This window comes from Psittacula echo (genome assembly GCF_963264785.1).
Source record: "Psittacula echo genome assembly, chromosome: 3".
NCBI lineage: Eukaryota > Metazoa > Chordata > Aves > Psittaciformes > Psittacidae > Psittacula > Psittacula echo.
The window spans coordinates 127418465-127684966 of NC_137736.1; the positions used below are offsets into that span (position 1 = coordinate 127418465).

The window sequence follows — 266502 nt, forward strand, 5'->3', positions numbered from 1 at the left end:
CCATGGGAGCAGCCCCCTGGACCCAATGAGGAGCATTACCTGGGTTGGGTGCAGGTCCCCAGCTCCCACAGCTCCAGCCTGCGCCTGCCCCTGGGCACAGGGACAAGCTGTGGCTCTTGCTTTTTATAGCAGCCCCAGCCCGGATCCAGCCCCCTCCCTCCTCCCGGGTATTTTTACCTTGCCTGGAGCAGCGTTGACCCTGTCCATAAACTGCTTTTGCTTTTGCTTTCTGTGCTGCTGGAGCTTGGACCCTTCCTGCTGAGTCCATTCCTTCTCACCCAGGACGTGGGGCTTGCACTGACCCCCAGCGCCGTGCTGCTGAGCATGGGGCAGGTTGTGACAGGGGTGGCGTGGAGGAGGCGCTGGTGTTGGAAGGGGCATTCCAGGAGGGTCCGGCCTGGCTGGAGGGGGTCAGGAGGCAGGAGGAAGGGCAGGGGGCAGGCAGCAGGGATGGGGACATCCTCTTCCATCCCCACTCCAAACAGAGAGGCTCCAGGCCAAGGAGATGGTCCTGTTGTGGTGCTTGAGGGCATAGGGACAGACTGAAGGGATGAATCCCAGGGGAGCTTGGAGCCCACCTGCAGAGGTCACAACCGGCTCCAGTGGAAGGGGTCCCTGCCCGTGGCAGGGGTTGGAGCTGGAGGAGCTTTAAGGTCCCTTCATCCCAAACCAGGCAGGGTTCTATGGTTCTACGATTCACGCCTCTTGTCTGAGGTCCTGAGCATGGTCTCCAGCCTGCCCATGGCTGGGCACAGGGTGTGAGCATGGACCCTCTGTGCTCCATGGGCTGATCCTGACCTCCTGTGCCAGCACCTCTTCAGCTCTGCGGCTCTTCCCTTCCGCACCAGGATCCAGCAGGCTGGGATGAGACAAGGTTTGTGTGCCTGTAACATCCAAGGTGCATCTGAAGCTTCTGAGATGGTCTCTGCATCCCATCCCAATGCTAAAGTGCAGTAAATCATAGAACCCTGCCTGGTTTGGGTTGAAGGGACCTTAAAGCTCCTCCAGCTCCAACCCCTGCCACGGGCAGGGACCCCTTCCACTGGAGCAGCTTGCTCCAAGCCCCTGTGTCCAAATGGGGCTGCCCCGTTTGGCTGGGGGATGCAGAGCAGATGCCACAGCAGGAGGTTGGACCTGGACGATCTCCAGGTGCTTCCCAACCCGATCCATTTCCTGATTCTAGGATTTCCTACTCTGCAGGAAGGAAACCACAGCGCAGGAGCCGCCGTCCCCATGGGCTGGAGGAGGAGTTGCGGCCCGGCTGGGGCTGAGAAGCAGAAGGAGCCTTCCCTGACTCTGCTGTTGAGAAAGTGCCTGGGAGGGTGCAAAGGCCCCGCAGAGCATCGGAGCCCTCGTTCGCATGGGATGGGTAGAACGGAACTCGCTCATCCGCGCTGAAGGAGCACGGAGCGGTCCCGCACTGCGAGAGGAACCGGCGCTGCCGGCACGGACACAGCCCGCAGCGGCGCCATCCGCAGGAAGCCGCGCTGAGCCGTGCCCCCCTCCCCTCGGAGCCGCCAGGCAATAGGGGCGCAGATGCTGTTGTCCTTGATGGGCTTTGCCAGGCTCAGTTCCAAGCGGGCCTCGGCCTTCCTTGTCCCATCCCTGCCTCCTGCAGTGCTCCCGCTTGGCCTGTCCCTTATTCCCCATCCCATCAGTCCCTTTCTTCCGTTTAAAACGTACAAGGAGCTCCCTGCTCACCCATGCAGGTCTCCTGCCCCCTTTGCCTGATTTCTTCACCATGGGGATACGCTGGGCTTGGAGGAAATAACAAGGGATGGGACAAGAGGAACCGGCCTCAAGCTGCACCAGGGCAGGTTTAGATGGAGCTGAGGAACAATTCCTGCCCCAAAGGGTGCTCAGGCATTGGAACAGGCTGCCCAGGGCAGGGCTGCAGGCACCGTCCCTGCAAGGGTTCACACCCCGTGGAGACGAGGCCTCAGTGCCCGCAGCGCTCGGGGGTTCCGGGTGCCTCACACGGCTCCAGACGGGCGCGGGGCCGGGCTGTGCCCTTGGAGCTGTGCGGGAGCCCCCGCAGCCGCCGCGGGAGCTGCGGGGCACGGCGGGAGCAGCCCGGGACAGGGGGGAGGCTGGGAGGAGCCGGGCTGCAGGCTCCAGGCTGCAGCTCAGGGTGTGCAGGGGCCACAGAGGGGAGGGAGGGCAGGGATGCAGGGAGCTTGTCCCAGGAAAACCGATGGAAAAGGAGGAAAAGGGCAAATCAGAGCCAGGGGCTTCCTCCAAAAGGCACCATCACCTCCCCCCCGAACCACGGCACGGCTCTGTGGGGGCTAATGGGGCACCCCCTGCACCGGAGGGACAGCCCCTACCACACCGGTAAAGAGCATCACCTCCAGGGCAAGCAGCGCATGGCAGCAGGAGCTGACTCCACTTTGCAGGGCACAGCGAAGGGCACCAGGCACCCTTCCGTCGGCCTGGCCCGGCCTCGAGGGAGGTGTTGCCTGCAGGAGCACGGACCAGGGATGCTGCTGAGAGGCTGCCTGGTCCAGCAGGTCCCGCTGGCTCCCTTCTAGTGGTCCCTGTGGGTGCCAGTGATACAGAGGTCAGCAGCCTGGAAAGCATTAGAGACTACAGAGCCCTGGGAGAAGTGGCTCTGCAGCTCAGGTAGTGCTCTCATTGCTCCTCCATGGCAAACAGGAGGACCTTGGAAAGGCGGATCTGGCACATGAATGACGGTTGGAAGAGTGGGGCCATAGGCGAGGGTCTGGTTTTGTACAACACAGGACGTGCTTTGGGAGGCCAGGTCTGCTGGAGGCTGGCGGGGCCTCTCCGCAGACACCTGCAGTGTGAGGAGTAAACAAGAGGAATCAGAGATGTGTGCACGTCTGCGGGGATGTGATATCATTGGCATCACAGAACCATGGTGGGATGGCTCCTATGACTGCAGTGTTGCAATGAAGGTTATAGGCTCTTCAGGAATGACAGGCTTGACCTTGGGCTCACCAGCAGAAAAGGGCTGTTAAGCTCCAGGGCAGCCTTGGTTGCAGCGATCATGAGATGGTCGAGTTCGAGATCCTCAGCACAGTGAGAAGAGCGTGCAGCGAGCTCACTGCCCTGGACTTCAGCAGAGCAGACTTTGGCCTCTTCAGGAGCCTGCTCAGCAAGTTTCCATGGGATATAGCTCTAGAGGGCAGGAGGCCCAAGACTGTTGGTTGGTATTCAAGGGTCACCTGCTACAAGCTCAGGAACTCATTTCTCAAGTACCACTTCCTCCAAGGCCAAGCCCAGTGTATCCCCATGAGGAAGGAATCAGGCAAGGGGGGCAGGAGACCTGCATGATGAGCAGGGAGCTCCTTGTACGTCTTAAGCTGAAGAAAGGAATTGATGGGATGTGGATAAAGGGTCAGGCCGAGCAGGAGGACTACAGGAACTTCATCAGGGGATGCAGGGGTGCCAAGGCCCACTTGGAACTGAGCCTGGCAAAGCACATCAAGGACAACAAGAAGGGCTTCTACAAGTACATCAGTAGCAAAAGGATGATAAGGGACTCTGTGGTGCCGCTGCTGGATCCGGAGGTGCCCTGGAAGCAGGAGACACAGAGAAAGTGGAATTTGCCTCAGGCTTTACCACTGCGAGCAGTCCTTGAGAGCCCCAGACCTCGGAGGTCAGAGACGAAGCTGGAGAAAGGAGAATTTACCCCGGCTCACAGAGAGATGAGTTATGGATGGGGCAGGCAGACTGAACACCCATAAACCCATGGGCCACACAGAACTGAGAGCAAAGGCAAGGGGGGCTGTGGCTGTCACCAGGAGCTGTTCCTGCCCCACGGTGTCACCAGGGGCTGTGCCTGCCCCACGGTGTCACCAGGGGCTGTTCCTGCCCTGCTATGAGGGCTCGCAGCCCCACGCGGCCGCAGTGGCGCTGGGCACCGCAGTCCGGCAGCGCCTGGTCCCGCTGCAGCCTCAGCCTGCCCCGCAGCGGCGGTGCTGGGGTCCCATTGCGGGCACCCCGAGGTCCCCGGATCCACCCTGCGGGGCCGCGCTGGTGCCGGGAGCGCCGCAGCCGCACTGGATGGAGCAGGGGTCACAGCGGCCTCCGGCCCGCCCGAGCTGCTCCCGGGCGTGGAGCTCGGAGCCTTGCTCCCTGTGAGGAGCTGCGAGCGCGGCCGTGGGGCGCTGCCGGGGCCGGCGGCGTGGTCCGGGAGCTGCTCCCGGCTCCGCAGCTCCCGTCCCGCGAGTCTCGTTCCAGCGGAGAGGCTCCGGCCCCGAGCGCCCGGCAAAGAAAGAGCCCGCAGCGCCCGGCAGCGCTGAGCCAGGGCCGCTCGCTGCAGGTTTGGTGTCGTGGTTTAAGCCAGTCGGCAAGTGAGCCACGCAGTTTGTACTCCCCCCCACCCCCCAAAGGGATGGGGAGGAGAATTGAAAGAATGTAACTCCCACAGGTTGAGATAAGAACAGTTCAGTAACTAAGGTATAACACAAATCACTACTGCTACCACCAATAATAATAATGAGAAAGGAAATAACAAGGGAAGAGAATACAACCGCTCACCACCGATACCTTGCCCCCAACCAGCAGTGCACTCGCCCTTCTGGGTAACTCCCAGTTACATCCCCGGGCATGACGTGCTGTGGTATGGAATACCTCTTTGGCTAGTTTGGGTCAGGGGTCCTGTCCCTGCTTCCTCCCGGCTTCTCCTCCTCCCTGGCAGAGCATGAGACTCACAAAGTCCTTGGTCAGGGTAAACATTCTGACCAGCAACTGAAAACATCGGTGTTATCAGTACTGTTCCCAGGCTGAAAGTCAAAAACACAGCACTGCACCAGCTACTAAGAAGGAGAAAAATGACTGCTACTGCTGAACCCAGGACAGTATCCACCCCTTATTCCATACCATTCACGTCATGCTCAGATCCCACATTTTCAATATACCCTCACTCTCATCTCAGTGCACTGTTATCTTAGTGCATGGACCAATCCCTATAAGCTGCTGAGTCCATCCGGTCCATGATGTTGGGCTCCATCTCTTGTAACAGTCTTTCAGGGCAGGATTTGGATTATTTTCCTCCCTTTCTCAAAGACTTCTTCCGCTGTATCGCCCCACACAATAATGTCATTGATGTATTGCAGGTGTTCTGGAGCTTGCCCCTGTTCCAGTGCAGTCTGGATGAGTCCATGGCAGATGGTAGGGCTGTGTTTCCACCCCTGGGGCAGTCGGTTGCAAGTGAACTGGACACCCCTCCAACTGTGGCCTGCACTCTGCTGCCAAAGGAATTGAGAAGAATGCATTGGCAATATCAATCGTGGCATTCCGCTTGGCTGCCTTTGACTCCAGTTCATACTGAAGTTCTAACGTATCCGGTACGGCAGCACTCAATGGTGGTGTGACTTCATTCAGGCCACGATAGTCTACTGTTAGTCTCCACTCTCCATTAGACTTTCGCACTGGCCATATGGGGCTATTAAAGGGTGAGCGGGTCCTGCTGATCACTCCCTGACTCTCCAGACTACGGATCAGTTTATGGATGGGAATCAGGGAGTCTCGATTGGTGCGATATTGCCGCCGGTGCACTGTTGCGGTCGCGATTGGCACTTGTTGTTCTTCGACCTTCAGCAACCCCACAACAGAGGGATCCTCTGAGAGACCAGGCAAGGTGGACAGCTGCTCAATTTCCTCTGTCTCCAAAGCAGCAATACCAAAAGCCCATCGATACCCTTTTGGGTCTTTGAAGTACCCTCTCCTGAGGTAATCTATGCCGAGGATGCATGGAGCCTCTGGACCAGTCACAATGGGGTGCTTTTGCCATTTCCTTCCAGTCAGGCTGATCTCAGCCTCCAGGACAGTCAACTCTTGGGATCCTCCTGTCACTCCAGAGATATAGATGGGTTCCACCCCTTGACAGCTTGACGGCATCAGGGTACACTGTGCACCGGTATCTACTAGAGCCTTATACCTCTGTGGGACTGATGTGCCAGGCCATCTGACCCACACAGTCCAGTAAATCCGATTGTCCCCTACCTCCACCTGGCTGGAGGCAGGGTCCCTCTAACAGTCATCACAACGTTGGACACCTAAGTCGTGTTGAAAGGGATTATTCTTCGTTATCACAGGAGCTGGAGTAAAATCAGCTCTTCCACTCCATCTGGGAACCTGCTCACCAGAGACTGAAGCCGCAGCTCTCATGGGATGATCAGCCTTGACCCTTGTTCCTATTTTCAATTCATGCACCCGTTCCTCCAAAGCTGAAGTAGGTTTTCCATCCCACTTCGTCATGTCTTCTCCATGATCCCGCAGGTAAAACCATAGGGTGGCCCGTGGCATATACCTTCTATATCTTCTGTCTCGAACAATAGGATGTCTTTTGTTAACAGCTGAGACGTGTGTTGGTACACGTGAGGAGCTGGATAAATCAGATAGATCGTCCCTCAATTGTTTGACATCCTGGGACAGTTTTTCCACAGCTGAGATGATGGAAGGGGTGAGATTGTCTTCGAGCCCTCGGAGTTTGTGAATCATTTCATCCACTCTTAGTGATACTACGTCATTCCAGGTTACTGTTGCCAATGAATGGGCATATGATGACGGTGCATTCCGTGTAAGTTTTCGCCACATGGGTCGTGTACATTCGACTTCATCTGGGTCTATGGGTATATCTCCGTTATTCGGTTTGGTGTGATAGATCATCTCTACGATGGCTGATTCCCTCAGAGACTGGATGCCTTTGTCTAAAGTAGTCCACTTGGCCGAACGACTCGTAACATCATCCTTGTATGGAAACCTTTCTTTCACAGCTGCCAAGAGCCGCCTCCAAAGACTGAGGGACTTTTTCTCTCTTGCAATTGCTTTGTCAATTCCCCCTTCTCTAGCAAGTGATCCCAGCTGCTTGGCCTCCGTACCTCCTAGTTCGTGACCATCGGCCCCATTGTCCCAGCATCGGAGCAACCAGGTGATGATGTGCTCCCCTGGTTGACGGGTAAAATCTTTTCGCATATTCCGTAGCTCGGTTGAGGTCCGAGGTCGAGAAGTCACCTCTTCTTCTTCTTCTTCATCATGGGATGATGACTCCTGATCAGGTGGTGGCCCTGGTGGTGAATACATTGTTTCTTCATCTTGCCTCACTCTTCTTGTCTCTTTTTTGCTTTTTCTCTTGCGTATGGGGGCAATCGATATTGGTACGAATTGGTCCTCTGGTTTAGCTGCAGTCATTATCACTGTGCTTTGAGTAGCAACAGTACTTGTCGCGGGGGGTGGTGTAGCTGCTGTGGTTGGAGCTGGGGTAGCTTCGCTGTCTGTTGCAGTTGAAGTTTGAGTAGTGGCTGTACTTGTCGCTGGGGTAGCTGCACTGTCTGTTGCAGTCGAAGTTTGAGTAGCGGCTGTACTTGTCGCTGGGGGTGGTGTAGCTGCTGTGCTCGGAGCTGGAGTAGCTGCGCTGTCTGTTGCTTCGCCCTCAGATCCAGGGACATTTCTTTCCTTTTGAAGGTGCTGGATAGTGTTGAACAAGGCCCGGTAAGCATAGGCCAAGCCCCAGCACGTTGACATGATTTGTCCCTCTCTGGTATGACCAGGATGACAGCACACCTCATTTAAGTGTTTTACTAATTCTTCTGGATTTTGCACTTGTTCGCTGGTGAAGTTCCAAAACACTGGAGGGGCCCACTGACCTAGATACTTGCCCATACTATCCCACACACCCTGCCACTCATGGCTGTCCAGCCTCGGGGAAAATCTCTCAGTCCCCCTATTTTGTCGTCTAACCCCAGACAAGACCCAAACCCGACTCTGCTTAACTCTTGAGATCAGACGTAATGGTTGTGGACAAAGCACACTCTGTATGCGTGCCAACATGGTGACCCCCATCACAATCAGCAAACAGGTCTCAACAATATTAAAAGGCCATTCAAAAACTTCAAAACTCTCAAACGATGCTGTAAACGGTCTGGGAGGGGCACTGGGAAGGTAAGAGAATGTCTCCTTCATAGGTTGACCACCCGGGAAGGAGAAAAAAGGTGTGTAATTGCTAAGCACTTGTATTATATACTTCCCAAAGTGTAAAGCTGGTGACCACACTGGGACCATAAGCCAGATCAGTTTCATGATCAATGATTCTATTGTATTACAAGTCATTACCATAAAATATAATGAGACAATAACCTTAGCCCAAGCCCCACACTTGAAAAATGCCAACACAGCAAATAGCGGCTCTAAGTAACCTATGGCGTATTGAGACTGTGAGATCAAAAACAACAACTTTGAGAGCCAATAAATCAGCATTGTGACAAGTGACTATCAATTCAAAACACTGAATGCTTATCACAAACACGATTAGGCACACTCGGGTCAGATCTGTCATTATCTCAACCCTTTGGGCTCCACGTTGGGAGCAAAAAAGAACTGTCGTGGTTGAAGCCAGTCAGCAAGTCAGCCACACAGTTTCTACTCCCCCCCCCCCCGGAGGGATGGAAAGGAGAATCGAAAGAAAGTTAACTCCCACGGGTTGAGATAAGAACAGTTCAGTAACTAAGGTATAACACAAATCACTGCTGCTGCCACCAATAATAATAATGATAAGGGAAATAACAAGGGAAGAGAATACGATACCACCCATCGAAAATGAGCCTGACAGAGAAGAGGACGTGACCTTAAGGGTAACTCCCAGTTATATCCCTGAGCATGACGTGCTGTGGTATGGAATACCTCTTTGGCTAGTTTGGGTCAGGGGTCCTGTCCCTGCTTCCTCCCCGCTTCCCCTCCTCCCTGGCAGAGCATGAGACTCACAAAGTCCTTGGTCAGGGTAAACATTCTGACCAGCAACTGAAAACATCGGTGTTATCAGTACTGAACCCAGGCTGAAAGTCAAGAACACAGCACTGCACTGGCTACTAAGAAGGAGAAAAACTGACTGCTACTGCTGAACCCAGGACACTTGGCCATGGCCACGGTGCTGCTGCTGCTGCAGTGAGCTCGGGGTGAGCCCTACAGCTTCCCCCTGCCCTGCGCTGCCCGCGGGTCCCTCCGCAGGGCCCGGGCTGCAGCAGGGTTCTTCCCCCTGCCCCCCCGCAGGGCTCGCTCAGGCCTGGAGCAGGGAATTCCCTTCCCGAGGCGCTCCCCGCCCAGAGCGGTTCCATCCCCGGCCGCTCCCGCCGCTCCTTCCCGCAGCCCGGGGCCGTGGGGGCAGCGCTCAGCGCTCGGGGCCCCGCTTGTCCTGTGGAGGGGCCGTCGGGGCAGCGGGGGCCGGCTCATGGCCAGGACCCCCCCTTGGAGCTGCCGGCGGGGCCGGAGCGGGGCCGGGCACGGCTGGGAAAGCCCTGCACGGGATCCGCACTTCCATTGCCCGGGGCTCCACGGGAGAGGAGGGGCTGAGGGCGGCTTCTCCAGTGCTCGGCTCGGTTCAGTGGAACTCGGTGCCCTGTCAGTGAAGGGAGCAGCTCACGAATGGGTCCCAGCTTGTCCCTTCCAGCCAGGTCAGCTGCGGCAGCTCCTGAAGTGCACGGAGCCAACCAGTTCCAGGGTGAGAGTTCCTGGTTTCCGTGTCCGGAGGCACTGGCTGTCATCCTCCTCGGGCGCTGGACTCCGCATTTCCCACTTGTGATGTTCTCATTATCCTTACAAAGTGAGGCTCTTTCCACAAGTCCAACCAGGACAATTTAGAGGGCAAGAGGACTCCTGTAGTGGATGCAGGATTTGAATCCTTTGGCCGTTACTGCAGTCCAGGGCATCAGGAGCACAACAAAAGTTCCCTTCCACTTTTCATTCATGGATTCATGTCCTGACAGACACCTCGTGCCCAGCTGGAAGCCATGGACTGATGTATCCAGGGGTGGAGGAGGCTGGTACCCACAGCATCGGCTCCCTCATAGGGTTCATTGTGAGCTCTCTTCAGGGGCTCTCTTTCCATTGGAGCTGTGATTAACTCCTGGCTTTCTTTGGTCACCCACCTCCCTCCTCATGGTCTAACCCATTCCAGCAGCTGGGTCAATTTATTGCTGGTTCCTGCAGAACCTGGAGGCTCCCATTCTACTTGTCCTGTGAGAACCAGCCTGGAGCTCTAAAGGGGCTGCAGGAAAGCTGGAGAGGGGCTTGGGACAAGGGCCTGCAGGGACAGGACAAGGGGAATGGCTTTAACCTGCCAGAGGGGAGACTGAGATGAGCTCTTAGGCAGAAGCTCTTCCCTGTGAGGGTGCTGAGGCGCTGGCCCAGGGTGCCCAGAGAAGCTGTGGCTGCCCCATCCCTGGCAGTGCTCAAGGCCAGGTTGGACACAGGGGCTTGGAGCAAGCTGCTCCAGTGGAAGGGGTCCCTGCCCGTGGCAGGGGTTGGAGCTGGAGGAGCTTTAAGGCCCCTTCCACCCAAACCAGGCTGGGATTCTGTGACTGTAACTGAGCACATCCCATGAGGGGATGGTCCCTGTGTGTCCCCCACCCCGTGCTCACCACCAGTCTGCACCAGCCACTGCCGGTGCCAGTCCCAGGACCCCCCATAGACAGGCAGAAGCAGGACACAAGCTCCAGGGTTAATTTCCAGTCTGTCGGGTTTCTCAGGTGCAGGCTACAGTGGGGACACAATGGGGGTGCAGTGGAGATGCAGTGGGGATGCAGTATGGGTGCAATGCTGTGCAATGGGGGTGCAATGTTAGTGCAGTGGGGGTGCAAAGGGGATGCAGTGGGGATACAGTGCGAGTGCAATGGTGTGCAACAGTGGTGCAGTGGGGATGCAGTGCAGATGCAATGGGGTTCAATAGGATGCAGTGGGGGTGTAATGTGGTGCAATAGGGGTGCAATGGGGGTTCAGTGGAGGTGCAATGGGGACCCAATGTGACTGCAATGGGGGTGTAGTGGGGATGCAGTGTGGGTGCAGTGGTGTGCAATGAGGGTGCAACAAGGATGCAATGGGGGTGCAGTGGGGATGCAGTGGGGGTTGCAATGGGGGTGCAATGGTGTGCCATGGGGGTGCAGCCACCTGGGGGTCCGGGACACCTCATGCCTGCAGCAGGCGCTGGTTGGGGTCCCACTGTTGTGCTCCTCCTCCCCAGCACTGGTGATGCTCCCACCCTGCACCTTCATAGGAGACACGGGGGGTGCTCAGCGCCATCCGCCCTCACAGCACACCCAGAGCCAGCGCCACCCGTGGGGGGCCATGGTCGGGGGTGCACCGGGGCGCAGAGTCCCTCAGGCAGCCTTGCCCAGCACCAGCAGGCTCATGAGGAGCACCATGAGGAAGAAGACCCACATGAAGAACCGGTCCAGCACCCTGGCCACCCTCTTCCAGTCCCCGTTGCGGCGCTGCGCGGCGCGGTGCCGGCGGAAGCACGCGGCGATGTAGGAGACGTGGTCCAGCACCGCGCGGTGGTGGCAGAGGCAGCGCTGCCGGGGGCACGGCCCGGGGCCGGCCCGCACCTCCCCGGGCGCATCCCCCGGCCCCGGTGCCCGCCGCGGGCCCCGGCAGCTGCCCCCCAGCCCGCAGAGCCGCGCCAGGTGCCGCAGGATGAGGCGCTGAGCCCAGGGCGGCACCGCGCCAGGCCCCGGCCCGCAGTGATGCACGTTCATGATGAAGATGGTGAGCGCCGTGGAGGCCGCGATCATCGTCATGGTGGCGATGTAGTACTTGCCTGCGGGGAAAGGGGAAAGGGCAGGGCTGGAGGCACCGTCCCTGCCAGTGTTCACACCCCGTGGAGATGAGGCCCCAGTGCCATGGGGCAGTGGTGGCCTTGGCAGTGCTGGGGAGTGGTTGCACTGGATGAGCTTAGACGGCTTTTCCAACCCAAGTCCATGGTTCTATGGTTCTATGAGGTGATGCCACAGTGGAGAGGTTGACACCTGCACCCCCATCACAGAACCACAGAACCATGGAATCATGGAAACCCAGCCTGGTTTGGGTTGGAAGGGACCTTAAAGCCCATCCAGCTCCAACCCCTGCCACGGGCAGGGACCCCTTCCACTGGAGCAGCTTGCTCCAAGCCCCTGTGTCCAACCTGGCCTTGAACAATGCCAGGGATGGGGCAGCCACAGCTTCTCTGGGCACCCTGGGCCAGCGCCTCAGCACCCTCACAGGGAAGAGCTTCTGCCTAAGAGCTCATCTCAGTCTCCCCTCTGGCAGGTTCAAGCCATTCCCCTTGGCCTGTCCCTACAGGCCCTTGTCCCAAGCCCCTCTCCAGCTTTCCTGCAGCCCCTTTAGGCACTGGAGCTGCTCTCAGGTCTCCCCTTCAGGAGCCTTCTCTTCTCCAGGCTACCCCAGCCCAGCTCTCTCAGCCTGGCTCCAGAGCAGAGCTGCTCCAGCCCTCGCAGCAGCTCCATGGCCTCCTCTGGCCCCGCTCCAGCAGCTTCGTGTCCCTCTTGTGTTGAGGACACCAGAACTGCACCACAACCCCCCTGCCCCCGGCACCGCTGCCGCCCTTCCCCACCCCATGGGATGGTGCCGGGCGCTCACCGATGAGCGGGACGCTCTCTGATGGGGGCATGCTCTCTGCCACCAGGAGCTGGAACACGGTGAGCGCCAGCAGCACCGTCACCCCCAGCGACACCTTCTCGCCCGAGTCTGCGGGAAGGTAGAAGCTGAGTGGGGCCAGGAAGGAGACCATGAGGCAGGGCAGGAGCAGGTTGAAGACGTAGAAGGAGGCGCGGCGGCGCAGCAGGAGGGTGTAGGTGACGTCAGGGTAGGGCTCGGAGCAGCAGCCGTAGGTGACCACATTCCTTGTGGCCGGCATCCCCAGCACCTCCCACTCCACGTTCTCCACGAAGTCCGTCAGGTCCCCGGCATCCAGCCGGTTCCGGAGGTCGATCTGGTTCCCGTTGTAGGTCCAGGAGCCGAAGGTGAGGCTGCAGCGCTGCCCGTCGAAGGGGAAGTAGGAGACGTCCACCTTGCAGGAGCTCTTGGTGATGGCAGGCGTGTCCCACTGGATGAGCCCGTCCGAACGCAGCACCACGTTGGTCTCCATCGAGCCGCCGAAGCGGTCGTCGGCACTGGGGGGGACGGACATGGGGCCCCGTGTGGGGCTCGGGTCCTCCCCAGCGCCATGTCCCCGCCCCACATCACCCCCCCGTGGGGTTCGGTGCCAGACCCCGGTTCCAGTGACCGCCTCCCTCCATCACACCCACCCCAGCGCCCCCGCTCCCACCCCACATCAGCCCCAGGGTTGGTGACACCCATCAGCCCCCCCACCCCGTTCTGAGCCCCCCGGCTCCAGGAGCAGCAAGGGGAGGTCCCGTGACCCACTTGTTGTAGAGGATGATGTCCGGCCGCCACACATAGCTGCTGGGGATGCGGATGCTGTCGATGCCGCCATAGGTGTCCTTGTCCCACGTGAGGTGAGCGTCCAGCCAGGCCTGGCGCACCCACAGGTAGGAGGTGAGGACCTGGTTCCTCTCATCCTGTGGGGGGACAGGGTTGAGCGTAGGGGATGGACCCCATTGTCACCCACAACCCCCCTCAGCACCCAGCCTGGTTGGTGCCTTCTGCAACAGTCATGGGACCATGGGATGGGTTGGGTTGAAGGGACCTTAAAGCTCCTCCAGCTCCAACCCCTGCCACGGGCAGGGACCCCTTCCACTGGAGCAGCTTGCTCCAAGCCCCTGTGTCCAACCTGGCCTTGAGGCTGGCTGGGACCCCCGCAGTTGTGCTGCTCTGGGGGCATTGGGGAGCTCTGAGCTGTCTTTAAGTGGTCCCTGCACTGGGCACGGGTGAGGCTGCACCTCAAATCCTGTGTTCAGCTTTGGGCCCCTCACTGCAAGAGAGACATTGAGGGGCTGGAGCGGGGCCAGAGAAGGGCAGCAGAGCTGGTGCAGGGCCTGGAGCCCAAGGGTGATGGGGAAGGGCTGAGGGACCTGGGGGGTTCAGTCTGGAGAAGGGAAGGCTCAGGCGGTGCCAGTGACGGGGCTGGTCCCACTCCCGGCGCTGCCTCTCACCATGTCGATGATCTGGGACAGGGTGACCTGCAGGGTGACGTTGAGCGCCCGGTCCGTGTCCTCCACGGGGCGCAGGGCGCTGGAGTAGTTGGCGAAGAGGTCGTGGAGCAGCTTCTGGGCCACTCTGCCCGGGGCCCCGCGGCCGCCTGCGGGGATCCACAGCGGGATTGGAGCGGCCGCGGGAGCCGCCGGCCCCGGCCCCAGGGACCACCGGGACCCGGCGCCAGCCCGAGCCCCTCATCCCCCCCTGCGCCCCCTCCTTGTGCCGGGGGCAGCGCCCGTCACTTACCCGGGGCCAGGAGGCAGCCGGCGAGGCAGAGCGCGAGCAGCGGCCGCTCCATCCCGGAGCGCGGGGGGACACGGGCGCTGCTGCCGGTGACGTCAGGGCAGGGAGGGGGGAGCCGCGGGGTGATGGGGGTGACCCCGGTCCCTCCATGGGGCCCGCAGGGGCTGCGATGGGCCCGGGGCTGCAGCGCTCACGCGCTGCCTGTCCCAGGGTCTGCCGGTGGGACCGTGGCCCCTCACTCCCATCCCAGCGGGAACAACGCCACGGGCAGCTCGGGACCGGGACTCGGTGACAAGGAGCAGGCAGGGGCGAGCTGGCTCCTCCCGGCCGCAGTTTCTGCCTCCCCAGACCGCAGCCCCGTGGGCTGGAAACCGGCGTCTCGGTGCCTCTGGTACAGGGAAGTGGCCGCTTCCCGCGATCCTGGCGCAGGGGGAGCTGGAAAAGGGAATTCCGGGGCTCAAAGGGAGATGCTGGGGCGCTGGAACCCACCGAGGAAGAAGCGGTGGGGAGGGCCGAGGGTGGATGCCGCGGACCTGGGCTGGAGGGAGCACAGTGCTCGGCGAGGGACGTCCCGTCCTCCGGCCGCAGGGAACGAGCGAGGAAAGGGAAAAGGGGGATGATTCCCATTTGTGGGAGCAGTGCTCCAGGGTGCAGGATGCGACCCAGGAGGTGCAGCACAAGCGGCAGTGGGGTCCCTGGCGCGGCGGTGCCGGAGCATCCCTCGGGCTCCGGCCCTGCCCTGGCTCCGCTCCCACCCGGCTCCCGGCGGCAGATGCCGAGCACCGGGATCGTTTTTAAGGCCGGAGGCTCGGTTTGCAGGCAGTGAATTATTCATCCCCAGGGCGATGCCTGGGCCCGGCGGGAGCCGCTGTGCTGGAGGGACAGGGCTGCGGTAACGGGAGGAGGCGAAGGCAGCAGCACCGGGCTCCAAGCACCGGCAGAGCCCATCCCACAGCCTCCTCCTCAGTTCAGGATCCCAGGGCAGTTTGGGTTGAAGGGACTTAAACTGGGGCTGCCCCATCCCTGGCAGTGTTCAAGGCCAGGTTGGACACAGGGGCTTGGAGCAAGCTGCTCCAGTGGAAGGGGCCCCTGCCCGTGGCAGGGGTTGGAGCTGGAGGAGCTTTAAGGTCCCTTCATCCTAAAGGACTCCATGATTCCATGCCCTAATTCCTGCTGCTCCTCCCATCCCTGGCCACGCTCAGCTCCTGGGAGGTTTCAGCTTCCCCAGTGCCATCCCTGCACACACCAGTCAGGAGCTGCCACCCCCTGAGCTGGCTCCACTGCTGGGTTGGGACCAGGGGCCACGTGCCCATGAATCTGACACCTGGCTCCAACAATGAAAGGGGCTGGAAAAGCAAAGGAAACAGTGGGAATTCTATAAACATTTTATTTATTGTTTTCAAAAAGACAGGAAAATAATCTAGAGCATTTATTTATAATTCTTTAATAAAAACCTTTACATAATCCTCATGCACGAAGACCTTCTGGAGCCAGCGGAGCGCTCCAGGCAATGGAAGCTGCTGCCCACCACAGGAGGTGCTGCTGCAGCCACTCTGACAGGGGAACAGACCGAAGAGCAGGCCCAGGGAACAGCCCCGGGAGCAGGCCCTGGAGGAGCCACTTTTCCTTCTTCCAAGAGTAAGTGGGGTTCAGGACGCAGCACGAGCAGGGACAGTGCACACGGGAGCGCGGGACGGGCTTGTGCCAATGGGGGCTCCACTCGGTGACACCAGCTCTGGCCCCGCAGGCAGTCGGGAGCCTCTGGGGGCTTGGGGCAGAACGGGCTCTGTCCCAGCAGCAGCCAGGAGTCCTAAAGGGGGCGATGGGGAGAAGCCTCACAGAGCTCATGCCAGCTCCCTGCTCCTGAGCCAGGGAAGCAGCTGGAGGATGGATAAAGAACTTGTTCCAGCCTCCACCTTCACACGAGGATGCAGGAAAAGACCAGTCCTAAGTCAGGTTTCTTCTCCCCTCACCCCCCACGAGCAAACTCGTAACACAAAACCCTGCCTCAAGCTCATCCATGGCCAGCGCTGAAGGTTCACAGAATTCCCCAGTGCAGCCTCACCATGGAAAACTGCCCCAGAGCTGCTTCCCATCCTCTGCACTGCACCAGGAGGGACCAGGACTGGCCAGAGGATGAAGCCACCACCGTGCCCCCTCCACAGGGACAATGGTGCCAGAACCACGGTGTGTGGCGAGGGAGCAGCCTGGGAGGGACACCCAGCCCCAGCGCTCCCCGGTGACAAAGACTCCTGCGTTACCCACTGCTAAAGCTGCTGGACACCTTTATGAACAAAACCTGCGCGGCCGGAGGTGGCTCCCCCCAGCCGAGAGGAGGGGAACAAGTGGTACAAAACAAGTGTCCGGAGGGGTCCTCAGTGGGTGCCGACTGTCAGCTCCCGCAGGTAGGACTGGGTGAGGCTGCGCAGCTCCTCCAAGGCGTAGTCCTCGGGCATGGGCAGGCGGCCGATGTGCGGGGCCAGCAGGCGCAGGGGCACGTGCTGCAGCTCCGCCGCGGGCTCACACACGGGCTCTGGGGCGTGCTGCAGGCCCAGCACCACCCGCAGCAGGTTGGCGATGCGCTTGGCCATGTCTGCAGCAAGAGGAGAGGAGAGGAGAGCTCTCATGGGCGCCACAGCACCAAGAGCCAGCAGTGAGACACCTCCACCCACACAGAGCTCCTCCAAGGGAAATGGGGCCTCATTCCTCAGAATCTAAGAATGGTTTGGGTCGGAAGGGAGCTTAAAGCTCCTCCAGCTCCAACCCCTGCCACGGGCAGGGACCCCTTCCACTGGAGCAGCTTGCTCCAAGCCCCTGTGTCCAACCTGGCCTTGAACACTGCCAGGGATGGGGCAGCCACAGCTTCTCTGGGCACCCTGGGCCAGCGCCTCAGCACCCTCACAGGGAAGAGCTTCTGCCTAAGAGCTCATCTCAATCTCCCCTCTGGCAGGTTCAAGCCATTCCCCTTGGCCTGTCCCTACAGGCCCTTGTCCCAAGCCCCTCTCCAGCTTTCCTGCAGCCCCTTTAGGCACTGGAGCTGCTCTCAGGTCTCCCCTTCAGGAGCCTTCTCTTCTCCGGGCTGCCCCAGCCCAGCTCTCTCAGCCTGGCTCCAGAGCAGAGCTGCTCCAGCCCTCGCAGCAGCTCCATGGCCTCCTCTGGACTCCCTGTACCCCTTCTGCTGTTGCCCCAGAGCTGAAGGCAATGTGTGTGTGTGTGTGGGGTCTCACTGTACCTGACTGAGCCAAGCGGTCCTTGGCACTGTGGCACTGGATCTGCTCTATTCTGTTGCACAGTGATGTCACTTTGGTGTGTAGCCTCTCCAGCTCGTAGGTGGAACAATCCAGCTGAAAATCAAGCACAAGAGTCAGGCTCTGAGTCACCCAAAGCCCCTCAGCAGCAACACAGAGCACACTCAGCCAAATCCATCTAAGAGCAGACACAACCCGTGTTACAATCCGTGTGAGAGCAACATCTGAAGTGGGGAAGCCTGGAACTGAATGTGAGGCAATGACTCACAGGCAGGTTCCCCACTAAGCAGCTAACAGTGAGTGTTGTTGCTTTTCAATTAACCTCACATTTCACTACACAGAGCATGTGCAGGGCAGAGCCACATCTTAGAATCACAGAATGGTTTGAGTTAAAGGGACCTTAAAGCTTCTCCAGTCCCAACCCCCTGCCATGGGCAGGGACACCTTCCACTGGAGCAGCTTGCTCCAAGCCCCTGTGTCCAACCTGGCCTTGAACACTGCCAGGGATGGGGCAGCCACAGCTTCTCTGGGCACCCTGGGCCAGCGCCTCAGCACCCTCACAGGGAAGAGCTTCTGCCTAAGAGCTCATCTCAGTCTCCCCTCGGGCAGGTTAAAGCCATTCCCCTTGGCCTGTCCCTACAGGCCCTTGTCCCAAGCCCCTCTCCAGGTTTCCTGCAGCCCCTTTAGGCACTGGAGCTGCTCTGAGGTCTCCCCTTCAGGAGCCTTCTCTTCTCCAGGCTGCCCCAGCCCAGCTCTCTCAGCCTGGCTCCAGAGCAGAGCTGCTCCAGCCCTCGCAGCATCTCCGTGGCCTCCTCTGGCCTCGGTCCAGCAGCTCCACGTCCCTCTTGTGCTTCTGCCCCCCGAAATGCCTTAAGCAGCACTGAGGAGCAGGGACAGCAGCGCAGCGAGCAGGGGGCTGGGTTCACACCAAGCGGCACCGCTGCCTCTGTGCCTGCTGCAGGACCAGCCCAGCAGGACCCGGCTGCACTGCTGGCTGAAGCAGCCAGCCCGTGCACACGTGGCCCTCAGCCCCGCAGGGACACCGGGGCTGGGCCAGGGGGAAGCGCGTCTGCAAACCAGAAGTGAAACTGCTCTGCTCCGCTGCACCCTCAGGGTCCCCATGAAGCAGCTGGGCCAGGAGGGGTGCGAGGGGTGAGCAGTCCATGGCAGCAGAGAGGACAACCCCACACCAGCCCGGGCAGGCACCAAGGCCCCGTCTGCTGCCTCCAGCCCACAGCTGCAGTCTCTCTGCCTCCAGTTCCCCTTCTCCTCAAGCTCTCCTCTCTGCTTTGCCCCTTCCTTCCCCTCCTCCTCGGAGCCTTCCTCCCACCTCCCCTCCTGCACAGCTTCATCTTCCCTTCTCTCACCATTTGTCACCCTGCAGCTGGAACCCGCCTGCACTTCCCCATCTCGGCCCAGTTCCTCAGCACCCTCCTGCCCTCGCACAGAGGCACTTGCAACACCGGCCCCAGTACCGAGGCTTTTGCAAGACCGATTCCTGTCCCTCACCCTCCAGCAGCACTGCTGGAAACTGCACTGAGGGGCTGTGACCAGAGCCTGATCCCTGCTCGGCTGGAGCAGGAGGAAGGATGGGGGCAGTCTCCCAGCTCCTCGCATGGAGTTTGTCCTGGAGATGGTCCCATGGTTGGTCCTGGAGAACCTGAACCCCCCTGGGGACCCTAAGTGACTCCGTCTCCTGGTATCCTCTGCTGAAGAGGAGGGAAGGACGGGACACTACAGAACCAGAGCCATGCTCCTCACCCATCCCCTGCTGCCAGGGCCGGCTCCAGGGCTGGGGGAGCGAAGCTGAACAAAAGCTCCCACAACCAACACAAACAGAGCCAAAATCTGGCCTTGAGCTGCCCTGACCTGCCAGAACCTGTCCTCAAACAGTGCCAGGAGCCCCCAGCCTGGCAGCTCAGCAGGAGCTGCCCAACTTCTAATTATTCTATGATTCTGTGACTTATGATCTGGGATTACATATGAGTTTTTACCCCTAAATCACTGCACAAGTAATTTATAGTAACTTCTTTGTCTATGATACCTTCCACTAAACCATGTTGCTCCAATCCACCCTCTTATTTCAACAGGATCTCCCAAACCTTCCTGTTTTCAGACATGTACCATATGCTGTCTGAAGGGTGACACTTACATTAGCACCGACAGTGAGGAAAAGGTTATTCTAAAAGCAGAACTCCACACGTGCTTCTGACCTGAAGGAAGAAACCAATCCAAGTGTTTTCATCTGTTACCTGTTGAATCCTGTCCAGCATCTCAATGACACGGATGTAATCCAGGTAGACCAGTCCCGCCACCTCCCAGTCCTGGATGAGGGCACTGCGCTCTGGAGGGGCAAGATCCTCCAGGAATCCTTTCAGGTACTTGTAGTTCTCATTGATAATAGCATCTGAGGAGAACAAGAGTGTGAGGAATGGAGCAAAAGGGCTTCTTACATGTCAGGAGCAGAACAAAGCAAGCAAAGGACACCACTCTTGGGCAGTTTGGTGACTCCCTGACAGCATCAGCCATGGCCAGAAAAACTTCATTTACAACTAGGTATCAGTGAGAGCTATTTTGACACAGCCAAGCACTAACAACCCCACCATGGCGAACACAGCCCTACCCCTTCCTGGTCCTCAGCACCCAAGGATTCTGCCCCTCCTGTGTTTGTGTGCCCTGTTCCAGAGGCAGAATGAAAACAAAAGAGCAGACTCACCAGAGGCCAAGTGCCTGACAACCAGCTTGTGACACTGGTTCCAGTGCCCAGCCTTGAACAAGAAGAGAGCTTCTTTATGCTTGTCACCCTCCATCCGTGCCCGAACTGCCTTTGCCTCGTGAATCCACTGCGGGGGGACGCAGAGCCTCTGCATCAGGAACGTCTCCTTGGCCCAGGACTCCGGGGTCTCGCTGAGGACACAGTGACGGTTCAGGAGCTCCCGCACAGCCTTCTCCCGGATGCTGGGGAGAGACAAGGTGTCATTCCAGCAGCACGTCCCCCCATCACACCAGAGGCAGGCTCCAATACGACTGTGCTCAGCTCTAGGGCCCTCATTACAAGAGTGTGTTGTGGTTTAAACCCTGTCGTCAAGTTAGCCATGCAGTCTCTCTCTCGCTCCCTCCCCTTTTTTCCCCTCCCCCTACTCCCGGAGGGACAGGAAGGAGAATCAAAAGAATGTAACTCCCACAGGTTGAGATAAGAACAGTTCAGTAACTAAGGTATAACACAAACCACTACTGCTACCACCAATAATAATAACGAGAAAGGAAATAACAAGGGAAGAGAACACAATCACGACCTGCCAACCGATACCTTGCCCCCACCCTGCAGCAAACTAGCCCTTCCGGGTTACTCTCAGTTACATCCTGGGCATGACGTGCTGCGGTATGGAATACCTCTTTGGCTAGTTTGGGTCAGGTGTCCTGTCCCTGCTTCCTCCCCGCTTCCCCTCCTCCCTGGCAGAGCATGAGACTCACAAAGTCCTTGGTCAGGGTAAACATTCTGACCAGCAACTGAAAACACCGGTGTTATCAGTACTGTTCCCAGGCTGAAAGTCACAAACACAGCACTGCACCGGCTACTAAGAAGGAGAAAAATGACTGCTACTGCTGAACCCAGGACAGAGGGACATTGAGGTGCTGCAGCAGAGCCAGAGAAGGGCAGCGGAGCTGGTGCAGGGCCTGGAGCACAGTGTGATGGGGGACAGCTGAGGGACCTGGGGGGTTCAGTGTGGAGAAGAGAAGGCTCAGGGGGGACCTGATCGCTCCCTACAAGTGCCTGACAGGAGGATGGAGCCAGGAGGGGCTGGGCTCTGCTCCCAAGGAACAAGGGATGGGACAAGAGGAACCGGCCTCAAGCTGCACCAGGGCAGGTTTAGATGGAGCTGAGGAACAATTCCTACCCCAAAGGGTGCTCAGGCATTGGAACAGGCTGCCCAGGGCAGGGCTGCAGGCACCGTCCCTGCAAGGGTTCACACACCGTGGAGACGACGCCTCAGTGCCATGGGGCAGTGGTGGCCTTGGCAGGGCTGGGAGTGGTTGGACTCAGGGACCTTGTAGGTCTTCTCCAGCCCTGTTGATTCAATGGTTCTATGACTGAAGGAGGCAGCAGCAGAGTGTGTTACACTTATTGGCAATAGATAAGGACACAAATGGAACAGACCCCACTGTTACTCTGAAGGCAAGAAGCAGAACAGGCTCTTCACTCACTGTGTCTTGGGCTCGTGCAGCAGGATGAAAACAGCCCATTCCCAGAAGCCTTCACTCTCCAGCTGGGCAGCATAGCTGGTGTTCAGCACCCCCTGGCTCTGCTGGCTCAGGTGGGTGTAGTTCAGGGCCCTGAGCACTTCCCAGAGATGCCAGCTCAGGCGACAGTCCAGGGGGTCAGATGTGATACTCCTAGGATCCAGCAGTTGGTCAAGGTCGTAGTGCCTGCAGGGAAAACACATGCAGCACGAACAGCTTGTTGTGTACAGAGTCAGAGACTGGTGCTGCTCAGCTCCTTCCCTCCACCCACCTGCAGTTATTCCACAGATGTGATTTACAGGGTGCATGGGGTTGCTTTTATTTTAGATAATAAAATAATAAAAACATAAGAGCAACTGTTAAAATCCTTTTGCTCCTCTGAGTCTGCACCCAGCCTGTCACCACCTTTCCTTTACTACGTGACTGTCATGGTTTAAACCCTCCTGCAGGTTTCTCAAGGCCTTCAGAAAGGCTGCTGTGACGAAGCACGACCACTGCACTCCTCAGACAGACAACATACAAGAATCCCCCACAGCCATGCTCCATAGCTTCAGTTTCATCAGTGATACCACCACCAGCAGCACCAGCATCACTGTGTGCTTTATGGGTCTACACACAGGGCAAGGTTTGACTGCTGGAGCAGTTCACTAAGTGCTGAGGCTGATTTCATACCCCTGGTCTGGGAATTCAGATCATTCACTGATCCAAGATCTTTCTATATAAGCTTTGGGACTCTTTACCTGTCACTGTAGAGCTTTAATAAGTGGAAGCAGACGTCCCTCAGAGGCCTTCCTGTGTTGTCATCTTCTTCTATGACACAGCCAGAATCCTCCAGGTAGGGAGGCAGAGGGCAGCAGGCATATTTTTCACACTCTGATGTGTTCTAGAGAACCAGTTTTAACAGTCAGTTAAAGCTAACCCTGAACAAACTGCAGCCTGCATTCCACATAGTTCAGCAGCCTCCATTCCCCTTGGCCTGTCCCTACAGGCCCTTGTCCAAAGCCCCTCTCCAGGTTTCCTGCAGCCCCTTTAGGCACTGGAGCTGCTCTAAGGTCTCCCCTTCAGGAGCCTTCTCTTCTCCTGGCTGACCCAGCCCAGCTCTCAGCATAGCTCCAGAGCAGAGGTTACAGTGTTCTGCATTAATGATGGGCTCAGGCACAGGCTGCCAGGTCATGGGGAGCTTCTCCTCAATAAAGAGTCCTGCAGCACTGAGCACGCATCCATTAGGAGTTGCTACACTTGATGCTGGGCCATTGTTAAGCACACAGATGGAGGCTGAAGGATCTTTAGTTAAATGATTAAACACTTTTTTGCCACAGAGCCCTTTGTCTGTCTGTACCCAGAGGCTGACAGCTCTGCAGCACCAACCAGCCTCTGCATAATGCATCAGCCACGCGCTGCCTGCAGCTCGGCTTCTGTCTGCTGTAAAACACCCAGTGAAACAAATGGGGTGGATGGCTCAAAGACTATTTGACAAGTCAGACAGCTGAGTATTAGACATCCCAGTGGGAAAACTGCATGGTACCTGGCTCAAACAGCTCCTGCTGCTGGCCATTTCCCAACATCCTAGTTTTGGGTAGCTGGCAAATAGCTGGAAACACTCGATCAGTGGAAGATGCACTTAAAATGCATTGCTACCACCTGCGGAGCAGTGCTGAGCTCCTCAAGTGACTAAAATTACCAACAGGTTCAAACCTGGGGCTTTATTCCCTTTGAAAAGAACATTCCTATTCAAGTGCACTGCTGCAACAACTCATCCTAGAGCTGGTGAAGGGCTCTGATGCTCTGACAACTGAAATAATGAACCCATACACAGTGAATTCCACACTCAGCACTTCCACAGGGACACCCAACTGCTTACAGAAGTCTCAGTGCAGCATCAGTCACTAGGACTGAGTAAGATCTCCTCACACCAAGGAATGACTGACCTACCTGAAAGGCCAATTCGTACATGGCAAGTGCCTGGGAAATAGAAGCTGTTGGAGGAAGCAGGTACCAGAGGTGCACGGCCACGCAGCGCTTCCAGTCCAGCAGTGAGCATACGTTGATGTTGATTCTCTCTGATAACTGCCATACCTGAAAAGACAAAGCACTCAGGTCAGGCAAAGCCGCTCCCCAGGTTTCCTGTAGCCCCTTTAGGCATTGAAGCTGCTCTCAGGTCCCCCCAGAGCACAGCAGAGGGGCAGGATCCCCTCCCTGAGCTGCTGCTCATGCTCTGGGGGTGCAGCCTAGCACACAGAGGGGTTCTAGATTCAAGCACACACTGGAGCCAGGTCATGGGGAGCTTCTCCTCACCCAACACCTCAAGTCCTTCTCCTTAGGCTGCTCCATTCAGTCTCCCCCAGCCTGTGTTTGTGCTTGGGATTGCCCCAACCAGGCGTGCAACACTAAGAGAAAACCCACCACCACCTTGTCCTCCTCTCCAACTGTGTACCACGCACTGTGGTTGTGTGCTGCAGTGTAAAAGTGCTGCTCCCAAGAAGCCGAAGTCAAGAAGAGAAGAGGCAAAGGACTCACAGGCTTTCCTGCCAGCAGGGCGAAGATCCGGAGCCTTTCCTCCTGGATGAAGCAGTCTGCCTGCAGCCTGTGCCAGTCCACCAGCTGCATGGTGAGCAGGTCCCGCACAGGCTGGCTCCCGGCCAGCTGGGACAGGAGCAGAGCCAGCCTATGGTCATCTGCAATGGGACAAAGCAGCACATCAGGCAGATCCTCCATCCACCAGTGTCCCAGCTACCTCTGTGAGCTGTGGGGCACTTGGATCAGCCCAGAGCCGCTCAGCCGGTGTGTGGGCACAATTTGTTATGAAATAAACCACAATATGAAATAAACCCCCTAAATGGGGGTGAGGGGAGAAGACAAAATGGGATGGACAGATTCCTCAGAGGAGAGAAATGGAGAACTCCAAAGATGTGAGCCAACATAAAAGACCAAGATTAAACTAGCCATTAAGCTCTGAAAATCACAGAAGCATGGAATGATTTGAGTTGAGAAGGGTTAAGATCATCCCATTCCAATCCCCTGCCCTTCCACTGGAGCAGCTTGCTTCAAGCCCCTGTGTCCAACCTGGCCTTGAACACTGCCAGGGATGGGGCAGCCACAGCTTCTCTGGGCACCCTGGGCCAGCGCCTCAGCACCCTCACAGGGAAGAGCTTCTGCCTTCTATCTGACCTAACTTCCCCTGTTTCAGTTTGAACCCATCACCCCTTGTCCTATCACTACAGTCCCTGATGACGAGTCTCTCTCTGGTATCCTTGTAGCCCCCTTCAGACACAGAAAGCTGCTCTGAGGTCCCCAATGCTTTCCTTTATCATTATTATTAGCAGTAGTGTTACATTGTCCTTTAGTGATCAAGCTGTTTTTATCTCAACCTGTGGATTTATATACTTTCCATCCTCCTCCCTGTCCCCCTCAAGCAGCTGCATGGTGCTGAGTCACCAGCTGGGTTTAACCCAGAGCACCCTCCTGCAAGGAGCAGACACTGCAGCACCTCACCTGACTGCTGGGCCAGCCTGCAGGCCTCCCCGATCCTCTTCCCAGTGAGGCAGCTGAAGACAGCCTCCACGGGGTTCCCGTGCCGGGACATGGCCACCTCCTCCTCGATGCGCGCGGCAGCCGTGGCCGACAGCCAGCGGGAGAAGGCTCTCCTGCGCTCCAGCGCCAGCACGTACTCCCTGGGCTCCTCCAACCTGGCCTCCAGCTCCTTCAGCTTCCCCCACAGGGCTTCACACAACGTCCATGCCAAGCACCAGTGCTTCACAGTAGCTGCCAGGACAGAGTTACTCGGTCAGGAATGAAGACTTACAGAAGAACATTTAGGGAGGACTCTAAGATAAGCAGAAGCTTGCAGGATATCCAGAAGGACTATCCTACTGTTAGGAGTCGATGCAGGGAGTCAGATAGCTCCCCAGATGGAACCAACCACATTTGGGCTTTTCGAAGGAACACTGCCACAGCCCATTTCCCTGTTTTATTCACATTTCACTGCACAGACGAAACCTGAAATCATGGAATGGTTTGGGTTGGAAGGGAGCTTAAAGTTCCAACCCCTGCCATGGGCAGGAACCCCTTCCACTGGAGCAGCTTGCTCCAAGCCTCTGTGTCCAACCTGGCCTTGAACACTGCCAGTGATGGGGCAGCCACAGCTTCTCTGGGCACCCTGGGCCAGCGCCTCAGCACCCTCACAGGGAAGAGCTTCTGCCTAAGAGCTCATCTCAGTCTCCCCTCGGGCAGGTTAAAGCCATTCCCCTTGGCCTGGCCCTACAGCCCTTGTCCAAGGCTCCTCTTCCAGGTTTCCTGTAGCCCCTTTAGGCACAGGGGGTGCTCTGAGGTCTCCCCTTAAGGAGCCTTCTCTTCTGAAGGTGGAACAAGCCCAGCTCTCTCAGCCTGAATTCAATCTGAACTGGACAGTTTTCCAGATTCCAGCCTCACCTTCTGTCACAGCAGGATCCTCAGACGCTTTCCTGACCCAGTCAGCATAGTCATGGATAGCAGAAACTCCTGGGTTAGGCGCTAGAAGAGGGCAGTGCTCATCCATATGGACAGTGCTGTGCTTAAGCTTTATCTCCAGAGGGATGAGATACAATTGGTTTTCTCTGTCCATCGTCTGTTGTGCCAAGCTCAGCTTCTCCACATGAACCTTGAAAGAGGATTCTGAGAGTCTGGAGGAGGAAAGGAGACAAAACCAGGTAGTAACGTTCAGAATTGTTCTCCATCCATGTGAGAGCTGGTTCTCCATGGAGAGAGTTCTCCATCCACAGAGCTGCTGCATTGTGCAGCTTGTCCCAGCTGTAGCATAAGTACAGACAAAGATCTGAGCCAAGCTCAACAGCCAGGTATGAAAATCCTGGGTATAGCCTGGGACTTAGAACCAGACTTTGCCCATCAAACCTCACTGAACTCAGTGCCTGAACCTCTCCAAAGGCAAGCAGCACACCTTACCATAGCCAGAGCATTCTGTGAGGGCACCTCATTCTCTCAGCACATCACATCTGCTGGAGAGCATCCAAACAAGGTTTTTGGAGGACTGCAGAGGTAGAACATCCAGCCGTACTCCAGTCAAGTTTAGGGATGGAGTTACACAGCCCCGGGAAGCTCTGTACTCTGCTTTACACAAAAGCAGAATTGAAGACATCCAAGAAGGCTAACCAAGAAATTCCTTAGGTAGGTCAGATATCCTCAGGGAGGACCAAGAGCAGATTAAGGCTTCCTGGACAACAATTCTGAGCTCTCTTTGACCTTCAGCACAATGACGGTGTTATTGTTAAGAACCTAACTGCTCTTACTACAATATTCCAGGTCTTTGAGATTGAGAGTCTGGTGAAGTAGCAACCTGAAGGACATCTCCATGGCCAATGTGGTCTTGCACCACTTCTGAAGGAATATGGACCTACAATCACAGTTCTCTCAACCACAAAGAGAGAGGATGTCAGAGCCATCCCAAAGAAAACTGCTACTCACGGTTTGGGAGCAACAGGAGTCGGCAGGAATCCATACTCCACTGAGTCACGCTGAAGATCTTCCATGTCACCTGATGCACTCAACTGATCTCCACAGTTGACAAGGGTCCAGTTGGGTCCCCAGCCAACACGAAACGAGCGGCCCATAAAGAGTGCCATGTCCATCAGCAGCTTCCCTCTCCTGTGGGTGATGGACGTCTCCAGGGGCACGAGGCCCTGCTGCCTGCGCACACCCACTGTTCTCATCTGCACCTCGGGCACCGACGGCGGGACGGAGAACACCGGCTTCAGCGGAGACATCATCGACCAGACGGCAGCAGGAGAGGGACTGCCTGGAGCCTGTGGCCCCTTGAGGTCCTGCCCAGCAGCACTGGGTGACTGGGAAATCACACTGGCAAATTTGGACTGCAGCAGCCCACCGACTGGAAGGGAGAAGGAAGAACACGAGCAGGGTGCTGGTGTTTCAGCAGTACATTCATGGAATCATGGGATGGTTTGGGCTGAAAGGGACCTTAAAGACTATCTGGTTCCAATGACTTTTACTAAGTGAGGTTGCTCCAAGCCCCATCCATCCTGGCCTTGAACACTGCCAGGGATGGGCAGCCACAGCTTCTCTGGGCACCCTGGGCCAGCGCCTCACCACCCCCATAATGAAGTACGGAAGTGTTGCTCCAGTTTGTCTCAGTTTCTCACTATCCAAACCTAATTTAATTGACAACACATTAATTTTACATAAGCCAAGTCTGATTCCCGGGTGCTGTCACAAGAAGAACCATCTCCCTGTCTCCATCTCAACCCATGAGCTTTTCTCATCCCATTTTCTCCCCCATCCTATTGAAGAGGCGGAGGAAGAGTATGGCTGGATGGGCAACAGGCTGCTGGCCAGAGCTGACCCACCACAGCTCTGCCCTGTGCTCGGCCAGTGACAGGACTTTGTTAGTATCAGAACCAAACCCTCTTTCTTCAGACAATACGTGGTTTCTCACAGTACCTGAGTATCTTTTCTGTCCATGGGACTTTGAGATCGGGAGCCTTGGGGAGCAGATCTCTTGAGAAGAATCCGTTTTCACAGGTTGCTTCCCAGGATGATGATCCAGGATCAAATCCAGGTCGTCTTCATCAGCGAGCAGGGAAGCTTTCATGATCTGAAGAGGTGGCAAGTCAGGGCTGCACATTAGTGCTCACTCATAGCAGCAGCTGATCCACTTGGCTCCTTCCCCACCAAAACCACCTGTACAGCTGCACATGACCAGACAACCTCCACATGCTATGAGGATTCTCAGTGACAGTGGAGGCAGGAGTGAGCTTCAGTGGATGAGGATCTCCGACAACCAACTGCTTACATCAGTGTCACAGGCCTGGGTACGGATGGGTGTGAAGTCCCAAAATAATCCTGTTTCCTCAGCTCTCTCTACTTGTTTTTTCAGCTTAAAAACTTCAGGACTGGTTTTTCCTTACAAATTCAAGTAACAAGTAGAAGCCCACAAGTGTTGAAGGTACAACCCTTCCACCAAATGAGAACACCAACCCCCAAATCAAGACCAGTTCTCCCATTACCTTGTGGTAATTTCCCATTTCCCATTCCTATTTCTCACCAACTGGGCCCAGGGCATCCTATGTAGGGATCAGTTCAGCTTATCCCACCCCTCAGAATTCTACCTTTCAGATGAGTCTAATTTTTGCATTCCATGTCCATGGCTTTAAGATCCCTTCCAACCCAAACCATTCCATGATTCTATGATTACCACTCATATTAGGCTTCTGTGTTTGTGGTACACTTTTATAGATATGAAAAGCTTCATCACAGGATGGTTTTGAAAGAAAACTCATCTAGTTCCAACCCCCATGCCTAATCTCATCTCAGTCTCCCCTCTGGCAGGTTAAAGCCATTCCCTTTGTCCTGTCCCTACAGGCCCTTGTCCAAAGCCCCTCTCCAGGTTTCTTGCAGCCCCTTTAGGAAGTGGAAGGGTGGATCGCACTATCGGTGTGATGGATGGTTCATCATCTGGTATGTACCTGGGGAGCCAAACTGAGCCATCAGTGATAAACATTACCAAGTACTCCTTTCAGAGAGGGGCTGTCACAAGGCACCCACCTGCAGCACGTGGGGGTTGATGCCCAGGGTAGATGCGATGTGTGCTGAAGCAGGCACTGCCTCCTGCTCTTCCATGATGTTGGCTTCCAGCAGAGGCTCCTGGGGGGCCTCCTGGGTGATGTCAGCCATGTCACTGTCCAGCTCCACCATCCTGCCCAGCTGCTCCAGGTCTGGGGTCTGCAGAGACAGGCAAAGGCTGGGTCAGGCTACAACAGGTTGCAAGAGCTTTGCAGAGAGAGAAGATTCAACAGCTTCAACAATCACCTGCAAGCGAAGCGCAGGACTCCCCTGCTTGTGCCAAGCCTCCACATTAAGTTTAGAGATGAACACACACAACCTACTCCTGTCTTCTTCTGAGTTGTAACAAGAGTGCAAGTTAACAGTGAGGAGAAGTCAGGGTTTAGCGATGCGCTCCTGAAGTTCACCAAGATCCACCAGGCAGTAAGGAACTATTCTTCAGCTTTCCACTTCTCATGTGGCCACCAAAAAGGAAGTTTTGTGCACCCTGCCTTCCCTCCCGGCTCCCTCAAAGTGCTCCCACACAAAGAGAGGCCTCAGTTCAACTTTCAGAGGACTGAGCACTGAGTGATTCTCCAGCACCAACATATGGCTGAGGAGCAGAGGAGCTGCTGCAGGATCTGCTGTGTTTCCCTGCTGTGATCAGGTACAAACTAAAACCATTGGGTCTGTGTTCCACCAAGAACTTAACACATGTTAAGTGAACACCAGCTCCCTTGAAGATCACCTACAACTGGGTCACAGACCATGTGTGTGTGCACACGTCATTATTTTCAGCTTTAAACCTGGACACAACTGGCACAGGACTGGAGAGCTGGACACTTTTCCCCAGTGATGTTGTACTTACCTCTGCGCATCAGCAGTGTGAAAGTGAATGCAGAAGTTCTCTTCTAATCTGCAGCTCAATCTCCCATAACTACCACTAGTTCAAGGCAGGAGGAAGAATTAATTTTATGATATTATTGATGGCAATCACATGGCATCACCTCAGTGATGAGCCTGAGGGGACCTATACACACCTTAAGTCATAGTCATGGAATGGTTTGGGTTAGAAGGAACCTGAAAGCTCACCCAGTCCCAACTCCCTGCCTTGAACCTGTGCCAGCGCCTCAGCACCCTCACAGGGAAGAGCTTCTGCCTAAGAGCTCATCTCAGACTCTCCTCTGGCAGGTTAAAGCCATTCCCCTTGGCCTGTCCCTACAGGCCCCTGTCCAGCTGGAGACCAGAGCTGATGTTTGAAGCAGCCAAAAATACTGGGAATGCGTGTGACTTACTCTGACCTTAGATTCAAGTGTACTTAGCAAAACCACGTCCAGATCAATCTCTCTGACTTGCAACCATTAACAATGGGTTTTGTTGCCCAAAATAGGAAAACCATTGCGTTTCATTTCCCAAGCCCCTGGCAAACAGCATGGCTTCAAAACCTGCCCCACTTGGGATGTAAAGCATCTCAAAATGCTATTATTTGGTCTGTAGGAAGCATTTAAAAGGATCTAGAACTGAGGTTTTTCCTTCCCTCACTACTTGAATATTCATGAATTTATTAATGCTGCAAGGTCCCAGGGAATGATTATACCAGGGACCTGGCTGCATTAAAGCCCAATGAAGGGAATGGTGAAAGTCATGTTTGTGACCATGGTTTGACTTGTAGATCTGCTGTGCACAGTGCAAGTGTGTACGGACACCACTCACTAATGCTCCCTCCGCCACTGCTCCAAGTTCTATCTTTACAGACCCCACGTCTGGCTCGATCTGCCTCATCTGATAACCTTCATCACGTTTCCTGCCCAATTCTAATGATCCAAGAGCAGCCACTTGAACGTGCTCTTCCACTCCTTTGCATGACCTGCCTCGGTTCCTGTGATCATGTATATGCAGCGCTTCTGGAAACCCAAGTAAGCTGTGAGCATCAGCCCTCCCCAGGACACACATATCTGAGCAACAGAGAATGGTCAGGCAGGCAAAATGAGAACCACCTAAAGCCATTCAGCTTACAGGGCGCAGGCTAATCACTCCTAGGCCAGGAAGTACTCTTGGGTTGACCTGCTGGCTGCACACCCCAGCCATGAGTGGCATTCTACAGGGGTCCTGTTCTATCAACCAGCTCCTGGTAGCAGAGCCAAGACATCCCTGAAGGGCATGCAGTGCTCTGTCACACTCTACAGCTCATTATCAGCTTAGGGAGTGTAAATACAGCCAACTGGGCAGGAGGACAGGTGAGGACAGTGGTCACAGCTAATTCCTGATGTCTGCTCATTGTCAGGCCAGGGGGAATGGCTTGAACCTGCCAGAGGAGAGACTGAGCTGAGCTCTTAGGCAGAAGCTCTTCCCTGTGAGGGTGCTGAGGCGCTGGCCCAGGGTGCCCAGAGAAGCTGTGGCTGCCCCATCCCTGGCAGTGTTCAAGGCCAGGTTGGACACAGGGGCTTGGAGCAAGCTGCTCCAGTGGAAGGGGTCCCTGCCCGTGGCAGCGGTTGGAGCTGGATAAGCTTGAAGGTCCTTTTCCAACTCAAACCATTCCATGATGTGCAATCAAGAACCCAGTTTTGGGAGGAAATGGTATCTGCTCTTGCTGTTTAGAACAAGCTATTCCAAAAGCCACAGTTAGCTCACATTTACCACCCTCATGTGGCACAATGAGTACAGTCTATCCCATCAGTGCCAGGATGGCTCCCAGGTAGGCTGTTTTTTCACCACAACGAAGCAGCTCCTCCCTTAGCTTGACAATATCCATACTAATCCTATTTGGAAAACTCAGGAGTATCAGCTGCCATTTGACTACCCTTTAGAACAATATTAAAAGGCTTTTTTATCATTAAACTCATGTAAGACCTTAGGGGATTGCCAGTGACCTGGATCAAACGCCACCTTCCCTATATAAGAGAGAGGCACAACTCTGAGGATGTTTTACAAAGCTTTAAAGCAGTCACATCCAACACAAATACATTTCAAATCCAGCATGTAACAGCCTTAAAAAAGTACTTTTTAATAAAAATAGAGCACATTCTTAAACTAGAAAGCACATTCTTGCACACTGACTGATGCTAAAGTCAAACTAATGCACAACAGCACTCACAAGGCAGGCAGCGCAAGGTGCTGTAACTATACAGTATACATCTAATAGGCACAAACTAACTTTTCTTCCTAAGTGGTGCAAACATGCCAAACTCAACCCAGAAATTAAACAAGAAACAAAGCCTCCCCATCCCTCCCCCATCCTCAGCATGAAATGTCAAAGTGTCTGAATGAAAAGGAACAGGCAAACGCTCATCAGGAGGTCAGAAGAGCTACTGGATTGCACAAGGTTTTGCTCTTCGGTTTCCAGGCTACTGGTTGCTTCCACAACCCCTCCCCAGGCACAGCTACTCCTCAGATTCCATCCTAGGAATTCCCTTTTAGTCACTGTCCTCCTTCTACCTGAGCTGGAGGCGTTGGTTTGCCATTCAGGGTCATTTGCTGGGGGGGCAGGTGCCCGGGGGGTGGCACTGGCGTGGTTTTTAATTTCTTGATGTCCACTTTGGAAGGATGCTCCTCCTCTTCCTCATCCGAGTCCTGCAAGCCGTACTTGGAGAAGTGTGCCACCTGCATAAAGAAGGGCAAACACATCAGACCTTGGAAGAGAGGATTCAGGCATCTATTTCTGGAAGGCCTGAAGTTTGAGCTGGCCTAACTGGCCACTTTCCACATTGGCTGGGACATCCAGAACCAGTCCAGCCTTTGTGCAGACGAAGAACACCCACTGCATGCAGTTCTGAAGCCAAAGATGTTGTGATCATTTTGGTGAGGACTCCTTCCAGTATCTGAAGGGGGCTACAAGGATACCAGAGAGGGTGTCCTGGGTTCAGCTGTAACAGCTGGGCTTAAACCATGACAGAGGGACTCTTCATCAGGGTCTGCAGTGATAGGACAAGGGGAAATGGGTGTAAACTGAGAAAGGGGAAGTTAGGTTAGGTATAAGGCAGAAGTTCTTCCCTGTGAGGGTGCTGAGGAGCTGGCACAGGGTGCCCAGAGAAGTGGTGAATGCTCCATCCCTGGCAGTGTTCAAGGCCAGGCTGGACAGAGCCTTGGACAACACGGTCTAGGGTGAGGTGCCCCTGCCCGTGGCAGGGTGTTGGAACTGGATGATGTTAAGATCCTTTCCAACACAAACCATTCCCTGATTCTGTGACATTTTGCACTACAACTCAAGGACCTGAGACAGCTCATGGAAGTTTAGGAAAGTTTCTGAATTAGAATGCTCAGGAGATCCAAATTTCAGGCTATTTCCACCTTTCCTGAAGTCACTTCACAGCCAGGACAAGAACAGTACCTTAAAGACCCAGGATCCAGTCTCCGGGCGGTATTCCTTGAAGCGAGCACCCTGCTTCCGAGACACAGCCTCCAGTCTCCCTTCATAATTCATCTCTGCCAGTCGCTCAGGGCTTTTGATGGGGCAGCGAGAGGTTTTATCTGTAGGCCACACTCCATCTAAGGTAACTTCAGCTCGCCTGGGAAAGACAGACAAAAGGGTAAGAGGCTACAAGGGGTTGAAGCAAAGCTACTACGTTGTGTGGAGGAGCTGAGAACTGAATGCATGGGCTCAAACCAGCTTTTAAAGCCAGGTTCTGTTTCAGAAACCTGCAAGTATCATCCAGTGACTGTGCCACGCTGTGATCGCCAGAGAGACCTTACTGTGGCCTTTCAGTACTTCAAAGTAAAGATGGGGACAGACTTTTTAGCAGTGGCTGTTGGGATAGGACAAGGGGTGATGGTTTGAAACTGAAAGAGGGCAAATTCAGACAAGATAGAAGACATTTTTTATGATGAGGGTGGTGAAACGCTGCCACAGGTTGCCCAGAGAGGTGGTGGATGCCCCATCCCTGGAAACATTCAAGGCCAGGCTTGGATGTGGTTCTGGGAACCTAACCTAGTGGAAGATGTCCCTGCTCACTACAGGGGTTGGACTAGATGAGCTTTGAAGATCCCTTCCTAAACTATTCCATGACTCCATGATTGAATGCACAGCCTGGATCCAGATCCCTTGGCAGCTGCCTGCAGCCACAGCAGGCGACCAGTGTCAGACACAACCCCTCTGCAAGCCCCATCCCCACAGAGAACATATTTAAACCCCACCTATTCAAGCCTTCACCAATGGGTGGTTTTCTCTCATCATCAGGGTAGACAACAACTTCTTTCCTACGGATATGCACAATGTCATCCAGGTTTAAGTTGGTGAGATTTACTTCTCCATCAAAGTAAATGGATCCATAACCTGCAAAACAACCCAAACCATCACACTTTGTCCATGACAAGTCACATGCCAGAGAACCCATGTGCCTGCTACACTCTTTTCCTCACCCTACCACTGACCTACTCCTTCCCAGTGTCAACACACTGGAGATATGTCTCCAACTTCCTTATAGCTAGTTCTTTTGCACAGAAAGCTTTTTGTTATCACTTGGTTATTTATACTGCCAACACAAATGTGAAGATTTAAGTAGTATACACTGTACGATTTTGTATTAAACAAAAGAGTAAAGAACACACTTTGGGCTGAAGGTTCTTCACTCAAGCTCCATAAAGCACCTAAGATGGAAATGATGATGACCATGAGGTGTGCATCAATGCTGCAGCAAGTCTGGATTTTACAACTGCAGGTGATTTTGTTCTTCTCACCTTTAACCTTCTCAAGTCACTCCAGTTTGGTAGTGCTACCAGGCTGAAACACTACGAGACCTGAACCCAAGTTATCCGGCACCAAAGGGTGCTGTTAATGATCATACTGTGGGTGCAGAACTCAGGTTGAGGTTCCACAGGTGTAAAGTCCCTTCCAGCATAAGGTGAGCTGCTCATGCTTACCTCTGCGACCAATGGTGAAGCCTGTCACGACACACTCGTTCCTGTCGTTGGTGAGTTTTGCCAGGTCCTCCATGGAGGGGACAGTGTAATAGCCAGCTCTCTTCAGGACAATGCCTGCAACACAAACACCTTCAGCACTGGGCTGACAGTGAGTTCTCAACTTTAGTGTTTCACAGAACCCTCACTTCTGCCTAAGAGCTCATCTCAGTCTCCCCTCTGGCAGGTTAAAGCCATTCCCCTTGGCCTGTCCCTACAGGTCCTTGTCCCAAGCCCCTCTCCAGCTTTCCTGCAGCCCCTTTAGGCACTGGAGCTGCTCTGAGGTCTCCCCTTCAGGAGCCTTCTCTTCTCCAGGCTGACCCAGCCCAGCTCTCTCAGCCTGGCTCCAGAGCAGAGCTGCTCCATCCTTTTCAGTTCCTACAGTGCACTTTCCACATGGGTAACTACTATGCATTAGATCTCTAACTGTGAAATCTGGCTCATGAACAACAGACAACCCTGTTTACTACTGCAGAACACTCACAGCTTGGGTCCTCCTCCTCCCTCTCACACATCTCACTACCTCAGTCTAATATTAAACTGGGTGATGGAGTTAAACTGCTCTTGATTCGGCAGGAACAAATTCCACACTAGACATGAGACTGAAAAGCAAGATTTGGATTTTACAGAATAAAGGAGGGGAAGCAAAGAGCAAAAGCTGAGGGTCTACAACAGCCAGGAGAACACTGGAACCCACGGAATGCTGTCAGGAGCCACACACCTACCCCAGCCCCAGTCTTACCTGCAGGGTGCAGATGATGCATGATTTCCGGCTCCTCCTCACGCTCGTCCTGAAGGGAATCATCATGGAAAGAGGCATCCTCACTGCTGCCTTCCAGGCCGTTCCGCAGGGCCGCACGCATGTTCAGGGCCACGATGGTGTCGTCCACATTGTTGTGGTGTTTGTGCAGGGAGTTCTCTGCAGGCTGGGGAATGGGCCTGGCAATGGGGTTCGTGTAAAACCTGCTCACCTCGTGCTGATCCTCATCCTCTCGCTCCCCATCTTGCCTATGGTTTTCTTCGGGGGGCACTGACAGGAAGAACCTGAGGGTAGGAAGAATGAAGCTGAATGATTTAGTTTTAGGGGACTGTGGCAGCATCCAAACTCTGGGGTCTCTCACAGCAAAAGCAAAATGGACCATGACATGAACTGCAGAGTCAGCAGACTGAGGGAAGCAATTATTCCCCTTCACTGTTGTCAGACAACCTCCACCACTTCACATCCACTCTGGGTCTCCCACTACAAGAAATAGGGATAAGTAGGGATAAGGTTGGGAGAGGGGTACCACAGTCATGGAATGGTTTGAGTTGGAAAGGACCTTAAAGCTCATCCAGTTCCAGCCCCCTGCCATAGGCAGGGACCCCTTCCACTAGAGCAGCTTGCTCCAAGCCCCTGTGTCCAACCTGGCCTTGAACACTGCCAGGGATGGGGCAGCCACAGCTTCTCTGGGCACCCTGGGCCAGCGCCTCAGCACCCTCACAGGGAAGAGCTTCTGCCTAAGAGCTCATCTCAGCCTCCCCTCTGGCAGTCATTCTTGAAGTCATTCCTCTCAACTGCTGATTCTGGATGGAATGTACTGGTATGTGACCACGCAGGAAGAACCTATGGCCAGTTTAAGAGGAAGTAAATCTCAACAGGTCAGCATGCTTCAATGCACAGCTACGATGACATCCCTGACAGTAACCACCTATTCTTTTAATAACTCTAAGAGACAGGCAGAACCAGTTTGCATTTCTCACAAGCACACGCATGTGTGGTGAACCATGTCATTCATCTCCATACCTGTCTCCATTCTCTGGGTACTCTGAGGGAGAAGCCAGGTCTTCATTTTCCCGATTGACAGGAGAGAAGAGGCTGCTGCTGCTGAGGTTCTTCAAAACCAGCTTTTTAATGCTCTTCCTGAAAACAAACCGCACCAAAGAGAAATTGGGGTCTCTCCACTGCACAAATCTACATTTCATGCTTAATTTGGGTGCTGCAGGGACCACAAACCAGCTGTGTGAGATCTTCTCCCACACTCAGGACACATCAAGTTGCCTGTAAGAGCACTGCAGTAGCTGAGATACTAAAGCTCTCTTTGGAGTTCCATTTGTGGCTTTGATTTAGGGGTAAGTGTGAGAAGCACAGGTCACTGAGTTTCAAAACCTGAGTTCATTAAACCACAGTAATCTCCGCTTTACAAAATAGAGCTTTTCCAGCAGCAAAACCAAGTCTGGCCTCTGGACACATGTTCTTCTTCACTACAGGGTTACTTTAGGAGCAAGTCAGTGGCCGGACTAAGGCTGAACCTGCAACCTGAAGATCACTGAACTACTACACCCATTACACCCAAAGAACTGCAAGCATCCCTTTGTTCTGATCTTGTGATCAGTCGGTGATTTTCAACTTAACTCCGAGTAATTTCATCTCTGCCCTCTCCTTGGAAAGCAAACAGATTGTTCAAGCTGAGTTAGAGACAACCCAAGTTCATAGAAGTTACAAAATGCTTTAGAAAGCCTGTGCTTAGAGGGATGTTCAAGGAAGGATACATCTTCCTCCAAAGCTGTTTGCTGTTTGCTTTAAATGAACTCCAAAGCTTTCCAAAGCCCTTTTCAATTTGGTTGCCACTGATGCTCTTGAAGACTGAACCCAAAAGCTTCACTAGGATAGATCCACAACATCATTACTTAGCTCTCACAGAGACATCCATGGATCTGAAGTAGAACCTGTGCCAGGCTGTGAAATGCCCCAAATCTGCCTCTACAGCAAGTGCATTAGCAACCTAATGACCCTTCTGGTGCAGAAGCAGGAAGTATTACATCCTACAAGCTTTCTTGTAGCAATTCCTAATTGACCTCATACATGGCATGACCTCATTTTACAGCTTATTTGGCCTTTGCAGCTTAAGCTGAACTTCAGCTCCTCTACCAAAAGCAGTTCAAGTTTTACAGAGAATTAGTTCTTGCCATTCCTGTTTGAATCACCAAACAGTCACGGACTTTAGGACCCTCTACAGGAGTTTGCCTCCTCTCACGCACAAACACAAGAGAGACACTAACTTTGGCATGAATGCCCCATTGGACAGGGATGGCTCATCATCATCAAGACCATCGAAGAGGTGGGATTTGGCAGGGCCAGCTGACTGCAGAGCTTTCGGTCGCACTCTGGTTGCTGGACGAGGGGTCAGTTTGTAGTGGGTGGGTGTTGTTAAGGCCTTCTGAGCTGCTGGGTTAGTTGGTTTCAGCCTCTGCAACAAAAAGATGGAGAATTGGAGGCTTCACACCACTCACTGCTGCTTTGGTAAAGGTGTGTGGTGGTCAAGGACCTTTTAAATGAAAAGGGGTAAGAAGGAAAGGGGGAAGCAATGAACAAAACCAGACACAAAGCTGGGTGACAACAGGTAACAGAAGCAATGCCAAGGATCAAAGGCCTCCAGTCACTCACTGAAGGGCCATTAACAACCTATAGATGTAGCTTTGGAGCAGCCAGCCTGGGTGTCCAGCCCAAGCAGAGTGACTCTGGGGACATACCAGAGACGTGAGCATCCCAAGGCCAGCAGCTGAAGCAAGGAGGCCCCAGTGCCTGGAGCAGACAAGGGTCTCTGCCCCAGCCATGGAGGACAGTGGGGCCCCTGCCCCTACAGGCCCTTGTCCAAAGCCCTCTCCATCTTTCTTGTAGACCCTTTAGGCACTGGAATACACAGACTCATCAATCACCCATCTCTATTCTAGCAGCAGCAATCACACCAGAAATCCAAAGTCAAGGCTCTGATGGAGGTGAAGGCAGTGAACAAAGCCACAGCATAAGCTGTTTGCATCCTGGAGAGCATAAAAAGCTGCTGCACCAGCATGAGGGTGCAGATGGCAACTTATTTTGCTGCTGACTGTACTGAAGTGAATACAGTGAGCACAAAGCAGAAGTCTTATCCATAAAATTAATGTTCACACGGACTTACCTCTTCCTTCTTCTTTGGGTCTGACATGGGGTTTCTGAAGAGTGGAGAATCTCCAAAGGGTGAGTAAGTCAAGTTGTTGAGATGCTGCTGAAGCACTGCTTGTTGGGCAGCTGATGCATTTGGGTCTGTCAGTGCTGTAAAAGAACATCAGGTTTGAGTTTTAACAGTTTCACTGTTAAAACACCAAAACTACCCAGGTTCAGATAGAATCAGAGTAGGCAGAAGAGCCAGGCTTCCAGACACAGGACCTCCTCAGAGGCATCCACATCTCTCTATATATCACCTCCAGCGTTCCTTTCCAGGCTCCTCAGTCACTGCTGCTGCACCAGCCTGGAGCAGAAACCAGATTCTATTCCCCCATTAGTATCTGCAGCCACATTCAGGAAGGTTTTAATAGTGAAAACCTGAGGGCACAGAGAGCTGCACATCAGCAGCAGGAGCCTGGCCCACCAAACCCTTTAACTATTGACTCCGGGAGCACTTTCCCAAGGGCAGGGGGGGAATATTTCATGCAGAATGTGACATTCCTGCTGCAGCAACCAAACATACAGGCCTGGAGTCCCCTCTGCAACCACAGCCTCTTGATTCTGTCTCTTCACCTTCTAGCATCTCATTTTAATTCCCATTAAATTGCTCTAAGTGTTAACCCCATGAAGAGTGAATCCAAGAAAACAGGACTGAATCTGTGCATTCCCAAAGGACAAACCCACTCCAGACGCAGCAGCTCACTGCCAAAGTCTGCAAGGGGAGACACTGAGACAACTGGCTCTTATCAGACTGAAAGCTGGTTTAACCGAGATGTTGATGCTGTCCCATTGCAGGCGCTGCCTACAGAGGTGAAGGCTTGGATCATCTCTAGAGTTACTTCAAGGGAGGTCCAAGCATTAGAATTACAGAAGTATGATGGGAACAAGAGAGAAGTATGGGAAACCTGACTGCAATCACTCACGAGAGAGCATTTCACTATGAGGAGGATAGAGCTCCCCTCAGCCACACTTTCCCTGTCATAACTGGTATAGGAAGTTCCTGTGAGGGTCACAGAACAATGAGACTGGAGGCACCTCGGAAGGCCACCTTTATCCCAGGCCCCTGCTGAAGCAGGGCCAAGCCCAGCTCTCTCAGCCTGTGCCCATAGCAGAGCTGCTCCAGCCCTTGCAGCATCTCCATGGCCTCCTCTGGAGCTCTGCATTTCCCCTTGTTGAACCACTTGCTGGCCTGTTTCTCCAGCCCATCGAGGTCCATCTGGATGGCAGCACAACCCTCAGGTGAATCAGCCACCTCTGCTCTTCCTTCTGTCACCTGTATACTTATAAAAGCTTCTTGTTGCCTTTGACATCCCTGACCAAATTTGGCTCCAAATGGGCTTCAGCTTTCCTAAACCCATCCCTGCATGCTCAGATAACATCTCTGCCTTCTTCCCGGATCACCCTTCCCTGCTTCCACCTCCCGTACGCTCCCTGTCAGTGTTTAGCTTTTCCAGAGCAACTCTTTCCTCCAGAGGCCTTCTGCCACCTTGCCTGGCTTCCTGCTACACACTGGGACTTACAACATGGTATCACAAGAGCCTGAATTTGAAGATCGTTTATTTCCCCAATACTCACAAATTAAACCTCTTTGGCTTTCCTAACTGGAATTATTGAGGATGCCAATGCTACATCTCCCTTTTCAGTTTCTGTAAGCACCAAACTTTGTTGCTGCCCCAAATTCAGTGACGGAAAATACAGTGGTAATCATGAAGCTTTAAAATAGCTGCAATTACCAGTAATGTTACACAGCTTGAAAAAGTACATGTAATTAGTACCAAAAATGCCATTAAGATGGTCTCCCCTGCTACTGAGAACAGAAGTGCTCAAATAGATGCTCGAACACCTCTTTTCTCTCCAAAGGATTTGAGTGGGATGTGCTCCTACATTTAGGCACATCCAAAACAAGAGAGAAGCGTCAGTTAAACTGAGGTTAACCCACACTTACCCACAGCAGGCTGAGGGGCTCCAAAGCCCAGAGTAGCTGTTGATGTATTGAATCCTGGTGCTCCAAACGCTCCCGTTCCCAGTGTTCCACCGAGTTTGGGCTGGGTGTTCCCAAACAGAGACGTCTGTCCTGCCCCAAGAGCTGCAGCACAAGAGATACTGTCATTTACTACAACACTGGGACAAACTTACAAGCCAGTTTATCCCACAGCAAAGAATCAGTTATTTACTGAACTGCAATTCCTGCTGGCTGGAGTTTCTAAAAGGTTACCTGGCACCATGTTAGAAGCTCTGTTGGGTTCTGATCTGAGACAGAGATTGATGGTTTCAAGCTTAAACATCTACATTAGAGTCAGCAACAAGGCTGTACTATCACTGATGCTTGAGGACTACGTTTAGGCTGACATGAAATACACCAGTCAACCCTACCTGTTCCAAATCCGGTTCCAAGGCCGGTTCCCAGAGTCCCAGTTGCAGGTTTATTTCCAAATAAACTGTTTCCAGCAGTGTTGGCACCAAACCCTTCAGGAACAGAACCAGAAGCTCATTAATCTACTATAATAGTGGTGGAATTAAAAGATGTATTTAAATACATAGGTATTCCCAGCTCAGAGACAGCCCTGCAACAGTTAAGGTCTGATTTCACACTGTTTCCAAGAGTGGGAGTTCAGCTGACAAGCAGCAAGAAGGGACTTCAATGGTAAAAATTTCATAACACATACTTCAGTTATGAAATAAAAATGAAAATACTACTGAAATAACACTGAAAAGATCCACAGAGAAGGTGTTTCATCTTCTTAAGCTTTCCAATCTGCTACAACCTTCCCAGTTTTACTGACAGCCAGAACGGACCCAGTGATGCTGTTTCTCGCAATGGAATGAAGTGTATTAAGTTTCTTCTGCTGCTGGGAAATAACAAATCCCATTTTATACTGTTTATACCACACACACTTCCCTGATTCTTGCCACCAAAGAAGGTAACAACTCGGACTCTTGTAAGCACACAGCTCAAAGATACACCTCTAACGGTATCCAAGTACAATCCAAACCTGACATCGGACAGATTAGTTCTTACAGTGAAGATTGTGGAACCATCCCATGCTTACTTTGTGTGCAGAGACAGAACTGGACTAGAGAACTGCAGTCATGAACTAACATCAGCAACAGCTTAGAACCAAACTCTGCTCTTCCTACAACTGCCTCACTGCAAGTAACACAGGCGAATTAAAACCCCACTCTACAAGCAGTAGTGTTCACCACACAGTGTCAACACACAGGCCATGAGGATCTCGGGGAAGGACAAGGAACTTGGAAGCACCTCTCACAAATACCATGATGGGGTGACTTTGCCCAGGGTGGGTCACCACAATGAAGCTGTGCTTAGAAGGTGCTGTGCTTAGAAGGTGCTGCCCCAAGAACCCAACAATTTCTTCCCCATTCTGGCCAGATGGGAAATGAGGCTAACTCACTGCAGACTTTATTACCGGACCAGTTAATAAAATAACCCCAAACAGAACAAAGGATGGATCTAAACCCCCTCCTGCTCACTTTCAGGAACAGTTTTGCTGCTCTCAGATACAGCAGGAAAAAGACAAAGCAGATGTCACAGAAGCTCTGCACAGGAAGATGGTCATAGACTTGAACTATCGCGGCACATTTCTCAGGCTCTGTCACACACTTGTTCAGCAGTTCCCTGATACTGGTGTCAAGAAGCCAACAGGAACACACAAAGCCCAGTTCTTCAGGACTTTGATCCTTCACACGATGAAAAGCTTCCAGTTAAAAAGGAACTGACTGCTCTGTTTCACCTGTGCTCCATGGTACAATCTCCTTCCACTTGCTGCCAGGCTGCAGCATCACTGGCCATACCTTATTTCCTCCATCACTCCTGGCACCAGTGTGTTTGCAGCCTCTGCACACACCTCTGTTCTCTGAATGCTTTGATTTCAGTTTAAGTACAGGCTCCAGCTTCTCTTCTGCTCTTGTCAGAACAGCAGTACTTGAAAATATCTATCCCTGAGGGAGTACCACCAAGAGGAATCACTGAATAGTATGGGTTGGAAAGGACCTTAGAAACCATCCAGTTCCAAACCCCTGCCACAGGCAGGGACCCCTTCCACTGGAGCAGCTTGCTCCAAGCCCCTGTGTCCAACCTGGCCTTGAACACTGCCAGGGATGGGGCAGCCACAGCTTCTCTGGGCACCCTGGGCCAGCGCCTCAGCACCCTCACAGGGAAGAGCTTCTGCCTAAGAGCTCATCTCAGTCTCCCCTCGGGCAGGTTAAAGCCATTCCCCTCGGCCTGTCCCTACAGGCCCTTGTCCAAAGCCCATTTCCAGGTATCTTGTAGCCCCTTTAGGCACTGGAGCTGCTCTCAGGTCTCCCCTTCACACAGCAGAGGGGCAGGATCCCCTCCCTGAGCTGCTGCTCACGCTCTGGAGGCACAGCCCAGCACACGGGGGTGGGATCTGGGCTCAGGCACACACTGGAGCTGGGTCATGGGAAGATTCTCCTCACCCAGCACCCCAAGTCCTTCTCCTCAGGCTGTTCCATCCAGTCTCCCTCAGCCTGTGTTTGTGCCTGGAATTGCCCTATTGGGGCAAATCAGCATCCTCTCTAACAGGAAAGGTATAAACCAGTATCCAAGATGCTCCCCTGCAGCAACATGCATCAGGAGCACGGCTTACCTGAAAATCTTAACACCCAGAACATTTAGCATGCAATACTCAGCAGCCGTGTGTGTGGTATATGCAGTACAGTGCTAAGTGACCGAAACCTCACTTTTTAAATATGTACCAAAACTGGAAGTGTTTGAATTGGTTCCTAAAGTCAGGGTTGGTTTGTTACCAAAGAGCCCGCCACCGGTGGTTGTACCAAACGAGGGAGCACTGGTCGTGGTGGTTCCAAATCCAGCAGGCTTGTTCCCAAACAGGGTCTAGAAGGGAGAAACATCAATGTGGAAACCTGATGGACTCATTAATTGTTACACCGTTAAGCACGAAAGCAGAACTGAAGCCAAGCACACGTGAAGCCACACAAGCCAGGCTCCCAGCACTGGTGCGTTACCTGCACACATACGTGCACTTGTGTGTAGCAAGCACCTTTTGGAAACAAGTATTACAGTTGGACTTGCTCTTAAGGGTTTCTCCACCCTAATTACACTCCATTGCACCCAGGATAACCCAATATCAGTAATCAAGTTCTAGTTTTGTTATGTCATCATCATCATCACAACTTGAGCATCTGTATTTTCAACACTACACAGAGGCATCCCTAGGTCTCTCCTCCTGTGTTTTATCACTCAAGACATTACTTATGGAATCAGAGAATGTCTTGGGTTGGAACAGACCTTAAAGCTCATCCAGTTCCAACCCCCTGCCATGGGCAGGGGCACCTTCCACTAGAGTGGATTGCTCCAAGCCCTTATGTCCAACCTGGCCTCTTTTCTACCACACCAGTTCTATGCACATGCTTATACTCTTTCCTTCAGTTCACAAAACCCCCACTAGTTCTGAATCTTGGGCACCTTAACTCCTAAGATAATGGACGTCTAAGATAAGGGGCTCCTAAGAGAATGGATATTTTCATGCAGGTCAGCACCCAGGAAGAGAACTCCTAAGCCATTTATCATAGAATCATAGAATAGTTAGGGTTGGAAAGGACCTTAAGATCATCCAGTTCTAACCCCCCTGCCATGGGCAGGGACACCCCACACTAAACCATGGCACCCAAGGCCTCATCCAACCTGGCCTTGAACACCACCAGGGATGGAGCATTCACAACCTCCCCGGGCAACCCATTCCAGTGCCTCAGCACCCTCTCAGTAAAGAATTTCTTCCTTAGATCCAATCTAAACTTCCCCTGTTTAAGTTTGAACCCATTACCCCATGTCCTGTCACTACAGTCCCTGACGAATAGTCCCTCCCCAGCATCCTTGTAGGCCCCCTTCATATACTGGAAGGCTGCTATATTCCCATTTCATTTCCTCTAGTTCTGCTTTTGTATAACAAAGCACAGACATACCGAACCGCCAACACCAAATCCTGTGTTGGGTTGTCCAAAGAGCCCAGTTCCAGTTCCAAACCCAGTCCCAGCATTTGTATTGGCAGCTGTTCCAAAAAGGCCTCCAGGTTGTGAGGGCTGGGTCACTCCAAAGAGACCCTATGGACAGGAATTAGGTTAAGCTCACGGTACAGTGCTTCTCCAGGTCTGCACTGGTGATACTGGAACTAAAACACAGTGACTAGAACGATGCTGCAACATCAGCCCTTGTGCACGGGGACAATGGGTGAAAGGCATATCAGAAGCTTTTGTCATTCTCCAAGAGATAAAGTACAAAAAGGAAATTAAAAGCATCAAATAAAAGAGCAAAGAATTCATGCTCCAAGCTTCAAAGGCTGCTGGAATTTCCTCATCACTTTGAGTGCATGAGAGAGAAAAGAAACATCTCGCTCATCACTGAGGGATACAGTGATTTCCTCATCACTTTGAGAGGAAAAAGGAACATTTTCTGGGAGAAGTCATAAGGTATTCAGGAAGTCTATAGCATATTTGGAGGCAGAGCCTCAGCTACACTACAGGTTACAGCTGTACAGCATCCTTCTACCAAAAGAAGCCCATGAATGTCTTCATTAGCCACCAGGAAGCACAGAATTGGTAATGAATCCCACAGGATGTTAAGAATGGAATTATTTTGCCTGTGTGAACATAAGAGACACCTGAACTGATAGAGCAGACAGCTTAAAGAAAGGAATGGGTGAAGTTATTTAACAGCTGTTCTGCTGCCCATTATTATGGGCGAAGTTTCCCTTGGCAAGAAGCCGCTCAGATGGTGGCAGTCAGAGCTGTACCACAGTTTGAGGAAGATCTAAATCCCTGTGTCCCGTGTCTACTGGAGTAGCTACAACCAAACTTCCACTTTTAGGGTTCAAACAGTTTCTCTTACCATTGTGCTTGTGTTGGGCTGCCCCAGGGTGTTGGTGTTCCCGAAAGAAAAGCCAGTGTTCTGCGTCGTTGTGGGCTGGCCAAAAGGCTTATTGAACAGACTTGTAGTTTGGGGTTGCTGACCAAAAAGCCCCCCCGTGGTTCCTGTTCCAAAGCCAGTTGTACCTACAACAGAGAAACATATTGGTCAAAACACCCTCAAGTATTTATCCAAACCTGCAATGTTTCCACACTCCAAGACGGTGCAAGGGCTGGAGCAGCCCTGCTCCAGACCCAGGCTGAGAGAGCTGGATGGAACAGCTTGGAGAAGAGAAGGCTCCTTAAAGCAGCTCCATTGCCTAAAGGAGCTACAAGAGACCTGGAAATGGGCTTTGGACAAGGGCCTGTAGGGACAGGCCAAGGGGAACGGTTTTAACCTGCCAGAGGGGAGACTGAGATGAGCTCTTAGGCAGAAGCTCTTCCCTGTGAGGGTGCTGAGGCGCTGGCCCAGGGTGCCCAGAGAAGCTGTGGCTGCCCCATCCCTGGCAGTGTTCAAGGCCAGGTTGGACACAGGGGCTTGGAGCAAGCTGCTCTAGTGGAAGGGGTCCCTGCCCGTGGCAGGGGTTGGAACTGGAGAAGCTTTAAAGTCTCTTCCAACCCAAACCATTCTATGAGTGTCCTGGGTTCAGCTGCAAGTTATTTTTTTCCATCTCAGTAGCTGGTGCAGTGCTGTGGTTTTGACTTCATAGAACCATAGAATAGTTAGGGTTCGAAAGGACCTTAAGATCATCCAGTTCCAACCCCCCTGCCATGGGCAGGGACACACCACACTAAACCATGGCACCCAAGGCCTCATCCAACCTGGCCTTGAACACTGCCAAGGATGGAGCATTCACAACCTCCCTGGGCAACCCATTCCAGTGCCTCACCACCCTCTCAGTAAAGAATTTCTTCCTTAGATCCAATCTAAACTTCCCCTGTTTCAGTTTGAACCCGTTACCCCTTGTCCTGTCACTACAGTCCCTGATGAAGAGTCCATCCCCAGCATCCTTGTAGGCCCCCTTCAGATACTGGAAGCTGCTCTGAGGTCTCCACGCAGCTTCTCTTCTCCAGGATGAACAGCCCCAACTCTCTCAGCCTATCTTCATACAGGAGGTGCTCCAGTCCCTGATCATCCTCATGGCTCTCCTCTGGACTTGTTCCAACAGCTCCATATCCTTTTGATGTTGAGGACACCAGAACTGCACACAATGCTCCAAGTGAGGTCTCACGAGAGCAGAGCAGAGGGGCAGGATCACCTCCTTCGACCTGCTGGTCACGCTCCTCTTGATGCAGCCCAGGATACGGTTGCTTTCTGGGCTGCGAGCGCACACTGCAGCCGGCTCATGTTCATTTTCTCATCGACCAACACCACCAAGTCCTTCTCTGCAGGGCTGCTCTGAATCTCTTCTCTGCCCAACCTGTAGCTGTGCCTGGGATTGCTCCCACCCAGGTGTAGGACCTTGCACTTGGCATGGTTAAACTTCATCAGGTTGGCATCAGCCCACCTCACAAGCGTGTCGAGGTCCCTCTGGATGGCATCCCTTCCCTCCGGCGTATCAACCGAACCACACAGCTTGGTGTCATCGGCAAACTTGCTGAGGGCGCACTCAATCCCACTGTCCATGTCACCGACAAAGATGTTGAACAAGACCGGTCCCAACACTGATCCCTGAGGGACACCACTCGTTACCGGTCTCCAGCCGGACATCGAGCCATTGACCACAACTCTTTGCGTGCGGCCATCCAGCCAGTTCTTTATCCACCGAGTGGTCCACCCATCCAATTGATGTCTCTCCAATGTAGAGACAAGGATGTTGTGTGGGACAGCGTCAAAGGCTTTGCATAAGTCCAGGTAGATGACGTCAACTGCTCTGCCCCTGTCCATCAGTTCCATAACCTGACTTCAGCATCAGAACAGGGCTGATAACACTGATGGTTTTAGTTGTTGCTAAGTAATGCTTACTCCAGTCAAGGACTTTTCAATCTCACGCTTTGCCAGTGAGGGGGGGCACAAGAAGCCAGGAGGATGCAGAGACAGGACACCTGACCCAAACTAGCCAAAGGGGTATTCCATACCACAACACATCGTGCCCAGTATAGAAACTGGGGGCAGTCACCCAAATGCCTGGATTGCTGCTCGGGTTGGGCTGGGTATTGGTCAGCAGGCGGTGAGCAATTGTATTGGGCATCACTTGTGTTTGTTGGGTTTTTTTCCCCTTTCCCTTTTATGTTCTCTCCCCTTGTTATTTCCCTTATCATTATTATTAGTAGTAGTTTTGTATTATACCTTAGTTACTGGACTGTTCTTATCTCAACCCATGGGGTTTACATTCTTTCCATTCTCCTCCCCATCCTGCTGGGAGCAGAGGGTAAAGGGGGAATGAGGGAGCGGCTGCACTGTGCTGAGTTACTGACTGGGGTTCAACCACCACACTGAGTCTACGATAAAACAGGTCACAGCCTGCTCTGCGGTGGAGAAAAGCCCCTAGCAGATTCTAGTTTGGCTGCTATAAATCAACCAGTCCCTTTCCAGGCAATGTATCTGTGCTCCTCAGCAGAAGCAGAATCCTGACTTCAGCACTAATTGATGCCCCCACCCTGCCCCCCATCAGCAACATCCTGGTGGGTTTGCTTCAAACCACTCTCCTCGCCCACGAGGCAGCTGACTTCCCTGGGAAGCAGAGGCTCTAATAAGCTGCTTTCCAGCAGAACCTGGGGGATGTGGAGGAAGTTACAGTCCCTGACGAGTAAATGGAGATTCCTACAGCAAGAAACCTGATTAGTGAATGCTGATAATACAACCAGGAACATTCTGAGCTCGCACCAGTTTCCTCATCTTTTGTTAGTAGAGGCCTTTAAAGAGCTTTAAAGAGGCAGTACTTACTGGTTCCAAAAGGAGTTTTATTCTGTCCATATGAAAAGCCAGTACTAGTAGTAGAAGAGCCAAAAAGTCCTGTAGCTGTACTCGACGTAGCTGTAGAAGACCCAAACAAGCCTGCAGCTGCTCCAGCTCCTACAGGGTTGGAGGGTCCTTTCCTGTTTGCTTGGTAGTCTTCCAAACGCAGTTCCTAGCAAAGGAAAAGCCAGTTCTCTTTACACAGGGTAAGGCTGGACAAGCCTGAGCAGCAGCTCGCACAGCATTCGAGCCTACACTGACATGAGAGTATCAAGAAAAGCTGCGTGCCCACATTTTTAAAAGAGGGATGCCATAAACAGAACCTTCAATTCAATGCAAGCCAGGCTGGATGGGGCTTGGAGTAGGCTGCTCTAGTGGAAGGTGTCCCTGCCTGTGGCAGGTGGGTGGAACTGGAGGAGCTTTAAGGTGCCTTCAACCCAACTATTCCATCATTCTACAACCTAAACTCAGATTCATGTTTAGGCTTCCAGTTTACATCTCATAGCTCTTTCAGATATTTTGAGTAGAAGACCTGTTTTGAAGTACCAAGTGAGTCAACTTGAATGGAAAGGCTTCAGGTTAAACCCTTGGAAACACTACTTTATATTAAACAACTTTTCTTTGTCTGAGATTCTGCTGTTACCTCAGCAGTGTAGGACTGTATCTGGGTACCTGGGGAGATGGAATTGTAGCTCCTCAAGAGCTGCAGGGTTAAGCATTTAAACCCAAATGCAATTAATTTGGTGATACATGAAGCGTTTTACTTGATGACACCCCTCTTCTGTGGGTGCTGCAGATACTGAAGGTCATACTGCTAATACACAGCACAGCAGATACTCATTACAGCCATAAAAACCTTTACTAACCCAACACTATCAGACAAGCAAGATAAGAGTGTCTGAGCACTGGTGACTGACCTCCAGAGATTTGCTTTCATATTCTTTCATGGCCGTGATGCATTGGTGCTTGGTGTTGATGTTGGTGCTGACACCAGATTTTACCATAGTATCTGTACCAGTTGGTGGCTGCAAGAGAAGAGGTCAAGATGTGAGGCTTAAACTCAGACATAGCTTTGTTCAATACCCCTAGAGCTCTTTTAGTGGTAGCTGTTAAGACCTAAGTTGAGCACAGGACCTGAGCAGTGGATCAGTGCACTCTGTACAGCTGGAGCCTCATCCTGTGACGTGGTTCAGCAGCAACCGAGAGTGGAATTTCCCCTGTGAACACCCAGAACAAGGCAGGGCCATTCCATTCAGTTCCATTTTAGGAGGAGTTTATACAATCTCTGACTCAAATCCTCCAGCTCTGCCTGGATTTCATTATCCCCCATTCTCCTTAACTGCACTATGGAAGCGCACATCAGCAGCACACAGCCTGCACAAGTTGTCAAGAGTTTTGCCTCTGCCCCAAAACAACGAAGTTTGTGTGTTAAATCAGCTCAGTGCAGAAATGAAGAGAGCTGAGATTTGAGTGAACCAGTATTTGGGTAAAAGAACACCTCCTACCACCAGGAATCAGTTCCTCACTTCCATGGTGGGTTTCTCTTCTGAGTCACCCTCCATTTTCAAGTGCTACAGAACCTCTGGGATGTTATTCCACCCTTTCTTAAGGGGAATTCATCCAGGGAACTCCAGGGATCAGCCCCACATTCCAGTTTACATTTCTAAGACTTAGGGCTCACATTTATTTTGTCCCATTCCAAAACACCTCATTGATGTCAGCATTTAGCACTGATCACTCAGAATTCTGCCCCATCCCTGGCAGTGCTCAAGGCCAGGCTGGACGTGGCTTGGAGCAACCTGCTCTAGTGGACCAAGACAGCACTTCACACAAATAACTGCAAAACTTACTCCTACAGCAAGCAGGTTTGAGTAGGAAGGAAAAGCAGGACTTACATTAAACTTAATAGTCGTGCCAGTTGGAGCAGCGGTGAAACTAGTTGGGCCAAAAAGAGAGCCAGAGGTACTGCCAAAGGGATTGGAAGTGGTGTTAGTGGTTCCAAAGAGCCCCCCACTGCTGGTGCTGGTTCCAAAGTCTGAAAGAAACATGAAAAGAAAGAGATCAGTACTAAAGAAACCTGAATTTTAAAGCATCGACCCAAATACTTTATTCAAATTACAAGAGAGTTTGGAAATGGAAACCCCACCACAGGAGGGACGTGGAGCTGCTGGAGCGAGGCCAGAGGAGGCCACGGAGATGCTGCAAGGGCTGGAGCAGCTCTGCTCTGGAGCCAGGCTGAGAGAGCTGGGCTGGGGCAGCCTGGAGAAGAGAAGGCTCCTGAAGGGGAGACCTGAGAGCAGCTCCAGTGCCTAAAGGGGCTGCAGGAAACCTGGAGAGGGGCTTGGGACAAGGGCCTGTAGGGACAGGCCAAGGGGGAATGGCTTGGAAGGGGCTTGGAGCAAGCTGCTCTAGGGGAAGGAGTCCCTGCCCGTGGCAGGGGGCTGGAACTGGAAGAGCTTTAAGGTCCCGTCCAACCCAAACAAGTCTGGGATTCTATGAAAAGTTATGGATAGAATCACAACTACAGATTTTGTAGCCATAATCCTCACTTTTGGCTACTGTGGACCACAACAGTGTCACTATATCCTTCAGGAGAAGGAAAAACACCAACCTCACACTTAACACTTGCAGCAGCTGCACACATGCACCAAGAACATTCTGTGCTCTTCAAAGACAACAAGCAATGCTCAGGGGACATGCAGCAGTTTTACTCACTTCCAAACCCAGCCGGCTTATTCTGGGCAAAGGCATTACTCTGGGATGAGAAAAGGCCTCCCCCAGTGCTGGTTGTTCCAAACAGGCTGTTTGATGTCCCAGTTGAGGTTCCAAAGCCAAAGCCCGTGCTTGTGGAGGAGGTGGCTGGCTGATTAAATGTCGTGGAACCAAATAATCCTCCTGCAGACAGAAGCAGAGCATTAATCATTTGCACTCATCAATTGCTTGGGGGTTTTGGGGTTCTTCAACTATTCAGAACAGCAGGTCACTGTTCTGTGGTGTCAGAGACTCCCCACTCACACATCCCAGTCCTTATGGGCTTCCCTATGCTCTTTAAGAGCATTTTAAATGAAAAAGTTCTGACCCAACAAAGGATCAGAGCTTCCTCCTGAGGACACTGACAGACCAGTAATCATTTGCACTCATCGACTGCCTGAGGGTGTTGAGGGTTTTGTTGCTGTTTTGGGGTGAGTTTTTTGGTTGGGTGGCTTGTGTTACTGCATTTGCTGATGGCTGCTTGGGTTTCTTTCTTTTCCTTTCCTTCCCCATGGCTTTTTAACAACATCCTTCTTTCAGGACTGGTTTCCCCTACAACCACACCACAGCAGTACCTGGTTTTGTCTGTGTACTCCCAAAGAGGCCTCCAGTGTTGTTGTTTGAGCCAAAGGCAGATGTTCCAAACGCTCCTCCACTTGTCCCAAAGCCAGCATCTGAAATTACCATTGGAGTTTGGATAAGCCACATGCTGAACATGGGTACAAGGAACTAAATGTTGTCACTGCCTTTTTAATGTCCCAAAAGAAGCTTGTGCATGCCTGTCTACACATCAATGCCTGAGATACACGAAGTGGAATCATTAATACTTGTATGGGGCTCCTGAAGCAAAAGCTGGGATATATTGAGTCAGTCACTTCTGCACAGTGCAAAGAGACTCCTCTGCAGGGGCTCTACCACTTTTAGTGACCCCTGGCAATATATAAACAGCACTGGTGTGTATCCTTCCTACAAACAGAGCATATAAACCGTTCCTGGTCTGATTTAGGGGCTATAACCTCACTTGTGGTATCTACACGTATCTCCACAGGACACCCCTTAGAGTACAGAATATTCCTTCCAAAACTTCCCAACAAATCCAGTATTAACTGAAAGAATCCCCACCCCAGCAAGGTGGTCTTCATCTGAGCATTTGAGCTAATCCTCCTATTCAAAAAAGCAGTTTCCACAACTATGTGGAAACCTGGCATCACAGACTCACAGAATAGTTTGGGTTGGAAAGGACCTTAAGATCACCCAGTTCCAAACCCCCTGCCATGGGCAGGGACACCTCCCACTAAACCATGGCACCCAAGGCTCTGTCCAACCTGGCCTTGAACACTGCCAGGGATGGAGCATTCACAGCTCCACTGGGGAATCCATTCCAGTGCCTCACCATCCAAATTAGGAGCTTGGTCAGTGCAGAAGCCTGCCCCTGACTCAGCCCTCTGATTCCATCACAAAAAACCACCACCTGATCCTCCAGGAACAACCACCTGCAGTGCTGGAAAGTCAGTTTATCACTTACTTTGTCCAAATGTTGAAGTTGTCCCAAAGCCGGTGCTGCCTCCAAACGGAGTCCCAAAGGATTTGTTAAACATTTTTGGGATGTATCCGGTTCTTCCCTTCAACCTGCAAAGAAGAATTCAGCTTTTAGTTAAAACTTATCTTCAAAATTCATTTTGCAGCTTCCTCAGGGTGGATGTAAGCAATGTAATGAATCCTGAAGCCACAAAACATGTCACAGCAGGTTTATGTCACACTAAACAATGTAAAACACCAGAAGAGACAAGGAACTAATGCTCTGGTGACGTGCCAAAGAAGCTGCCTCCCACCCTTAATCATGGTGAGGTTTTCGGTACAACTTCCAGACTGAGTCTGTAGGGCCAGGCCAAGGGGAATGGCTTTAACCTGCCAGAGGGAAGACTGAGATGAGCTCTTAGGCAGAAGCTCTTCCTTGTGAGGGTGCTGAGGCGCTGGCCCAGGGTGCCCAGAGAAGCTGTGGCTGCCCCATCCCTGGCAGTGTTCAAGGCCAGGTTGGACACAGGGGCTTGGAGCAAGCTGCTCCAGTGGAAGGGGTCCCTGCCCGTGGCAGGGGCTGGAGCTGGAGGAGCTTTAAGGTCCCTTCAACCCAAACCATTCCATGGTCCATGGTTCTATGAGTGAAAAAATCCTAAACAGAACTACTCCCCAATCCATGTGTTTCCAACAAAACCTTCCAGAACATCCCACACTAACAGCACTTTTCACATCTCTGTCTACAGCATCTGACCCACCTCAACACAAGCTCAGTCCTGCTCAACCATGGGGGTTGGAACTGGATTATCTCAAGGTTCCTTCCAACAGAAACCATCCTATGATTCTATCTGAACTCCTGAAAGAGCACCAATGGGACACCCTGCTACAGATGCACAAACAGGATTCACACTGCAGCTCCTGCAGCACTCTCAGGGTTTTCCATGAGGTTTCCATTAAACCCCATTTACCAACTCCTTCAAATAAGAGAAAGCAGAACCACACACAGCACAGAAATTGCAAGAATACCCCTTCCATCTGCTTCCCATTAACACTCATGGGGCTGTACTGGGATTTCCTTCACTTTCTAAAGCTCACTGCTTCCAAGTCCTTGCTCAGGGGAGTTTCATCCCAGTTCACAACCCACTGGTTTATTTCTACACACATTCAGTTCTGTTGCCTCAGTCCAATGCCTTCTCCAAGCACAAACACGATGTTATGGCTCTCTAACAACCCACAACACATTCTTAGCCTGCTCCAAGTGGAGCTGGCTTTTCCTGTACTCAGGCTGGCATCTGCTGGCTCCAATGTGGAAAATGCTGCTGTTATCCACAGAACAATTCCCTGTTGGCAGCATCATTAATCCACAGCAACACAGGACTGAGAAGTTTAGAAAACTAATACATTGCCCCTACCAGGAACATTTACACAGCACTACTTACGGTCATGTTAGGTTAACACTGCTCTATGTGAGGTCACGCTGACCTGGAGCATTTTGGCACTTTTAAACTGCACTTAGGTTTTCCAGGAGGCTCCATCATCCAGAACAGTGATAAACTCATGGAAGGGTTTGGGTAGGAATGCACCTTAAAGCTCCTCCAGCTCCAACCCCTGCCACAGGGGGCACAGAAGGGACCCCTTCCACTGGAGCAGCTTGCTCCAAGCCCCTGTGTCCAACCTGGCCTTGAACACTGCCAGGGATGGGGCAGCCACAGCTTCTCTGGGCACCCTGGGCCAGCGCCTCAGCACCCTCACAGGGAACAGCTTCTGCCTAAGAGCTCAGCTCAGTCTCCCCTCTGGCAGGTTCAAGCCATTCCCCTTGGCCTGTCCCTACGGGCCCTTGTCCCAAGCCCCTCTCCAGCTTTCCTGCAGCCCCTTTAGGCACTGAAGCTGCTGTAAGGTCTCCCCTTCAGGAGCCTTCTCTTCTCCAAGCTGAACAACCTATCAAGTATTCCCCATGTGGTCATCAACAATCCAAGTTAATCTCCAGACACACACTTCTCCTTCTGTCCAGTTTCAGGTCTTCTATAGCTCCCTAATTCCAACTCCTCCTATACCCTCCCAACTCAAAGGAAACACACACAAACTCTGCACAGCCCAGCACAGCCACTCCAGAGTGAAGGCACTAAATCCATCGTGCATGAAGTCATAGGTATTTGTTCCTAAAAACCCACAACACCTCTTGGGAACAGCCAATCCTGGATCCTGAGCAGCTGGAGCTCTACCCCCTGTACCTCTGCAGCCATCCCAGTGCACTGGGGACCACAGCAGCGAGGAGCAGATCAGAATCTGACACGTTAAGAGTAACTTAGATGATGTTTGGTGTTATTTTCAGCTACTCACAACAGCAGGACACTGCTTTGCGGTGGTAACAAGTCTTCCCACTCACACATCCAAGTTCTTATGGACTTCTCTGGACACTTTAGGAGACTTTAAACAACACAACTCTGGTTTTAGAAGGAAAACCTGATCTGACAGACTATCAGGGCACCCTGAACCTGGAGAACATCGCATCATTCTGTAGGTGATGCCTTAAAAATGTCCTATTTGATCATTTTAACACTTAGAAGATCAATTTTACCCTGGAACTCCTCAAACTCCACACACCCACCTCAGCTGCACTCTTCTAAACCTGTACAGACTATTCATGGTCACTTTGTCCCTTAGATGCCCTTCCGTGGGAGCTGCTTAAGTGTCTCCACAGCTTTCACTTGTTCAATCTCATTATTCTCAGCCTTACTCGCAGCTCATACAGCCCCTGCCCCTCCACTGCTCCCCTTGTTCAGGCTGCTGCTCCTTCACAGTCAGACTGTTAAATGCCAAACTCTTTCAGAAGAAACCTCAAGAGCAGTTTTGTGTAAGGAAACCGAGTTATTAAGATCTCATTCTCCTGCAGCATTCTCCACCTCTGGAGCTTGGGCTTTATACGATCACTGGTGCTGGGGACCCATGAAAGCACCTTTAACCCGGGGGACGGTGCACACAAACAGTGGGCTCACACTTGCACGCATCAAACCTTGTGTTAAACCAAACGTGTGCCATGAAAATACGTCTGAGCCGCGGCACGGGAGCCGACCCGGAGCTCCCGGCCGCAGGAACACCAGCGGCAAGCAGGAACCGAACCCAAGTTACAGCAGGATTAGTAGGAGATGGGCTCTTACACACCCCGGCCCCCCGCTGAGCACTATCCCCGGTTAGAGAGGAGCTCCCCCCGCTCCTGCAGGCTCTGAGGGCACTTTACACAGTACAAAGCTCCAGCCACATCGAAGGAACCCGAAGTAACGCCAATGAAACCTCTCTCCCGAGGGCGGGCCTGGGGGTCCAGCCCCGGCAGGCGCCATGCGGACGGGTCCGGTCACCCCGGACCCACCGGCACCCCCGTTACCTCCCCCCCTCACACCCCAGCACCTCCACCAACACCCGGAACGAGGAACTGACAGCGCCAACAGCCCGGGGAGCAGCCGGCAGAAGCCGGTTACTCACGCACCGCCAGGGCCGCCTCCGGAGGAGCCTCCTGCGCCGGGCCCCTCAGAGGGGGCCGAGCCACGCCCCCCGCCTTCTCCTGGGCCTGGGCCGGGCCCGGAGCCCCACGAGGACCCTGGGCCGTTGTCGGCCCCGCAGCACTCACCCCCCGGGACCGCCCGGGCTGGGCCTCGCCGCTCTCGCGGTGCCGCCGCCTCACGGAGGGGGAAGCTGCGTCACAGCCCGCTCCGCGCGCCTCCCAGCGTCCCCCGCGCGCTCACTGCCCATTGGCTGCCGCCCTTTAGGAGCGAGGCTGCTCCCCCGCCCCTCCCCTCGGGGAACAGCGAAAGCTTACCGCTGATTGGGTGAAAGAACGCATTACGTGTGTCGCGCCCTGAGCGATGATTGGTGTGACGTCTGTAGGGGCGGGGCTCGTGCTGCGGAAGGGTCCAGAACGCCGCATCGCAGCTCCGCCCGACATCCGGGGCGTTGGGGGCGGGGCTTCTCCAGGCCGGGCCAATCCGAGCGCTCTGCGGCGCCTGCGCAGGGGGCGGGACCTGGAGCCTTAAAGGGGCCGTGAGGCGGCGCGCGGCTCGGTGCGTTGGGGGTACCTGAGGGGGGCCGGGTCCGGAGCGGGGCCTGGGGGGCGGCGGGAGGAGCCGCGGGGGCCGGGCCGACCACGGGGCGGTGCGGGGCTGGGGAGCGCGGCGACGGGCGGGTGCGGTTCCGGCTGCTGTTCTGAGGGGCTGAGGGAGCTGTGGGGTGCACGGAGAGGGTGTTCGCTGTGGGGCACTGGGGGCCTCTGAGGCGGAGGGAGCGTCCGTGGGGGAGTCACAGCGCTGCGAGGGCTCTGGAGTGGATGGGTCCGGGTCTGGAGTGCCTGCGGTCGGTGGTGATGTCGGCGGGGGTGTGGGGTGTTGAGCGATCTCCAGGGGTCTGTGGTAACTGGGGGGCTCTCTGCGCGGGGTCTGAGCACTGAGGCCGGAGGAGGTGGCTGTGGTTGCTCGGGACTGTGTCCCTGGGGCGTGTCCGGGTCCCTGGGGTGCTCTCTGTGGGGTGTGAGGGGCTGTCTGGAGGGGTCACTGTGAGGGTTTGGGGTCAGGCTCCTCAGGGCACTCTGTGGTACCCAGGGGGGTGTCGCAGCGGTCTGGGGTGCCCGGGGGTTCGCTGTCTCTGGTGGGGATATGAGGTAGGCAGGGGGATGTGTGGGGAGGTATCTATGGGAGATGAGAGGTACCCGGGGACCGGTCTCGGGGGTGCTGGACCCTCCGATTCAGGGTAGCCCCGGGACCACTCAGTGCCTGGCGCAAAGAGACTGCCCCTTTGGGCAGGATCCTTGTGAGAGCTGATCGGGGGCTGCCTTTGTGGGGATGGTAGGGACTCTGTGTGTGCCCCCCCAACGCGCAGTGTGTGTGTGCCCCCCCCAACGCGCAGTGTGTGTGTGCCCCCCCCAACGCGCAGTGTGTGTGTGCCCCCCCAACGCGCAGTGTGTGTGTGCCCCCCCCAACGCGCAGTGTGTGTGTGCCCCCCCCAACGCGCAGTGTGTGCCCCCCCCAACGCGCAGTGTGTGTGTGCCCCCCCAACGCGCAGTGTGTGTGTGCCCCCCCAACGCGCAGTGTGTGTGTGCCCCCCCCAACGCGCAGTGTGTGTGTGCCCCCCCCAACGCGCAGTGTGTGTGTGCCCCCCCCAACGCGCAGTGTGTGTGTGCCCCCCCCAACGCGCAGTGTGTGTGTGCCCCCCCCAACGCGCAGTGTGTGTGTGCCCCCCCCAACGCGCAGTGTGTGTGTCCCCCCCCAACGCGCAGTGTGTGTGCCCCCCCCAACGCGCAGTGTGTGTGTGCCCCCCCCAACGCGCAGTGTGTGTGTGCCCCCCCCAACGCGCAGTGTGTGTGTGCCCCCCCCAACGCGCAGTGTGTGTGTGCCCCCCCAAGCAGTCCTTATGGCGCACTGTGTGTGCCGCCTCAAGCAGTCCCCATGACGCTGTGTGTCTGTCCTCAGGCTGAGCCCCGCTTGTTCTGGGCTGGGGTCACTGCCAGCGGTGAGCTTGGGGGGGGTCCCCTCTACCCGCCCCTCAGTCCAGTGTCCTGCAGTCCCAGCCCAAAGGGCTCCTTTAGGTCCATGATAGAGCTTCCCTATTGCTTTGTGAAGGACCCTCCATCATAGAATCCCAGACTGGTTCGGGTTGGAAAGGACCTTAAGATCACCCAGTTCCAGTCCCCTGCCATGGGTTTTGGTTAGTCTGGGGTGGAGAGGATGGAATTGCTGTGAGCTGTAGTGCCAGGTCCTTCTGCAGCTATTTTCCTGTATCAGGATAAATCAATTTGATGTGAAGTGATTTCTTGCCCACTGTTTAGAAGGTTTGTGGAGCTGAAAGGGTAGGTTAAGGGGCTGAAGTGCCCCAGTGTGAGGAGAGGTTGAGGTAGATGTTTTGTTCTGGTTATGGGGTGTGTTATGTTTGAGAGTTCCAATGTGATGATAACGCCCAGGGCTGTGACAATGGCTGCAGGTTGTGTGAGTGGATCCGAGGGCTGGAGCCAGGCTGAGAGAGCTGGGCTGGTCCAGCTTGGAGAAGAGAAGGCTCCTTAAGGAGAGACCTTAGAGCAGATTCAGTGCCTAAAGGGGCTGCAGGAAAGCTGGAGAGGGGCTTGGGACAAGGGCCTGTAGGGACAGGCCAAGGGGAATGGCTTGAACCTGCCCCAGGGGAGACTGAGATGAGCTCCATGACTGTTGCTGGTGTGGTGAAGGATGCAATGAGTTGGGGGGGTGGCCGTGCTGCCCTGGGGCTGCTGCCGAGGCTCCTGCCCTTGCTACTCCTTGGCTTCCACAGGGATTAGCTGTGAGTGGATTTGTCCTGCAGCCTCAGCAATGGAGACATGCTCAGGTGGGCATAAGGTCAGGACAAGGTGAGGCACGGATCCCTGCCTGCTCAAAAGGACACCACAGCCACTCGGGCTGCTCCATGGCCGTTGTCCTGGATGGGAGAACCTGCCGGGAGAGGAGGGGTCAGCACCAGCTCAGAAGATGTGTGTGATGTTCAGGACACTGCCTTTGATCATGGTGCTCCAAAGGGAGCTGGGCTGTGGCTGAGGGCATGAGGGAAGGGCCAAGGGTGAACAGCCATGACAGAGAGCAGGGGAGCAGCGGAGAATGTTGGGATGAGTGATAGAGAGCCCAAGCTGGAGGCGGGCTCCAGCCTTGATAAACCACTTGTCCCAGCTTGCCCAGCCTGTGATCAGCAGCTTTATCATTGTGCAAGGTGTGGGGCTTGCAAGGTCCTGATCCTGCTGCATAGGATCGTGGAATGGTTTGAGTTGAAGGGACCTTAAAGCTCCTCCAGTCCCAACCTCCTGCCACGGGCAGGGACACCTTCCACTGGAGCAGCTTGCTCCAAGCCCTGTCCAACCTGTCCCAAGCCCCTCTCCAGGTTTCCTGCAGCCCCTTTAGGCACTGGAGCTGCTCTCAGGTCTCCCCTTCAGGAGCCTTCTCTTCTCCAGGCTGCCCCAGCCCCGCTCTCTCAGCCTGGCTCCAGGGCAGAGCTGCTCCAGCCCTCACAGCAGCTCCATGGCCTCCTGTGGAGCTGCTGGAGCGAGTCCAGGTCTCTTTGTATCTGAGGCCTGTGAAGGTGCTGAGCACTCAGCTGGGTCCATGCTGGCTGTGGGGCTGTGGTGAGATGGTGCTGTGGGAGGTTGGGGATGAGCTGAGGAGCTGCAACACGCAGCACATGGTACCCTCGCTCTGTCAGCACTGGTCCTGAGCAGCAGCTCCAAGCAGAGCCCGGGAATGACCTGGATAAACAGAGGAATGGTCTGGAATGGTGGACACTGCTGGAAAGAGCTCACGTGTCTCCAGCCAGATCACTCTTGCTGTCTGCAGCATCATTTGTGATATCCCATTGCTTGTGCATCCCACTGACAGCTCCTCCCTGCTGTGTGTGGGACACTGCTCCAACCCTGCTTGCAGCCCCTGCTTATGCTTGTGTTCCCCTTCTGCCTCCCAGAAGGGTGCTGTCAGCTGCCTGTCCTTGATCCCTGCCCTGGGGCTGTGTGGCTGTTAAACATGGGTGTGAGAGGCAGCCTCTGCCAGCCATCTGTGTGCACCACTGCCTAGGGCTGTGAGGGCTGGGCCTTGCAGGAGGACAGAGAATCCCCATCACGCTCTACTCTGGAGCCAGGCTGAGAGAGCTGGGCTGGGTCAGCCTGGAGAAGAGAAGGCTCCTGAAGGGGAGACCTGAGAGCAGCTCCAGTGCCTAAAGGGGCTGCAGGAAAGCTGGAGAGGGGCTTGGGACAAGGGCCTGTAGGGCCAGGCCAAGGGGAATGGCTTTAACCTGCCCGAGGGGAGACTGAGATGAGCTCTTAGGCAGAAGCTGTTCCCTGTGAGGGTGCTGAGGCGCTGGCCCAGGGTGCCCAGAGAAGCTGTGGCTGCCCCATCCCTGGCAGTGTTCAAGGCCAGGTTGGACACAGGGGCTTGGAGCAAGCTGCTCTATGGAAGGTGTCCCTGCCCATGGCAGGGGTTTGGGACTGGATGAGTGTTAAGGTCCCTTCCAGCCCAAACCATTGCATGAACCCTCTGGTTGGTTCATTTCCAGGCCCATCAAGATGCTGCAGGTGCCGCTGCCCCTGGACCGTGATGGGATCCTCTTCCGGCTCCGCTTCACCACACTGGCTCTGGCGACTGTGTTCTGCCCACTCTTTGGATTCCTGTTCTGTGTGATCTGGTCTCTTCTCTTCCATTTTCGGGAGACAACAGCGACTCACTGCGGTGTAAGTGACTCCTCAGGATGGTGCCAAGTCCTTGCGCTGTGCTGGGACAGCTGGGGCTTGCAGCGCTCCTCTCTCCTCTGCTTTCCCACCAGAGGTGCTACAGGATCTTGAAGAAGCTGCTTTATTTTGGTGTATTTGTTGTGCTTTGGGTCTGGCAGCTGAGGTTTTGGCTTTATAAAGGGGCGTACGGAGGTGCAGCCTGGTCAGGCTGGTGCCTGCTGAGCACAGTGGTGGTGATGGTGAGGAGTAAAAGTGATGAAGCTGCAGACAGATCCAATGTCCTGTGGAGGGGTTAGCCCAGCTTTTGGAGAAGGAATTGCTGCTCCTCAGATGTGCTGGAGCTCTTCAGAGGAGTCACAAGCACGTACCTGGGGAGTGTAGGTTGGGAGGGACCGCCTGGGTTTCCAAATGTGATGGGATCAGGTTCCTCCTCAGCACAGTGAACAGCTAGTTACAAGCTGAAACAGAGGGCAGGAGTCCTTGTCACACTATAGGTGGTGACCTCAGGGCTTAATGGGGTCTATGTTCCTCCTACAGAGTGGGGTGACACAGGCTGATGGTGATCATAGAATCATAGAATGGTTTGGGTTGGAAAGGACCTTGAGATCATCTAGTTGAAAGCCCCCTGGTGCTGAGATCCTGAAGCAGGGATGGTGAGACAGGCTGCTGTGGGGGTGATGGAGCAGGGAAGCACGAGGGCGATTTGACTGGAGACTTGGAGCCGTGAGTAATGTGCACACCCAGTGTGTGGTTCTGTGCCCCTCTCACAACTCAGCTGCATGGGGCAGGGCAAGGAGGAGGCTCAGAAGTGTCCTGCAGCTCCTGTTCCATGGTGGTGAAGTGAGGGATCTCCAGCTGTGCATGGGAAGAGATGGTGGGAAGAGAGCAGGGAGGGGGGGGTACAGAGGTGTGGTTGCTTGGAGAGGGCAGGGATTCAGTGCTCACCCTCTGCCAGTATGAGGAAGTACAGGACAGGGTAGGGAGGAGGCAAGTTCTGCTTGAGGAACCAGCTCCTGTTGGATGACTGGAGAGCAGCTCCTGTGGGGAACACCTTTCTGCAGGACACTGGGGTGCATGGTTCTGCCTGGGCTTCTCCCTGGCTGCTCTTTGCTGCTGGTGTCAGTTCTCTCCCCGAACTTTTAGGTCAGAGAACATGTGGGAGACTACGACTGAGCAAAGGGAAGGCATAAAGATCAATTATAAAGCTAAGAAACACAAGCAGGACCCTGAGCAGGGCACCCCAGCACCCAGGGACTGTCCTAGCAGGGCTGGCGGATGAACCAGGGCTCCTGCCACATTGCATTCCCTGGCCTTGAAATGGGAATAAACTTAGGGAAAAAAAGCACCAGGGCAGGTTTAGATGGAGCTGAGGAACAATTCCTTCCCCAGAGGGTGCTCAGGCATTGGAACAGGCTGCCCAGGGCAGGGCTGCAGGCACCGTCCCTGCAAGTGTTCACACCCCGTGGAGACGAGGCCTCAGTGCCATGGGGCAGTGGTGGCCTTGGGGCAACGGTTGGACTGGGTGATCCTGAAGCTCTTTCCCACCCTGGTTGATTCCATGGCAGCAGGAGACAAGCCTGTGTCCCTCCCCACGAGCTCTGTGTCTCCTGCAGGTCCCGAACTACCTGCCGTCCATCAGCGCGGCCATCGGAGGCGAGACCCCGCAGCGCTACGTCTGGCGACTCTGCATTGGTCTGCACTCGGCCCCCCGCTTCCTGGTGGCCATCGCCTACTGGAACCACTACCAGAGCTGCCACTGCTCCCACCCGCGCTACCTGCGCCTCTGCCACTGCAACCTGCTGCTGAACCTGCTCGAGAACTTCGCCCTCCTCATCCTCACCTATGTGTCCTCCTCTGAGAACTATGGTAGGTGTCATCTCCAGCCTCTGTGCAGGGGCTGCTGCTGCTTTGCAGAGCTCTGCTTCACCTAACGGGAACAGGGGAAGTTCAGGTTGGATCTAAGGAAGAAGTTCTTTACTGTAAGTGCTGAGGCACTGGAATGGGTTTCCCACAGAAGCTGTGAATGCTCCATCCTTGGCGGTGTTCAAGGCCAGGTTGAATGGAGTCTTGGGTAACATGGTTTATTGTGAGGTGTCCCTGCCCATGGCAGGAGGGTTGGAAATGGATGATCTTAAGGTCCTTTCCAACCCTAACTGTTGTATGATTCTATAATTCACACAAGTACTTCAGAAGTGGTCACTTTGGAGGAAAAACAGCTAAAAAGAGAAGAAATTGTATTAAAATTAGTATTTTTAGAGCAAAGTTGTGTCATAATCTGGAAATAGCTGCGCTCTTCCCAGAGTTCTCACCAATTTTTGTGTCTTGCCTAAGTTCAGACTTCAAGTGCTTGGTTCCCACTTGTGCACCAAGGCTGTGCTTAACGTGTCCCACCACAGGTGAGGTTAGTACTGCCCCTGCTCCGCTGCTCAGCTGTGACTCTGTCTCTGAGCTGGCTTCCATCCCATGCTCTCTGTTTTAAATACCCCCCCACTAAACTGGGTAAAACTTCCTGTGTTGACCTGGAAACAAAATTAGCATTTTCCAGGTGAATTCTGTGTGTGAAACATGGTCACCACAGGCTGGAAAATGCTCTTCTCCCACCTGGTCTCATCTGAAGTGAGTTTTAAGTGCTGGTGATGATATCCAGCTGCTGTTTAATCCTGAGATCTGGAGGAGGCACCAGGGGTTGACTGGAGAGGACTCAGATCCATGAGCCAGCAAGGTGGTGCTGTTGCAGCAGAACTTCTGGGGACTTCTGGGCAAGGAAGCGCTGTGTTGGGCTGTTCCTGTGCACCACTTGATGATGTTAATGGATACTGGGTCTGGCTGTGGGACCACACTGTAGGGCGTAGTCATGAAGTCTCCCAAAGAGGCCAGGGCAGAGCTCCAAGAAGAGGGTTTGGAGCTGATGAGGGGACACTGACAGAAGAGGATTTGTTGCCTCACAGCAGTGGAGGTGGGAATGTACCTGATGCTGTACTGAGAGTATCAAAGAGTGGTTTGGGTTGGAAGGAAACTTACACCTCCTCCAGTTCCAACCCCAGCCATGGGCAGGGACACCTTCCACTAGAGCAGCTTGCTCCAAGCCCCTTCCAATCCATTCCCCTTGGCCTGTCCCTACAGGCCCTTGTCCAAAGCCCCTCTCCAGGTTTCCTGTAGCCACTTTAGGCACTGGAACTGCTCTAAGGTATCCCTGGAGCCTTCTTCAGGCTGAACAAAAGCCACATAGAGAGCTGAGCTTAACCCAGTTTTCCCAGATCCTTATTAAAACACTAATCTCGTGTCTAGGGGATAAGTTTCAGCCCTTGGCTTATGTGCCAGGATGAGACCAGGCTCAGGTTAATCATCTCTGCAGGGACTGACTCACATCTTCACCTCTAACAGTTGCCTTTCCCATTGCTCCTCATGGGGTTTCCCTTTCTCTGGAATCAGAGGGAATCAGGGAAGATCATTGCTTACATTCAGGTGGTTGGGAATTCAGGCTGAGGTTCAGTTCCTGGAGAAAAGGCAGAAAATTCTTAAATAGAAGCACACGTTTGAAAACACCTCACCTGAAGTGGCATGGATTTGTGTGGGGCTTGTGGGAGCTCCTGCTGCGTTTCCAGCCTGAGCCTGTATCTGTGCTATGCAGTGATGCATAAGGCAGCCCCAGAACTGGTGGGGAGGCTGATGACAGCTCCTAATTGGCATGCGCATAATGAAGGAGGCCAGAAGATGGCCCTCCCTGGGTCTTGGACTTGCTCACTCTGCAAATCCCCCTCTCTGCCTCAGTTTCCCCATCCCTAGAGCAGTAGTGGTGATGCTGAACTGCTCTTGAAGCTGCCTGAGGTATACAACAGTATGAAGCAGTGGAGACCAGGTGCCAGAGCATGAAAACACCTACCTAGCACCTCTGGGATAAGTCTGACAGCAGCCCACATCCCGCTCCAGCCCTGGGATTCCAGGGGTGTGATTCACGAACTACTTTGTCCCTAAATCCCCCTTTTCCCTCTTCTGCTGTGCCTGTCTTCTGCACAGACCCAGGTCCTGGGCCACAGCATCTCCTGGGTGCTGGAGCTGCCAGCAGGACCATGTCCTGCAGAAGGCAGAGGATCCCTCACCCTCCCAATGTCTGCCTCGTGCTCCCCTTGTGCTCCTGGCTCAGATTTAACAGGAAAGCTCTTGTCTTGTTGGTGCAGCAATCCATGAAAATGCCTTCATCGTGTTCATCACCTCAGCTCTGGGCCACATGCTGCTGACTTGCATCCTCTGGAGGATGACGAAGAAACACACAGTAAGTCCCGAGGTACAGAAACTTTCCTTCTTTTCTGAGTGCTGGGTGCTGGAGGGGCTTTTGACTGGTGGTGGAGGGTTTCACTGTCGCTTGGTTGTGAAATAATCATGGAATCATGCAATGGTTTGGGTTGGAAAGGACCCGAAGATCATCCAGCCCAAACCCCTGCCATTGGCAGGGACACCTTCCATAGAGCAGCTTGCTCCAAGCCCCTGTGTCCAACCTGGCCTTGAACACTGCCAGGGATGGGGCAGCCACAGCTTCTCTGGGCACCCTGGGCCAGCGCCTCAGCACCCTCACAGGGAAGAGCTTCTGCCTAAGAGCTCATCTCAGTCTCCCCTCTGGCAGGTTCAAGCCATTCCCCTTGGCCTGTCCCTACAGGCCCTTGTCCCAAGCCCCTCTCCAGGTTTCATGGAGCCCCTTTAGGCACTGGAAGACTGTTAGAACAACTGGGACTGGATGCTGAAGGAGTTGCCACCACCATGTGCAACTGGGAAACATGGTCACCAAAACTCAGAGTTCACCAAAACAAAGTGGGAGGAATCTTTTAATTTCCTATTTTCTGGTTTTCACTCTTCATCAGTATCCCCATGGGCTGCATTTCCTGACCCTCCTTCCCAAAGGATGCCTGTTTCCGGGCTGAAATCAGCTTCTGTGTGCTGAGGAACGGAACCTGCTGCTCCTGCAAACCAGGAGCAGTGAGAAGCACTGGTTTTACCCCTTTTCCTGCAGGAATCTCTGCACTGTACAGGCTGCTGCAGGCCCTGCTCCCTGCAAAGGGGATGGTGGGCTCAGCGACTCAGTGGTCAGGAGCTTCTTATCCCATTGCATGGATGCACCTCTGGTGCTGAGCTGATTTGCAGTGAGTGCTGGACCCTGCAGCACTGCTGCAGGACAGGATATGCAGCTTTGGAACCATGTGTGTGAAAGCTGCTGCTGCTGCCTGTGTCTGCCTCAGCTTTGCTGGGGTCTCTGGGCTTCCTAGACCTCCCTCCCTTATTTTCCCCTGTTGGGCATGTCTCACCCAGCTCATCCCCAGCCTGACCCTCCCATCCCATAGGGAATGGTCCCTCAGGCTCCCTGCACTGCGTTGCTCCAGGAAGGTGATTGCTTTGCAAAGCACAGACCTCCAGGGGAAGCTTCCAGAGGTGTGTGCCCACATCCCGGTGAGCTGGCGAGGGCTGGTAGCTCCTAAGGAACAGGGACACAGGACGGGGCTGCTGTGCCTGGGATCTGCTCAGGCAGTGACACAGTGAGTGCCTCAGTGCGACTCCTGCTCCATTGTGGTGTTTATTGTCCCCTTCCGGCAATTCACGGAGCCCATCCCCTCGCTAGCTTGTGCCAGACCTGGAAAAGCAGCTTCCAGCAGTTGTTTGGCTGTGAGATTCCCTATGAAAGGGATTTTTGGAGATCCTGGGGTTCTCCTCTTGCTGGGAAGTGATCTCTTGTCTCTGGTGATACGGCGATAATGGGAGCTTGCTCCTTGGCAGCTTTCCTACAGCTTCCTTTGTTTATCCCATCTCTTGGCTTGTGTTTTGGCTTTGGTTTGGGGTGTTTTCTGTACATTCATTTGTCTCTGCCAGAGCTCCCAGCCCTGCACCTCCAACACTGGCTCCCTGAGCAGGCACTGCACCAGTGCTGGCTGTAGCACTGCAGCAAGCCCGTGAGCTTTGGTGGCAGCATGGCAGCAGCAGCACTAATCCTGCTGTCTGTCACCCAAAAATCATGCTGATGCTGAGCTGGGCATGGTGGCAGTTCCCTGGGTTGAGCTTGAATCCTGTGGACCCTGATGGTGATGGGTCTGTGTTGCTGTGTGGAGCAGGGGACTAACAGCCCTGACCCACCACAGCACTGGAGCTGGACGGTTGGAGCAGAGGGTGAGCAGCCTCCCTCCATGTGTCTGGCTTTTCTCTCGTGGTGATTCACAGAACCATACAACACAAACCTGGTTTGTGTTGGAAGGGACCTTAAAGCTCCTCCAGCTCCAGCCCCTGCCACGGGCAGGGACCCCTTCCACTGGAGCAGCTTGCCCCAAGCCCCTGTGTCCAACCTGGCCTTGAGCACTGCCAGGGATGGGGCAGCCACAGCTTCTCTGGGCACCCTGTGCCAGTGCCTCAGCACCCTCACAGGGAAGAGCTTCTGCCTAAGAGCTCATCTCAGTCTCCTCTGTTTAAGTTTGAACCCATTCCCCTTGTCCTATGCCTACATCCCCTGCAGGGATGGTTTCAGGTGGGTTCCTCCCAGGTTCGTGCCAGGTTATACCAGGAGCAAAGTCCCGCTGGTGGTGGTGTGACCTGGGGAGCTCTGCCGCCATCTGGCAGCACTTCTGCCTGCAGGCTGCCCTCTGCCACGTCACTCATTGTGCCTGATTCATTACTGCTCCCAGGGAGCAGGAGAAAGCAGGCAGGAGGTGCTGGCAGGGCTGCCCAGAGCCCGTCCCATGTGTCTGTAAGACCAAGGCTGGTCCATGGATCTGCTGTGTAGTGGTGGCCCTGTTGGGGCTCTGTGTGGGAGCAGCCTGCTCCCACAAAGCCTATGGGCTCGATGTCACTGGGTGCTGTCACCAGGGCTCTCTGCATCCGCTGGCACTGAGCAGCCTCTGCATCTCCTACTCCTGTGCTGATAGGTGGCTTGTGTTGAGCATGGGTTACTGACCAAACCACAGCACTTCCAGCCCTGCGCTGCAGTGAGCAGAGTGGCAGCTTGTCCTTGTTACCCTCTCCCTAATCCTGCAGGGCTTGAGCTGTGCTGGGGCATCCCCATGTCCTGGTGCATAGGCCTAAGCCCAGCCAAGTAGCATTTCCTCCTTCTGAGGACATGTTGACCATGGCACATCCCTGGGTGGAAGGACAGGATGGCACAGTGATGTCCTGGGAGCATGTGCCACCACTGAGCATGGCTTCCTCTTCTCTTCTTGGGTGCTGACGTGCTGGCCCAGGGTGCCCAGAGAAGCTGTGGCTGCCCCATCCCTGGCAGTGCTCAAGGCCAGGTTGGACACAGGGGCTTGGAGCAAGCTGCTCCAGTGGAAGGGGTCCCTGGCAGGGGCAGGGGTTGGAGCTGGAGGAGTTTTAAGGTCCATTCCTACCCAAACCAGGCTGGGGTTCTTGGACAGCTGCTGCTGATGGAGGGGAGCTGCCTGCAGGGCTGTGTGGTCCCCACAAGCTGGGTGTCTCCCTGCAGAGAGGTGTGACCCGTGTGGGGCCAGCCCTGCCCCAGCTCCCCCCAGGGCTGTGTCAGCAGATGGAGCTGTCACCCAGGGCACGACACCGGGTGAGTTCCTCCAAGCACAGCTGGTGGTGGCCTGGCTGTGGCCGGGCCCTCAGATTGGATGTGTGGGGAAGAAGCAGACCAAGGGCTTGACACATCACAGGGCCCCCAGCCACAGGTGGCATCCTCTGATAACTGGGTGCTCATCCTTATCACTGCTCTGCAGATGTGCCTCGTCCCTCCAGTGCTGTCCCGTGATGTGTGAGCTGGGCTTCTGCTGTGAATCATTCCCATGGGACCACAGCTCTGAGAGAGAGGAGGAGGAGTCTGCCCAGAGAAGCTGTGGCTGCCCCATCCCTGGCAGTGTTCAAGGCCAGGTTGGACACAGGGGCTTGGAGCAAGCTGCTCCAGTGGAAGGGGTCCCTGCCCATGGCAGGGGTTGGGACTGGATAAGCTTTGAGGTCCCTTCAACCCAAACCATTCCATGATTCTAAGGTCTCCAGGGTCTTATCCAGCTGTAGGGGTTTCTCAGGCTGCTCACTCACTTTCCAGGGCTCTGAGGGGCCACCACTGAGCTCAGGTTGGCAGAGGAGGGATACTGAGGCCATCACAAGCCCAGTGCTGCCACCAGCACCACTGCATCCTCCTCACCCTGAGCCGGGTGGCCAGTGGGAAGTGTTGCTGGGAAGTGCCGGCCTCGACACGAGCAGAGAGAAGTTGGGCAGCTCCTGCTGAGCTGCCAGGCTGGGGGCTCCTGGCGCTGTTTGAGGACAGGTTCTGGCAGGTCAGGGCGGCTCAAGGCCAGATTTTGGCTCTGTTTGTGTTGGTTGTGGGAGCTTTTGTTCAGCTTCGCTCCCCCAGCCCTGGAGCCGGCCCTGGCAGCAGGGGATGGGTGAGGAGCATGGCTCTGGTTCTGTAGTGTCCCGTCCTTCCCTCCTCTTCAGCAGAGGATACCGGGAGACGGAGTCACTCAGAGTCCCCAGGGGGGTTCAGGTTCTCCAGGACCAACCATGGGACCATCTCCAGGACAAACTCCATGCGAGGAGCTGGGAGACTGCCCCCATCCTTCCTCCTGCTCCAGCCGAGCAGGGATCAGGCTCTGGTCACAGCCCCTCAGTGCAGTTTCCAGCAGTGCTGCTGGAGGGTGAGGGACAGGAATCGGTCTTGCAAAAGCCTCGGTACTGGGGCCGGTGTTGCAAGTGCCTCTGTGCGAGGGCAGGAGGGTGCTGAGGAACTGGGCCAAGATGGGGAAGTGCAGGCGGGTTCCAGCTGCAGGGTGACAAATGGTGAGAGAAGGGAAGATGAAGCTGTGCAGGAGGGGAGGTGGGAGGAAGGCTCCGAGGAGGAGGGGAAGGAAGGGGCAAAGCAGAGAGGAGAGCTTGAGGAGAAGGGGAACTGGAGGCAGAGAGACTGCAGCTGTGGGCTGGAGGCAGCAGACGGGGCCTTGGTGCCTGCCCGGGCTGGTGTGGGGTTGTCCTCTCTGCTGCCATGGACTGCTCACCCCTCGCACCCCTCCTGGCCCAGCTGCTTCATGGGGACCCTGAGGGTGCAGCGGAGCAGAGCGGTTTCACTTCTGGTTTGCAGACGCGCTTCCCCCTGGCCCAGCCCCGGTGTCCCTGCGGGGCTGAGGGCCACGTGTGCACGGGCTGGCTGCTTCAGCCAGCAGTGCAGCCGGGTCCTGCTGGGCTGGTCCTGCAGCAGGCACAGAGGCAGCGGTGCCGCTTGGTGTGAACCCAGCCCCCTGCTCGCTGCGCTGCTGTCCCTGCTCCTCAGTGCTGCTTAAGGCATTTCTCAGGTCCCCTTGTGCTGCTTGTCCCCTGGAAGGGAAGGTCCAGGAACAGAGCCAGCAGTTGGGAGTGGCCTGGAGAGCATGGCTGATGCGTTTGGGATTATTATAGAATGGTTTGTGTACGACTTGGTGCAGTGTAGTCCTCTATGACCGGGTTCAGTGCAGTGCTCTATTGCTCTATGACCCAGTTCAGTGCAGTGCTCTATTGCTCTATGACCTAGTGCAGTGCTCTATTGCTCTATGACCCAGTGCAGGGCAGTGCGGTGCTCTGTTGCTCTATGACCCAGTGCAGGGCAGTGCTCTGTTGCTCTATGACCCGGTGCAGTGCAGTGCTCTATTGCTCTATGACCCGGTGCAGTGCAGTGCTCTATTGCTCTATGACCTGGTACAGTGCAGTGCTTTATTGCTGTATGACCGGTGCAGTGCAGTGCTCTATTGCTCTATGACCCAGTGCAGTGCTCTATTGCTGTTTGACCCGGTGGAGTGGAGTGCTCTATTGCTGTATGACCCGGTGCAGTGCAGTGCTCTATTGCTCTATGACCCAGTGCAGTGCTCTATTGCTGTATGACCCGGTGCAGTGCAGTGCTCTATTGCTCTATGACCCGGTGCAGTGCAGTGCTCTATGACCCAGTGCAGTGCTCTATTGCTCTATGACCGGTGCAGTGCAGTGCTCTATTGCTGTATGACCGGTGCAGTGCAGTGCTCTATTGCTGTATGACCCAGTGCAGTGCTCTATTGCTCTATGACCCGGTGCAGTGCAGTGGAGCTGCTGCTCCCTTTGCTGCTGGCGGGAGCCGCTCTCCGGGTGCCGCCGTTTCTGCAGCCGCCGAGCGCGGGCTGTTTGTGACCCGTTTCCGGTGTGAAACTCGGAGCGCCCCAGCCCCGACCGGGGCAGCGCGGGCGCCCAGCGAGCATCAGTGCTTCCAGTGTGGGGGCTGCGAGAGCCCGGCCGCGGGAACAGCGCTCCGGGGGCAGCGAAACGGCCGGGTTTGGGATGCAGGGAGCTTGGAGCTCATCCGGCTCCAGCCGCTGCCACGGGCAGGGACCCCTTCCACTGGAGCAGCTTGCTCCAAGCCCCTGTGTCCAACCTGGCCTTGAACACTGCCAGGGATGGGGCAGCCACAGCTTCTCTGGGCACCCTGGGCCAGCGCCTCAGCACCCTCACAGGGAAGAGCTTCTGCCTGAGAGCTCATCTCAGTCTCCCCTCGGGCAGGTTCAAGCCATTCCCCTTGGCCTGTCCCTACAGGCCCTTGTCCCAAGCCCCTCTCCAGGTTTCCTGCAGCCCCTTTAGGCACTGGAGCTGCTCTCAGGTCTCCCCTTCAGGAGCCTTCTCTTCTCCAGGCTGCCCCAGCCCAGCTCTCTCAGCCTGGCTCCAGAGCAGAGCTGCTCCAGCCCTCGCAGCATCTCCGTGGCCTCCTCTGGCCTTGCTCCAACAGCTCCACATCCCTCTTGTGTTGCTACCCGAGCTGGATCAGGACTGCAGGGGAATTAGAAAGGGATGTCCCAGGGGCTGCTGTCAGAGTTCATCAGCCCGAGCAGGAAGGGACCTGCCCAGCCCGTGTCCCAGCTGGTGAAGGCGACTGGGGCTCCCCTTCCCCTCTGAGATTTCCTCCTGCATGACCCAGTTGCTCTCTCAAGTGGGCTTGAGCTTTCTGGGGCAATGGAAAGTGTGATGGGGTGAGGTAAACTTTCCTCCTCCTCAGCAGACAGATGGGGCTGTGTGAGAACATCAGCAAGGGGGAAATCCCCCTCCCACCCAGGAGCAGGAATAACAGCCCGTGTCTGGGCTGCCTCTAGCATCCCGGCCCCTGTATGGGGCTGACCCCTTGTTTCCAGCTCCCACTTCCCCAGCGCTTGGTGTCCCTGCACTGGGATGGTGATACTGGTGTCTCCCCTGCATCCTCCTCCATGTCCGGATGCATTTGGGGCTCCTTTGCCGCTGGGGCTCCCTGCTCACCCCAGGGCTTTGGGTTTCGTTGTCCATGATGGGTGATGGAAGAGTGGGAGGGGACTGCACCCACAGCCCCCAGCTTTGGGGGTGCTGGGCAGCGTGTGGACAGGGCGATGGGTTTGGGGAGCCACCATGCAGGCAGGAGACAGCCTCTGCCAGCCCAGCACTGCTGTGTGATGGGGGGCTGTGGAGCAGCCCCGTGCCCTGCACCCCTCGCTGTGCTGTGGGAGGTGGCGCCGGAGCAGGATGGGGCCCCGGTGCCAGGGCGGCTCGTGCAGTGTGGGTGCAGCGCCCGCCCCAGCTGCAGCTCTTGATGTGGTTTCCTGCTCCCTGGTGCTGGTGAATTCCCACAGAGCCCTGCGGAGCTGAGCCACCTGCAGCGCCCGGAGCACCGACCCTGTGGTGGAGCCCTGGGTACCAGGACCAAGGGCAGCATCCACAGGGACCTGGGTAGGCTGAGAGCTGAGACCGTGAGAACCTCATGGAGTTCAACCAGGCCAAGGGCAAGGTCCTGCCCCTGGGTCGGGGCAATCCCAGCACAGAGACAGGCTGGGGGAGATGGGCTGGAGCCTGAGGAGAAAGACTTGGGGTGCTGGGTGAGGAGAAGCTCCCCATGACCCGGCTTCAGTGTGTGCTTGAGCCCGGAACCCCCCCATGTGCTGGGTGCACCCCCAGAGCGTGAGCAGCAGCTCAGGGAGGGGATCCTGCCCTTCTGCTGCGTGAAAGGGGAGACCTGAGAGCAGCTCCAGTGCCTAAAGGGGCTGCAGGAAACCTGGAGAGGGGCTTTGGACAAGGTCCTGTAGGGACAGGCCAAGGGGAATGGCTTGAACCTGCCCGAGGGGAGACTGAGATGAGCTCTTAGGCAGAAGCTCTTCCCTGTGAGGGTGCTGAGGCGCTGGCCCAGGGTGCCCAGAGAAGCTGTGGCTGCCCCATCCCTGGCAGTGTTCAAGGCCAGGTTGGACACAGGGGCTTGGAGCAAGCTGCTCCAGTGGAAGGGGTCCCTGCCCGTGGCAGGGGTTGGAGCTGGAGGAGCTTTGAGGTCCCTTCAACCCAAACCTCTCTGTGATTCCATGATTCTGTGCTGTGGAGCTCCTGGTGCCTTCGCATGCCCTGGTGGGGCCAGGACAGAGCTTTTCTGGAGACAGGGTTGGCTTCTCCAGTATCTGCTGAGGCAGCTGTGGCCTCGGTGTGTCTTTGCATGCTGGGGCAGGCACTGGGAACCAGCCAGGGACCTGACCCATCTCTTTGTCCCCTGCCAGGAGCGCAAGTCCTACAAGTGGAAGCAGCTTCTGTTCTTCTTCACCTTCATCACGTTTGCATTTGCTGTGTGTGTCTACTTCCACCACAACTGGTACTGCGGCCCCGGAGGTGAGGACACAAGCTCAGCTGTGCCGGAGGAAGGCACACGGGGATGGGGATGGGGTGGTGCCCAATTCCAGCCAAGGGAGCAGGAGAGCTGCCCTGAGTACAGGCAGGGAAGGAGCGCCCAGGACATCCCCTGCTCCTGGAGCAGCTGTGGCTGCGGGCTCCCCTCCCTCACGTGCTGTTTCCTCTCCAGTGTACACCATCTTCGCCTTCCTGGAGTACCTGGTTGTGCTCTCCAACATGGCCTTCCACATGACTGCCTTCTGGGACTTCGGCAACAAGGAGCTGGTGGTGAGCTCGCTGCTGGAGGACAAGCACTTCTAGCAGGCTGGGGGCAGAGCCCCTTCCCTCTCCTGTTGTCCCCAGGCTGGGGCCAGGACGTTTGCTGTGGAGCTGCCACAAGGATTGTCCCGGGGTCCTGTGCCCCACAAGTGTCTGCACATGGTCCCTGGCTGCGCCTGGAGCTCTTGGAGCAGAGCTGGCGGCTCTTGCTGGGGACCCCCGAGGTGATACCCCCTGTCCTGGCTCCCTGCTGGCTACTGGGATGGGCAGGAGGACGGAGGTGGGAACCTGCTCCCTGCTTCTTTGGAGGGTGCTCTGGGCAGAGCGGGATTCTGCCCCCAGGGACACGGGGGACCAACCTGGCCCTGCCTTGGCTGCATGGTCTCATGGTTCCTCTTCCAGCCTTGGCCAAGGTCCTCAAAAGGAGCTGGTGACTTTTCGGACCTCAAAGCTTAAGGCAGCCTTGGGAGAAGGACTTGCTGCCCCTGCATCTCCGGTTGTAGCCTCAAACCGGGGCAGTCCACAGCCTTGACCTGTTGGGAAGCTGTTGTGCAGGGCTGGGACAGAGCTGGCCCCATGCCGGGGCTGGACCCAGCTTCTTTCCAAGCCTGGGGTGAGCACGGGAGCCATGGCTGGGCACTGCTCTCCATCCCATGCTGGTGTTGCTGGAGGAGGGTGCTGGTCCATGCACAGACTGCACAGGAGCAGAGCAGGAGAGCATGAGTGTGGGGCATGGAGCACAGGAGACCCCAGAAGCATCCACACTGCCCCTGCCTGTGCCAGAAGCCCCCTCCAGCGAGCAGGGTGCTGGGCTCCAGTGCAAGCCCAGGAGCATGGGCTGATGCTGGAGGGGGTCTGTGAGCTTCCCACGGCTTCCCCTCTGCTGTTAGGGCTTGAGATGGGACTTGTTGGGGTTCAGTGGTGCTGCTGCTGCCCAGGAGGAAGGTGCTGGTGGGCTCCGGGTGCTGTGGGGGCTGGCACAGGGATGGTGCCACTGCCTGGGTGGGTGCTGTCAGTGTCCCCCTGCTCCTCTGCTGCTCCTGGAGCGGCACTGCTGGAAGCTGGAGCGGCAGCACTGGAGCTGCTGCTCTGGCTCACAGGGGCTGTGGCACAGGGGGAATCAGCCACATCCTGCACCAGGAGGCACCAGGGAGCTGGTGCTGTGCCTGGAGAGGTGGCACAGGGCTGGCTCCTGCAGGGATGCAGGCAGGGGGTCAGGGCTGAGCCTGCCCACAGCAGGAGCTGTGTTGAACTTGGGGTGCCCGGTGCATGCAGAGCTCACCCCACACCATGCTGCATTGTGAAGGTCCCTGCAGCGCCCTTTGTGTCAGTGAGACACCACCAACGGTCCCTTGGTCATGATGTCCCAGTGCTCATCCCTGAGCTCCTGGGGCTTGGGCAGAGCCTCCTCCAGCAGGAAGGAGCTGCGGTGCCCTGTGGTGCTGTGGTTGGTGCCCATGGCTGCGGTGCCCTGTGGTTGGTGCCCATGGCTGCGGTGCCCTGTGGTGCCATGGTTGGTGTCCATGGCTGCAGTGCCCTGTGGTGCCATGGTTGGTGCCCATGGCTGCAGTGCCCTGTGGTGCCATGGTTGGTGCCCATGGCTGCGGTGCCCTGTGGTGCCATGGTTGGTGTCCATGGCTGCCGTGCCCTGTGGTGCCATGGTTGGTGTCCATGGCTGCAGTGCCCTGTGGTGCTGTGGTTGGTGCCCATGGCTGATCTGGGGCTGCTCTGGTGCGTGTCCTGCCGTGTGTCCCCCACCGCGTGGGTCAGGTCCATGCACCCCTGGTGTGTGCCTGCGGGTGCTGCCCATGCTGGGGCTGCCACTGAAATAAAGCACTGAGGAGTTTGAGAGCTCTGCCGGACCCTGTGTGGTGCCCCCAGCCCGGCCAGGACCCCGGGCTGGGTGCAGGATGTGGACCACGAGGGATGGGGCTGGGTGCAGGATGCAGATCCCTGGGGCTGGGGAGCAGGAGGTGGATTAGTGGGATGTGGACCCTGGGGGCTGGGTATGGAACAAGAACCCACATGAGTATTGGGGTGCAGGACGTGGATCCTGGGGGCTGGGGCTGCGGTGCAGGGTGAAGGATGCAGATCCCGGTGCTGGGGTGCAGGATGTGTCCCTGGGCGCTGGGTGAGGCCGGGGCTGGAGCCGGGCGGTGGCGGCGCTGGAGGGGCCGAGTCCATCCCCAGCAGCGGCTCCGCTCCCACCCGGCCCCAGGGCCTCGCACTCGGCTGCTGCGGGGCCGGGGCCAGGGGAGCGGAGCCCGGGGCAGGAGCCATGGGGTGGGCGCAGCCGGGTGCGGGGCACGGTGCTGGGTGCCCGGGAGCTGCCAGGGCCTCGGGTTCCCTCTGCCCCCCGCCGGAGGCTGCTGTGGGGCCGTGGTGGGGCCCTGGCCTCACTGCGGCAGGGAGGGGAGCAGGCATGAGCTCATCCCGCTGCTGCGGAGCCAGGGCAGGGCTGGCCCCGCTGCCTCTGCCGGGTCCCTGCAGCACCCTTCCGCGGTACCCACCAAGGTGGTGCCTCACCCCTGCTGCCCTGGGATGGGGTCTGGCATGGGGACATCTCTGGGATGGGGACGTCCCTGCTCTGGCGCTCCAGGCACACCGAGGGTCCTGTATGGCCCCGTGCAGCCCCCAGCTGTGGGACTCACAGCTCTTCCTATGGGAGCTGATGGCGTGACACAGCCCCACGGGTGCCAAGGCCACGCAGGAGGGACCCTCATAGCACAGATCAGATGAAGATGGATGAAGGTCAGATCCTGCTGCTGCAGTGGGACCAGGATCCCACGGAAGGAGCTGGATTCGGTGCAGCTGGGACCCAGGAGCCCACCAGGGATGAGCCAGAGTCATGCCGGGTCATGGGCTCCCAGGCTGGGGGTCCGGGGGGGGCCATGCTTTGCACTGGGCTCTGTGAGGCTGCAGAATGACACGGCTGTGGGATCGGGACAGGGATGGGACATGGGGAGGGGACGAGGAGGGGACATGGGGAAGGGACGGGGAGGGGACGAGGAGGGGACATGGGGAGGGGACATGGGGAGGGGATGGGACACGGGGAAGGGACATGGGGACAGGACATGGCCAGAGCGTCCCGGCCCGGAGGCCCCAGCACCCACGCGGCCGCACAGGGAACAAAGACCCAGCTTGTGGCGGGCACCGGGCTCGGCCCCTGCTGCAGGAAGGCTCTGGGGCCGGACAAGGGGCCCGTGTGTGGCAGCGGGGACCCTGCCAGGACCCTGCCGGGGCCGGACACGGCCAGCACGTGCCAGCGCCGCGGGGCTGGAGGGGACATGAGAGCGGCCGAGTGCCTGCTGCCATTGAGCTGCTGTCATAGAGCTGCTGCCATTGAGCTGCTGCCATTGAGCTGCTGTCATAGAGCTGCTGCCATTGAGCTGCTGTCATAGAGCTGCTGCCATTGAGCTGCTGCCATTGAGCTGCTGTCATAGAGCTGCTGCCATTGAGCTGCTGTCATAGAGCTGCTGCCATTGAGCTGCTGCCATTGAGCTGCTGTCATAGAGCTGCTGCCATTGAGCTGCTGCCATTGAGCTGCTGCCATTGAGCTGCTGCCATAGAGCTGCTGTCATAGAGCTGCTGCCATTGAGCTGCTGCCATTGAGCTGCTGCCATTGAGCTGCTGTCATTGAGCTGCTGCCATTGAGCTGCTGTCATAGAGCTGCTGCCATTGAGCTGCTGCCATTGAGCTGCCGCCATAGAGCTGCTGCCATTGAGCTGCCGCCATAGAGCTGCTGTCATTGAGCTGCTGCCATTGAGCTGCCACCATAGAGCTGCTGCCATTGAGCTGCTGCCATTGAGCTGCCACCATAGAGCTGCTGCCATAGAGCTGCTGCCATTGAGCTGCTGCCATTGAGCTGCCCCCATAGAGCTGCTGCCATTGAGCTGCTGCCATTGAGCTGCTGTCATTGAGCTGCTGCCATTGAGCTGCCGCCATAGAGCTGCTGTCATAGAGCTGCTGCCATTGAGCTGCTGCCATTGAGCTGCCGCCATAGAGCTGCTGCCATTGAGCTGCTGCCATTGAGCTGCCACCATAGAGCTGCTGCCATAGAGCTGCTGCCATTGAGCTGCCCCCATAGAGCTGCTGTCATAGAGCTGCTGCCATTGAGCTGCCGCCATTGAGCTGCCACCATAGAGCTGCTGTCATAGAGCTGCTGCCATTGAGCTGCTGCCATTGAGCTGCCACCATAGAGCTGCCACCATAGAGCTGCTGCCATTGAGCTGCCACCATAGAGCTGCTGCCATTGAGCTGCTGTCATAGAGCTGCTGCCATTGAGCTGCTGCCATTGAGCTGCTGCCATTGAGCTGCCACCATAGAGCTGCTGCCATAGAGCTGCTGCCATTGAGCTGCTGCCATTGAGCTGCCACCATAGAGCTGCTGCCATAGAGCTGCTGCCATTGAGCTGCTGCCATTGAGCTGCTGCCATTGAGCTGCTGCCATTGAGCTGCCACCATTGAGCTGCTGTCATAGAGCTGCCACCATAGAGCTGCTGCCATTGAGCTGCTGCCATTGAGCTGCTGTCATAGAGCTGCCACCATAGAGCTGCTGCCATTGAGCTGCCACCATAGAGCTGCCACCATAGAGCTGCTGCCATTGAGCTGCTGCCATTGAGCTGCCGCCATAGAGCTGCTGCCATTGAGCTGCCGCCATAGAGCTGCTGCCATTGAGCTGCCACCATAGAGCTGCCACCATAGAGCTGCTGCCATTGAGCTGCTGCCATTGAGCTGCCGCCATAGAGCTGCTGCCATTGAGCTGCCACCATAGAGCTGCCACCATAGAGCTGCCACCATAGAGCTGCTGCCATTGAGCTGCTGCCATTGAGCTGCCGCCATTGAGCTGCTGCCATTGAGCTGCCGCCATAGAGCTGCTGCCATTGAGCTGCCACCATAGAGCTGCTGCCATAGAGCTGCTGTCATAGAGCTGCTGCCATTGAGCTGCTGCCATTGAGCTGCTGCCATTGAGCTGCTGCCATAGAGCTGCTGCCATTGAGCTGCTGTCATAGAGCTGCTGCCATAGAGCTGCCACCATAGAGCTGCTACCATTGAGCTGCCACCATAGAGCTGCTGCCATAGAGCTGCTGTCATAGAGCTGCTGCCATTGAGCTGCTGCCATTGAGCTGCTGCCATTGAGCTGCTGTCATTGAGCTGCTGCCATTGAGCTGCTGTCATAGAGCTGCTGCCATTGAGCTGCCACCATAGAGCTGCTGCCATTGAGCTGCTGCCATTGAGCTGCCGCCATAGAGCTGCTGCCATTGAGCTGCCGCCATAGAGCTGCTGCCATTGAGCTGCCCCCATAGAGCTGCTGCCATTGAGCTGCTACCATTGAGCTGCCACCATAGAGCTGCTGCCATTGAGCTGCTGCCATTGAGCTGCCACCATTGAGCTGCTGCCATTGAGCTGCCACCATCATCATCCTCAGTACTCAGGCAGAGGACCCAGGTCCCCCATCACACACCAGCTCCATGGGCACCAGGACACAGGGCTCCAACCCCTGCCTGCAGCTCCGGAGCATGACAGGACAATGAAGAGAAGGCTCAGGGGGGACCTGATGGCTCCCTACAAGTGCCTGAGAGGAGGATGGAGCCAGGAGGGGCTGGGCTCTGCTCCCAAGGAACAAGGGATGGGACAAGAGGAATCGGCCTCAAGCTGCACCAGGGCAGGTTTAGATGGAGCTGAGGAACAATTCCTGCCCCAGAGGGTGCTCAGGCATTGGAACAGGCTGCCCAGGGCAGGGCTGCAGGCACCGTCCCTGCAAGGGTTCACACCCCGTGGAGACGAGGCCTCAGTGCCATGGGGCAATGGTTGCACTGGATGCTCCTGAAGCTCTTTTCCAGCCCAGTTGGTTCCATGGCTCTGTGACTGCAGGAGGCAGCAGCAGAATGTGTTACCCTCAGTGGCAATGGAAAAGACGCAGGGGAAGGCGCGTGGGGAAGGCACAGGACACGGGAGCCTGGGCAGGGCTTTATTCAAGGAGAAGCAACTCGGGGAGCACTGGTTAGAGGCAAGTCCTGGAGCCCCGGCCATGCGGGAACACGCTCCCCCGGCAGCAAGGGGATTCCACAGGGATGCGGCACCGGGCTGGGCTCACCCCAAACACCCACCTGGGAGACCCCAGTGCAGCCACTGGGGCTTCACAATGGCCAAACATGGGGCTGGCACCTCCGGAGCAGGGAATGGGGTGGCAGGTCCCCATGGGGTGGCAGGTCCCCATGGGTTGCTCGGGGCAGGAGGGGGGGTTCAGCCACCCTGAGCATCCCTTTCTCCATGCTGGGACCGGAGAGATGCCACCCAAAAGCGGATGCTGAGAGCCAGGGCTGGGGGTGCCAGGGGTGTTTGGAGGTCCCCACTGCCCCCAGGGCAGGATCCAGTTAGTGCAAACAAGGTCTGTATTATTAAAGCTGGTGGATTCGGGCTAGTGGCCCTGGTGCCCCCGCCCCGGGGGGGTCAGCGCAGCTCGGGGGGGGCACCGGAGTGGGCAGGGTCTCGCAGTCACAAGAGGACGCAGGGCTTCTTAGGCTTGGCCGGGGCCGGGTTGAGCACGGCCCTCACCGCCTCGGTGAACACATCCTTGATGCCCTCCTGGTTGAGCGCCGAGCACTCGAGGTACTTGACGGCACGGATCTGCTTGGAGAGGCTGATGCCCTGCTGGGTGGTGATGGGCGCCTGGTTCTGCTCCTTGAGCCGCTTCATGGTCTCGGGGTTGTTTCTCAGATCCTTCTTGGTGCCGACGAGGAGGATGGGCACGCTGGGGCAGTGGTGGCACACCTCCGGGTACCACTTGTGCTTCACGTTCTCATAGGAGGGTGGGCTGGCGATGGAGAAGCAGATGATGAAGACGTTGGTCTGGGGGTAGGAAAGCGTCCGCAGGCGGTCGTACTCCTCCTGGCCGGCCGTGTCCCACAGGTTTAAGTTAATAGTCCTGCCGTCCACCGTGTTCTGCGCGCTGTAGTTGTCGAACACGGTGGGGATGTACTCCTTGGGGAAGGCGTTGGTGGTGTAGCAGATGAGCAGGCAGGTCTTGCCCACCGCCCCATCGCCCACCACCACGCACTTGATGCTCTGCATCCCAGAGGCTCCGTGTGCCCTCAGCAGCCTGCGGGGAGAGGAGAGGGTCAGGGCAGGGAACACGCCAGGGCTGAGGGCACCAGAGCCCCTCTGCCCGGACCCCCACCCATCCATCCAGGGTGCAGAGGGGCAGGTCCCTCCATCCCAGAGCCCCGCAATAGGCAGAAACCAGATACCCCCCAATGAGGAACCGCATCCCCAACCTAGGCCAAACTTGTGTGTCACCATGGCTGGGGGCCAGGGTGCTGTAGAGCCCTGTGCCACGTGCAACATCGTGTGACAAAGAATCAAGGAATGGTTTGGGTTGAAGGGAACTTAAAGCTCCTCCAGCTTCAACCCCTGCCACGGGCAGGGACCCCTTCCACTGGAGCAGCTTGCTCCAAGCCCCTGTGTCCAACCTGGCCTTGAACACTGCCAGGGATGGGGCAGCCACAGCTTCTCTGGGCACCCTGGGCCAGCGCCTCAGCACCCTCACAGGGGACAGCTTCTGCCTAAGAGCTCATCTCAGTCTCCCCTCGGGCAGGTTCAAGCCATTCCCCTTGGCCTGTCCCTACAGGCCCTTGTCCCAAGCCCCTCTCCAGGTTTCCTGCAGCCCCTTTAGGCACTGGAGCTGCTCTCAGGTCTCCCCTTCACACAGCAGAGGGGCAGGATCCCCTCCCTGAGCTGCTGCTCACGCTCTGGGGGTGCAGCCCAGGACATGGGGGGTTCTGTGCCTCCAGCCCAGCACATGGCAGGTACAGGATGGAGGGCACACGGGCAGCATCCGCGGGCAGGTTTGGGCCCCGGGTGCTGTGGCCAGGCTGGAGCTGGGTGACATCCGCCCCAGCAGCTGTGTTTATCCCGGGGCCCGAAGCGTTTCCCTGTTTCCCTTCCTCAGGTTCCCTCTGCAATTGCCATTAGGGGCCGCATCCTGCTCCCCTTCCTGCTGCAGGCTGGAGCTGAGCCGAGGTGCGTGTCCCCGCACAGGGCCAGGCTGGGCTGGTGCCCACCCGTGGGTCCGGCAGCCCCTGTCCCTACCGGGATCCGATCCCTGCCCACCGGGATTTGTCGCACTGGAGCCGGACCGCGGCGGGCAGCGGCTCCTGAGCTGAAGATGGGAGCGAGCGGAGGGGCCGCCGATGCCGCCTGGACCCGGAGCACGGTGCTGGGGTCCCCAGAGCCCCCGGACGCGGTGGTTGGGCAGGGGAAGGGGAAGGAGCCGGGCCCCGGCCCCTGCCCCCGATGGGGAAGCGGCTTCTTCCTCTTCTCTTCCTCTTCCCGCCCTGACACCGCTTCCTGCCGCGGCGGGGCCGGGTGCGCCGTGACCCCCGCTCCGCCTGGCCCCTGCCCCGGGCCCCGGGACAAGCGGGGGGGTCCCAACGCTGCCGGAGCCGCCCCGGCGCCGGGACCCGGTGTCCCCCTTGCAGCAGCGCTCCCATCGCGGGGTGAGCCCGGGGCCGCAGCCGCCCCCCGCAGCAGGAAGCCGCGGCCGCCCCGCACCGGGCCCCGGGGGCTCCCGCTCCGGCACCGGCCTCCGGCCGCCGCTTCCTCCCGCTCCGCGCGCAAACGGAGCCCCGAGGGCTCCCTCGCTCCGGCTGCACCCGCCCCGGGATGTCCGAGCGCCGGGGGTCAGCGGTGGGGCCGGGGCAGCAGCGGGACCGCCCCGGGGTCTGCGGGGCTTGGGGCAGAGGGGTGGGAGCAGGAGCTCAGGGATAGAAGCAGGGGATGGGGACGGGATCAGGGCGGGGCAGTGGGAGCAGGAGCAGGGCAGTGAGAGAAGGAGCAAAGGGAACAGGACAGCGGGAGAAGGAACTGGGTCAGGGCGATGGGTGCAGGATCAGGCGCAGCAGAAACAGGAGCAGGAGCAGAGCGATGTGGAAAGGAGCAGGATCATGGTAGTGGGAGCAGGATCAAAGGCAGAAGAAGCAGAGTGGATGAGAGTGGGTCAGTGGGAAAAGGAGCTGGATCAGCGTGATGGGAGCAGGATCAGGGGAGCAGGACAGTGGGAGCAGAAGCATAGCAAGTGGGATCAGGGCTGAGGTGGGATCCAGGGGGTCCCGCGGCAGCCCAGACTCAGGTCAGGGGGTCCCAGGGACACCCCATGGCTGGGAGATGCATCCAGAGCCTGTCCCTGTCTGTACATCCCCGGGGGAAGGACACGGATGGGAAGAGCTGCTGGAGCCTGAGGCCACTGTTGGCAGCAGAAGAGATGGGCAGGAACTGGCTCCAGGGGGATGTGGGGATGGGGATGAAGCGGTGACTCCCCCTTGCTGCTCCCCATTCCTTGGGTAACCCCTGAGCACCCATCATGGCCCCACCAGAGTCCCACAATGGAACACACTGAGCTCAAACCCTATCTGTGGGTACCCTGGGATGAGCTGGAACCAGTGAGCACCCTGCATCCTGGGAAAGGCCCACGCTGAGTCAGCGGTGAGGAAGAGGATGGGGCACACGGAAACACTTGTGCCTATGACAGCATCGATGCTGCGGGCAGGAGGCAAGGAGGAGTCAGTGGGCAGGGGACCTCCATGACCACGAGGATGATCAGGGGCTGGAGCAGCTCCTGTATGGAGCCAGGCTGAGAACATTGGGGCTGTTGAGCCTGGAGAAGAGAAGCTGCGTGGAGACCTCAGAGCAGCTTCCAGTGTCTGAAGGGGGCCTATAAAGATGCTGGAGAGGGACTCTTCATCAGGGACTGACTGCAGTGACAGGACAAGGGGTAACGGATTCAAACTGAAACAGGGGAAGTTCAGGTTGGATTTAAGGCAGAAGCTCTTCCCTGTGAGGGTGCTGAGGCGCTGGCCCAGGGTGCCCAGAGAAGCTGTGGCTGCCCCATCCCTGGCAGTGCTCAAGGCCAGGTTGGACACAGGGGCTTGGAGCAAGCTGCTCCAGTGGAAGGGGTCCCTGCCCGGGGCAGCGTTAAGCTCCCTCCCAACCTGAACCATTCCATGATACCACGAAGACCACAGGAGGGGAGGTGGGAGCTGAGCCCATTGGGGACCAGGAGCCCCCAGCCAGGACGGTGGCACCACCCCCGGTCCCCACATCCCAGCACTGGGGCACCGCAGGGTGCTGCAGCCCATGGACACCGGATGGGCGGCGCTGGCCCGGGGGCACTGCGGGCACTGGGTGAGCACAGCCCATCCCTGCGCTGCCCTGCACAAGGCCAGCTCTGTTCTCCCTCAAAGTCCATGGCCGGCAGCACCCTTAACCCCTTCTGTCCCCTGGGCGCAGGCGCCTCGTGGGGCCGAGGGGCACATCCTGTGTGGGGCACAGCCCCCGGGGGGCTCCGGAGGAGCCGGCCCCCCCCCAGCCCTGCTCCCTGGCCCCGTGGGAGGGGACAGGAGGAGGAAGAGCCAGAGCATGGGGGGGCTGCCCGGAGCCCAGCCCCAGTGGGAGCGCTGGGTGCTGGGGGGATTTGGGTGCAGGGAGGGGGCGGGTGACTCACTCTGACCCCCCCCCCCATCACCAGCCCTGGGACGGGAAAACGGCCTCGTCCCCGCTGCAGCAGAAAAGGGGAAGCAAAACGCGCCCGAGCCCAAGCCAGGGCATCCCCGCCGGGGGTTTCCGCGGGGGGGGACGGAGCAGCCGCTCCCTGAGCTCCCGCCCATCACCGGCCCCAGGGACCCCAAACCTGACCCCAACGAAGCAAACCGGGCCCATGAGCTGTGCCCTGGGAGCCCGCACCCCGCTCTGTGCACAAGGGCCCCCACATCACACAGCACAGCCCACGCTGCGCCCTGAGCCCTCCACACTGCACCTGGCACCCTGCACCCCACAGCCTGCACCCTGTGGGGTGCCGCACGTTGCTGCCCGTGCTCACAGGCCAGGCAGTGGGTCCAAACCATGGAGATGGACCTCCAAAGGACAGCCGGTGTGTCCCTCACGGACAGACAGACCTGACCAGGACACACACACGGTGTCCCCACGGACAGACACACGGTGTCCCCACGGACAGACACACGGTGTCCCCACGGACAGACACACGGTGCCCCCCATGGACAGACACACGGTGTCCCCATGGACAGACACACGGTGCCCCCCATGGACAGACACACGGTGTCCCCATGGACAGACACACGGTGCCCCCCACGGACAGACACACGGTGCCCCCATGGACAGACACACGGTGCCCCCCACGGACAGACACACGGTGCCCCCATGGACAGACACACGGTGCCCCCATGGACAGACACACGGTGTCCCCATGGACAGACACACGGTGCCCCCCATGGACAGACACACGGTGCCCCCATGGACAGACACACGGTGCCCCCCATGGACAGACACACGGTGCCCCCATGGACAGACACACGGTGCCCCCCACGGACAGACACACGGTGCCCCCCATGGACAGACACACGGTGCCCCCATGGACAGACACACGGTGTCCCCATGGACAGACACACGGTGTCCCCATGGACAGACACACGGTGCCCCCCATGGACAGACACACGGTGTCCCCCATGGACAGACACACGGTGCCCCCATGGACAGACACACGGTGCCCCCCATGGACAGACACACGGTGCCCCCCATGGACAGGCAGCCCTGCCCAGCCCCAGCCGTGCTGTGCAGCCGGGTCCATCCTGCTCAGTGGGAGCAGCCCCAGTGCAGGCAGAGGAATCTCCTCAGCTCCATAAATACTGAGCGGAGCTGCTTGGGGCTGAGCGCGGCAGCATCAGCACCGGCGGGAGCTGGCACCGGTATCCGGTGGGAGCGGGTGGGGGGCTCTGCCTGGTGCTGAGATGGGGTCCCTGCTCTGTGCTGCGCTGCACTGGTAACACCGGTACCCCCCGCTCAGCCCCGGTGCCCCCGGCTCAGCCCCAGGCCCCGCAGCTGTAACCTCCCCCTGAGCCCAGGGGTTCCTTTTCCTCTGTCCCAGCTCAGCCCCGTCCGGAGCAATTTCCTCATTTGATTTCCCTCCTCCGGGGCTGGGAGCTCCGCTGCGGGTCCTGCTCTGACCCTCAGCACGGCCACGGTGCACAGCACCGCACCAGGGGCTGGAGCTGGCTCCAGGAGCAGCCCCTGAGCCAGGGCCAGAGCCCCCAGCCCAGCATGGGGAATGGGATGGACAGAGGGGTGGGTGGATGTGTGAATGGAGAGATGGACAGAGGGATGGCGGAGGGATGGATGGATGGAGGGATGGATGGATGGATGGAGGGAGGGATAGATGGATGGATGGATGGAAGATGGATGAATGGATGGAAGATGGATGGGTGGATGGATGGGTGGAAGATGGATGAATGGATGAATGGATGGATGGATGGATGGATGGATGGATGGATGAACGGATGGATGGGGCCACGCCACACTCCACAGCAAGTGAGCCCATCACTGCTCACACCACCAGCAGAGGCACAGACAAGACCCAGGGCAGAGCACACCAGCATGGGGACAGTTTGGCACCTCTCAACGCTACGGTCAAGTCAAAGCCCCACACAGGGCACACACCAGACCTACCCCCATGGGCCAGCACCTCGAGATGTGCTGGGCTCAGGCACCTGCGGCATCACCAGAAACACCCCACTGGATGCTCCCATCTACCTGCACCTGTGATCCCAGCACCAGCCCCCCTGCTGGGTGACATCCCCATGTGCCACCTCTGGTGCTTCAGCTCCACTGAGCAGAAAGGAGCGAGCACAGTAGGACCAGGCCCATGCACGCACCATGGATCATCTCCCCCTGGCACTTGGGGACCCAAGGGTGCCCCTGCTCAGCAGCGGGATACACTGAGAGGTGGCCCCAAAACCAGCACCCACCACAGCCACATGGGACAGAGACACCCACAGTGCACTGCGGTGTGTGATGGACACGGTGCTGTGAGCACTGCAGCGTGGTGGCTGCTGAACACGTGCCACAGCACGTATGTGACAGCATGTGACAGCGTGTGACAGCATGTGTGAGTGACGTGCGTGGTGCAGTGTGTGCAGTGTTGCAATGAGCATTGCGTGACGTGCCCCGTGTGTTGTAACTGGTGTGTTGTAAGCTGTGTGCAGCGTGAGGCCATGAGTGGGGGGTGCGGTACATGCAGTGTGTGCAGTGTGCAGGGTTGTACCTCTCAGCGGGTGCAGTGTGAAGTGCAGAACTGGCAGTGCGTGCACTGGGTGTTGCAGTGAGTGCCGGCTGGGTAGCGGGTGCAGTGGGCAGCGCATGGGGGGCAATGGGTGCAGTTCAGGGGGGTATAGTGCAGGGGGAGCAGTGCACAGGTTGCAGTGAGCAGTGCAACGGGTGCAGGGGGTGCAGCGCAGGGGGTGCAGTGCAGCGGGTGCTGGAAGTGCAGGGGGCGCAGTGCAGCAGGTGCAGGGGTTGCAGTGCAGCGGGGGCCGGCAGTGCAGGGGAAGCAGTGCAGCGGGTGCAGGGGGTGCAGTGCAGCGGGTGCCGGCAGCGCAGGGGGAGCAGCGCAGAGGGTGCAGCACCGGGGCACAGCGCAAGGGGAGCAGTGGGTGCCGTGCAGCGCCCTCTGGCGTGCAGCGCAGGCGGTGCAGCGCCCGGCTCAGCGCGCAGTGCCTGCCCTTCCGTCCATGCAGTGAGCGCGATGGGAGTGGGCAGCTCGTGCAGTGCGGGCAGTGACCGCATCACGGCGGGAGGGCAGCTCCCGGGGCAGCGTGTGGGGGCTCAGCGCAGTGGCTGCAGTTGCAGTGGGTGCAGTGCCGGTGGATGCAGTGGGTGCAGAGCGATGGATGCAGCAGCCCCGCGGAAGGGGTCAGCCCGGCCCGGTTCTGTCCCCGCTACGGGCACCCCAGACCCCCGCTACCCCCCACCCTCCGCCGCGCGGGCTCCGGTCCCGATGCCCCCTTCCTGGCCCCGACGGGCGGCTCTTCCCGCGCCCCGACCTGGACCCCCCGGCCCCGGCTCCCCCATCCCTGCCCGGTCCCGGTCTCGCACTCACCCCGGGGCATGGCGCGGCGGCGGGCGCGGGGCCGGAGCGGCGGCGGCAGCAGGAGGAGGAGGAGGAGCTGGAGGAAGTCAGCGGCCGCCTCCCGCCGCCCCGGGCGGTCCCGCGGAGAAACTTCCCCCCGGCCCCCGCCCGCTGCCGCTTCCTTCCTCCGCCGGGGCCGGGGCCGGGCCCTTCCCGCGGGGCGCTCCCGGGCATCGCCCCTCTCCCGCGCGGCAGCAGCGCGGGTGGGGGCTCCCGGTGCCGCCGCTGTGCCCGCCCGGGACCCCCGAGCAGGGGCCTGCAGCCTCAGGGAGAGGAGCCCCCGCCCCAAGGCTGCTCCTACGGGGGGTCCGGGATGGGGATGGGAACGGGGCCAGGATGGGGATGGGGATGAGGACGGGGGAACGGCGCTGCAGGGGTGGGGGTGCTGTAGCGGGAGAAGGAGGGGGAAAGGGGGGGCACCCGGCCGTCGGGCACAGCGGAACAGCAGACGAGGAAGTGGCAGCCCCTGCCCTGGGGTCTGTGTGGGGATGGGGTGATGGATGGGAGAGGAGGGAGCAGAACCGGGGGGGAAGCAGCCCCCAGAGCATGGTCTTGTCCTGCTGGGTCAGGGCCAGGGGGACCCAGGTGCTGTGAGGGTCCCCACCAGAGCCAGGATACCAAGGGGGGGGTCTTGTAAGGGCTGGGTACCGCAGGATGAGGGCTCCCGTAAGGGCCAGGTCCCACCAACAGCCCCCAGGGCAGCACCCACAGCCCATGACAGTCCTCAGTTCCCTGCCCTAGGGCAGGAGGGTCTCATGGGAGAGATGCGGTGGTCCCGGGATGGAAGCTAGTGGGCTCATCAGGAACCCTCATCCCGGTGTGCCAGAGCCACAGGGACCTCCTGCCCTCACGAGGGATGTCACCCTCCTCCAGCACAGAGGAACTCATGGGACGGGTCCACTCTGCCTGGAAATGAGCCTGGCAGCTGCCTGTGGCTCCGGGCACTTCCCGATCCCCTCCGTTGCCAGCCCTGGTTTCCACACCGGGCACCCTCCATGGCTGGCGGTCCCCATGGATACCAGTACCCCCATCTCGCGTCCTGGGGCTGATAACGCCCGCTTGGGGACAGCAGTGACACCTCTCGGGGCAGCGGGGCTGAAGCCGGACGGGATTGTGCTTCCGGACCAGCAGCCATGGAGCTATTCTGGGGCCAGATCCGGTCCCTGCAGGGAGCTCCACTGTCAACTCCGGGGCCGAGGGAGGACACGTGAACCCTCCGTCCCTGACCTTTCTGTGCCCCAGTGGTGCTGATGCCACCGGGCCAATGGTGGCCAGTGGCGATGCCACCAGGAGCATGTGACCCTGGCAGAGTGCTGCAGTTCTCGGGGGTGTCAGAATGTGGCAGCCCAGGCCCGGGCATCAAAACGGGTCTGTCCCGATGAGCTGGGGTGCTCTGATGTGTCAGGGTATTCTGATGAACTAGGATGCTCTAACGAGCTGGAATGCTCTGATGACTCGGGGAGCTCTGATGAGCTGGGGTGCTGCGATGTTTTGGGATGGTCAGAATGTTTTGGGATGCTCTAATGAGCTAGGATGCTCAGCTGAGCTTGGGTGCTCTAATAAACCGGCGTGCTCCGATGAGCTGTGGTGTTTTGATGTGTTGGTGTGCTCTGATGAGCTGGGGCGCTCTAGTGAGCCGGGAAGCTCCACTGATCTGGCGTGCTCCACTGAGCTGGGATGCTCCGATGTGCTGGGATGCTCTAGTAACCCGGGGTACTCTGATGAACCAGGATGCTCTGATGAGCTGGGGTGCTCTGATGTGTTGGGGTCCTTTGATGAGCCAGGATGCTGTAACGAGCTGGGGTGCTCCACTGAGCTGGGGTGCTCTGATGTGCTGGGGTGCTCTGCCAAGCCGGGGTGCTCTGACCTTGCAGAGTGCTCCGATGTGTGAGGGTGCGCTGATGACCCGGGCTCCTCTGACGTGCCGGGGTGCTCTGCGAAGCCTCCCCCGGGGCTGGAAGCGGCTCCCGCCCCATCCAGGCATCCCTCGCAGCCGCCCCTTCCTCAGCTCCCCCGCCGCGCCGGCAGCGCGCCCGCAGCCTGCGCTTTCCCCTGCGCCCACCAGAGGTCGCTGCGGCCCAGCGGCGGGCGCGGGGAGCCCGGCGGAGGCGGATGAGGAGGAGGGGGAAGGAAGCGGCGGGGCGTGGCCAGCTGCCCGACCCTGATTGGCCGAGCGGCGGGGGCGGCCCCGCCCCGCCGGGGGTCTCTCCCGGCAGCGATTGGCTCCGCCTCCTGTCACCGAGCGCGCGGCGGCGGTGCCAAGGCCCGGTGCGCAGCGGGGCGCGCGCCTGGACGAGACCACCGCTGCGTGGGGCGGGGGGGGACGGACTGCGGGGCTGTCCCTTGAGGCAGCGCGGCGAGGGGAGTCCGGGGGGTGTCCCGGGAGGAACCGCCTCTGAGGAGGAAGGTGCGGGAAGGAGCGGACCGGGAGCGGTTACCGGGGAGGGGGCCGGGGTGTCTCGGTTGAGAGCACTGCTGCGGGTGAGCGGGACAGGGTTGTCCCGGGAAGAGACCACTGCTGGGGAGGGGGAGCAGGGCTCTCCTGGGAGAGACCACTGCTGCGGGGGGCGGGGGGGAAGCCTCTGCCGGGAGAGACCACTGCGGGGTGGGGGGGGCAGTCCGGATCCGGTATCTCTCGCCGGGCCGGCGGCGGTGTCTCTGTCCGTGCCGGGGCAGCGGGAAGCGGCGCCCGGGCGGGAACACCGGGAATAACGCTCGGTCCTTCAGCTGCTGCCGGCCGCGGAGCGCCCAGCCCGGGTGTGCGGAGCGGCGGAGCCGAGGTGAGCGGAGCGGCCGGGCCCGGCGGCGGGGCCGATGCCGAGGAGGAGCTGACAGCGGCGGGGGAAGCGGCGAGGCCGACGCGGAAATGGATGTACGGTCGGGAGTGGCCCTGTGGGTGCTGTGCGGCCTCCTCCTGCAGCAGGGCCGCGGGGAGCGGCCCCCCGGCTCCCACCTGGACGAGAGCGCCATTGCAGGTGAGGCCCGGCCCGGCTCCCCCCCGTCCCTCCCTCCCTCCCTCCTTCTCTCCCGGGGCACCGGGAGTCCTGCATCACCCGGTGCCATGGGGGGGGTCGGCTGGGCCGCGCTGCTGCTCCGTTCCATGGGCAGGGTTGAAGGGAGCTTAAAGCTCCTGCAGCTCCAACCCGTGCAGCGGGCAGGGACGCCTTTCCCTGGAGCAGCTTGCTCCAAGCCCGGTTGAGTTCCCCGGTTTCCCGGTTGCTGAGGCCGGGTTCACAAACCCGCAGCGCTGGGGACAAGGGTCGGAGCTCCCAAAATAACCCCGTTTGTTTGTGCCCCCGGGCTCCGGCCGGTCCCGCATGAGGCGCTTTGCGGCGCGCTTTGCATCGGGGCTCGGCCGTTACCTCTCGGGTAAGGACGTGCCCAGGCGGGCTGGGCCGCGAGACCCCGAGGCTTCGGCAGCCCTGGCCCGCTCCAGGCTCCTGCCCGCACCTTGCGCTGAGCCTTCCCCACCTCCCGCCTTGAGGAGCGGTAGCCAGGACCCAGCTTTCCCTTGTTCGCTGCCCTCCACCCCAAAATCCCCACAAAAAAAGGAAGGAGAAGGCCAAGCCCCGCCGGGTTTGGGAGAAATTCCCGCTCCGGAGCCGGGCTTTAGTGGCACCCTGCCGGTAGAGCAGAGCCAGCCTCGGTGAAGGGCTGGGGACTGGGGGCTGCAGCGTGGGCACGGGTGCTGCTGCGTGTCCTTGTGCCGGGGCCTGAGGTCAGAGCTGGGAGCCTGCTCCCTCAAACCTGCTTTAACCGTTGGTGTTGAGACAAATCCTGAGCTCCCTGCCCGTTCAGTGCACAGCACCAGTGCTTGTGTGCTGACACAGGATCCGGTGAGGGTGTGCTGTGAGCACTGCAGGTGAGGACATGGAGCACTGTGTGTGCTCTGACCGGGAGCACTCCCTCTAAAGCACTGCCAGGGCAAGGCACGACTCTGCTCAGTGAGCCGAGCTGTCAGCAGCGGGGTGGCTTCATGCTTCCACCACCGCCATCCACACCCTGGATTCACTCCGGATCCAGGCACAGGCTTCCACGGGGGATAATGTGCTGGTTTGGGGTGGTGGCAGCAGGTGGTGAGCGTCTCCAGCCCCTGGGTGCTGCAGGGGTGCAGGGTGATGGTGTGTGAGCAGGGCTGGGGACTGGAGCTGGTGGAAGGCTTTGGTTACAGTGGAAGGTGCAGGATGAAAGTGGCCGCAGCGCCGTTGCTAAGCAGGAGTTTGGCTTCGTGTGTGGAGCTGGTTGGTGAGAACAGGGCAAGTCCTGGAACGTGGTATCAGGAGAACGATCGGGAACGCGGTGTCTGATTCCTGGCAGGGCAGATTGTTTCATCCCGGCGACGTGGTGCTTTGTGTGGCTCACTTGAGGGGTTCCTTCCCTCCCCGCTGCCCTCGTGCACGCTGCTCTGTGAGAAGTTGCTTTGTAGATTCTTCCTTTGTGATCCTAAATCCTGAGGCCAGTTCACATCCCGTCCGCTCCATTAAGGAAACTGGATCTCTGCAGTCCTTCTGAAGCAAGGTTTATGCCTCCAAGGAATTTCCAGCGGAGTTATTTTTGGAGGCCCTGCAGAAGTGTGGCAGCCCTGGTGATTCAGCTGCTGACTTGCTCCTCTCTGAGCAGAGGCAGAGCAGGGAGCAGCCCCGAGCCCTGATCTCTAACAACACGCGCTGCGGTTGGGCTGCTCCTGCAGAAGATGCTTCTGTAGCTCTTGTTGTGTCACAGCCGGTGTATTTAGTTCCTTCTGGGTTCAAAACCCTTAAGAGCAGCACGTGGACCTTGCAGGGGATGGCTGGTCACAGGCTGAACCTCAAGCGTGTGGATGAGCGTGGGCAGTAACGGGGGGTTTGCTTGCTCTGAACGTGGATAACTTGCAGTGTAACAGCCCCGTGCCCTGCCTGGGCTCGCTGCTCCCTGCTACCACAGCTTGAAGCTGATGCTGCCTCTGCGGTCGCTTGGCCATTAGCTCTGTAGCTCTTAGAGCTGTAGCAGTGCGGGAGGATCCCCAGCACATGCCGGTTTTCCTTAGGTGTTCCCTGGCAGCAGCGGGTGAGGCTGGGGTTGGCTGCACACGTCCGCGGCAGCGTGGGCTCGGCTGGAGCTGAGGGGGGGGTGTGGTGGGCTCCTCAAACTGCTCATCTGGGACAGGTTTTCGGAAGGGAGGTGGTGGGGTTTGTGACAGGGCTTGAACTAAGGAGAAAAGAGGTGACGGCGCCGGTCACTGTTCCCGGGAATGGTACAGGATGTGCAGGGAAGCGCTTGCAGGGAGCAGAAGTGTGAGTGCAGCAGCGTGGGCTCCTTGGGCTCCGTTGCTTTGATTCTGGGCACACTGAGGGTGTGCATCAGCATCATTTAGTGAGGATATTGTGTGCTGGTGAGGATATTGTGTGCTGGTGAGGATATTGTGTGCTGCTGGTTCCTAAGATGATTCTTAAATAAGAGTTTGAAATGGGGTGGTTTTATCTTGGGATCCCAGAGTGGTTTGTGTTGGAAGGGAGCTTAAAGCTCATCCAGTTCCAAGCCCCTGTGTCCAACCTGGCCTTGAGCACTGCCAGGGATGGGGCAGCCACAGCTTCTCTGGGCACCCTGGGCCAGCGCCTCAGCACCCTCACAGGGAAGAGCTTCTGCCTAAGAGCTCATCTCAGTCTCCCCTCGGGCAGGTTCAAGCCATTCCCCTTGGCCTGTCCCTACAGGCCCTTGTCCCAAGCCCCTCTCCAGGTTTCCTGCAGCCCCTTTAGGCACTGGAGCTGCTCTGAGGTCTCCCCTGAGCAGGAAGCTCAGAGCTGGGAACAGAACTCCAGGGAAAACCAGATCTTCTCCTGGCTTAGGCTTGTTCGGAGCCAAACGTGGCTTTAACCCCTTCCTGCTCCATCAGATCTGAGTTCGGTTCCACTTCAGACGCACAGGAGCCGTTTGGCAAGGCCCAGAGAGCCAGCCCGGGATGCGGTGTGGTTCAGAGCCATGGAGAGCAGCAGCCTGAGCCCAGCACCGCTCAGATGCCCTGCCGGGGCTGCCCTGGAGCACGCGTGTGCCGGTGCTGAGGCCCCGCAGGATGTGCTCACTCTCGCTCGGCCTCATTGTTTTCACCCGCTGCTGGTTATTTTTAGCATGAATGTGTCTGGCTGCAGCTCCAGCCCCGGGCTCTCCTGCACCCCCCCCCTAAAAGGGGCAAGAGAAGCTCCCTGTGGCCGGCAGTACAGGTACTACCTTTGGGTGGTTGGTTTTATTCCCTTTCCAGTTCCTTGCTGTAATCTGTTAATTGCCTGAGTCTCACTGATTTAATCATGGAATCACAGCATGGTTTGGGTTGAAGGGACCTTAAAGCTCCTCCAGCTCCAACCCCTGCCACGGGCAGGGACCCCTTCCACTGGAGCAGCTTGCTCCAAGCCCCTGTGTCCAACCTGGCCTTGAGCACTCCAGAGCTTTGTGCTCCCTTCCAACACAAGCCATTCTGTGCTAATTCAATCTCGGTACAGACAGTGATCTCTCTCCATAGCCTGTTTCTCATTAGATCACGTTAACTGGTATCAAGGAGGTTGCTGCTATTAATTTTCCCTTGATTGCCTTCTGCGCAGAGCAGCGCGGGTGGACACTGAAATATTGCTGCTGCTTATTGCAGGGACCTCCTGGTGTGTTTGCACATCCAGGGAATGCTGCCTGCAAGGGGCTGGGCTTTGGATGACCGGGATTCATCCTGCCTCCCTTAGTGGTGATACTTCCACCGCTGCTGTCTGCTTTGCTGCCTTCAGGCCTGCTCCATGTCCATATGAGTGTGCATTCCCCTGAGCCTGGCTGCATTTGGGATTGAGATTGCTTTTAGTGATCCTGCATCCGTAGGGATGCGTCTGCCATGCTCTGCCTGTGCCGGAGGCTGTCTGGGGTCTCATTTTGATGCCTCTTCTGGCTTCGTTTAGACAGATTTGGGATCCTGGTGTGGATTTTCCCTGTCTCCTGCAGCAGTTAAAAGATGGGATTGAGATAGCATGGTGAGATTGACCCATTCTGTTGCTGATGTGTGCCTGGGGGTGGGCAGGGGCCGGACCCTCAGTGCCTCGAAGCAGGGTTTGGCATTTACTTATATGCCAAGGCACAGCAGCTCCTCTTTCCCTTCCTTTCTCTTTCTCCTCCTTCCCTGCCTTGATCTCTCCTTTGCATGGTTTCTGGAGTCGTTGCTGTTGCTCAGGTGATGTTTAACACATGGGATTCTTACCTAGCCAGGGGGTGTTTATAACAGGGTTATCAAAGTATTAAGATGATATTAACAGAAGAGCTGAGTGGACAAGCTGGGAGTTACTGTGATTGCCTGTAGCACTCGGAGCTCAGGCTGCATGAACAAACAGAACATCAGTGCTTAAAATGAGGGTGATGAAGGGGCCACAACCACAAGCTTTTACCCTGAGATTCATTTGAGAGGGGCAGAAGATTTCACTCCTGGGTGAGGATGCTGTGCCTGAGCAGCTGATTGCTCCTGTGCTCGTCATGCCAAGAGGAAGGGGTTTATTGTGAGTTAATCCTTGGTTACAAAACCTCCAGCTTGGAAAGTGACTGCTTTGGACCTTGAACTTGCAGTGAGATCTTTTAACATGAGCAGAATGGACTTAGGGGTGTCTGTGGAAAGCTGGATGTGGATCACATGTGGATGGTGACTCCTTTATTTTTAAACATGACCATTGCCAGTTGCTTCATGAGTCGTTCCATTAGAGCATTTATTTGATGGTGCTGAAGATTCCCTCACCCACAATGATGCCAGAAGTCACATTTCTTCTTTATTCCTTTGCCAGAGCCTCTGGTTTCACCCGCTGCAGCAAGATGCTTTTATGGGTTGCCTCAAGAAGAAGCCTTATCAGTTGAAGGCAGAGGTCAGCATAAATCAGTGGTGGTGAGATACAAGCAGCTGACTGAGGTACCCTTAATCTGGCTGCTCCTTAAGCTCCCAGTGCTGTGTAATGGAGCCACTGCAGGATTCATCCCATGTGTGCTGGAAGCCTCCAGATCCTCCTGCAGCCTGCCCAGGTCCTCAGCTCGAGGAGGAGCATGACCCAGCTTGTCAGCACACACCTCCCCACAGGAACTCTTCATTAACTCCAGTTAAGTCTTTTGAGGTACTCGCTGACACTGAGGAGGAGCTGCACATGTGAGTAGCAGCCTTGGGTTGGGCAAGGGGGAAAGAGGAGGCTGGAGAATGTTTGGAAAACTTGGCCAGGAAACAGTCCGTGTTCTTCTCCAGCTTGACTGGAAACCTCCATGGATTGCACAGCCTTTACTTCCTTCAGGAATGAGACTCGTTTTGAGGACTCCTGGAATCCCAATGGAAGGGACCTCAGGGATCATCCGCTCCAACCTCTCCAGGCACAGCAGGACCCAGACTGGATGCCCAGCACCCTGTGCAGCCCCATCTTAACAGTGTCCAACACTGGGGAGTCACCACTGCCCTGGGGAGATTGTTCCAATGGCTGCTTGTTCCCATTGGGAATGATTCTCCTCTTGTGTCCATTGGGAATCTCCCAGCAGTAACTTGTGCCCATCACCCCTCGGCTTTCCCATGGGACTCCTTATAGTAGGAGGCTGAGCTGTGGGAGCACAGACCTCAGCTCTGCACGGGCATCCGGTAACTCCGCTTCGTGCCCAGAGATTCCTGGGGAAGAATTGGGAATCTCCAGGCTGGAAACAGGCTGGATGTGGCTGTTGATGTTTTCCATGTCTCCATCACCAAATCCTGTTTTCTCAGGGCCGCTGTGGTCCAGGGCAGCCTGGAGCAGCTCCGGCTGTGCTGTCTCCCACCGTGTGGAGTGAGGAGGTGCTTGGGTTCCTCCCTCAATGTGCAGTCCTGGAATGACCTCCCGCAAGGAAAACCAGGCAGGTCCATGGCAGACTTCCCTCATGTCCTGCTTCAAACTGTGCCTTTTGGGTTGGCCGGGATGTGCAGGGACATGTGGGGAGTCCACAGCAGCAGTCCTCCTGTCCATCCTTTCCTCCTGGGAGGAAATGGAATGATCGATGTGTGCTGAAGCCTCCTGGCATCCCGTATGGAGGGGCCAGCAGTGTCTGTGGTGTTGGTAGTCTCAGAATGGAGCTTCCTCCCAAAGGGAATAAGAGAGACAAACAGTTTGCTTCTCTGCTGCTGGGTCTGTGGCTGGCTCGGGGAATGGGGTAGTGCTGTCCCCTCCTGCTCCTCAGGCAGGGGATGGATGTCTGGTGCACGCTGTGCTTTAACCAGTGCTGCAGGGGAGCCACCTTAGCATGCAGCGACTTTAGTTCGAGACCTGCCTGGCTTGTGATGAGGGAAGGGAAGGAAAGGTCATCCTGGTGTAATTCCATGTGGATCTGGTTGTTAAAAGGACAGTGTACGAGCAGGGGATTGGAAAGCACCCGTTTGCCATGAGGTTATCCATCTGCTGCTAATAATCCTTCTGCTTATCCAGCATGGGGGCTGATGGACGTGGTGGCACTTGTCCCGGGGTAGTTGTCCAAGCTCACGTTCAGTGCCAAGCTCAGTGACCCTTTTCCTCCCTTCGGCTGCACTTTGCTTTTGCCAGCTGTAATTGCACAGGCTATTAGTGTTGAAAAACCTGTTCAGCTCCTCATTTAGCTTCGCTTTTAACCCAAGCTACATGGGGAGAGACAAGTGCCTGAGCAGGCAGAGCGAGCTGGAGGCTGGGGAGCCCTGCTTCCTCCTGGGGCAGCTCTGGGTTCCGGCTGGAACAAGCCCTTTTGTACCTGGGGGGGTTTGTTTCCAGGGGTGCTCTGGCCATGCTGCAGATTCCTGCTGTGACAGCGCGGGGATGGGGACAGGACTTTAACTGCTGTTGGGGTGAAGGTCTGCAGTGTGAGCTGGGCATCCCTCTGGTCCACAATGGAAAAGGAAGATCTGATCACCCTTCTTTATGCCATAGTCAAGCACTATTAATAATGTGGCTTTTTGGCCTCTTTGATACTCTCCCTGATGACATGGTGCAGCCTTTGGATTCTTCTGTGTCGCCACCTCCTGCCCTGAGCACTTCACTTTGCTTCAGGAGTTGGGGAGATGTTTTGTGTGCCTGAAGGCAGTGGCCATCTCCTGCTGACCCTTGCTTGTGTGACCTGATCCAGGTGGGTCTCTGCAGGCTTTAATTGTTCCTTTATCTTCAATTTAATCAGCCCCATCACCCCTGTGTGACTCTACTGAGAGTGCTGAGGCCCAGAGGAGCTGTGGCTGCCCCATCCCTGGCAGTGCTCAAGGCCAGGTTGGACACAGGGGCTTGGAGCAAGCTGCTCCAGTGGAAGGGGTCCCTGCCCATGGCAGGGGTTGGAGCTGGAGGAGCTTTAAGGTCCCTTCCAACACAAACCATTCCATGATCCTAGTGATTCTGGGATAAGGAAGTCGTTCAGATAACTGCATGTTTGTGTATGTGGATCATCTGTGCTTGTTTGCTTTATCTTTATGAAATGGTATCGGGATGTTTGGTTGGTTGGATTACGGACCTATTTTTAAGTAACCCATTTTTTCCACTTTGGAGAATGCATTCGCTCGTGTGCCAGGGCCAGCTGTGCTGCCTGCCTTTGGGAACCAGCAGCAGGAACCATGCCCTCTCTGCCCGGCAGGTACCTGGGTTGTGAACCTTTGCTATGGGCGATGTCTGTGGGTCCAGAGGAGGCCATGGAGCTGCTGTGAGGGCTGGAGCAGCTCTGCCCTGGAGCCAGGCTGAGAGAGCGGGGCTGGGGCAGCCTGGAGAAGAGAAGGCTCCTGAAGGGGAGACCTGAGAGCAGCTCCAGTGCCTAAAGGGGCTGCAGGAAACCTGGAGAGGGGCTTGGGACAAGGGCCTGTAGGGACGGGACAAGGGCCTGTAGGGACAGGCCAAGGGGAATGGCTTTAAGCTCCTTTCAGCGCAAACCGCTCTGTGATTCCATGGCTCCAGAATGTGAAGCAGGAACAATCCAATAGGAAATGGTGATGTCTGTTTGCAAACACACACTCGTGCCACATGTTGTGCAAGAAAAGGAGCTATTTTGAGTAGCCGAGGAGTTCTGACATCGTTTTCCTCTGAAGGGCCGAGTTTTAAGCTCAGTTTAATTTATTCCTTCACGTTTTGAGCTCTGGTGCCTGGAAAGCTGCAGCTCTCTGTGGGTAGAAACACAGTGACCATGAGAGCTGTAACAAAGCTCCTGGTCTGAGGTACAACTGAGCAGCCCCTGCCCCTGTGCCAGTGCAGCTTGGAACTGCAGGGAGGGGAGAAGTGATTGAGGATTAAAGCTGCTGAGCAATGCCTGTGCTCAGGGCTGTGCGAGTGCCAGCGCAGGATGAACCTCTGGGTAAGCCGCAGGGCAAAAAGGTGTGTTTTCCTTGATGGAGTCAGGCAGATGCAGGGGAAAAGCTCCTTTTTTGATGGAGAAGCGATTCCTGAAACACTGTTTTCCAAGGTGCTGCTATTATGGGCTCCTCAGGAGTGTTTTTCCTTCCAGCCTTGCGTTCTAAGGCAGATATCGAAGCGTGTTGTGTTGTGTTGTGCTGGCCTGGAGGAGCTGCACTTGTTCTGCAGGAGCTCTGGGGTTCCAGTGCAGTGAGGATGACCCCAGCCAGCCCCTGAACCCTGCGTGTGGTGGCTCTCGGCCCTCACAGGGGAGAGCTTCTGCCTAAGAGCTCATCTCAGTCTCCCCTGTTCTGGCAGGTTCAAGCCATTCCCCTTGGCCTGTCCCTACAGGCCCTTGTCCAAAGCCCCTCTCCAGCTTTCCTGGAGCCCCCTGAGGCACTGGAGCTGCCCTGAGGGTATCCCTGAAGTGTTTCTGTGAAAGTCATTGCTTGAAGATCATCTCTGAGCACTGCAGAGGGGAGATGATGATCAGGGCTTCCCCTGGTCTCCGCACAATGAGGAATGGAACTGTTTTACCTTTCTTTCAGAGCTGTGGGAAGGATCACTTGTTAATGGCCCTGCTTCTTGCTGTGTGATTTGTGCATCCTTGCCCATCGGTCTACGCCCTCCACACGGGAGGACTTGGCTCTGTTCCTCCCCAGGAAACCCCAGCTCCCCAAACTGGGGCTGTGGCACAAATGTGTTGCAGCCTGGTGAAACTCCAGAGGGATTTGGAGGTGTGGGATCACGCTGGGCTCTGCTGAGAGAGAGATTCTGCCCTTTTAGGCTCCAGGTTTCCCCCAGAGGTGACCCATAGTGGGATGCCACCATGCTGGGACCATGAAGAGGTTCCTCAGGGACATGAGGTTCATAAGGGTGCAGCTTGGTGTGGCCCTCCTGCAGCTAGACCTGCTTTAGGCACACTCATTTAATGAAGCCCTGTCTGGAGCCCCTCTGGATAAAGGAGTTGCTGCTCCCGGAGGTGAGAAACTGGGGAGGGAGGAAATGAACTTAGAAGATGCTGATGTATTTGTGGGAGCGGTGACAGCAGCACCCTGCGGGCAGGGGGACCTCTCGGTGGGGCAGTGAAGGCTCCTGTCCTCATCCCACCTCCAGCGCTGCCTGGGGAGGTTTCCTCTGGACTGCACTGGTTCCTGGGGACCTGTGCTCCGTGCTCTGTGGATAATCAGGTTCTCCTGGTTCTCGCTTGTTTTAGCTTGTTGGGCCGCTAAAACAGAAGAGGTGGAAAGGGACTTCTGGGGACACTGAGGGCACCCCTGCCACGCTGCAGGAGGGGTTCTGTGGAGCTTGGCTTACAGCAGTGGGCACAGGAAGTGGGAGGTGGGATCTCTTGGCTTTAATCCCACCTCTGGGGTTTTTCCTCTTGGAAAAGGGGAAGAAATGTTTTGTGCTTCTGTGCCTTGGTGAGGCTGGGTCTCAACCCTTGGAGATTGTCATTCGGAAGCTGTGTCTTGAGCTGCATGTCTGTTCCTGTGCCGTCATGGTGGGGATGGGGATCTTCATGGAATCATAGACTCATGGAGTGGTTTGGGATGAAGGGAGCTTAAAGCTCCTCCAGCTCCAACCCCTGCCACGGGCAGGGACCCCTTCCACTGGAGCAGCTTGCTCCAAGCCCCTGTGTCCAACCTGGCCTTGAACACTGCCAGGGATGGGGCAGCCACAGCTTCTCTGGGCACCCTGGGCCAGCGCCTCAGCACCCTCACAGGGAAGAGCTTCTGCCTAAGAGCTCATCTCAGTCTCCCCTCGGGCAGGGTAAAGCCATTCCCCTTGGCCTGTCCCTACAGGCCCTTGTCCCAAGCCCCTCTCCAGGTTTCCTGCAGCCCCTTTAGGCACTGGAGCTGCTCTCAGGTCTCCCCTTCAGGAGCCTTCTCTTCTCCAGGCTGCCCCAGCCCAGCTCTCTCAGCCTGGCTCCAGAGCAGAGCTGCTCCAGCCCTTAGAGCAGCTCCATGGCCTCCTCTGGACTCGCTCCAGCAGCTCCACGTATCCAAAGCATAAATGAACAACAGTTCCTGCTGTTAAAAACCCATTTTGCAGCCACCTTGTCTCCATCCTGTCTCCTCTTGGTGTTTGCATGTGGATGAGGTGCGGGCTTGACCTGAGGTCTCCTTTTTCCATATTGGCCAAATTGTTCTGCTTTTCTCAAGCTCCTGATGAAGGAAAGTTGCCCAGTTTGAAGCAGAGGAGGCAAAAACACGGCACCTTTCCCCTTAGCGCTGGTGCTGGAAGTGCTGTTCTCTGCCTGAGCAGACCACAGAGCACCTCTTCCTATTTGATGAGGTACTAAATAAGACTGAGTGCATCTGGGCTGCATTCCGGAAGCAGCTCTGTGTCTGTGTTGGGATCTGCCAGAGCTTTCCTGGTAGCTAAAGTTGTGCCTTCAGTAAACACAGTTCTTTACCCTGCAGGTGGCTGATGGTGATAATGAATCCCAGTAACCCCGTAGTGAGAGCTGAAATAACCCGGAGCTGAGCTCTGAGGGCTTGGTTCCCTCGAACAGACCCAGGTGTTGCTCTCAGAGGCTGGTGCTGCTGCCCTGGGATCCCTGCAGGGACGCACACGTGTGCCAGGAGAGCTGCAGGAGTTGCCACTCCGGGGGGGATGGCTTGAACATACTGAGATGGGAGGTAAATGTGTGCTGCTCTGTAGGTCATGGTGAAGAGAGGAGCCTTTCCAGAGCTCTTTTCAAATACAACCACTTAATAAAGCAGAAGCTCTGTCCATCAGGCAGCCAAAGGGAAGAGCAGCCTCAGCTGCTGAGAGCAGCACATCCATCACCTCATCCAGGAGCATTTCAGGCTGGAGGCTGCGCAGAAGGGCTGCAGACAGGCTGGGATGCCCCTTGTCCCTCAGTTTGTCCGTGTATCAAGGCAGAGGAGTTGTGTGTCTGGAGCAGGGGCCTGAAGATGGGCACTGTGATTCTCTTCTGTGGATGCTGGATGGAGCAGCCTGAGGAGAAGCTCCCCATGACCTGGCTCCAGTGTGCACTTGAGCCCAGAGCCCCCCTCTGTGTGCTGGGTGCACCCCAGAGCGTGAGCAGCAGCTCAGGGAGGGGATCCTGCCCCTCTGCTGTGTGAAGGGGAGACCTTAGAGCAGCTCCAGTGCCTAAAGGGGCTGCAGGAAACCTGGAGAGGGGCTTGGGACAAGGGCCTGCAGGGACAGGCCAAGGGGACGGGCTTGGAGCAAGCTGCTCTAATGGAAGGTGTCCCTGCCCGAGGCAGGGCTTGGAGCTGGAGGAGCTTTAAGGTCCCTTCAGTACAGACCCTTCTGTGACTCCAGGGCTCTGGTAGCTGGTGAAAAGCCCAGAGCTGAGGCTGTGAGACTTTGGCTTTGCTGGTGCCTCCAGCTCAGCTGCTCGGGGTCCTGCTGCCTCCGAGGAGGGGCTCTGGAGGATGGAGGGACTTAGGAGAGGTTTATCCACAGCCTAATGAGGGCTAAACTTGGTCGCTGTTTCCTGGCTTGGGCTGTGCGGAGATGCTGCAGGGATGAGGGCTCTGGTCTTGGGAAGGGGATCCCAACAGGGCAGTGGGAACAGCGCTGGTGCCGGGGTTTGGGACTGGAGGAGCTTTAAGGTCCCTTCAATACAAACCAGGCTGGGATTCTTTAGCAAGTGCTGCCTGGAGCATGGGCACTGATGGGGCTGAAGCCTTTAATGGGCCATTTTACCAGGCCAGTTTGGCTGCAGCTCCCTGTAGCAGGAGCACAGCGCGTTTGGTTTCCACGGTTCCTCCAGCCCCATATCCATACAATCCTCACTCTTTACGTGGGAGAGCCGGGCAGCCACTCACTGCTGGCTGTGTCGTAAGTACCACGTTGATGTCTCTGCCAGGAGGACACCAGATACGTGTTTCTGTTTGGATTTAACTATTTTTAAGCTGCCTTAAGCAGTGATGTTTTAATTTAGTCCCTTCATGTTCGTGCAGTAATGGCAGTATCTTTATCTGTACTGTGGATACCAGCAGCTCCTATCTGCAGGCGCGAGGTTTGTGTCATGCTCCCTCCCACTTGTGTTTTGATTTATTTTAAAAAGATAGTATTCCAAGACTAGTTTGCCTCATTTAGAAGCATGTACCTTAAATAGCCTCCTGCGTGCTGGGGGCTGAGGGAGGCTATAATTACCTTACACAGAAATGAAGTGTTTCTCTTTCTGGAGGCAGTTAATGGACACTTGAGTTGATTACCCACGTCAGTTATAAACTATTACAGGCTGCTGTTTGCTTCAGCTTGAAGTGGATGTTCTGACGTCTTTTCCACACACCAAAGCCCCACAGCAGAGAACTTCAGAGGAACCAGAGAATCACAGACTGAAGGGACCTTAGAGCTCCTCCAGCTCCAACCCCTGCCACGGGCAGGGACCCCTTCCACGGGAGCAGCTTGCTCCAAGCCCCTGTGTCCAACCTGGCCTTGAACACTGCCAGGGATGGGGCATCTCAGTGACCAGGATCTTGTTGGTTTAAGAACACTGTTCTAAGAGATGCTGTTGCTGTGAAGCGTGTCCAGCCCTAGGCCCAAGCTGTCATTGCTAGCAGGACGCTGCTGAGGAAGGAGCAGAGTGATGTTGCTGAGATCATCTCCCCAGCTTCGATGACCACATCCATCTCTTCCATTTGTAACTTGTGATTCAGCAGCCTGTGAGCTCTGAGCTGCACTGCAGCACCCACACAAGCAGGGAGGGATGGGACAGGGAGGGAAAACACTTTGTTGTCCCAACCCAAATACAAGCTCTGCTGGGAATCTTGCCATAGCCAGCGGTGGTGAGTGCTGAGTGATGCAGGGCTCTCCTCAATTGCGAGCCCTTCTGTGAGGATGCTTTATGGGATGCTGAGGAACAAGTTGGTTGTATGTAATTTTTTGCCCTCCCTCTGCAGCTCTGCCCACCCAAGCATCCGTGATGCTGTGGAAGTGCATCCAGTGCTCGCTCTGGGACTAGAGCTCTGGCATTCTCCAAACCAGGCTCTCCTGTTCCCTTCCCAAGCCATCCGTGGCTTATCCTGCTCACTGGAACTCCATGGGGCCAGTTTCTTGCCGAGTCAATAGTTATGGAAAAATCCTGTTTGTTCAGTTGAAATAATCTGAATGGGTCAAACTCGGCTCCAGCCTCTGACCTTGTGCCTGCAGTGGCTTTTAATGGTGCATTCCATCCTTGGCACATGGAAGTGATGGAGAGGGATGGATCATGTCGAATCAGTTGTGGCACTTGCCGGGAGCTCAGGAGCTGGTCATTAGGTAACCCATTGCACAGGCTGGAGGCACAGGGTGCCCAGAGAAGCTGTGGCTGCCCCATCCCTGGCAGTGTTCAAGGCCAGGTTGGACACAGGGGCTTGGAGCAAGCTGCTCCAGTGGAAGGGGTCCCTGCCCGTGGCAGGGGTTGGAAGCTTTAAGGTCCTTTCCAACCCAAACCAGTCTGGTTCCATGATCTGACACGTACCCTATGGCATGTGTGTGCAAAAGGTTCACCATGCCATGGTGCAGTGTATGTACACACATGTGTACGGGAATGCCATGACATGGAGGAAACATGTTGGTGCTGCTCAAGTCTCCTGGAGAGGGGAAAGGGGGATTCCTTTGTTCTGATGGTCTGAGTTACCTGTGAGCTGTAGGACTTGGGGACCCCTCTGGCAGGTTCAAGCCATTCCCCTTGGCCTGTCCCTACAGGCCCTTGTCCCAAGCCCCTCTCCAGGTTTCCTGCAGCCCCTTTAGGCACTGGAGCTGCTCTCAGGTCTCCCCTTCAGGAGCCTTCTCTTCTCCAGGCTGCCCCAGCCCAGCCTGGCAGAGCTGATTCATCCAGTCTGTGCTTTTTGTGTTTCAGCGATTTCTTTTTCACTTAAAAATAACAGCCATTAGTTCGGGATGAGTTGTGCATCTCCACGCACCGCAGCTGCGCTTGCAGCGTGCCGTGGGCTGTGGCTGACTCACATCTGCTGCAGGATTTCGGATTGACGTTGATTTCTTCCCACCCCTCGCTGAGTTTGTGTCTTCAAGCTACCTGTAAGGCTGGTTTAGGCTGTGCTGTGGTCTCCTGGACTCTTCATAGCGCAGCAGTGTTGATCCCAGGTGCTGGAGAGCTAAGGCTGGTGCCAGAGGTCACACACTGTGTAGAGGAGGCCCTCAGTGCCATGGGTTAGTGGTGGCCTTGCCAGTGCTGGGGAGCGATTGCACTGGATCTTACAGATCTTTCCCAACCTGGCTGATTCCATGATTCTATGATTTGATGCACTTAGGACAATGTTGTGTGTGGTGTGAGTAGAGCATCCAGTGCACGGTCCCAGGTCCCGGTGCGGCTTCATCCGCACTGTTGGGGACAAGGATGGGGTTGGATCTGGCATGGAAAAGGGCTAAATCTCTCTAGAAGGGGGTACCTGAAGGGTGGGTAAGGCTTGGGTTGTGTGGCCAATGCTGTTGTGTCTGAGTTTCCGGTTACCACGACATTGGCAGAGTTGAATGAATTGGTGAAACTTCCCGTCTCTGGTGAAGTTGCTTTTGAAGCACATCAGCTGTTAAAGGCTGCCCCATCCCTGGCAGTGCTCAAGGCCAGGTTGGACACAGGGGCTTGGAGCAAGCTGCTCCAGTGGAAGGAGTCCCTGCCCGTGGCAGGGGTTGGAACTGGATGAGCTTTAAGGTCCCTTCATCCCAAACCAGGCTGGGATTCTATGAAGAGACAGTGGCATGGAGTGAAAGACATTCCTAAAGTCAAATCTGGATGAGTTTCACTGTTTGGTACAGGTTTAATGGCTCAGGTTTGTTCAGCATGAGGGAAGGAGTGTGCAAGGTGGAATCAGTTACATAACTTGGTTTATTATCATGGAGTAACCCAATCTCCAGTTATTTCAGCTCCATTGGATCCTTTTCCTGCCTGTGGGATGTTTTGGCTGCTGGTGCTCATCTTGTGAAGGAGCTGATGTGGTGTTTTCTGGCTGACCCTGGGCAAACCCTCCTTGCTCACAGGGGGATACTGGAACTGCTTTTCTCTTTTAGACAGCCCAGCAGAAAAGTTCCCCAGTGCTGGGCCTGAGGGGAGCAAACAGGAACTTCTCAGGAAGGAAGTGAGTGACGTTGGCACTTTGAGGGCAAGCACCCAAGTGAGGATGCTGAGAGCTGGTCTGGGGAGGTTCAAGAGAGGCGGGGAGGAGGGACCCAGAACTGTACCTCCCCACCCCAACAGGGCAAACAACAGGGGTTGTGATGGAGAGGGAGACTGAGGCAAGGGTTAAGCTCTTCCCTGTGAGGGTGCTGAGGCGCTGGCCCAGGGTGCCCAGAGAAGCTGTGGCTGCCCCATCCCTGGCAGTGTTCAAGGCCAGGTTGGACACAGGGGCTTGGAGCAAGCTGCTCCAGTGGAAGGGGTCCCTGCCCGTGGCAGGGGTTGGAGCTGGAGGAGCTTTAAGGTCCCTTCCAATCTGAACCATTCCATGATTAAAAAGGGCTTTGCTGCTGGTTGTGGGAAGAATGAGGATGTTTGGAAGCGAGGGGATGAAGCGTTGCTGGGGGTCAGGCAGTACGCTGGTGCATGGAGAAGATGAAGGCACTGATTGCAGCCGGTGCTGAGGGTGTGGCTGTAGTGCATAAACTGAGCGTGTGCCAAGGAAAGAAGCCCTTCAGTGGAAGTGTTGGAGGGTTGGGTTGAAGCAGAGCTGGTGGCTCTGCAGCACATCCCTGCCTGTGCCTGTCACATCGGCTCATGGTCATGACATGCAGTGGGGAGTGTCTGTGCCAGGAGCCTCCATGGATCACTGTGGGCTTTCTCCTGGGTCTGTCACGGTGATCCTGCAGGATGAGGGCATTTCCAGGAGCGATAGCTGCCACCAGCACACCAGGTCAGACAGATCTGCCCCGAGTTCTGCACAGCCTGGTCTGAATGCTGTTGTTAGGTGCTTTGTGAGGGTTTCTAGTAGGAGCTCCCAGCAGAGGCGCCCAGGGGTGTTGTTCCTGTCTTCAGGGGTGTATCAGAGATGACACGGTCTGACCTTGGCTGTATTTACATGTTTTCTAGACTGTTTAATCTGAGCTGGGTGCAGGGGGTTTGTTTGCATCGTGGAAGTGTTTTATCAAAGGGAAAAGTCTATCTTTGAACTCCTGCTGGTACTGATGTGGTGGGTGAAGGTTTCTGGTTGGGTTTCTGGGGAGGAACCGGGGATCTGTGCCTCAGAAGCTGTTTGCAGGGCTCCGAGTGGAAAACTGGTGACTTCAGGGAATTCCTCTTTACCTGCCTGCTGCAGACCCCACTGTATGATCGTACCCAGCATGGAGCAGGCTGCCCTGGGACTGCCCCATCCCTGGCAGTGTTCAAGGCCAGGTTGGACACAGGGGCTTGGAGCAAGCTGCTCCAGTGGAAGGGGTCCCTGCCCGTGGCAGGGGTTGGAACTGAATCAGCTTTAAGGTCCCTTCATCCCAAACCATTCCATGATGCTATGATTCCATGATGCTATGATTCCATGATGCTATGATTCCATGATGCTATGATTCCATGATGCTATGATTCCATGTCGCTATGATTCCATGTCACTCCAGCTTTGCCTGTGTGCCTGTGGATGGTCTCCGAGGTGGTGGCACCTTCAGCAGCTGCTTGCAGGAGATTGCATGGGTGATTGCAGAGCTTTTGTGTGGGAATGGAGCCCTGAGGGATGAAGGTGGGTCCGTGTGAATGGGGAACAATGGCAGGAGAAGGGATGTACAGATGGCATGTGCTGATAGTGCCCAGGTTAGTGGCCCTCATCAGGACACCCCACGGGAGGGCAAATGTCCTTTTGTTCTGAAGGGAAGGATGGACCACAGCTATTAAGAGATGATGAGGGGAGATAAAGAACAGGCCTGGAGGCACCAAGGGGCTGGATGAAGAAACACAAAACTCCTGATGACTCAGAAGGTGGGGTGGGAGGGTGGAATGGAGATGATGGTGTCAGCTCCTGAGGGGCCCTGAAATCCCAGTGTGGTCTGACACCTAAGGAGCAAGTTGGGACAAGTGATGGGGACCAGACAAGCAAGTGTCTCCTTCCAGGAGCTGCTGTAGCAAACACCAGTGCTGTGCTAGGGCTTTCTGGAAGAGGAGGAGCATCCTTCACACCAGTGTCACACTCACTTCAAGGCTTGCACTTGCTGCAGGTGCCAGGGATTGTGTTGGAAGGGCCTGGCGTGGGGTGTCACTGTGTGTGTGTGATGTGGAGGGCAGGACCTGCTGGCCACTAAGCCCACATTAACATCAACCCAAGAGAGGACCTGACGCTTGGGTAGGTCTTTTTTGTGTGCCTTTAGGAGGCAGTGGTTACTGTGACACGAGCTCCTGAGTTAATAACTGTTAGGCGAGATGCTGGCCCTGGTCTTTGTTTCTTCATTTGGGGTATGTTACAACTGCATCCTGTGTTCCCCTTGAGATAACAGCGTGGCCCATGCTGCCTGGAGCACCCTCAGGGCCATTCTGTTATCAGGGCAGGGGCTTCTGCTGATTAAATCACTTACTCAGGCTTTTCCTGGCCTTGATGCAGACACATTCCTCGCTTAGCTGTGAGTTGTATGCTTGGTTATCAACACCTGTAACCATGGCTTTATTGCTCCTCTGCTGCCTTGTATCACAAATCCCCACCTGTTGTCCTTGTGGTTGCGTGAAACCTGGTGAGATCACCTCGACCCATGTGTCTTGTGGCCTGAACGCTGGATGGACGCTTGGATGGATGTGGTTTGGGGTTACATGGCTACAAGGGTGTTAACATGAAGAAACCACTCGTGTTTTATCATAACATGACGTTTCCTGCTTAGAATTTGACCCTTGCCAGAGCGTTCCTGTAATAAGCACAGGCCTAGAACAAGATGATCACTGAGTATTTTGGGAGGTATCTTTTAGCCTGATTTCATTGTTCCTTGTGAAGCCCAGCCCAAAGGCAGGACAAATACCACGAGCATCCTGTGTTCCTGCTCTGTGCCATTGAGATCAGCATGAGAAATCACTGCAGAAAGGCCCAGCCCAATGTGCTGAGCTGATCTTGCCATGCTTGTGCAGGGTAGGAGAGGAAAACCAAACCCATGCACACCAGTGTTGGGCAGCCAGTGATATTTCAAGTAATTCTGCCAAGTTGCCCTCCTTGCCAATTGGAACCATAAAAAGTGACACAGGCAGAAAATGCCTTCACCCTGTTGGTGTGAGGTACTTGGACAACACCGGGCCACTCTTCCACCACCGGCTGCATCCAAAGGTGTGATGGAAAAGCAGAGGCTTCCTGGCACGCCTGAGCAGAGAAACTCTGACTTCACCTTCCTCCAGCCCTGCCCGTCACAGCGTTGCCCCTGCCTTCTCCTTCCATCACTCCTTGTTGCTGTTCCAGATGTTTTCCCCAGGTTCCGTGAGTCCAGGTGTCTTTATCTCTACCAGTGTCCGATGGAGAGCTGGGCTGACTGGAAGTGTAGATGAGTGCCATGGGTTAGTGGTGGCCTTGGCAGTGCTGGGGCAGTGGTTGCACTGGATGAGCTTAAAGGTCTTTTCCAACCTGGCTGATTCTGTGATTCTAAGTGACACAGGGGAGAGGGCAGGGAGAGCGTTCTCAGCTCCCGCATGGGTTTGGGTCAATGGTTTCTAGGGCTGCTGGGCTCTCCTGGCCACACAGAGAGGCATGAATTGTGTGGAGTGAACTTCCTGAGGTCTGTGAATCACGGAATCAGTCAGGTTCTCTGGCCCCGCTCCAGCCCCTCAATGTCTCTCTTGCAGTGAGGGGCCCAGAGCTGAACACAGGATTCCAGGTGCGGCCTCACCCGTGCCCAGCACAGGGGCACAATCCCTGCCCTGGCCCTGCTGCCGCACTGGTGCTGATCCAGGCCAGGATGCTGGGGGCTTCCTGCCTGCCTGGGCACAAGCTGCTCATGTTCAGCTCCATCAGTCAGCATCCCCAGGTCCCTTTCTATGAGCAGCCTTTCAGCCACAATTCCCCATGCCAGGAGCGGTGCAGGGGCTGTTGTAGCCCAAGTGCAGGACAGTGTTTCCATGGTAAATATTCCCTCAAAGATAAATGTCTCCCAGATGCCTTATCAGTGGCTCGTGTCATTGGCAAACAGCCGACACCCTGGACAGTTCTTGATCCTTACCCTGATGTAGCCTCTGTGAATCACAAGGGGGTTTCTTGTTGTGTGTTACCCAAGGAGCTCCGCTTTGGGGGATGTTTTCAGTTCCTGGCATCTGGGCTGTTGTCTCTGCATCCCTGCGCTGCCGTTGCCTTGGGTCACACCTCACCACGTGGCAATGCCATAGGAAGGATGTGATCGCGTTGGTGCTTACATGGGCTCAGGCATGGGGCAGGATTTGAAGTGTGAGAAATGAAACGTAGAAAAATGTGGAAGGAAGCCAGAAAATTCCATTTCTAACAGGAGGAGGGAGACTTCTTCCATTGACGTGTTGTATAAACACGGAGCTCTCGCTCTCACAATGTCCTCATGGATGCTGTGCCAACACTAACAGTGTCCAAGGGAGAAGTGCAGTTCATGACATGGGAGGTAAATTCGAGGTGCAGCCCCCCCTTACCTCCTCCAGGGCATCGATGGATGTGGTGCGGGCAGGAGCAGCCCAGCAGGGACCTGCCCTCGGAGCACCAAGTGCTGCAGGGGTTGAGCTGGAAGCTCAGCCTTGCTGGGGCCATGACCAGCCCTTTGTGCCAGGGGTTGTGCGGGCCCCTGGCTGCTGCGGAGCCCCAGGCTGTGCTGTGTGTGGTGCTCAGCAAGGGCTGTTCCAGCACAAGCAGCAGGGTGGGATGGGTTTGGTACCAGGTGCCTGACGTGGGGTTTTGTTCCTCAGCAGAGTTCTGCCGCATCGACAAGCCCCTGTGCCACGATGAAGACGAGCAGCTCAGCTTCGAGGCCGTCCGCAACATCCACAAGCAGATGGATGATGATGCCAACGGCAACGTGGATGTCGAGGAGAGCGATGAGGTAGGTGCTCACTGCTGCGCTGGCCGGCCCCAGCTCTGCTCCTGGACGGGTCTTCTCAGGGGTAATGCCTGAACTTGAGGAGTGCAGATTCAGGCTGTTGGCTCTGGTCTCTTCCCTGGCAGAGGCAGCCACGTGCCATCTTGAGCCAAGTTTCTGATCCAAACAGTGTATTTCAGGACTGTGATCTTTAGTGTGTGGCTTTGCCTCAGTTCTGGGGGTTTCTCGCCACTTAAGCTTTTCCTGCACACAGGGTATAGAATCATGGAATGGTTTAGGTTGGAAGGGATCTTAAAGCTCATCCAGCTCCAACCCCTGGCACGGGCAGGGACCCCTTCCACTGGAGCAGCTTGCTCCAAGCCCCTGTGTCCAACCTGGCCTTGAACACTGCCAGGGATCGGGCAGCCACAGCTTCTCTGGGCACCCTGTGCCAGCGCCTCAGCACCCTCACAGGGAAGAGCTTCTGCCTAAGAGCTCAGCTCAGTCTCCCCTCTGGCAGGTTCAAGCCATTCCCCTTGGCCTGTCCCTACAGGCCCTTGTCCCAAGCCCCTCTCCAGGTTTCCTGCAGCCCCTTTAGGCACTGGAGCTGCTCTAAGGTCTCTCCTTCAGGAGCCTTCTCTTCTCCAGGCTGCCCCAGCCCAGCTCTCTCAGCCTGGCTCCAGAGCAGAGCTGCTCCAGCCCTTGCAGCATCTCCATGGCCTCCTCTGGGCTCGCTCCAGCAGCTCCACGTCCCTCCTGTGTTTATTCTTGGCCCTGGTGGGGAGTGAGCCAGGAGCTGCTGAGTCCGGGGCTGGTGCTGAGCTGGTTCCCTCTCTAGAGGAGGGTGGTGGTTGACAGCCACCGGTGCCACACTTTGGAGCTCTGCTGGATGTGCCCTTGGCACCCCAGGCCTTGGCCTGATGGGGACAGTGCTGCACAAGCTGTATGGCTTGTGGGAGACTCTGACAGCATCTCCGTGGGGTTGAGAAGGTACAAAATCGTGTCCTGCTGCTCCTGGACCAAAAGGCTCCTGTTTTCCCTCATGACTGAAGGCACAGGGCAGCCGGCACTGCGCTGTCCATGAGAACCACACAGCATCCCGTCCATGGGGAACCCTTCCCCAGGGCATGTTCCTGCTTCCCAGATAAGGAAACCACCATCCAGGAGGTAGACTCTCCCACCCAGGCCGATGCAGCAGTTGAGTTATGGGGCAAATGAAGCTGTCACAAGGGCACTTTGGGTTCTGGGATGGTGCCAGTCTCCAGGGCTGCTCCAGACCCAGCAGCCTGGAGCTCAGCACCCTGTCAATAAGCTGCTGTTGGCTGCCTGCTCCCAGGTTGCATTCCGTTCCCTCTGCCTAAATCCCACTTCATGGAGTAATTAAACCAAATGAAAGGCTTTCAATTGCAGTCCCTTAAGTTTGGTGTTTTCTCTGAAGGCAGCTCCCGGCTCCACTTGGCTTTGGAGCTGCATCTCCACTGCTCCCACTGACTCCTGGGAGAGCCCCAGGGAAATCTGCTCGCTCCAGGCATCCTACTCACCCGTTACTAGAGTGAGGATAATCATGTGTTAGGGCTGGGCACTAATGAGCAGTTTTATGTCTCTCTCAGCAGCTCTTGCCTCTCTCTGTGCACCCATTGAGGGCTATTGCACAAGCACTAACAGGATTAACTCCTCGAAGCTGTTGTACCCTCAGGTCCTTTTATGTCCAGATATTGCCACTGTGAGTAGTAAAATCTGTTCCTCTAAAAGGCTTCAGAAGGCCCTGGTGCCATTATAGTCGGTGCTCCAACCCCTCAGACCGTGCTCAGGCCCTGTGCATTGCTTGTCTTGGACCCAGCAGCTCTCCTCCAGTATTGCTGTGTGTGTTATCATGGAACCCCAGCCTCATTTGGGTTGAAGGGACCTTAAAGCTCCTCCAGCTCCAACCCCTGCCACGGGCAGGGACCCCTTCCACTGGAGCAGCTTGCTCCAAGCCCCTGTGTCCAACCTGGCCTTGAACACTGCCAGGGATGGGGCAGCCACAGCTTCTCTGGGCACCCTGGGCCAGCGCCTCAGCACCCTCACAGGGAAGAGCTTCTGCCTAAGAGCTCATCTCAGTCTCCCCTCGGGCAGGTTGTGTTTAATCTTCATACACCCTTCTTTCAATGGGCAGGGCTCCCACCTTGGGAGTGGGTGTAGAGGATGGGATTTCACCCTTGATTTCCATAAACCTTTTGGGAAACCATGCAGACGGTGACTTGGGAAGGAGTGTGCTATGGCAAAGCTCTTGTGCCACCACAGCAGGAGGGATGGGGAACAGTGCCTGCGTTCCTTTAGCATAGGATTATGTGCTTGGGATTGACTTTTCATTTGTTAATATGTGGATCTGCAACAGAACAAAGTAAACAAACATCTTAACATAGCTCCAGTAGACAATGTGTAAGTGACTGATCTTGCCCAGATGTTGAGCTGGGGTGGATGAGTTGCCTCTTGCCCAGATATTGAGCTGGGGTGGATGAGGTCCCTGCTAAACCACACTTCTCTGCTCTTTGCCTTTCTCTTCATCATGTATCAGTTATTTCAATAAAAGGAAGAAAAAGCAGTTCCCTCTCTTGAGGATGAGGCCGAGATCATTTTGAAGCTTGTGTTCAATCACCTCTTCCCCAGAAGCAGATCCAGGCTTCAGCAGAGCCTGTGGCTCTCACAGATGTTGGTCCTGCATGCACATGCCAGAACTCCCATCCATGGCATGTGGGCTCTGCCCTGGAGCACGGGGGGGGCTCAGTGGCCAGAGTGACTTCTTTATGCCCATCCTGCTGTTTCCTTGGTCCATTGGGAACTTTGTATTCACCTTTATTAGTTTGGCCTTTTGGGAGCAGGATTTGGGTATGTTTTGAAGACCTGACTGGGCAGAAAGAGACAGAAACAAAGGGGGGTTTCAAAAGAACTGTGGGTGAATTTTCACCCAACAGCCTCGTGCTGCCCTTAACCCATCACTGCCGTTTCCTTTCTGGAAGTGGATGTTCAATGGAGTTTCAGATGACAGCAGTGACCTCAATTAAAGCAAAGCCCTGTCCCTGGCGGGGACCTCTCCTAATTACTGCTCTATTTCTGCCTCCATGCTCACTCCAAAGGCAGCTCCAGCACTTTAGGGGCAACTCTGGTGGAGGCTCATCCTGAGGAGTCCTCGGATGCTGTTGGCCTGAAGGAAACACGGTTTATACTGCTGCTCCATCAGGCCCTGGCTCCTGTCAACCTCTGAGGCCCCTGCCTGGGGTCAGGTACGTTAGAAAAAAGGGCTTGGAGACAGGAGTTTGCATAGAAGCACAGAATCCTGGAATGATTTGAACTGAAGGGACCTTAAAGCTGATCCAGTTCCAGCCCCGCCACGGGCAGGGACCCCTTCCACTGGAGCAGCTTGCTCCAAGCCCCTGTGTCCAACCTGGCCTTGAACACTGCCAGGGATGGGGCAGCCACAGCTTCTCTGGGCACCCTGGGCCAGCGCCTCAGCACCCTCACAGGGAACAGCTTCTGCCTAAGAGCTCATCTCAGTCTCCCCTCGGGCAGGTTCAAGCCATTCCCCTTGGCCTGTCCCTACAGGCCCTTGTCCCAAGCCCCTCTCCAGCTTTCCTGCAGCCCCTTTAGGCACTGGAGCTGCTCTCAGGTCCCCCCTTCAGGAGCCTTCTCTTCTCCAGGCTGCCCCAGCCCAGCTCTCTCAGCCTGGCTCCAGAGCAGAGCTGCTCCAGCCCTCGCAGCATCTCCATGGCCCCTTCTGACCTCACTCCAACATATACTAAGGGCAGATCTGTTTCTAATCCTTGGTGTGCAGCTCCATCCACGAGCAGCTCCTGGCAGGAGGTGATGCCCCATCCTGCATCCTCCTCCCTGCCTGCTGACAGCAATGTTCTCGCACAGCAGTGCTGTCCCCTCCGCCGAGTCCTTGGGGTTTGTTGTGGAGATCCTGTGCTGGAGGGGAGCTGCAGGAGATCGCTTTTCCCTCCTGTGCTCTGAGCTAAATATACAGAGCAGCAGCTGATCCCTGGTCCCGGCGGGAGCTGGCAGCCGCCGCCTGTGGCACTGGGTGACATTGCCACGTCCCCTCCCGGTCACCAACTGACAGGCACCGGCTGCCCTGTCGGAGCTGCCTCAGTTATCCCTTACCCAGGGGAAGAATGGGACAGGGGGAACCTGCCCGAGGGGAGACTGAGATGAGCTCTTAGGCAGAAGCTCTTCCCTGTGAGGGTGCTGAGGCGCTGGCCCAGGGTGCCCAGAGAAGCTGTGGCTGCCCCATCCCTGGCAGTGTTCAAGGCCAGGTTGGACACAGGGGCTTGGAGCAAGCTGCTCCAGTGGAAGGGGTCCCTGCCCGTGGCCGGGGTTGGAGCTGGAGGGGCTTTAAGGTCCCTTCAGCACAAACCATTCCATGAGGACCTGAGGAGCTTTAGTCATTTTGATCAGAGATTATCAGACCGGAGATGCTGCATCTCAGGGACAGCAAGCTGATCATGAGTGAGGAATGTACATTCATGCAAAGGCACATAAGCCTCCGTGATTGCAGCAGGCAGAGCATTGCCAGCAGGTTGAGGGAGATGATCCTTCTTTTGTTGGATGCTACTTTGATTTGGCTGGACAGGGTGCTGGGCCATGTAGTCTAGGTCGTGCTTTGCAAAGAAAGGTTGGACAGATGATCCTTGAGTTCCCTTCTGACCTGGTATTCTATGATTCTGTGTAGCTGTGCTTTGCCATAGCAGTTATGGTGGCCTGTGGATGTAAGAATAAGAAAGGCAGGTGGAAGATTATCTCTAGTTTTAAATGTTTCTCTTCTCCCTCAAAGCTGAATCAAAATCTAATCCTGCTTTTCTTCTTCTCCTAGTTCTTGAGGGAGGACTTGAATTACCACGACCCCACAGTCAAGCACAGCACCTTCCATGGGGAGGACAAGCTCATTAGTGTGGAAGACCTCTGGAAGGCCTGGAAGACATCTGAAGGTAATAAAACCTGAAGAAGCTACTTGAAACAGCCCGTTCTACCCCCTGTGCCATGAAAGGGATGAGCACCTTGGATTTCATCAAACCTTGGCAGCACTGTGTGTCCCTCCTGGGGTGTACATGCTGTTTCCTTGGCTGCCTTGTCCAGTTCTCTTCTAGCTTCCTTTTTGGGTGACTTTGCAGGATTGCATTGGGCTTGGTACTTCCAATCTGTTGATCCTGGCCTCTGACAATGGCCATAAAGGTATAAATTGCTGTTTAGTTTCCCTGCCCTTAGAAATGTGTATTAAAATACAGTCAAATATGGTCCAATTCCAGGTTCTCCTTCAAATAGAATCATAGAATAGTTTGGGTTGGAAAGGACCAACCCAGTTCCAACCCCTCTGCCATGGGCAGGGACACCTCACACTAAACCATGGCACCCAAGGCCTCATCCAACCTGGCCTTGAACACTGCCAAGGATGGAGCATTCACAACCTCCCTGGGCAACCCATTCCAGTGCCTCAGCACCCTCACAGTAAAGAATTTCTTCCTTAGATCCAATCTAAACTTCCCCTGTTTCAGTTTGAACCCGTTACCCCTTGTCCTGTCACTCCAGTCCCTGATGAAGAGTCCATCCCCAGCATCCTTGTAGCCCCCTTCAGATACTGGAAGCTGCTCTGAGGTCTTCACGCAGCTTCTCTTCTCCAGGCTCAACAGCCCCAACTACCCAAATAGCCACTTTCAGGTGCTTCTGGGGTAGCAGCATCCTAAATGTTCAGCAGAGCTGCATGGGAGTTCTCGTGCAGATCATGTTTTCCTCAGGGGGAATTTGCTGAATCTGAAAAGCTCCTTAATCTGGTGAAGAGAAGGGGAATAAAGTCCTAAACCTGGAAGTGGACACAAACCCATGCAATGCAGAAATAAGCCCGTGGCAGGGGGTTGGAACCGGACGATGTTAAGGTCTTTTCCATCCCAAACCATTCCATGATTCTATGTTAAGTGCAGGCTGTTAAGAATTGGCATTATCCATCCTGGCGAGTTCACCTGTGGAAGCCGAGTCATTGGTTGGAAACTGCCTGAAACCTCTGAATCTTGGAAGAACTTTAACGTTCACTGATTCTTCCCTGGCTGCTGCAGGCTGCCCCATGCGCTGAGCTCCTGCAGTGCTGGATGTGGGCAGGCACCAGGAAGGTGTCCAAGGGGGTCAGGAAAAGACTCACGGAATGGTTTGGGTTGAAGGGGCCTTAAAGCTCCTCCAGTCCCAACCCCTGCCATGAGCAGGGACCCCTTCCACTGGAGCAGCTTGCTCCAAGCCCCTGTGTCCAACCTGGCCTTGAACACTGCCAGGGATGGGGCAGCCACAGCTTTTCTGGGCACCCTGGGCCAGCGCCTCAGCACCCTCACAGGGAAGAGCTTCTGCCTGATGTTTGTTCCATTGTACAGCTGCTTATGGACGGCTTTGCCTGAAGTTTGTCTGGATCTCGGCTGGGAAAGGGCAGAAGTCATTAAGGGAGGCGGGAGAACATCCCATGATAATCCCCAGGTCTCTTAATTGCTGAGCTGCTTTTGCTCTCTCCCTGTTGTGACACAGATGGGACCTGGCACGTCTCTGGGCAGAGCTCCTGTGACATTAACGATTTTCCTTGTGTTTGGATTTTGCTCTGGTTTTCCCTTCCCAGCACTCTGCACATCCACTGATGAATTAAGTTACTGCTTCCCAAGGGGTGGTCTCATACGGAGCCAGTGCTGGAGTTTGAACTCCAAGAACTGGTAGGATTGGGCTTGGAGAAAAGGTCTGCTCTGGAGGCGGGTATGAAAAGCAGCTCTGAGAGGGCACCCGGCTCTGATGGGGATGGGAGGCCAGAGTGGAGGTGCCTGTTTCAGGCAGTTCCATGCCAAGCGCTTTTCCTGCCTCCTGTTGTTGTTCCTGGGCACACACATAAAGTAAGAAGTTCTTTCTGCCTCTGCTTATCCAGAAATACAAAGTTGTGAGGCTCATATAAAGTGTAGGACTTGACAGCTAAAGCCCATGGCTCTCCCAAAGCCACTGGAGCAGCAGATGATACCATGGCACAGGATGCAGGCACACGAGCTGCTCAGCTTTGCAGTAGATGATGCTGATGCCACCAGCTTGTTTCCCAGGGATTTCTTCCCCAAGTAAAGACCTCTGGAGATGGAAGGCCAAGAAGAGGGAGAAGCTGAAGGCTTCAGAGGGTCCGGGGGTGTGTGTGTGAAGCCAAGAGGTGGCTGTTGGCGTGGGGAGATGGTAGGACCTTGAGGGACAAGCCTGGAGTCACTGGCAGTAGTGGGGGGGCAGGCAGCAGCGGTGCCCACACTCCTTCTGTGCAGGCAGGAATCTCCATGGGGAGCTCCAGGGACCAGCACTTCACAGAGGGCTCTGCAGAGCCTGTTTGAGTCCTGTCCCCATGGGCACCGTTCCCACCGCAGCTGGTGGCTGCTCTGTGGGCAGGAACAGCCGAGCGCTCTGGCCTCCTGCCCTGCAGCACTGTTATCCCGCTGGGCTCCCTGCTGGCACTGCTGCTCCCAGGGAACCGGCATCCCTGGCTCTGACATCTTCCTTGTGGCCACAGAGACCTGGAGAGGGGCTTTGGACAAGGGTCTGTAGGGACAGGCCAAGGGGAATGGCTTTAACCTGCCCGAGGGGAGACTGAGATGAGCTCTTAGGCAGAAGCTGTTCCCTGTGAGGGTGCTGAGGCGCTGGCCCAGGGTGCCCAGAGAAGCTGTGGCTGCCCCATCCCTGGCAGTGTTCAAGGCCAGGTTGGACACAGGGGCTTGGAGCAAGCTGCTCCAGTGGAAGGGGGCCCTGCCCGTGGCAGGGGTTGGAGCTGGAGGAGCTTTAAGGTCCCTTCATCCCAACCCATTCCATGATGCTGTATCTATGAAAGAGGTTTCCCACGGTTCCTGGCTGAGCCATCATTAACTGTGGGGAGTTTCCTCCAGTGAGGGACTTTGCTGGCTTTGTGTTTGCCAGCATGCATCCCTGACTCATCACGAAGATGACATCTGCTTTTCAAGCTTTGCAGCCGTTGCTCAGCGCTTGGCTCCCGCTCTGTCATCTTTCCATCAAAGGCATTGAGCTCCCTGGAGGATGTTTCTCATACTTGTGGGACAAGTCACTGGTGACATTCAGGCTGTGCCATGGAGCACTGAACTTCTGCAGCTCACCCTGGAGCCAGCAGGAAACAGGACTTCTCTCCACTTGGCTGCTGGAAAGGGCATGTGAGAGGGCCCGGCAGAGGCTGGGCCAGCAGCGTGCAGGGTGGTGACCGCCAGCACAATGCTTGGGGCTGCTGGAGCCTGCCCCATCCCTGGCAGTGCTCAAGGCCAGGTTGAACACAGGGGCTTGGGGCAAGCTGCTCTAGTGGAAGTGGTCCCTGCCTATGGCAGGGGGTTGGAGCTGGAGGAGCTTCAGGTCATTTCCAACACAAACCATTCCATGATTCCGTGACACTGTGAAGGGGTGCCAGGAGGCACCGCCTGTGCTCGCTGCTTTGTCTGATGGCCTCATGGCCTGGTTTATTCTTTCCTGAGCTGGAAGCACAATGTAAAACCAAGCACCATGAAGCCTTTATTGTCAGAGGCTGCTGTGGGGAACACACCGGTCCTTTACCTTCCTTGGTGGTGTCTCCTAAGGGTAAACGTGTTGCAGCCTGTCGTGTCTTCCTGAATCTGTAGCTGCCTGTTGTGCATAGAACAGACTCCCAAAAACGATCACACCAGCCACCATGTAGGGGCTGAGGAGCTGCAGGATTGCCTGGAGCATCCCGGGGGGATTATTTCTTGGCTGATAGTCCACAGGATTGAACATCTCGATCCAGGTCACTGCGTGCTCAATAGGAACGTGTTTAAACATCAGGGCTGGGAGCAGCCTGCTCTAGTGGAAGGTGTCCCTGCCCCTGGCAGGGGAGTGGAACTGGAGGAGCTTTTAAGTCACTTCCAGCTGAAACCATTCCATGGTACTACACTCTGGTGGCACTTTGCTGAAGGTGACAGGATGAGCGGTGCAGGTGATGTTGTGCTCTTGCTGTTGGTGTGATGACTTCAGTTGCTCACTAAAAATACTAAGCTTGTTCTCTGCCTCTCCTGCAGTGTACAACTGGACCGTGGACGAGGTGGTTCAGTGGCTCATTACCTACGTGGAGCTGCCGCAGTATGAAGAGACCTTCCGAAAGCTGCAGCTGAGTGGACATGCCATGCCCAGGTCAGTGCTCCCCACGTTGTCCTGTGTTCCTCTGGGATGGTGCCAGGGAATAAACCAGAGCTGAGGCGGCTTGTAACATCCCGTGTGATTCCTCAGCACCATAGAGCCAAGCGTCATTCCTGCTCCACTCCAGTTACCTTTGGATGCTTCTCCTTTGCTGTGGTCCTCTGCAGGGAGAGATTTATCCTTAGGTGAGCATGTATCAGCTGTGGGTGAAGGGAGAGGCTGCACTTGCTCAGAGGAGCTGTGGCTGCCGCATCCCTGGCAGTGCTCAAGGCCAGGTTGGACACAGGGGCTTGGAGCAAGCTGCTCCAGTGGAAGGGGTCCCTGCCCGTGGCAGGGGGTTGGGACTTCACTTTCTGGGTGTTATCCAAGTAGCATTTATATTCCCAGTTCGAGAGCTACTGGTTCTGTACCTCTGCAGCAGTGGTGTGTGGTGGTGGGAATCCATGCCGCTTGATGCTCCAGCAAAGGAGACGTTTAAGCCTTGTGTTCCTCAAGAGAATGAGAGGGCTTAAACCGAAGAGTTCAGTCCACCTCTATGGGTAAAGGTTGTTGTCACTCAAAAGGGGCTTATAAACTGACAGGGAAAATGGGTTTTGAGGCAGTACATGGTGTGCCCCAACAGTTCTTCCAAGTGAGAAGTTTCGGTTTATGGTCTATGGAAGATGTCAGGGGCTACAACAGAGCTTTGGTTAAAAACAATAATATCTGGGACTGGACACCAAAAGATCAGTTTTGATGAGAAATCAGGCCCTGAGTTCTCAGTGAAACACACGTGGCCTTGGGTTTTCCTTCTTTCTCCTGCTTCTGCTGCTTATCTCTTTCATGAGAGATCCTGTGTCAGAGATCACAGTATCTGGGTGATTTCTTTATTTCTGACAGACTAAGCAGGGAGCTTTCAGGTCCTGCTCATTGCCTTTCTCCTCCCGTAGCCTCCATGTTACTGATGTTTGCTCAGTTATTAAGCCCAATGGACGTGTCCAACCCTACTTTTCTTTCTGACTGATCTCCAGGCTGGCAGTGAACAATGCCACCATGATGGGCAGCGTGCTGAAAATGACAGATCGAAGCCACAGGCAGAAGCTGCAGCTGAAGGCTCTGGACACGGTGCTCTTTGGGCCTCCTCTCTGTAAGTACCAGAATTGAGAGTCCTTTGGCTGCTCCTCAGGAGGATCTGCCTCTGCTCAGGCTTGAACAGCAAAGATAGACCTGTGGGAAGCACACTTTGCCCTGCACAGGGTACCTCATCCCTGGTGTAATCCCTCTGAAACAGGGATGGGTTTGTCTCTGGGTTTATCAGAGCAGCTCCATAGCCCAGCAGCATCCTGCCCGCTGGGCTTCTGTTTCATCTCTGCTGATGCAGACCTGCTGTCCTGCTGGGATCTCCTGTGTCCGTAGGGTAAAACCTTCCTGTGGTTCCTGTTCTTTGGTGTGGTGCAGCTGCCCAGGGCAGCGCCCTGCCTGCTCCCTGCGCTGCTGCCGGGACCTGGCTCTGTCATCCTTGGGGCTCGTCAGTGACTCAGGCTGCAGATCAGCTGCCTCCAGATGAGGGAAATGGCTTTATCCTGGATGGGAAGGCATTTGGGATGGATGAGAATGAGGGACTCAGCTCCTTTGACGCTGATTACAGGCGTCTCTTGGCATCTGGAAGCTCTCTGATGCTTATCTCAGCGCTGCTGGGGTGCTCATTTTGCATTCGTTCTGTCTGGCTCACGTCTAGTGTCTATTAAAGGGACTTTGGTCGCTCTCCCTCTTACTCGTGCCTTTATCATGAGCTTTAGGTGCACCGGGGAGCTGAGCAGGGCCTGTTCCTGCTTGGAATCCTGCAGATGAGATGGATTTTATGGCAGTTGTGTTGCCTGAGCACACATTGACCCCCGTGTGCCAGAGCAACAGGACAAGAGGAACATGGAGCTGCTGGAGCGAGCCCAGAGGAGGCCATGGAGCTGCTGCGAGGGCTGGAGCAGCTCTGCTCTGGAGCCAGGCTGAGAGAGCTGGGCTGGGGCAGCCTGGAGAAGAGAAGGCTCCTGAAGGGGAGACCTGAGAGCAGCTCCAGTGCCTAAAGGGGCTGCAGGAAACCTGGAGAGGGGCTTGGGACAAAGGTTCAAGGCCAGGTTGGACACAGGAGCTTGGGGCAAGCTGCTCCAGTGGAAGGTGTCCCTGCCTGTGGCAGGGGTTGGAACTGAAGGATCTTTAAGGTCCGTCCCAACCCAAACCAGTCTGTGAACAAGCCCAGCTCCCTCAGAGATAAATGATTTCTTCCATTTACTCTGTTGGGTTTAAGCCCCCTGTTCTGGCACCTTCTCTTGTTTTCAATCCGTGTTCAGATTCCTGAGAAAAGGCGCAATGAGGTAAATCCTAGGAAAAGTGGATGCACAGAAGGACCCCAATGGAACTTACGAGGCTTGGCACCGGTAGGAGTTGGAACTGGATGATCTCGGAGGTCCCTGCTAACCCAGCTCCGTCTGGGACTCTCTCAGCTGGGTGAATGAACAGCCCGGGTTGTACACTCGGCCTCTTCTGCTTCCAGGTGTTCGAAACACATTCAGTCAGGCACGGTTTGCTTTTGGCTTTACGCTTGGCCTCTGCCACTCTTTGGTGGTCAATGGTGTTGCCCAGGGCTGCTGGAGACATGGTGGCTGAGAGCTGCTCTCGCTGCTCCCCAGCCCAGGCTCCAGCCCCGGCGCTCCTGTGCTGTGGGGAGGATTTTTCAGGCAGGTCTTGGGTGCTCTGTAAGTGGAAAGGAAATGATGACATGGAATGGTTTGAGCTTGAGGCCCTGCTCCGTGTCTGAGGAGCTCCTCGTGCCACGCGGCTCCTGTGGCACTGCGGCAGGAACACCTCGTGGTTGCACTGATGAAAGTGCTCAGTGATCCAGTGAACGTCCTGGTTGGGCTTGCTCAGATCACAGAGCAGGAGGTTCAGATTGCTAGAGACTGAGCAGCTCCCATGTGAGTATGTGAAAAGAGGAGACAGGCTTTCAGTAGTGGCTGCAGTAGAGTTTGGTGCCTTTTAGGAGGTGATACTTGCTATTTTCTGCTCGTTGTGGTTTGTCTCCAGCTCACGTTGTGGTGTGTGGTGAGAGGGTGTTTATCCAAACCTGATTCCTTAAGGAAGGGGTTGCGAAACAGCCACTTTCGGCAGCCCTGAGCAATCCGCACGTTCGGGAAGTGCTCAGTGACCTTTGAGGCAGCTCAGAGCAGTGATGGATTTAGTGCTTCTGGATGAGTTCCTGCTGCAGCTCTGCTTGGGTGCTCAGTGCAGGCGGTCTCCTGGTCTGTGCTGCTGGGAGAGCGAAGCTGCTGGTGGTGGGATGCGGCTCACACGGGCAGGGTTTGTTCAGCCTGGAAAAAAGGCTTCAGAGAGAACTCAGAGCAGCTCCAGTGCCTAAAGGGGCTGCAGGAAACCTGGAGAGGGGCTTGGGACAAGGGCCTGTAGGGACAGGCCAAGGGGAATGGCTTTAACCTGCCCGAGGGGAGACTGAGCTGAGCTCTTAGGCAGAAGCTCTTCCCTGTGAGGGTGCTGAGGCGCTGGCACAGGGTGCCCAGAGAAGCTGTGGCTGCCCCATCCCTGGCAGTGTTCAAGGCCAGGTTGGACACAGGGGCTTGGAGCAAGCTGCTCTAGTGGAAGGGGTCCCTGCCCGTGGCAGGGGTTGGAGCTGGAGGAGCTTTGCTTCATCCCAAACCAGGCTGGGATTCTATGAGTTTCATCAGACAATTCAGTCAAATTACCCCTGAGCTTGGCGGTGCCTTCCTTGGGAGAGGACCTGCAGGGAAAAGCCAGCTTGGCTGAATTTAAACCATGGCAGTTCCCCGCGTGTTCCTTCCCAGGAATGAAGAGTTCAATTCTTCCGGGTATCCTGGATTTGACAATGAAAAGTTCTAGGAAGCAAAATTTGCAGCCAGGCTGAGCTCTCCTTGGAGGTTCCTTTATCCTTGTCTGGAATGGAAGCTGCTGCTGTTTGTCCAGCGCTGCTGAGCGGAGCCTGCTTGGCCCTGGGCACTGGAGGTGACTCAGCTCGAGGTGGGGCTGGCAGGGATTGCCCTGTACTACACCGAATCCTGCCTTAGCTGAGGCCCTGTGCTGCGGGGCTGGAGCTGTGCTGGCCCCGTGCTGGGCAGAACGGGAACAGCAGCACCAGAGGAAGCAATAAAGGGGAAAAAAGCTGGAATAGGTGTGGGTGGTGGTAACCAATCCCCCCCAGCAAGGCAGGCTGGCAGCCTCTTCGGGGCGTGAAGTGAGAGTGATTCAAAGCTCCCATATCTGCAGCAGCTTGCCAGGAGCTGCTCCTTGGGAAGAGGATGTTGTGATATTCCATCCGGGATGGAAACGGGGCCAGGGTTCATCTTGTTTATTCCTTTAGTGTGGAATTTACAAGTGAATGTTCTCCAAAAACTGCTGGAACTCATCTGTGGCATGTTGGGCAATGGATCGAGTGCTGGGAACATGAGGGGAGCAGTGCTTGGATGTCAGCTGAGGGCTTGGAGGAGGGTCCTGTCCCTCCCCCTGCAGGGAAGGACCCTTCACTGCAGTCAGGGGCAGGTGTGTTTTAGCTGTCATCATAAATCCCTCAAGGAAGGGGCCTTAAAGCTCCTCCAGCTCCAACCCCTGCCACGGGCAGGGACCCCTTCCACTGGAGCAGCTTGCTCCAAGCCCCTGTGTCCAACCTGGCCTTGAACACTGCCAGGGATGGGGCAGCCACAGCTTCTCTGGGCACCCTGGGCCAGCGCCTCAGCACCCTCACAGGGAAGAGCTTCTGCCTAAGAGCTCATCTCAGTCTCCCCTCGGGCAGGTTAAAGCCATTCCCCCTTCTCCTGTTACCATCAGTGTCCCTGGTGAGCCACCCCCTGCACCCATCACCCCATTCTGGCCATCCCTCACCCGGGACATCTCCCTGTGCCCCACATCTGTGTGTCCACTGGTGCCTCCCAGTACTGACTTTACCAGTGTGGCTTCAGGCTGGGTTTCCTGGTGCTGCTGGGCTCCGGGTGCTGCAGGAGAGAAGATGCTGCTGGTCTCTGTTCCAGCCCCAGTGTCCCTTCTGCTCACTGCAGGGCCCCCTGGCCTGGGCTGCTGCACCTCCAGGCTGGCCACAGGACCGGTCTCTGCTGGGGAAACACTGCCAACTCACAGCTGAAGTGTTCCTAGAGAGGGTTGAGGCTGGAATGGTCCCTGGTGGAGGGGAGTGGTGCTGCTGGGGTTGTGCTGGAGCAGCTTGTCTCACTGAGGAACAGCCCAGGGTGGCTTTGAGATGGTGCCAGGGTAGTTCATCTGCTTCTGGGAAGAATACAGCTCCTGGAGCAGCTTAGCAGTGTCTGGAAGGGATCCGGGTTTGCAGGACAGCTGATCTCAATGAGGAGGTGGTTCCTCCTCTTAGTGTGCATCTGGGATGCTGCAGCGTCGGTGTCAGAGCAGCGCGCACAGCCCTCGCCTCCCCATGCAATGAGTGGGGTTTCCTTCCCGAGCTGGGATCTCACTTGCGGGGATCTCACTTGCTGGGATCACATGAGCTGGAATCCCACAGCTCCATCTCTTGTGTTTAATGCTGTTAATGTGTTAATCCAGGGCTGATGGGATGGGGAGAGCATTAAAAGGGAATGATGCGTTGATGGCTTTCAGCAGGAGCTGATGTTCAAGCCATAGAAGTCCAGAGGTGAATGTCACAGGTATTTAAGGAACAATTTATCTTTATTGTCCTAAAGGAAGAAACATGACAGAGTTCTTCATGAGCTGTGGAAGTTTTGCTGAGCCATGATCCTTACGGACATAAAGATGATTTCTGCTGAAATCCTATTCATCATTCCTGATGGATGGGAGGGGATTATTCCTTAGCTTCAAGAACTGCAGGTTAAGTGGAGTGGGGTTCCCTGAAAGCTCTATGGCAGCTCCTGCCCCACTCCTGGAGAACAGGAGCAGCTCCTGTGCCCAGCTGTGGCTGGAGCCCCACCAGCAGTTACCTCCATCTGCTTTGCACCAGGGGCCCCAGGTCCAGCCTGTGACGATGTGCTGCTCATCACTGCCCTGTGAAGTTCAGTGCAGCATAGAAGCTCCTTGGTGAGGAAGAGGAAACTCCCAGCACAAACACAGCCTGGGGAGACTGGATGGAGAGCAGCCCTAAGGAGAGGGAGTTGGGATCACCATGACCTGGCAGTGGGTGCCAGAAACCTCTCATGTGCTGGGCTGAGTCCCCAGCAGTCCTTAAAGCTCCTCCAGCTCCAACCCCTGCCACGGGCAGGGACCCCTTCCACTGGAGCAGCTTGCTCCAAGCCCCTGTGTCCAACCTGGCCTTGAGCACTGCCAGGGATGGGGCAGCCACAGCTTCTCTGGGCACCCTGGGCCAGCGCCTCAGCACCCTCACAGGGAAGAGCTTCTGCCTAAGAGCTCATCTCAGTCTCCCCTCGGGCAGGTTAAAGCCATTCCCCTTGGCTTGGCCCTACAGGCCCTTGTCCAAAGGGATCTCAGGGCATCTTCATCCTATATGCAGACCATCCATCACGCTGCGTCAGTATATTCCTGTACAGACAGGGTACTTGGCTGCTTTTTATCTGTTTCCTGTGCTGGTTCATGTCTGTTCCTCATTTCTGGCTCTCACTCAAGCAGAGCAATTCCTACCAGGCAGAGAGAGCAGCAGCTCACTCGAGTCACTCCGGGAATGGTGTTTCTGCTCATGAGGGTGACCCTGTTAGATTCAAACACCTTCAGGCTGATCTGACTCCCAGTGGAGAGCAACCTACAGAGAAACCAAAGCTGGGCTGTGGCCAGAGGGAGTCCACGGGGTGTAGTTTTGTGCCGTAACCAGGTCAGACTCCAGCACTTCAACACAGTAAAGATCACTGCAGGCCATGGGTGTCACTGGCAATGAGCCCCATGTGATGTGTCCCTTAGGATGCAGTCAGAGGAGTCAGAGCATTCGCATCCATCATCTGCTGCTGAGGGAGAAATGACCTCAAAAGCTGTCATTTTTATGGCACATCTCAGCTGCTCTTGGCTGAAGAATATCTCAGACCTGGAGATCCAGTACCAGGCTTTCCCTGGTCTCAGGTTTAATGCCCTTACTGCTGGGGCACGTCTGCTCCTCTGGCTGAGAGTCTGAGTCCAGCTTAGTGCCATCTTCTGCTCCACTGCCTTTTGCAGCTGGTGTCTTCCCCTGTCCCTGTGGCGCGAGGTGATCTGTTCCTTAGGCTGGGGCTGCTCATGCCCTTCTGTGATGCTTCACCTAGAGCCTTTAAGTAGGAATGGCTCATTTTGGCCAATTCTTTACGTTTGTGTGTGTATTTGTATTATTCTTGATAGCTCCAGGCCATTGTCTGTGGTTTGTAACTGCACTGTTGTGGAATTCCTGCATCAGTGACGTGACAGCTTCAGGATATGAAGAGAAAATGTTGATCTAACCTGTCATCTGTGCTTGGTGGAGATCATGGAATCCCTGCCTGGTTTGGTTGAAGGCACCTCAAAGCTCCTCCAGCTCCAACCCCTGCCACGGGCAGGGACCCCTTCCACTGGAGCAGCTTGCTCCAAGCCCCTGTGTCCAACCTGGCCTTGAACACTGCCAGGGATGGGGCAGCCACAATCCCCTGAGCACTCTGCTCTCACAGTCCCTGCTGTTGTTCTGCCTATGCAAGGAAACCCCAAGTAAATCCTCTATTGGAGCTGCAGGAGAATGTAAAATCATAATTCCAGCCTCCTGCCCCCAAATACTGAATTCCATCAAATCCAGCATCTTTTCTTCCCAATTCAAACACCTCAGCATCCTCCTTCAACACCTTTTCATCTTGGCTTCTCCACGCTTTACATACCAGCAGTGGTAACCTTTAGCTTCTGCATCTTCTGTCTTGGCTGGGATTCACAGCAATTTGGGGATGAGTTAAAGCAAACATCCATGTCCCTGTACTGGCTTCACTGAGGCATCGTGAGATTTGGGTGGGCACTAAATACTGCTGTTCCTTAGCTGGGAAATCCTGCTGGAATCCTGGGTTTGGTTTCTTTCGCACTGATCCCACATTTGGTGCCTTCCCCTCTCTCACGTCTCTCCCTGCTGTTTGCTGACGGATGGAAAGGGGGTTTCACATCGAGCTGGAGTCCTGATGGGAACTTTTGCAACTTGGCAGTTTTGCCCTGGATCTGCCCCATCTCTGCAGTCACAGGCATAGCTCTTGTGTCCTTGTATTTGGTCTTGTTTGCACTGTGTGAAGGAGCACGGTTGTCCTGGGGGTTCCTGTGCGGAGGAACCTCCTGAGTCACGTGTTGCAGGCAGGTTATGTCTGTTAGATCTGGAACTGGATCAGTTTTCTTCTTTTTGCTTCCCCATTCAAATGGAATAGATGTTTGCAACATCATCCTTCCCCTGTATGGAACCTTCCCCACAATTCCCTCTAACACTGTCTTCAGTTCCCATGTCCAGCTCTGGTGCGTTAATTGTCATCTTCTCTTGAATTCAGTGGTGCCTCTGGTCTCTTCCAGTGACTCGGCACAACCACCTGAAGGACTTCATGCTGGTGGTGTCCATCGTCATCGGAGTGGGTGGCTGCTGGTTTGCCTACATCCAGAACCGCTATTCAAAGGAGCACATGAAGAAGATGATGAAGGACCTGGAGGGACTCCACAGAGCTGAGCAGTCTCTCCATGACCTTCAGGAAAGGTATGTTTTGTGTGTCCACCCAGCCTGAGCATTCATCAGGCTGTTGCTCGTACCTGCAAGGTTCTTACTCCATTAGATTTCACAGAGTAATAGAAATGTTTCAGTTGGAAGGGAGCTTAAAGCTCATCCAGTGGAAGGATGAGCCATGGGCGGTGGAAGGTTCCTGCCACGGGCAGGGACCCCTTCCACTGGAGCAGCTTGCTCCAAGCCCCTGTGTCCAACCTGGCCTTGAACACTGCCAGGGATGGGGCAGCCACAGCTTCTCTGGGCACCCTGGGCCAGCGCCTCAGCACCCTCTCAGGGAAGAGCTTCTGCCTAAGAGCTCATCTCAGTCTCCCCTCGGGCAGGTTAAAGCCATTCCCCTTGGCCTGTCCCTACAGGCCCTTGTCCAAAGCCCCTCTCCAGCTTTCCTGGAGCCCCTTTAGGCACTGGAGCTGCTCTAAGGTCTCCTTTTAAGGAGCCTTCTCTTCTCCAGGCTGACCCAGCCCAGCTCTCTCAGCCTGGCTTCAGGGCAAGGAATCAAAGGGGTTTTGGAGCAAAACATCCATCTGAGCAAAGGGGATGGGAGCTCTCCTGTTGTACTCACAGTGGTCACTTTGCTTTGAGGGCCTCCTCTATTTCAAGTAGGTACTTCCTATTCATTTACCACAGTTAAGTGCATGGAAGCAGTGGAATTTCACACAGTGAAAGTGATGTGGTTTCTATTCCCTGTCTGACTCATAGTGACAGTATATTGGGATCCCCACTCCCTGAAATTAGAGCTTAAATCCATACCTGGAGGGGAAGAAGAGCCTCTTAAGGGTGTCACAGGAATCCAGATTATGCAGACTTTGGCATCCAGGCTGGTCAGGTTGTTTCATGCTGGCTTTTGATGGGGAAAAGGCATGCTGAATCCATGGAAGCAACAGAGGAATTACACATCCCCTCTTGAATCCTGTCTGCACGGTGATGCCTGGGAAGGATGGACAAATACATCATTTTGGAGGATTCAGTAGTGTCGTGGTTTAAGCCAGTCGGCAAGTCAGCCACGCAGTTTGTACTCCCCCCCGGCCCCGCACCGAGGGATGGGGAGGAGAATTGAAAGAATGTAACTCCCACAGGTTGAGATAAGAACAGTTCAGTAACTAAGGTATAACACAAATCACTACTGCTGCCACCAATAATAATAATGATAAAGGAAATAACAAGGGAAGAGAATACGATACCACCCACCGAAAATGAGCCTGACAGAGAAGAGGACGTGCCCTTCCGGGTTACTCTCAGTTACATCCTGGGCATGACGTGCTGTGGTATGGAATACCTCTTTGGCTAGTTTGGGTCAGGGGTCCTGTCCCTGCTTCCTCCCGGCTTCTCCTCCTCCCTGGCAGAGCATGAGACTCACAAAGTCCTTGGTCAGGGTAAACATTCTGACCAGCAACTGAAAACATCGGTGTTATCAGTACTGTTCCCAGGCTGAAAGTCAAGAACACAGCACTGCACCGGCTACTAAGAAGGAGAAAAACTGACTGCTGCTGCTGACAAGTAGGAAGCCCCATGCTGGACCCTGGGTTTTTGCCTCACTGCCCCTTTGTTTCTTGCCCCAGTGCCCCTTTGTTTCTTGCCCTGAAGACAGGTTGAGAGAGCTGGCGAGAAGGGAAAGCTCCAGGGAAGCCTCAGAGCAGCTGCCCCAGGACTGCAGCCTGTTCTTGACTATGTGCCATGAGCAGCCTTCAGAAGCTGTCTGCTCCTTTTGCTGGAAAGGCTTTTCCTTCGAGTATGACCCCATCAGTCGGTGTCTATGGGGGGAGCAGACACTTGAGAGAGCACCAAGGTGATGGTGCCAGACTGGGCACGTTCCTTGGCAGGAATGTGGATACGTGACCTGTGTTCCCTTTGGCACAGGGATAGAATACACGGCACTTCCCCTCTACCTGCCGTGGTGCCAGCTCTGTTCCACAGCTGGTTCCGCAGAGCTCTGAGGAGTTCTACAGCCCAGGCTGGAAATGCCCCAGAGAGAAGGGGATTTATTTCCACAGGCAGCAGGAGCTGGGAATTCCTCCTCATTGTCCATCTGGAGGTGCAGGGCTGCATGCAGGGCAGGAGGTCTGCCTGGTGCCACTGAGGAGCAGGTCACAGCAGAGCTCCAGGCACCCTCTGCTGTGAATGCAGGGTGTGGGGAACGACCTTGGGCCCTGCTGCCGAGGGCAGAGCCATGTAAACAAGTGGATGTTCCTGGGAATCAACTAATGCTCTAAGGCCAGAGAGGAAGAAACCCAAAACCACCAATACTGGACATAGCTGAGCCTTAAGCCAGAGCAGCTTGTGTTGTTTCTGCAAGGAGGGCTTGTCCTCTGCAGAGGGCACCGAGCTGCAGCTCAGGAGGTGGGAGCTGCACCCCTGGGCATTGTGGGGCATCTTGGTGCAGGATTGAGCTAATTCTCCTCTGAAGGGGGAATACACCTTCACTTCTTCATCCTGGAGCCCCAGCAAGGTTCAGCTGTGGTCCTCAGCCACTGTAGGAGCAGCAGGACCTCCAAACAGCATCAGTTGTTCTGAAGTTCTGCTCAGAAACTTCTTTTCCAGAGCTTGAAGGGACCTCCTGTCCTGCCTCATTGGAACCTGGTGCTGAACAGACCTCCAGAAGGTGTGTGATGCCTTTCCAGTTACCTGTCAGCTGCTAGTGCTGGTGCTGATGAACAAGAGCAGTGCCTCTGGAAGAGCTGGGAAGGGAGGATGGATGTAAAAAGTCATTTTTTGTTCATCTTCGTTTTGAGGATGTCCTTCACAAGTGACACTTTCCAGTCAGTTAAATTACCCATCAAGATCAAAAACCTCGTGTCCTAGCACATCCTACTGAGGGTGGAAGATTGTATGAAGATCTGTATGGATGACGTTGGGTTCTTGTCCTCATTGCCCTTTGATTTGTTGCCATGGAGCCAGGCTGAGAGAGCTGGGCTGGGTCAGCCTGGAGAAGAGAAGGCTCCTGAAGGGGAGACCTTAGAGCAGCTCCAGTGCCTAAAGGGGCTGCAGGAAAGCTGGAGAGGGGCTTGGGACAAGGGCCTGTAGGGACAGGCCAAGGGGAATGGCTTGAACCTGCCCGAGGGGAGACTGAGATGAGCTCTTAGGCAGAAGCTGTTCCCTGTGAGGGTGCTGAGGCGCTGGCCCAGGGTGCCCAGAGAAGCTGTGGCTGCCCCATCCCTGGCAGTGTTCAAGGCCAGGTTGGACACAGGGGCTTGGAGCAAGCTGCTCCAGTGGAAGGGGTCCCTGCCCGTGGCAGGGGTTGGAGCTGGGGGAGCTCTAGGGTCCCTTCCAACCCAAACCATTCTGGGATTCCATGATGATTTGATGCTTACAAGTGTAGCTCTGGAGGCACTTTGTTGTCTTGTAGAGCTCAGGGCACATGGTGCCTCTGTGGCCCAATCATCTGGGTTTGAAGGCGATTGCACACACAAAACATGGTTTTATCCATGACCAACGTAAGCAAACATGGGCTCTCTGTTAGGAGAACAGGAGGTTATAATGGGAATCACAATGTTAGAGTGCCTTTGGGAATTAGCTGAAGGACAAAATTCCTTCCCTCTTCTGCGTCACAGGATGGGGGAATTTCTCCTTTAACAAGAGATATTTTGGTGGTTTGGGATTCGCACAGGCCTAGTATGAAAGAGCTTTAGGGCTGCTGCTTAGGGCAGAGAGCGTGGCCTTATCTGAGAACATGGAATGTCCTGGCAAGAGCCTCTTTGAATTGGGAAGAAAACACTTGAGTTTCTCAGCAGAGCTGTCAATTGGAGCTGGGCCTTTTCCAAGAGGAGAGGCAATGCGATGGCAGAGAGAGCCCAGCCTGTCCACGCTCTTCTAACTGGGCCAGGAGGAGCCTGAGGAAGAAGAGTCCTTGCTGGGGCAGTCAGGGGTTCAGTCTTGCCCCCAGAGGCAGCGATGGGTCCCTGCTGCCCGTGCATGCCCAAGAGCACACCCAAGTGATGCCGTTCACCACCAGCCTGGTTACCTTGGTGTGTGCTGCAGGGAGCAGCAGCTGAGGAGCAGGGTTTCCCTTTTCTGGTCTGGGATGAGCAGCAGCTGCTTCGGAAGCCCCACAGTGCCCCTCTCCAGATGTGATCTTGGTCAGGTCCAGCTCACGGAGCACCACTGTCCTCTCCTCTGTCATAGGACACATCGCTCCGCTGGTTTGCTTTCCAGTTTGGATGTTGGTCTTGAGGGGAAAAGATTTTTGTGACCTTGAAATACTTATTTCTGGTGGAGATGATTCCACTGGGGGCTTTTTCTTTTCATTTTATGGATAGTTTTACTTGGTCACTGAGAGAGCTGGTCTGGTCCAGCCTGGAGAAGAGAAGGCTCCTTCAGGAGAGACCTTAGAGCAGCTCCAGTGCCTAAAGGGGCTGCAGGAAACCTGGAGAGGGGCTTGGGACAAGGGCCTGTAGGGCCAGGCCAAGGGGAATGGCTTTAACCTGCCCGAGGGGAGACTGAGCTGAGCTCTTAGGCAGAAGCTCTTCCCTGGGAGGGTGCTGAGGCGCTGGCCCAGGGTGCCCAGAGAAGCTGTGGCTGCCCCATCCCTGGCAGTGTTCAAGGCCAGGTTGGACACAGGGGCTTGGAGCAAGCTGCTCCAGTGGAAGGGGTCCCTGCCCGTGGCAGGGGTTGGAGCTGGAGAAGCTTTAAGGTCCCTTCAGCCCAAACCAGGCTGGGATTATGATTCCATGAAAAACACCAAATCCATCCAAACATCACTGAAACCCTGAAGCACCTCATTGTGGTTGTGGTGGTGTCTCCTGCAGAGGGCTGAAGCTTTCCAGCCTCAATGGTTGAACCTTCCTGAATGGGCACAAGCAATATGTTAGTACTTCTTGTTGCCATGTATATAATTCCTACTGATTTAATTCTGTTATGAGGAAAAAGAATAATTTCCAGGCTGTTGGTTGTTATTCAAGGATCACCTGCTCCAAGCTCAGGAGTGTTGCATCCCAACTAGAAGGAAGTGCAGCAGGAGGGCCGGGAGACCTCCTTGGATGGATAAGGAGCTGCTCAGGAAAATTCAAAGGAAAAAAGAAGCTTATAGAAGGTGGAAGCAGGGACAGGCGGCCTGGGAAGAATACAGGGATGTTGTCTGGGAAGCTATGGACCAGGTTAGGAAAGCTAAGGCCCAGTTAGAATTAAACTTGGCTAGGGATGTTAAGGATAACAGGAAGGGATTCTATAGGTACGTAGAGAATAAAAGACAGACTAGGGACAGCATGGGCCCTCTCTGGAAGCTATCCGGAGAACTGGCTACCCTGGATTTGGAGAAGGCTGAAGTTCTTAATGACTTCTTTGCCTCGGTTTTCACTGGCAAAAGCTCTGACCGCACCACCCAAGTCTTGGAAGACAGACACAGGGACTGTGAGAATGAAGACCCTAGGCCCACTGTAGGAGAGGATCTGGTTCGAGACCATCTTAAGAACCTGAACATGCACAAGTCCATGGGACCTGATGGAATCCATCCGCGGGTCCTGAAGGAGCTGGCAAATGAAGCTGCTAAGCCACTGGCCATCATATTTGAAAACTCATGGCAGTCAGGTGAAGTTCCCGATGACTGGAAAAAGGGAAATATAACCCCCATTTTCAAGAAGGGGAAAATGGATGACGTGGGGAATTGCAGACCAGTCAGTCTCACCTCTGTGCCTGGCAAACTCCTGGAGCAGATTCTCCTGGAAGACATGCTAAGGCACATGAAAAACAAGGAGGTGGTTGGTGACAGCCAGCATGGCTTCACTAAGGGGAAATCCTGCCTGACCAATTTGGTGGCCTTCTAGGATGGGGCTACGGAACTGATGGACACGGGCAGAGCAGTTGACGTCATCTACCTGGACTTGTGCAAAGTGTTTGACACTGTCCCACACAACATCCTTGTCTCTACATTGGAGAGACATCAATTGGATGGGTGGACCACTCGGTGGATAAAGAACTGGCTGGATGGCCGCACGCAAAGAGTTGTGGTCAATGGCTCGATGTCCGGCTGGAGACCGGTAACGAGTGGTGTCCCTCAGGGATCAGTGTTGGGACCGGTCTTGTTCAACATCTTTGTCGGTGACATGGACAGTGGGATTGAGTGCGCCCGCAGCAAGTTTGCCGATGACACCAAGCTGTGTGGTTTGGTTGATACGCCGGAGGGAAGGGATGCCATCCAGAGGGACCTTGACACACTTGTGAGGTGGGCTGATGCCAGCCTGATGAAGTTTAACCATGCCAAGTGCAAGGTCCTACACCTGGGTTGGAGCAATCCCAGGCACAGCTACAGGTTGGGCAGAGAAGAGATTCAGAGCAGCCCTGCAGAGAAGGACTTGGGGGTGTTGGTCGATGAGAAAATGAACATGAGCCGGCTGCAGTGTGCGCTCGCAGCCCAGAAAGCAACCGTATCCTGGGCTGCATCAAGAGGAGCGTGACCAGCAGGTTGAAGGAGGTGATCCTGCCCCTCTGCTCTGCTCTCGTGAGACCTCACTTGGAGCATTGTGTGCAGTTCTGGTGTCCTCAACATCAAAAGGACATGGAACTGTTGGAACAAGTCCAGAGGAGGCCACGAGGATGAGCAGGGGCTGGAGCACCTCCTGTATGGAGCCAGGCTGAGAAAGTTGGGGCTGTTCAGCCTGGAGAAGAGAAGCTGCGTGGAGACCTCATAGCAGCTTCCAGAATCTGAAGGGGGCTACAAGGATGCTGGGGATGGACTGTTCATTAGGGACTGTAGTGACAGGACAAGGGGTAACGGGTTCAAACTGAAACAGGGGAAGTTTAGATTGGATCTAAGGAAGAAATTCTTTACTGAGAGGGTGGTGAGGCACTGGAATGGGTTGCCCGGGGAGGTTGTGAATGCTCCATCCCTGGCAGTGTTCAAGGCCAGGTTGGATGAGGCCTTGGGTGCCATGGTTTAGTGTGAGGTGTCCCTGCCCATGGCAGGGGGGTTGGAACTGGATGATTTTAAGGTTCTTTCCATCCCAAACCATTCTATGATTCTATGTCTCTGTTTGAAGGCTCTTGCAAGGAGAGCATCCCATCTGTCTGGTTAGACCTGCCGAGGCAGATCTTCCTTCTCCTTTTTTGATTCATTAAAGCAAAGGTCTTTGGTTCGTAAAAACAGTGAAAATTGAAGTTAATTTGAGGCTTATTAATGTGAATCTTGGGAACACTTTGGAAAACTAAGAGAATTCCTGCTGAGTGTTTAATAAATGAAGTTGTGACTCTGGAGGAGATTTAGTTTCTCTCTGCCCATGGAGAACTTTCTCCTTCGCTTTCCCCGCAGAGATCCCTGTGAACATAACCCAGGGTCCGTCAGTGCAGGGCTGGGTAGGTGGTGGCCGGGCAGCCCTCGCGCCGTGGCCGCCTGTGCCAGTGCCACCAGCGCAGCACACCCAGCACGGGGCCCTCCTGTCTTGCAGGCTGCAGAAGGCTCAGGAGGAGCATCGCTCCGTGGAGGTGGAGAAGGTGCACTTGGAGAAGAAGCTGCAGGACGAGATCAGCATCGCCAAGCAGGAGGCCCATCGGCTGCGGGAGCTGCGGGAGGGCACCGAGAACGAGCTCAGCCGGCAGAAGTACGCTGAGCAGGAGCTGGAGCAGGTAAGGCAGCATGAGCAGCTCCTCACCCCCTGAGGAACCCAGGGCTGCTCTGCCCACCCTGCTCTGCCACTTCGCTTTGCCGCTGCCCTGTGTGGAGGGAGGGGTCTGAGGGTTTCTTCCGCTCCCCTGTACTCTGTAACCGCGCTGCTGTGTGCTGGGAGCAGGGACCGTGCCGGTGGGGTCTTGAGCAATGGGCTGCGGCCACACAGCTTCCCATCCTGCCGCACAGGAGGAGGGTTGAGCCTGACCCATAGCTGCACCCTCTGGTGACTTCTAACTCCCACTCCCAACCATGAGCTCTTTCTTTTTTATCTCTTCATGGGTTTAGGAGAGATTTGTGGTGACTTTGGTTGTGCTTAACGTGTTTTCTGGTGGGTCAGAGAGGTGTGTGAAGGAGATTTGCTTCCAAGGAAAGTCAGCACTAGATGAGAATCTCTACAGCGAAGTTAGAGTTGGGATGCAGTTCTCAAATCCACTAGTTTTATGTTTAGATGAGCAGGAAAAACATGTCCCCAGGTTATGCATCCTAATGTAGGTCTGGAATATTGCGTCTAAGGCTGCTGCTGGGCACAATGAAACATGTTTTGTCCAGAAGGATACACAGAGCATTTGTGAAACAGTTTGTTACAGGTTGGGAAAAGGCCTCCCAGTCCTACAGCTTCAAACCCTGAGACCGGCAGCAAAGGCTATAGGGGAATAATGGAAATCAGGGATGATGCTCGTGGCGTCTGCAGTAACAGAGGGCAGAGAGTGAGCATCTGGGAATTCCCTTTGCCCAAAGCCACAAACCCAGTGGCTGTTTCCTGCTCCCCTGAGGGACAGTTCTGGCCGGACTGTAATTTATAGATGAGTTCAACCTGAGCTGGTGTGAGCTGGAATTGCATGAGCCAAGCAGGTGCGTTGGGAATTCTGAGGCCATCAGCACATCCCCAGCCTGACCATGTCCAGTCTTTCATTGCCACCAGGGAGGATGGGGAGGAAAACAAGACAGGAATTGAGGGGTTCCACTGACAAGGGAGAAAGAAGTGTCCTGGGCCATCAGGTCAGTGGGAACCACAGGGCGGTGTAGCCCAGGTGTGCGCAGTCAGCAAACAGAAAGTTCCCTTCCTGCTTGGCAGATCAACAGCCCAGAGATCCGCAGGTGCCTGGGACCAGCTTTGCTCTGGTGATCATAGAATCCTGGGATGGTTTGGGTTGGAAGGGACCTTAAAGCTCCTCCAGTTCCAACCCCTGCCATGGGCAGGGACCCCTTCCACTGGAGCAGCTTGCTCCAAGCCCCTGTGTCCAACCTGGCCTTGAGCACTGCCAGGGATGGGGCATCCTCCTAACTGCTCATCCAGCCTCCCCCCAAAGTCCCTGAGCCCCATTTCAGGACACACACCGGGATGTCCATCCTCACGCAAACAGAAATCCAGGCCCTTTGTTTTGGGCCACTAAAGAGAGGGGTGTAGCCTTCCTCTTGTAACCCCAGGCCCTTGTACCCGGTCTGCTCCTGGCTTCTGGAGAAGGCAGGATCTCACCCATCCCACCTCCCCTCCTTTGACATTTGGTGAGAAACCCGGGGAGCCGGAGGTGACTCAACTGCTCTGTTGTTTCTTAGAGGCCTCCGGGAGGGATGCATTGCCAGGGTGAGTATTGGTTTTACCCACATGATCCACACTGTGTGCCTATAACATGATCACCATCCCAGTAAGCTGTAGACCACCAACACCATTAACCAGTCACTCCCACTGACCAGAAACCTCGTCCCATTGAAGATATTCTTGGGTCCCAGGGAATATTAAACCAAGACCTTCTTTTGCAGCAGATGGTTCTTATCACTGAAGCAATACTGGAGGGTTTGGGAGCTCCTGCTGGAGCCAGGGGTATGAGCTGGAGCTGCAGCGTGTTTCTGGGGTGGGACTCTCCCATAGTGGGTTGTTCGTACCAGTCCTCTCCTCACTAGGGCATCCTCCCCCAGACCACGACCCCAGCCAGAGCAGCAGCCTCAGAGGTCATTCCTTGCCCTATAAAGTGTTCTGATCAAAATGGGATCTTGGGAATCTTTACAGGGGAATGTGGCCTCCCAAAGTAACTCCTGCCTGTGTTGGTTCCCTGCAGAGCCAAGGGGGGTGTTTTGGCCACTGCTCATCTCAACCACTGGTCCTTGGCTGTTGTTCTGCACCACTTCCCTTTTCCACCAGTCCCTAGAAACATTCCTGACAAGGTTTGAGCACTCCTCTACCCCACATCCCTCGTGTCCCATTTCCTGATTCTCCATATTCCTAAATGCCAGATGCGTGTGGATCGTGGTCACTTCTGCCTGAGGTAGGAGCAGTGCTGCTGGTGTCAGAGGGATAGAAGCAGACCTGCCTGGGGTCGAGCATTCTGTGCCAGTGATTTAGGCCATGTTATGCTCAGCAAGACTAAATCACACATAAGGGATATAAGCAGTTGACCTCTCCTGTGTGGTGCCTCCTTGCTTCTCCTTGATGGATCTTGCAAATGTCCTCCAGGATCCATCCAGAATGGGACTCCAGAGGATCTATGTGTAACCCGGTACCTTTGGCTCCCTGGAAATCACACCTGCAGGGCTTGTGTCAGGCTGCTGAAGTCTCTCCACGTCTGTGCAATGGCAGAGAAGTGTTAGTTCGTGCTGGGCGCTAGCACTGAATGCTTTGTGTAAGGTTTGGGTCTCTCAGACTTGCTTGTCACCCACTTCTAGTTCTGTAATCGCTCCTTTCTCCAGCAAGATCGAGTAAGTGTGTGGAGGAGAGTGAGCGGGAATGGAAGAGAGTTACAGAAACATGGAATGGGTTGGAAGGGACCTTAAAGCTCCTCCAGTCCCAACCCCTGCCACGGGCAGGGACCCCTTCCACTGGAGCAGCTTGCTCCAAGCCCCTGTGTCCAACCTGGCCTTGAACACTGCCAGGGATGGGGCAGCCACAGCTTCTCTGGGCACCCTGGGCCAGCGCCTCAGCACCCTCACAGGGAAGAGCTTCTGCCTAAGAGCTCATCTCAGTCTCCCCTCGGGCAGGTTCAAGCCATTCCCCTTGGCCTGTCCCTACAGGCCCTTGTCCCAAGCCCCTCTCCAGCTTTCCTGCAGCCCGTTCAGGTACCAGGAGGCTGTCGCCTGTTGATGGCTGCGCTGCCGCACTCCCTCTCCCTTGCCCACCACCTCTCAGAGCAGCTTCTGCTTCTGTGCTGAGCAAGATGAAGTCATGCGGAGCCTTCCTCTTTCTGCTGTTGTCTGACACAGGCTGGGTTGGCCGCCGGCGCTGGGGGAGATGCTGCCAGGGCAGGGGTCCCCTCCACTGCTGCAGCACCCGGGTGCTTGTCCCGCAGGTCCGCATGGCGCTCAAGAACGCCGAGAAGGAGCTGGAGTCGCACTGCAGCTGGGCTGCGCCCGAGGCCCTGCAGAAGTGGCTGCAGCTGACCCATGAGGTGGAGGTCCAGTACTACAACATCAAGAAGCAGAATGCCGAGAAGCAGCTGCTGGTGGCCAAGGAAGGGGTGAGAACATCAATGCCCACACCGTGGGTGCTCCCCGTGGGTTTGGGGGGTGCAGCTAGCACAGCTGGCTGCTCTGCACCTTCTTCATTGCCATTTTAATCATAGAATGCCAGACTGGTTTGGGTTAGAAAGGACCTTAAGGGCATCCAGTTCCAACCCCCTGCCATGGTGAGGGATGCCTCACACTAGGCCATGTCGTCCAGCCTGGCCTTGAACACTGCCAGGATGGTGATGAGCGACGGCCTGACCAGGGCATGCCTGTGAGCTGCGTTACCACGTCCTCAGTGTGCTGCAGCCCAGGGAAGGTGCAGAAAAGGGATCTCTGCCCGTGTGACAGCCCTGGGGGTCATCAGTAAGCAGAAGGGTTTGCACCTATTAAGCATAATCCCTGCTTTAGGTCATTTACATGCCCAGGCAACACCGTGTTGAATATGGATATGATCTGCAGAGATGAATCATTTCTGCCTTCCCAGTTGGTTCAAATGTAGTGTGGCAACCAGAAAGCTCTGAGGTGCAGGGATGCTGTTGTAACATGTTTGTGTCTGTGGACACACACAGCACCCAGAGCTGGCAGAGTGTAAGAACCCTTCCTTGGTATGTGCTTATTATGAACACTAACTTTTCAGTGCTTTTCCCTCTGCCGTCCCAGTTCTCCTGTCCATGTCCTTGGTCTGTCTGAGTTTCAGGATAAGGCCACTAGATCTGTGAAGCTAAATTCTACTCCGCTTTGATTTCACACTCCTTTAAAGGGGAGACTTTTCCCCAAAGGGAAGGAAAACCAACCTCAAACTAAAAACTGCTTCCCCACACCAACAACCACAGGGCATTAACTGTGTTTGGTAGTTTGGTCCTGGGAAAGCCAGAACAAGCTTCATCAGAGCCATTCGCTGCAGGACCTGAACTGCTTCAGCTCCTCTGAGTGTTGGGAAATCAGAAGGGCCAGGAGGAGCAGGAGCCCCCCAGCTGCTTCCTGGCTGCTGGCAATTCCTCACCCGCTGCGGGAGGAGGGATAACATCCCTCAGTGAACCACAATTCACACTATTCACACGTGTGCAGACAGCTGCGGGGCCTATTTCTGGCTCCCCCATCCAGGACGTTCTTGGCCTGGAGGCCACCCGAGGTCCTCTTCTTCCTGTGACCCTCTTCTGTTGATGTTCCAGGCTGAAAAAATCAAGAAGAAGCGAAACACCCTGTTTGGAACGTTCCACGTTGCTCACAGCTCTTCTCTGGATGATGTTGACCATAAAATCCTGACTGCAAAGTGAGTATCTGCTGAATCCCTTATTCCTGCTCCCGTCTCCTCCCTCTCCTCTCGCAGACGTGAGCGTGCTGTGCCTCAAGTGCTCTTGGTCTCATTTTGCTGCACTGGTGTCCTGATGACTGAGCTGGGGTTGGACTTGCTCCTCTTAACCAATAACCTTTAAATTCTGTGTCAAACCAGCAATCACAGATGGGAAGAGTAATTCAAAATCCTGTCAGAGGGATTCGGGATGTGATGGGGTTCTTAACCCATTACCCTGGCATGTCTACCCTGCTGCGTGTGGAATCCTGGCAGTGGAATGAGAGGTGTCTCAAGCACAGGGATCCAAAGCTGAACCTCTGGTCCCCGGTTTAGGCTCTTCAAGGTGTGTTTCTCTTTCGTTGCCCACATTTCCCTGTTTGACCCCTGCTTCCAGGCAAGCACTGAGCGAGGTGACGGCGGCACTGCGGGAGCGCCTGCATCGCTGGCAGCAGATTGAGCTGCTCTGTGGCTTCCAGATTGTCAACAACCCGGGGATCCACAGCCTGGCGTCAGCCCTCAACATCGACCCCAGCTGGATGGGCACCCCCCGGCCCAACCCCTCGCACTTCATCATGACTGATGATGTGGATGACCTGGACGAAGAGATCGTGTCTCCCATGTCCATACAATGTACGTAGTCCCTGTGCGCTCGGCCTGGGGCTCTGCAGGTGCTGGGTGCTGCAGCATGGGGATGGCCTGGAACAGCAGTTCAGGTGTGCTAGGAGGAGCTGAGGTGTCCGAGATGGATTTTGAATGACCTGGGCCCAATTGTTAGTGGTTAAGGGTCAGGAATCAGAATAACAGAAGGGTTTGGGTTGGAAGGAACCTTAAAGCTCCTCCAGCTCCAACCCCTGCCACAGGCAGGGACCCCTTCCACTGGAGCAGCTTGCTCCAAGCCCCTGTGTCCAACCTGGCCTTGAACACTGCCAGGGATGGGGCAGCCACAGCTTCTCTGGGCACCCTGTGCCAGCGCCTCAGCACCCTCCCAGGGAAGAGCTTCTGCCTAAGAGCTCATCTCAGTCTCCCCTCTGGCAGGTTAAAGCCATTCCCCTTGGCCTGTCCCTACAGGCCCTTGTCCCAAGCCCCTCTCCACATTTCTTGTAGCCCATTTAGGCACTGGAAGGCTTCTTCCAGACTTCATCAAAACCAGTTCTGTGTAACTGGGTAGAAGTTAGGGAGAGGAACTGAAGGGCCTTGGGGTTGGCATCTGTGCTGCAGGCCATGTCTGTACATGCCATTAGGCTCTGGGTAGATGCTCTGAAGGTCTGGAGGTGAATGCCATGGTTGGCTCAGGGTGATGGGGGGATGAAGGCAGAGCTCTGAGGATCCGGGGAGTGTGCAGGATGTTAAGGCAGGAGGAACAGGGGTATCTGTGTGTTCCAGGGCCCAGCAAACATGAGGGGATGGGAATTTATGGGGTTGGGTGTGAATAGGGAATGTTTAAAGCCTCAAACACATAATTGTATCCTATTAGTCCCTGTGATTGTCACTTGCTGTTAGAAACCAAAGTAGGCAGCTCTATAAAACACTTGCAAGGTGCAGATGAGGGAGGGAGGTCTGAAGGAACCTCCTAAGTAGCACCCAAAGCACAGAGGATGGGAGCTGCATGAGGTGTGAGGCTGCCTCCCAGGTTTTAAGCCTCAGCTTCTTCATGCTGTGCTCAAGACACCTCAAATGAGACCTTTGCAGCAGCACCTGCAGTTCTGTCAGTGCAGAGACCGGCAGCCTGGCTGCTGCCTGCATCCTGCCTCCCTCCCACGGTGCCCATCCACTTCCCAGCAGGAATAACTGTGTGGAGCCAGTGCTGGGCACCACATTCCCAAAGCGAGGGAGCTGCAGCCTTTCCCTGCAGGGTTTTTCTCTTGCTGTACACAGACAGGTTCAGGATTGAACCAGGGTGTTCTCCTGCCCAGCCCTGTCAGGGTGCTGCTCACTGCCCATGATGGCTCTCCTGGTAAATCACTGTTCTCTCTCCTGCTGGCCCATCCCAGATGCAGCCTGGCTTTTCGGGCGCAGGTTCAGTGACCGCTCGTCTCTGTCCTCGGAGGAACAGTCCCTCTGGAAATACCCTGGTTTGGTTCTCTTCAGTTATATCTTCATTTGGTTTTGCTCTGCCCTTTTTCTGGACTAAAATACATACACCAATTTTCCAACTTTCTGGCACGGCTAAACTAATGGCTGTACCTCTCTTCATTGGGCCCTCAGCATCTTGACTAACCCCAGGGAAGAGTCTGGTGGGATGAAGAAGAATCACAGTTCGCTGTAGTCCTCACGTGCTTTTGGGTTTGCTGTTAAAAACAACCCAGTAGGAAATCCGGAGCCTTGGTTTTCCTTGGGTTTAGCCCTGAGGTGGAGATGAAGGATTCAGGCTGGGCTGGGAGGAGGTGGTAGTGTTCCCTTTCACATCCCGCCTCCTTCTCCAGCCTCTCCGCTGCCAGCCAAGGCTGATCCTGGTCCCTCCCATGGGGCTGCTGTGGATCACGGTGCCTTTCTTCCCTCGGGATCCTGAAATTAATTGAGCAATGCCACCTCTGTGCTAATTTGTCCCCCTGTGTCCCATGCTGGGCCATGGGGATGACATGCTCAGCTGAGACCCTGAGCCTCCTGGTTTTGGCTGGAAGCCTTCCCTTCATGGAGCGGTGCCAAATGCTGACCGTTGTGGATGGAGGACGATGAGCGCATGCAGCAGCAGGCCAGGCCATGCTCTTCCTCATGATGATGAGCAGGGTGTTTGACTAATGTGGATAAAATCTCCAGTGCTTGGAGGGAAGTGATGCTTGAGGGAAGTGAGGGGCTGCTGTGGCTTCGGTTCCGGGCTTATCACAGGGTATGTGCTGAAAAAGGAGAGCACAAAGGGGTGAGGTGTGGAGTTGGTAGATGAGGAATGAACAGCAGGGAAAAAACAAACCCTCTACAGGGAAAAGCATGGCCCAAAAGAAGGAGAAACCTGGAGCAGATACCCCCAGTTAGTTAGTCTGCAAAGCTGGATCCCTGTCAGAGCCCATTGCTGCTGCACAGGCACAGCAGGAGCTGGAACAGCCTCTGGTTTCCATAGAATGGGTTGGAAGGGGCCTTAAAGCTCCTCCAGCTCCAACCCCTGCCATAGGCAGGGACCCCTTCCATAGAGCAGCTTGCTCCAAGCCCCTGTGTCCAACCTGGCCTTGAACACTGCCAGGGATGGGGCAGCCACAGCTTCTCTGGGCACCCTGTGCCAGTGCCTCAGCACCCTCACAGGGAAGAGCTTCTGCCTAAGAGCTCATCTCAGTCTCCCCTCGGGCAGGTTCAAGCCATTCCCCTTGGCCTGGCCCTACAGGCCCTTGTCCCAAGCCCCTCTCCAGGTTTCCTGCAGCCCCTTTAGGCACTGGAGCTGCTCTCAGGTCTCCCCTTCAGGAGCCTTCTCTTCTCCAGGCTGCCCCAGCCCAGCTCTCTCAGCCTGGCTCCAGAGCAGAGCTGCTCCAGCCCTCGCAGCATCTCCATGGCCTCCTCTGGACTCACTCCAACAGCCCCAGGTCCCTGTCCATCCACAGGAGCAGTTTCCTGCAGCCCCCACCAGAGCAAGGGGTTTTGTTCCCACCTTGACTCCACATAACTTGTTTTTACTTAATTCAGCTCTGCAGCTCTTAAGAGAAATAAAACTCTTGAACTATAATGTGGATGGTGTCAGGAGCTCCAGGGGAAGGTTCTTCATGGGCAGTGCAGTAAAGTGAGAAGCAGCAAACCTGGGCGGTGGGACCCTGTGAGGGGAACTGTAATTCACCCCAGGGATGTGCCAGCAGCAAAGCTGCCTGAGTTATTCCTGCTCATCCCTTCTTCCACTTGAAATACAGCCCAGCTGGGATCCCTCGGTGTGACTGTTGAGGTCAGCTGAGCTGCAGGAGATGGGTGTTCCAGCTGTCGGGGTTTATAGCAGTGATTTGCTGGTTCTTTGATTCCCAAAGGATCTCTCTTTCCACTCCATTCTCAGCTTTCCTCTCTTCATCTTTTTAACCCATTTGTACATCCATTTGTTATGTATGTAAGAAATCCTGAACCAACCTGAACACCTTATCTCCTGCCAAGGAAGGAATGTTTTGTATGGAAATCACAGCTAGTGGGTTAAATACAACCCCCCTGGTTGTGTGCAGGGTGGAGATGCAGCCCTCTGGATCCTTGGTTTTCCATCTGCAATGCTCTGCTGGTGGAGATGAGTACCAGAAATGGCCGTGTAGGGAAGGAGCCTCCCTCTGCCTCTGTGCAGGCAGACCCTGGCTCCAGCTCGGTGTGTAGGTGCTGTGCAGAGGTGGGGTAGGGAACAGGCTCAGGTCCCTGACTGCCATTACTGGGCAGGTAGGACTGGGTGGCCTGGAAGATCATTATGGTGAGAGAACCACAGTCTGATTTGGGTTGAAGGGGCCTTAAAGCTCCTCCAGCTCCAACCCCTGCCACGGGCAGGGACCCCTTCCACTGGAGCAGCTTGCTCCAAGCCCCTGTGTCCAACCTGGCCTTGAACATTGCCAGGGATGGGGCAGCCACAGCTTCTCTGGGCACTACCAAGGCATGAAGCACCCGAAGGGTTTCAATGTCTGTGTTTGGGTGGGATGAATCATGCCCTGAAAGTACCAATTTGACTTGTGCTCCGAAGGGAGCCTGGGTGGTAGCTCTGATGTCAACTTGGGCAGGATGAATCACGCAGCCACTTTCTGCTTGGAGCAAGATGATCAGATAAGGTGTTCAGAAAGCACCTACATCAGGAATGTCAGAGTTTTCCATGGGCTGGGCATTAATCCAGCATGTGGAGCAGTAGCACCACCTTAATGCTGCTTCTGCATCAAAGCACTGTAACTTGTAGCACAAGGTGGGGTGACCGCCGTGGCAGCTGATGTGATGCACGGTGTCTTTGCAGCTCCTTCAGTGTTGTCCCCTTTGTCTCCTGCAGCTCCTGCCTTGCCCAGCACAGTTCGCCAGCGCCTGGTGGACCCCCAGCACGCCCATGGATCGCAGAGGTTGGTAGAGAGTTACGTGCAAGGCCAGAATGAGCCGGGGCAGCCGGCCCAGTACCGGGCAGGCAGAGTCTCCCTCCGCCGAGTGCACAGCCTCTCCTCTGGACAGTCCTTGAGTTCCGACCTGCCCGGCACCAGCCCATCACCTGCCGCCGCCACCACCTCCTCCACCTCTTGCTCCTCCTCATCCACCTCCACTGCATCTGCTCCTGCTTGCCATGTCCACCCTCTCTATTACCATCACACCACCTCCTCTTACTTCCTCCAGACGGACTCCATCCCTGATCTACCCCCTCCTGATGTCACCTCTGGAGTTCGCTGTCGCACTGAGAGCTCTGGGTATACTGCTCTTTCTTTTCTAGCTCCCTCTTGCCTGCTGTGTCGCAGAGCTGGTGCTTGCTCGGGTGCTCTCTCCCCCACATTCCTTCTGCCCTTTCCTTTTGGGCCTTCATTTCATGACTTACCCACATGTTTGTTTCTCCAACCGCTCTCCCGTGCCAGTGGACCCTCTAAGGAGTGCTCCATGGTCCATCCCCTCGTAGCTGGGAGCTCAGTGGGTGCACAGCCCATGAGGAGTGCTTGTTTAACTGTAGCTAAGCCAAAGAGAGCTCCTGGGCACTTGGTACCGCTGAATCAGTTGGTCTTTCCCTTGGGGGATGCTCCTGGGAGAACAAAGGTAACAACTAACCAAGCAAACGCTGACCTTATTTGAAACCTTGACTCCCTTGGGGTCTTCACAAGCGAATTGCAAAGGAAACACGATGGGTGGCTCCCAGGAGATAGGAGTTGGTGCTGAGGGAGGGGCTGAAGTTTGTGCTGTGTCCAGGAGGCGGCAGAAAGCATTCAGGAGTTTTGTGTTTTGGGGTTACTGTTGGTAGGGGATGAGTCATGGCTGTGTTTGGGCTGAGGAGCTAATGAGGAGGGAGTTGAGCTTCTTATTGCTGGATCACTGGTTTAACTTAATCCTTTTCAGTAGTAACAGCCAAGCGAAGGCTCTTTGGAGACCTGTGTACAGTAGGACCCATTCACATCCCTAAATCCCTGATCTGTCCTGATTCACCTGCTGGCACTGGAGAGGTGAATGATTGGGTGAGCCATGGATAGGGGACTCCTGTCTGGTCTAACTGGAGTGCAGTGAGGCGGCCTCCAGCAGCCATCCCAAGCTCAGATGTTCTGCACCCCAAGCAGAGGATCACCTTCCCTGGGCAGCTCTGGGGGCTTTCTTCTGAATGAGGTCCACAGGCAGCAGTGCTGGAGGTGCTCCCCCCACCCGGGGCATGGATGCATCCAGCTCCAGAGCGCTGTGTGAGCCTGAGTGCAGGCAGGAGCTTCACTTGAACCCTTGCCTAAGGGGTGAGCGGGGTGTGGGGTTTGTGTGGTTGGAGACCACAGGATTCAGGCTGTTGCGGGCGCTCAGTGGTGTCAGTGCTGAAGCAGACGGTGGAAGGGCTGTGATGGGCCTTCAAGGAGTCATTGAATCAAGGAATGGGTTGGGCTGAAGGGACCTTAAAGCTCCTCCAGCTCCAACCCCTGCCATGGGCAGGGACCCCTTCCACTGGAGCAGCTTGCTCCAAGCCCCTGTGTCCAACCTGGCCTTGAACACTGCCAGGGATGGGGCAGCCACAGCTTCTCTGGGCACCCTGTGTCAGTGTCCCAGCACCATCCTCCCGGGAGCTGCCTGTGACCATGGCTCAGTTGTTCCATCTCCGTTCTGTGCTTTCTCCTTGGTGAAACTCAAAGTGCTCTCCTTATCCTCAGGGTTAGGGAACTGGCTCTGGGAAAGGGCTGGAAGTCCCCCAGCGAGGAAGCTGAGAGGGGCAACGTCCTTCCATGTTTATTTATCCAGGCAGGACAACATTCCTGGTCACCACTTCTTCATTCATCCCAGCACGCTGTACCATTGTTCCTTTTATCCATAGGGACCTCTGCCCGTGGGTGTAGGTGTCTCCTGGTGTCTCTGTTGTGGATGTCTCACCCCTTGGTAATTTGTGGGTCTGGAAGCTGAGCTGCTGCTTGGACCAGAGCATCCCCCAGCCCCAGGCAGTGGGATTCTGGAATATTGAGACAGGGGAATTCCTGTACTTCCCCACAATGAGCAGCAGTTAAAGAGCAACGTCTGGGTTAATTCAGTGAGGTTCGGTTTGGGATTAAGAGGAGGAGTGCAATTAGAACTGAAATGAATCACTGCCTACTTGAGCACAGCTGCCCCAGTTTGACTGATAAAGCTGGGAATGCTTCTGGTAGCATCACACATTCCCTGTTTGTCATCGACCTTCCTGCCTCGATGGGAAGGAGGCTCATCCCAGCAGCGTGAGGGCTGGGAACTGCTTCAGGAATAGCTGGATAAACATCATTTCTTTTTGCAGCAGAGGCTGTGACACTTAATTGCTGACCAGGGTGAAGTCTCAGTCCCCTGAGAGTGGCAGAGGGAAGTGTGGGATGACTTTGGGATCCCCTTTGACGGCAAATGGTGCTGGGAGGTCGTTAGGAGACAATTAACAGGTCATCTCCTTGTTCCCCACGGGCACTTAGTAGCCTCAGTGGAAGGTAGGACTGGGTTCTCTCTCTTCCCATAGCAAAGACCATCTGGTGGTGCAGGATTATTGCTTTAGCAGCGGAGTTTTGCGGAGTGAGAACTTCCCCTGTGCTTCAGCTCCACAATAACAGATGCCTCCAAATCCATCCCCATCCATTCTCCGTTCATTTCAGGAGGCAGAAATGAAGAACTGGGTGCCCAAATGTCTTCTTACTTTGTTGCTTTTGGTTTTTTGTCCAACTGCATCACCAGCAGATCCCGCTCAGATGCTTCCTCAGAAGCAGCGCCGCGGAGGCAAGCCGCTGCACGAGCCAATGGCTCACTCTTTCTCTTTCATGTAACCGGTCTTGGAGGCCCTTCCATGCATCCCTCGAGCTCCAAGGCCTCCCAAAGAGGCCAGCAGAACAGATGGGGAAGCTGAGGCTGAGAGAGGCTTCCAGGAAGTCATTGGCAAGGATGAGAACGGAACCCCCCCATCCCTGGCTCCCGTTAGGAGGGGAGCGCTGGGCTGCTGCATCGCTTTAGCCTCTCTCGTACCCAGCAGATGCCGGTGTTGGTGGGACCCCAGGAGAGAAACCACCTCAGCCAAGCTGATCCCCGCAGCTCTCAGCTTGGGGTCGCTCCTGCCTGTGCAAGCTGTGTGGGGCTCACCTGGTAGGGAGCTGCTCTCCAGGCAAGGCCAGCGCGTGGCCGCGAGTTGCTTTCCTGAACTCCTCACTCTTTGCTTCTCTTTTGCAATTGGCTTCAGAGGATCCGGTGCAAATAAGGTCAGAGCTGTTCCCATTTCCAGGGCTGCTGTGTGGCTGTTAATGTCCATGCTGGGGACTGGGTGTCCCTGGGAGGGGGAGAGGGGTTGGAGGCTGCTGCGTGCACAGAGGTTTCTGCTGCCAGAGCCTGCTTCATTGGGATAAACCTGATGGAGATGGGAGTGTAGGACCAAATCCCCATGCCAGTGGCCCTATTCCAGCAGGGATGGGAGCTGGAAGCCAAAGCAAAAGGAGAGTGTCAGTAAGCATAGAATCATGGAATGGTTTGGGTTGGAAGAGACCTTAAAGCTCCTCCAGTCCCAATCCCCTGCCATGGACCCCTTCCACTGGAGCAGCTTGCTCCAAGCCCCTGTGTCCAACCTGGCCTTGAACACTGCCAGGGATGGGGCAGCCACAGCTTCTCTGGGCACCCTGGGCCAGCGCCTCAGCACCCTCACAGGGAAGAGCTTCTGCCTAAGAGCTCATCTCAGTCTCCCCTGTGGCAGGTTCAAGCCATTCCCCTTGGCCTGTCCCTACAGGCCCTTGTCCAAAGCCCCTCTTCTGGTTTCCTGGAGCCCCTTTACCAGTGACTCCAGCAGAAAGCATCATTCACAGCTGTACAGAGTGGAATTTGGGATTTGCAATGTCAAGCCCTTTCTAAAGCCTCAGACTGTGGCAGGGTGGGCACAGTGAAATAACAGCCATATGGCAAATCTGATTCTGCCATAGGGGAAGCCTTTGCTGGGCTAGTGCCTATATATGTGTATATATATATATACACAGATAGGCTGTGGCTGTGCAGCTGTGGGTATTGCTGGTGAAGGGCAGGAGATGGTATGTGCAGCAAGGTCTGTGTGAGGCTGATGGGCCAAGCCCAGCTTTCATGTCAGTCACCCTGGGCTTTCCTGCAGCCCATGTCCTGGGGTGCAGAGAGTGGGGCCACCCGGGGAAACACTCACTGGGCTGCAGAGTTGAGGCAAAATGTGTATTGATGCTCTGTCACCCCCTCATCCTCCTGCCCTGTCCCCTCTTCCTCCACCACTGCCAGTCTTTCCTTACTCCATGCTTTGATCTCTGCTTCTTTCCTTTGCTAAGTCAGCCCATTCCCATTTCCTCACCCTCTCGCCATGGTGGGTGCAGGTTCCTGGGGCAGCACAGTAGGAAGCGCAGGTGGAAGCGGGTAGAACAGCAGCAGCACGAGCATCCTGCCTTCACGCAGGTGAACACGTTGGCTTTGGTCTCATAGACTGTCAGTGTCCCCAGCCACGTTACACAGAAAGCCACGAGCGCTGCGGCGGCGCAGCTGGGATTGAGGAACGTGCTGATGTGAGGCTCCTGAGTATTTCCATGCTCAGTTGGTGGCCTGAGCTTTCCAGGAGGATGAGAGTTTGGTAGCTCCTGCTGCACCACAGAAGTGCTTCCTCTGAAGGCACCTTCCCGTGATCCCGTCGAGGCTGGCTCTGTCCTGAGCCACCATTTCCTCTTGAGCTGTGCCACACGGTTCAGGAGCATCACCCCTGTGAAAATCAGTGGGATAGAATCCTAGAATAGTTTGGGTTGGAAGAGACCTTCGAACAAAGGTCATCCAGTGTAACGCAAAAACCAGCCCTTTTTGGCTGAGCCTCTCCAAGAATGACTGCCATTATCCTGGTGATGTTCTTTCCTCCCCTCTTGTCCCACTGCTGGGCTCAGGAGTATCACCTTCTCCTTGTTCTCCAGCAAAGCCAGTGTGCCCCAGGGAGTCGTGTCCCCCTGGATTCACATCTCCCCTAGCACAGAATCCCAGACTGGTTTGGGTTGAAGGGACCTTAAAGCTCCTCCAGCTCCAACCCCTGCCACGGGCAGGGACCCCTTCCACTGGAGCAGCTTGCTCCAAGCCCATCTCCACTCCTGGGCTCTCAGCAGATCCTGCGCTGGATCCTGTCCACCCCCGAGGGTTTTCAGTACCCCTTTTCTCCTTGTGTCCCTGTGGAGCAGTTCAACAAGGACCCAGGTTTATTCAGTTGGTTTAGTTAAAACCCACCCTTGTTCCCATCCCGGGGGTGATGATCTGAGGAGAATCTTTCCTGCCTCTCACCACACCTTGTGCTGTGCAGTTGCACTGGGTGACGTTGTGCTGCTGTCACCTCCTGAGCATCCTCTCTGCCCTGCCTGGGAGCCTCCTCTGCAGTGAGAGCTCTTTCTCTCATCTTGCCTTGCCTCTTTTGCTGCCTCCAAACCCTGATGTTACTGGTGGTGGTGATGCGGTAGAAGAGGATCCAGGCGCTCCTCATGCTGTGCTGGGTCGTTTGGTGCTGAGGCAGGACACAGTGAAACACATCCCAGGGCTTGGCCGCATGGGGGGCTCTGTGCTGGGAACAGCCAGGGCTGAGGAACCGGTGAGCACCTCCCTTCCCTTCTCACACCCTTCTGCTTCTCCTCGTTTCTCTTCTCTCCATTCCCCTTTCCCATTCCATACTCCTCGCCTCTGGCCAGCACAGGCTATGGGTGAAGCAGAGGACAGGTCCCCTGTTACCCCTCAGTGCCAGGGCTGGTGGCCTTGTGGCACCCAAGCCTTGAGGCCAGCGTTAGGGTAGGTGGCAGCCAGAGCTCTTGGTCCAGCTCCACGTTTCAGCAGGGACCATGGGGATGTCGGGTCCAGCAGCCATGTGGGAATCCCCATTTCTCCCTTCTCCTGCCTCCCACTCTCCACATCCAAAAGGGCATGGGAGCTCCTCAGGCTGGACAACAATGCTCTCTTAAGCACCGTTTGCAACCCCAAGTGGCACCAGGCTTGGGGGGCACAAACCACTGTGCAGCAGAGGGTCTGCAGGCAGCAGCTCAGGCATGGCATGGGGAGCGATGGACCTCTAATTCCTGCTGCCGGCATTAGAAGTTTGTGCCTGGCTCCCCCAGGAATAACGGGGCAGCGGCTCCGGGGGCAGGGCAGCAGCACACACATGTGGGTGTGAGCTGAGAAGTGCAGAGGAACCCCCTGAGGAAGGAGCCCCCAGTGCTGCAGCTGGAAGAGCATCGAGGTCAGGGCTTTGCGATGCTGGGTGCTGCAGGGCCTGACTCCACCGGGATCCAGAGTGGTTGCAGGGAATGGGAGGGAGCTGATGGCTCAGCACAGCCCGGCAGCATCCAACGAGCCCCGGCTGAGGTTGCCCAGTGGCTGCAGCCACAGCTGCTGCCTTTGGACCCATGAGCTCAGGGCTGGGCACTTGCTGCTGCCGCATGGATCAGGGCCTCCATCCCTCTGGTTCTGCCTCCATGTCCAAGTGCTTCCTTCCAGCTTCCCCGTGGGATAAGCAAAGGTCGGTGCAGGCAGCGAGCAGCCCTCTGCACTGGGGGGTCCCTTTGCTCCATGTCCTGGGCTGGATGAGTCCCCCCATCCCCAGGGGTGCCCAACACAGTGTCCTGGCACTGGGACAGCAGCAGAACCATGGATGAGGCAGTGGGAGCAATGGGCTGTCCTGATCCTGCTCCCATGGCTCACTGCAAGCCACCAGCACAGGATGGGGCTGCCTTCAGGAGGGTTCCCTGCACTGCCCCATGGGCCGGGGCTGGCCCAAGGGGTATCCGCACTCTTGCCATGGGATGGGGCTGCCCCGAGGGATATCCCTGCACTGCCCATGGCTGCTGCATCCACGTGTGGAGGGGTCGGGACCATGTCCCGGCTCGGTGGCTCTGACGCCGTTTCTCTCCTTCCACCTTCTTTTGCCGCAGAGACTTGACTCGCTGCGACTCCGAGTCCTCCATCCCGCACCTGAGCGAGCACCAGCGCATCCCCAGCTCGGCGCCCAAGCTGCTGGCTGCGCGGCCCAACCTGCTGACCCGCTCCATCGAGGAGGCTGTCCCCGGCCACCCGGCCAGCGCCGCGGCCACCCCCAACGGCGGCAGCCGGCAGGGGGATGCCTGCGGCCCGGCGGCGCTGCCGGAGCGGCTGCCCGAGAGCCCGCTGGTGCTGAAGAAGATGCTGATGGTGAACCACGGCCTGGAGAAGCCGTGCGGGCCGGCCGAGGGGAGCCACCCGGCGCCCGCCAGGCTCAGCCACCCGGAGGGCTCCCGCTCGCACAGCCCCAGCTCCACCGAGCCCGACACGCCCTCCCCCACCTCTGACTGCCGCGCCGGCAGCGCCAAGAGCACCCGCATCCCGCAGCTGGCTGCCAAGAAGAGCGCGGGGGACGAGGACAGCAGCGCCACGGGCGACGAGGCCGAGCTGGGCCCGAGCAGGAAGAAGTTCCCGCTGAAGATCTTCAAGAAGCCCAAGAAGTAGGAGGAGGGGAGGGGGGGGACGAGGAGCCCGCACAGGAGCGGCGCTGGGGCGGCCGCGCACCGGGAGCGCAGCGATCCCGGCCCCCCCGCGCGGGAGCAGCCGCCGCACTTTATTTATTTCCTCATCTTGGAGAAGGAGAGCGAGGACGAAGCCGCCGCCCCCCCCCCCCCCCCCCCGAGGAGCCCCCCCCTGCCGCCGGCTGCTGCGGTCCCTTGGCTTTGCTGTGCATGGCTTCAGCCCCCGCGCCCCCGCCGCCCGCCCGCGGCAGGGCTCGGGCTCGGTCTCAGCCCGGGTTTTGTCCTTTCCGTTGGGTTTTTGGTCCTTCCGCCGCTCCCACCCCTGCCCGCGCCGGGGGCGCTCGGGGGGGAAGCGGCCCCGCTCCCGGCTCGGGACCTGCCTGTGGGCACCACAACGGTTCTCGTGTCCCGGCCCCTTCCCCACCCCGGCCCCATCGCTGCGGCCTGGCCGGGAGGGGGGGGTCCCTATGGGTGCGCTCTCGGTAAGCAGGAGCAGTCGAACGCCCTCCGAGGGGGGCGGCTCTGCCCTCGCTGGTACTTGTGCACCGGGAGCTCTGCCTGCAGCGTGGCCCTGACGCGCATCTTGCATCCCGCATCCCGGGGTGGTCGCAGCACCGCAGGGTCTGTGCTCTGGAGCACTGTGTGCGGGGGGGGGGTCCTGTGGGGGGGAGCCGTGGCCTCATCTTCACTTGCAAGGAGAGCTTCTGAGGAGCTCCTCCGAACCGGGCATGTCTTGATGGGACCCAGGGATGGGGAGCACCGAGGGAAGGGGCTGCCCTTGGGTGCAGAGCTGGGTCCAGCTGCTGCAGCCACACAAATGGAGGGGGTCCGGGGTGCGGGAGCCATCCCTTGTCCCCGTGTCCCGGTTTGGCAGGGCTGGAGAGAGCGAGCGGGGGTCTCTGGATCCAGACATGGGGTCAGCCTGGGGGCCCTGCTGCTGTTGGGCACGGACACAGCCCGTGGTGGGTCTTTGTCCATCCTAAGCTACTCCCCGGGGATCAGCAGCTCCTGTCCTCCCTCTGCGGGTTGCATCCTGCAGGCCTGAGCCCTTCTCTCAGCACATGTCCCCCATTGCAGGTCTGGATGCTGTGGGGAGTACCCAGGTCTGGGCAGTAACTGGGGCCAGGCCCAGCTCCATCGCAGGGGTGAGCCTGTCCCTAGGGATGAGCCTCGCTCTGTCCCAGGGCTGAGCCTATTCCCAGGGCTCAGTCCTGCTCCATTCCCAGGGCTGATCCATCACTGGGGATGGATCCTGCTCCATCCCCAGGGATGAGTGCTTCTCCATCCATAGAGCTGATCCCACCCTGAGGGATGAGTCCTGCTCCATCCCAGGGCCAATCCCAGTGCCAGGGCTGCCAGCAGAGCCTCCTGCATTCCTCATGGTGGCTGCCTGGCACGATGTGACCCCCTGAGCTCTGCACCAGGCCGGGGGTCCCTGTCCCCTCCTGTCCCTCCATCCCAACCCCTGCGCCACCATCCCACACATCCCGAGCTGTGCTGCTTCCGAGGAGGATGCAGGAGGAGGAGGAGGAGGCGGGCAGGATGCTGGGACCTGCTTTGCACAGTGACACGTGTCTGACCCACGGGGGGCTCACGCATGTCCCGTGTTCCGTAGCTGGTAGGTGACAATCCCACTGTTGCTTTGAGGCGTGAACAATTCCTCTCCATGACTAAGTGCCTGATTCCCGCGCATGGGAAGGGAGGGACGCCCCGGGGGGGGGGCCCGCGGGTGCCCCGGGACAAGGGGGGGCCCAGGCTGGAGCTGCGGGTGGTGGCGGAGACCTGGAGCAGGGGGTTGGGGACCCGGCGCACGGCGACTGTTGCTGCATCTGCCAACTCCTGAGGATGGTGTTTTAGGTTATTTTATTTGGGGGGGTCATTTCATAAAACTTTTAAATCCAATAAAGCATGTAGTCTATTTTACGAGCCCGCGGCTGCTGCTCCTGCTTCCAGCCCTTCCCTGATGGGGTCCATTTGATGCTTGCCTGTGGTGGGGATCTCCCTGGGGACTGTGCCCCCAGCAGCCACAGCCTGGTGCCATCCTCTCCGTGGGGTCTGAATCACACCCAGCTCCTCAGCACCAAAACTGACCCCATGCTGCTTGGGTTGGCCGTAAATCACCCGCACATGGAATAGGTTGGGTGGAAGGGAGTTTAAAGCTCCCCCAGCTCCAACCCCTGCCACGGGCAGGGACACCTTCCACTGGAGCAGCTTGCTCCAAGCCCCTGTGTCCAACCTGGCCTTGAACACTGCCAGGGATGGGGCAGCCACAGCTTCTCTGGGCACCCTGGGCCAGCGCCTCAGCACCCTCATAGGGAACAGCTTCTGCCTAAGAGCTCATCTCAGTCTCCCCTCGGGCAGGTTAAAGCCATTCCCCTTGGCCTGGCCCTACAGGCAGGGGCTAGGGGAGCTGAATGGGGTTTTCCAGTTATAACCAAGTGTGTGATGAACCCAGGGGGTGGTGGCACCCTGTGGCACAGGGGCGAGTGGGGTGGCCAGCACATGCAGCTCCATGGGCATTGCCACACATGGACATCCCCACCCCAGTCAGCAGCACACAGCAACAGCGCTCTGGAAAATGGATCTTTATTCCTGCAGCAGCAAAGACAGAATCAGAATCAGCTGCATTGGAAAAGACCACCCTGACCCTCCTCTACTGCTGCAGGCAAAGATTCTCCCAAGAATCATGGAATCAACCAGGTTGGAAAAGCCATTTAAGCTCATCCAGTGCAACCGCTCCCAGCACTGCCAAGGCCACCACTGCCCCATGGCACTGAGGCCTCGTCTCCACGGGGTGTGAACCCTTGCAGGGACGGTGCCTGCAGCCCTGCCCTGGGCAGCCTGTTCCAATGCCTGAGCACCCTTTGGGGAAGGAATTGTTCCTCAGCTCCATCTAAACCTGCCCTGGTGCAGCTTGAGGCCGGTTCCTCTTGTCCCATCCCTTGTTCCTTGGGAGCAGAGCCCAGCCCCTCCTGGCTCCATCCTCCTCTCAGGCACTTGTAGGGAGCCATCAGGTCCCCCCTGAGCCTTCTCTTCTCCACACTGAACCCCCCAGGTCCCTCAGCCCTTCCCCATCACCCTTGGGCTCCAGGCCCTGCACCAGCTCCGCTGCCCTTCTCTGGCCCCAGTCCAGCCCCTCAATGTCTCACACGCTCACAGCCTCCTCAGGGCTTGGCCAGGCTGCCCCTGCTCAAGGCTGGAAGCTGCCCCCAGCCCATCCTGCTGGGAGAGCGCTGGACTGGGGCCAGGGAAGCCCCAGAACTGTTCCAATGGGGAGTGACAATGCCCAGAGGCAGGTGAGGGGCTGGAGCGAGGCCCGGGCACCGGTTCTGCTCCATGTCCCCCAGGAGCACTGTGGAGCCTTTCCAGGAGGAAGAATTAAAACCACGCTGGGGTCAGTGGTTCTCATCCACTGCCATGGGTGATGGTGGCGGCACAGGAGGAGCCAGCAGCAGCAGCCCAGGGCTGGTGTCCCCATCGCCAGCAGCTCCCATCTTCGGGTGCCCGGGGCCGGTGTCAGCACCCGCTGCTGCTGTGGGGCTCCGCGGTGAAGTCGCTGCTGGCCAGGGTGATGGTGAAGGGCACATCAATGACATCCCCGGCCACGTCCCGCGCCGAGCCCGACCTCCAGGAGCGCGGCGGCTGCCTGGCCTTCTGGAAGCGCTGAGGGGTGAGGGTGAGCGGGGCTGCCCCGAGCCGCCATGGGCTGAGGGAAGGGGCAACAGCCAGCATGCACATGGGGGGGCCCAGATCCCTCTGTCCTGTGCCTCCGGCCCTTTTCCTCTCTTGGGGAAGTGTCTGCGTCACCCCTGCTCCATCACTGGCCTCTCCCACCCCATCCCCGCACTGGGGAGTCCCTGCTTTGCCCCCACCTCATCCCCATCCCCATCCCCATCCCGCACACTCACGTCACTCAGTGTCCCTGACTCGCGTCCCAGCGCCACCAGAGCCCACAGCGGGACCTGCAGGCAGGTGAGGACGCCCATGCAGATGCCCAGGCTCGTGCCCCAGCCTGGGTACTCGTAGGTGCCGTAGCGCAGGGGCGCGTTGTTCATGTCCAGGAAGGTGTAGATGAGCGTGAACTGCAGGGCGAGAGCGGGCAGGAGCAATGTGACACCACGGCCCAGGGGTCCTGGCCGGGCTGGGACCCCCAAGGCTGCCCCGAACCCTCTGCAGCAGCCACAGAGAGGCCCAGGAGGCACCAGGACCAGGCAAGCGCTCACCAGCAGCAGGCAGGGCGTGAGGAAGGCCCAGCACGCTCTGAAGTAGCCCAGCGCGTGGCTGCACCAGGGCGGGCACAGGCAGATCATGTCCACGATGTCCCTGCAGAACTGGTTCATGCCTGCAGGAGCCCAGGAGAGGGTCACGGCCAGGACCCTGCTTGTGCCCAGCGTGGCCCTGCCGGGTGCAGCCGCTCCGGGGCACCCCCAACAGCCCGAGCTGGGGCTGAGCATCCACCACGACTGCGGTGCGGTGGAAACTGCATCCCCCGGAGAGGGAGACCCGCACTGGGCTTTGCACCGTCCCCCTGCGGGGCTGAGCTGCACACGCGCAGCAGGACCGGGCTGACTCCCTCCCACCCCAGCCCCAAGCACCCTGCAGAGCCCGGCCGTGGGTTGCTGTGAGCCCCAGGAACACTGAGCCACGGCAGCCCGGCGGCCAGGGGCTGCCCTGTGCTGTGAGCACCCCGCGGCAGTGCCCAGGGCTGCAGCACCCTCTCCCCTCACCATAGCAGAAGGCGATGCCCAGGCACATGAAGAGGGCAACGATGCAGAGCCCGAAGCCGGTGCTGTAGGTGTCGATGAGGGTGAACCAGAAGATGCCTCCCTGTGAGGTGATGACGGACGGGGTCAGCACGGCTTGGGCCAGTGTGGTGGGCACAGGGGACCCTGTGCCATGGACATCACCAATGCCAGGGCCCAGCACAGCCCCGTGTCCTCCCACCTTGTGCAGACACTGGAGGGAAGAGGAGGCTGTCCCCATCCTCTACCCTGGCATCAGCCTAAGGGTGCGGGGTGACCATGGGGGTGCAGAGACCCCATATCTGGGTGACCATAGGGGTGCAGGGACCCCATATCTGGGTGACCATAAGGGTGCAGGGACCCCATATCTGGGTGACCATGGGAGTGCAGGGACCCCATACCTGGGTGACCATAGGGGTGCAGGGACCCCATATCTGGGTGACCGTGGGAGTGCAGGGACCCCATACCTGGGTGACCAGCAGGAGCCCCAGCAGGTAGAAGGCAGTGCAGAGACCCCCCAGCAACGCCGCCTTCCTCCTCCAGTCACGCAGGGCTGGGAACTCGTCCAGGATGGCTGTGGTGATGCCCTCGATGTTCCCAAACTGAGGATGAGGAATGTTCAGTGGGGGATGTCCTGGACCCTGCATTCCCTGGACCGGGGATGGTCTCACAGGGGGACTTTGCAGGGCACTGTCCCCATGTGCATCCCTCATGGAGAAACCCACACCCAGTGCCAGTGGGATGCAGCTGCATCCCTGCCCATCACCTCGGCTGCAGCCCCGCATGCACAGGGCCACGCACCCCCGCCCCATGCACCTCGTGCCACCTGCATGCCCGAGGCAGGGTGTACCCAGCACCCCAGGGCCACGCACGGGGCAGGACATGAGGCTGCCCCAGGTGACAATCACCAGAGTGTCCGCTCCCAGCATCAAGAGCATCAGGAAGAAGAGGCTGGACCAGAACGGGGAGCCCGGGAGCAGGGACAGGGCCTCAGGGTACACCACGAACGCCAGCCCGGGGCCTGTGGGCAGGTGATGCAGCCATGAAGGGATGTGCCATGGCCAGGCCAGCACCGGGAGGTCCCTGGCATGGCACAGGATGAGTCCCTGCGCCTGAGCCCACACCTGAGTCCACGACGCTGCCCACGGGGACGTGTTTCCTCCAGGCCATGTGCCCCAGCACCGAGAAGATGGCGAAGCCGGCGAGGAAGCTGGTGCAGCAGTTCCCAATGGCGATGACCAGGGTGTCCCTGCCCAGGGGGTGTCACAGCCTCATGTCCGTGGGGTGAGGAGAGAGATGGGGGCATCCCCATGGGCCGTGGGGCTCAGACGTCCCCATCACCACCCCACTTCTCCCCATTCAACCCAACAGGCTCCCCGTGTGCCCCCCGCTCACCGGATGATGTTGTTGTTGAACCTGTTGTAGGAGGCCATGGAGAGCAGCCCCCCGAAGCCGATGCCCAGTGAGTAGAAGATCTGTGAGGCCGCATCACTCCACACCTGCGGGAGGATGGTGTTGGGGGGCTGCAGGACCCCAGCCCAGCCTGCCCAGCACTGCTGCTGCGGACCCCATCCTGGGTTACCTGCACGCTCTGCAGCCTGCTCCAGTCCGAGGAGAGGTAGAAGCGGACGCCATCAAGGGACCCGTCCAGCGTGGCCCCACGGATGATGAGGACGAGGATGATGAGGTAGGGGAAGGTGGCTGTGAAGTACATGACCTGCAGGGCAGGGCTCGGCTCAGCCCGGGGCAGGGCAGCTCCTCCGCTGCCCCCGAGCACCGCTCCTCACCTTGCCCGTGCTGCGGATGCCCCGCAGCGTGCAGAGGAAGACGAGGCTCCAGGCTGCCAGCAGGCACAGGGCGAGCGGCCACTGCACGGCGCCGGGGTCCCCGAGGCCGGAGCTCTGGGTGACCCCCAGCACCCGCTCGCTGCGGGCAGGGACAGGGTCAGCGGGACCCGCATCACCCCCAGGGTCCTCACCCCTCACCGGGCCTCCAGCATCCCCGAGTGCTGCCACCGCGGCTCAGCCCCGGCCCCGAGGGACCAGGGACATGGAGGCGGGGCCGGACCCGGGTGCAGGCATGGGGCGCTCACGTGGAGGAGGAGGAGGGTGACTCACTTCCAGAAGACGTCGCTGGCGCTGGAGTTCCCCGACGTGTTCTGCAACACCGAGCCCCGGTCACTGCCACCGTCCCCAGCATCACCCCTGGCCCCGGCTCAGCCTGACCCCCCCTTCTGCTGCGGGCAAAGCTTCTCCCAGTGACCACAGAATCCACCAGGCTGGAAAAGAGCTTTAAGTTCATCCAGTCCAACCATTGCCAGCACTGCCAAGGCCACCACTAACCCATGGCACTGAGGCCTCGTCTCCACGGGGTGTGAACCCTTGCAGGGACGGTGCCTGCAGCCCTGCCCTGGGCAGCCTGTTCCAATGCCTGAGCACCCTTTGGGGCAGGAATTGTTCCTCAGCTCCATCTAAACCTGCCCTGGTGCAGCTTGAGGCCGGTTCCTCTTGTCCCATCCCTTGTTCCTTGGGAGCAGAGCCCAGCCCCTCCTGGCTCCATCCTCCTCTCAGGCACTTGTAGGGAGCCATCAGGTCCCCCCTGAGCCTTCTCTTCTCCACACTGAACCCCCCAGGTCCCTCAGCCCTTCCCCATCACACTGTGCTCCAGGACTTTCCTGGTCCTTGCCTGACCCTCCAGCATCCTGCCCTGGAACCAGACCCTGGACACTGACCTGGCAGAGGCCCACATTCACAGGGGCATGGCAGGACCAGGGCAGGGGGCTCTGGAAGGAGGAGCCCAGGTAGTAGAAAGCCCAGGCGATGATGACGTTGTAGCAGAGGGACACCAGGGAGGACACGATCAGCATGGAAACACCAATGCCTGTGCAGGGAGAGGGGTGCTGGGAGCAGGCAAGGGCCTGTCTGCATCCCACAGACCCTGGGCCCACGGCTCAGGGTGCTCCAGCCCCATTGTTCAGGGTGCCCCAGCCCCACCTCTCAGGAGCGGGCAGCACTTCCAGACAGTGATGGGCCCCGCAGCTCCGTACTGGCCCAGGCTCAGCTCCATCAGGAAGAGCGGCAGCCCCATGCCCAGCAGCATGATGAAGTAGGGGATGAGGAAGACACCTGGGAGAAGAGGAGGAGCAGGTCACAGGGGTGGCTGGCACCAGCCTGGGCTCTGCAAAGGATAAATGTGCATGGTTTGGACCCAGAGCAGGGACACATCTGTGCAGGATGCAGCAGAGCAGGGAGAGCTCCTGGGGGCTGCTGGCTCCAGCCTGGCACCCTCCAGAGTTGTGGGAAGCCCAGAGCTGTGGGACCTTAAATCTCATCCAGCTCCAGCCCCTGCCACAGGCAGGGACCCCTTCCACTGGAGCAGCTTGCTCCAAGCCCCTGTGTCCAACCTGGCCTTGAACACTGCCAGGGATGGGGCAGCCACAGCTTCTCTGGGCACCCTGGGCCAGCGCCTCAGCACCCTCACAGGGAAGAGCTTCTGCCTAAGAGCTCAGCTCAGTCTCCCCTCTCCCAGGTTAAAGCCATTCCCCTTGGCCTGTCCCTACAGGCCCTTGTCAAAAGCCCCTGGAGCAGCTCACCCCACTGCTGACCCCATAACCATGGTCACAGGGTGCCCCACACCCCAGGGCTGCAGCAGCGCCCACAGAAGCAGCTACTTCTCCTTCCCCTCTGCTCCCCCTCCGCAGCCTTGATGCTAACACTGATCAGGCTGTGCAGCGCCTCTGGACTGAGGACAAGGCACCGCAGGGACCTGCAGCCAGCCCCGCAGCCAGCCCCACGCAGGGCACGGCAGCCCCATCACCCAGCACTGAGCCCTGCCCTGAGGGACAAATTCCTCCCTGGGAGCTGAGGTGCAAAGCTCAGCCCAGCCCTGCCATGGAGCTGCCCCACACCTGCCCAGTGTGACGGGGAGGGCACCGGGCACAGCGGAGCGGGGCAGGGGCCAGAGCCAGGGCTGCTCACACCATGGAGTCATGGAACCACAGGGTTGGAAAGAGCTTCAGGAGCATCCAATGCAACCGCTCCCAGCCCTGCCAAGGCCACCACTGCCCCATGGCACTGAGGCCTCGTCTCCATGGGGTGTGAACCCTTGCAGGGACGGTGCCTGCAGCCCTGCCCTGGGCAGCCTGTTCCAATGCCTGAGCACCCTTTGGGGCAGGAATTGTTCCTCAGCTCCATCTAAACCTGCCCTGGTGCAGCTTGAGGCCGGTTCCTCTTGTCCCATCCCTTGTTCCTTGGGAGCAGAGCCCAGCCCCTCCTGGCTCCATGCTTTCCGGTGGCCTGTTAGCGAGTTATTTCAGTTGCAGTGACTTAAGGAGCATCCGTGGGGAAAACCAGCCATTTAACTGAGCAATTTGGAGTGAGTGTTGGAAACTAGCACAATAAAAGCCACACAGACCATGCTGAGAGGGTAAGATGTGAGCCCCAGAGCATGCAGGATCCTGAGGCAGCAGCAGAGCAGAGCAGATGACCAGCATCTGGGGATGCCCATGCTGTGATGCCCAGCATAAGGGGAGATGCCAGAGGGCAGGAGGCACAGCAAAGCCGTGGGAACTCCAGCTGCGTGCAACAGGAGGCAACACCAGGGCAGCAGAAGCTGCAAGGGGCTCAGGAATGACCTTTGGGGAGGTTTCTCCCATCTCACAGCCCACAGCCTTGTCACTGCATCCCAGCGTGTTGCCACCAGCTCCAGCTGCATGCAAAGTCCCCTGCACTTTGTACTGCCCAGGAATGTGGCTGGATGTTGCCCTGCTTGGCCACTTTCCCAGCCACTCCTGCCCAACTCAATGGGATTTCCAGTGGATGGGCACCTCCATGCACCATGCACAGCACTAGGCACCACTGCAGAGGGACTGACACTGCTGCAGAGGTTACAGCCCTTCTGGGCAGCCCCAGCAGGAGGAATCCACCAGCAGGTTCATGGGGAGATAGAACCACAGAATCATGGAACGGGTTGGGTTGAAAGGACCTTAAAGCTCCTCCACTCCCAACCTCCTGCCCCTGCCACAGGCAGGGACCCCTTCCACTGGAGCAGCTTGCTCCAAGCCCCTGTGTCCAACCTGGCCTTGAACACTGCCAGGGATGGGGCAGCCACAGCTTCTCTGGGCACCCTGGGCCAGCGCCTCAGCACCCTCACAGGGAAGAGCTTCTGCCTAAGAGCTCATCTCAGTCTCCCCTCTCCCAGGTTAAAGCCATTCCCCTTGTCCTATCACTACAGGCCCTGATGAAGATGCTTTGAACTCTTCCAGCACCTCTCCCTGTGGTCCTGTTGGTGTGATTAAAGTGTCCGGGTGGGCAACACAAGATCCCAGATCCCACCAGCACCCATTTGCTGTCCTGAGAGCGCTGTCCCGCTCTCCCTCCCCAGCCCCCTGGCCTCCCTCCCCGGCAGATGAGCAGCTCCCAGGGCTCCCCACCTCCTCCGTTGCGGTAGCACAGGTAGGGGAAGCGCCAGATGTTGCCCAGCCCCACGCAGTAGCCCAGGCAGTACAGCAGGAACTCGTGCTGCCTGCCCCATGTCTCCCGGGGGGCGCTGGAGGCCGAGATCTGGGGCTGAGGGGATGGTCCTGGCCAGTGCTGGGTGGTGGGGTCAGTGGCTGGAGCTTCTGTATGGAAGATGTTGACCTGCGGGAGAGAACAAAGTGTCAGGAACCACTGGCTGCAGCCCCCAGACCCCACAAGGCTCCTCGGCAGGGCTGGGCATGGCCAAGCTCTCCCTCAGAAAGGACCTGGTTCCCAAAGGACTTTAAAGGTCTCCCTGAAATGGGAGCGATAGAACAGGGGGGAGACTGAGCTGAGCTCTTAGGCAGAAGCTCTTCCCTGTGAGGGTGCTGAGGCGCTGGCCCAGGGTGCCCAGAGAAGCTGTGGCTGCCCCATCCCTGGCAGTGTTCAAGGCCAGGTTGGACACAGGGGCTTGGAGCAAGCTGCTCCAGTGGAAGGGGTCCCTGCCCGTGGCAGGGGTTGGGAATGGAGGAGCTTTAAGGTCCCTTCAACCCAAACCATCCTGTGAGTCTATGGTTGTACCTCCAGCTCCCACTTCTGCCAGGATCCTGCCCATGCACCGGGCCAGGGGACCCATGGCCAAGGGCTGGAGCCATCACCTCACACAGCACCAAGGCAAAGAGGTGCTGGATTCAGGGAAGAGAGTTCTGGTGCTGTGCACACTGTGCAGGCCATTGTATGGCATGGCAGAGGTGGGGGGACCAGCAGGACACCTCTTGCTAGACCCAGACCTGCACCCTGGCCCTGAGTCACCTCTGCTATAGGGGGGATGAGCACATTGGGTAGAGGGAAGGGGACATTCGTGCCCCAGTTGTTATCATATCGCAGGCTACAGGGCTTTGGGATCCGATGAGGCTGCAGCACAGCTGCCCAGCTCACAGGGCTGCACAGGGAGCTGCGAGAAAACACCACGCTTGGGGCTCAGATCCCTTCCACCAGAACCAGCTCCTTGGGCACTGGTCCTGTCCCCTGGGAAGGTCACATGGATCCCCCAGAGTATCTGTACCAGTGCCACAGCAGATCAAACTGTTGTTCTCAGCCCAGCTGTGTCCTCAGCCCACAGGAGATGGAGAACGGGGCCTCGGCAGCATGGGGTTCTCATCCCAGCTCTGCCTCCGGCAAGCCCAGTGCTGCTGTGACTCAGTTTCCCCCACCCGCGGGTCCCGGCACCGGGACCAGGGGCTCCTGCACCCCGCGGGGCCCGGCAATGGGACCTGAGGCTCCTGCACCCCGCGGGGCCCGGCAATGGGACCTGAGGCTCCTGCACCCCGCGGGTCCCGGCAATGGGACCTGAGGCTCCTGCACCCCGCGGGTCCTGGCAATGGGACCTGAGGCTCCTGCACCCCGCGGGTCCTGGCAATGGGACCTGAGGCTCCTGCACCCCACAGATCCCGGCAATGGGATCAGAGGCTACTGCACCCCGCGGCTCTGGGCAGGCACGGTCCTACCGTGGGCGCCGGTGGCGTGGCGGGGGTCGGGGGCTCCGGCGCGTCGCAGTGCCCGGTGCCCGGCATTTCCTGCTCGGCAGGGAGGGACCGGGGGAGGGACGGCCACGCTCCGCTCTGCTCACCTGTAGCAGGTACAGCTCCGCCCCAGGCAGCCCGGCTGCAGTGGAGTCCCCATCAGCCCCCCCGGAGCCAATAGCCCCCGCAAACGGTTCCTCCCGCTTGCTTCTGCAGCCAAGAGATGATTCTCTCAGCATCAAGCCTCTGTTGGGATGCGGTTTCGTACTGGGCTTCCCAGACATCCATGGATGAGCCACGATGCAGGCGCAGCCCGGTGCCCTCACGCGTAAGGGCACTGGGATATCAGGGTTGTGCACTGCCAAGATCCCAGCCCTGCTGCAGGGCAGTGTGAGGAGGCAGAGAGCAATGCCAGGCTTTCATCCAGTGATGAAAGCCAGCAGGCATGAAGGCATGAGGAGGAGGTGGGGAGTGGTGTGAAGGGACACAAAAGGAACGGCTGCCCCACCAAGCTGAACAGCATCCATGTGGAAGGGAGGAGCAGCTTCAGGAATGGCTCCATCTCCCTTTCCAGGTTATCATGGAATCACAGTGATTTAGGTTGAAGGGACCTTAAAGCTCTTCTAGTTCCAACCCCCTGCCACAGGCAAGGACACCTTCCAATGGAGCAGCTTGCTCCAAGCCCCGTCCAGCCTGGTCTTCAGAGAAGCTCTGCAGAGGAACTACGGATGTGTTGTGTTGTGTCTCCAGGTTTCCTGCAGCCCCTTTAGGCACTGGAGCTGCTCTCAGGTCTCCCCTTCAGGAGCCTTCTCTTCTCCAGGCTGCCCCAGCCCAGCTCTCTCAGCCTGGCTCCAGAGCAGAGCTGCTCCAGCCCTTGCAGCATCTCCATGGCCTCCTCTGGCCTCGCTCCTGCAGCTCCACGTCCCTCTTGTGCTGTTGCTCAGGGCTGGATGCAGGATGCAGGGGGGTTCTCCCCAGAATGGAGTCACCCCCAGACACACATTACTGTCACCCTGGTTTCCAGTGTCTGTGCTCTCCTATCCCGTTTGCTGGGAAATGCTGGCAGCCAAACAAGGATCAGTGCAGGTTTCCTGAGGGTCAGACCGCTGCTGCCTGCACATGGGCTCAGGGTCAGCAGCAGGAGCATCTGCTGAGAGGAATCTGTGATCTACCCATGAGAGTGCTTCTGCAGCTGCCCTGTTCCAGACTCTGAGTCATCTGCTGCTCTGGCTGACATTTCCATCTCCTTCCCTCTGCATTTCCATGGGATGCTGGGTGAGATCACTGATCCTCTGCTTCTTCTGACTGTCTCGCACCACTACATTCACTCTTTATACACCTGATGCACTGGCCCTGCCATTGGCCATTGCCACCACTCTGCAGCTGCAGCCAGCTCCTCCTAACCTTCGAATGGAGGAGGTTCCTTAGAAAAAGGAAGTAATCTTGAACCAGAACTATCCCCCCACTGCAGCAGGGAAGGGGGATTTCAAAGGTTCAGCAGAATCAACCCTTTCCAACCAAGAACCTTTTGCAGGATTGGAGTATGTGGTTGTCCTGGGTTCAGCAGTAGCAGTCAGTTTTTCTCCTTCTTAGTAGCTGTTGCAGCACTGTGTTTTCGACTTTTGGCCTGGAAACAAAGCTGATAACACAGATGTTTAGACTGACCAAGGACTTTGTGAGTCTCATGCTCTGCCAGGGAGGAGGAGAAGGTGGGAGGAAGCAGGGACAGGACACCTGACCCAAACTAGCCACAGAGGTATTCCATACCACAGCACATCATGCCCAGGATGTAGAACTGAGAGTTCCCGGAAGGGCTGGATCATGGCAGGGTGGGGTGAGGTACCGGTTGGTGAGCGGTTGTATTCTCTTCCTTGTTATTTCCTTTATCATTATTACTATTAGTGGTAGCAGTAGTGATTTGTGTCATACCTTAGTTATTAAACTGTTCTTATCTCAACCCATGGGAGTTGCATTCTTTTGATTCTCCTCCCCGTCCCTCCAGAAGCGGAGGGAAGAAAGGTGTGGGGGGGGAAGTAGACTGCGTGGTTCTGATTTACGGCCTGGGCTTAAACCACGACAGTGGTGAATTAATTGTGCAGTGACCCACTAAGCTGGTGACCCCTCTGAGAGTCTGTGTAAAGTCTTCGTGGGGTGGCTTCAATCTAATCTAAGTCAGGAGCAAAAAGGAAGCTCATCATGGGAGGAAACCAAAGGGAGAGTCACTGTGCTCAGGCATCAGCCACAGCGCTGCTGTACCAGGGAGTGCAAAGGCTGAGACCTTGGGGGAGAGACAATCAGAATCAAGCAGCCTCTTCTAATGAGCAGCATTTGTACACAAGCTTCTGGGTTAAGGCATTACCTGTAATTCCCCCCAGAGAGGGAATGGAAGACGGGTTTTTAACTTGGGAAATTTTGGTGGTCTTGTTTACCACCGAATCTAGGAATGGTTTGGGTTGAAGGGACCTTAAAGCTCCTCCAGCTCCAAGCCCTGCCACGGGCAGGGACCCCTTCCACTGGAGCAGCTTGCTCCAAGCCCCTGTGTCCAACCTGGCCTTGAACACTGCCAGGGATGGGGCAGCCACCACCTCTCTGGACAACCTGGGCCAGTGTTTTACTACCCTCATTGTAAAGAATGTCTTTCTCATACCATAGGTGTTGTGGTTTAAACCCTGTCGTCAAGCTAGCCACACAGTCTCTCTCTCACTCCCCCCCTTCTTTCCCTCCCCCTACTCCCGGAGGGACAGGAAGGAGAATCAAAAGAATGTAACTCCCACAGGTTGAGATAAGAACAGTTCAGTAACTAAGGTATAACACAAACCACTACTGCTACCACCAATAATAATAATGATAAAGGAAATAACAAGGGAAGAGAATACAACCGCTCACCACCGATACCTTGCCCCCAACCAGCAGTGCACTCGCCCTTCTGGGTAACTCCCAGTTACATTCTGGGCATGATGTGCTGTGGTATGGAATACCTCTTTGGCTAGTTTGGGTCAGGTGTCCTGTCCCTGCTTCCTCCCCGCTTCCCCTCCTCCCTGGCAGAGCATGAGACTCACAAAGTCCTTGGTCAGGGTAAACATTCTGACCAGCAACTGAAAACATCGGTGTTATCAGCGCTGTCCCCAGGCTGAAAGTCAAAACCACAGCACTGCGCCGGCTACTAAGAAGGAGAAAAAATGACTGCTACTGCTGAACCCAGGACAATAGGCAAGACATGAGCGTGTGGGAAAGAAGTGGGAGCCACGTCCCCCTGATCCATGGCAGGGTCACAGCCTTTGGGTTTAGGCTTCACATCACGTGCCTCTGAGGTTCTGAAGCAATCTTGATTTGGTTTTGGTGCTGTCCCAGCTCAGAGCTTGTTTCCTAGCTGGGAAAAGCCCAGCGCCCTTGTGCTGGGCACACGTGCTGTGCTCTGAGAGTTTGAATGAAGCAGTCTGTCCAGGGGAAGGAAAATGCACTGTGTGACAGCAGGAACCGGTTAGCACAGATGCTGCACCGCGGCCACCGCCGGCTCCAGGCTGGGGGGAGCCGAAGCCTGTGCTGGCTCAGGAAGTTTGGGGTTTGTTGCTCTGTTTCCTTCCAAACCTCACCTCTCTACGGGCTGGGTTTGTCTTGGTCATTGCTCTCCCCAGGCCGTGCTGGAGGGGAGCAGGCTGTTTGCTGCAGCTGAACCCACCACCCACAGCCACAGCCTCACCAGATGGAACAAGTGCTCCGCCTGCTACTGCCTTGTGAAAGAGGAGTGAATGGAACACCAAGAGCTTGAGCATGAGAATCCGTGAGACAGAACAGCTCAAACAGATCCAAATGCTATGGTTTGTCCTTCAGTAGGCTTGTTTTCAGTCAAATAGAGAGACAACCCCAAACTGATTCCAGTTCCTGGCCAGTTCCAGAACATCCCTGTTGCACATCTTTGAGATGGGAGCTCTTTGAGCTGTCACTCTCAGTGCAGTGTTTGTCTTGCTCAAGCTGAGCAGGACCAGGCTGAGATGCTGGTGCACTGGAGACTCTCAAATCAGACCTGGGCGCTGAGGAATCACTAGTTGCCATTTTTGCTCTGAGGCCGAACGGAATCAACATCCTCATGTGGGAAGTGACGGTGCTCACAGAATCATAGAAGCCAAGACTGGGTTGTGTTGAAGGGAGCTTGAAGTTCCAGTTCCAACCCCCTGCCATGGGCAGGTACCAGGTTGCTCCAAGCCCCGTCCAATGTGGCCTTCAGGGCAGCTCAGCAGAGGAACTGCTGCCGGTTTGGGTTGGTTTATGCACGTAAACCTTTGGGTGCTTTGGGTGCAGATGCCCGTGAAGCCCTGCCTGGACCCCAGACACGCGCCTGCCTCTGCAAGGAGCAGGCGCTGCAGAGGGACCTGATGTCTGCCCACGGGGCACGGAGGGGCTCACCCTCGGGATGTGCAGGGAGAGGGTGGCCCCTTATCCACACTTTAGGGCGGTCATGGGCTTCTCTAGGACCCCAGGAGTTCTCTTTGGAGGAATGCTGAGGCTCGACAGGGAAAAGTGCCCGGTCCTGCGTTGGGACCACAACAACCCCATGGAAGGCTCCAGGCTTGGGCAAGAGTGGCTGGAAACTGCCCGTGGGAAAGGGCCAGGTGGTGCTGAGTGACGGAGCTGTGCGGGGCCGCCTCTCATTTGCTGGAGCGCATTAAAGACAATGTCAGCGCCTTACTGTAGTATAATTATAACTGGTAATTGTTGGGGATACTGATTATCGCGGGACGGGGCCGCTTTGTCCCTCTGCAGCCTCCATACGTCCCGCCCTTTCGCCGGCCTGGCCTGCCCCGCCCCTTCCCGGCTCACCGCCTCCATCAGGAGCGTGCTGCGCGCCGCCATCTTGGAAGCGGGCAAGCGCTGGGTGCTTGCGGCGGGGCTGCGGTTCTCGGGAGCAGAGTGCAGGGAGCGCGGGATGGAGCGAGGGGCAGAGCCTCCGCTGGCGGTGCAAGGCCGCGCTGCAGCCGTGGCGGCGGGGAAGGCCGCAGTGGCAGGAGGCGGGGCCCGGACGCAAGATGTCGGCCGCAGCCTCAGCCCGGGGGCGGAGCGCTACGGCGGGGTCAGCGCGGTTGGCGGGAGCGGGAAGCGATCAGAGCGCGCTTGGCGCTGAGGAGCCGTTGGGACGCCGACCGCCGCCATGCACGTCGTGAAGCGCGGTGAGGGAGCGCCTCTGCCTCGGCAGCACCGGCGGGGCCGGCGGGATCACTGCCCTGCCTGGGGGGGAGCCCTCATGGCGCTGGTGTGAGGGGTCGGGGCCCCTCTGCTTTGGGGGATTCCTTCCCACGGCATCTGGTGCAAGGGGATGGGGCCCTCTTGCTTTAGGGGGGTACTTTTCATAGTATCTGGTTGAGGGATTGGGACCCACTATGCTTTAGGGGGTCCTTTGCATGGCCTCTGGTGAGAGGGGATGGAATCCCTCTCATTTGCGGGGGTCCTTTCTTATCACGACACCTGAAGTGAGCAGATGGGGCTCCCCCCTCTTTTCTGGGAGGGTCCCTTATGGAACGTGGAAGGATGGGGTCCTCTCTGCTTTGTGCACAGCCTAAAGGACACCGAGTGTTGGAGTCTGCACTGGAGACAGCCTAGGGTGAGAGAGCTCCCCCCATGAGGATCCCAGTGACCCCTCAGTTTGCTGTGGGAGCCTTGCCACTTCCCACCATGGCAGTGAGCTCTGGGCTTGGTCCCCACGCCTTTGGTCAAAGGAGGGTTCCTGGCCACAGGAGGGGTCCCCAGCCTTTGGGGGGGTGGGGGTGGCCTCAGCTGGGTTCCCCCTCCCTGCAGAAGTGCTCCTGGGACTTAGGCAAAGTTTTAGGTGTCATGGAGTGGGAATGTCTCCTCCTGGCCTCTCCTTGGGCCTGAATGGTGGGCTTCAACAGGGTGTCCTTGATGCACCCACCCCAGGTTCCCCCCAGAGAGGGCTGGCTCCTTGCACAAGGCGCTGGGTAGGAGCACACTGGGCTTTACTGGTTCTTGACTAATGGGACCTGTTGTGCTGTACCCTCTTCTCCACAGATGGACGCCAGGAGCGTGTCATGTTTGACAAGATCACGTCGCGCATCCAGAAGCTCTGCTACGGGCTCAATGCTGAGTTTGTTGATCCTGTGAGTCAGTTCTGTATCCCATGCTGTGCCCCTTGCGGTGATCCCCCCTAAAATCCAATTGTTACCCAGTTACTCTTCCTAGGCCAAGGCCAAGCACAGCGGCCTGTGCAGGGGCTCTTGGCAAATGCATTCGTGATGTGTTTCTTCTCATTGTGTTCCGAGTTTTTTTGTTTCACAGATACAAAGTCTGAGACTGTGGTGGGGAAAAATCACTTTACCTATTGTTGTAAACTGCTTTTACTTCAAACCTTCTTGAAGTGATTGAGCTTCTTGTCCTGAAAGAAGAGTTGTTTGTTGCTGCAGTTCACAGGTTTTGGTAGCTTGCTCTCAATTTCGATCTGCAAAGCTTGAGAAATGCTATATGGGAAGTAGCTTCTGATCCTCTCAATAAAACAAGGTGGTCTTTCTGTCTGAGAGAACCCTTCTTGTCACTATAATTTCCTTGCTTTGCTTTTTTGAGCTGTGTAGGGTGCTGAGCTCCTGTAAGCTTCTCCTTCCCAAGCCTGGGAAGAGATGACTCTCTCTGGATCTGTTGGTCTCTGTGAGGTGTTCATGCAGCTCTGCAGACCCAGTCTGTTCTTTTGCAGTTGCCAGGTTAAGGCTCTTCTCATCTCAAAGACCTGATGATCTGTTTCTGTGTCTTAAATTGCATCTGTGAATATTTGCCATTCATCCTGTAGCAAGAAGTGCTCTGCAGCCACAAAGAGCAGGAGGAGCTTTAGGGACTCTGTCACTGGAACACAAAGAATGCTGTCTTGATCTCAGTGATGTTGGGAGATGAGGACAGAGGCAAAATTCCTGGTCCTCCTGACTCGTAATTAGTCCTGTCTCAATAATCTGATATAAGCACTGCATTCTCATTTATTCGACAGCAGTGTGTGACATCTCTCTTCCTGGAATTGAATTTCTCCTTTTCAACTGGGATCTTCTTGTGCCAGAAGCTTTACATGCCAGTGCTAAAACTCCTTAACCTGACGTTCTTACTGTCAAAGAGTGAGGTTTGAAAGTGCATACCCTGCTTTTGGGAGACTGTTGGTACTTCCAGTGTGTTTGGCAGTTACTTTGTTAGATCAAGCTTCTCTTCTCCAGTGCAGAATGTGCCCTTTCTTGTACGGATCAGTGCTAAATGCATGTGAGAAAAGCAGGAAATACTTTAGAGTAGCAGAAAAAGTCTTTTCCCATAAAAGGTCCCAACTGGGAGGTGAGGCTTGGAGTAAGCTATGAAGCAAAAGCCACTGTGTCCCTTCCAGGGCTGGAGGTTTTTTTTTTTCTGTTGTCATGAAATGATTTTAAGAGCAGCACTTCCATGTCCCTTCAGGTGTTTCTAAGGTCAGGCTTCATTTGGAGTTTCAAAACTCCCAAACAAATACTGTTTTAATCTGACTGTTCTGAACTTTGAACTTTGCTGCTACTCTGCCTTGAGGAAAGTGTCTGCAGGGGAAAAAGCTGGTGATGACTCTGGACCGACAGTCCCTGTTTTCTGCACTCTTCCCTTGCTCTCCCTTCTGCCTTAGTATTTAACATTTTAGGAGTCAGTACTTCACCAAGAGGGTTTGGCATCTTAATTTGCTTTCCTGCTCAATCACACTGCTTATAGTGGAGCAGATTTGACATCTTAAATGGTTGAAACATCATGTCATGACTCTTTTATTCCCCACCAACAGGTAGCTAACCTCCAGGGTTTTCCTTTTACAGGCCCAGATCACCATGAAAGTGATTCAGGGGCTCTACAGTGGTGTCACAACAGTGGAACTGGATACGTTGGCTGCTGAAACAGCTGCAACCCTGACCACCAAACACCCCGACTATGCCATCCTGGCAGCAAGGATTGCAGTGTCCAACTTGCACAAGGAAACCAAGAAGGTGTTCAGTGGTACGTCTCTGAGGGACTTGGGTAGAATCATGGAATGGTTTCACAGTATCACAGTATGCTAGAGATTGGAAGGGACCTCAAAAGATCATCTAGTCCAATCCCCCTGCTGGAGCAGGAACACCTAGATAAGGTTACACAGGAATGTGTCCAGGCGGGTTTTGAATGTCTCCAGAGAAGGAGACTCCACAGCCCCCCTGGGCAGCCTGTTCCAGTGTTCCGTCACCCTCACTGAGAAGAAGTTTCTTCTCAAGTTTAAGTGGAACCTCTTGTGTTCCAGTTTGTACCCATTACCCCTTGTCCTATCATTGTTTGCCACTGAGAAGAGCCTGGCTCCATCCTCGTGACACTCCCCCTTTATATATTTATATACACTAATAAGGTCACCCCTCAGTCTCCTCCAAACTATAGAGACCCAGCTCCCTCAGCCTTTCCTCATAAGGGAGATGCTCCACTCCCTTCATCATCTTAGTTGCCCTGCGCTGGACTCTCTCCAGCAGGTCCCTGTCCTTCTTAAACTGAGGGGCCCAGAACTGGACACAATATTCCAGATGTGGTCTCACCAGGGCAGAGTAGAGGGGAAGGAGGACCTCTCTCGACCTACTGACCACCCCCCTTCTAATACACCCCAGGATGCCATTGGCCTTCTTGGCCCCAAGGGCACAGTGTTGGCTCATGGTCATCCTGCCATCCACTGGGACCCCCAGGTCCCTCTCCCCTACACTACTCTCTAACAGGTCGTTCCCCAACCTATATTGGAACCTGGGGTTGTTCCTGCCCAGATGCAGGACTCTACACTTTCCCTTGTTATATTTCATCAAGTTTCTCCCTGCCCAACTCTCCAGCCTGTCCAGGTCCCGCTGGATGGCAGCACAGCCTTCTGGCGTGTCAGCCACTCCTCCCAGCTTAGTATCATCAGCAAACTTGCTGACAGTACACTCAATTCCCTCATCTAAATCATTGATGAATATATTAAATAATACTGGTCCCAGTACTGACCCTTGAGGCACTCCACTAGATACAGGCCTCCAACTGGACTCCACCCCATAGACTACAACTCTCTGGCTTCTCTCCTTCAGCCAGTTCGCAGTCCACCTCACTACCTGATCATCCAGGCCACACTTCCTCAGTTTAGCTATGAGGATGCTGTGGGAGACTGTGTCAAATGCTTTGCTGAAGTCAAGGTAGACCACATCCACCGCTTTGCCATCATCCATCCACCGTGTTATTTCCTCATAAAAGGCTATGAGGTTGGTCAAGCACGACTTCCCCTTGGTAAAGCCATGTTGACTGCCCCTCATAACCCTCTTATCCTTGATATGCCTTAAGATGGCACCAAGGATAAGGTGTTCCATCACTTTCCCAGGGATGGAGGTGAGGCTGACCGGTCTATAGTTACCCGGGTCCTCCTTCTTGCCCTTTTTGAAGACTGGAGTGACATTTGCTTTCCTCCAGTCCTCAGGCACCTCTCCCGTTTCCCAAGACTTGGTAAAGATGATGGAGAGTGGTCTAGCAATGACTTCCGACAGTTCCCTCAGCACCCGCGGGTGCATCCCATCTGGACCCATGGATTTATGGATGTCCAGATTGCTCAACTGGTCTCTAACCCATTCCTCATCGACTAAGGCAAACTGCTCCGTTGACCTGACTTCATCTGAGGTCTCAGGGGTACAGGGCTCTTCAGGACTGCCTCCAGCAGAGTAGACAGAGACAAAGAAGGCATTCAATAACTCTGCCATCTCAGTATCTTCTGTCACCAGGGCACCCATCCCGTTCACCAGTGGGCCTACCTTGCCTCTGGTGTTAGTTTTATCAGCTATGTATTTGAAAAAGCTCTTTCTGCTGTCCTTGACCCCTCTTGCCAGATTTAATTCTAAGGAGGCCTTAGCCATCCTAGCTGCCTTCCTACATCCTCTAGCAGCAGCCTTATATTCCTCCCAAGTGGCCAGCCCCTCCTTCCATGACCTATAAACTCTCCTCTTCCACTTGAGCATACCTAGCAGTTCCTTATTTAGCCACGCAGGTCTCCTGGCCCTCTTCCTTGACTTCCTATGTGTCGGGATGCTCTGATCTTGGGCTCGGAATAAGCAATTCTTGAATGTCAACCAACTATCTTGTGCCCCTTTACCTTCAAGCAGCCTTGCCCATGGGATTTCCCCTAGCAATTGCTTGAAAAGGCCAAAGTTTGCCCTGCTAAAGTCCAGGGTTGCAATTCTACTTGCTATTGTACTGGTCCTACCACACAAGATCCTGAATTCCTCCATCTCGTGGTCGCTGCAACCAAGGCAGCCCTCAACCTTTACTGCTTTGACCAGACCCTCCTTGTTAGCGAGGATGAGATCCAGCAGCACTCCTCTCCTGGTTGGCTCATCCACCATTTGGATGAGGAAGTTATCATCCATACACTGGAGGAACCTCCTGGACTGTGGCTGGGTTGCTGAGTAGTCCTTCCAGCAAACATCAGGGAAGTTAAAATCCCCCACGACGGCCACGGCCTGTGACTGTGAGGCCGCTCTCAGCTGCCTGTAGAAGGCCTCGTCAACTTCCTCACCCTGATCTGGTGGCCTGTAACAGACACCCACAACAGTATCAGCCCTGCCAGCCTGCCCCTTAATTCTCACCCACAGACTCTCAACTCGCTCGTCCTCTGTCCCTGGACAGAACTCAGTACATTGCAGCTGCTCTCGCACATAAAGAGCAACCCCGCCACCCCGCCTGGCTGGCCTGTCTTTCCTGAAAAGGACAGAGCCCTCCATGAGTATATTCCAGTCATGCGAGCTGTCCCACCACGTCTCTGTAATTGCCACCAGATCATAATCTCCTGACTTAACACAGGTCTCCAACTCCTCCTGCTTATTTCCCATGCTGCACGCATTGGTGTACAGGCATTTCAAGGAGGGAGCTGAGCTCACCGATTTCACCCTAGGATTATAGGAGGCCTCCCAGTCTTCATCAATTCTAGAGTGCTGCCCCACTGGGGCAAGCCCAGTTACAACCCCATCCCCCTTTGAATCTAGTTTAAAGCTCTCCAAATGAGCCCTGCTAATTCATGCCCCAGCATCCTTTTGCCTCTGTGAGATAAACCTTTCCCACGTGCCATCATCCGGACTGGAGCCTTATAAAACCAGCCGTTATTAAAGAATCCAAAGCCCTGCCTGCAGCACCAGTCTTGTAGCCAATTGTTTACGGACTGAATTTTCCCATTCAGTTCCACATCATCACTGGAAGATGGAAGAAGTGAGGAGAAGGTCACTTGGTTTGGGATGAAGGGACCTTAAAGCTCATCCAGCTCCAACCCCCTGCCATGGGCAGGGACACCTTCCACTAGAGCAGCTTGCTCCAAGCCTCTGTGTCCAACCTGGCCTTGAGCACTGCCAGGGATGGGGCAGCCACAGCTTCTCTGGGCACCCTGTGCCAGCGCCTCAGCACCCTCACAGGGAAGAGCTTCTGCCCAAGAGCTCATCTCAATCTCCCCTCGAGCAGGTTAAAGCCATTCCCCTTGTCCTTTCGCTACATGCCCTTGTATAGCAATAATCAGAAAGGGAGTAGGAGATTTAGAGGATATAAATATGGAAATCTCTTTCTTAAGCAGAAGTTACTCAGTACCCAGGCTAACTAAAAATGCCATGGAAATGAAAAAACATGAGTTTTAGGAATGTGACACAAAATGAAATTGCCTAGTTTGTGAAAAGTATCTGTATAAATAGGTTGATGAAAAATGCAACTGATAGAAATGAGGTTGCACCCACTTTCTTTCCCATTTATTATGTGTTATAAACTATAAAAACCCTTCTAAGAAAAGTGCATTTTTAAGGTTAACAGTAGTGAGCAGGTAGAAGTGAAGTTGTGTGTTTGTAGAGCCGGAGGGGATTATTTTAGAGGATGGTTACTCTTGCCCTTGAAACGAGATAGCAGATGATGCATGTGCAGGTCAGTGGATGTCCCTGTCTTTAATCCTCTTTCTGTTGCAGATGTGATGGATGATCTCTACAACTACATAAACCCTCACAATGGGAAGCACTCGCCAATGATCTCCAAAGAAACTCTGGACATAGTCTTGGCCAACAAAGATGTGTGTAACTTCTTATTTCACTTCTGAGTTTTAAACATTCAGCGAACTGATTCAGATAATTGATTTCTTGTATTTTTAAGAAAGCCGTGTTTGGTTCAGGACAAAATGCCAATGCAGAAACCAGTGCAGGGAGAACTGGTCCATCCTGGATAGCTTAAAAGAGAGGATGTAGGAATTTCTTCATGTAAAGATGTTTCTGCAGCAGATTCTATTTTCTGAGGTGTAATAGAACCTCAGACAGGTTTGGGTTGAAGTGACCTTAAGATCATCCAGTCCCAGCCCCCTGCCATGGGGGAAAAAAGATGTATAGTTGCTAAGCATTTGTATTATATACCTCCCAAAGTATAAAGGTGGTGACCACACTGGGAACATAAGCCAGATCAGTTTCATGATCAATTTTTCTATTGTATTACAAGTCATTACCATAAAATATAATGAGACAATAACCTTAGCCCAAGCCCCACACTTGAAAAACACTAACACAGCAAATACCGGCTCTAAGTAACCTACGGCATATTGAGACTGTGAGATCAAAAACAACAACTTTGAGAGCCAATAAATCAGCATTGTGACAAGTGACTATCAATTCAAAACACTGAATGCTTATCACAAATACGATTAGACACACTCCGGTCAGATCTGTCGTTATCTCAACCCTTCGTGCCCCACGTTGGGCGCCAAAATAGGGGGACCGAGAGATTTTCCCCGAGGCTGGACAGCCATGAGTGGCAGCACTCATCAACATTTACACCGTCATCAGTCCCAGCCCCCTGCCATGGGCTGGGACACCTTCCACTAGAGCAGCTTGCTCCAAGCCCCATCCAACATGGCCTTGAACACTGCCAGGGATGGAGCAGCCACAGCTTCTCTGGGCACCCTGGGCCAGCGCCTCAGCACCCTCAGAGGGAAGAACTTCCTTATATCCAACCTGAACTTCCCCTGTTTCAGTTTGAACCCATCACCCCTTGTCCTATCACTCCAGTCCCTGATGAAGAGTCCCTCTCCAGCATCCTTGTAGCCCCCTTCAGACACTGGAAGCTGCTCTGAGGTCTCCACACAGCTTCTCTTCTCCAGGCTGAACATCCCTAATGTTCTCAGCCTATCTTCATGCAGGAGGTGCTCCAGCCCCTGATCATCCTCATGGCCTCCTCTGAACTTGCGCCAGAGGAGCATGTCCTTTTTATGTTGAGGACACCAGAACTGCACACGGTGCTGCAAGTGGGGTCTCACCAGAGCAGAGTCCTCATAGTCATGATCAGCACAACTCAAAAATTTGACAAAAAGCACCTTTTGCTGTAGCAGCCTCTTCTGGGAGCATGGAATAGAGACTTGAGCTGTGGGCTCTGATTTCAGGTTGTTCAGGTGGAGAGGTCACCCTTGTTTGTCTATATGTCTATAGACAAACAATTCCTTGGACTTTGATTCTATGTTGTGTTTCTTGGTGTCTAGTTAGACTTCAGCAAACAGAGCCAACAATTGTGCATTGTACTTGGAAATAACCCTGTTAAAACTGTGCAGTTGTTGTTTCAAGCTTTTCCCTCCTTTATTCCTCTGAGCTGCTATCAGTTTCACTAGAGCTGTGAGGCCAGGAATGCCCAGCAATGGCAGTGTTGTTATACCCTAAAGTGAGGTACAAAAACCCTGATTGTAAATGTAACTTTTTCTCTGTTTTATTTCCTCTCAGCGCCTGAATTCTGCCATTATCTATGACAGAGACTTCTCCTACAACTACTTTGGATTTAAGGTAAAAAAGCATGTTATTCGTGATAACCAAGAGTGCTGTTTTGATGTTGTTCTGGAGCTGAATCATTTGGGAAGGATGGAAACATCTAGGTTTGGGCAAGCAGGCACTGGATTAGGTGGGACATCAGTGGGTCTGATAAAATCCAAGAGTACCTGCACAGAGCAGTTGCTCTTTGAATGAATCATGTACTTGTTGGCTTCAGTGTGTGCCCTTGGCTGCTGTAATGTAACTGCTGGGCTCTTAACTGTGCAGCCAGCGCTGAAAGTTGGTGAAAGCTTCCCAGCTCGTGCCATTCCTCATGGGAATAATGTGATTCTGAAGAAACCAAAAAAGGGATTTTTTTGTTTCCCCCATTGTGTTGTGAAACAATTTTGTCAGTGCGTCATCCCACACTCAGCCTCTGTCATCTTCCACCCTGCTGGAAACTCTCCCCCAGGCTGCTGTGCCCCCACCATCTGTTCCTTCTGCTCTCTCAGACAGGCTGTGCTTTGCTGAGTTGCTTTAGGGGTGACACAGTGGGGTCTCTGGAGAGCATGTCTCCATTCCACAGCACTGCCTGCTTCAGATGGTTCTGGTAGATCTCTGCAGGAGCTGGGGGGCTTTGCCAGGACTTGCCACCAATGCGCCTGACATGGTGCCTTCTGGCTAGGGGAAGTAGTTTGCAATGAAGAAACAAGTAGAGGGTGTAAGAGCTGAGCAACTGCAGAAGCAGCATAGGGGTGGAAAGAGGGGACCTTGAAGGGGGTGTGTTTTGTATGTGTATAGACAAACAAATTCCTGACATTCCCTCCTGCAATTACTGCTGTAATCCATTGGGAACAAGCTTCAAAGGCAGCTGCTGTAGTTGTAGTCTTGTCATGTTTGTTGTTTGGGTGTTCAACACCCAGACTGTGATGTGGTTGTCTGAAAGGCATTATCATGGTGGAGCTGCCACTCTTGGGGTTGTGGGGAACAAGCACTCCCTTGTCTTTGAGCTTTTACTTGCTGTGGATTGAGAGGCAGTGCTGAGACCTGTGCCTGGGTGCTCCACTACTGCTCCTGAATCCAAAGCAGAGAACCGGGAATCCTACAGTGGACTTCTGGCTTATTTTAGTCATTAGTCACCTCATCTGCTGTGCCATTTGCAAGGAGTAGAATGCAGGGTTGGTGCTTCTGTTGAAGCCTGGGATAAGGAGCATGAAGGTGCTCAAGTTTGGGGTTAATTAATATGATTTTTATCAAACTGCATGTCTCCTAAATGCATTCTCTCTTTTTAAAGACTCTAGAACGTTCTTACTTGCTGAAAATCAACTCAAAAGGTAAGAACTGTCTCTATCAACTTCAAGTATTATGTAACCTAGAATCATAGAATAGGGTTGGAAAGGACATTAAGATCATTTAGTTCCAGCCCCCATGCCATGGGCAGAGACACCTCCCACTAAACTGTGTCACCCAAGGCTCTGTCCAGCCTGGCCTTGAACACCATCAGGGATGGAGCATTCACAACCTCCCTGGGCAACCCATTCCAGTGCCTCAGCACCCTCACAGTAAAGAATTTCTTCCTTAGATCCAATCTAAACTTCCCCTGTTTCAGTTTGAACCCGTTACCCCTTGTCCTGTCACTACAGTCCCTGATGAAGAGTCCATCCCCAGCATCCTTGTAGCCCCCTTCAGACACTGGAAGCTGCTCTGAGGTCTCCACGCAGCTTCTCTTTTCCAGGCTGAGCAACCCCAACTTTCTCAGCCTGTCTTCATACAGGAGGTGCTCTGGTCCCCTGATCATCCTCATGGCCTCCTCTGGACTTGTTCCAACAGCTCCATGTCTTTTTTATTCTGAGGACACCAGAACTGCACACAATACTGCAAGTGAGGTCTCACAAGAGCAGAGCAGAGGAGCAGGATCACCTCCTTCGACCTGCTGGTCATGTTCCTTTTGATGCAGCCCAGGATATGTTTGGCTTTCTGGGCTGCGAGCGCACGCTGCAGCCAGCTCGTGTTAAGTTTCTCATCAACCAACACCCCCAAGTCCTTCTCTGCAGGGCTACTCTGAATCTCTTCTCTGCCTTGGCTGGACAGGGTGCTCTTCTTGCTTCATCTCTTCTTGGCTGGACAGGGTGCTGGGCCATGTAGTCTAGGTCATGCTTTGACTAGAAAGCTTGGTCCTGATGATCCTTGAGGTCCCTTCCAATGGGATTTTGTTATTTAAAAGTCAAGACCACAGCTCAGAGCAGGGTTTGAGAGGATAAAAAGGAAACCTTGGAGGTTTCCATAAAGCATTCCAGTGGAAACTCTGCTTTAAAAAGCAGCCAGATATTTATAGTGGGTGTTCTCTGGACATGTGCAACTTCTTTTCTTAGGCCAGGACTCTGGTGGGGTTTGACGGCAGTGCTGTGCTTGCATGAAGAGCAGCTGATCGATAAAGAGCAGCACTGAGGCGCGTTTGGGTGTTCCAAATGTGACCTGGACCACTGTGCTTCACTTTCTGTATTAAGGACCCTGGTGCTTTGGAAGCTGCCTATAACCAAGGATTTAGAAGATGAAGGAGTTCCTGTCCATCTGATAACGTGTTCCATAATACTAAGCACTTCATAACAAATTTGAAGTTGAATAAGCTACTGTGCTGTCAGCACCAGCTATTGCAGGCCCTAGTGTGAAAGGGACACCAGGAGAGTGAGAGGATAATTGTAACATCATAGAATCCCATGGACAGGGACACCTTCCACTAGAGCAGGTTGCTCCAAGCCCTGTCCAACCTGGCTTTGTACACTGCCAGGGATCACTTACTGGCACCCTGTGCCAGGGCCTCACCACCCTCACAGGGAAGAATTCTCTCCGAATATCTAGTCTAAATCTCCCCTCTGTCAGCTTAACATAATAAACCTGGAGAGCAATTGGATGCTGGATTGGGCATTTGATTGGATTCTGACTGTTAATACAGGTGGACTTTGTTTCTGCTCCCATGAGTGTTGGTGCAGGTTGTTGAGAGGGGTTACCCAGTCCCCATCTTTGGAGTTCTTCAGAACCTGACTGGATCAAGTCCTAAGCAAACTGCTCTGATTCTCTCAGCTGACTCTTCTTTGAGCAGGAGCTTGAACTGGAGACCTCCTGAAGTTCCTTCCAACCTGAATTACTCTGGTTCTATGAAAGCCACGGCTCTCAAGTGGCCCATTGCACACTGTTTGTAGCTTATTGCTACAACCTCCACGTCTGTACTAATAGTAAATATCACACTGACATTGTTTTTTCTCCTTTGTCTTTAGTTGCTGAGCGTCCTCAACACATGCTGATGAGGGTGTCAGTGGGGATCCACAAGAATGACATAGAGGCTGCAATAGAAACGTACAACCTGCTTTCTGAGAGGTGGTTTACTCATGCTTCCCCCACGCTGTTCAATGCAGGCACCAACCGGCCCCAGCTTTCCAGGTACCATGGGCTTCCAGGTTTGCTTCATGCATAACAGGGTGAAGAGAAAGTTCTGCAGATTGGGTCTGGTCGATGAAATGCTTTCACAAATAGCAGCTGTGCTTCTGTGGTTGATTAATGAAGGTTTGAGAAGCTGCTGTCAAATTTAATCTGATATTTAGTGTTGTCTTTGGGGAAAACCACACAGGTTTCTCTAAGCTTCTAAAGCTAATGGAAATGTTTCCATTTAAAAGTTACTTACATGCTTAGTGTTTTGTAGATGACCAAATGAATCCTGGTAATTGTTTTGTAATACATGCTAAGAGTAGCAAGCGTAACTGATACGATTTAAAACTGTTTTGCTTTGATAACAGATACCAGTATTACAACTATTGCTCAGGATGTTATCTAAACCTGTTCTTTATTCCACTTTGCAGGCTGTAGTTTTGCTTCATCTGTTTGCTTTGTGTAGCATGATAAAGAATCAGTGTTCACCCTTGGTTTTCTGCAGCCCTCATGAACTACTTCTTGACTTCTTTCTGGTTTAACCTTTGTATGCTAAAGCTGTTTGTTTTTATCAGTTGTTTCCTGCTGTGCATGAAGGATGACAGCATTGAGGGGATCTACGACACTCTGAAGCAGTGTGCACTGATCTCAAAGTCTGCTGGTGGGATTGGCCTCGCTGTGAGCTGTATCCGAGCCACAGGCAGCTATATTGCTGGGGTAGGTGTGCCGATGGTGCTCCCAGCGGAGGTTAACCTTCTGCTTTCATTACATGTCTGCAGTTCAGTTACCAAATTAATGCAGCTTCTACGGACTCAGTTGAACACAGCAGTTAGTCTTCTCTTTTTGGTATGTTCTAAGGCAAAAAGGTTGGATTTCTGTGGTGTTCTGGCTGCCTAACAGAAGTCCTTCCAAAAAGAGGGTCTTAGTCCACTGTTTGATCAGACAATTTCCACTTTCTTACATACTAGCAACCTGGGAGTGTGCTCAGAGACTCATGCGTTAGCCCTTTACCTTTTTGTATGTCTGAGTGCTCGAGATCATCAGTGAAGCTGTGGCTGCCCCATCCCTGCAGCGTTCAAGGCCTGGGGGGGCTTGGAGCAGCCTGCTCTAGTGGAAGGTGTCCCTGCCTGTGGCAGGTGATTGGAACTGGAGGAGCTTTAAGTTCCCTTCAGCCCAAACTCTTCTGTGGTTTTGATCTGTGGATATGTGTTTGGTGTTTCTGTTACAGTGTATGTAATCTCTGCATGGCTTTACATTACCTAATGCAGAGGAAAGAACTTAGGAGCTACATTTGATTAACTCTTAAGACCAGTAGCAAATATATCCAGTTTCATCTCTTTAAAAACAGGCAAGGGAAGGGACTACCAAGTAACTGATTGGGGTGGTGTGTTCCTGGCTTTCAGTGTAGGAGCTTTGCAGACTGCTGAGAGTCAGCAAGGAAATGCAGGCCCATCTTTTCAGGTAGATGCTTTTCAGTATTGATGGTTTTCCTGTGCCTCTGCAGACAAATGGGAATTCTAATGGGCTTGTTCCAATGCTGAGGGTCTACAACAACACTGCTCGCTACGTGGATCAAGGAGGAAACAAGGTACTGTCATTACATCAGGGTCAAGAAGGGAGCCTTGGGTCAGAGATCCTCATCTGTGAAAGATTGACCCAGTAACATCAGTGCGCTGGTGAAGTGGTTGTAGATGACACATCAAAAGAGGGTATTTCGCCCCTTCATAATTTAGTATTCCCCTTTCACTATGCATTTTGTCATGCAGGTCTGTCTCTTGCTGCATGATGGGCACATGTTAGAGCAGCCTCTTGCGCTGGGTATTAGTCACTCCTTGAACACCCTATAGTGAATTAAGGCACAGGACTGTAGGAAGCTTCTTGATGCTTTATCTCCACATAGTCCAGAGGTCAGTGGAGGCATGACACAGTAAATCTGTGATTTTCGAGCTCCCGTTTACACAGAGGGAATACAGTTGTGATACTAAATCACTTTTATTGAGAGTCTGGAACTGGTGACATGGCCCAGTTCCAGTAGTGAGAGCACCTATGGGGCAAAAAAGCATCTTGAAATGGCGTTATTGACACTATAAAGCTCCAGTTAGTTCAGGCTGTTGGGTGCACTCAGGAGCAGTGCAGGAGATTTTATCTTCAAGGCAATTTGTCCTGATTTTGATCACATTTTACCTCTCAGAGGCCTGGGGCTTTTGCCATCTACCTGGAGCCCTGGCATTTGGACATCTTTGAGTTTCTGGACTTGAAGAAGAACACTGGGAAAGAAGAGCAACGAGCCAGAGACCTTTTCTTTGCGCTTTGGATTCCTGATCTCTTCATGAAGCGAGTTGAAACCAACCAGGTAAGAAGCTTTGTTGGTGCAGAATAGGTCTGTTACTGGAGAAACGGGACCAGCCTTGGGATGGGCTTCATGCAGGGCTGCAGCTCCATCTTCCTAACAGCAGAGGAACTGCCCAAAAGAGCTGCTTCACATTATTTAAGAGCTAGGCTGTGCAGGTAGAGAGTGGAGTTGGAGAGCTCCAGTGGGATGCTTTGCTTCAGTGCCTGATCTTCCAGCCCATGACTTGTGTTGTTACACTATTACACTGAATTTACTCTGTACATTCATTAAAGCTTCAGATCTTCTCAGGCTTCATGTGACTGCTTGTGCTTACTTTACAATGGGTTGTATCTCGAGAACCAGACATTTCAGGACTGAAAGTGCAGTTTGGTCATCAATATCCGTATAATGACTTTTTAAATACACTGACTCATCTGATAAGTCCCTTCCACATGTCTGCTGGTAGAGTTGGTTCCAGTTTTTTGGGATGGGAAGTTGGCATGTTCCTCTTTGCAGCAGGGTCTGCTGATGAAGTTCAGTGCTTTTGATAAACAGGATGCATGAAGACTTTCTCTGACTGTTCTTCCTTCTTACAGGACTGGTCCTTAATGTGTCCAAATGAGTGTCCTGGCCTAGATGAAGTTTGGGGAGAGGAATTTGAGAAGCTGTATGAGAGGTAAGAAGCATGAATAGACTTTGAAGCAGTGGCCACCCTTTCAAAAAGCTGCCCTTGGTGTGTGTGGTATCGGGGAGCCAAAGCATGAGTTTGTGGTGTTTTGTCAGTGAGTTCTGTTATCAGATTGATAAATGGACAAAGATGGGGAATGTCTGCTCGCTATTTGCTCCAAACTGGGACCTGCTCAAGGTAGAACTGTGTGCGAATGATTGTTTTAGCTTCTTAGAAGGAAATTCTGAAGCACTCCCCATTTAGAGCAATCAATAGCTTTGCTTTGATCTAGTTGTAATGAAAGATTTGTTCCCTTTAGGCAAGGACAGTCTTGCTACCCTGCTGTTACCACTCCTGGCTAGTTCACAAGTGAATGGGGTCTTGCCTGCTTGAGAACCTGATGTTGAGTTGGTGATTGTCTTTCACTCCTGTTTTGGAGAGCCTGAGAATTATTAAGCAGCGTGTGCCCTACAACTAATTGAAACAAGGATGGAGCCAGGAGGTGATGCTGGGGAGGGACTCTTCATCAGGGACTGTAGGGATAGGACAAGGGGTAATACGTTCAAACTTAAACAGGGGAAGTTTAGATTAGATATAAGGAAGAAGTTCTTTACTGTTAGGGTGCTGAGGCACTGGAATGGGTTGCCCAAAGAAGCTGTGAATGCTCCATCCCTGGCAGTGTCTAAGGCTGGTTTGGACAGAGCCTTGGGTGACATGATTTAGCATGAGGTGTCCCTGCCCATGGCAGGGGGTTTGGAACTAGATGATCTTAAGGTCCTTTCCAACTCTAACTGTTCTGTGATTCTGTGATTTTATGACTGGTCTCTGCTGCCAAGGAACAAGGGATGGGACAAGAGGAAATGGCCTCAAGCTGCACCCAGGGAGGTTTAGATGGAGCTGAGGAACAATTCCTGCCCCAAAGGGTGCTCAGGCATTGGAACAGGCTGCCCAGGGCAGGGCTGCAGGCACCGTCCCTGCAAGGGTTCACAGCCCGTGGAGATGAAGCCTCAGTGCCATGGGGCAGTGGTGGCCTTGGGGTAAGAGTTGAAGTTGGTGATCTTGAAGCTCTTTTCCAGCCCGGTTGATTCCATGGTTCCATGGTTCTGTTGCAGCTATGAGAAGCAGGGCCGTGTGCGCAGAGTGGTGAAGGCCCAGCAGCTCTGGTACGCCATCATTGAGTCGCAGACTGAGACTGGCACACCCTACATGCTCTACAAGGACTCCTGCAACAGGAAGAGTAACCAGCAGAACCTGGGCACCATCAAATGCAGCAACCTGTGTACAGAAATCGTGGAGTATACCAGCAAAGAGGAGGTAGGTGGAGAACAGCAACTTGTGTTTAGGAAAGCTGTGACTGCTGCTGTTTTAGCTTTCTAGAGTAAGTCTGACTTGGCTGGGGAAGGGAACAGGTAGCAAATTCTGGGGATGCTTTGTCTTGAGTACTTGCAACTCCTCCACTGCCTCTGAGTGGGTTTCTGCTCCCTTCGAACTCCCATGGAGGATTTGGTATAAAACAAGAGATCCCATCATGAAAACCTCTGAGAGCTTGAGGGAGAAGTGAGCTCTGTGGCTTGCTGGTGGCTAATGTAAGCATCTCCTCGGCTAATGATTTAGTAAAACCAGGGCTCTCTTAGTCCCAGACTTACACTGCAGTAGCAATTCTCCTTGAGCTCCCTGTGCCCTACCCTAATCTTGATGCTTCACTGATATGCTGTGTATGGGCCCCAGCATTGCTAACAAAGGGGAAGATGGGACATAGAACAGGGAATCTCTAGTGCAGTGAAGCTCTTGAGGCTGTTGTAACTGCAAGTATCTTAGCCACAAGCTACCTGTCTTAGCCACAAGCTACCTGAGCCACAAGCTTCTACTGCCTGAGCCGCTGACAGATCTCTAGCTCACACTCCTTGGCATGTTCATAAAGTCCTGAAGAGCCTAGAAGAGGTGGAGATCTATCTTGCTTGCATCTGCAGGAGAAATCTTAGCTGACTTCTTTCATAGAATCATGAAAGCATTTAGGTTGGAAAAGACCTTTAAGGTCATCAAATCCAACTGTTAACACTGTCAAGGCTACCACTAAACCATATTCCTAAAAGCCAGATCTTCATGACTTCTAAATACTTCCAGGCATGGTGACTAAACCACTTCCCTTCCAATTCTCCTGAGGCTGGAATGAATGTTGGTGTTAAAAAATGGCCAAGAAAGTACCCTAAAACAGTCTGGACTTCATTGAAATCCTGTTGATTCTGTAAGACAAGAAATGCTTAGGCTTAGTTTGTGTGAGGATGGTTTGCAGGCAATAGGATTGACCAGGCCAGAGGACTGAATTTTTATGGTGATAACTAACTAAACAGTTCTGAGTTGTTGTTACCCTTTTTACAATTCAGAAGATAGCAGAGAAGTGAGGAGTGCATTTCCCAGCCTTGCAGGCTGCTTGCTTCTTTGTTTCCATGTATTTCGGATAGAGAGCATGCTCTGGAAGGAGGATAGTGTGGGTTTTGCATGGGGTTTTGTCCGGGGTGCCTGTTTTCACTGTGTCTTCTCCACAGGTTGCAGTTTGTAACTTGGCCTCCATAGCCCTGAACATGTACGTCACTCCTGAGCACACCTATGATTTCAAGAAGCTCGCTGAAGTCACCAAAGTGATTGTCCGAAACCTGAACAAAATCATTGATATCAATTACTACCCCGTGCCAGAGGTGAGCACTGAGCTGCTGCAGGGCTGGAGTGTGCTGGGGACCTGGGGACAGGGCTTCTTGTTCTGGAGCAACCCCAATCAGTCTGGAACGGTTTGGGTTGGGTTGGAAGGGAGCTCCTCTGGACTTGCTCCAACAGCTCCATGTCCCTCTTGTGCTGTTGCCTCACAGCTGGATCAGGACTGCAGTCAGGGTCTCCCAGAATGCAGCAGAGGGGGAGAATCCTCTCTCTGACCTGCTGCTCATGCTCTGGGGGTGCAGCCCAGGACATGGCTGGTTTCTGGGCTGCAGACACACACAGCTAAGTCATGTTGGGCTCATGTTGACTCTTGGGCAGAAGAAATAAGGGAGGGATTTTGTAAACCTGTTTTAGGAAATAGTTGGGAGTTCCATTAACAACCTGATTAAAGACATGACCCATTGTTAGTGCTGCCTTAAGCTTCAACCCCGACAAGTCCTTAGTGAAGTAGTTACAGAAAACCCTTCTCCTTGAGATGGTTCTGCAGCTGGAATTTTTTCATGTGTGATGATTTCCTTGAAGCACAGGACAGCACAAGGAATAGAGCAGGAAATGGAACAGAGAGGAGTATTCTGGAAGGGTCCCAGGAATGTGTAACTCAGCCTCGTTGGTTTTATCCATTTTTTGGGGGGTGCATAGACTGATTCCTGGGAAGGAAAGTGGGGAGAGTGTTTGGTATTGCTGAAGAGGAATGAGAGCAGGGTTTGTGGCATTGCAGAACATAGGGAGTCAAGCAAGGGCTGGCTGTTGGAGGAGGAAATAACCAAACACTCAAAGTATGAAGCCAAACCTGCTGAAGGATCAGGTTTTTCTAGCACATGCAGTTTGAATGCATGACTTAAAATGTCTTCACGGGGCTGTATTTCAGAGTGTGCTTGGTGTCCACTTCTGAATCACTGCTCCTTCTGTCAGATTGAGCAGTTCTAACAGACTGAGTCTGGGTCCTCACTCATGCCCCAGCAGACAGTGGGGACTGGGCAGAATTGAAACGGGGGTTGTTGCAGCAGAACAAAAGGCCCATGAAACTTAAGGCAGTGGATGACAGTTCCTCTGAGAGGTCCTTTCCAACCTTGTCTACCCATCCTGTGCCTCTCTTTCTGTGCTGAAGGTAATGTTCTCTTTGCTAATGCCATGCAGGCGGAGCGCTCCAACAGGCGCCACCGTCCTATCGGCATCGGGGTGCAGGGCCTGGCAGATGCCTTCATCCTGATGAGGTTCCCCTTTGAGAGTCCTGAGGCCCAGCGCTTGAACCAGCAGATCTTTGAGACTATCTATTATGGTGCTTTGGAAGCCAGCTGTGAGCTTGCCAAGGAGCAGGGACCCTATGAAACATATGAGGGTTCTCCTGTCAGCAAAGGAGTAAGTACCAGAATGTGTACTGTGTCAGAGCCAAAGCTATGGAACGCAAACGTGACTGTGCATAGTCTTTTAGCACAGGAAGAGATGTATAATTGGAGCTCTTTAGCTGACAATACTGCAACTACAAATGGTGCTTGAGTTTTCCTCCATCATTTCCTCCATCATTCTGAAGTGCGGTATGAAATGCAGAACTTAAAACTTAAACTGAAGTGGAGAGAGCAGTAAAATTAAAACAAGACTCAGCCTGTGCTGCTGTCCCTTCAGTGCGGTTAAAATAGAGTGTGAGATTCTGATACAGGAGCTGAATTGAGGGGAATAGTTAATAGGAATCACAGGTCAGTTTGCAGTGTGTTAAAAAGCATGGAGAAGACAGTGCCTTGTCTAATCTGAACTACCCCTGTGTTCTTCAGATTCTTCAGTATGACATGTGGAATGTTACCCCCTCAGATCTTTGGGACTGGAAGGCTTTAAAGGAGAAGATTGCCAAGTGAGTAGCCCTGCACATGTGTTGGATGTAAAATACTTTCACTATGTTCTGCCTGATAGGGTGCAAGTGCAAAAATGGTTCTGGGTGTTTCCCCCTGCCCCAGTTTCTTCAGAGCTGTTTTGTGGATGGCTTTCATTTATTTTTGTCTTTGCAAGAGGGAGAGCTTATCCCGAGACTCTGATTTAGCTGAGCTCTTATTTCACCTTGAGTACATCAGTGGAATGGTTGGTGTTCCTATTAAATGTAGTGGAGTGAGACAGTGTCAGCTGGGCTCCTGCTGAGTGGGAGCTGAGCCTTGAACATCCTGAAGGCAGGGATTGTTAAAGCCTGAAGTGCCTGTAATGAATTTCTTCAATTTGTGTGGATCTGAGTTTTAGCTTTAGTAAATGTCTGTTGTCTTCTCTGGACAGATCTCAGGCTCTTCATGAGCTGCTTGGTTTGGTTTCCCTGAGTGCTGTGGGCTTATGGAGTGTCTGACAGATTGGGGGTTTTTCTCTACACCCTTTCTCATGACTAAATAATTTGGGAAAGCCCTGTGGTGAGTCCAGAGGAGGCCACAGAGATGCTGTGAGGGCTGGAGCAGCTCTGCTCTGGAGCCAGGCTGAGAGAGCTGGGCTGGGTCAGCCTGGAGAAGAGAAGGCTCCTTAAGGGGAGACCTGAGAGCAGCTCCAGTGCCTAAAGGGGCTGCAGGGAACCTGGAGAGGGGCTTTGGACAAGGGCCTGTAGGGACAGGCCAAGGGGAATGGCTTTAACCTGCCCGAGGGGAGACTGAGATGAGCTCATAGGCAGAAGCTCTTCCCTGTGAGGGTGCTGAGGCGCTGGCCCAGGGTGCCCAGAGAAGCTGTGGCTGCCCCATCCCTGGCAGTGTTCAAGGCCAGGTTGGACACAGGGGCTTGGAGCAAGCTGCTCCAGTGGAAGGGGTCCCTGCCCGTGGCGGGGCTGGAACTGGATGAGCTTTAAGGTCCCTTCAACCCAAGCCATTCTAGTATTCCACAGTTACAGATGAAAATAGCAGAGACTTTAGTTCTGCTTCCATGTTGACCCACATTACACGTTTAGTGGAGCTTCACTTTTTTCCTGCAGGTAAGCTGAGGTTCGTAGGGTACCCTGAGGAGTTGTTGATTTCTGAGTGTGAGCTGAGTGTTCCTTGTACCTTAATGCAAGGCCCTTTTAGCTCTTTGCAGGCAGTTTTTAAACTATGCTTGTCTTGGATCTCTTCTGTCTTATCTCACTTGGTTGAAGCTTTCTAAGCCTTGTCTGTTGTTACTAGGTATGGTGTCAGGAACAGCCTTCTCCTTTCTCCAATGCCAACTGCTTCTACTGCTCAGATCCTGGGCAACAACGAATCCATTGAGCCCTACACCAGTAACATCTACACCCGCAGAGTCCTCTCAGGAGAGTTCCAGGTAAGAAAGCAAAAGAGCTTTTCTGTTTTCATGTCTTTTATGGCTTTCACTGCTAGGAAAGACAAGGTGGAGACCACACACTTGGTAACTCAGTTCGTCAGATGTCTGTGTCAAAAGGCCAAAAGCACCAAGGGGAATATGTATATTGTTCTATATGCTGTGTTCTATGTGCTAGCAGTGCACTTGTGCATATTCAACAGGCATGGTGGAATGTGCAGAATTCTACAGAAGTGCTGCTGCTTTTGTCTGCATAAAACCTTTATGAGTCTTCGAGATGGCCTGCTGGAATAATTGCTCAGGGGATGATGAAAAGTGATGTTACTGAAGGCATGTGTGTGCTATGGGAATAGTAACTGAGACGATATAGCTCTCCACAACTATCTGACAGGAGGATGGAGCCAGAAAGTGGCTGGTCTCTTCTCCCAAGGGATAGAACAAGAAGAAACAGCCTCAAGCTGTGCCAGGGAGGTTTAGACTGGAGATGAGGAACAATTCCTGCCCCAGAGCGTGCTCAGGCATTGGAACAGGCTGCCCAGGGCAGGGCTGCAGTCACCATCCCTGGAAGTGTTCACACACCGTGGAGATGAGGCCCTCAGTGCCATGGGTTAGTGGTGGCCTTGGCAGTGCTGGGGAGCGGTTGCACTGGATGAGCTTAAAGGTCTTTTCCAACCTGGTTGATTCTATGATTCTGTTTTATTCTTTCCCCTTCTGACCCCAGTCTTACTGATTGTTTACACCTTTACTCAGTAATTCAGGTTGTAGTCAGTGGCTTTGTTAAACCCGGATCTCTCCATTTCCCATCTTTTGGCATTCCTCATGCAGGGGAGTTCCATACACTCCCCTTTCTTATTTGTGAGGTCCAGGAACTTCTCCTGGTACTGTCCTGCTAGTTGTTGTCAGCCAGGCCTTGCAAACAGGCTTGCGTTGCCTGCAGTGGCCAGCAGCATCTCACGTTTGTCACGCTGTTGTCTTAATCTTATCCCTTGTGGGGTGTCTGTGTGCACAGCTCAGTGCTGACTGAAGAGAGAGTTTGTCAGTACATGTTTAACCATTTAAAAACCTATGCACATTGGGGTGGATTTGCCTCCTCTTGGAAGCCGTCTCTGTGCCATAAGGCAAGCCTAGAGCTTAGCAGCACGTGCAGTGCTTTCCTTCTTTGCCTTTGCCCATTCCAGATTGTGAATCCACACTTGCTGAAGGATCTCACAGAGAGGGTCCTGTGGAACGAGGAGATGAAGAACCAAATCATTGCCCACAACGGCTCTATCCAGGTAAGTGTGAGAGGCCAGGAGGAGGCTCAGGGGTTCCTGTGCGTCTGTGAAGTGCTGGGGCTGTTCTGCCACATTGTGCTTTTGGGGTGTGCTGTATTTGAGTGACTCAGGCAGGCTGGGGTGAAAAGCTGTGCAAGGTAAGAGGGGATGTGTCTGATCTCAGTGATAGTTTGCTCTTGCTGGAGCCTGCTCTGTAACAGAGAAGCCCAGTGGAAATGTACCACTAAATACTGCTGGAAACACAGAGTTGGGCTGCTCCACTGCAGACTGATTCTGCAAATGTTTGGATTCCCATTACCATAAAGCTGATAAGGGGGAAATTTCACAGCAGGAAGTAGGCTTGAGACAGGAGTTGAGTTTGAGATTCAGAAGAGTCTGTGTAGGAAGAATGGTTTATACTGTGGAGTTTGAAATGCTGCTGTGCCTGTTGTGCTTGGAGTCAAGCTGACAAAGTGCGTACCACTGGTCATGGAGTTTTGGTCTGGATTGCTTTTTGTGAGACCTCACAACTATTTAGGGCAGATGGTCTGTTTGCAAACAGCTTTTTCTCTTCAGTTCCTCAGAAGAAGCTGTTCTGTTGCAGGGAGCAAGGTTTCTGTAAGCTTGGTGCTTTCAGGTACAGGATGCTCGGATTCAGTGCTGAAGTTGAAAAGCCTTATTCTGGTCAGGGTTACTGAAGTCTCAGAATTTCAATACATCAAGGGGGCTGACAAGAAACCTGGAGAGGGGCTTCGGACAAGGGCCTGTAGGGACAGGCCAAGGGGAATGGCTTTAACCTGCCAGAGGGGAGATTGAGATGAGCTCTTGGGCAGAAGTTCTGTGAATCTATGAACTTGATTTTATAAATAAGAACATCTGGGCATTGGAAAACTTCCTGCTCCTTTTAGAACATTCCTGAGATTCCGGATGACCTGAAGCAGCTCTACAAGACCGTGTGGGAGATCTCCCAGAAAACTATCCTCAAGATGGCAGCGGACAGAGGAGCTTTCATCGATCAGAGCCAGTCCCTCAACATCCACATTGCAGAGCCCAACTACGGCAAGCTCACCAGTATGCACTTCTATGGCTGGAAGCAGGTACCTGGGCTGGTAGGGGGAGCCTTGTCCAGAGTCGAGAGCACATGGGTCTGATCAGTTCTGTCAGGAAAGGTTGCTCTGGCTGATTCTCAGAAGGGTGAATGGCTGCTTCCTTCCTAGAATGTGGTGTTACCAGTGGAGTATCTCTAGAGCAGTGAAGCTGTTGGTGCTCTTAGCATTGCTCCTGGCAATCCTGGCTGGTGCTAGACATGACTGTGAGGCTGGTGCAGTGGCAGGGCTGAGGAAGGCTGCCCTCAGCAGCTCAGTTTGGCTGTTACTTGCCTCACCTCCAGCTCTGAGACTCTGGTTTTACTCTGCAGGGCCTGAAGACGGGCATGTACTACCTGAGGACAAAACCAGCTGCTAACCCCATCCAGTTCACCCTCAACAAAGAGAAGCTCCGAGAGCGGGAGAAGATTTCCAGGGAAGAGGAAGAGAAGGAGAGGAATAAAGCAGCCATGGTGTGCTCCCTGGAGAACCGGGATGAGTGTCTCATGTGTGGCTCCTAATGGATCCACCCTGCAGTGCCAGCAAAGCCATTCCACCTGGAGCCCGTCTTGGATAGAAACATCTGATTACACGTCAGGATGTGGAGGCTTGCTGGAGCTGTGGCAGGAGGGGGTGTCACAGTAGTGTGTTATAGCTTCCCCTCCACTGGGGATGGATAAGGGTGCATGAGAAGTTTTTATATTGCTTTAGTAGCTGGGAAACAGAAGTGCTCTTTCATGGTGTTACATTGAATCCTGGAGGCAGGGCAAGTGCTAATGCCATCTACCTTAGAGACCTGTCCTGGGGACTTCAGACATTCATTTGCTCAAGACTGTTACTGATGGCTTCAGAGAAAGAAGCAGACCTCACTGTGCTTTCGTTTGCTGGGGGCAGCAGGAAAGCATCCCCAGGCCAAGTGTGCTGTGCACTCACTGTGTGCTGTGTGTCACAGCCAAGCAGCGACTGGTGTTAAGCTTGAGGAGCTGGAGTGTGTGCACATCTGCCAGTGAGACCTTCTCCCACCATTTCCTACCCCTTGTTCCCACCTCTTCTCTCTCCAGCAAGCTTTCCAAAGGAGCAGGCTGGTGATAGGTGCATCTTCTCCAGAGTTGCACTTGGGAAATATTCCCTTTCAGTTCTGGCCAGGAAATGGCAGAGCTGCTGCAGCACATTACATTCTGTATTAAACCATTATCAGTCAGATTTCTGGTAATGGGCTTCGCTCTGGCCTTGGCCAGAAATCCTCTGAAGTGCACACACCATCCTTTCCTTCCGCCAGAGCTGCATTTCCCCCCCAGCTGGTTATTTGATCTTTGAAAGCTAATACATTTTTACTTGTCTGTATACTCCCCCCAGCTGCTCTGATGGGGCTCCAGCATCAGTTCTACAATATTTATTGAATTCATGTAGCACAAACCAGCCCTTTAACCCAGCCAAAGCCAATAAAGTGTGGAATGTGGAAGGAATGAGCAGGTATTCTGGGGAGGCTTTTCTGAGATTGAAACTGAACTGGAGCAGCTGGAGGCTGCGGCCTTGGTTGTGAGCCCTGAGCCTCCTGCACAGCTCTGCCAGAGCCCTGGCTGAAGGTTCCTGTGTGTGAGGTGAGGCTGAAGGCTCTGGCATAAAGGGAGGCATGGGAGCACCCTTTTTGGTGTTTGCTGAGGCAGCTGTGCTTAACTCAGTTGGGTGTCTGTTACATTCTGTGTTTTGAAGATTTGGGCCTAAGGTAGACACAAAGGGATGAAGTAGTTTTGGGAATGTGCAGAGGAGGTTGGGGTGTTCACAGGACAGACCTGTGAATCTGCTAGAGGACAGGCGTCAGCCCTCACATCTTGTTTCAAAGCATCTTCATCAGGGCCTGTAGTGATAGGACAAGGGGAATGGCTTTAACCTGGGAGAGGGGAGACTGAGATGAGCTCTTAGGCAGAAGCTCTTCCCTGTGAGGGTGCTGAGGCGCTGGCCCAGGGTGCCCAGAGCAGCTGTGGCTGCCCCATCCCTGGCAGTGTTCAAGGGCAGGTTGGACACAGGGTCTTGGAGCAAGCTGCTCCAGTGGAAGGGGTCCCTGCCCGGGGCAGGGGGTTGGAGCTGGAGGAGCTTTAATATCCCTTCATCCCAAACCAGGCTGGGTTCTGTGATCATGTCTGGGTGAGCGTTAAGACCAAGACCTGCCACCTCCATGCTGATTTCTGTACATGTTCTGCTGTCCATCCGTAGCAGCAACACCTCTAACATGCTGAGCTTGTCCTGCATCAAGGACGGGATTGGTGCTTCCTGTGGCCTTGCGTTGGGGGCTGTGAGCTGTTGACTTAGAAAAGTCTGGGCTTGTGTAGAACTTCCTTGGTAAGGAACTTACCAGAGAGCTTTGTTACTGAGATTTAATCACTTGCAGTCCTGGAGGATGTGGGTTTGCAGCTGGATGGTGCTGATCTAAAAGCCCCTCCAGCCCCTGTGCTGTCGTAGCCATCATCCTGCTTGTCTGCCCAAGGAGGAGTCAGTGTTACTGCCATGGACTGTGCCATGTGCACTGCTGGAGCCAAGCGATGGGAGATGGAGGCTGGGAGCAGCTGAGGAGTGGAGCCCCTGAGTCACAGCGGGATTTAGGATGGGCTTAAGCTGATTTTGAGTTGCAGCCAGGGCCCTGCCCATGGTCATGTGTAAGGACCTGTGTGTAAGGATATGTGTTTAAGGATCTGTGTGTAAGGATCTGTGCCAGAGCAGTGAGCTCTGGGGTGGAAATTCCCACTGGGTTTGGCTGCGTTTCACATTGAATCCCTCCTATTCCTGGGGTGGGCACAGTCCTCGCCTGGCCATCAGAGCAGGTTTTACTCCATCACTTGAGCTCCTTTGGGAATGCTTTAACAGCTCTGGCTCTGAGCTGGAAGGGCTCAGCCTGTTTTCCTTTTCTCTCTGCTTGTGTGTGTGTTGGAGCTGGTTGTTCCTAATTTATGGCAGTAAAGTGTAACAGATCCTTAACTCTGCAGCCGCAATGCAGCAGGGAGAGAAGGAGCTCGACTTGGAGCAAGGCTTTGTTCTCTTTCCCATTTAAAAATCACAGGTTTTGGTGTTTCACTTCCTCCATGTAGAAGGTGTCCGCTCAGCTTGCTGTAGACAGTTGAGAGCCATCAGGTGGCAAATACAGAGATGCGCTCACTGCCTCCCCTGTCCCTGCCCACAACTTGTTTGTGCTCCAGTGAAAATGAGTCTTTTATGCTGGGGGAAGATCATAGAATCTCAGCCTGGTTTGGGTGGAAGGGATCTTAAAGCTCCTCCAGCTCCAACCCCTGCCACGGGCAGGGACACCTTCCACTGGAGCAGCTTGCTCCAAGCCCCTGTGTCCAACCTGGCCTTGAGCACTGCCAGGGATGGGGCAGCCACAGCTTCTCTGGGCACCCTGGGCCAGCGCCTCAGCACCCTCACAGGGAAGAGCTTCTGCCTTAAATCCAACCTGAACTTCCCCTGTTTCAGTTTGAACCCATCAGCCCTGTCCTGTCCCTACAGGCCCTGATGAAGTTGCTCATTCCCTGGAGCTCTCATTGTCTGGGATTTCAGACTCGGCATCAAGCAGAAAACCCTGCTGTGCACCTGGTTAATATTCATCCTGCAGCTCAGCCCTCTCCTGCTCTCTGCTGCTTCTTGTACAAGCCTCTCCCACAGTGCAGCAGCACCGTGCAGGTGATGAGACACCCAGCTCCTCATCAGCTCCATCCAGGTGCAGAGGCTTAGCAGGAATAAAATGATAGAAGGCTTGTAGCAGCCTTTGGGACTGAGGTAGCTGATGGAGACCGGGGAGAAACCGGAGCCATCAGCGCAGTGTCCATTCTTTGGGTTGCTCCTGATCTTTGTGAGGCTCTCAGCAAACCCTGGTGCAAATGAAATGATGGACTCCAGAGGGGTCTGAGGTGCTTCACTGAGACACCTTAAAGGTTTTCCGTGCATCCTGTAGTGCATCCTAGTGTCCAGTTCAGCCTCTGAGCTGGTGAGGAGAGAACCAGGCAGCACCTGGGACAGAACAGTGTTGGTCCCACCACACATCAGAGCAGAGGGAAGTGATGGAACTTCCATATGGAAGCATGGGTTTTTCCCCATCCCAATTCCATGAATAACCACTGGATACATGAGGGTAAAAGAAGGAGAAAGAGCAGAGCCTGAGGCTGCCAGAGCAAGGATGAACCTGGTGCAGGGTCCCTGCCTGGCTTTGCAGCCTGTGTCCTGGTGAGCAGCTGGGATTGCTGTGCTCAGCACCGAGCTGCCGGGGATGTGAGTCCCTCTTCGGGCAGGTCCTGTGGGACCAATCCTGGAGCATCCAAGAGTGTGAGCATGCGCTGGAGCTGCTCTCCACTGCGTGCTGCCCCCCTGCGGTTGTGCCGTGGCCTGGGCAGTGAGGACCTTTGCTCGCGGTCGTTCCGGTGCGTTGGCTCCGTTCAGTGCAGGCTGTGGTGGGGGTGATGGGGTCTGGTTTGATTGGTTGGGTTTATTTTGGTTTCATTCCTTCAGAGGTTGTTGTCCCGGTTGGGTGCCCCCTGGCCCCGAGGAGGTTCCTGCTGCTTCCTTAGCTCTTAGGCAGAAGCTGTTCCCTGTGAGGGTGCTGAGGCGCTGGCCCAGGGTGCCCAGAGAAGCTGTGGCTGCCCCATCCCTGGCAGTGTTCAAGGCCAGGTTGGACACAGGGGCTTGGAGCAAGCTGCTCCAGTGGAAGGGGTCCCTGCCCGTGGCAGGGGTTGGAGCTGGAGGAGCTTTAAGCCCCCTTCACCCCAAATCAGGCCATGGTTCCATGACTGAGGCCCTTACCAGAGGCTGCAGGGGCTGATGGAAGCTGCTGACCGCCCGAGGCTGGAGGTGGCACCGGGGAGGGTGGGGATCCATCAGAAGGACCTGGGGGAGGCAGTTTCCAGACCTCTCACTGACACCCGGGTTGCCAACAAAGCCTTGCTGAGGTGGAGGCAGGAGCCGTTGCCGGCAGCCTCCCAGTTAATAGCACTGCCTCGAGCTCTGCGCGTGACTCATGAGCATCCTCCACCGCTCCCACTCATCCCCCAGAGCAGGATGAGGCTCTTGCCATGCTCCGTCAGAAACCATGGAGAAATGCACCCGTGGCGAAGCCCACGCTTCAGTGCAGGAACATTTAATCCTGCAGGAAAACCCAGCCTGCTTCCTTGCCAGAAACCTGCCTCTGGGACCCTGAGCCCATGGGCACGAGCTGCCTCCAGCCCCTGGTTCTGTGTTGGCAGAGACCCTTGGTCACCTCACAGGGAGAAGAGAGTTGCACCCACAGCAGGAGGAAAGGCGCTTTCTCCTCCCAGGCCCAGGAAAGCTGAGCCCTTTGGCAGGCTGACCGCTGGGATGGCCAATGGGGAGCAGACGGCACGTCCCAGGCTGGTTGGATTCCCTGGGGTCCAGCAGCACACACCGCTCTTCCTCACCCCTTTTGGTCTTCTTTCACCTTCTGGTCATCACAGCAAACTGCATCCTCGCACCAGGGGAGTGGAGAAAGAGCTCGGAGCAACCTGCTCTGTGGAAGGTGTCATTGCCCGTGGGAGGGCTTGGAACCTTAAAGAGCTTCTGCCTAAGAGCTCATCTCAATCTCCCCTCTGGCAGCTCTCAGCCTGCCAATGACCACCTCAAACAAGCCCCAGGATGCCCACTGCTGAGCTCCCTGGGGCTGGTGCATCCCTTGTTGCTGTTGTCTGATACCATCTCTCCTGCTTTTTGCTCCTGAGCTTATTCCTTGTCAGGTCAACATCTTCTGAGCTGTCCTGGGGGCATCCACTGCTTGGCTGTGGTCCCGGCTGTCCTGGCACCATGGCCAGGGGTTATCCGGGTCAGTTGGCCTGAGAGACCCCTTTCCTTTGGGTCCACCCTTGCTGTGGTTTCCCTCATTTCCACTCAGGTCTGGTTGGTCTCCCCCTTCACTGCCTGAGTCACGGAGGAGCAAGACTGGGCCAAAATCAAATCCCGGTCTGGCCAGGGTTATAAACGCTCACCCCAGCTGCTGCACACAGAGGAAGGTTGGGAGCAGCCTCTGTGGGTGCTGATGTGGCATGGATTCAATTGGAAAGGAAAAGCCAAAGCCCTCAGGGAAGGTTCCTGACTCAGTGCAGGGGCTGAGGAAAAACCCAACAAATACAAGGCTTGGTAATTGCAAATAAATGGAAAGCAAAGCAAAGCAAGGCACAGCACTGCACAGCACAGCGCTGCACAGCACAGCACAGCACTGCACATCACTACGCATCACTGCACTGCATAGTACTGCACAGCACTGCACAGCACTGCACATCACTACGCATCACTGCACTGCATAGTACTGCACAGCACTGCACATCACTACGCATCACTGCACTGCATAGTACTGCACAGCACTGCACATCACTACGCATCACTGCACTGCATAGGGCTGCACAGCACTGTAAAGCACAGCACTGCACATCACTATGCATCACTGCACTGCTTAGTGCTGCACAGCACAGTACAGCACAGCACTGCACATCACTATGCATCACTGCACTGCATAGTGCTGCACTGCACTGCAGAGCACTGCACAGCACAGCACTGCACAGCACAGCACTGCACTGCACGGCACTGCACAGCAAAATGTCCTCTCACTGAGTGATGGCTGCAAGGAGAAGGGAAGTGTTTGAGCAGTGTTTGCGTCACTGTCCTGAGCACAGGCAGGTTAAGAAGCACTTTTAGATGCTTTGGGGACAAAGTGTCTGCTCATCTGCTGCAGGAAACGATCTCGAACTGACTGCTGGACTTCTCATTCTGCTTGAAATGGGTAAGAGGGACCTGGCCTGGGATCAGGAAGCAGGGATGTGCTGGATGTGTGGCTGGGTTTCCCTCCCTGGCAAGAGAGCGACATGAGGGTGATGCTGCAAGGACCAGGAGATCAAACCGTGTAAGGGTTCACACACTGCATAGCCGAGGCTCTCAGTGCCACGGGTCAGTGATGGCCTTGGCAATGCAGGGAGCGGTTGCGCTGAATGGCCTTGAAGCTCTTTCGGGTTGATTCCATAGTTCTATGACAGATGCCGGTCGATGTGGGCACGTTTTGAGTTCTTTGTGTTCAACACAGTCCAGACTCAGGTAATGTGGGAAAGGTGCCTGCTTGTACATCCCACTGTGAGTGTCCAACCAGCACAGGGACCTGCGGGGCTCTGCAGGCCCTGAGAAATGGAACTGCAGGTGGTGCTGGCAGGAACACTGAAGGGAGGTGACAGTGCAGGTGGTGGCAGTGCAGGTGGGGGCAGTGCAGGTGGGGGCAGTGCAGGGGAGGCAGTGCAGGGGTGCAATGCAAGGGGGGCAGTGTAGGGGAGGCAGTGCAGGGATGGAGCAGTGCGGGGGGGCAGTGCAGGGATGGAGCAGTGCAGGGGGGGCAGTGCAGGGAGGGGGCGGTGCAGGTATGGAGCAGTGCAGGGGGGGCAGTGCAGGGATGGGGCAGTGCAGGGAGGGGGCAGTGCAGGGAGGGGGCGGTGCAGGTATGGAGCAGTGCAGGGGGGGCAGTGCAGGGAGGGAGCAGTGCAGGGAGGGAGCAGTGCAGGGAGGGAGCAGTGCAGGGAGGGGGCGGTGCAGGTATGGAGCAGTGCAGGGGGGGCAGTGCAGGGATGGAGCAGTGCAGGGGGGGCAGTGCAGGGATGGAGCAGTGCAGGGATGGAGCAGTGCAGGGGGGGCAGTGCAGGGATGGAGCAGTGCAGGGGGGGCAGTGCAGCGAGGGGGCAGTGCAGGGGGGGCAGTGCAGGGATGGAGCAGTGCAGGGATGGAGCAGTGCAGGGGGGGCAGTGCAGGGATGGAGCAGTGCAGGGGAGACAGTGCAGGGATGGGGCAGTGCAGGGAGGGGGCAGTGCAGGGAGGGGGCAGTGCAGGGATGGAGCAGTGAAGGGGGGGCAGTGCAGGGATGGGGCAGTGCAGGGATGGGGCAGTGCAGGGGGGGCAGTGCAGGGATGGGGCAGTGCAGGGATGGGGCAGTGCAGGGATGGGGCAGTGCAGGGAGGGGGCGGTGCAGGGAGGGAGCAGTGCGGGGATGGGGCAGTGCGGGGAGGGGGCAGTGCAGGGGGGGCAGTGCAGGGAGGGGGCAGTGCAGGGAGGGGGCAGTGCAGGGATGGGGCAGTGCAGGGAGGGGGCAGTGCAGGGAGGGGGCAGTGCAGGGATGGGGCAGTGCAGGGGGGGCAGTGCGGGGGGGGCAGTGCAGGGGGGGGGCAGTGCAGAGGGGGCAGTGCAGGGAGGGGGCAGTGCAGGGAGGGGGCAGTGCAGGGATGGGGCAGTGCAGGGAGGGAGCAGTGCAGGGAGGGAGCAGTGCAGGGATGGGGCAGTGCAGGGAGGGCAGTGCAGGGATGGGGCAGTGCAGGGGGGGCAGTGCAGGGAGGGGGCAGTGCAGGGATGGGGCAGTGCAGGGATGGGGCAGTGCAGGGATGGGGCAGTGCAGGGGGGGCAGTGGAGGGGGGGCAGTGCAGGGAGGGGGCAGTGCAGGGATGGGGCAGTGCAGGGACCTGGCAGTGCTCTCCTCTGGCCAGGAGGTGCCTCCGTCGCTCCACGCTTGGTGCCACGCTCGGTGCCGCCGCGGTGCCTGCTTGCCCACAGCAGAGGGAGGTTTGGGAACGCTAGGGTTCATCCGCGTGCTCCCGCCCCGCAGAGCCGCGGCAGCAGCAGAGGGACGGGCTCCCCTCCCCGGCTCTGTGGTCACAGCTTGGGGGGGCCACGTCTTACCCGGGAGGTGCTGGAGATGTGAGAGCATCACCCGGACACACACAGCCCCTGCCCTGAACTGCACCCGTGGGCACACAGCACACAGGGAGAGAGCTGCAGGGTTTGGGCACCTCTCCTCTCACTGCCCCTAACCCTGGGTGCAAATGCCCCCACGCTACAGAACCATGGATGGTTTGGGATGAAGGGAGCTTAAAGCTCCTCCAGCTCCAACCCCTGCCACGGGCAGGGACCCCTTCCACTGGAGCAGCTTGCTCCAAGCCCCTGTGTCCAACCTGGCCTTGAACACTGCCAGGGATGGGGCAGCCACAGCTTCTCTGGGCACCCTGTGCCAGCGCCTCAGCACCCTCACAGGGAAGAGCTTCTGCCTAAGAGCTCATCTCAGTCTCCCCTCGGGCAGGTTAAAGCCATTCCCCTTGGCCTGGCCCTACAGGCCCTTGTCCAAAGCCCCTCTCCAGCTTTCCTGCAGCCCCAAGGTGGATGCAGCAGAACTGGAGTGTTCAGTGATCCAGACTCTCTCCCTGATCACTGCCACTCCAGTCCTGCCCCCCGGCCACCCTGCAGCTGCCTGCACCTGCTGGGATGTCCCAGTCCATCAGCTGGGATGGGGTCAGTGCTCAAGGGACGAGGAACCCACCCTGGGCTGCTCCACGCTTGCTTTCTGCTAGAACCTGGCCTTGACCCAGCTCAGCAGAGCCTGATGACACCAGGCTCATGCAGGGGGGGTGCAGAGGCAGGCACAGCTTTTGGGGCTGCAAGAGCCCCCATCCCAGTGCAGACCCGTTTGCTCCTGCCTGCTCCTGAAGCAGCTGCAGGGCAGCAGCCCCAGGTTAAGCAGGGTACATGGTGCATGGCGCAGGGTGCAGATTGCATGGTGAATGGTGCATGGTCAAAGTGCGGGGTGCAAGGTGCATGGTGCAAGGTGCATGGTGCAAAATGCATGGTGCAGGCAGGGCTCAGGGTGCAGGGTGCAAGGTGCAGGGTGGTTTATGCACTGCAGGGATACTGATCTGGGTCTGTCCCCAGGGCAGTGCTGTCCTGAAGGAGAAGGACTTGGGTTTGGGGGGACACAAGCTGAAGGGTTTGCTGGGAGGTGCTGTCAGGGGCCACAAGCACCCCTAAAATGATGGCAGTGAGGACAAAGGTGAGGGCACCCCCAGCATTTCAGAACCATGGAACCATGGAATCAACCAGGTTGGGAAAGAGCTTCAAGATCACCAGGTCCAACCACTCCCAGCACTGCCAAGGCCACCACTAACCCATGGCACTGAGGCCTCATCTCCACAGGGTGTGAACCCTTGCAGGGACGGTGCCTGCAGCCCTGCCCTGGGCAGCCTGTTCCAATGCCTGAGCACCCTTTGGGGCAGGAATTGTTCCTCAGCTCCATCTAAACCTGCCCTGGTGCAGCTTGAGGCCGGTTCCTCTTGTCCCATCCCTTGTTCCTTGGGAGCAGAGCCCAGCCCCTCCTGGCTCCATCCTCCTCTCAGGCACTTGTAGGGAGCCATCAGGTCCCCCCTGAGCCTTCTCTTCTCCACACTGAACCCCCCAGGTCCCTCAGCCCTTCCCCATCACCCTTGGGCTCCAGGCCCTGCACCAGCTCCGCTGCCCTTCTCTGGCCCCGCTCCAGCCCCTCAAGGTCTCTCTTGCAGTGAGGGGCCCAGAGCTGAACACAGGATTCCAGGTGCGGCCTCCCCAGTGCCCAGCACAGGGGCACAATCCCTGCCCTGGCCCTGCTGCCGCTCTGGTGCTGATCCAGGCCAGGATGCTGGGGGCTTCCTGGCTGCCTGGGCACAAGCTGCTCATGTTCAGCTCAGTCACTCAGCAGGTGTTGCTGGGTGGTAAAAGCAGAGGCTGAGTCACTCACACCTGATGCACTCAGCATGGTCCCAGGGGGATAAGCAGGCTCCTGGCTTGGGAAAGAGCCATTCCTGGGCTCAGGACCCTCCAGCAGTGTTCAGTGATGGAGCATCCCTGTGCTGGCAGCAAGCTGAGCACTCCTCACCCCAGGGACCAGCCTGATCCTGCAGCAGGATCCCAATCATCAGCCTCACTGCGCTGCTGTGCACCATGCACCCCTGTGCCCTGGCAGACATTCTGGGCTGTGCGGCTGGGACATGGGGCAGGAGCATCCCTCCAGGTGTCCGCGGCCTCTGACTTGTTTTCTTCCAACAAGTCGAAGTTAAAAGCAACTGAACTTTGTGTTTTCCTTTCCACCAGGTCCCTCCCTGGGAATAGCCCAATTAGTGCTAATGAAGCTGAGTGGTAATTGCAGCACACAGCCGCAGGGGATTGATGGCTGGCGATGCTGCTCCCCCCACCCCCGGCCTGGCTGCCCAGGGACCAATCAGTGGGTTTGCAGCTGTTGATGCTTCACTGGGGATCTTGCAGCAGTTTCTTGGCTGGAGGCAGGGCTGGTGGCACTGGGGATGTGTGTGAGACATCCCACATCCCTCTGTCACTGTTCTGCAGACACAGACCTGGGCCAGGACCCCGGTTTGACTCTCCAGCCCACCGCTCCCCCAGTTATGAACTGCCCAGCTTTAACCTGCCCGAGGGGAGACTGAGATGAGCTCTTAGGCAGAAGCTCTTCCCTGTGAGGGTGCTGAGGCGCTGGCACAGGGTGCCCAGAGAAGCTGTGGCTGCCCCATCCCTGGCAGTGTTCAAGGCCAGGTTGGACACAGGGGTCCCTGCCCATGGCAGGGGTTGGAGCTGGAGTTGCTTCAAGGTCCCTCCGACACAAACCACCCTGGGATTCCATGATTGATGCAGAGAGCAGGAAGCAGAGACGGGATGGATCACATTTCAGTCTTAGTCTTTCTCTCTCTCAGTGTCCCCATGATCAGAGTTCAAGGAAGCACCTCCTAGGGCACTGGTGGCAGGAGCACTTTGTACCACACCAGCACCTACAGCAGTGCTGGTCCTGAGTGCTGATAACCCCCCTTTCACTTTGCTGACTGAGGAGATGCTAAGCAACATAACCAGAGTTTGTAAGGATGGATATGGAAGGTTCTTCATCCGAGCTGGAAGCGCCCTGTGCTCTGTCCTCAGCACAGCAAAACGCTCCCAGCTTCAATCTCACTCTGCACATGAACTCCTTGTGGGTTTATCTAATCCCTGTCGATGCCTGGGAAGGTGCCTGCCCCTTTCTCCTGCCCTGCAGGAGGATGAGCAAGACGCTTGTCTAAGGTCCTCTGCTGGGGGATTGCCTCTGTTCTAGTGCTGGACACCTTCCTGGTAGACGTCTTTACTCACATCTAACATCAGGCTTCATAGCCAAGATGTTGTAAGTACAATATACAATGGGCTGCCAGAATTTAAGGAACATCTGGACAATGCTCGCAGCCATAAGGGTTCAGTTTCAGGTTGTCCTATGAGGGGCAGGGAGCTGGACTCATGATCCTTCCCTTCCAGCTTGAGATATTCTGTGATTCCTTGAAGTTTTCCAGTGGGTGCATATCAGGGCGGGTTGGAACTGGATGATGTTTATGGTTCCTTTCAGACCAAACCATTCTGGGATCCTATGACTTATGTCAGCGTTGAGAAAGGTTTGGATGAGGAGAAGGGAGAAGGAAGCAAAGCTGGGCGGATGCATCACACTGTGCAGGGAACATTTGATTTTCCTTGTTCTGGAGCAGATCTCCCCCCTCTCCAAGTGGTGACAAATCTGCACCGCCCGCTGCAGAATTATGAAGTAAGTCCCTTTTCTGGAGCAATCTGTGATCACTCCTGACACTGGGAACCGTGGGATACGTCAGGAATAGGGAACAGCTCCCACTTCAGATTTCTGGGTGATTTTCTGAGCTCAGTGTAGGCAGCAGCAATGCTTCTACACAGAGCAATGGCCCCATCCTGGTTGTCTCCTTTCCAGCTGATTCCTGCAGGGCTGGAACTTGAGTCAGCTCCTTCCTTGCATTGGCCTTAGAACGACAGAGTCACAGGATCAACCAGGTTGGAAAGAGCTGTAAGATTACCAGTTCTAACTGCTCCCTTCCAAGTGCTTCCTTGGCACTGCCCAGGCCACCACTGGCCAATGGCACTGAGGGCCTCATCTACACAGTGTGTGAACACTTGCAGGGACGGTGACTCCATTAAGTGATATCACTCCAAGTGATACCTGGGAAAACAGGAGTGCATTGGTCAAAGGGACAGCTGCACAGCACCCATCAGGACTGGCCCATTGGTTTCATTACCTTTTCTCTTTTAACCTCCCTATCCTTATCTACACTGTGGAACCAGGCTGAGAGAGCTGGGCTGGTTCAGCCTGGAGAAGAGAAGGCTCCTGAAGGGGAGACCTGAGAGCAGCTCCAGTGCCTAAAGGGGCTACAGGAAACCTGGAGAGGGGCTTGGGACAAGGACCTGTAGGGACAGGCCAAGGGGAATGGCTTTAACCTGCCCGAGGGGAGACTGAGATGAGCTCTTAGGCAGAAGCTCTTCCCTGTGAGGGTGCTGAGGCGCTGGCCCAGGGTGCCCAGAGAAGCTGTGGCTGCCCCATCCCTGGCAGTGTTCAAGGCCAGGTTGGACACAGGGGCTTGGAGCAAGCTGCTCCAGTGGAAGGGGTCCCTGCCTGTGGCAGGGGTTGGAGCTGGAGGAGCTTTAAGGTCCCTTCAACCCAAACTATTCTATGATGTGACATTGGTGTAGTGTAAGCTACCGCCATGTCAGCACTGGTCATCTGGTCTAGGTTCTCTTTGTAGTCACTGAAGGGAGATGGACCTGGAGGATAATTCACTGCACTTCACACCTGTTCCATGATGGGATCAATCCTTTTCTGGTGATGCCTCCTCCTCTCAGGATCTGACCTGTCCTTGTCAGCTTGTGGCACACTGAATTGCACCAACTGCCCCAGGAGCTTGAGCATCCCTTCCTGGATCTGCTTCATCTTTAGGCCATAAATGAGGGGGTTGAGCATGGGAGGGACTGTCAAATAGAAATCAGCCACCAGGACTTGGACATGAGGTGCTGAACCGAAAGACAACATCTGCAGGTACATGGAGAGAAGGCCACCGATGTAAAAGAGCAGGACGATGGAAACATGGGACCCTCAGGTCCTGAGGGCCTTGAGACGAGCCTCTTGGGCTGGCAGCCTCACCACAGACCTGAGGATCATAGCGTAGGAGAAGGCAATGAAGACTGAGTCTGTCCCCACCAGCAGTGTTGCCACGATGATGCTGTAGAGACGGCTGACAGCGGGGTCGGCACAGGCCAGTGCCACCATGGCCATGTGCTCGCAGTAGGAGTGAGGGATCACTCTGGTTCGGCAGTAGGGTAGGCTCGTGAGGAGGCACATTAAGGGTGTCATGACACCAGCGGCCCTGGCCAGAGACAGCAGCCCTGTCTGGATGGTCCTCGAGGTTGTCAGGATGGTGTTGGACCTCAGGGGTTGCAGATAGCAATATAGCGATCAAAGGACATGGCCAGGAGCACCCCTGACTCCACTGCAGTGAATGTGTGGATGAAGAACATCTGGATGAAGCAGGCCTCGAAACCAATCTCCCTTGAATCCAACCAGAACACAGCCAGCATTTTGGGAACTACGGCAGTTGAGAAGATGAGGTCAATGACAGCCAACATGGAGATGAAATAGTACATGGGCTCATGGAGGGTTTTGTCCAGCACCACAGTGAGCAGGACCATGCCATTTCCCAGCAAGGACATGATGTATGTGAAGCAGAATGGGATGGAAATCCACATGTGGAGAGCTTCCAGGTCAGGGATGCCCATGAGGAGAAAATGCAAATGGTTGGTGTTGGGCTGGTTGGTGCTTGACATGGCCCGGGTGGGCGAGATGCGCCTTTGTTCCTCACTTGCATTCCCTGGAACAGTGACAGAGAGGTTGGGGTTTGCTGCCCAGGGCAGTTCTGCAGCATCACAAAGTTCTGGTGTAGGCATGTGGGGAAAAACTTGAGAACCTGTTACCTACAGACAGGGCTTTAAACTGATGCTGTGCTCAGTGCTTTCCAGGGGACACGTCACTGGAGAGCCCTGGCCATCCACATGCAGCCACCTTCCCTTTGGCTTCTCCTTCTGATTTACCTCTAGCTTGTGGCATAAGCATATCTGTATGTTCTATGTGCAGTTCTGGCATGTCCAATGTAAGGAGGACATGGAGCTGTTGGAGCAAGTCCAGAGGAGGGCACGAGACTGATGAGGGGCTGGAGCAGCTCCCGTATGAAGACAGGCTGAGAACACTGGGGCTGCTCAGCCTGGAGAAGAGAAGCTGCGTGGAGACCTCAGAGCAGCTTCCAGTGTCTGAAGGGGGCTGCAAGGATGCTGGAGAAGGGCTTTTCATCAGGGACTGTAGTGACAGGACAAGGGGTGATGGGTTCAGACTGAAACAGGGGAAGTTCAGGTTGGAGATAAGGCAGAAGCTCTTCCCTGTGAGGGTGCTGAGGTGCTGGCCCAGGGTGCCCAGAGAAGCTGTGGCTGCCCCATCCCTGGCAGTGTTCAAGGCCAGGTTGGACACAGGGGCTTGGAGCAAGCTGCTCCAGTGGAAGGGGTCCCTGCCCATGGCAGGGGTTGGAGCTGGAGGAGCTTTAAGGTCCCTTCAACCCAAACCAGTCTGGGGTTCTATGAGCTGTCTAAAGGCTGGCAACATGGTGCCCTGCCCTGCTGTGGCTTCCAGCCACTCTCAGTGGACAGAATTGGGGCATAATGACCCCAGGCTGTTTGGCCTTTGCCCACCCTTTGTGAGCAGTGCAATGGTAGGGCTTAAGGACTTGCTGCAGGGACTTGCAAGTATCCTCCCCCCCGTGCCCTGCTCAGGATGAAGACTGAGCATATGGGTCCAGGTCAGACAAGTTCCATCCTGCTGCTGCCTTGGGTCAATGCAGAAGCTGCACCGAGACAACATGTCCATGGTGAAACTGGGCTGAGAGAAAGTGCAAACAGAGCCATGATGCTCCAAGCTGTCACCCAGCACTAAGGGGACAGAGCACCACTGACAGCCTGTAGCTGCTAGCTGCAGTCAGTAGGGTGCAACCAAAATGGTGCTACCCCTCCTCCATGGAGATTGAATGCCAAATGAAAGCAGAACAGTGTCCTGTCACAAACAGTAGAGTTTTACACCCATTTTTCCCTCTCTGGAGCCCAATAATATGGGATTTGCTATCACTTGCTTTCCTGGAAGAAACTGCAGTGGTGCAGGCTTGTGGGCATCCAGAGATGAGAATCTCCATCTCTTCACTTTTGCCTCCAGTGCTACTTGTCCTCATGGTTGTAACCATGTGGTTTTATTCCCATTTGACATTGCCTGTCTGCTCCTTCCAGCCACAGCATCCTCCTCTGCCTCCTGTGCTTGGACAGAGAGCCCTTTATGGCCCCTTCATTGCGTGAAGGTAGGTACTTCCCATGACCAAGGGGTTATTCTTGGTAAAGACCCAGAGCACTGCAAATTCTCCTCTCCCCTCACCTCTCCCACTGTCTGCACATTTCCAAGATTACAACACCTATTCTGAACAAAATAAAACCTCTTCCATTTCCCTCATGCACCAAAATTGGGCCCTTTGGGTCCCAGCGCCAGCCTCTCAACCTCTGTCTGCTGCTTGCCAGAGTCTCTGCTCCCTACTCTGCTCCCTACCCCCAGTAGGCAACTCCTTTGAAAGCCCAAGCCTGTGCATCTCTCTAAGCTGCTCTGCATAAATGATGCTGGGGAAAGGCAAGTTAAGACACCATTTGTGCTGAATCTGGGGACAACTGCTGAAAGTCCCACAGAGTCACCCCTAGTCTGGGGCCAGCCCCTGCAGCACTGCTGCAGAAACACAGGCTTTTTGTGAAGACGCTTCTGACAGCTTCATTTTGAGGGTATTGATCACCCAGCTCTTCACCCCCTTTGCTGATGCTCCACAGACCTTGCGCTGTGTCAGCCCCTCACCTCGGAGCAGCATGGTGGAGACACGTTGCTGTTAGATAACTCTGTGATGATTAACTAAACTTTCCGTCTCATCAGCAAATGAAATCAGGTTTGTTTGACAGGGGCTGTTTCCTGCAAATCCACCTTGATTGCTTTAATTTAATTTGATTCCAATCCCTTAATTCTTTATTGACCAAATCTCCTGTTAAGTTCTTGGGCGTTCTGCTGGGCATTGACGTCAGGCAGAGCAATCTGCAGCTAATCACATCATCGCTCCTTCTTGCTAAAGTAATGGCCTGAGGAAGCGTCTGCAGTGACCACGGCATGCCAGGACTCACAGAAGTCTGGCAGAAGAGGCCAAAGACCTCCTTGGCCAACTCAGAGATGCTTTTCCCTTGTGCAGACTACCCAGACCTGCTGCTTTATTTGCTTTCTGTTCTTAGCAGTACATTTGTTCTATTCAACATCCTTCTCAGCTACCAATCAACCAATGTTACAACTGGAGTTCTCTGACTGCCTTTCCCTCTGGTGGGCATGGACGTCTCTTCTCCATGCAGAGAGGCAGATGCTTTCATCTGCTTTTATGTGATTTCTCTAGCTTCTAACTCCACCAGATCCTGACCAGCTCCCCCATTTCACTGTATCCATGGTGCTTTGGCTGTGACTCCTGGTGCTCCATTCCCTTCCCTGACTACATCTGTCCTTTCCTGCATGTTTGTAGTGGAGCTTGGCCATTAGCTGCACTTGTTCAGGACACCTCCTAAGTGACTCTGCAGGTTCCTTGTCTAAATTCCCTCTGCCTTTAAGTTCCCCAACTCTGGGAAATGGAACTGCAATGAAAAATCAGTGCTGCACATTGAGGCCACACCGGCTCCGTGGTGCCACCAGCTTTCTTCCTTGTAGCTTAAATCATCTTCACTCCTCACAGTTAGTGCTGGATGCAGGACCCTCTGACTGAAGGAGTGGTCCCTGCACTCTCCCACAACACTTTGTCTCTTTTGTCACGTCTTCCAGTCTGAGCTCTCCCCACCTCAGCCCCTGCATCCCTTCCCTCCTCATCACAGACACCTCAGTGGCAGTGGGAATTATCTACTGCAGCAGAGTGAATCCTTCATAGAACTACAGAGCCATGGAACGGTTTGGGCTGGAAATGACCTTAAAGCTCCTCCAGTTCCAACCCCTGTCACGGGCAAGGACACCTTCCACTAAGAGCAGCTTGCTCCAAGTCTCCAGCATAAGAAGAATGTGGAGCTGTTGGAGCAATTCCAGAGGAGGGCACGGAGCTGCTGCGAGGGCTGGAGCAGCTCTGCTCTGGAGCCAGGCTGAGAGAGCTGGGCTGGGGCAGCCTGGAGAAGAGAAGGCTCCTGAAGGGGAGACCTGAGAGCAGCTCCAGTGCCTAAAGGGGCTGCAGGAAACCTGGAGAGGGGCTTGGGACAAGGGCCTGTAGGGCCAGGCCAAGGGGAATGGCTTTAACCTGCCCGAGGGGAGACTGAGATGAGCTCTTAGGCAGAAGCTCTTCCCTGTGAGGGTGCTGAGGCGCTGGCCCAGGGTGCCCAGAGAAGCTGTGGCTGCCCCATCCCTGGCAGTGTTCAAGGCCAGGTTGGATGTTATAGATTCATCCATACAGACAAAACCAAGCTGACTCTTCTGTAGCCGTGTCTAGGTTTGGTTGAAAGGTTGGGATCTTCTTGTTCAAACTTTTTAAGTCAAGTGCTATTTTTACCTAACAAATACTTACAAACCAGGGCTCTGCAGCCTTGGATCTACAGTTTCAGCTGAGAAAACACTTCAGAAGTTTAAAAAACTACTTTTAAAAATATTTCCCAGCAATTGCCTTTTCCCAACTGACTCACCTTGGGAATCAAACCGGGTGGACACTGACATCCCACCAACCTCCCATCCTTTGGTACCCAGAGCTGCCTCCGTGCCCTGGCTCATGCCCATCCTGCCCTAGAGGCACCCACCTTGCTCTCTGCTCTCTGCCACCATTGGGGATGCTCAGGCCGAGAGGAGAGGAAACATCTCCTGTGTGCAGGGGCATAAATCACCCCAGGCAATGCCAGTGGGAGCCTCCTGGATGGAGATCCCCAGGAGCACCCAGAGCCCTCTCCAGGCACCCTCTGTAATGGCCTCAGCAGGGGGGTTGGAGGACAACAGCCTCAGTCCCTGCTCAGTTCTCTCTCATCTCATTTCCTTTCCAAGCGGTGGGTGTCAGGAGCTGACCGAGTCAGGAAGGAATCAGCTGCATGAGTTGTCTCCAGCACAGTGAAAAACCTCCCCTGTGTTTCTGCCTGGAGCAGTGCATGGGCAGGTTCATTTCTGGCTGTGCTGAACCAGAAGCTGTCAGTCTCTCAGTACAAAGAGCATGAACTGTCCTTGCCCCCACCAGGCTCCCATTTCAACCAGCAGAAGGCTGAAACGTGCAATTTCTCCACAATAAAAAGTGGTTTCAAGGTAGCACAAACATTCTGTCAAGGCAGTTCTCAAGATGTCAGGAAAAGTCCAGCAGAAAGGCAAATAAACACCACAAAGGCAGGAAAAAATGGTTTTGAAGCACAGAATCACACATTCAAACCTGTTTTGAAGCTTAAGGTGTTTCATTGAGTTTACTTTTTAAACTAATGTAGAGATGGGGACTAAGCATGACATTTTAGGTGGGATTCACCCCAACAAACACGGGTGGCTGTTGTAGACGTGGTCCCAGTCCATGCCTGGAGCTAGTCCTCCAGATTGCCTTCATATCCATGGTCTCAGTGATTTTAGGGCAGTATTGATCCCAACCTAAAGCTGACACCTGAAACAGGGCAGAGGAATGGTGCTGCACCAGCATCTTTCAGCGCAGCGATGGAAGGGAGAGGGTGGTGACCATGTGGACCTCTACCCTGAGTGTGTCTGTGGAGGATGGGGGTTGTCCCACTCCCTTGCTGTGGGAGGAAACACGCCATCTCTGGGTGCTTCCCTTCTGATTCGCTGTGTTACTGGACACAGTTCAACCCTCTGCTCTTCTGCCACCCTCAGATCCAAGCGAGGTCGTGGCTCCTCTCCTCCAGTAGAGGACCATGAGCACCTCAGAGATGAGGCCATTCACTTCTGCTGAATTCTCATTTCTGTTTCACCACTGGCTTATGTTAAACATCCTAATGGGAGCTGTCACATAACCCTGGCACAACATCTGGGCAATCACAGAATCCCAGACTGGTTTGTGCTGAAGGGAGCTTAAAGCTCTTTCAGTTCCAACCTCTGCCACGGGCAGGGACAGCTTCCATAGACCAGATTGCACCAGAGAAGTCTCAGCAAGGTTGGGTCCTGCAGTCCCTGGATGGAGCCTGTGAATCCTGGTTGGACACAGCTGGCTGGCTCTGGGAGGGCTCAGAGGTCCGGCAGCAGCAAGAGCTGGCTGGGCTCAGGACCCTCAGACCCATGGCCTGCTGTGCTCCAGGCCTCCAGGCAGCCTGGATTTTGCTGTTCAGGTACTTTTGCTCATCACCACAAGCAGACACAGGACTGGTGAGTGTCTCCAAACAGACCCAGTGTTTATTTCCACATCTTCAAGCTGTGGCCACCACGACACAGAGCTAGACCCACTGAGCATCTCCCTGCTCCAGGTTCCTCACCCCACTGCTGTGAATTGCCAGATGGGCAGAACGCTTTGAAGAGTTTGGTTTTGGGGGTGCTCAGTTTCCATCTTCACCCAGGAATGTGCAGAAGCTGCTCTGTGCTCAGTGAGGATGAGCCTTTTGTGAAGAGAGGCCCAGGGAGGAGAACCCCTGCGGCCACCGCATCTACAGTGGTGACTGTCTCCCATTGCTGGACCTGCCATTGCTCCCCAGCAGGGACTAAAGAAGACAACACAGGAGACATTTCCCCATTTGGAATGGAACCTGTGTATTGACACAATTATACCTGAGGCCCTGAAATGTCATTTAAATAATCACACACATCAATTAAATAATGATGTTCATGGCATCAGGAACATCTCAAAACTCAAAGGTGGCTCTCACTTCTCTGTATCACCTGGGAAGAGGGAAGGGAAATAGGAGCTCATATTTGCTCATGCTCCCAGTCCCACATAACTCTCATCACAGAGTAGGGTCTCGTGCTTATGGAGGTTCTCCCTCCTCCTCTCACTGCTTCTGTTCACCAAGTGCACTTACTGGGAAAGAAGCTGGTGCTGGCTCTGCAGGGATGGATACTCCTGGAAAACCACTGATCCTGTGTCAGGCCTGAACCTTCCTGGAAAAGAGCATTTTGAGCAGAGCCCCACGGATCTGCTTGGTCCTCATGCTGTAAATGATGGGGTTGAGCACGGTGGGGAGGGTGAGGTAGAGATCAGCCAACAGAACCTGTGCAGGCACAGACATGGTGCTGCCGAACTGCTGTGCACATACAGAGACTATGCCTGGGATGTAGTAGAGCAGCATCACGCAGATGTGGCACCCACAGGTGCTCAGCGCCTTCCAGCACGATCGCTTCCCCAGGACAGTGTTAAGGATCATCCCATAGGAAGCAGCAATGAAAGCCACATCCATCCCCACTATGAGAAAGGACCCAGCCACACTGTAAAGCCCGCTGGGCCTGGGGTCTGCACACGCCAGCTTGGCCACGGCCATGTGCTCGCAATAGGAATGGGGAATCACATGGGAATGGCAATAGGGGAGGCTGGTCACCATCCATGTCAAGGGGATAATGACAAGGAAACCTCTGAGCACAATAGCCAGGCCTATGCGGGCAATGGTTTGGTGACTCAGGATGGCTCGGTACCTGAGGGGGTGACAAATTGCCACGTAGCGATCCACAGCCATGGCCAGGAGCACTCCCGACTCCTCCGACGTGGTGGAGTGAACAAGGAACATCTGCACAAAACAGGCTGTGCCACCGATCTCAGTGGAGCTGAGCCAGAGCACACTCAGCATCTTGGGCACGATGGAGGTCACCATCACCACGTCGACCACAGCCAGCATGGCCAGGAAGCAGTGGATGGGCTCCCGCAGGGACTTGTCCAGCCCAATGACCAGCAGCACTACTCCGTTTCCTAGCAAGGCGATGATATAGGCTGAGCAGAAAAGGGTGCCCAGGCAGGCGGAGAACGCTTCAAGGTGGGGGACACCCACAAGGATGAAAGAGGAGGAGCTGCTGTTGGGGGGATCAGGAGCCATGCAGGCGGATGTGGCTTTGTGCTTAAATCAAGGGAGCCCAGTTATGAGCCCTGAGATGCACACAGCCAAGGGAGGAAATGTGGGATCTCTGCATGGGTGCAAGAGCCGAGTCAGGATTCCAAACCATTAGTCCCTTGCATGCTACAGGAGCACCACAGCAGAACATGGGAGGCTGGGGGAATGGATCAGAAATGGTGAATAAATGGGATGTTACGGCTCAAAGAGCCTATAAGGGGAAGAAGTTCATATTTCAGGTGGTGCCACCAGGAATAACCAAGGTGCTGTCACAGTCTGTTGCTTGTGAAAGGCTCATTTCTTTGCTGGTTGCTCAGCTGACACTTTGAAATGAGCTGCAAGAGGAAGGAATCAGGTCAGCATCCAGCTTCCCTCAGACAGTGCTTGTACCTGAGCAGCTGGGTTCCTGCAATGGGCGCAGCATAGGGAGTTCCTCCAGATCTGTAAAGCAAAAAGTGGCCTCAGAAAGTGCTCTGGAATGATAAATGTGATCATGAAAAGGCCTTATGCTGCTCTGGCTTCATTCCGTCCTTCAGCCATGAGAGAAACCTGCAAAACTGGGTGTCAGTAAGAGGAAAAGGTGAATTCCTGAGGTTTTGTTCTGATGGGAGAAGCTTGAAGTCAACAGAGAAACTCCAGGGAACAGCCTGGGGGAAAAAGGAGAGGAGTCCGAGCACGCTGGGCAGCAGCATCTGCCCAGTCATTTGTGCCCAGACTGGGCTCCTGCTTCTGCTGCTTCTCCCCACGGGGTGGCCAGAACCAGGCAAGTGGTGACCACCCCAGACCCCTGCCTTGCCTGCATGATCCTGCACCAGCAGCTTCTTAGTGAGCAGCAAGTGTGGGGCGGCCCCTGGCTGACAATTCCCATGCCAGGGACAGCATGGAGTAATTTCACATGTGCAAAGCCCCACGAGAGGGTCATTTAGGCTAAAATGAACACAAGACACGGCCAGGGTGGCAGCAGTGGAAGCAGCAGAGAGAGAGGTTCAGGGTGGGAATCAAGAAGGTTTTGGGAGGCAACTGAGGAAACAGCATCTGAAGTTTTCAAACAGAACATCAGGTTTTGTAGGCTTTGAACCCTCCATTGAGCTCAGCCCCAGGTCTGGGGTTGCTGCAGCAGCTGCTGGCTGGAAAGCCTGGTCAGGACAGGAGCACTCACCTGAGCTAAATGGGTGTGAATCAGGACCCTGGTGATGGTCTGCATCTGCTGCACGAATGCCTCGGGTACAGGGGGGCATCCCAAGTGGCTCTGGAGATCCAGGTAAGAGTCAGCGAAGTGACAGGAGCCTTCCAGTGCCTAAAGGGGCTCCAGGAAAGCTGGAGAGGGGCTTTGGACAAGGGCCTGTAGGGACAGGCCAAGGGGAATGGCTTTAACCTGCCAGAGGGGAGACTGAGATGAGCTCTTAGGCAGAAGCTCTTCCCTGTGAGGGTGCTGAGGCGCTGGCCCAGGGTGCCCAGAGAAGCTGTGGCTCAGACATGAAGCACTCATGCACAGGAGCATCTGTGGCCACCTACCTGCAGGCACTGACGTGTGTCCAAATGCAGAGCCCCGGGTGCCTACAGCCAAGGCAAGAGAGAATTTGCTTCCAGAAGTTCTGTTCCACACCAGGGCCTGGCTCAGGAGGGTTTCCAGCGTGGCAGCAGCAGTGAAGAGCCCTGATCATGGGACGTGGTGGCCTGGGAGAGGGAAAAGCAGCACAAAGGAGCTCTGCAGCAGAAGCTCCCGGTCGGAGGGGAAGGATGAGCACAGGTACCTGTCTCACCCGTAGGGCTGTCACCTGCAGCAGCACATCTCCATGGGCAGCAGCGTGGGTACTAATCCAGCCTCTGGGAATTCCCTAAGGAACAGCGGACACAAGAGGCAGAGATCAGGCTGTGTCCTCTGAGGAGATGGAGATTGTCAACACTGCTCCAGCCTCTGTCATTACCTCTCCCCCTCAGTGTCACCCCGCTGGGTCTCAGGGTGCTGGTGCTCTCCAGGGCCTGGCAGTGCCCATGAGACCAATGCACAGAATGTAAACTGGAGACGTCCATCTCAAGTGGAGAAAAAGCCCTTCGGTTGTACCAGAGAGAGCAAAATGCTTTGGGAGCTCTGGGTTTCCAGTCTTGTCTGCACTCCGAACCAGCACAACAACTGGGATGTCTCTTGAATCCCCAAGCAGTGTTTGTGCAAGAAGTGAGGCAGGGAGGTGGGATCTCAGCGCAGGTCCTGAGCCTCGGATGCATCAGGCAGTTCATAGGTGAGGAGGGATGCCTACTGATCATGGAGTCCTAGGCTGGTTTGTGTTGAAGGGACCTTAGAGCTCCTCCATTCCCAGCCGCCTGCCACGGGCAGGGACCCCTTCCACTGAAGCAGCTTGCTCCAAGCCCCTGTGTCCAACCTGGCCTTGGATACAGCCAGCTGCTGGACTCCAGCCACAGACAGAACATCTCTGCCTGTCTTCTCAGGCACACAGACCTGATGATCTTTATGGATCCCTTCCAGTCTGAGATATTCTATGGTGTGACACTCCTGTTTCTTATCCAGGTACACTCAGTCCCATCATTGCCAAGACACAGACACACAGGGTCTTCACCCGAACATTTGGGGTTATCTTACCTCTCCTCCTGTGCTGGCCTCTGGCTGTTATCTCCAGCTCTCCCCTCCATAGCCTGGGAGTTACAGGGTAGAAGTTGAGCACATTTAGTTGCCATCAGTACAAAAATCAAAGTTGGGAGAAGGGGAAAGATCCAGAATACTCTGAGGATGCAGCTCAGCAGGACTCTGGTCATCAACACACCTCTCAGATACAAACCAGATCTTCTAGTGCAAGACGTCCCTGCCTGAGTCAAGGGGATGGAACTGAACGATCTTAAGGTCCTTTCCAGCCCAAAGCAGCTCATCGTTCTATGACTGTCCCTGTTTTACAGGGGAAACAAGGTTAAACCAGCTGCTGGCAGTGCAGGAATTAGCTGCACGTTTCTCAGGCACTTGTACCCTGCGTTCTTCAGTGCACCAAAGAGCCAGACTTCATTTCCTTGGCTTTCCAGACATTTGACTTCCTTGACCCCTAAATAGTTTAATCTCTTCCAAACTGCTTTGAGTCCTCCAGATGACACAAACCAAGAGGCATTTCAGTCAGTGCTATTTGCAAGGTAAGGGCAAACACTGCAAAGCCAATACTGAAAATGCTGCCAAGACCTGTTATTCATAATAGTTCATTGCAAAGAGGACTGTCTGTGGCCAGATACCTTGGCTGTGAACTCAGGAGGCAGAAGCCAGCCCAGCAGGAAATGTGTCTCGTGGCAGGGTTATTTATGTGGAAAGGCCAAAAATCTGAGATCCTGCAATCCTGTGCTTGGAAAGAAAGCAGATCCTCCCTCCTTCCTCTGTCACAGGCAGCTGATCTCCAATCCCATGTGCTGTTCTTGGCAGTGGTACCTGTACTTCATCAGGTATAATAAAGCTACCAGGTTATTAAATAATGCTGCTCAACCACCATCAGACTCAGTTCTTAGAATCATAGAATGGGGACAGGGACACCTCACACTAAACCATGGCACCCAAGGCCTCATCCAACCTGGCCTTGAACACCGCCAAGGATGGAGCATTCACAACCTCCCTGGGCAACCCATTCCAGTGCCTCAGCACCCTCTCAGTAAAGAATTTCTTCCTTAGATCCAATCTAAACTTCCCCTGTTTCAGTTTGAACCCGTTACCCCTTGTCCTGTCACTACAGTCCCTGATGAAGAGTCCATCCCCAGCATCCTTGTAGGCCCCCTTCAGATTCTGGAAGGCTGCTATGAGGTCTCCACGCAGCTTCTCTTCTCCAGGCTGAACAGCCCCAACTCTCTCAGCCTATCTTCATACAGGAGGTGCTCCAGCCCCTGATCATCCTCATGGCCTCCTCTGGACTTGTTCCAACAGTTCCATGTCCTTTTGATGTTGAGGACACCAGAACTGCACACAATGCTCCAAGTGAGGTCTCACGAGAGCAGAGCAGAGGGGCAGGATCACCTCCTTCGACCTGCTGCTCACGCTGCTCTTGATGCAGCCCAGGATACGGTTGCTTTCTGGGCTGCGAGCGCACACTGCAGCCGGCTCATGTTCATTTTCTCATCGACCAACACCCCAAGTCCTTCTCTGCAGGTCTGCTCTGAATCTCTTCTCTGCCCAACCTGTAGCTGTGCCTGGGATTGCTCCCACCCAGGTGTAGGACCTTGCACTTGGCATGGTTAAACTTCATCAGGTTGGCATCAGCCCACCTCACAAGCGTGTCGAGGTCCCTCTGGATGCCATCCCTTCCCTCCGGCGTATCAACCAAACCACACAGCTTGGTGTCATCGGCAAACTTGCTGAGGGCGCACTCAATCCCACTGTCCATGTCACCGACAAAGATGTTGAACAAGACCGGTCCCAACACTGATCCCTGAGGGACACCACTCGTTACCGGTCTCCAGCCGGACATCGAGCCATTGACCACAACTCTTTGCGTGCGGCCATCCAGCCAGTTCTTTATCCACCGAGTGGTCCACCCATCAAATTGATGTCTCTCCAATGTAGAGACAAGGATGTTGTGTGGGACAGTGTCAAACACTTTGCACAAGTCCAGGTAGATGACGGCAACTGCTCTGCCCGTGTCCATCAGTTCCGTAGCCCCATCCTAGAAGGCCACCAAATTGGTCAGGCAGGATTTCCCCTTGGTGAAGCCATGCTGGCTGTCACCAACCACCTCCTTGTTTTTCATGTGCCTTAGCATGTCTTCCAGGAGAATCTGCTCCAGGAGTTTGCCAGGCACAGAGGTGAGACTGACTGGTCTGCAATTCCCCACGTCATCCATTTTCCCCTTCTTGAAAATGGGGGTTATATTTCCCTTTTTCTAGTTGTCGGGAACTTCACCTGACTGCCATGATTTTTCAAATATGATGGGCAATGGCTTAGCAACTTCATTCGCCAGCTCCTTCAGGACCCGCGGATGGATTCCGTCAGGTCCCATGGACTTGTGTACGTTTAGGTTTTCAAGATGGTCTCAAACCAGATCCTCTCCTACAGTGGGCCTAGGGTCTTCATTCCCACAGTCCCTGTGTCTGCCTTCCAAGACTTGGGTGGTGCGGTCAGAGCTTTTGCCATTCTTACCGGATTCTTTCATGTATGTTCATTGCATGCTATACCAGTCCCGTTCCTTTAGCAGGGTCTGGTTTCTTTGGTGCACTTCAACACAAGAAATGCCAAGGAATCAGCCTTGCTGGTTCAGTCTCTGACCAGCCCATTTGGGTCATGCAAAGAAGCTGTTCCCACTGCACTTGTTTCATCCACCTTACACCACCTTTATATTCCCTGCATCCTTCTCTTGACATGCTCTGTGCCAGCAAAGGTACCCCCAGATCCTGCACACACACACACACACACACATACTGACAGGCATCTAGTGCCGCATCCTGTACAGAGCATCACACCTTGAAGTCTTCTTTCATCTCCCCAGACTCAATCAGCCTCGCATGGACCTCTTCTACTACCAGCCCAGAACAGCAGCAGTTGCAGTCTACATACAAATGTCATGTTAGGAAGATGCTGCTGTTATTTTGCCTGGCACATGGAACAGCAGGGATGGGAGCAGCACTTTCAGACTTGCTGCTGCTCCATTGGGCCTGTTGACACATTCCTGAGCATTTTCTTTCTGCTTCATTGGCATGAAAAGCTGATCGAGTTCTATTTGTGCAATCAAGTAGCAGTAACTGGTAAAGTCACAAGTTTTGCTCATTGCAGTAGTCAAATCCAGAAATTTTTGAGATGAGGCACCTTGACCTCAGCTTCCCATTAGATTTGTTGCAAACTTGTTGTGATTCATTTATAAACAGTGAAACAACAGGTTAAGATCCCCTCAGAGCATGAGATGCTCAGGATTGAACACAGCGCACACAGAGCTGAAATCTTTAATTGCTTCCATACTGGCAAAGCTCCCCCGACTTTGCAAGGAGTGAAGAGATGCTGGTGCTTGAAGTTGAGCCTTTAACTCTTTTCTCAGTCATTTTTGCCAGATCTGCCTCTGCTGCTAAGCAACAACCATTGAATTTACCAGCTATGATACACTTAACACTGTGTGTGACTCTTAGACACTGTAAATCTCTCAATCATGCAGCTTGAGCCCCTCGAAACCATACAGCCAACTCCTTTTGCAACCACATGCTGATGCAATGGTGCTAAAAGCCGCCCAACACTCCTGCTCAGTGCACAGCCTGCCACAAAACAAAGCTCACCTGGGTTTTGGGGTTTAATAGAGCTAGATCCTACAATTCCATGATTCCAGAGTAGTCGTCCAGCGCATATCCCTGCCCCAGTATAATCACAGAATGGTTTGGGTTAGAAGAGACCTTAAAGCTCCTCCAGCTCCAACCCCTGCCACGGGCAGGGACCCCTTCCACTGGAGCAGCTTGCTCCAAGCCCCTGTGTCCAACCTGGCCTTGAACACTGCCAGGGATGGGGCAGCCACAGCTTCTCTGGGCACCCTGGGCCAGCGCCTCAGCACCCTCACAAGGAAGAGCTTCTGCCTAAGAGCTCATCTCAGTCTCCCCTCGGGCAGGTTAAAGCCATTCCCCTTGCCCTGTCCCTACAGGCCCTTGTAGATGTCCTGCCCATGTCCTAATTTCCAGCCCCTCTTCACCCTCCCCTCTTGCCCTGTTTCCAGACTCGGGGGGTGTGAAATGTGCCAACTGCTTCTGAAACCTGTCCTGTTCCCAAGCCCAGCGCCCTGCTCCCTGTCCCAGGGAAAGGCTCTGAGGGATCAGAGGGCTCCCCTGTGCTGGTCCACAGGCAGAGCTCCTGTAGGGAAACTGAGGCACCAACAAGGGCGGCTGATCACCCGAGTGCCATGAAATGCTCAGGGCAGGATCCCCCTCAGGTCAGGGGGGTGATCCCTGGTCCATGTCCTCCTGCCCCAGGAATGCAACAAGATAAAATCTTCCTTAAAGCCATTCCCCTTGGCCTGGCCCTACAGGCCCTTGTCCCAAGCCCCTCTCCAGGTTTCCTGCAGCCCCTTTAGGCACTGGAGCTGCTCTCAGGTCTCCCCTTCAGGAGCCTTCTCTTCTCCAGGCTGCCCCAGCCCAGCTCTCTCAGCCTGGCTCCAGCCCTCACAGCAGCTCCCGGCCATGGGTCAGTGCCTGTTGCAGGCCGTGGGGTGCCTGTTCCTGCCTGTGGTCAGCAGGGCAGGGCAGGAGATAAGAGGGAGCCGTGTCCTGAGCCCGGTGATCCAGTGCCGGGGCTGTCCCTGCAGACCACACCTCGCACGGACCGACCCCCATGGAGGGACCGACCCCCTGCGGGGACCCCCAGCGCGCCCCAGCCAATGGCCCCGCGGGGAGGAGCTGCCCCAGGGGATAAAAGCCTGCGTGGGGTCTGCAGCGCAGCCACGGGTCCGTGTCCTCCTCCTGCCGCCGCCGCAGCCTCCGCCGACACCATGGTGCACTGGTCAGCCGAGGAGAAGCAGCTCATTGCCAGCCTCTGGAGCAAGGTCAACGTGGAGGAATGCGGAGCCGAGGCCCTGGCCAGGTAGGTCCAGCCCCTGGGGTCTGCACCGTGGACAGAGGAGCTGCAGCGCTTCCATTCGGGAGCATTAACGTGCCCGTGCCTTGTGTCCCCGCAGGCTGCTGATCGTCTACCCTTGGACACAGAGGTTCTTCTCTTCCTTCGGGAACCTGTCCAGCCTCAGGACAGGGGGATGATCCCTGGTCCACCTTGGTCTGCGCTGGGGTGCTCATTGCATTTTCTCTCAAGGGAATCTAACTTCTTGCATCCCATCCATGTACAAACTCATGGCCCCAGATGAGAGGCCACAGGAACTAATCCCAGACACATTAATTCTGCAGGATGTACGTGATCCACTTCAGACAGCTCCCACCTCTTCTCGCAGATCTTTCCATATTATGACCTAAGACCTGGGAGAGGACTGTACATTTGTGCTGGTACCATTTCAGCTGCTCACTGCCCACAGCAAGCAGCGGATCCTGCTTAGCAAGCTGAGAAGGATGCTAAGTCCAGAGGTCAGCCTATGTGGCAGTGGAAAAGTTTCAGAGCAGTCAGCTTTGAGTCACTGAGCTGATGGAGAGCGGGAGGTAATCAACATTCTTGCTTGAGATGCACAGGCTGTGTTTCTTCTCATTTTGTGTGCTGAGGAATGAGCTGAGGAGCACTCAGGTCCTCTCCAAGAGCTATTGATGCTGCTGGACCATTTAACTGAAAGGGGTGGGGGGAGGAGGGACAAAACCACCTTGCGCTGGTAAGTAACTGGGAAAGAGTGGGGCTTGGGATGGTGACCCTTGCTGGGGGTGATGCCCACTCCTCAGGCACAGACACAAACCAGCCTGAAGCACAGATCTGCTGCATGGGCCTTCTTCCTCTCTTAACAAAGGCAGAGCACTGACCCCTTCCTCCAGCCCTGGGCACACTGTGGGGTCGGAGGATCAGCTCCTGAGTCCGTGGGAAGGAGCACAAACAACTGCGAGCGCTGATTTTCTCCCCATCTTTTCCATTGTGATTGTCCTCGTATGACTTGGCCACGGTTTCTGTTGCCTGAGTGATGTATTGCTGCGCGAGGTCTGATTCATAGGTCACTGCTGCAGATGCAGCACGAAGAAAGGATGAAATCCACAACATTTCTACTGAATTAATCCATCTACCTTGTTATTTCCTCCAGGTCTCAGAATACGAAATGTGTTCTGCGGCACAGCTGGTAGGTTTATGAATGTGGGCTCTTACAAAAGGAGATCCCTGTTTGCAGGGTCTAATGAATTGATGTGCCACAAGAGCAAAGTCTGGGCTATTTTACCAGTATCTCTGTGGCTCTTGCACCTCTGACGTGGCTTTTGCAATCAGAGTCCCCCGGATAAGAAATCCCCACATCCAGCAGCTCATGTTTTATGTGTGGATCATTGCCCACGCTGTGTCCCTGCTTGCTCCCCCCAGGCTGTTCTCAGCAGCTCTTCTCTTCCTCCAGCCCAGACACCGTGGCCAAGAAGGAATAAATAGTGATTTTTCACACTTGTGGGAGGCTGCCACTTCGGCTGAGCAGGGAGCTGAGACGTCGGGCGTGCTGGGAAGGATGTGAACTGCGTTGGTAGGAAGCTCTTTATGAAACCACTATACCCAGAGTAGTAGAGATGGGGGATTGTGGGAGAACTTTGCAGTGCTGAGTATCCTGGGCTGCCTCAAAAGGAGCATGACCAGCAGGTCAGAGGAGATGATCCTGCCCCTCTGCTCTGAGACACTCACTTGCAGCACTGTGTGCAGTGCTGGGGTCCTCAACATCGTAAGGACATGGAACTGTTGGAACAAGTCCAGAGGAGGCCACAAGGATGATCAGGGGACTGGAGCACCTCCTGTATGGAGACAGGCTGAGAAAGTTCAGGCTGTTCAGCCTGGAGAAGAGAAGCTGCGTGGAGAGCTCAGAGCAGCTTCCAGTGTCTGAAGGGGGCTACAAGGATGCTGGGGACGGACTCTTCATCAGGGACTGTAGTGACAGGACAAGGGGTGATGGGTTCAGACTGAAACAGGGGAAGGTCAGGTTGGAGATAAGGCAGAAGCTCTTCCCTGTGAGGGTGCTGAGGCGCTGGCCCAGGGTGCCCAGAGAAGCTGTGGCTGCCCCATCCCTGGCAGTGTTCAAGGCCAGGTTGGACAGAGGCTTGGGTGACATGGTTTAGTGTGAGGTGTGGGGTTGAACTAGATGATCTTAAGGTCCTTTCCAACCCTAACTATTTTATGATTCTATGTTAATGTCCTTTCCAACTCTAACCATTCTATGATTCTATGAAGTGATAAACTGGACAGTAAATTTCAATATAGATTCATTAAAACTGAGCTGCTCTGGCAAAGCACAGCCCTAATTTTGTACAATGTTGTGTATGACCTGTCCATTCCCACTCAGAAACAGGCGTGATCTGAGTTATAACTGGAGTTAATAAGTGTTGGACTTATAACTTCTGACTCCTTGGGAACATCAGAGTTGCGCTCAGTCACTTCTTCACTCCAGACTCCTCTCCTCTGCTTGTTACCACCACAGGTTCCACTCAGTCCCCTCAGCAAGTTGTTGCAGGTCAGGGTCAGTACACAGCAGTTCCTCTTTGCTGCTCCTTCCTTCTTGCTCATTTCCAGTGTTCCATGGGCTGATCCACAGGCTGCAGTCCCTTTGGGGATGTACCTGCTCCAGTGAGGGTCCTCCACAGCCCCCAGTGGGAGTGCTCCCCCCATGGAGCACCTTCTATTGCTCTGACCTTGATGTTCCCTGTGCCGTTTCTCTCTGTTCACTCCTGTCTTGGTCTGACATTTTCTGCCCTTTCCTAAATACGTTTCCACAAACACCTCTGACTGGCCCAGCTCTGGTGCAGGAGGCTGGACCTGGATGACCTTTAAGGTCCCTTCCAATTCTAACCACTCTATGACTCTGTGATGGGTCTGTTACTGATGTAGCTGGAACCAGCTGGAACCATGGCAGCCCTTCACCTCCCTCCTGCCACCCCTGCAGCCACTCTACAACCAAATCCTTCCCATCCACATCCAGTACCCCCCCCCAATCTTCAGCTGCTGTTACAGACACTGTTTGCTTTGTGGTGTGTGGATAATGAGTTAATTTGTTCCTAACTCAGGAAATGAAGCTCTTAATCAGATTTGTGCTGGAAATTTCTGCTTCCACAAAGTGGCGTTTGTCTGTTCCTCCCAGAGATAATTTCCTAAATTATAGGCAGTGAATAAATACCAGAAAAAGAAGACACAGTGAAAAAGTGAATAGTAAATGGAAGTGGTTTATAGTGTCTGTCTGCCTCATCCTGCCTGGGGTGTGCTGGGATGCACTGCCGGGAAAGGAGCAAGTCTCAGCTCAGTGTTAACTCCTGACGGGTTCTGACCATATCCATAAAATCACCAACGTGATGAGCTCGTGTTGCCTTTTATGATAGCACTAGTGAATACTGCATGAAGTGTGTTTGCTCGACAATTTGCAGTCATAAAACATTGTTATTTATGTTGTGATAGTGGCTGAGAGCCTGCCAAGGACTAAGGCAGCACGCTGCCGAGTCAAAGCAGCACATTCCCTGTCTCCAAAGCCACGAATCCAAGGCAAGGGAAGTCAGGAGCTGGGTGCAGTTCAAGGGCAGTTCTGTCACCAGAAATTGTCACTGAAATCAGGATCCTGCTCTGTACCTATTTGGTTCTCACCCTGAAGATGAAGAGGTTGAGCTAAGCAATCACTAGGATCATAGAACCCTAGAATCCTAGGTTGGAAGGACCTCAAGCATCATCTGGTCTGTGAGCTGCACAGGGGCACCCAGGAGGTGAAAGGCACCAGGTCTCACACTGCAGAGGCTTCACAGAGCAAGGGAAGAGTGGGGAATTTTCTGAATACGCATTTTTTGCCCAATTTCTTTCTTTTTTCCTCACCCAAAACTGCCTCACCCCCTTTGTCACACTCTGCTGTGTTTCCAAGGATAGGGAAACCTGCCTGTAGCCAGCCCCATGGTGTCTCATCCCTGAAGAGCACAGAACTCGCTGTGCTCTGGGTGAGACCCATGGGGTTTGCTCTGGGTTAAAGGCAGCTCCGCAGCCCTCTGCAGTGCCTGCCTGCAGCACTTGCACCCCAGGCTGCTCCTGGTCCCCAGCCCCTGTCCTCTGCTGTCACCAGGTAAGGGCAGGGTGGGCTGCGGGAGGATGGCAGACCAGGGATGTTCTTCCTCTGCAAGGACAGTTTGTTTAAGGGCATCAGAACAGGGATTAGCAGGATTCTCTGGCAGAAACAACAAAGCAGCATACTGGAAAAGTGCTGGGAGCAAATTGCTTTAGCAAATATTACTTTTGATCTTATATATGGGCTTGCTATAAAAAAACACCCTAAAAAACTGACCTTGGTCAATAATTACACATTTCCTTCATTCTCTCAAGTGTTGCACAAACAGGATGTGTAAATTAATTTCATAGAACCATAGACTGGTTTGGGTTGAAGGGATCTTAAAGCTCATCCAGTTCCAACCCGCTGCCATGGGCAGGGACCCCTTCCACTGTGATGACAGCCTGGGGCCAGGGATCTCCTGGATGCAAAAGGAGGAGAAGTGGGATGAGACCTGGAGATCAGCCCTGGGAATGAAGGATCAGCCTTGCCCATGCTGGCCCTGCAAGGCAGAAGCATCTGGACAGGAGAGGGAAGAGGGAATGGAGGGGGAGATGAAGGCAGAGAAAGATCAATGTTTGTGCTGAACCGAATGCGATCAGACAGCAAAGAGATAACATCTCCCTCCAAGATGAGAAGCAGCCCCATTCTATGTGGCTCTGTATTGATTCCTTCCCTTTTAGTATAAGCATGGCAAAATGTCTAATGTTTCAGAGCGCTTTATCAGCTAAACCTGCAGGTCAGTTAATCAAACTGCCCCGATGGGAGGAAAATGGGTTTGTGCTTTCCAGCTGCCAGAAAGGTGAAATGGAAAGAAAGAAATCCAGAGGTTTGAATAAGCCCAAGAACCTGAAGTGGTGCTTTGTCTGCCTGAGGCCGTTAGGAAAACCAAGAGGAAACCACCAGCTTTCCTGGGCAGCTTCACTGTCCCTGAGCACGAGCACCAGATGTGATGCTCAACCACAGGAGGCTGGGAAGGCCAGGGAGATTTCCAGATCATTATTCCAAACAGACTTCTCTGCCAATGCAGCTGAATTCAGTGCATCTTAAAGGCACCAGCTCCACAGATGGCCACAGCAGCACATGCTCAGCTCTTGCCACACAGAACATGTTTGTGTTCAGCTGGAATTCAGCTGTTTCCCATACAGGAGGAGCACAGAATGAGTAAGTTTTGTCCTGGACACACGTGGACACACTGAGACCTCATCTGCTCTCAGAGATAAGTAAGTGGAGTTTTCGCATGGCCAAAGGGTCAGACCTGAAAGGCAGCAGTGGGAGAGCAGCTCTGCCTGCAGACACTGGGGCTGTGCTCATGTTGGTGCTGTGCTCTTGAGCAACCCATGGTGCAGGTCCTCAGAAACCACTTCAGAGGAAAGAGTCACGTGGGGACAATATAGAGCTGACTGCCCCTGGGATGGGGGGAAAAGGTGCTCTGAAACTGAACCAAGCAGGGTGGAAGAGGGAGAACAGGGACAGCAAAAGAGGTAATTGAGGGTGTAAAGAAAGCCAAGGAGCTGGAGATCCTCCCTTGCTCCTGTGGGGGGCAAAGGCATTGTAGAAACCTGGAGAGGGGCTTTGGACAAGGGCCTGTAGGGACAGGCCAAGGGGAATGGCTTGAACCTGCCAGAGGGGAGACTGAGATGAGCTCTTAGGCAGAAGCTCTTCCCTGTGAGGGTGCTGAGGCGCTGGCCCAGGGTGCCCAGAGAAGCTGTGGCTGCCCCATCCCTGGCAGTGTTCAAGGCCAGGTTGGACACAGGGGCTTGGAGCAAGCTGCTCCAGTGGAAGGGGTCCCTGCCCGTGGCAGGGGTTGGAGCTGGAGGAGCTTTGAGGTCCTTTCAACACAAACCAGTCCATGATCCTGTGGTTTAAAGGCTGGGGATGGAGTACAACTGGGGGAGACATGTTAAACACCTCAGTGCTCTTTCCTCTTTGTCTGCTGCTGTGCACAGCCCTGACAGTGATCCTGGGACTGCTCCACTGTGTCTTTAGGCTGATGTGATGGTTATTCATGAGGGCAGCTGCACAGGGCTTTTTGGCTGTTGGAGCCTGTCCTCCCAGCACCACTACAGATGAGGGACCAGGGATGTCTCATAGCAGGGCTTTTATTCCATGACATTGTTATTTCCAGCCCCTCGGACCATCCGTTCTTGAGATGTCATCTTCCAATGGGACTGAGCCCAGTTCCCTGACCTTCATCCTCACCAGCATTCCTGGCCTGCCAGTGAGTGGCTACTGGGTGGCATTGCCTCTGCTGCCTCTACCTCCTCGTGCTCCTGGGGAGCTGCACCTTGCTCTGGGTGATACAGACAGATCATAGCCTCCCTGCACCCTTGTACTACCTGCTCTCCATGCTGTCCATGGCAGACCTGGGCTTGCCTCTCCCGCTCTGCTGGCCGTGTTCTGATTTGAGTCCACTTCCCTGTGTTTCGAGGCATGCGCTGTGCAAATGCACTTCATCCACTGCTTCTCTGCCATTGAGTCGGGGGTCCTGGTGGCCGTGGCTTTGTGGATATTCGCTACCCTCTGCTCTACACCCCTGTCCTGACAAGATCCCTCATAGTGAAGGCAGGGGGGGTGATCTTCATGCAGGGCATCTGCGTGGTGCTCCCTGTTGCTGTCCTGATCCAGAAGATGCCTTTCTGCAGGTCCCGTGTCCTGTCTCACTCCTGCCTGCACCAGGACATGCTGAGGCTGGTGTCTGGGGATGTCCTGGTCAACAGCTTGTATGGGCTGATCGCGGTGATGCTGACCAAGGGCCTGGACTCCCTGACCGTCCTCCTGTCTTACGTGATGATCCTCAGGGCCGTCCTGAGCATCGTCTCCCAGGAAGCGCGAGCCAAAGCTTTTAGCACATGCATCTCCCACTTCTGTGCTGTCCTGATCTTCTACGTCCCACTTGTTGTCTTGTCCATCATCCACAGGTTTGGAAAGCACCTCCCCCCCCTCACTCGCACCCTCCTGGCTGATGCTTATCTCCTGGTGCCTCCTGTCCTGAACCCACTCATGTACAGCCGGAAAACCAAGCAAATCCATGGGAGGATCCTTGTCCTGCTCTTCTGGATCCCGCTCCAGCAGCAGATCTAATGCCAGAGTGGAACAAAGCAATGCCCCAAAGCCAATCTTCTCCTTCCTTTCCTCCCCAGCCTGGCTGCTCATGGGCAGTATCATCTCCCGGAGAAAATCACTCATTCTCCTTCACTTCCCAGGAGAAACCTGTCACCTTCCCTGCAATACAGCCCCTTTCCTCTCCATGAAGGGATGGACTGTGGCAATTCCCACTGTTCCTCTTTTGGGATGCCCCACCTCCCAGAGAGCCTGCAGGGCTGGTGTGGCCCTGTGGGAAGCTGTTCTCCCTGCAGGTGGGGAGAGAGAAGACTGCTGAGAGCAGGCTTTGCCAAGAAATCCACCGCTGGAGCAGCAGTTCTGGTCTCTGAAGGAACACAAACGGTGTTGCCAGACTTGTGCTTTTAATTACAATATCCCCATGTTGGCCCATTATATGAAACCGTAAGTTCCCAGAGTTACGTGATGAGGCTTTCATTATACAAATAATGTGATTCACATCTTTGCAGCTATGGAGACAAGCTCATGGCCCACGGACTGCAACCTAAGGACACAAACCCAGAGAAATGAGCCAGGTCTCATTGCAGGGCCTGCAAGGGGAGTGTTTGGGTTTTGCTGTCTCATGATATCAAATCCTCTGCTAAAACCCTTCTAAAAACATCACAGGAATCTCTCTCCACCTCCCAGGTTATATTCCAGATGAGGATGGGCTGGTCTGGAATGGAGGTACAGGGTGCAGTGGGATGCAATGACATCCAAGTGCTTTCGGTACATTGCCACTTTTCCTTAGGGACACACATGATGTGTAAGTGACAGCATCAGGCTGTCATTAGAGGAGCCTCCAACCCATGGCTGCCCCATCCCTGGCAGTGTCCAAGGCCAGGTTGGACACAGGGGCTTGGAGCAAGCTGCTCCAGTGGAAGGGGTCCCTGCCCGTGGCAGGGGTTGGAGCTGGAGGAGCTTTAAGGTACTTTCAACGCAAACCATTCTGTGGTTCTATAATGAGGAGATCCCTGACCAGAATTCACCACGGGACCAAGAGAGAAGTGCAAGACGCATGCTCAGCACGTGATGGTTGGGTGCATGGAACATCAGGGTATAAAACCCCAGTAATTTCTTTGCTCTGGGTCCCTCCCTGGCGGCACCAGCTCAGGCTGCTCCTGTTCCTGTCCCCCTGAATTATTACATTATTATTCTAAGAATGAGCCATAGACTCACAGAAGGGTTTGGGTTGGAAAGGACCTTGAGATCACCCGAGACTGCTCCGGGAAACGCAGGGTGAGGAATTCTCTTTAGCATCCACTGTTCCCCTTAGCCCTGCTCTCCTCCGGCTGTCCCAGATTCCCAGCTTCATTTAATCATTGACAGGAGCGTGCGTGTGCCCAGCGCCACTGTTTGCTTCTCTCTGTTTGACTTTCCATCGCCCAGGGCAATAATGTACACACCAATTCTGCTACAAGTGCTTCCCACATGTCCATCCTGTCTCTTATCTGCATTTACTCAGCCCTGCACCTCCATTTGCCACCACACAATTCCCTTGTGCCAGCAAAATGCGTGAGCTGGGAACTTCGCAGCAGCACCTTTGCAGGCTGGTAAACACAGGAGCTCTGGTGATGTGAGGGTAAATGATGCCCAGACACTGCCTCACGTGCATCTTATTCTGGTCAATATTTGTTTTGTACCAACCTGCTCTTTAAGCCATGTGTGAAAGCTTCCTGCTGCGCTGGCCAACCACGAACTGCCCCGCGATGGGTCCAGCTGGTTTTGTGTTAACCGATTTCACAGGATTTGTCTTCCCAGAAGATGCTGCAGCAGCAGCAGAGCTTTCTACTGTAAAACCTCCTCTGCTGTGCAAGATGCTAAAGATGGGCCCTAACTATGAAGTGAAGGGAGTCTATGGACAAACTGGGTCAGCTCTGGGATACTCTGATGATACCACTGAGATACTACTTTCTTTTTATTATCTCCAGTAGCAACCACCCAGCTCCTCTGCTTCTGCATCTTGAGAACTTTGTAGTAAACCAACATGAACAGGGTGACTCTGAGAAGGGTTCATTGGGAAATTTTGCTTTATCTTTGGACTGGGACATGGACCAATGTTCTGACTATGTTTAAGACCATGAAATCCTCTGTTGATGCCTCCACACCTGTGTGTTTGTACATCACTGGCCAGAACAACTTTTAGCTCCATGTAAACAGATTTCATACATTAATCTCAACCCTGAGAATGAAGTAGATCATGGGTGAGGCCAAAAATGAATTGGACTTTTTAAGTACACAAAGTGGGACACCATTAAAGGCTCACAGCTTGTCAAAGTGCTGAGGAAAAACCCCAGGAATCCAGCTTCTGGGTTTCCCTGCGTTCAGCTGGATTCAGTGTCCCAAATCAGGGTCTTGGGTTCCAGCTCCCATGACAGTCAGAGGTCCATGAAGCCCACGGAGCTGTGGAGCACATCTGCCCTTCTCCTTCTCCTCCTCCTCCTTCTCCTTCTCCTTCTCCTTCTCCTTCTCCTTCTCCTTCTCCTTCTCCTTCTCCTTCTCCTTCTCCTTCTCCTTCCCCTTCACCTTCTCCTTCCACTTCTCCTTCTCTTCCTTCTCCTTCTCCTTCCCCTTCCCCTTCTCCTTCCCCTTCCTCTTCCCCTTCCCTTCTCCTTCCCCTTCCCCTTCTCCTTCCCCTTCCCCTTCTCCTTCTTCCCATTCTCCTTCCTCTTCCCCTTCTCCTTCCCCTTCCCCTTCTCCTTCTTCCCCTTCTCCTTCTTCCCCTTCTCCTTCCCCTGCCCCTTCTCCTTCTTCCCCTTCTCCTCCTTCCCCTTCTCCTTCCCCTTCCCCTTCTCCTTCTTCCCCTTCTCCTTCTTCCCCTTCTCCTTCCCCTTCTTCTTCCCCTTCTTCCCCTTCTCCTTCTCCTTCCCCTTCCCCTTCTTCTTCTGCTTCTCCTTCCCCTTCCCCTTCTCCTTCCCCTTCCCCTTCTCCTTCTTCCCCTTCTCCTTCCCCTTCTTCCCCTTCTCCTTCTCCTTCCCCTTCCCCTTCTCCTTCCCCTTCCCCTTCCCCTTCCCTTCTCCTTCCCCTTCCCCTTCCCCTTCCCCTTCTCCTTCTCCTTCTCCTTCCCCTTCTCCTTCTCCTTCTCCTTCCCCTTCTCCTCCTCCTTCCCCTTCTCCTTCTCCTTCCCCTTCTTCTTCCTCTTCTTCTCTTCTCTCTCCTTCTCCTTCTCCTTCCCCTTCTTCTTCCCCTTCTTCTCTTCTCTCTCCTTCTCCTTCCCCTTCCCCTTCCCCTTCCCCTTCCCCTTCCCCTTCCCCTTCTCCTTCCCCTTCCCTTCTCTCTCTCCTCCTTCTCCTTCCCCTTCTCCTTCCCCTTCTCCTTCTCCTTCCCCTTCCTCTTCTCCTTCCCCTTCTCCTTCTCCTTCCCCTTCCCCTTCCTCTTCTCCTTCTCCTTCCCCTTCCCCTTCCCCTTCGCCTTCCCCTTCTCCTTCTCCTTCCCCTTCTTCTTCCTCTTCTTCTCTTCTCTCTCCTTCTCCTTCTCCTTCCCCTTCTTCTTCCCCTTCTTCTCTTCTCTCTCCTTCTCCTTCCCCTTCCCCTTCTCTTTCTCCTTCTCCTTCTCCTTCTCCTTCTCCTTCCCCTTCTCCTTCCCCTTCTCCTTCCCCTTCTCCTTCTCCTTCTCCTTCCCCTTCTCCTTCCCCTTCTCCTTCCCCTTCTCCTTCCCCTTCTCCTTCCCCTTCCCCTTCCCCTTCCCCTTCCTCTTCTCCTTCTCCTTCTCCTTCTCCTTCTCCTTCTCCTTCTCCTTCTCCTTCTCCTTCTCCTTCTCCTTCTCCTTCTCCTTCTCCTTCTCCTTCTCCTTCTCCTTCTCCTCCTTCTCCTTCTCCTTCTCCTTCCCCTTCCCCTTCTCCTTCTCCTTCTCCTTCCCCTTCCCCTTCTCCTTCTCCTTCTCCTTCTCCTTCTCCTTCTCCTCCTTCTCCTTCTCCTTCTCCTTCCCCTTCCCCTTCTCCTTCTCCTTCTCCTTCCCCTTCCCCTTCTCCTTCTCCTTCTCCTTCTCCTTCTCCTTCTCCTTCCCCTTCTCCTTCTCCTTCCCCTTCTCCTTCTCCTTCCCCTTCTCCTTCCCCTTCTCCTTCTCCTTCCCCTTCCCCTTCCCCTTCTCCTTCCCCTTCCCCTTCCCCTTCTCCTTCCCCTTCTCCTTCCCCTTTTCCTTCTCCTTCCCCTTCTCCTTCCCCTTCTCCTTCTCTTCTCTCACCTTCTCCTTCCCCTTCTCCTTCTCTTCTCTCTCCTTCTCCTTCCCCTTCTCCTTCTCCTTCTCTTTTTCTTCCCTCTCAGCAACTCATTTAAACATGGTGAGTCTTGTGGCTGTTGGCCCTACTGTTGTATGTCTTCTTGCAGAGAAGATTTTATCCAGCCTCATTTAGAAGCCCATGAACACATTTCAGTGCGAGGGATGGATCGCATGAGCTCTTCAAGTCATTTTTGACCAAATTATCTATGAATTCTAGGATTAGCACAGAACAGACAGCATAAAACTGTAGCATCATGGCTTGGATGGTCCTTAGGGCACTTAGTTAGGTATTCATCTCTGCCTCCATTGCAGGGCACTGCATTACTGACTCAGCCACAGCATCCAGAAACTATTCCCCAGCAACAGCAGCATCTTTAATCACCAGACACCCATCGTGATGGATTGGACTCTGTGCTCTAATCTCCTTATTCTTGCTAGAAACTACACCCCCTTGTTGCAAAGGTGAAGAGAAGCTTCCACGCACCTAGACAAGTTTTGTGTTTTGTCCTCAGATCCAGTCCTACCGGTACCCTGTGGCTGTCCTTGTGGTGCATCACCTTCTGACCCCTGAGATGATGATGCTGGACATCACAGAACAATGTCTCAGAGCTCTGAAACCAGCACCTCTCCCATCAGTCTTCCCCAATTCCCACCTTTCCCCATCTCCTGCAAGGACTCGTGCTTGTGTGCAGGCTGGGGAAGCAGTAGAAGGAACAGCAAGGGCAGCTTTGCAAGAGATCTGCAAACCAGATTGTCCAAAAGGCAGAATTTTGGTCACAAATTTGCTTTCCAAGGGGATGTTATTCTCAAAAGAACTGACAGATCAATGAGCACCAATTCTAACGGATCTATTTCCTTTCGCTTCCACCTTTCCTTTTGGAAAAGAGAAGGTAGGAGCTTTTTTTTGGAGGCTTTTCTGCTTTGAGAAGTTATTTCAGATTCATGTCTGGTCTGTGCAACAAACAAACAAAAACCTGTGTGTGCAGGAGCAGCAGCAGGGTTCTGACTCCACTCAACGTCAGAGATTACTCGTACGTCAGTTATCAAATCCCCTTGATCCTTCCCCTGTCCCTTTTGGAAGCTGAGTCGTCTGACGGTGTTTTCTCATTTGCCAGATTGAATTTCAAGCAGGTCGATGATGTCTCAGGATTTATTTTGAAGCAATCACATTGCAGAGCAGCGATGTAATGTCATTACTGCCCTGCCGCAGCTCCGCGCTCAGGCTCCGCCGCTGTTACCCCTGCAATATCTCCTTCAAATCACGTCTGATAACCTAAAACCACAAAACATGTTGGTGAGATCAAACCCAATGTCTTGTCAAGCTTTTCAAAGTGATGTTGTGGAATCTCTCTTTAAACGTTGCAAGTTTAATGGGGTAAAGACAAATGTGCAGTTCCTGTGGGACATGTGCTGTGCCATCCAGCCACCTTGATCCAGATGGGGCCTGGAAACCCTTTGGATTGATTGACTCATTGGCACAGGAAATCTTCTTGTAGAGCAGATAGTGGCTGTTCCTGCCCTCAGTGAGCACCTGAGTCCATTTGATCCTGTTTAGGCACTCAGGGATGCACCTAAAGCAAAATGATCTTTCCACATGCACTTTTTGGATTTTATTTTGGCAAAAGAGTGGTGTCTCTGCTGCTAATGCCATGTCCTCTCCTTCCTCTCCTTCTGGTGACCTCAGAGCAGCTTCCAGTGTCTGAAGGAGGCTACAAGGATGCTGAAGAGGCACTCTTCATCAGGGACTGTAGTGATAGGACAAGGGGTGATGGGTTCAAGCTGAACCAGGGCAAGTTCAGGTTGGATTTAAGGCAGAAGCTCTTCCCTGTGAGGGTGCTGAGGCGCTGGCCCAGGGTGCCCAGAGAAGCTGTGGCTGCCCCATCCCTGGCAGTGTTCAAGGCCAGGTTGGACACAGGGGCTTGTAAGGAAGTCCCCACAGAATGATGCTTGTCCAGGAGCCATGGCACTGCTGAGTTTGGGGACCAGACACATTCTCATTGGGGTCACACACCAGCAGCGTGTTTCACAGCTTGCCTCCACATTCTTTGCTCATCAGGGTTAATTTATGACATCCCAGATGTTTGTTCAGGCAGCGTTATCCTGCTGGTGGAGGTTTGGGCCGCGCTGTACATGATGCTCTGCATGACGCTGTATTCTAGCAGCTTACATTCAGGTCATGTTGACCTACGCTCACCTCTCCGTTGCCTCTGAATCACCTCTATCTACCAGCTTTGCTTAACATAGGAAAATGAAACAGAGGGCTTGCAATGTTTGCAGGTACCCCTGGGACTGTTTGATTTTCCACCCCACGCACTAAAAGCAGAGGCTCTGCTGCTTTGCGGCAGCACTCCCTGTCCTCTGCAGCTTCTGGATCCCCACATCCTATTATCCACCTGATGTACCCAGCCAGGCATTAAATATGTCAATGTTTGCCTGCACAAGGGCTCATTCCCTTCCCGGGCTGCAGCGCAGTGACCAAGGGTAGCAGCTCAGGAGATGGGGTTGACTTCACTTCACCCAGGGCTTTGTGATGGTCTCAATCAGAGGCACTGTTTTTATTGCTCAAACAGCCGGGGCAGCTCGTCCTCTGAGCAAGCAGCCACTGCACGGGCTTAAACACAGGCTGAGCTCCACACAAGCTCCACTGCCCTGCTCCATGCAGAGGACCATGCTGCAGTGACATTGCATGCCTCCGCAATTCCTTCCGGGCTCCGTGTGGGGTCACCCTGTTATTCCCAAGGCGGTGTAGTTGAATTAGACAAGTTTCAGGGTGGATGATAGAGCTGGAGACTGCAGTGCTCTGGGGGAAGATTGATTCCTGTTTGCAGCCACTGACTGAGGGGTTTTGCTTGAAGAGATGTACAAGGTGGACACTAAACACAGAAGCATCCATATGTGAGAACCTGGAGAGCTTGGGAGGGTTTTACCACAGCTGCTGCCTGGTGCTGTCGTGGCAGGAAGTCAGCACAGGACCAAGAGCCAGTGAAGGTCTCTGCAGATGTGGCAGCTGCACAGAATTACAGGAACAGTCACACCTAGGCTCCACCTCCTCTTGACCCTGCTTTTCACAGACTACGCAAAGCCTTGCACCCAGCTTAGATACCTCAAACACAAGAGTGCAGGAGGCCTGCTTTGACACCAGGCACAGCAGCGAGGGCATGGTCCCCTGTCAAAGCTACTTAAACCTCCATGGTTGAAGGGGGGACATTTGCAGAGGTGTCTGCAGCAAACCTTGATCCAGGGGACTCCTTTGTCTTCCCCTCTCCCATGCCCATATACAGCTGCCCCTGGTCTGAGTCCTGACACATCTAAGTCCCTCATGCACTTACTGCAGCCCAAGCTGGAGCCTCCCTTCTCCATCCTTCCCCAGGACTTAGGGACGTGGCTTAGTAGTGGATGTGGTAGTTTCAGGACTTGATGATATTGAGGGTCTTTTCCAACCTAAATGATTCTATGCTTCTGTGACTTCCCACCACAAAGCCTGGCCCCATGGCATCCTTCTCCAGCATCTACCCACACCTTTCAGGCCAGGGCTGTTGTCCCGGCCCCACCAGTTCCATCATCTTCAAGCACAACCCTCTCACACACATAGAGAACAGGGATCAGCAACAGCTGCCGCTGCAAGGAGCTGCTGGATCTTAGGTTTCTACCCCATCACATGTCCCCTGGGTGGTTACCTGGTGCTACAGCCTCATCCCTGGAGCTCAGAGGAGAGGGATTCCCCCTCACAGTAAGCCCCAGAGAAGATCCCAGCACAGCAGAGCTGCCCAGCTCAGGGCTCTGTGGTCATCTGAGGGATCTGAAAAGGAGCTGGTCCATGTCCAAGCCCCCCCCCAACTCCTTTCCTCAGAGTTATTTCTGCCCCTCAGGAGATGGCTGACTTGGATTTACATTGCTTCACAGCTGGTGATGCCAGAGCTGCCGGTGCCAATGCTGCTCCTTGGTAGGAGGTGAAAAGAGCAGCCTGCCAAGGAGCAGACATCCCTTCTGCGCTGCAATCCCCCTTTCATCCAGCCGCTGCAGCCAAAGAAACCTGTGTGTGATCAAACAGCATTTGCCTTTTTGAAACTATCTGAAGCAGAGGAGGATGGGATGTGGAATGGCTTGGGTTGAAAGGACCTTCAGATTATCCAGTCCCACCCCCCTGCCACGTCCAACCTGGCCTTGAACACTGCAGGGATGAGGCAGCCCCAACTTTCTGAGCCTGTCTCCATACAGGAGCTGCTCCAGCCCCTGATCATCCTCAAGGCCCTATATGCCTGCCAGCATCCCCTGCCCTGGACCTGCCAAGACTGGAGCAACCCTGAGGGACACTGCTGGGCTGGCAGGAGGTGGAACCCTCATAGCAGCAGCCTTTGAGTCTCAGCATTCAGTTCAGTCCCGTGTGTGGACATGCAGGCGGTGGAATTCCTCACTAGGAGAAAAGAGGAAAGCCAGAACTGGTTCCAGTGTGGTGACTGGGGCTTGGAGCAAGCTGCTCCAGTGGAAGGTGTCCCTGCCCGTGGCAGGGGTTGGAGCTGGAGGAGCTTTAAGGTTCCTTCAGCCCAAACCATTCCGCGATTCCCTTATTCTAGGATTTCAGGCAGCAATGCTGCTCCTGTTCTCCTGGATCTTCCTCACCCCTTTCCTTTCCTTATTTGTGTTTCTCCAACGAACATTCCTTTCCTACATGCTACGAACAGGGTTTTATAAAGGCTGTTACATGGGAGGACCAAGTTCCCCACCTTTCCCTTCCCTCCTCACCATCCCTCCTCACTCTCCTGCCCATGCTCACGCACTGAGCTCTGGCCTGTACAGCAAATGTGATCAGGAGTGATTCAAATTATCGACATTTCCAGCAATAGTGCAGTGTGTGCCAAGTGGGGGCTGAGCCCCCCTTAGCTTCTGGGAAAGCAGGGGGGTTTAAGATGGGAAAATGATCAACAGATCCTTAGGCCTCTCCCTATCCACATGCAATACCTGGGAAAAGGGATTAAGCAGAAAATCACTGGGAATGACTTGGTGGGAAACATCAGCCTGTCTCCATAGGGGAGCTGCTCCAGCCCCTGATCATCCCTGTGGCCTCCTCTGGACTTGCTCCAGCAGCTCCATGACAACAATTTATTGGTGTCCATCCTGGGCAGTGCCCCAGCATGGTCCGGTTTACAACTACACACGTATCCTTAGGTCCAGTGGCTGCATTTACAATAGAAACCTCATTGGAGAACAGGCAAACCCATTAGCTCTCCTGTGTCTTAGTTTGGCAGCCACAGAAATAGGGGTTAATAGTAATTTTATAGTAATCTAGATACAACAGGGCCATCTGTGAGAATATCCACTAATGTGTCAGTGTTTGGTTTGGTAATATTTAGTTTGGTTTTATTGTGCAATATCTCACGATTCTAATTAAACCGTCCGTGTCTCACAGGTCAGAGGGGGATAGATACAACCTCACCTCTGTTAATCCCTCAAGGAGATGCTGCAAGCACTCTTCTGGCAAGATTTATTGCTATTTGCATTACAGATTCACTCTCACAATAAGAATGATGGGTGTTGCCAGCGCAGCAGTGTTGCCAGCCATAAATCACAGCAAGCTGTAAATGTGTCACCCAGAAAACCACCAGGAGCGAATCCTGCCACTGGGAGAGCATCATAAATGTGGAAGGATCATTTCCTCCTCGCTCGATTCCCCTGGTGCAGCTCACGCAGTTTGCGCGTGGGGAGCTGGGGCTCCACGGGCTCCAGGGTGATTGGGCAGGGTCAGACCTCAGGGCGCGCTATAAGTGCTGCCCTCCCAGTGCAGGGATGCGGACGTGGGTTCTTCCTCTGCATCACAACGGGGTTGTGCTGCCTGCGAAGGTCCCAAAGCCCCCAGGCCGCCGACACTGCACTTGGTAAGTACCGCGGGCAATGGGCAACACCTCCATCACTGCACTCCTGTGGTCTATGGTGCTGGACGCCAGTGAGGTGGGGAGATGTGTGTCTGAAGCACTGCTCAGAGATCCACAGCACTCCATGGGATGCTCTGGGCTGGATGGGCTGGAGGAAGCGGGTGGCTGTGATTTCAGGCAGCGCTGGCGCCTTGGTGCCGCTGGTGATGATCCATCCATCGTGGTGCCGCTTACCAATGTGCCGTGGGCTTTGTGCAAGAGTCAGCCTGCTCTTCCACCCTCTGGCCTGGCTCAGCTGATGGGAATGGCACATTCCTGTCCCTGCCTGGAAAGTCAACAGAAACTTGGCTCTGTGGGTGCTGCATTCCCAGAGCCCCTTTGCTGATCCTCCTCCCTTGGCCGAGCTCTCCCTTGGTTGCTTGAGTTGGCAGAGATGCAGTTGTGAATATAGCAAAGTCTCCTCTTGGGAAAACAGCAGATCTCTGAGTCTCAGCCTTCCCCAGGCTCCCATGCCCTGCTCTTGCCTACGCTGAAAGAACCCTCAAAGCACCAGCACTTTGCTTAAGTTATAGGTGAAAATCAAAGTCAGAGACAGGCAAGAAATCAGGAGGTGGCTTTTGGGGGCTGGAGCAGGAGGGAGAGCACCATGTCCTCCATGGGGAGCCTGCATCCGTGCCTGTCTCCTTTCCCAGTAGTCTGGGGAGCATAAATGCCTTGGGCAGATGCTTTGCTCCCTGTGGCAGGATGCTTGGCTCGTCCAGGAGCAGACGCTGCCCAGGAGCTGCCTTTAGCCTTTTGAAGTACGTCCTGCACTGTCTGAAGGTTTGTTTCCTCGTCAGGCTTTGGCTGCAGTGTGAAAGGTGTATTTGCTGTACCAGGATAGTCAGCTGGGAGGTGTAACATATGTGTGTGTGCCATATGTCGTATATACACATATAAATATATATAAACATAAATTCCCATGCATGCTTGATATATATTTTCTATGTTTCATGTATTTTATATATTTATATGTATTATTTATAGACACAGATATATATATACACACACAGAGAAAACACGGAGGGAAAAGAAGCAGCTTGAAGTGGGATCCATATCTGTAACACATAGGAGCATGTAACACTCCAGAGTAGCTCAGGGAGGAGCAGAGGTAGTAGAGCCCATTCCTAAATAGCTTCATACAGCACAGTCGAAGTTGCCAGTGTCCGACAAAATCAGGTTGTAGGGCATGGGTTGGACTCGATGATCTTGAAGGTCCCTTCCAACCTGGAAAATTAAAAACATCAAAATAAAACATTAAGGCTGCAAGCAGGTTTTCTTGTAGGAGGAGCATCCCTTATGGACGCCGGTGAGTTCTCGCCGGTCTTTTCCCACTGTGCTCCAACAGTCTCTCCTCTTTATCCACCTGCATATTTCAGGAAACATCTTGAATCTCAGTAACTTTGTGTGCTCTGTTATCTGCCGGATGCTGCTGGGAGGAAGGCAGTTAGGGACAAACAGGCATGCACAGATTTGGGGGTTTCTAACACAGCCTCTAGATACGGCTGAATTGCAGGAGGCCACAGGTTGATTCTTGCTGCTCAGATGCTGTTGGAGTGGCAGAAAGGGACAGCTCTTACCTTTGGAGAGCTCCAAGATGCCCCTTAGGACCAGAGGTACCTCTGGACAGTTTCCTTCTGTCAATGTCAACTCCTGTCGATGCATTAGGAAAGCACTGGCTGCCCATCCACATCTGTGTCAGCTCCTGAAACATAGAACAGTTTGGGTTGGGAAGGACCTTAAAGCCCATCCAGCTCCAACCCCTGCCACGGGCAGGGACCCCTTCCACTGGAGCAGCTTGCTCCAAGCCCCTGTGTCCAACCTGGCCTTGAACACTGCCAGGGATGGGGCAGCCACAGCTTCTCTGGGCATCCTGGGCCAGCGCCTCAGCACCCTCATGGTGAAGGAGGGCTGTGACTTGTGTCACTTCAGCAACTGACACTGACTCTGGCCAAGGCAGTTCCTGACACTAACGTGGAACTAAGTGGAGGAAATAAATTGACTTCAGGTCTTCCTGGGTTCCCATCAGTTACTTGGTGCTTCTGCCCTGGAGCAGGAAGATTCATCCTTGCTAAGCTGTGGGATTTATTGCTGTGTTAGAGTCTCGAGCAGGCTGAGAGGCTAATGGAGTAAAATTGCATTAGGAACATAATAAATACATCATGGATGATATGTGTGTTTATTCAAAATTGAACTGTGTTAGAGTAAACCCTCCTGCTCATAACTGAGGCACTCTCTGGCTGCTCGTGGTCATTAAGAAGGTGCATTAAGTCTGAAACTGCATGTATTTCTCTTCCTTAATCAGCTGTGGGTTTGCACATCCACTGCTTTCCCCATCTATCCAGCCAGTCATTATGTTACAGAAGGCAGAGAGGGGGCTTGGGGACCACATCAACCACTCTAGCAGCTCTGCTAGGGTGCACTGTCACGTGTAATGTAGGAACCTGGATTGTGTTGAGATGGATGAATCCTCCAAGAGGACTGAAACCTCATTGATTCATCAGATAATCCAGGTTGGAGACACTTCAGAAGATCTCTAGCTTGGTGCTCTGCTCAAAGGAGGGCCAACTATGGTGCCAGATAAGGCTGCTCATGACAGCATCCAGTTGGGTCTTGAAAACTTCTAAGCATGGAGATGCTCAGTCTCTCTGTGCAACCTGTTCCAGTGCTTGACCATCCTCATGGGAAACATTTCTCATTATATCCAGGCTAAACCTCCCTTGTTTCAATCTGTACCTGCTGTCTGTGCCCTGCTGTGAAGAGCCTGGCACAGCCCTGTAGGTGAGTGAAGGCTGTTGCTGGGTCCCTGCAAAGACTTCTCTTCTCCAGGCTGAACAAGCCTCTTTCCTTGGTCTCTTACCCAGGGGCATTGCTCCAACCCTTATCCATCCCAGTGGCTTTCTGCTGGCCTCTTTCCTTGGTCTCTTACCCTAGGGCATTTCTCCAACTCCCATCCATCCCAGCGGAACTCACCAGAGCAGACATCTGCCAGGTTTCTGTAAAGGCCTCACTCACCTCATACTCTTGATCCCTGTGTGAAAATTCCACCTTATCCCTTGTGCCCTTTTCCCTTCGATTCAGACCCAAAGACTTTGCATGGATGCCTCCACATTGCTCCTTAACCTGCAGCTTCTTGTGCTTTGACCTGTTATTAACGAAGTCACAGGCACCTCACAAGTGGGGTTTTGCTCCTTTATTTCCCTTCACCCAACAGTGAGGTGGACTATGAGATGAGAAACAACTTGGATGCGAGAGCCGCTGGAAATCCACCTTGCCCTGGTGGCCAGCTGCTAGCAGCAGCCTCCACGTGCCTGACTCCCTGATATATTTTGCATTTGTTTCCAATGAATTTCTTAACTAAGAATTCTGAGTTAAAATTCACCATGTTCATGTCCTTTGACCTCCAGTTAGCATCAAAAAGAAGCCAACAGCTTAGCTGGGTTAGGATGGCTGTAGAAACAGCATTTGCTTGCTCAGTAGAGCATCTCAACCTGTGCAATCTGAAAACATCTGTAAACCAGAAGCATTCACCAGGAATCTTTTCACTTTTATTAAAAAAAAGGAAAAAAAAAGTATTTTTTTTTTCTTTTTTAAAAAAGAATGTCCATCCTTTCCCTCCGTTTTATAGTTTAATGGTTAAACAAGAGCGTAGTCATATGTGGCACTATGGTAGATGTACCAGTGTCCTAAACAGCATGAGTGACCTGCATAACTTGGTGGGGAGGTGGAGGGATGTGGCACTTGTCATTACTCACTTCTGTACTCAGAGGAGAGTCCAACCACATGGAGTGTCTGTTGTCGGTTTGTTTTAGGTATAGGTCATGTGAGAGCTGAGCTGGGATGGAGCATGGCTTACACACCACGGGGGAAGTCAATGGCTCACTCTATCAGCCCTCAGCTTTCTTCATGATGGGCATCCCAGGCCTGGAAGCCTTTCACCACTGGATCTCCATTCCTTTCTGCACACTATACCTTATTGCTCTCTCGGGAAACTGCATGATCCTATTCATCATAAAGAAGACCCAAAGTCTTCACAAACCCATGTACTACTTCCTTTCCATGCTGGCAGTCACAGACCTAGGCTTGGTTTTCTGTACGCTGCCCACTACCCTGGGCATTTTTTGGTTTAATATGCAAACGATTGGGTTTGATGCTTGCCTCACTCAGACGTACTTCATCCACACGCTGTCCTTCATTGAATCCTCTGTGCTCCTTGCAATGGCATTCGACCGCTTCATTGCCATCTCCCATCCTTTGAGACATCCATCCATACTGACCAAGACTACTGTCATGAAAATAGGTCTGGCAATTATAGTGAGGGGTATGGTCTCTCTTCTTCCCATCCCCTTCTTGCTCAAGAGACTGACCTACTGTGGGAAGACGGAGCTTTCTCACTCTTTTTGTTTCCACTCTGATATCATGAACCTTGCGTGTGCAGATATAAAAGTCAATGTCTTCTATGGTATGATTATTGTCTTATCAACGGTAGGGATGGACTTCATCTTCATCGTGCTGTCCTACATCCTGATCATTAAAACTGTGGTCAGCCTTGCAACCAAGGAGGAGTGTCTCAAGGCTCTGCATACATGTGTCTCCCACATCTGTGCTGTTCTAGTGTTCTTCATCCCAATGATCGCACTGTCCATGATCCATCGCTTTGGAAAGAATGTTCCTCCTCTGGTTAACACTTTGGTGGCCTACACTTACCTTATAATTCCTCCTGCTCTCAACCCCATTATCTACAGCATAAAATCCAGCCACATCCGTGAGGCTTTGATCAGGGCACTGTGGAAGAAGAGTGAATCTGACTGGTAGCTCCTGCACCAGTTCTGCCAGAAAGCACTAGTGGACTGGTTTCTTGGCCAGAAGTAGCAGACTGGTTTCTGCTCCATTCACACAGGTCACTTGAGACGTAAGAAGTGCAGATCCACTTGGATGCCATCCCTCAATCTACAGCTGTGATCTTCCATGTTTTTCCCAGCACGATGTCCCTTCCAGCAGCCTGCAAACTCCTCAAGAATGAATGCCAGTGATGTAGACAGAGGGAAGCCCCACTCAGAGGAAGGTAATTAAAGGAAAATGGGCTGCATGGCTTTCTTCTTGCAAGTCAGAGAATCACAGAATCAACTCAGTTGGAAAAGACCTTTGAGATCAAGTCCAATCAATGGACCTTTTAGATCATTAAGTCATGCAATGGGGTGGATAAAGGACATGCAACGCATGTTGTGCAAGCTCTAGTAGCCAGATAACAGAAAGTAAGCTTCACTCAGACTCCCTTGGATGGAGTCGTCATTCCCTCACTGCATGCTACAGCATAGGCATAGCTAACCCAGGCAGCAAGCTCAACAGAGCCAAGAGTTTGGAGCCACTCTGAATATCCCAGTCATTGTCCAACTGGAAGCACCCCACAAGATGGAGCCCAGCTCGAGAAGCATGGAGAATTTTCCGAGGTTTATGTCCTGTTAAGTTGGCCAACAGCACTCTCAGTCCTTCTAAAGAAAAGCTCAGCCTTTATCTTTATCTGTGTTTTTGAAGTGTGATACCATCACAATGATGGAAACCTGCTGCTTTTGCATCTCTTTCTGATGTCGTTGACTCCTACCATGTTGCCAAATCTGAAGTTCCAGCCATTGTTTTGCATTGAATGTAATGTGTGTGTGCAACATCTTCAATAAAACACATCTATTCATTGTGAAAAGGCAAAAGACCTGGTTAAGCCATTTTGGTTTCTGTTTATATGACACAGAGATACCAGATTGGAGTTGCTTAAAATCTTCAGTATTTGCTGTAGATGAGCAAAGGATTGTATGGAGTGTGTATGAAGTATGATGAAGTATTGTATGAAGTAGGTCTGCATCAGGATGGTGCTTGGGGGTCTGGTGTGGTGAAAAAGGCATAATAGGAATGGCTGAGCTTCCTGGCACTAAGGACCACATACTACAGCCAGGCACCGACTGAACCCTTCAGAGGGATGGGAGGAGACATCCAAGGGTGAGAGGTGACAGCATGTCCCAACGTCCTATTGCTCTGCCATAGCACGCAGAAAGGTTTCATGATCCCTGTGCCTTTCTCCCTCCCACAGACAGACTAAAATGGCCCCAAATCTTTTGTGCCTCCAAACTGTGGAGCTGTGTTTTTGTTGATCTTAATCCATATTCTGGCCAGTCTTGATCATGGTGGAGAATAAGAGGAAGTGGTTCATGTTCACCTTGGAGGGATGAAGCAGCAGAAGGTTTCAGGACAGGATTGCACACCAGAACTGGCCTGTTTCTGCCTGCTGCTCAGCACTTCACACTAACCCAGGGTTAGTATTTCTATTCTGCTCTACACAAACCAGCACCTGGAGTAGAGAGAAAAGAATAATGAGAGAGCATCTCCATTAAACAAAGGGAAAGGGAGAAGGGAACCTTCCCAAGGGGATGATTCCCAGGACACTGTTTTGTGTGAGTTATTCTGCTGAGGATCCCAGTGGGCCCTTGCACAGGGTGAAATACTCTTCAGCCCAGCCCCAGATCCTCTGCCTGAGCCTCGGCACACCAGGTCTCGGGATGGAGGTGCTTTGCATTGAGATAGCACCCAATGGGAGTGCACTTTGCTACTGCCAGAGGGAAGATCAGCACAAGGAAACAAACAGAGCTCTCAGCAGAAAAGCCTAGAGAAGAGCTTTGCTGGAGCGATGCTTGTCTTGAAGATCCTCACACAGCACTGCTCTCATTCCGAAACCTTCCAGAGCTCCAGGGAATGCTCAGCATTCCTTGAAACAGCAAAAGCCCAAGGAGCCTCCTCTGCAGGAAGCAAAGGTTTGGGGAGGAAACAAGTAGGAGATACATCAGCACACTTGTGAGCAGAGCTGAGATCACGGTGGAGTGAGGGTTGCAGATGTGGGGCATCTCCCATCACCCACTTCAGCAGAGCTTCATCTGCCGCCCCGTGTGCTTCCCAGCCTGTGGAGCTGCAGGGTACCAAGCAGGCGGCAGAGATTTTGGAACCTCTACATAAGGTACTGTCTTTTAGAAACACATGTTCAAAAGCCTTTGTGGCTGCCTCTGGGAACTGTGGATTAACATCTGTGTGAGGGAAGAGAGATGAAACACTTAAAGCTGATAATTCCTATTCTGTGATGCCCTGAGCTCTCCTCTTTGTGCCTTGGGATCACTGACAGTATTGCCAATGGATTTATTTCCTGTGAGGCACAGGAAGAGCAGTGTGAGACATATCAGAGGCATAGCAGAGAGGAGGAGAGGAGAGGAGAGAAAGATGGAAAGAAGAGGAGAAAGAGGGAATGGGAGATGAAGGGAAGGGGAGAGGCTGAGAGGAGGAAGGGAAGGGGAAGAGGAAGGATGAGAAGGAGGAGGAGGATGAGAAGGAGGAGGAGGAGAACGAGGAGAAGGAGGAAGACCATTCCTGCCACCTCCATTTGGTTCCCACTGCCAGCTCCTCATATCCCAATCTTTTTCTGAGCCCTGCCCTAGGAAACTCTCCTGTTGTCGTCCTGCATGCAGAGCAATGCTGCAGACCCTGCTGTGCTCTGTGTCTGTGTCCACACTATAATTAAAAGAGGGATAAGGACAATTTTGTCCTGGAGATCCCTGGTGCTTCCTGGCCAGCTCCACAGCTCTTCCTCTTCCTTTCCTAAGAACGAGGGCTTTACTCCACACCCAGTGGATGCTATTCCCTGACCAGTGCTGCACACTCCTTCATTCCTGGGGCAGGGCAAGCTGGAAGCAGCCTGGGATGTCAAGGAATGGGTTAATGGTGCAGATGACGGTGGGATGATGCTCCAGCCATGTCCTGCTCACTTTAGCGCAGACGTCACTTGTATGGATCCCAATACAGCAAGTGCCTGCCCAGAATGAGTTATGTGGCCAAGACTGGGCAGCACAGCTACGAGCAGGTTCAGCTTTTCTGCTTACAGGTGATGACAAACAGCCAAGAAATAAAATCCCCCAAACTACACATTTGATCAAATCGTCGATGAAGGTGAGTTCAGTTTTGGTTGGAAAATGCTTTGACTTTGAGTGATTCCTTCTGGTTTTCATTTTTCTCTTCTCTTTTCCCTCTGAAGCAATAGTTTGGTTTGGTTTATACTTTTATTTCTGTTGAGGTGATATAGAGAAATGGCTACATATTCAAATGATTCCTTTTGAGGGGTACATACATTCCTCTCTCACTGCCACCTTGCAGTGGAGAGATGGGATTCAGATGATGCAGACAGTCCCATTGCCTGCTCCATCCTGGGGAGTTGGTCTTAGGCCTATTTTGGTTCCCTGGGACAGTCTGGTCACTGTTGATGAGCATTTACTGGGATCAGCTGCTGTGGCTGCTGCTCATGGTCCTCCAGCTTGGATGGGTTTGTTATCTGAATGTGCTCACCTCTCTTTAAATGCAGTTACTGGGGTTTGTAAAGACATGGATCCAGTTTTCATCTCTACAGAAGGAAAGGTCCTTACAGAACCTGCCCTTCACCCCACTCTCCATTAGCAACCCAAACTCATCAGTCACTTCTGCATTTATTGATGCCAAAGAACTGAAGATGAACTGAACCATCCAGGGATTATCGACTTCGAGCGCCTGCCTTTCACAGCCACATTCCCTCGGATGCTTTGCAATGACCCTCATGCTGTAACCACACCTGAGGAACCTGGCTCAGATACTTGCTGGCAATCATTGAAGCACTTTGTTCTTTCAGCTTCCACCTTCATGGAAGTGGTTTGCTGGAGATTTCATCACTCAAATAGCTTTTAGAAGACTTGTCAGTAACAGTTCACTTGCACTGCCTGTGAATTGTGTATTAAAATCTAGAGCATAACTTATTTGGTATAGACTCACGATGGAAAACCCCCACATCAGGGAAATAAACCCGGATTGCTATTTCAGGAGAAGGGCTTTGGCACAGATGTGCAGTAAAAAAGATTAATATTGTTTTCACAGATGAATGTTACTTTAAAAATCGTGTATTAACAGCCTGCAGAGCTTGCCATAAAACACTCTGCATCCCTGTTTTGCATGGATAGGGAGGAAACAATCGGAAAGCTCAGTCATGTTGCAGACAGCAGTTATGTGCTTAGAATCATAGAAAGGTTCGGATTGAAGGGTCCTTAAAGCTCCTCCAGCTCCAACCCCTGCCACGGGCAGGGACCCCTTCCACTGGAGCAGCTTGCTCCAAGCCCCTGTGTCCAACCTGCCCTTGAACACTGCCAGGGATGGGGCAGCCACAGCTGCTCTGGGCACCCTGGGCCAGCGCCTCAGCACCCTCACAGGGAAGAGCTTCTGCCTAAGAGCTCATCTCAGTCTCCCTTGTTTCAGTTTAAATGTCCCTGTTTAAGCTCCCCCAAGCCAGGCTGGGGCTGACACTGCCGTTGCATCAGCCTTTGACATTCCACCTCAACGCTTTCAAAATCCCAGTATTGAAACAAATCTGATCCCTGAGAGCAGAAAAGGACCTGGAGCAAAGGCTTCATCTCCCTGCCTGTTCTCCTTGGTACACGGCACTCCTGGAAGGTTTACGGGCACACAGTGAGGTGAATAATCAGATTTTCTTCTCTTCTCCACTGATATTCCATCTGTTTTCAGGCCAAAAGGATGAAAATCCAATTTGTGTGTGCAGACAAATGAACACGTGTTGTCTCCCTGCAGCACTCGGGAGTGCTGGACCGTGGGAGGCAGCTCAGCCGGTTCCTCAGAGAGCATTTCCAACAGGGCAGCGCGGCACATATGGAAAAACTGAAGGAGAACTGAAGTTTAACAGGAAACACCAAAAATCTGTTGGGTTTTTTCATTTTGCCCTCTATAAGTAAAAGAAAACTAGTTCATCTCTTAGGTTTATCACTTAAAAAGTAGATTTTAGAGTTCTGCATTTAAGAGAATCCAAGCAATTCTTGTTCAGATTCACATGCCAGCATTTTGTGGCTCCATGCATTTTTGTGTGCAGCCATAATGGGCTAAAGGAATATAAGGGGAGCTCTCTGCATTGTGGTAATTCAAAGATTCCTTTAGATTTCACAGGCATGGCCCTGAGGGATTCCCAATCATGGGAAAGGGCTACTAAAGCTGCTGTTTCTCTTTCCCTTGCAGCAGGGGATGTGACATGGCATAGCATGACTGCTCTTCCCTTCATGTGCCATGCCCTTCCCCAACACCTCTGACCTCAGCCCATCCTCCTTCATCTTGGCCAGCATCCCAGGGCTGGAGGCTGCGCATTTCTGGATGTCCATCCTCCTGTGCTCCATGTACATCCTGGCAGTCACCGGGAATTGCATAGTGATGCTCATTGTGAAGATGGAGCCCAGCCTGCATGTGCCCATGTACTTCTTCCTCTGCATGCTGGCTGCCATTGACCTGGTCTTGTCCACTGCCACAGTGCCACGCATCCTCTCCTTTTACTGGTTTGACACCAGGGAGATCAGCTTCGGCGCTTGCCTTGTCCAGATGTTCCTCATCCACACTCTCTCTGCCATCGAGTCCACTGTGCTGCTGGCCATGGCCGTGGACCGGTATGTGGCCATCTGCCACCCTCTGAGACATGCTGCCATCCTCACCAACACCATGACAGCCAAGATAGGGCTGGTAGCCGTGGCCCGGGGAGTCCTCTTCTTCCTGCCGTTGCCTTTGCTGCTCCTGCCCCTCCCGTTCTGCAGCTCCCGGATGCTGTCACACTCCTTCTGCCTGCACCAGGATGTGATGAACCTGGCCTGTGCCAACATCACCCCCAGCATGGTGTACGGCCTCACCACCATCCTGCTGGTCATGGGGCTGGACGCGGTCCTCATCTGCCTCTCCTACGTCCTCATCCTCAAGGCTGTCTTGCGGCTGGCATCATGGAAGGAGAGGGCCAAGGTGTTCAGCACCTGCGTTGCCCACATCTGCGTGGTCCTGGTCTTCTATGTGCCCCTCATTGGGCTGTCCGTGGTGCACAGGTTTGGGAAAGACCTGGCTCCACTGGTCCACATCATCATGGGGAACGTCTACATCCTGGTGCCTGCTGTGCTCAATCCCATCATCTATGGGGTGAGGACCAAGCAGATACAGAGGAGGATCCTGAGTTTAATTCGTATCTACGACAGAACTGTCCAGTGACCTGTGCTCTGCTGCTGCTTCCTGCATCCTCATACTAGACAATCTTGTTTTACACTTGGAGTCCTTCGTGCAGGACTGTTCCCTCTTTGTATGGCACATAGCACACAGTAGGAGACTGAGGTGCTGCCACAAAGCAAAAAGGAAATAGCAATTGTAAACTGCTAAGAGTCTTTACGCTCACCAAGCTTGCAGAGAATCATGGAATGGTTTGTGTTGGAAGGGATGTTAGAGCTCATCCAGCTGCAACACCCTGCCAAGAGCAGAGACACCTTCCAACTAAACCAGGTTGCTCCAAGTCCTGTCCAACTTGGCCTTGAACTGCCAGGGATGGAATCTACTACAATGACCTAAAGCCAACCCTGATCCAGCAGGTAACACAATGGGAAGGAAAAGGGGCTCAGCAAACTAGTAAGGATGTCTTGACTTTTTGCTTCTTTGTTCCCATATCACCCATAACAATGGCAGAACTGAGTGAATGCTACAGTGGGGTTTGACTGGTTTTTGAGTGATAATTCATGGGTTTTGAATGCTAATTCATGGGTTTTGAATGATAATTCATGGTTTCCACTTGTGGCACATTCACTTTATGGAGGAGCTGATAGAGAAGGAGGAAAGAGGAAAGTTAAAGTTATAGAACACGTGAATCTGCACTGATGACACCATGCACGTGGAAGTGTGCTTGAAGGTCTAAGATTTGAAGTGATTTTGTGTTAGGCCAGTTTGTGCAGGGTTTTATCCAGTTGGGTTCTAAAAGCCTTCAGGGATGGAAGCAGCACAACCCCTCTGGGCATCCCTCCTTTGCATTACAAGTGCTTCTGCTGCCCCTGTACTCGCTGGAGTAATAAAAGCAAGTTTAGCTGTGAACAATAACCAAACTATTCAAGAAAAAGAGGGAAATATGTGGCATGAACAACGAGTTGCATCAGGGAGGACAGGAAACATATCTAAGGGCTTCACTCACGGGGTCTTGCACCTTGTCCATAACTTCTAGGTGAGCTAAAAGAGGTCTCTTACCAAAGACAGGAGCTGTTTTGCCTCAGGACCTCCAAATGACAGCAATAGATTGTGGGTTTGTGCAGTTTCTTCCAGTTGCCGGCTGACACTGGGTACAACTGGAGTCCTTTGTGTAGTCTGCACCTGTGCAGCATCAACCACATCATGTTAGAACCTCTTCTGCTCAGTTAAAGCACGCTGTAGTCCACAACAAGAGATGAAAATCATGTGGGATTCTTGATCTTCATCTTGTTTTCCAAACTTCAGTCATGGGGACTGAAGCCCCTTCCCTTTCTTCTGCTTCCTCTTCCTCTTCCCCTTCCTCTTCCCCTTCTTCTTCCCATGCCCCTTCCCCTTCCCGTTCCCCTTCCCCTTCTCTTCCCAGTTTTATCTGAATTTGGCTGTTTCTTGCCTGAGACAAGCCCTTGTTGCCTCTGTTTGCCCTGGCAAACAGCTCAGCACTGCTCAAAGCTTCTGTGGAGCAACAGGGCTGGTGCTGATGAATTCATATGTGCACCACACACGTTTCAAACCAGCTTTTCCCCCATCTCCTGGGCTGGACACCCTGTGGACACTGGAGACTCTCAGGTGTGACCCTTGTGCAGACATCCCACCCAGCATGGTCCAGAGGAGTCCGGTCTGCAGGGTCCAGGACCACTCCACCAGGCAGGACAAGGTCTCCTAGTTGAAGCTGGCAGGCCACTTGCCTCAGAAGTGCTCTCCCGAGCCAGAGCAAGCAGCTCTCACAGGGATCAAGGGCTGTGTGGGAAATTTGAGCTTCCAAACCTTAGCTCGTGCCACTCTGTTTGCCACTGACCAGGTCAGGTCGATGGTGTTTGATGCTTTTTTACAGGACTCAAGAGCAATCAATGTAGGCAAACAGGGCTTCGTGTCTGTGAACTCTTCTGCCTTATCCCACGCTCCTTATTTCCTACTTGTTAGCAAGCCTGTGCTGGAGAGTCATAGGATCTTAGAAAGGTTTGGGTTGGAAGGTGTCCCTGCTGTGGCAGGGGGTCGGAACTGGATGAGCTTTAAGGTCCCTTCAACCCAACCCATTCTGTGATTCCATGATTCTATGAAATGGTGACGGTCCTCATAGAAGGAAATGGGTAGAATTCAATTTTAAGCATTAACCTTTCTTCTGTAAGGATCTAAAACCTACAATAACCTTATGTTAGCAAATGCCAGAAGTCTTTGTAAACATAAACCGTTTCAGACATACCAGCAATCCTCCCTGATGCGATTTCTTGGAGTGACCTGTCTCAGGAGACCCTTGCTAACTGGGTTGTACTATGCTAATACACGTGAAATATCCCAATAAACAGGCAAATATATTTTACAGGATCCCTGCTCTATGTCTGGGAGAGACAGCAGGATGAGGAGGAGGTCAGACAATCCAAACTCAGTTAGGAAACTCAAGCACATTATGGTCCTTTGCTCTATTCTTAGTACTAACTGAAGGGCCCTGATGGATGGAAAGGACATCTCTGACCTGGCCCCGTGTTTTTTGCAGCTCTCTATCTTCCTGAGCAGCCCTGGCTATCGTGGCCACCACAGGAGCCTCCGGGCCCTGCTATCTCTCCGTGAGCTGGATCCAATGGGGAAGCAGGAGGTGGACATGCACTTCTGCTGAAGCAAAGCAGATGTTGGGCTGCAGACAAAACAGGAAATGAGACTTTTTGGCACCATTTCAGTAGAACACTTATATTTCAGCTCAGTTCATCCCTTTTCTTCAGATAAAGCAGAAGTAGTTTCACAGACCACAGGCGAGAGGCAAAGGGGAAGCCAGAGAAGGAGGGGTACAACTGCAGTTCAGTTCATCTGAGAGCTGATCTCAGAGCACCCCCTTCATAAAGCAGGGCTGCACCTTTCTTGTGGGCTGATGCTCACCTACTGGGGAGTTTTTCTTAGGGCCTCACAAAAGATGTTCTCTTTTTCCTTTTCATCTCCATTAAGAACACGGGAGCTGTGCTCATGACCAATGTCCATCCATTCCACCACCTGCTTCCTCCAGTGGAGGAGGAGGTCTTCTAAGAGATGTCTTTTTAAAGGAGGTCTTCTAAGAGATGCCTAACTCAAGGCAATTCCGCAGCAGCCTCCCACTCGCTCTTAATAGTAGGTTTTCATCACCCCCTTTGAGATAATGAATCAGCCAAACAAGCAGGAATCAGAGGCATCCAGTGCCTGGAGTCCTGGGAGATTTGTGGAGTGGTGATACAAAGATGTGTGCACTGGCAGCTGGGATTCAAGATGCTCAGATTTGGGTACCACTGCACATTTAAGGCACAGTGATCTGCTTTTCCAGGCTGCTTTTCACACATCAGCTCTTGAGAATGCCAGATACTTTCATCAATGTTAAATGTATTAAAGTGATTATTAGTTCTAAAGGGAAGATGTGCTCTTCATGAAGAGGTTGTTACCCTCAGACCTTTCTGTCAGTGATGGCTGTACATTTACATGTAGACCTCATCTACCTGATGGGGTAGACACCAGGGTGAACCAAACTGCCCCCAGACATGCCTGTTCCCCACTGTGGGGTTCCAACAACCCTCTGAGATGCTGATACCTGCACCCAGTGACTGTGGGGAAGGACAGCCCTTGCCTGTGTTACAGCTTGGCAAGGTGGGTTAGCAGGACTGAAATCTCTCAGCATGCGGAAGTGGTTCCTGTGTGACACAGGGAGTGCCAGAGCTCTCCTCCCTTGGAGAGGGTGATGTGGTTACTGTTTACTCCATTGATGCTGGAAAACAGCACTTACATTGGTACACACAGGAATATGCAAGCCCAAAATCCTTCACTCTTGGGCCAGAGATGTTCAGACACTGCCTGTTGGCAGCAGGCTGGTGGATGCTTGTTGGCTGGGTCCCGCAAAGTGCTGCTGCACTATCTGGGTTCTCAGCTGTGCACAGCTCCAGCTCTCGAAGATGCAGAAACCACTCAGTGCAAAGGCTCTTCAATCCAGTCTTTGCTGCCAACATTATTTTTAGGGAAGGAAAAGAGCACCAAGGCTGATGCTCATGCACACAAAGAGAGAAAATGGAGGTACAAAGAATAATAATGATAAAAAAAGAGCTCTAAAATAAGAGTGAAGCTCGGAGCCAGCAGAGTCCTGCTCTGCAGCACCCGCACAGGAGGGATGTGGGAATCTCATTCACAAAGCACTGGAAGCCACACTCAGATGTCAATGTGAGGAGTGCCAATGCCAGAGCCCCGGTCCAGGTACCTGCATGGTGCTCCTCCTCTTATTCTTCTGCAGGACAAGGAAAAGCCAGAGCAGGGACCAGTGAACTCCCTCCATGACTCCCAAATCTAGAGGTGGGCTTTCTGGATGAGTCTGCTTTCACCCTCCATCCAGAATAAGTCTTTTTGCCCTCTGGTGCAACACAGTCAATAGAGTATCACAGCACAGCTCTCTGCATCCTGGCATAGAGAAGCTCATAATTCAGTCATGAACCAGGTACCGTGTCCCTCCATCTCCATAAGCTTTCTGCCTTGTGGCGCTGTAGCTCTCCATGTTAAGAACTGTTCACCAAAGTGAGATGCCTTCTTGCTGTCTCAACAAACTCTGAAGTCTGGATCCCCATCACTGGAGTGAGAGAGATGTGAAGACAGCTTTGCTTTATGGCATGATTACTCTTCTGTGAATTCTTGTGCGTGATAAGGGGGATCTTTGACTGAAGATGCTGCACTAGGAAATGACCAACAGTAGCTTCCTCAGACTTTCTCCTTTCCTTTCAATAGGAATCCCAGGAATGGAAAGTGGGAACATGTGCCTTGCCCTCCATTTCTGCTGTCCGTGCATTATTTCCATCCTGGGAAATAGCGCAACCCCCTTTGGCATCAAAGCAAAATGCAGCATCCATGAGCCACACGTCTCTCCCTGTACGTGCTGGCTGCTGGCTATTGTGGAGCTGAGAGTGCTGCTCTTCGATTCACAGGACACCAGGCTTGATCCCTGCCTCTCCCTGATGTTCTTCATTTGGTGCTTCTCCACTTTTTATGGGCATTTTGGGTAGGCAAGATTCCCACTTCCCAGTGACTCCTGGGCTGCCTGCCATGGCCTGGCCAGTGTTTGACACAGGAGCCAGAGGAGGTCTTTGTGAATGGGGTTGGCTTTCATGCTGTAGATGATGAAGTTAAACACAGGTGGGACAAAAAGGCAGATGTTAGCCATGAGCACGTGGCTAAAGGGTGCAGTATTCTTCCTGTACTGGTCCATCCATTGATGGGCTGACCATGGGGACATAGAACGAGGACAGCACAGAAGTGAGAGGGCTTTGGTCTGCTCCTCTCTGGACATGACCAGCAAACCATCCCCAGCCTCATCTTTTCAGTCCTGGCACTGGTGAGGATGGAGGAGCACCTCAGCAGATGGCCATGTAATGACCAAAGGCCATGGCCAGGAGCACTGGGGACTTCTTGAAGGAGAAGGCATGGATGCAGAGCATCTGGGTGAGGCTGGAAGCTGATCTCTTCAGCCCCAATCCAGCAGATATGCAGCACCATGGGCAGGGTGCACAGTCAGGCTGAGGTCCTTGGTGGCCAGCATCAGAAGGATGGGCTGGTGGAGCCTTTGATGAGCCATTCCCAGCACCGCAATGAGGTACCTCAGACAGCAAGGGAAGAAAATCCAGTAATGGAAATGAGCCATGCAGGGAATGCCCATCATCTCCTACGTTGGAGATATTCAAGGCCCGGCTGGACAAGTTCCTGTGTGATGTACTCTAGGTTACCCTGCTGTTGCAGGGGGGTTGGACTAGAGGATCTTTTGAGGTCCCTTCCAACCCTTGGGATTCTGGGATTCTGTGATCAGCAGGGAAGCCAGAGTTGCTGTTCCCTGGGGACATGCTCTGTGCTGATGCGCTGCCTCCCTTAAAGGCCCCTTTTTCATTAGCAATCTGAGGTAATGCAGGATTCGATTTCCCAGGGCAATGAAAGCAGTCTGGTTTCTCAGCATGAAGATGTAATTTCTTTTCTCCTCCTTGAAGATGTGACAGAGCAGAGATGAGCACTTTGAGTTGCTGGATCAGGCCTTTTTCCTGCTTTATCTTCCCCAGGCTACTCATCTGTAAAGCCAATGATACCATCATCTATTGCATAGGGGCCACATCCCTGCAGGACATTGCTGCAGCCTCTTCTCTCAGCTGCTGTGAGCAATATCACTGTCCCTCCCTGGCCCTCAGGGATGGTCTCTGCTTCCATGTGGGTCCCTCTTCAGTGCTCTGTATTGGATTTGCAGCCTTTCCTCTTGATTCCCAGCCTTTTCCACCCCTCCATTCTCAGTCCGTAGTGCACACAGCCTCACCCCATCCATGCAGGACACAGGGACTTGGAGCAAGCTGCTCTAGCACAAGGTGTCCCTACCTATGGCAGGGGGTTTGGACTGAATAAGCTTTAGGGTCCCTTCAATCCAAACCAGGCTTCAATCTTCATTGAATTGAATTCATTCAATTCAAACTTCAATCCAAGTTCATTATTGCAGGAGGACAAAGGTCTCTCTCACCATCCCTGCCTCCGCTGGGCAGCCCTGTCCTCCGGAGCTCTGGGAAGCACTTCCTTGTGCCCACTTCCTTGTGCCCATGGCTTGGAGTATGGCTCGTCTCCTGGCAGATCCTGCTTGTCCTGCACCTTCACCCTGTGCTACCCCATCACCTGCCCTTCAGTGGAAGGGGAAGGGAAAGGGGCTGCAGCTTTCTCCCTGTTCTGTGCCTGTGCAGCTGCCAGCGCTGCGTGGCCTCGACACGGAGCTACAGGAGCAGCAGCAGTTACTGCAGTGTCTCTGTCACCCACCCTGACCCCGCAGGGACATGGTCACTGCTGCAAGTCCACGTTTGACAAGGCACTGGCAACTCAGAGCATTGTCATCCCCCTTAGGAGATCATTTACTGTTCTAGTTGTTGTTGCCATTGCCATAGCTCTGATCGACAGCACACCGAGCTGCTCAAAGTGACAGATACCTCTGTGTGTCACTGATACAGCAACTCCCATCCTTAGCAGGGACGTTGCTCTTACAGCTCTCAATTGTGGGTAAATGCAGCAAGTGTGCACAAACCCAGCTTTCATTTCTTCTACACAACTGTCAACAGAAGGACTCCAATGTGCAGCCCACGAACACCTCAGGGAAACAAAGCGCTGTGTGGAACATGGATCATAAAGGAAAAGCAGCGCTTAGAGGGCTGAAGGTTTGAGTACAGGAATGGTGCCTTTTGGGGTAACGAGTAAACAACATGTTATACAAGTTATAAAATGCTCTTTTTCATGTGCTATTTATTTGCCAGGTTTTTCTGCTGCTCTTCTGGGGGCTGCGGTGGCTGATGTGGAAGAAGTTAAACTTCTCCAGCACTCAGCAGTCACGGAATTCACTTCCCATCTGTCTGTGCAAACAGGGAACGTGGCATTCACTGTTCATTGGGGGAACGTGGCATTGTTCAATGGGGGAACGTGGCATTCATTGTTCAATGGAGGCATGTGGCTAAACTCATTAGCACGCCATGAAGAATGGAATCAGGCTATTTCCAACTGCCCCACTTCCCACACAAAGCTCCAGACATCTGTGCCTCTGCTCTCCCTTTGCCAGCTGAATCATGAGCTGGGTGAGTTAAATCAACAGATAGCTTTCCAGGGCGGTGCAATCATCTTCAAAATGCAAATAGATTCAAGCATTTGACCCTGGGTGTACAGATGTGAATGTGCTCCTCATCCTCATAATTTCTAAATGTGCTCTGGATGTCCCACAGACATCTCTTGTTCACTCTGTGCATCATTGACTGTTCTGGCCTGGGTGAATAGCCATTAAACTGAGAAACTCAAGCCACAGGGCTGCCCCAGAGGATGGGCATCCTGCCCACCAGTGCTCCTCTGTGAAGTACTTTGATTGCTACACAGTGAGCACAAGGAAGGAACATTCCTCACCTGCTTCTCCCTCCTTGTTGAGGCACACAAGCAACGTGTCTGCACACAGGGAAAGGATGGGTTTGAGCAGCCAAGCTGGGTCTGTGCCATGGGAGAGGCTCCTGCCCTGATGAATGCTCAGCTTCTACCCAGAAGGATGAACACAGAGCCTGGAGAGAGCATCATCCTTGCTCAGTCATGCTTTACAGAACCATCTGTCAGGCTCTCTGTAAGGACCAGAGGAGTCAGTTTCCCATCTCTGAGAGTGCTCAGCGCCAGCCACTTCAGAGGCAGGAGCAAAACATCCCATTGGCACATCTGTGTTTAGTGAATGATCCTGGGGAAAAAGCACAGTTCTTAAAGCTTCACTTCAAGGCTTTAGATCCTGTCTGAAACTCAGGATCTAAACAGCACCCACTGCTGTTATAGCACTGGGTGTTGGTCATAGAATCATAGAATAGTTAGGGCTGGAAAGGACCTTAAGATCATCTAGTTCCAACCCTCCTGCCATGGGCAGGGACACCTCACACTAAACCATGCCACCAAAGGCCTCATCCAACCTGGCCTTGGACACCACCAAGGATGGAGCATTCACAGCTTCCCTGGGCAACCCATTCCAGTGCCTCACCACCCTCTCAGTAAAGAATTTCTTCCTTAGATCCAATCTAAACTTCCCCTGTTTCAGTTTGACCCCATCACCCCTTGTCCTGTCACTACAGTCCCTGATGAAGAGTCCCTCCCCAGCATCCTTGCAGCCCCCTTCAGATTCTGGAAGCTGCTCTGAGCTCTCCACGCAGCTTCTCTTCTCCAGGCTGAGCAGCCCCAACTCTCTCAGCCTTTCTTCATACAGGAGGTGCTCCAGTCCCCTGATCATCCTCGTGGCCTCCTCTGGACTTGTTCCAACAGTTCCATGTCCTTTTTATGTTGAGGACACCAGAACTGCACACAATGCTCCAAGTGAGGTCTCACGAGAGCAGAGCAGAGGGGCAGGATCACCTCCTTCGACCTGCTGGTCACGCTCCTCTTGATGCAGCCCAGGATACGGTTGCTTTCTGGGCTGCGAGCGCACACTGCAGCCGGCTCATGTTCATTTTCTCATCAACCAACACCCCCAAGTCCTTCTCTGCAGGGCTGCTCTGAATCTCTTCTCTGCCCAACCTGTAGCTGTGCCTGGGATTGCTCCCACCCAGGTGTAGGACCTTGCACTTGGCATGGTTAAACTTCATCAGGTTGGCATCAGCCCACCTCACAAGCGTGTCGAGGTCCCTCTGGATGCCATCCCTTCCCTCCGGCGTATCAACCAAACCACACAGCTTGGTGTCATCGGCAAACTTGCTGAGGGCGCACTCAATCCCACTGTCCATGTCACCGACAAAGATGTTGAACAAGACCGGTCCCAACACCGATCCCTGAGGGACACCACTCGTTACCGGTCTCCAGCCAGACATCGAGCCATTGACCACAACTCTTTGCGTGAAGCCACCCAGCCAGTTCTTTATCCACCGAGTGGTCCACCCATCCAATTGATGTCTCTCCAATGTAGAGACAAGGATGTCATGTGGGACAGTGTCGAACACTTTGCACAAGTCCAGGTAGATGACATCAACTGCTCTGCCCCTGTCCATCAGTTCCGTAGCCCCATCATAGAAGGCCACCAAATTGGTCCCTACAGAAATGTCCTCTCCCTCCTCCAGATAGCAGCAGCTGCATCCCTGCAGTGTCCCCGTGTTCCAGCAAGAGGCACCCGGGCTGTGGAAAATACAGGAGGAGACGGTTTTGGAGGGAAGAAACAGCAATGGCTGATGAAGATGTATGTGGATAGATGGACAAACAGGCAGCAAGGGCTGCGCTGGCAATAGCTGCCTGGGCGGTGAGGTGATGGGTTTGGATGTGTATGGGCTGGGACAGAGCTCTTTTTCCTTGCAGTAGCTCCTCTGATGCTGTTTTGGGCTTGTGACCAAAACAGGGTTGAGAAAACACCGACATTTTCTTTTTCTCTGAGCAGTTCTAACTCAGCACCAAGGTCTTCTCTGCCCCACCAGCCAGGGGGCTGGGAGCCTATGGGCTGGGCAAGCTCAATCGCACCCCTCTGGTCTGAGAGGCACAGAATCACAGAATCACAGAATCCCGAGGGTTGGAAGGGACCTCAAAAGATCATCTAGTCCAACCCCCCTGCAAGAGCAGGGTAACCTAGAGTACATCACACAGGAACTTGTCCAGCCGGGCCTTGAATATCTCCAATGTAGGAGACTCCACAACCCCGCTGGGCAACCTGTTCCACTGCTCTGTCACTCTCACAGTAAAGAAGTTCTTCCTGATGTTCACATGGAACCTCTTATGCTCCAGTTTACACCCACTACCCCTTGTCCTATCACTGCACATCACTCAGAAAAACCTAGCTCCATCATCCTGACACTCACTCTTTACGTATTTGTCAACATTGATGAGGTCACCCCTCAGTCTCCTCTTCTCCAAGCTAGAGACCCAGCTCCTTCAGCCTCTCCTCATAAGGGAGATGTTCCACTCCCTTAATCATCTTTGTGGCTCTGCGCTGGACTCTTTCAAGCAATTCCCTGTCCTTCTTGAACTGAGGGGCCCAGAACTGGACACAATATTCCAGATGCAGCCTCACCAAGGCAGAGTAGAGGGGGAGGAGAACCTCTCTTGACCTACTAACCACACCCTTTCTAATGCACCCTAGGATGCCATTGGCCTTCTTGGCCACAAGGGCACATTGCTGGCTCATGGTCATCCTCCTATCCACCAGGACCCCCAGGTCCCTTTCCCCTTCACTACTTTCCAGCAGGTCAACCCCCAACCTGTACTGGTACATGGGGTTGTTCCTCCTCAGATGCAAGACTCTACACTTGCCCTTGTTGAATTTCATCAAGTTTCTCCCCGCCCAACTCTCCAGCCTGTCCAGGTCTCGCTGAATGGCAACACAGCCTTCTGGTGTGTCAGCCACTCCTCCCAGTTTAGTGTCATCAGTGAACTTGCTGAGGGTACATTCAGTTCCCTCATCCAGGTTGTTGATGAAAATATTAAACAGCACTGGTGCCAGCACCGGCCCCTGAGGGACTCCACTAGTCACAGACCTCCAGCTAGATTCTGCCCCATTGACCACAACTCTCTGCCTTCTTCCTTTCAACCAGTTCTTGATCCACCTCGCTACCTGATCATCAAGCCCACACTTCCTTAGCTTATCTATGAGGATGCTGTGGGAGACAGTATCAAAGGCCTTACTGAAATCAAGAAAAACCACATCTACCGCTCTACCATCATCCATCCACCTAGTTACTTCCTCATAGAAGGCTATAAGGTTGGTCAAACATGACTTCCCCTTGGTAAAGCCATGTTGGCTACTCTTAATGACCCCCTCATCCTTGATATGTCTAGAGATGGTGTCAAGAATAAGTTGTTCCATCACCTTTCCAGTCGTGGTTTAAGCCCAGGCCGTAAATTAGAACTACGCAGTCTACTTCCTCCCCACCTTTCTTGCCTCCACTCCTGGAGGGATGGGGAGGGGAATCGAAAGAATGCAACTCCCATGGGTTGAGATAACAACAGTCCAGTAACTAAGGTATAACACAAACCACTACTGCTACCACCAATAATAATAATGATAAAGGAAATAACAAGGGAAGAGAATACAACTGCTCACCACCCGCCGACCAATAATTCCCCCACCCAGCAGTGATCCAGCCCTTCCGGGGGACTCCCAGTTACATCCCGGCTATGACGTACTATGGTATGGAATACCTCTTTGGCTAGTTTGGGTCAGGCATCCTGTCCCTGCTTCCTCCCCGCTTCCCCTCCTCCCTGGCAGAGCATGAGACTCACAAAGTCCTTGGTCAGGGTAAACATTCTGACCAGCAACTGAAAACATCGGTGTTATCAGTACTGAACCCAGGCCGAAAGTCAAGAACACAGCGCTGCACCAGCTACTAAGAAGGAGAAGAAGTGACTGCTGCTGCTGAACCCAGGACACTGTCCATGTCTGTAACACAACGTGCCGTGTAAAAGCTACCGGCAATGGTTGCTGCAGGGGCATGGAGCCATTCGGTGCTGCTGCTGCTTGGGGAAAACAACATCTTGTTTTACTTCTCTTGAGCAATGAAGTGTCTTCTGCAGACCCTGAACGAGTACATTAGCATCCATCCTCATTTCCCTTGGGAAAGCACCACAAGCAGATCGCATGGATGGCTGAGCTGTGTTCTGATCACATCCCAACCCCGCCAGCTCTGAGACCTGTCTTCTGAAGCTCTGGCACTCCTGACAGAGAATTCCCTCTAGAGGCATCAAATCCTTCCTTACACTATATATAACTCCAGCAGAGGCAGCAGAGTCACTTAAAGAGTATTTTTGCCTCATTCTAAGAAGTAACTGCTTTTTTTTTTCCCTGCTCCTGTTATTTTGGCAAGTGTGGGGATCAGGATGAATTAAAATAGTTATTCCTGATAGTCCTTTGGTTATCCTGCTCCTTCCACTGACAGGAAGCATCAAACAAGAATCCCTTTAAAGGCTCTGGGGTTTGATTAACTCGTTGCAGGCTTAAGCAGGAGGTTTGAGGGTTCCATCTCAATGTGCCGCAGCATTTAACAAAAGAGAAACCCCACGACTGTTTCTCTCCCAAGCACAAAAGGCATCACCACACTTTTCACTGCAGGGACTCCATTCACTGGCCCAGCACAGACACTTGGCTGATTCCCTTTCTGAACACCTATAAAACCTGCAAACAATGATTGTTATGAGAGAAAAGAGAAGTTATATTTTCCATCCCACCATCTGCAGACCTGGGGCTCCATTCTCATGATGGTTCTGCAGTTCTGGGACAGGCTCCAGAAGTAGAGGTGGCATCTGATGGCTAAGGAGAAGCACCATTTCCTAATGCTTTTCCCCACCAATTTTCACAAGAACAAATCCTCCTCCCATAGAATCTACTCAGTAATTAGTCTGTGCTGTTGTTATGGAAATTCCCTTCCTTTCCTCCCAAAGCAACACGATGTGCTCATCCATCAAACCTTTGCAGTGCTGTCTTGGATCTCAGAGAAGCTGCTGTGACAGGAGAACAATCCATCAACCTGCTGGATGAGCTTCCCATCATTTCAGGGCTGACATTCATGGGCATTCAGGAGGTTTCTACCATTTCTAAACTAGACCTGAACCAAATCTGGGCTGTGCAGATTGCAATTCCTAAGCAGTGATAGGACACCAAAAGCACTGGACCAGCCTCATGGTCACAGACCTTCTGGTAACCACATTGCCTGGGTGTGAAGGACATCATCTTACCCCAGATTTCCACCTCAATCTGCTCTGCTCATGGAAACTGTGCTATTCTGTGTGCCAGCAAAGCAGACCAAAGCCTCCGCCAGCCGTGCATGTCCTCTCCATGCTGGCCCTCGCTGACCTTGGGCTGTCTGTCCCCACCACTCCAGGGGTGCTGTGCTCCTTGCCCATGGGGATGAACTCCTACCCCCACGTGCCCCAGCTCTTCCTCATCTCCTTTCTCACCTCCCTGGACTCAGCAGTGCTTTTTGCCATGCCCCTTGTCCAGCTGATGGCCTCCTGCCCCCCCCCCAGGGCTCTGTGACCATGCCAGCGAGCACAAGGGCAGCTGAAACAGGGCTGAGGTGCCCACAGAGGAGCATAGTCCTGATCATATCCAGGCTCTCCATCTCCTCTGGCTGCCTGATGACCAGGGAACACCTTGTCCCATCCCCTTTGCCTCCATCCCATGGTGACCTGTCTGTCCTCCAGAGAGATGGCGAACAACAGGACCTTATCTTCTTCACCACGGGTTCAGATCTCCTCTTCATTTTGTTGTCCTCTGTCATGGTCTGTGTGACACCTTTCAGCATTGCCTCCAAGGACAAGGGCCTGCAGGTTACACAGTCTGAGCCTTCTTCATCACAGAACTTGGCTTGGAACCCTGCACAGATTTGGGAAAGAGGAACCCCCATCTTCCACACTGTGATGGGAAAATCTATGTCCTCCCCCCACCCCACTTCAGCCCTGTCTCTTACAGCATCCAAACGAAGCAGTTACAGAAGCACCTTCAACTTGCATCTTTCCCTTCAAAACAAGCCGTAGGTGAGAAAAGGCAGCAAACTTCTGCAGACTCCGAGGGCAGAGCCATGGGATAACGCAGTGGGAAGGGCACTGCAGGAGCCCTGCTCTGGTTCCCTGCCCAAGGCAGGGTCAGCACACGCTGCCTGCGCAGCACTGACAGGAGCTGCTTGTTCTCCGTGGGTTTGGCTCATGGGGGGCGTTTGCTGAGCCCAGGTGAGGTGAGGGCATGATTTGAAGGATTATGAGCAAAAACAACCGTGTTCTCCATGATAACTCCAGAAACTCCTATCGATCAGAGCCAGGGCTCTGCTGCCCCAGATGCTGTAAACAGCTCTGGTTGTCAGCCCCCTTATGCAAAGAGTCTCCAGTCTTGGTTTAAGACAGGATTTAAAAGTAAGACAAACACGGTCTTGACCATCTTCATGGGGGGTTTATTAAAATGTTGCATAATAAAATAGCTAAAAAAAGGAATTTGTCACCATTGTCCCAATGAATGAACAGCAAAGCCTGACCCACAGCCTTGCTCCATGCATCATGAAGGCCCCTCAGATGGGAGGAGGAGGGCGAGGCATGGCAAAGCCCAGATACCAGTTACCATGGTGGGTTTTATTCACTGGGTGTCACTGGGAACTG

At 54.6% G+C, this 266502-nt stretch overlaps 11 protein-coding genes across 40 annotated transcripts; 6 read left to right on the forward strand and 5 right to left on the reverse strand.

Moving 5' to 3' along the window:
- Window positions 1–11117: 11117 nt before the first annotated feature.
- Window positions 11118–14191, reverse strand: CHRNA10 (cholinergic receptor nicotinic alpha 10 subunit; the record flags this gene model as incomplete). Its single annotated transcript, XM_080613593.1, has 5 exons — window positions 11118–11557; window positions 12376–12908; window positions 13162–13316; window positions 13851–13996; window positions 14140–14191. 5 exons carry the CDS (start codon window positions 14189–14191, stop codon window positions 11118–11120), a joined length of 1326 nt encoding a protein of 441 aa, XP_080469719.1.
- Window positions 14192–15506: 1315 nt separating this feature from the next.
- NUP98 (nucleoporin 98 and 96 precursor) lies at window positions 15507–56877 on the reverse strand. 7 transcript variants are annotated; one of them, XM_080614354.1, is made up of 33 exons: window positions 56721–56876; window positions 53106–53209; window positions 52156–52254; window positions 51545–51724; window positions 50725–50864; window positions 49747–49854; window positions 48818–49001; window positions 45914–46077; window positions 44992–45129; window positions 43816–43903; window positions 41401–41493; window positions 40973–41113; window positions 39002–39135; window positions 38106–38293; window positions 36850–36966; window positions 35809–36110; window positions 35031–35144; window positions 34305–34443; window positions 33502–33679; window positions 32610–32774; window positions 29178–29354; window positions 28074–28227; window positions 27084–27504; window positions 26055–26284; window positions 25119–25388; window positions 24144–24301; window positions 23559–23702; window positions 22367–22509; window positions 21591–21812; window positions 20101–20342; window positions 19637–19791; window positions 17369–17480; window positions 15507–16729 (listed from the first exon to the last, which is right to left on the reverse strand). In XM_080614354.1, the coding sequence occupies exons 2-33, from the start codon at window positions 53176–53178 to the stop codon at window positions 16512–16514; spliced, it is 5391 nt and encodes a 1796-aa protein (XP_080470480.1). In that variant the 5' UTR covers window positions 53179–53209; window positions 56721–56876; the 3' UTR covers window positions 15507–16511. The 7 variants fall into 7 exon arrangements, with proteins under 7 accessions (XP_080470480.1, XP_080470477.1, XP_080470478.1 ...); XM_080614351.1 differs by having other exon boundaries at window positions 43765–43903; XM_080614352.1 differs by having other exon boundaries at window positions 43765–43903; window positions 56580–56858.
- A 171-nt stretch (window positions 56878–57048) lies between these two features.
- Window positions 57049–76183, forward strand: PGAP2 (post-GPI attachment to proteins 2). Of its 11 annotated transcripts, none has more exons than XM_080612566.1 (6): window positions 58703–59809; window positions 61139–61313; window positions 62927–63179; window positions 65492–65598; window positions 73793–73901; window positions 74092–74366. In XM_080612566.1, exons 1-6 carry the CDS (start codon window positions 59673–59675, stop codon window positions 74220–74222), a joined length of 912 nt encoding a protein of 303 aa, XP_080468692.1. In that variant the 5' UTR covers window positions 58703–59672; the 3' UTR covers window positions 74223–74366. The 11 variants fall into 11 exon arrangements, with proteins under 11 accessions (XP_080468697.1, XP_080468701.1, XP_080468698.1 ...); XM_080612567.1 differs by having other exon boundaries at window positions 65492–65586; XM_080612571.1 differs by lacking the exons at window positions 58703–59809; window positions 65492–65598 and adding an exon at window positions 57049–57150 and having other exon boundaries at window positions 74092–76182.
- A 3311-nt stretch (window positions 76184–79494) lies between these two features.
- Window positions 79495–88262, reverse strand: RHOG (ras homolog family member G). The gene is made up of 2 exons (XM_080612879.1): window positions 88125–88262; window positions 79495–81281 (listed from the first exon to the last, which is right to left on the reverse strand). Exon 2 carries the CDS (start codon window positions 81251–81253, stop codon window positions 80678–80680), a length of 576 nt encoding a protein of 191 aa, XP_080469005.1. The 5' UTR covers window positions 81254–81281; window positions 88125–88262; the 3' UTR covers window positions 79495–80677.
- A 2167-nt stretch (window positions 88263–90429) lies between these two features.
- On the forward strand, window positions 90430–155997 carry STIM1 (stromal interaction molecule 1). Of its 14 annotated transcripts, none has more exons than XR_013956379.1 (14): window positions 90430–90561; window positions 90882–91129; window positions 95933–96285; window positions 111264–111397; window positions 116226–116340; window positions 120433–120544; window positions 121561–121676; window positions 129008–129185; window positions 136583–136760; window positions 140085–140252; window positions 141414–141514; window positions 141930–142165; window positions 146451–152174; window positions 153505–153640. XR_013956379.1 is itself a non-coding variant. In XM_080612555.1 (14 exons), exons 2-14 carry the CDS (start codon window positions 91021–91023, stop codon window positions 154052–154054), a joined length of 2481 nt encoding a protein of 826 aa, XP_080468681.1. In that variant the 5' UTR covers window positions 90430–90561; window positions 90882–91020; the 3' UTR covers window positions 154055–155997. The 14 variants fall into 14 exon arrangements, 7 of the variants coding, with proteins under 7 accessions (XP_080468681.1, XP_080468682.1, XP_080468683.1 ...); XR_013956380.1 differs by lacking the exon at window positions 95933–96285 and adding an exon at window positions 143527–143607; XM_080612555.1 differs by lacking the exon at window positions 95933–96285 and adding an exon at window positions 143527–143607 and having other exon boundaries at window positions 146451–146853; window positions 153505–155997.
- Window positions 154537–165843, reverse strand: LOC308219057 (sodium-dependent proline transporter-like; the record flags this gene model as incomplete). Its single annotated transcript, XM_080613594.1, has 18 exons — window positions 154537–154874; window positions 155652–155910; window positions 156600–156663; window positions 157595–157734; window positions 157980–158153; window positions 158295–158413; window positions 158799–158898; window positions 159281–159415; window positions 159722–159834; window positions 159938–160062; window positions 160209–160312; window positions 160396–160530; window positions 160601–160739; window positions 160931–160971; window positions 161545–161693; window positions 161807–161938; window positions 164245–164452; window positions 165778–165843. 18 exons carry the CDS (start codon window positions 165841–165843, stop codon window positions 154537–154539), a joined length of 2541 nt encoding a protein of 846 aa, XP_080469720.1.
- Window positions 165844–170717: 4874 nt separating this feature from the next.
- On the forward strand, window positions 170718–195559 carry RRM1 (ribonucleotide reductase catalytic subunit M1). Its single transcript, XM_080614084.1, has 19 exons — window positions 170718–170957; window positions 171814–171902; window positions 173598–173775; window positions 177744–177844; window positions 179529–179588; window positions 180847–180886; window positions 182828–182990; window positions 183551–183692; window positions 184480–184563; window positions 185167–185328; window positions 185904–185983; window positions 187087–187288; window positions 188521–188670; window positions 189824–190045; window positions 190456–190532; window positions 191803–191938; window positions 193114–193209; window positions 194097–194285; window positions 194606–195559. Exons 1-19 carry the CDS (start codon window positions 170939–170941, stop codon window positions 194792–194794), a joined length of 2379 nt encoding a protein of 792 aa, XP_080470210.1. The 5' UTR covers window positions 170718–170938; the 3' UTR covers window positions 194795–195559.
- Window positions 195560–207699: 12140 nt separating this feature from the next.
- On the reverse strand, window positions 207700–215969 carry LOC308219058 (uncharacterized protein; the record flags this gene model as incomplete). The annotated part of the gene is given in 4 exon segments (XM_080613595.1): window positions 207700–208005; window positions 208009–208340; window positions 208343–208777; window positions 215078–215969. Coding segments are annotated over 4 exon segments (1965 nt in total).
- A 13794-nt stretch (window positions 215970–229763) lies between these two features.
- Window positions 229764–230695, forward strand: LOC308219059 (olfactory receptor 51H1-like; the record flags this gene model as incomplete). The annotated part of the gene is given in 5 exon segments (XM_080613596.1): window positions 229764–229858; window positions 229860–229986; window positions 229989–230012; window positions 230016–230117; window positions 230120–230695. Coding segments are annotated over 5 exon segments (924 nt in total).
- A 13451-nt stretch (window positions 230696–244146) lies between these two features.
- On the forward strand, window positions 244147–247173 carry LOC308218400 (olfactory receptor 51G2-like). The gene has a single exon (XM_080612458.1). It carries the CDS (start codon window positions 244681–244683, stop codon window positions 245653–245655), a length of 975 nt encoding a protein of 324 aa, XP_080468584.1. The 5' UTR covers window positions 244147–244680; the 3' UTR covers window positions 245656–247173.
- Window positions 247174–247614: 441 nt separating this feature from the next.
- On the forward strand, window positions 247615–253214 carry LOC308218401 (olfactory receptor 51E2-like). Its single transcript, XM_080612459.1, has one exon. It carries the CDS (start codon window positions 250963–250965, stop codon window positions 251914–251916), a length of 954 nt encoding a protein of 317 aa, XP_080468585.1. The 5' UTR covers window positions 247615–250962; the 3' UTR covers window positions 251917–253214.
- Window positions 253215–266502: the final 13288 nt, after the last annotated feature.

What these genes read in the sequence shown, in the direction of transcription:
- NUP98 (XM_080614351.1), bottom strand. Translation starts at nt 53,178, where the DNA reads ATGTTTAACAAATCCTTTGGGACTCCGTTTGGAGGCAGCACCGGCTTT. An exon ending in TGGACAGAAAAGATACTCAG is followed by an intron (nt 27,505 to 28,073) that starts GTACTGTGAGAA and finishes TCTCCCTTCCAG; the next exon opens with TCGGTGGGCTGCTGCAGTCC. An exon ending in GGACCGCTTGGCTCAGTCAG is followed by an intron (nt 16,730 to 17,368) that starts GTACAGTGAGAC and finishes CTCTTGCTGCAG; the next exon opens with ACATGGCCAAGCGCATCGCC.
- PGAP2 (XM_080612565.1), top strand. Translation starts at nt 59,673, where the DNA reads ATGACAGAGAGCAGGGGAGCAGCGGAGAATGTTGGGATGAGTGATAGA. An exon ending in CAACAGCGACTCACTGCGGT is followed by an intron (nt 61,314 to 62,926) that starts GTAAGTGACTCC and finishes TGTCTCCTGCAG; the next exon opens with GTCCCGAACTACCTGCCGTC. An exon ending in CTGGTACTGCGGCCCCGGAG is followed by an intron (nt 73,902 to 74,091) that starts GTGAGGACACAA and finishes TTTCCTCTCCAG; the next exon opens with TGTACACCATCTTCGCCTTC.
- RHOG (XM_080612879.1), bottom strand. Translation starts at nt 81,253, where the DNA reads ATGCAGAGCATCAAGTGCGTGGTGGTGGGCGATGGGGCGGTGGGCAAG.
- STIM1 (XM_080612555.1), top strand. Translation starts at nt 91,021, where the DNA reads ATGGATGTACGGTCGGGAGTGGCCCTGTGGGTGCTGTGCGGCCTCCTC. An exon ending in TGCTGGTGGCCAAGGAAGGG is followed by an intron (nt 140,253 to 141,413) that starts GTGAGAACATCA and finishes TTGATGTTCCAG; the next exon opens with GCTGAAAAAATCAAGAAGAA. An exon ending in CATAAAATCCTGACTGCAAA is followed by an intron (nt 141,515 to 141,929) that starts GTGAGTATCTGC and finishes CCCTGCTTCCAG; the next exon opens with GCAAGCACTGAGCGAGGTGA.
- RRM1 (XM_080614084.1), top strand. An exon ending in ACAACTACTTTGGATTTAAG is followed by an intron (nt 179,589 to 180,846) that starts GTAAAAAAGCAT and finishes CTCTTTTTAAAG; the next exon opens with ACTCTAGAACGTTCTTACTT. An exon ending in TCCTCTCAGGAGAGTTCCAG is followed by an intron (nt 191,939 to 193,113) that starts GTAAGAAAGCAA and finishes TGCCCATTCCAG; the next exon opens with ATTGTGAATCCACACTTGCT.
- LOC308218400 (XM_080612458.1), top strand. Translation starts at nt 244,681, where the DNA reads ATGGAGCATGGCTTACACACCACGGGGGAAGTCAATGGCTCACTCTAT.
- LOC308218401 (XM_080612459.1), top strand. Translation starts at nt 250,963, where the DNA reads ATGCCCTTCCCCAACACCTCTGACCTCAGCCCATCCTCCTTCATCTTG.